The 276,991-nt window shown below is 44.3% G+C and overlaps 2 protein-coding genes and 1 long non-coding RNA gene across 10 annotated transcripts; 1 reads left to right on the plus strand and 2 right to left on the minus strand.

Annotated features, from left to right (window-relative positions):
- Positions 1–27,455: 27,455 nt before the first annotated feature.
- On the plus strand, positions 27,456–84,098 carry AMN (amnion associated transmembrane protein). Of its 2 annotated transcripts, XM_048855036.1 has the most exons (12): positions 27,456–27,562; positions 34,367–34,485; positions 34,572–34,616; positions 62,039–62,126; positions 64,201–64,436; positions 68,249–68,386; positions 68,635–68,743; positions 71,049–71,131; positions 76,081–76,252; positions 78,976–79,132; positions 81,944–82,061; positions 83,430–84,098. In XM_048855036.1, the coding sequence occupies exons 1-12, from the start codon at positions 27,520–27,522 to the stop codon at positions 83,538–83,540; spliced, it is 1,419 nt and encodes a 472-aa protein (XP_048710993.1). In that variant the 5' UTR covers positions 27,456–27,519; the 3' UTR covers positions 83,541–84,098. The 2 variants fall into 2 exon arrangements, with proteins under 2 accessions (XP_048710993.1, XP_048710994.1); XM_048855037.1 differs by lacking the exon at positions 68,249–68,386.
- On the minus strand, positions 48,728–56,449 carry LOC142072369 (uncharacterized). Its single transcript, XR_012668767.1, has 2 exons — positions 56,364–56,449; positions 48,728–49,286 (listed from the first exon to the last, which is right to left on the minus strand). It is a non-coding gene; the product is annotated as an uncharacterized LOC142072369 (long non-coding RNA).
- Positions 84,099–104,969: 20,871 nt separating the features above from the next.
- On the minus strand, positions 104,970–238,792 carry CDC42BPB (CDC42 binding protein kinase beta). 7 transcript variants are annotated; one of them, XM_048852337.2, is made up of 38 exons: positions 238,145–238,792; positions 203,653–203,744; positions 183,774–183,857; positions 178,472–178,567; positions 172,727–172,875; positions 167,984–168,077; positions 165,696–165,896; positions 161,117–161,365; positions 160,038–160,117; positions 155,486–155,637; positions 155,297–155,389; positions 153,720–153,835; positions 150,920–151,162; positions 144,873–144,983; positions 144,304–144,548; positions 144,033–144,138; positions 143,230–143,354; positions 141,916–142,021; positions 135,891–136,039; positions 135,167–135,261; positions 134,999–135,078; positions 133,363–133,413; positions 132,037–132,126; positions 131,546–131,620; positions 130,947–131,052; positions 128,764–128,900; positions 128,006–128,145; positions 126,250–126,331; positions 117,826–118,042; positions 117,253–117,315; positions 113,714–114,310; positions 111,194–111,291; positions 110,996–111,080; positions 110,653–110,770; positions 110,438–110,555; positions 109,184–109,286; positions 109,030–109,100; positions 104,970–106,835 (listed from the first exon to the last, which is right to left on the minus strand). In XM_048852337.2, exons 1-38 carry the CDS (start codon positions 238,320–238,322, stop codon positions 106,704–106,706), a joined length of 5,127 nt encoding a protein of 1,708 aa, XP_048708294.1. In that variant the 5' UTR covers positions 238,323–238,792; the 3' UTR covers positions 104,970–106,703. The 7 variants fall into 7 exon arrangements, with proteins under 7 accessions (XP_048708294.1, XP_048708293.1, XP_048708297.1 ...); XM_048852336.2 differs by having other exon boundaries at positions 110,653–110,773; XM_048852340.2 differs by lacking the exon at positions 133,363–133,413.
- Positions 238,793–276,991: the final 38,199 nt, after the last annotated feature.

The raw sequence follows: 276,991 nt of genomic DNA on the forward strand, positions 1-276,991 counted from the left end.
TCTCTGTCTTCCTCTTTTCCTTTTCGCTTTCTTTGGCCTATTGTATAGTCCCCACCTTGCCTCTGTGTGTAGAGATATGGGAAGAACCGTACCCTACATCAGTGGTTTTCAAATTCTGGGTTGTGGAATGTAAGGCACTGGGTTACAGCGGCTCTGGTCAGCACCACTGACCAGGCTCTTGAAAGTCCCATCTGCGGTGCTGCCCGGCTAAGGCAGGCTAGCCCCAACCTGTTCTGAGACAGCACTGCGCCCCGGAAGCAGCCAGCAGCAGGTCCGGCTCCTAGGCAGAGGGACCACAGGGCTCTGTGTGCTGCCCCCACCCCGAGCACTAGCTCCACACTCCCATTGGCTGCAGCGTAGCACGGTCTACAGTGCCAGCACAGGAAGTCTGCCTTAGCACCCCCACTGTGTCACTGACCGGGAGCCGCCCAAGGTAAGCCCACACCCCAATCCCCTGCCGCAGCCTGGAGCCCCCTGGAGACCCTGCACCCCAAACCCCTCAACCCTGGCCCCAGCCCTAAGCCCCACCAAACCTGGTGCCCCCTCCTGCACCCTAAACTCCTTATCTGCGGTCCCAGCCTAGAGCCCTGACTCCCCTTGCATCCCAACCCCATTCCCCAGCCCAGAGCCCCCTCCCACATCCTGAACCCCTCATTTCTGGCCCCACCTCACAGCCTTCATCCCTCTACTCCAACCTTCTGTCCCAGCCCTGAGCTCCTCCCAAACCCCTCATCCCCAGCTCCGTTGTCGTGGGCATCAACAATTTTCTTCAACTGGGTTGCCAGAAAAAATGTTTGAAAACCACTGCCCTACGTCACACTCTCCAGTGTCTCTCTAATTACAGCTCTGGTGGCAAGGCTATGTTCTTGGCAGCATCTCTCTCTGCTTAATCCTCCTGTCCTATGAGGTGACTAGAGGTGCAGCCTGGAGAGCTTCCCCCATGACTCTAGCTCCTCCAATAGAGGAGTATGAAGTGGATGCTCAGAATCCAAACAGGTGTCACCTGAAATTGAGAGTGACCCATGCCAATCCAGCAGGCTTAATAGATCAGCATGGTTCCCCGCACGGAATGTAAGGGTGATCAGCTTCATTATCAGCATGAAGGATATGGCTAAGTGCAGGGCGCAGTCATAGAATCATAGAATATCAGGGTTGGAAGGGACCCCAGAAGGTCATCTAGTCCAACCCCCTGCTCGAAGCAGGACCAATTCCCAGTTAAATCATCCCAGCCAGGGCTTTGTCAAGCCTGACCTTAAAAACCTCTAAGGAAGGAGATTCTACCACCTCCCTAGGTAACGCATTCCAGTGTTTCACCACCCTCTTAGTGAAAAAGTTTTTCCTAATATCCAATCTAAACCTCCCCCACTGCAGCTTGAGACCATTACTCCTCGTTCTGTCATCTGCTACCATTGAGAACAGTCTAGAGCCATCCTCTTTGGAACCCCCTTTCAGGTAGTTGAAAGCAGCTATCAAATCCCCCCTCATTCTTCTCTTCTGCAGGCTAAACAATCCCAGCTCCCTCAGCCTCTCCTCATAAGTCATGTGTTCCAGACCCCTAATCATTTTTGTTGCCCTTCGCTGGACTCTCTCCAATTTATCCACATCCTTCTTGAAGTGTGGGGCCCAAAACTGGACACAGTACTCCAGATGAGGCCTCACCAATGTCGAATAGAGGGGAACGATCACGTCCCTCGATCTGCTCGCTATGCCCCTACTTATACATCCCAAAATGCCATTGGCCTTCTTGGCAACAAGGGCACACTGCTGACTCATATCCAGCTTCTCGTCCACTGTCACCCCTAGGTCCTTTTCCGCAGAACTGCTGCCTAGCCATTCGGTCCCTAGTCTGTAGCTGTGCATTGGATTCTTCCATCCTAAGTGCAGGACCCTGCACTTATCCTTATTGAACCTCATCAGATTTCTTTTGGCCCAATCCTCCAATTTGTCTAGGTCCTTCTGTATCCTATCCCTCCCCTCCAGCGTATCTACCACTCCTCCCAGTTTAGTATCATCCGCAAATTTGCTGAGAGTGCAATCCACACCATCCTCCAGATCGTTTATGAAGATATTGAACAAAACTGGCCCCAGGACCGACCCTTGGGGCACTCCACTTGATACCGGCTGCCAACTAGACATGGAGCCATTGATCACTACCCGTTGAGCCCGACACTCTAGCCAGCTTTCTACCCACCTTATAGTGCATTCATCCAGCCCATACTTCCTTAACTTGCTGACAAGAATACTGTGGGAGACCGTGTCAAAAGCTTTGCTAAAGTCAAGAAACAATACATCCACTGCTTTCCCTTCATCCACAGAACCAGTAATCTCATCATAAAAGGCGATTAGATTAGTCAGGCATGACCTTCCCTTGGTGAATCCATGCTGGCTGTTCCTGATCATTTCCTCTCATGCAAGTGCTTCAGGATTGATTCTTTGAGGACCTGCTCCATGATTTTTCCAGGGACTGAGGTGAGGCTGACTGGCCTGTAGTTCCCAGGATCCTCCTTCTTCCCTTTTTTAAAGATTGGCACTACATTAGCCTTTTTCCAGTCATACGGGACTTCCCCCGTTCGCCACGAGTTTTCAAAGATAATGGCCAATGGCTCTGCAATCACAGCCGCCAATTCCTTCAGCACTCTCGGATGCAACTCGTCCGGCCCCATGGACTTGTGCACGTCCAGCTTTTCTAAATAGTCCCTAACCACCTCTATCTCCACAGAGGGCTGGCCATCTCTTCCCCATTTTGTGATGCCCAGCGCAGCAGTCTGGGAGCTGACCTTGTTAGTGAAGACAGAGGCAAAAAAAGCATTGAGTACATTAGCTTTTTCCACATCCTCTGTCACTAGGTTGCCTCCCTCATTCAGTAAGGGGCCCACACTTTCCTTGGCTTTCTTCTTGTTGCCAACATACCTGAAGAAACCCTTCTTGTTACTCTTGACATCTCTGGCTAGCTGCAGCTCCAGGTGCGATTTGGCCCTCCTGATATCATTCCTACATGCCCGAGCAATATTTTTATACTCTTCCCTGGTCATATGTCCAACCTTCCACTTCTTGTAAGCTTCTTTTTTATGTTTAAGATCCGCTAGGATTTCACCATTAAGCCAAGCTGGTCGCCTGCCATATTTACTATTCTTTCGACTCATCGGGATGGTTTGTCCCTGTAACCTCAACAGGGATTCCTTGAAATACAGCCAGCTCTCCTGGACTCCTTTCCCCTTCAAGTTAGTCCCCCAGGGGATCCTGGCCATCCGTTCCCTGAGGGAGTCGAAGTCTGCTTTCCTGAAGTCCAGGGTCCGTATCCTGCTGCTTACCTTTCTTCCCTGCGTCAGGATCCTGAACTCAACCAACTCATGGTCACTGCCTCCCAGATTCCCATCCAGTTTTGCTTCCCCCACTAATTCTACCCAGTTTGTGAGCAGGAGGTCAAGAAAAGCGCCCCCCCCTAGTTGGCTCCTCCAAGTCCTGTGGACCTAGTGGGGGAAGAGTCCTTTATCAGCATAGTCTTAATCAAAACACGGTTAAAGGAAAAAGAGACACTGTTTGGGTGGATGGATGTGGGTGTAAGTGGTGACCCTTTCTGCATGCTCGCAATGTGCTTAGCTAGACCGACCCTCCTTTGCTGTGAGGGCTGTAGCTTTGGCATCCATGGGGCAGTGCACTTGATAATGCCACTTCAGGTACTCCGACATTCCCTGTCCTGCACATCGCATTTTCCCCTCGGACTCATACTCCCAGTGCTCTCTGCATGTGCTGCACAGGATTAAGCCCTTGGTGTGTTATCGTCTAACAAGTGTGAAGCAATTGAACACTTATATTTTACGTTCCTCGTTCACTGATGGAGCAGATCACTCTGAAGTAGAGTCCTCAACGGCTGTCCTCAAACCTCTGGGCTCTGTCTAGAAGTGACCCTTCTGAATGTTTTCTGTTTAGTGCAGCTTAGAAGTCACCTTCCAAATATTCTTGGTTTGAGTGGAGAAAAGAAAAATTACTTTCACCATGATCCCCTAACATTACTTCCTTCCTTCCCTCCCCCTCACTCCCCTCCTCCCCCACACACACAGTGAATCCCATTGGGAATTATGTATAAAACTCATTCTTACTTTGAATAGCATAATACAAGAAGATACTTTCTGCAAAACAGGTCACAGGAGGTAACTTACGTTTATATATGGTTTCTTTCCCCAGAAGAGTATAGATTATTTCATTTGATAGAAATACAGTCCTGTCTCAGAGAGAACATGGCAGGTGTTTAACAAATGTTAAACACTATAGTTCAGAACAGGAAATGAAGAGTGCCTCTCCATTTTTATGTACAGGGTGCACATTGTAGTTACTCCACTTGGAATTGGGCCAGGAAACCATACCCTTCTCTTGCAAGAGTTGTAGGGGAATTGTTGTTAACCTAGTCAGTGGTCTTGTCCAAAAGATCTTGGGCAACATTTTCAAAAGCCCTTAAATCCCTAAATCTCATAGACTTTCAGTGGGACTTGGGGCTTGACTACGTGGGGTTTTAAACCTGATCAAATGGAGTTAATCCAGTTTGAAAACAGGTACACATGGCACAAATTCATTACTGCCCATTAACTCCACATTTATCATGAACTCTGGCGTCCTCTTGCAAAGTGGACCAGGTTTGCTTCAAATTGAATGAGACTGGTCTACTCGTGTGGACGCAATTGCTGACTAGGTTATTAAAAATTCCCCTACAATTCTTACAAGAGAAGGGCATGGTATCCTGGCCCAATTCCAAGTGGAGTAACTACACCATGCACCCTGTATGTAAAAATGGAGAAGGTACTCTTCATTTCCTGTTCTGAACTGTAGCGTTTAATGTTTGTTAAACAGCTGCTACATTCTCCCTGAGAGAGAGAGGATTGTATTTCTGTCAGATGACATAATCTATACTCTTCTGGGGAAAGAAACCATACATAAATGTAAATTACCTCCTGTGACCTGTTTTGCAGAAAGTATCTTCTTGTATAAAACTCATTCTCGCCTTCTTGCAGGCTTCTACTGGCTATCCCAAAGTGTTTTGCAGTTTGACCATTACTGACTTGTCCATTTACATGTCTGCCCTCCCATGCTTTGGTGTCAAGTTCCCAAGATGACCCCTCCACCTTTAAAAGCTGGCACGGGGCCAGATTTTGCCCATTTGCTCTTGGATCACTGTGCATCATTTTTGTAATACAACCACAATAGCACTCTAGAAGCCAGGCACCATACCTTGCACAGCCATTTGGTGATGTGCTGAGACCCTGGATCTCATCACCATCTGGGGAGAAGTGTCAGTGCAAGAAGCTCTTGTGGCCAGCCTCTGGAATAAAGTGCTTCTTGTGGGCATTACAAAGCAGATGTTTGTGAGGAACATGGAGCAGTGCCAGACAAAGAGCAAGTTGCTCAGGAAAAAGTACATTGTCTCCTTTTGTCCTTCATTTCAATCTGGCAGGGGACATGTGACATGCCCATTTTTTTGATGAACCAGATAGGGTTCTACACAGTTATAGTACCACCTGTCCCAGGCACCATTTGGATCCTGCGGCCCACACTTCTCCCATCTCTCCACCCCCCTGAGGATGATCTTTTGGAAGATGAACAGAAGGCTGCCTCAGAGGAACTGTCCCCCTGAGAGACAGGATCTTTTGGGGACACAGGATCCTGATGCCGATCAGCTGGAAAGCTAGCTGCAGTCCTGCTCTGCATCATCTGATCCTGAGTTCCAGCCAGGAACCCTGGCCAGGACTGATAAGGCAGATTCCTGGAGGCTTCAGTATGTATGTACCTAGACTTACCATTTGTGGTGATGATGATTACTGTACAGTACAGTACAGGGAAATGGGATTATTTAGTCTGCTGAAGAGAAGAATGAGGGGGGATTTGATAGCTGCTTTCAACTACCTGAAAGGGAATTGCAAAAAGGATGGATCTAGATTGTTCTCAGTGGTACCAGATGACAGAACAAGGAGTAATGGTCTCAAGTTGCAGTGGGGGAGGTTTAGGTTGGATATTAGGAAAAAAAATTTCACTAGGAGGGTGGTGAAGCACTGGAATGGGTTACCTAGGGAAGTGGTGGAATCTCCTTCCTTTGAGGTTTTTAAGGTCAGGCTTCACAAAGCCCTGGCTGGGATGATTTAGTGGGGGACTAGTTCTGCTTTGGGCAGGGGGTTGGACTAGATGACCTCCTGGGGTCCCTTCCAACCCTGATATTCTATGATTCTACTGTGGCCCTAGCTTTAGGAGTAGCTCACATCCACCTGCAAAGGCTGAGGCCAGGTGCACTATGGCCCTCCTGAGTTTCCAGTCCCCACCTCGGCCAACACTGTCCATTCAGTCCTCCCAAACCTGTGTCCAAAACGGCAGCGACTCTGCCCAGGCAAGCGGCCTCTGTGATGTGCTAAATCCACAACACTCAACTGCTTTCAGAATCACTGCATAGAGGGCCCTTACCTATCCGTTTGTTTTCCTTTCCCATTCTCTGGAATGATTTGTACAGTGGGGTTGCTGAGAGCCAGTGAGCCAAACTGTAAACCCTGCACATAATGGAAACTACTTCAACCCAGGGGGTACGGCAGCACGCTTAGTTCCAGCACTTGTGCCATTCTCTCATCTCACCTAACTGGCAAACCCACCCATCCCTTTTTTTGCTGTCTCAAAACTGGCAACCAGCAGTGTGGCACAGCTGCAATCTCTATGCTGCCCAACGTGCTCCCCAACCCAGCGGATCAGAATAATGAAAACATTCACTTATGCAAAATTCAACAGTTTATTGCACCAGGGGATACAGGAAAAGAAGTGTGGTTAGTGTTCATTGTTGAAGTGTGGTATAAATTAGGGCTGTCAATTAATTGCAGTTAACTCACACTATTAACTCAAAAAAAGTAAGTGCGATTAAAAGAATTAATTGTGATTAGTAGTAGTTTTAATCACACTGTTAAACAATAATAGAATACCAATTGAAATGTATTAAGTATTTTTGAATGTTTTTCTACATTTTCAAATATTCCAGGGGTCATGCTTCCTGCCGATGATGCTTGTTAAAAGAAATAATGTGTTAATTAAATTGGTGTCTGAGCTCCTCAGGGGAGAATTGTATGTCTCCTGCTCTGTTTTACCCGCATTCTGCCATATATTTCATGTTATAGCAGTCTCGGATGATGACCCAGGACATGTTTGTGTTAAGAACACGTTCACTGCAGATTTGACAAAATGCAAAGAAGGTACCGATGTGAGATTCTAAAGGTAGCTACAGCACTCGACCCAAGGTTTAAGAATCTGAAGTGCCTTCCCAGATCTGAGAGGGACGAGGTGTGGAGCATGCTTTCAGAAGTCAGAGCAACACTCCAGTGAGGAAACTATAGAACCTGAACCATCAAAACAGAAAATCAACCTTCTGCTGGTGGCATCTGACTCAGATGATGAAAATGAACACGTCGGTCCACACTGCTTTCGATTGTTATTGAGCAGAACCCGTCATCACCATGGATGTGTATCTCTGGAATGGTGGTTGAAGCATGAAGGGACATATGAATCTTTAGCACATCTGGCAAGTAAATATCTTGGGACACTGGCTACAATAGTGCCATGCAAATGTCTGTTCTCACTTTCAGGTGATGTAAACAAGAAGTGGGCAGCATTATCCCCCGCAAATGTAAACAAACTTGTTTGTCTGAGTGACTGGCTGAACAAGAAGTAGGACTGATTGGACTTGTAGGCACTAAAGTCTTACATTTTTTTTTTTTGAGTGCAGTTATTTTTTTACATAATTCTACATTTTGTACATAATTCTACAATTTAACTTTCATGATAAAGAAATTGCACTACAGTACTTGTATTAGGTGAATTGAAAAATACTATTTCTTTTGTTTTTTACAGTGCAAATATTTGTAATAAAAATAAATATAAAGTGAGCATTGTACACTTCATATTCTGTGTTGTAATTAAGTCAATATATTTGAAAATGTAGAAAACATCCAGAAATATTTAAATAAATGGTATTCTATTATTGTTTAACGGCGTGATTAATAGCGAGTAAAATTTTTAATTGCTTGACCGCCCTAGTATAAATGTGCACTGCATGCCCCATTAAGGCACAGACAGCACTGCTCTCTGCTGAGGTACAAATGCCCTGTAACACATGTTGTAGGTCACAATCACTACACGACCCTATATATTTGTCTCTGCATGTCTGCAGGGGAGATACAGCAGAAGTTAAGACTGAGAAATCACTTGATTTTGTTTCTGACATTACAGAGAATAGCAACATGCCTCTCCACCCCCTGGCTATAGGTTGCAAGCCCCTTCCATTCCTGCTGCATTTCTGGGGTACCATCCTCTTGAATAACTTGTCTCACTGGGCTACCCTTCACCTTTATCAATAAGACCATTCTCTGCCGCCTAGTCACCTGCCTCACCATAATGCCGTCGAGAGTCAGGACAACCTAAAGGAGATTATTATCCAGCTCGCCTCCCCCCTTCACCTCTCTGACCCCACAGAAACACCTCCAGCACACAAACAGAACTGCAAAAACAAACCTGAAACATAATTCCATACCCCCACCTTATTAACAGTGTAGTCAGCAGATAGACATTCTAATGCCTGCAGCACACTTCTCACACACAGACCACTTGCCATCTCTGAGGTGCCACCAAGGCTGGGAAGAGGTAGAGTCCCACATATGTAATAAAAAATGCTCTGATGGCCAGTCTGGAATATGAACAATAAGTGACTGTTTTTCTTCCCACCTGCAATGGCCAGGCCTGCAAGGACAGGGCTTCTATCTACTGCTGAGAGGCTGGCCAACCAGAGGTGGTAAAAAAGAAAGACGCAGGATAAGATGTTTACAGAACTCATAGCAGAGTCCCAGAGGAAAGCCAGGCTGGCTGAGAGATGGAGGCAGAACCTTATGACCCAGAGGGAAAAAGAAATGCAGCTCTCCCAGCAGCTTGTGGCAGTGGCCAAGGACAGCATCACCATGGCCATGGAGAGCATGGGAAAAGACAAGGTGATTCAGAGGCAACTCATGGATGCTATCCTGAGCCAGAATGATCTCCTCCAAAATATACTACTGAGAGGCCAGGAGTCCCATCATTTAGGGCTCAGCCATTTCCTTCTGCCCCTGGACAATATTGGCTACTGGGCCAGCAGCAGCTCCTCCCTGCCATACCCCTGTAGTAGTGCTATGAGCAGCCATTCCCCTCTCAGAACCAACCTCCAGGCACCAAGAACACGGGCTGCTGGGAGCCCAGCAGTTCCAAGCCCTTCAGCGCCTCTGACAATTTTGAGCTGTGGCACTTAACCCTAGAGACCATATGGGCAAGAGGAGGCAGAGAGAAGGTGCATACCTGCCTATCACTGCCACTCCTCCCCCAAAAATAATTGTTCTCTTTCCACTGTTAGTACTGTTGCACTTCCAGTTGTGTTTGCATGGTTTTAATGACAGGTTTGTTTACCATCCATCAGGAGTAGATTGTTTAGTTCAATGTACTTTCAAATACAAAAATATTTTTGTATTTTTTCCATTGGTTCATTTACAATTTTGGTTTTTGTTATTGTTCTTTATTAATAAAAACCATGTTAACTCCATCAATTATGAGGCAGCACTGCATTTAACTCAGGAAATCCTTTACATAAATCTGCAATAATTCATAGGGTTTTATAGAATTACAGAGAGAATGTTCCACCATCCAGACACGAAACCCCAGTGTTTGTAATGTCTGTCCCAACGTGCCCTCACAAGCTAACAACTGCACACGTTCAGACATGAGACTCAAAATAGGACCAATAGGTAGCCTGACAATATCCCCACAGGTGTTAGCATTTTCTATGGGATGCTTTGCTGGCTGCTTGATTCACAGAAGACTCCCACCCATCGTTATGGCTTTCTGCCTCTCATAAACATTGTGCAGAACACAATGTGCAGAAACGTTTTTTTCTGCTACTTCCAACCTCTTCCATAAGCAGCGCCAACTGCCTTTCAAACAACCAAACACAAGCTTGACTACTACTACCAGTTAAAATGTTCCTTCTAGGTGTCCAAGTGGCCTGTATATGGCTTCTTTAACCAGGGCATCAGAGGATACGATGGGTCTACCAGAATAACTGGGCCAACCTCCATGACATTAATATCCACATTGGTCCTGGGGCAAAAAGTCCTTCCTCCATTAATTTAAATAAAACTGAGTTCCGAAAGGTCCTAGCATGGTAGATACGTCCAAACCACCCTGCATTTATATCTGTAAATCTGCTGCAGGGGTCAACCAGTCCTAGAAGCACCAGCAAGAAATACTCCTTTTCTGTTTATAAATTCTGCACCCTGATGAGGGAGCGCAAATGATAGGCACGTGGGTTCCATCAGTTATCTCAATACAGTTTGGGGACCCAATGTGTGCAAAGCCATCAATTGTCTCCTGAGCATTCCACAGCTTCAGGATCTGGTTAGACAGTACTTCGTCACTGGATAGCTAATCTGAATGAGCATGGCCCTAACAGTTGATCTCCCAGTGCTGAATTGGTTGGCGACAGACCAACGTGCCAGGGTGGCCGGATTCCAGATTGCAATGCCGATCCATTTCTCCACGGATATGGGGAACTGCATGTTGGTAGGTTCTGCCTAAAGCTCCGGGGTCAGTTCTGCAGAGATCTCAAGAACGGTAGCCCTCCCCATCCTGAAGTCCTCTTGCTACAGCAGTCGTCCCATGTCTGCAGAACAACCCTCTCCCACCACTCCACGCTGGTTTTACAGCCCAGAAATGGCCCTGAATGCTATGTAGCTGATCCAGGAACTGGTTCTCTAGTTAAGGGGTTCTCAAACCTTTTCTTTCTGAGCTGTCCCCCCCCCCCCCAACATGATATAAAAACTCCACAGCCCACCTGTGCCACAACAACTGCTTTTCTGCTTATAAAAGCCAGAGCCGGTGCTATGGAGTAGCAAGCAGGGCAATTGCCCAGGGCCCCATGCCACAAGGGGCCCTGCCAAGCTAAGTTGCTCAGGCTTCGGCTTCAGCCCTGGGTGACAGGACTTGGAGCCCTGGGCCTCAGCTCCATGTGGTGGGGCTTTGGCTTTCTGCCCTGGGCCCCAGCAGGTCTAATGCTAGTCCTACTTGGAGGATCCCCTGAAACCTGTTTGCAGCCCCCCAGTGGGCCCTGGACCCCAGGTTGAGAACCACTGTTCTAGTTCCAACAGCTCAGTGTCATCCTCTACCTGGTCGGCCTGCTGCCACCTCTTCCAAGTGTTCTCCTGCTGCTGGGGGGAGCTGCTGTTGCTGTAGAATATTCGCCTGCTCCCACATCATCTGCTCGGTAGCGCAATGGGCAAAGTCCAGGGCCAAATTCATCCAGTTTTGATTGCTGTAGAATTATAGGACTGGAAAGGACCTTGAAAGGTCTTCTAATCCTGTCCCCTGCACTCAGGGCAGGACTAAGTATTATCTAGGCCATCCCCGACAGGTGTTTGTCTCACCCACTCTTAAAAATCTCCAATGAAGGAACTTCCCTAGATAATTTATTCCAGTGCTTAACCACCCTGACAATTAGGAAGTTTTTCCTAATGTTCAGCCTAAAGCTTCCTTGCTGCAATTTAAGCCCATTGCTTCTTGTCCTAACCTCAGAGGTTAAGGAGAAGAATTTGTCTCCCTCCTCCTTGTAACAATCTTTTATGTACTTGAAAACTGTTATCGTGTCCCCGTCCCCCCCCATCTTCTCCTTTCCAGCCTAAACAAACCCAGTTTTTTTCAATCCTCCCTCATTGGTCATGTCTTCTAAACCTTCAATAATTTTTGTTGCTTTTCTCTGGACTTTCTCCAATTTGTCCACATCTTTCCTGAATGTGGCACCCAGACCTGGACACAATACTCCAGTTGAGGCCTAATCAGCATGGAGTAGAGTGGAAGAATTACTTCTCGTATCTTGCTTACAACACTTCTGCTAATACATCCCAGAATGATGTTTGCTTTTTTTGCAATGGTGTTACACTGTTGCCTCATATTTAGCTTGTGAGCCACTATAACCCCCCAGATCATACAGCTCAAGCAGCATGGTGTGTTTGTGCGTGTCACAATAGCAGCACAGAGCAAGGTTGGCTCCATGCTGGCTGACAGCAATATGAAAATGGCATAAGCCCACTCAGAAAGAAGTATGGTGTTGAGACAGTGGAAGCATAGAATTTAAAAAAAAAAAAATTGAACCAACATGGCTTCTCACAGTCACTGTGAAAATAATTGCAGGATGCAGCTGCTAAACAGCAAAGCAAAAGACCATGGAGTACCCCCAAGAATGCTTCTCCATCAGTTTGCAGCAAACCGGTGTCATGTATCCACACAATGCAAACTGAAAATGGAACAGATGTGCTGTGTGCACGCTATTGACTGTATCATGCGAGATACCTGACCGGCATCAAAAAGCATCAGATTAACACCTCCCCCACCCTACCCCCAAGGTGTAAATGTACTTTTAGCTCCCAAGTCACTAAAGTGTTTTTGAAAAATTCAGGATCTCATCACCACAACACAGTTCCCCTTTAGCTCTGATGAAGTCTCAGCACAGTTATATGGTAAGCAAGGGTAATCTCTGCTGGTCAAAAGAGAGCGAGAAGCAACACACCGATGGTTTTTCAAAAAATGTTTGTTTTCAACTTGAGTCAATTGTGCATTTCATTTCTGCCCCACTGGGTGGTGCTCTGATGGCTGTCATTGAACTCAGCCGTGTCCAGTTCATTCTTGCACATATGTGGAACTTCGTCTGTTTGACTGAATAAGCTAAGATAGCCTACAAGGACACGGGTGGGGGAGACCAGCTTTTCCTTTTTCCTAACTTCTGGTCTTTGAAAAGCTTGCTTTGATTGCAAGAGCAGGAATGGTTTGGAGACTTGTTCTGTACAATTTGCTATTTTGAATGATACCTCGCCAGTCACCTTTTAAAAAATTGTACACGGAAAAAAAAATCAGAGCAGTTTAGCAGGTTTACAAATCCCCTTAATCAAGAAGGCTATCGGCCCTGAAAAAACAGCCATGCTAGTGCCCCCAAAGGCGAACCTTTCTCCTGGAGAGATACGAAACATCAAAGCTCATACAAGCTGTTGTATCTGAGGAGGGCCCCTAATAGCCAGCTTCTACTGCTCCAACTCCATCCGCAGCTCGAGCAATTTCTAACGCCTGCTGTGAGATGTCTGATGAGCTGCCAGCCATCCCACAAGAATGAGGTGGAAGCGTAAATGCTTGTGTGGTGCTCTTGGGAATTGTGACTGCAGTGTGTCCAGGCACAACCCTGAAGACTGAAGGGAGACCGAGTGAAACTGGGCAGTTGTTTGAGTTTTGTTCTTTTTTTTTTTTTTTTTCCCCCCTTCAAGGTGGCCACCAGAGTCTTGGGACTGTTCGTGCTGGTGCCTCAGTTAATCTCTATGGTCTGGGGATCTCTGGCCCAAACCATATATGACGTTATAGATCAACATAGACTTTTTTGGTGGGGGCAGACAAAGGGCTAAATTTGGAGGTAATATGACAGTTAGATTCCCCTAGGTCATATTTACCTAGTTACCAAAGGGTGAGAGGGTCGAAGGCAATAACATATACCCTGTGGTGCTGAAGGAGGTGTACCTTTCAGTAGGAGATGGCTTGCTTCAACTGACATCGTCCTACACCTCATGTTAGGACTGGTTGACACATACATTTTGCCAGCAGAGCTATGTCGGTCAGGGCTCTGATTTTTTCACCAAGGGAGCTGGGCCAGCAAAAGCTCTAGTGTTTATACGGCAAAAAGTGCTTACGGAAAAAAAACTTATTTCACTCAGAGGCACAAAACGTGTTCAGTCTCCACTTCCCACCCGACAACAAGGGAACTAACCAACTGCCATAAGCCCCACTGGCCAAAGGACTTCTTTGTGGGGGTGCTGATTTAACTTCATCTTCACAAGGAGGGTTTGCCAGTGTCGCTTTACTGGTATAGCTATACCAGCAAACCCTTTCAAGTGCAGACAAGGCCTTAGTTGCTTTTCTTGCTTGCTCTCTGCTGGTCCTTTGGGAATGTGAATTAAACCACCTTATGCTCCTTTGCTCAGTGGGCAAAATTCAGATCGGAAGCTTAAGGGAAGGGTGTAAGTTACAAGCTGGTGAGGGGCTGTCAGTCATACGTTAACAGAAAGGAGTCCAATCCAAATGGGGGTGCCTAAATAAGTGGGAAGATTTTTAATTGGGACAAGCACTCAACAGTTCCCACGGATGTCAGGGCTCAGCACTTGACAATCAGGCCACTGTTTTAGGCACCTAAATTTGGATTTAGGATCTAACTTTAGTCGCCCTGTTTTGAAAATATTGGCCAAACGAATCTAAGTTGTGAAGGGGAGACAGGAGAAGGGAAAAGTCTGAGACTTTTCTCTGAATAGTCATAGATTCAAGGAATGTGAGGCCAGAAGGAACCATTAGAGCATCTAATCTGATCTCCTGTATAACACAGGCCCTAAAATTTACCCCTGCCTTGAGCCCAGTAATTTGTGTTTGGCTAATGCATATCTTCCAGAAAGGCACCCAGTCTTGGTTTGGAGACATCAAGAGATGTCGAATCCATCACTACCGTTGGTAGTTTGTTCCAGTGGTTAATCACTCCCACTGTTAAAAATGTGTGCCTTATTTCTCATTTGAATTGGTCTGACTTCATCTTCCACCCACTGGGTCTTGTTATGCTATTTCCCACTAGCTTAAAGAGCCCTTTAGTAGTGAAGGGAGGGAGTGTTGTACTGTTATCTGGTCAACTGTCAATGTTCTAATTTGTTCCAAAATAATCTACTTTTAAGTGCTCACCCTGTCCACATGGTTTTCATGATCCCGCTGAAGTCCATGGAAGTGCTGCACTCCTGGAAATACGTATTGAGCCAGGGGCATGCCTGACAGTCAAATTACTGAGTCCCTCTGTCTCTTCCAAAGTGCCTCAGCTGTGGCTCCCAGTGCCTTTCTTACAGGTGAGTCATCCTCGGAGCTGAAGAAATATCTTGTCCAATCTCCAGTTTAATGGTTCTCAGACTGTAGTCCATGGAGCTACTCACATGTTGCTGGCTCTTTCTTGCTTCCAGCTGCTGAATGTCATTAAAGGAAGCTGAAAACACTCAAATCCCTTTCTAGTGTTACTCCCCCATCTACGTGACTGCTGTAGTTGCCACAGGCACATTCTGTCATACAATTTCTAAGAAGTGAGCCAAGTCATTGAGGGAGCATGTTTTCAGTACTGCCTGGGGGAAAGCCCCCTCTGATTGGCTACTTTCCCCCCTTGCCTGCCTCCTGGCATAGAGCAGCCAATCAGAGCTCTTTTCTTGAGAGCTGACACCATTCTCCAAGGAGGGAGTAGAAAGTGCCCAGCAGCTCAAGGCATCTCTGCTCCTTCCCCTCTCCTGTGAGCAACAGGACAGCTCCTCTCCCCTCCCTCCCTGCAACACCCAGCCTGGGAAAGGAGATCGCAGTGCAGCCCCCACCCTGGCCTGAGATAGGGTCACAAGCCTCTGGAGGTGAGGCTAAGGTGTGTGGGAGGGAGGGCAGTTAGGGGGATTAATTGGGGGGGTAAAATTGGTTGCTGAGTAGGGGAATGGGCAGACACAGGGGGAATGGGCCCCCCCCCCCACACACACTGTTTTTTAGGTCACTTTAAGTACTGCCACACAGGAGTAGCTTTAGCAAGAGCTAGAGGGGAACTCCACCAGAGACAGGGAAACCTCCCCTTCTTATCTCTCCACAAATGAGGCAGAGACTTATCATAGACTATTAGGGTTGGAAGAGACCTCAGAAGGTCATCTAGTCCTCAAAGCTCAAAGCAGGACCAACACCAACTAAATCATCCCAGCCAGGGCTTTGTCAAGCCAGGCCTTAAAAACCTCTAAGGATGGAGATTCCACCTCCTCCCTAGGTAACGCATTCCAGTGCTTCACCACCCTCCTAGTGGTACCTCTTTACCATTGGAAAAGGTTGTTTATAGAGTAAGCTGGGACTTTTGAGAAAATATAGAAGTCCTTCTTGGGGCTTTAATTACCCTGAGGCTTCAACCTGCGAGGGGCTGAACAGGTCTACACTACAGACCTATATCGGGATAACTACATTGCTCAGGGGTGTGAAAACTGAGCAGGTGACACCAACCTACCCCCCTCGCAGACAGTGCTGTGTGCATGGGAGCGTGTCTCCCGCTGACACAGCTACCGCCTCTCAGGGAGGCAGATTAACTATGCAGACGGGAGAGATCGGTGCAGCTGTGCTGCTGCAGTGCCATACGTGAAGACAAGCCCCTACTCTTTTTCCATTTGGGTTAAGCTTGAGAGAACGGGGCTGGAACTCCCCAGTAACACCCGTCAGCTATCAACACTAGCTTGGGAAAAGCAGAATCTTTAACCCTGAAGGGACAGGTCAGACTGATGTTTGCTTTCAAGAAGAATGTCGAGCTTTTAAACTCAACTTCGGGGCAAGCCGGGGACTTAATAGCAGCAGCCTTTGAGCTGAGAAAATAATTCCCAGGGAATAGTTCACTCAATGAGCTTAGCCTCTGTGAGCAGAGGGGCGAGTCCTTCAAATAGACTCATCATTAGACAAATCCCTTAGAATGTTTTACACCCCTGATTGACGGCAAATTCTTGAAATTCATGCTTCCAGGATCGAGGCTTGAACATGCAAATATAACATTTGTTATTACGCCCGTAACTTCAACATTCACTTAAACATAGGAATTTCCATACTGGACCAAACCAGGGGTCTATCTAGTCCAGGACCCTATCACTGTGCTAGTGGCCAGTATCAGCGGCTTCAGAGGAAGGTGCAAGAAACCCTGCAGGCGGCATTTATTAGATACCTGCCCCAAAGCTCAATCAGTTAGGTCTTGGGGAATGAGTTTCATGGGCTAATAGTAGGGGCGGGGGAGAGAGGAGGGAGGAGTAGTTGAAGAGGAGAATAGTTTTACTAGTTTTGAACTTGCTACCTTTGAATGTCCCTGGGTATTTTGTATTTCTGAGACAAGTCGACTAATTCTACCTTCCCTGTGCCTGTCAGTCTTGTGTATGCCTTTACTGTGACCCTCTGCTCTTGGGTAAGCTGCCCCAGACCTTTCATCCTCTCACTATAGACAAATTTTTCTGTGCCCTTAACCACTCTCCACCAATATCCTTAGTAGGGAAACACGTTTGCTTGAATGTTCCCAGAGAGGGACTGCAAACCGGCATGAACATGCCTGAAATGAACTTGAAGTGCTAACTGACAGTCACAACCTTGTTTTCTTAACTGACCCAGCTCTAGTCGGAGTGCTCTGTACTGCCGTCCACAGGACCTGGTTTTATTCCCAGTCTGGTGGTGCCAAGAGGACTGTGGAGGCAGCTTCAGAGCTGAGGGCATGATATAGAGGAGGGGAGACCTTTTGTGCTGCTCAGCAGTGATCCTTGTGATGAGCTCTGAAGGGAGCTCCAGGCCCTTCTTTTTTGCTAGAAGGACAGGTTTGATTCTGTAGGGTCTCAGGGAGGGGAAGTGGGGAAATTTTTGCAGCAGTTTTAAGATGATTTCCAGCTCAAGTCATCCTACTGTAAATGCTTTGAATCAGTCACTTTATTACCATCTATCAGGGCAATTGATCATCCTTGGTACGTTTCCTCTTCAGAGATGGCTGTATCACCTGCAGGTATAGTGTAGCACTAGCCAGACACAGCGAAGCACTTCCATCTGGTAGCATCCAGCTAACCAATCTCTCTCCAATAAGTGTGGCATTTAAGTATCAGAAGGGTAGCCGTGTTAGTCTGTATCCACAAAAACAATGAGGAGTCCAGTGGCACCTTAAAGACTAACAGATTTATTTGGGCATGAGCTTTTGTGCGCAAAAAACCCACTTCTTCAGATGCATGGAGTTAAAATTACAGGTGCAGGCATAAATATACTGACACATCGGGTATGTCTTCACTACCTGCCGGATTGGCGGGCAGCGTCTAGTCTAGATGCGCTAAATTGACTCCCAAGCGCTCTCCCGTCGACTCTTGTACTCCAGCGCTGCGAGAGGCGCTGGGGGAGCAGCAGCAGTCGACTCACCATGGTGGAGACACCAGGGTAAGTCGATCTAAGTACGTCGACTTCAGCTATGTTATTCATGTAGCTGAAGTTGTTTAACTTAGATCGATTCCCCACCCCCACCCCTCCACACCCAGTGTAGACCAGGGCGAAGAGAAGGGAGTTACCTTACAAGTGGAGAACCAGTGCTGACAGGGCCAATTCAATTAGGATGTGTCCCAGGTTCTGAAGCAACTTTAGAAAAAGCCCACATAAAAACAGTTCCTTTCCCCCACTGACCCCTGGGGGTCACCAGCTCTCTGTTGCAAGCTTGTGTAAACCTTCCCCTCTTGCCAAAAAAAAAAAAAAAAGCTTATGCCCAAATAAATCTGTTTTAAGGTACCACCGGACTCCTCGTTGTTTTTGTGGCATTTAAATACATGCTACACCCTCTGCTGACCAATCCCAGTTCAGCAGTTAATTTCTGGGTGTGTGATTGTTTTAAATAGAGAGAATACTAATAGCCACACGTATGGACAGAAAAGCACAGTCAGTCATTGGATTCGCTTGCTGGACGTTCTAACAGGCAGCTGTGTCTAATAGCTAATGCCAATGGTATTTTTGGTTCTGCCCCTGATTTGTAATGTGACCTTTGACATGTCAAGTGATTCTCTGGGTGTGTGATTCACAGTTCTGTAATATGGGGATGTTGTGAAGATTAGTTAGTCAAAATTCATACCGTATGCTGAAGACATGAAGGGCACCATGTTAGTACTTGGCATGGGGCTGCTTGCTTTCATTTCTGTGCATTGACTTTTAGTTCCTTAATCTATTTTTCTCTCTTTCTGTGCCATGTTCCATCCTGACCCATGTGTCTGTCTATCTAAGTCACATTTCTCATTCATCCATCTATTTCTTAGTAGTGTCAAGTGTTACATACGTAAGTGAGAGCAGCTTCATTTCTGTCAAAGGAAGGACGTGAATCTCCAGGAGTCCAAGCGTGTGTTCCTTCCCTAGGTGAGATCCCTGTGAGTGGTTTTGTTGCAAGAGAAACAATAACCATGCTCAAAGTGCTCTCTGCCCTTCAGCCTGCACAGAGGTGGGTAAGTTTCATTACCTCCATTTTTACCTAAGGGGAAAGATTTGTCCAAGGTCAGAGGCAGGAATTGAACCTAGCTTTCCTTACTCCCAGTCCGGTAGCCTGCCCCCTAGCAGGCTGCTTCCCCATCTCTTCCACAGCCCCCTTTATTGGGGAAAGGCTTGCATGGGTGAGGAGGGCCTTTCATCGTGCCCTCATCCTCATCTGTGGTAATGAGGAATTGCACAGCTGAGGGCCCTCTGCCCAGAACACCCATCCCCTGATTCCAGACCCTGGGCCCAAAGGAGGGGGACCATCCACCGCAACATCCCCAGGGAGGGCAGTGGCTTGCGGGAGGAGAGGTGGTCTCTGAACTCATGAGGCCCCAGCCTATTGTGGTACTTTAGAATCAGGAGCTAGGACCCTGGAATGATGCTGAATGCATCCCCCTGCATGAAGGGTTTGATTGCAGCACCCCGACGAGATCTTTGGCAAAGCGGTGGGATATTACAGTATATGTTTGATGTCCTAGATCACTCCCTGTTTGGGAGTGAAACCCTGGCCCTGCCGAAATCAGTGGAAAAACTCCAGCGGGGCATGTCTCTGGACCCTCACTGCTGCTGAAGGGTGACCAAACCAACAGCTGCTCATTAACTGGATTACAAAAATGATCTCAGTCGGTGTCTGTAGCTATTGCTCTGAGTAGTAGACACTGGGGAGTGGGGCAGCAGCCATTAAAGTATAGAGCCTGTGGGCAGCACATGACCTGGGTTCATACTCCTCTTCTGGTTCACATTAACAGGGAACAGGCTGAGTCTGAGCCAGCTGGGAGGCAGCAGCTCTGCTGTGTTTTTCGCTGCCTTGGAGCAGACGGCTGTGTGCATTCCAGCCCAGTGAATGGCGCTGGGCAGGAAGTTGATCCTCCTGGCTTATGTGTGCTTTGTGTGCGCACTGCTCTGCCCTCCTGCCCCAGGGCGCACATGCAACCTGCCAGCTTGTTTTCAGAGGGATTTGTTTGGTTTCTGATGACGCACTGGGCGGAATGGTTAGAAAAACGCAGTGTCGCATGGCAGCCAAATTAAGGTGCCAAAACCAAGAGCAAGCTTGTACCCCTGTGCGACCAGGGTTTTCTTGCCTTTGTCCTAAGCAGTCCTCCTTTCCTGAAGCTTCTATGGCTGAACATTCCCTTCCTTCCATCCTGCCCACTTCTGAGGGCCTATGAAAATACAGGGGATTTTACTGCAGGCCAGCATTAATCTAAAGAGTCCACAGGGCCAGATTTGTGATTGGTAATGAGAGAGGGAACCGTTCACCTCTTTACAGCCTGTTCCCACCTCGTGGAAAACACTGATATGGGTTTGGCCAGCATCCAACCAGACGGCTATTGTCTTGCAAGGTTTTTGGCTAGACAAGTTTGCAGGCCATGTTCCTTTTCTTTCTCTCTGACTCAGGAGAGGTGGCGTCGTGTGTAGATTGTCATCTTTCCTTCCTGTTCACTGGAAGGTCTCTGGGGGAAGAAGAGTAGGGAGTGGGGAGGGCAGGGGGTGTTAGTTGACATACCATGCTTAGGTAAGGTTAGCTCAGCTGTCTGGGGGCAGGGAAAAGGTCTCTGAAGAGTGACTGCAGTGGAACTCCCTGATAAATCCCAGTTGAGGACCAGGACCTTTGAGAAAGTCCCTTTCTAGTGTGTTTCCACAATGGCTTTGAATGACCTGGTTATGTGTGAGTGTGGTTTTTCTTTAAAACTGCTTCAGCCCCTAAAACAATTTCTGCAGAATTAGCTAGACCTGTCCCTGACCCCAGATGCCACCAGCACTGCTCTGGCTCTGTGGGAAATGGCCTGACGGTCTCAGTCCAGCTGCTAGCAGACAAGTGCCCACAACACAGAGCCACTGCTGGAAGCAGTCGCGGTTGGAAGCCTCTGGGTCATCTGCAGAAAGGGTGGTCTCTCCACCTCCGAGCCGAGGCAGGTTGGCACAGGGCTGTGCGGGGAAGATTGTGCTGCTGCTATCTGTGTTGTGCTTATTGTGTGGATAAAGGCAGGACACTCGGCCGGTCAGCTCCCTGCTTTTCACCAGCACTGACGTCATTAAAAACTTGTGCAGAAATGTTTGCACAATGTGCTGATTATGAGATCAGACTTCACCCACCGAGCACATCTCTGATCTACCTATCTAGGTGCTTCCATGACCCCCAGCCACATAGTGTTTGAGCACCTCAAAGCTAGCAACAGATCGTATCCCCATGAGACCCCTGGCACGTAGGGAAGTATTGCCCCATTTCGCAGATGGGGAACTGAGACATTGGATAGGTTAAGTGCTTTGCCCAAGGTCCCACCAGGAGTTTGTGGCTGAGCTGAGAACCAAACCCAGGCCTCCTGAGTCCAAATCCCTACTCACTTGATCAAACCTTGCTCCCCTACTCAGGCAGAGAGATTATCAGTCTTACTTCTGATGGGAGAGATTTCCAGTTGGCTGAGAAGGTAGGAGAAATACCCCCGCTCTCTTCTCAGAACACCTCCTAGACTGCCTGACATGGCACCAGTGTACAGAGACAGGTGCTTACATGCATCACACATCTGGCCTTCTGTGTTGATCATGTAGGGCTGATAAAACTCCACCTGCTCATGTTGAGTGCCCAGAACTGTCATTGTCTCTGAACCCGGAGTGAAGAGGCCACCCTGAGCTGCAGGGTTGACGAGTAAAAAATGGTCTGGTTGTTGCATGTGAGACCTCCAGCCTAGTCTTCTCTGCTGCAGAGACTCCCTGAGACAGTGAGCACCAGGGGCCCATGTAACTTAAGCACCACACCCCACTTGACATACCTGTCGCACTGGATGAAAGTGGCCTGAACTTCCATGCTGCTGAGCAGGCAACTCCCTGTGAAATCAATGGCAACTGCTGGTGGCAGACATCACACAGCAACACAGATGCCAAAACATTGATTTAGATGCCTAACTCGGGCACCTGTTTGAAAATGTTGGCTACAGGGCAGAGAGAACATAAGAGCAGCCATACTGGGTCAGACCAATGGTCCATCTAGCCCAGTATCATGTCTTCTGACAGTGGCCAATGCCAGGTGCTTCAGAAGGAATGAATAGAATAGGTAATCGTCAAGTGATCTGTCCCCTGTCACCCATTCTCAGCTTCTGGCAAAGAGAGGCTAGGGATACTTCAGTGCATAGTTTTGCATCCTTGCCCATCCTGGCTAATAGCCACTGATGGACCTATCCTCCGTGAACTTATCTAGTTCTTTTTTGAACCCTGTTATACTCTTGGCCTTCACAACATCCCTTGGCAAAGAGCTCCATGGGTTGACTGTGTGTTGTGTGAATAAATACTTCCTTTTGTTTGTTTTAAACCTGCTTCCTATTAATTTTATTGGGTGATCCCTAGTTTCTGGTGTTATGAGAAGGAATAAATAACACTTCCTTATTTACATTCTCCACACCAATCATGATTTTATAGACCTCTGTCATTCCACCCTTAGACATCTCTTTTCCAAGCTGAAAAGTTCCAGTCTTATTAATCTCTCCTTATACAAAAACTGTTCCATACCCCTAATAATTTTTGTTACCCTTGTCTGTACCTTTTACAGTTCAAATATATCTTTTTTGAGATGGGGTGACCAGCTCTGCACATAGTATTTAAGGTGTGGGCGTACCATGGATTTATATAGAGGCAATCTATTTTCTGTCTTATAGATTTATAGCTATTAAGGTTAGAAGGGACCATTATGATCATCTAGTCTGACCTCCCTTTCCTAATGATTCCCAGCATCCTATTAGCTTTTTGACTGCCACTGCACATTGAGCGGATGTTTTCAGAGAACTCTCCACAATGACGCCAAGATCTCTTTCTTGAGTGGTGACAGCTCATTTAGATCCCATCATTTTATATGTATAGTTGGGATTACAGGTTTACCAATGTGCATTACTTTGCATTTATCAACAATGAATTTCGTCTGCCATTTTGTTGTCCAGTCACCCAGTTTTATGAGATCCCTTTGTAATTCTTCACAGTCTGCTTTGGACTTAACAATCTTGAGTAGTTTTGTATCATCTGCAAATTTTGCCCCCTCACTGTTTACCCCCTTTTCCAGATCATTTATGAATATGTTGAACAGTACTGGTCCAGTACAAACCCCTGGAGGACACCACTATTTCCCTCTCTCCATTCTGAAAACTGACAATTTATTCCTACCCTTTGTTTCCTATCTTTTAACCAGTTACTAATTCATGAGAGGACTTTCCCTCTTATCCCATGGCAGATTATTTTGTTTAAGAGCCTCTGGTGTGGGACCTTGTCAAAGGCTCTGAAAATCTACGTAGAATATATCCACTGGATCACCCTTGTCCACATGCTTGTTGATCCCCTCAAAGAATTCTAGTAGATTGGTGAGGCATGATTTCCCTTTACGAAAACCATGTTAACTCTTCCCCAACAAATCGTGTTCATCTATGCGTCAGATAATTCTGTGCTTTTTCAACTAATTTGTGTCGTACTGAAATTAGGTTTACCAGCCTGTAATGATCTCTTCTCAGAAAGCCTACTGCCTGGGGTCATCTGGTAGCATGGACAGAGTAAGCAGAGGCCTGGAGTACCATGTGGCCAGGTAAGCTCTGAAGTTCCTGGGCCAGCCCTTTTCCCCTCTCCAGCACTGGGAAGGGATAGGAAACAATTGGATGTAACTGGCTGCTTCCTTAGATCCATAGATTTCAAGGTCAGAAAAGACCAGTGTGAACATCTCATCTGACCTCTTGTATAACACAGGCCACAGAACTTCCTTGACTTAATTCCTGTTTAAACTAGAGGAGATTTTTTAGAAAAATATCCAATTTTGATTTAAAATGTTCCAGTGGTAAACCATTCCAATGGTTAATCACTCTCACTGTTAAAAATGTGCACCTTGTTTCTGGTCTGAAGTTGTCTAGCTTCAACTTCTTCCAGCCATTGGATCATGTTATACCTTTCTCTGCTAGAATGAAGAGAACTCTGTTAACACATTTCTGTTCCAGTCTAGGTGCTTCCAGTTTGGCCAATTAAGAGGCTGGGGCAGCACCTGAAGGCTATCGAACCTCCATCAGGAGTCAGAGCAGACTGAATCACAGTGTTTCACAGTGTTTCTGCTGCACACAGAAGGTGATTCCTGGGAGAGGGCTGAAGACGGGAGAAGTTTGCTGGCTGGCATCCCCGAGCCAGGGCTGGAGAGGGCTTGAAGGCAGGAGGAGCAGCAGAGGAGATGCCAACTGGCTCTAAGCCAAGAGCTAAAGCCAAGGACCAGAGAGGGCTGAAGGCAGGGGGAGAGGTGGAGGGGCTTACCTCCTGACTTCTACTTGCTGGAGAGCTAGACCCCGAGGAACAGTGAGAGGGTCAGGGGAAATGAGGATGCCCTTTGGCAAGGCTGCTCCCAGCAGAGAGGCTGTGGGTGTTCCTGCTGAGAAGAGCAGGGTTGCACCCCAGAAGAAAAGGCTGGAGTGGCTGTCCCAGCAGAGGGTAGAAGAGGACAGACAGAAGCCTATCTGTGATGGAAGACACTAAGGTGTGGTGAGAACAAGGACTTTAAGCACTGGGGTGGTATTGGACTATATCTTGGTACTTTTGTTATGTTTTGTTAATAAACCATGTTGCTGGAGTAGAGGACAAGCTTTCATGGAGTTGCCAGGGCCCCAAGAAGGAAACTAAGGTGCGGGGCCACTTGCAGGGCTGCTCCAAGGCCACAAGGGGGCATCAAGGAGGAGGCCATTCCTTTACATCCACCATGAATCCCAAGATTTTTTCAGAGTCACTGCTTCCCAGAGGGTGTCTGCCATTTTGTAAGTATGGCCTACGTTCTTTGTTCTTAGATGTGCACAAGCACATCCTCCTCTTCCAACCACTGAGCTGACCTGCCATAGGGGAATGGAGGGCATGAGCCCTGTGCTTCCCCCATCCCCAAATTTCCTATAGCTTTTTCTTGGTAAGGCATGTGTCCCTTTTAAGTGGCTAGTAAAGGGTTTGCCAAGGATCCGGGGGACGTTGTCCAGAGTTGCTAGGAAGTGGGACCATGGAAATGCTTCCAAGTGTAGTAGTGGTGGAATGTGCCCAAAATTAGCTGCTCTTAGCTGCCAAAGCTGTGGGCCCACATCTCGTGGGCTGCCACAGCTGGTGCTTGCGAGAGGGAGCAGTGAGTGCCCCCCACACCTGTTTCATAGCACGGCAGTTATATGAAGCCCTCATGCTTCTGAGTCAAGATGAAGACGAGGGAGGTAGAGGTGAGAGAGGCAGGTTTCCTACAAATCTTCTCCCACTAGAGGAAAGAAAGCAGCAAACTGGGGTAGTCAGCACCAGTGCAAGTCTTGGGCACAGCCACTGTGGTATGTCCACTAGTGAAGACAAGGCCTTTGAGTGGGTTGAAGTGAATATCCAGAACTAAGTGATGCAGCACACAAATATCCAAACACAAAGCCTGACAGAGACCTCATCCCCCAGCCAGACATGGTGACGCATGGCCTGACAGGGACCTCATCCAAAAGCCAGACACGCTGATGCATGACCTGAAGGGACCTCATCCCACATCTGGAAATGCTGATGCACAGCTTAACAGGGACTTCACCTCACAGCTGGATGTGCTGACACACGGCCTGACAGGGACCTCATCCCACAGCCGGACATGCTGACCCACGGCCTGACAGGGACCTCATCCCACCCAGAGCCGGACATGCTGACACACAGCCTAATAGGGATCTCATTCCACAGCTGGACATGCTCACACACAGCCTGACAGGGACCTCATTCCATCCACAGCCGGACATGCTGACACATGGCCTGACAGAGACCTCATCCCACAGCTGGACACGCTGATGCACGACCTGAGAGGGACCTCATCCTATCCATAGCCAGACACACTGATGCACAACCTGAGAGGGACCTCATCCCACCCATAGCCAGACACGCTGATGCACGGCCTGACAGGGACTCCATGGCACAGCTGACCATGTTGATGCACAGCCTGAGAGAACTCCCCCCACTCACAGTCGGACATGCTGACACACAGCCTGACAGGGACCCTCTCCCACAGCCGGTCATATTGATGTACAGCCTGACACAGATCTCCCCCCACCCACAGCTGGACACGCTGACATACACCCTGACACAGACCTCCCCTTCCCAGTTTAATCAGCCATACGAACAAACATTCCTACACTGCACCCAAAACAGAAACATACCCATAGTCCTGCATGCCCACCCACTCATACACGCCAACTGATCAAGGTCGATAGTAACACATACCCTCACACGCCCCCATCACAGACCCACTGACAGAAACAACGATGGGGTCACTCAGACCGTCCTGTGCGCACCCTACTACAGTCCCAGACATATGCATGTCAACAGTTCAGTGCAGAGACACACAGCAACCAAGACCCTCCGACAGACACAGGATGCTTCTTTACGCACACCTTAACACAAACGCCTAGGTGTAGCCATCCTGAGACTCCCCACCAACCATACCCCCCCCCTCACTCTTGATGCAAACCTACTGACCCTAAGCAGCAGAGTCTCCTCGAGCCAGAGGCAGAGCCAGAGTGAGTGGAGGTCTGTGGGAAGTAGCTGGTGACTGGTAAATCTGGGAGTGTAAGTGGAGACTAGATGAAGCAGACAATGTGTCCAGAATTCTCCTTCTGCCTCTCTGGGGTGGTGTGCGCTTCTAGGGCATTCAGAGAGAGACAAATTGTTGGGAGGAAATATGTTCCTCCTCCTGAATTTGCTCATATTACTGCCTGCGACTCCCTTTGACCCCTGACTGCCTGGCTAAGACTGTGCTGTAATAGAAAAGGAGCCATAACTGTTCAGATAATGAGAAAATCAGTGGGTGTCCAAAGTACAAGTACAAGCCATGTCTGTGAGCTGCTTTCCTCCAAGGACGCTAATTGAAAACACATTGACACTACTATTAGGAATTATAAGATAAGAGGCATTTTGGAGTGGAGAATGACATACAATAACAACACTTAGCACTGGTACTGTGCTTTACCTCTTCAAAGCTCTTTACAGACAGTCAGCCTAAGAATCTTCAACCACAGCAAGGTGGGCAAGTACAGGTGGGGAAACTGAGGCATAGAGAGACGACTTGTCAAAGAGCCTACAAGGAGGCAGTGCAGAGGTGAGACCGGAACTCTGGAGCCCTGACTTCCCATCCCCTGCTCTCACGATTATATCCCGCGCCATGCAGGTTAAAGCAACGCTGTGAAAAAATCGGTGAGCTTTGAGGAGACATTAAATATAACCTGGTCTCTGAGACTGGACAAGTCTCCATGTAAATGAGCTGAATCCCAAAGCGTCATAGTTCACCAGTCTTCTCCCAATGCTTCTGCTCCCCTACAAATTCTCAAGTGTATGAAGCATCACGTGACACTGGCTAGTCCAAAGTTCATTAGAGGGCTGGGAAGGAATGTGCTAGCAGCGGACTGCGAAATGAAGGGTCTGTTTTTCCTCCTCCTTTTCATGCAGCTCCTTGGTGAGTAATGACAGGACTGTCTGAGAATGGAGAATGAGGGCAAAATGGCTTTTTCCATTTCAGGCTTTAGGTAGTGTGGAATAAAGCCACGGACTCTGTACTTGGTGACGTATTTCTAATGCAAATGGAAAAACTCATTTCCAAACGGACAGAGAAAGAGTGGGTGGACTGTGATTTGCATCTCCTGTTCGCTGCACCTCTGCTGCTTGGGTTTTTCGGTTCTTTTTATTTAAGGCCCTGAAGAGCCATCATCTTCTATTGAATATGCATATGGATTTAACATTCAGAGACCATGATTCCTCAGTGAAAGGACTGATTAAACAGTCAAGTGATGTTGATAGAGAGGCAAAAGGTGCATCAACTCAATACTGTGGTGCATAGTTAAAATCAGGAATTGCATAAGCTGCGGCTGCAACAGTTCGGTTAACTTGGCTGCATTGCACAACTTGGGGCCAGATCCTCAGCTGTGTGACTCAGCCTTACTTTGTTGAAAGCAAGGAAACTATGCCGATTTACCCCAGCTGAGGATATGGCTCTATGTCTTATGGTACTGGGTATTGTACACTTTATAAGGTAAGCTACCTCTATCCAGCAAAACAGGGATAGAACTTTCTATATATTTGCAATCGAATCAACTTAGACATTCTGTTGGAATTTTAACCTTTGCTTTTCCTGACTCCTGGGGATTTTAACTAGGCAGTTGCAGAATTGCATTCACAGTTTTTTTGTATTTAATTTCATAGGTTTTTTTGTCTTAAAAGAAAAAGACAAAACAAAAAATTGCCCGTGTTTAAGTTTCAGTTCAGTAAGGTTCTCACGCACATGCTCAATTTAATACTTGTGAATTTGTTCTATTGGTCCGGAGTCTCGTTACACTACTCTGGCAATGTAAAGGAGCCTTAAAATGGATACAAATTTTTGCCTAATTTAAGGCTTAAATCAGACTCACGCCTGTTTGCTTCAATTACACTACTTGCGTGCTTTAAGTTAGGCATGTGTGTATGCACCTTGCTGAACCAGGGCGTTCATAATGTTAGCTCTGGAATGTCCCAGGTTGGCTTTGGAATTCACACTGCATTAAAGTGGGGTGGGGTCGGGGGGGTGAATTCTCCATATTATTGCCACTATGGTGTGGCTGCAATCCGCTCACTGCAAGGCTGGGTTAGCAGGGCAGCAGCAGATCTGTTTACGATGCAGCCCTCACCATGTGAAGGACAGAAACATTTTCATTTTAATGAAGGTGTGACAGTTCTTGGGGTACCTGGGACTGTGAGTCACCTTGTTATCCGCTGCCTCCTGCATAAGGGAGTCATGCCTGCGCTAGCTCCTTGACACCGCCAGCATGTCAGCCTCTCAAGCTCACTCTTCTGGGATATGCCAGCCTGTCTTTGTCTTGCAGGTTAACAAGAGGTACACTCCAGTGCCTGAGTCCTTGTAAAGCATTCCCTGTGAGATCCTGACACTGGCTACTCCCAGAAATCCCAGATCTCTGGTCCCAAAAAAGCAGTGTACCCCAGTTTACCAGTTTTACCTTAAATCACTGTACCTGTATAACACACAGCACTTGTGAGCACTTATAATAAAATTAAAGAAAGTTTATTTAAGAAAGAATAGAGGTTCCACTAGAAATGAGAGAGAGAGAGATGGAAACAAATGGTTACAATATAAAACAAAATCATAACGTGTGAATTAGGGCCTCCATTTATTAATAGTTATCTTTCCTGCCTAATAAAGAAGGTCTCTCCCCCACAAAGTTCAGTCTGTTGCAGAGCCAGGAACCAGGATCCAAATGTTCATGAAACACCCCTACTCAACCAGATGTCTCCTCTGTGAATGGACACAGTTTCTTCCTCCACCCTGCGATATGCTGAATCAGTCTGTTGTCTCCGTTTACAGGCTTTTATAACAATCCTTTTTACCTCCAAGTTTTTTCAATCATTGGCAGTTGTCTTTGATGGTTTGCCATTGACAGTTGTGGGTTGGAGCAAGGGTAGACAACTAAACATTGCATTATATCACCGGAGGGGTGACAACTCTCTTCCACTTGAATGGCCCATCACCAAGACACAGGATTCCCTGGTGGCTAACTTGTAGTCCAAGACCATAAGGTATAGTTTTTAATATATTTATGTAATTCCTTAAACATTACCCATGCACACACACCTCACAATGATTGTGAGAACTGGGAAGTTACAAGTTGTCAGCAGAGACCTCACATGTTAGCCTTCCTGTATAGATACTATGAGAGTGGAGTATTAGGTGTATTGAGTTTCTCAGGTCTGAGACAGCAGTTGATTGTAAAGAATAGTGACCTTTGGTACCAATGGGCTTCTGGGTCACAAAAGGATAAGAGTGTGCAGGGCACACTAGAAATTTTGGAAAGCGCTTTCTATGGTTTTCAGCTGCTATTGTTAAAGGAGCAGTGGGGTTTTTGTTTGTTGGTTGGGTGTTCTGTTTTGCTGTGTGTTTCAGTAAGACCATAAAAGCACACTGTAAGGTCTTGTCTTCACTAGGCAACTGGTGTTATTTTAACATATGTAGGTCTTGGAGGCACAGTCTAGGAAGCCCTCTTCCCTGAGTTTGCCTCCTGAGGTTCCCCACTAAGGTTTAAACCTCGACCAGTTAAAACATGTTAAAACTACAACTGCCCAGTCTACACTATGCTGCTTTTGCACATTTTAAAAATACCCCTTTTTTTCTAGTCTACATATGGCCATATGCAGTGATTGTCTCAATAGCACCCCTGGCCAGGCCACACAAAAGAACGTACAATTATGTTACAAAGGAGATCATTCGGTGCTGCTAAAATTTCAGCAGATCCCCACTTAGAGTTTCTTCCCCATCACTCATAGCATTCATTTTAACACCCCACCACAACATGAAGTAAGTAATGGCACAGTTGCCTTTATTGGTTAAAAAAGTGGTTAGAACTTTTAACCATGGGAAAAGTGCAAATTTCTTTTTACTGTCCAGTAACTCACATGATTGAAACCATTTTACTCCGACTGTTGAGTCAGTTACATGTTCAAACACAGACCAAGCTTGGGGAATGTTAGCACCAAAAGAGAATATTTTAAAAATGTTGTGCAAAAACAGGAGATAGGAATGGAAACTGTCTTGTAACCTTTTCTATGACAGAGGCTCTCATTTGATCATGCTAATTTCTGGAGTGAGGTACGCTTTCAAAAACATGTCCCATTTTTATCATTAAAAGATCCGGATGGGCAGGAGGTCAGGCTGGGGTCCTGACTTTGAACCATCATTCCTTAAACTCATCCTCTCAATCCACAACAGACAGAGGGACAGAGACAGAGTGAGACACTCATATTGCTGCACTAGTGACTTTTGCTGGCAGATGGAGGGATAATACTGATCAGAGCAAATGTCTGTGCCTGTATCTACAGCAGAGAGGGTGTGTAAAAATATGCGGGGTAGGGAGATGGTTGAGAAGAGGGCTAGTAAAAATGTCAGGAATACACCAAATTCTTGCAGGATTAGACAATGTGAGACAATCTCCCCACAAAGGATTAAACCAATTCAATGCTCTGTGTCACAAATGCATGTACAGTGGGTCACATAGACTCCAACAGTAGATATAGAAAGAGTGGCCCGATCTGAATTACTGTGTGAACCTCATTTATATACAAACTTGATAAGACAAACTTCATTTTCATCTGGTTTGGCTGGTGACTGCCTGTGACTGTTTTGTCCACTGTGGCAAGCACACCTCCCTTTTCTGTTACCTTGGCCTCACCCCCCATCATAAGCACCAACTCTGTGGGTGCTCCGGGGCTGGAGCACCCACAGGGAAAAATTAGTGAGTGCTCTGCACCCACTGGCAGCCAGGCTCCCGCGTCCCTGCTCCTCCGCCTACCTCCCAGCGCTTCCTGCCTTGCTGCCTCCAAACACCTGTTCGGTGGCATGCTGGAAGGGAGGGGGAGGAGCGGGAATGTGGAGCGCTCAGGGAAGAAGGCAGGGCCGGGGCCAGGATTTGGGGAAGGAGTCGGAATAGGGGCAGGGAGGGGGCAGAGTTGGGGTGGGAACTTTGGGGAAGGGGTTGGAATGGGGGCGGGGCTGGGGAAAGAGGGGGATCAAGCACCCACTGGCCGTAGCAAAAGTCGGTGCCTATGCCCTCCACTACCTTGCTTGTCTGTTTAATCACCCCTTCCATGTTGTTTAAATTGTAGACTATGGGGCAGGGACTGTCTTTGTGTTTGTACAGTGCCCAGTACAATGGGGCCCTAATCCCCATAGAAATAAATAATAAGTAATATTCACACACCGGTATCTAGTAGTACAACATTTTCATTTACCACCTGGAGGCCTTGTACATGCACAGACAGTGCTTCTCTCTCAGCCATCGGTGATCCACAGCTACATGTTAATCACAGCATTGAAAATGTCCCCTGTGCTCACTGATCACGGGGATTTTGACATTGCTTTATTTAAGACATACACGCAGGCGATGATGCTTTTTTGCTCCTATGCAGAAAATTCCGTCTCTGGCATATAGAGGCAGAAGGATGCTCTAAATCTCAGATAAGTCTCTTTAAATCTATTCCCGCAGAATGAATCAGTCTGTTTGTAGATTAATCAGGGCTAGGTAAGCTGGTTGAATATGGCAGATCTGGTGTATACAAACATAGGTTAAAATTTCCAACCGCTGCCTTGTACAACCAGAGTCATGCTCCTTTGAATTTGCTATGCACAATCATTAGTGCAAATGGGTTTGTGTTTGCACAAATGTTTAGAGACTGGCTATTATTCCTACAATTCCCATATTCATTTGCAAGGTAGGGGACTTGTGGAGAGACAAGTGTGTTTGTTTTTTCTTGTGTATAAAAAGTCAAAGAGTAGGAACAATATCATGTGACGTAGCTGACCACATGCCTTGAGTAATGAATAGTAGTGAAGAGTCCAAATGAGTTGTTTGCAAACAAACCATAAACTGAGGCTGGTTCAGCCAGATTATTTGGCAAATGTTTAAAAATCACCAATCCTCGTCTCTCTCACCAACGGCAGTTGGTCCAATAAAAACTATTACCCCACCCACCTTGTCCCTAATCTCTTGGGACCCACATGGCTACACCAACACTGCATAGGAATCACTAAAAGGCATCTGTAGAAGAGTCAGTTCCTAAAAGAAAGGCAACAGCTACATTTGTCAGGTAGTTTATCCACACTGAATAATTGGGCCAACTTCCTCATCTTTTACTATGGCATTTTGACAGCCACTCTCTAGATGTTATTGATTGTTCGCAAGTGCATGAGTCACCATGAGATCCAGTTGCTAAATTAGGCCTTGTCTACAAAGGAAAGTTGTACACTGCATTAGCTATGCTACCGTACTGTGTCTCATGCTGACTCTTTGCACTCTCCTGTCTGTCTGCATCTCTTTTCATTGTCTCTTGTCTTATAAATAAGACAAAAATACAGCTCTAAAGGTGCTTTGGCTGTAGTAGTGTAGCTATTCCTGCATGGGGCGAAGAATAAGTGTTACCAGTGTAACGGCTTGTCTACACTTAAAACTCCTCTGCAGCACTGCTGTACCACTGCCTATGCTGACAGCAAGGGTTCTCCTGGTGCCACAGGCACTCCACCTCCCCAAGAGCTGGTAGCTAGGCCGACGGAAGAAGTCTTCCATTGACCTCGCACTGTCTAGTCGGGGACTTTGGTTCGCTTGACAACTCTGCTCAGGGGTGTGCATTTTTCACACCCCTGAGTGACAGAGTTAAATCAGCCTCATTTTCTAGCGTAGACCAGGCCTCGGGCACATTTACACAGCCATGACTGTCTCCACGTTAGGGGCTGTACCAGTATAACTGGATTGGTAAAAAAATCCCCTCTCTAACCGACATAGTTATCCTGGTATAAAATCCGTGTCTAGACCAGGCCTTACTTGCTTCTCTTGTTTAAAAGCTTTTTTTTTTTGCTCTTTTGCACTTACTCTACACCCGATCCCAGCTGGCTCAGTGGTTGCTCAGCCCTGACCCAATTAAATTCCTGTCTCCTTCGGTGAGTAATAATAACGCAACTGCAGAGATAAATAAGAGGAGCGGCGTAGACTTGGTTGACTGGTGAGGTGGAAGAACATAAAGGAAGGTGCTCAACATGGCAGAAGCCAGTGTCACAACTCTCATGATTTCATCATGAGCCTGACAATCTGAGGTGTTTTTCTTCAGCTCCTGGAGTCATGCTATTACTTGAGAATCTCAGCTTTCATTTAAAAAAAAAAAAGTTTCTAGTCCTCCTGGCTGTGGATAAAAGCTTGCAGACATGGTCTGTAAAGGCTCAGAGACCAGAAGGCAGATCAAAAGGACCCAGCAGGTAGTAGTATTCAAATCTGATGATTTTAAAGCCAAACTCATGGGAGGGGAGGGGCCTGAATCGTGGTGTTTAGAATGCTTTGGGTTGGCAATCCAGAGGCACTGCACAGGAGAAGGCTCTTACACCAGCAGTGTGTAGGTTGCAAACCAATGGCAAAGTCAGCAAGTTGATGAGCATTTTGCCTGAGTAAGATCTGAGGAACAGCTGACATGACTGGGCCCTCTAGTTCCAGTCCGAGACATTGGCAGCTCATTTCTTTGCTGAGTGTTGTTTATCTTTGTGTGGCTGTATTAACTCATTCTGGGAGGAGTTTGGGGGCTATAGAGGGCCGGATCCTCAGCTGGTGTCAGTTCCTGTAGCTCCATTGACCTCAGTAGAGATACAGTAATATACACCATCTGGCTAACAGTGTGTCTGGAAATTACTGTGTAGAAACAGAATAGTATTGAATTCCATTTCTTTTTTTGCCTCGCCTAGCTGCTTCGATTGCTGTGTACAAACAATGGATTCCGAACACCAATTTTGAAAATGCTTCCAACTGGGATAAAGACAGAATCCCATGTGCTAACGATGTGGTCCTTTTCAAGAGTAATCAGGTATTTGATTTTCAAAATAGCATTCATTTGGGCCAATCTCTACCTGCTTATAGAAAATGCACTCAGCTTTTTTGCATTTCTTGCAGGTGATCTCGGTCTTTGTCCAGTCAACTCACTCTCTGGCAGACATGGTAAGGACACATACTGCAGCACCGGATGTGGTGGTGACGAACGCTGTCAAAAATATGGGACACAAGGACTGCTGCAGTGCAGGACACCTGGGTTCTCTAGCCACTTCTGGTGTCTCGTTTGATGACCTGGGTGGCTTAGGTGTGTTTGCATAGGCAGTTGGAGGGGCGCGTGGACCCCCTCCTTTGGGGAGGCTAGCCCCCTGGCCCTGCCCCTTCCTCCCAAGGCCCAAACTCCTGTGGCCAGAGGCCCAAGCCCTGCTTCCCCCCACCATGGTTGGAGCCCTGAGCCCCCACATCCCAGCTCCCTGCCACAGCTGCAGGAGCCCTGGGCAGGCCAGAGCCCCGAGCCCCTCTCTGCCCTCCCCCCCACACCCCCATGACTGGAGGAGCCCCGGGTTGGCCCCAGCTGCACCCAGCCCCAGTTGTACCTCCCAAGACCCAGAGCCACCCAGTGGGAAAAGCAAAAGCTCTTCCCGAAGAACGCGGAGCTTTATATATGTGCTATGCAGGTTCTGGGGTGACTGAGGAGGTGGTACCTGCTACTCAGCTTCCCGGGTTCATCAGTAATGTCTCTGGAGTCCAGGGAGATTACTGATGAACCCATGAAGCTGAATAGGAGATACCACATCCTCAGCTGAGCCTCCCCTGGCCTATTATACCTACCACCTATGGTTGGAGTTTTGCTGTGAGGGCCGGGTGGGTGGAGTGTTACAGAACAGCCCCATATTGGTTGTTTTGTGGAATTGTGTCGGAGCTGTTCTCCGAGAAAGCCATTCATTGTCCAGGCTGAGCAAATAGCACTCTTGTTGTTTCCATGGGGAGCAAAATGCTGGTTGTGACGTGTACCACAGAAAAGAGAGTCACCCCAGGATAACCAGACCTATTACTGTAGTTCATGGGGGGCTGTACCAGAGCTGGTGGGAGGGGAGGCATTTGGAAAGAAATCAAATTACCCTCCAGTGCAACATTGTGGTGGCGTCGGCGTATGTAGGAGGGATCAGGCCAAGGCTCTGGGGCTGAGGGCTCCTCCGAGGTGAGGTTGCATCTTGAAGGTGTGTTCAGTTCTGGGTATCCACATCCCAGAGAGAGAGCACTAACCTGGAGAGAGTGCAGAAAAAAGCATCAACAATGGCTCTGGGGTGAAGGGAGGAACCAGCACAGAACGAGGTATTTATACAGCAGCTTGAGCAAGTGAATGAATAAGGTCCACTGCTGAGCTCCTTCATCTTCCACTCACTGCAGTGGCAGCTGAGAGCACTCGCTGCCTTTTGGGAGGGTATTTGAAGGGCATAAAAACAGCAGGGGGTTGTAACTGAGTGTCACGGGACCAGGTGAAAGAAAGGAGAAGTTAAGATGACCACAAGGGAAAAAATCCTATTGGCAAAATAATATTAACAATAACAATTTTTGTGCATGAGGCCCCATACGCCATAGCATTCTGGTTCGTAACAAAAGCTGCCAAGCAAAAACAGCATCGAGTCCTCAAACAGATCGGAGAGCTGCTGTACAGTGCCAAAAAAATCGATGGAATGGCCTCCCCGAGGGAAGCAGTGGAAGCCCTATCACTTGAGTCAGAGCTCGTTGTCCGTCTAGTCACTAGAGCTAAGCAGTGCTGTAGTGCTTGGCTGGCTCAGGGCCATAGTGAGGAGTGTGGTATAAGAACTACATCATCAGGGCCACAGACACCAGTGTGCCTTTCCTGTCTGGCTCTCTGCCCAATCTGTGGTAGTTCCAGGTTATCCTATCATCGCTGAGCGCCATTTAAAAACTGACAGGACAGAGAGAGATCGGATACGCTGCAGGGAGCAATCTAGCATTTTCAGGGGGATGAACTAGGCAGCTTAATGGGTCTTTCCGTTTCTCATTTCTTGTCAATGAGAGGCTAATCAGGATGTCAGAGGTGCTCCATACACAAGGAGAGGTATGAGCTTTCAGTTGGCACTTTCCATTCATTCAAAACCATCACGCTTAGCTATCCTCCCAAATCTTTTTTCCTCACTACACTAAGCTTTCTTTGAATAGTGACCATTTTTAGAAGGTTTCAAAAATTTATCATCTAAGGGGGAAATGGGAGTTTAAAGCAAATTGTGTGATGTGTGCACCGCCCTGGCAGGCAGCCAGACGTTCCTGTTAACCGCGATCGTGTCAGACCAAAGTCAGTGTGTCTTGATTTCTGTGCAAAGAACATTTGCTCATGGAAATGGCAACTGAGGTTGCCATGGTGACCTGATTTTTCTAGGTGTCCTTATACCTATTATAATTGGATCTGTTTTTGGCAATTCTAATGTACCCATCACCTTAACATCCAGGCCATAGGGGTTTTCACCCAGATGTGATCTATTTGTGACAGAATTGTCCTTGTCTTTTTTGTTTTTTAGCTGCCATAAGTAGTTTGAAAACTGGCCTAGGCCACTTTCTTTGTGTGTATGTGTGTGTGTGTCACTGTATCCAAATAAGCCCTATAAATTTTTGGACTATAATTTGTACAAGCTGCCTAAACTACTGGTGGCTTTGGTGCTTTAATAACACAGAGTACCACATTTAACTCTTCTACAAATGCTTGGAGGAATTATCATCTATCTGTCTAAACTATAAAATACGAAATTTTTAAATGATGTGAATATTAGCGGGAAAAAATGTATATTTGGAATATGTACAAATATTATGGTTAAATGATGTGAAATTTACTAGAAAAACATACGTGCCAAATATCAGTTCGGTAGATTTTATTTTATTTACAGATTAATGTATAATATTTACGAAGTACTTTGCAATCCACTGTTGAAAGTGCATAACTGCAAAGTATTTATTATTATCCATTTTGGCATTAGCCTTTCAAAAACAAGCTAAACAGCTAAAACTTAAAAAAACCTAAGACAGACCATATCTCCTGAACAAAAAATAGACAGATATAAAAGCTTTATACAAATAACAACTTCATCTGTAATAGAATAGGAACTCTGTCTTACCTGAAGGACTTAGGGGGGAACATTGACGTATCGGGATTCTACAGCAACTAAGAAAGGGTCAAGTTATTAAAGCAGACTGAAGGAAACTGTTACCTTGCCTGGGTACTGATCTAAGCACCTCATTGTGCTCTGGTTTTTAAGCAGAACTTGCCATTTGAAATTGATGCTGCAGTTGTGCTTAAAAATAAATAGCCTGCTGCGGTCCTCAGGAACTAGTTCACGTCTAAGAGGCAGGTTTGCCCCTTGCCACGCGTAGGCGTTAGGTGGTGAGGATTTAGAGTGGTAAATATTACCCATCTCATTGGCACAGCCGCTTTTCCTTCATGTCTGTTTCATCTTTATCAATATACATACTAGGGGGCTTGATCCTGCAACATGCTGAGCACACTCAACTGCCCATGGAAGCTAATGGGAGTTTAGGATGCTGTGCCCTCCCAGAATCAGGCCCTTAACTAGCTGCTAGCTTTGCTGCTGTGACGTCAGATCCTTAGTCCCAGCCTGAGTCCCAAACCTCCTCCCCCCTCCCTTAGTCTGCACCCCAGAGGATGTGTCTGGCATTGGCTGATGGGAGCTCTGCTATGAGAATCTCAGCTGAAGATTTCATTCTTGCCATGCTCTGAGGGATTTTATATCTAATTACGGCTCTGAGCTGCCTCCAGCTTTAGACAATTATTTTGCAGCATATTATACAGGCTTCTAATGAATGGGAATGTGCTGAAGTCATTTAGGTTCAGAATTTGTTTTATAGGATTTTTGTGAGACAGGAACGCAAAATGAAAGTCCTCAGTCTTCAGGGAAGTTGGGATCCTCAGCTAAATCCAAAGTCCTCTGCTTAGGCCCCTTTCTGTGAAATGGACCCCGATTGGAACAACTGGCTCTGAATTTTGCCTCTTGTCTATAAGACCTGATGTCTATAGAGTGGGTCCAGACACTCTCCAGATCTAACCCCATCAACAGACTTAAAATAAGTCATGCCAAATCACAGTGCCAAGTTATTACTTTTTTTTTTAACATGGCACCATGAATGTACATGGTACTTTACAAGATGTGGAACAAGACTCCAACCTTGCCTGGAAGAATTTACAGTCAAAAACCACTACAAAATATATGGGGTTGGATCCTCAGCTGCTATGAATTGTCACAGCTCCTTTGACTTCAACGATTTACAACAGCTAAAGGTCCACCTCAGGGCCCTTTGTATACTGACCCAACTGCTACTGCTGTAAAACAGGGGGTCTCTAAACAATGAGACTGACATCAGGCCCCCAATCAGCCACCGTATATAAATCAGACAGTTCATTTGGTCAAAGTGTAACAGACATAAAGATTTACACTATATTGATCAGACCAAGTTTTCTAGGTTTCTGATTCAGCTCAGCTCGCTGCTTGTATGGTAGGTGGGTTTCTGTTCTCTGTTCTTTGTCACTAGGTGATAAAAATAATGCCAAGGTTCAGGATTTTTTAAAATCAAGGAATTGATCTGCCCCCTCGCTCCTGGGAATGGCCTGAAATGTGGTGACAGGGTCATCAGAAAAATTGATTTTCAGGATTAGAGAGAAAAGCAGAAATGTGCCTTTTTAGACTGTAGCCTCAATATTTCAGTGAAATTAATCACATAAATCAGCAGGACTACGTTAAGCTTTTGAGTCTCCATGGAGACGCTATACAGCCTTTGGCCAAAGAAGTGGCCGTCACATACTGTACAATCAAAGGGCGAAATTCAGATAAGGGTCTTCAGCTCCTATTGACTTGAGTGATTTCAATGGGAGTTAGGCACCTAAATACCTCTGAGGATCTGGATCTTATAGATCTCTTCTCCTGCAAGTTTTCCACATCTTCAGTCTCCATTTTCCTCTTCTTATTTCCATCTTATTCATTCTACTTGTACCTACCTCAAATAATCTCCCTGTCTCCTAGGTCTTACCCCTTTTCAGATATTTTGTAGATAGTTGTCATGCCATGCCCATAGTCTTAGCATAGTAAACAAGCTAATTCTCGATATTTAGCTCTTTTTATCTTTCCTCAGAAATCAGTCCCTTCGACCCTCTGATAATTTTTGCTGTTCATCTCTGAATTCCCGTCAGTTTCTCTACATCTTTTTGACATTGAGGCACTCAGAACTGACTGCAGTGTTCCAGGGGTGCTCTCAGTTTATGGCTGTTGGTGGTGTACTTCCCGTCCACATGGGAATGCGCAGCACGACAAAACCTTCCTGCTCTGTGTGTGTGAGTGTGAGTGTGAGTGTGGAGAAGGTAGTGCTGAAGGGCTAAATGGGATATGGAAGTTATCATTTTTTGTTTTGATAGCCAATTCTGAATTTAGTAGAAAATCAATGTAAGTCAATATTCCAGCCAGCTCTTCAATGACATTTAGCTGTGATGGAGGGAGAGAAAGTGTGCTCTCCTTATTCAGCTAGAATCTTAAAAACGGGAACTTATTTTATGCTCTTGGGGTTAAAAAAAAAAATCAATGTCCAAAAGCCTGCTGCATCTCTTTGGAAGTGTCCTCGGTGCTGTCACTCATAGGAGCCACCTGTCAAAATCTCACTCCACACATTAATCTGCCCTGGATCTAGCCCAGGTTTAACAAAGCCCATAAACTGGCTGTGCGTGACAATCTAATGGGAGCTGAGCAGAAGCTGGCTGTTGCAATTTGCCTCAGAGAATACAGGGTTCACCCTCTGCATTGTCAGCCTGGAGGTGCTCAATATACATAAAGCTTGGTATCCTACAGGCTGTTCTTGAAGGGCTTGCTCTGGCAAGATGCTGAGTGCCTTCAGCTCCCAATGATTAGCTTCTGAGCTGGGCCCCATGAACATGCCGGGAGTTTGGAACACTCTGCACCTGGCAGAACTGGGCCCTTTCTTGTACAATTCAATAATTTGGACAGAAGCCAAATTTGGGTTATTCATGGATCAGAACCTGGCTTTAGGTCACCACTTCAAATCCAGACTAGGGGCACAATTTTCAAAAGTACTGATGTGATTTAGGAACCATTTTAAAAAAGGGCTTGACCACTTAGGGTGGTATTTCAAAGTTATTACAGCACCTAAAGATGTGATAGGTACCTAATGGGATTTTCCAGAAGTGCTGAGGTGCCCAGTGCCTATTGAAATCAATGGGAATTAGGTGCTTAGGTGCTTTTGAAAAGGTACCTATTGCATCTTTAGGTGCCTAAATACCATTGAAAATGTGGTCCTTAGGCACTTACGTCTCACTGAATGTCAATGGGACTTAGTCACCAAAGTCACCTAGGCGCTTTCAAAGATTTTACCCTAAGTTTGTACTGGCTGGAAGTTGTTCCTATCTGATGGCTGCTCGGTAGCCCACTGAAACTGAGTTCTGTGGCCTCAGATTAGTTACCAGTGGATTGGTGGCCAGATCTGAAGAATCACCACCTCAGCTGGAGCTTTGTACTCTGGATAGCGGATTTGGTCTCCAGAGCCAGTAGCTTTCACGTACAAAGGGGGAAGGGAGGGAGATAGCCACTCCCAAATCTGTCAAGCAACTGTGCAGCCATTCTACTGACATGGCTGGAGTAGCCCTCTGTGCCCCCAATGTAGCCCTACTGTGGGGAAAGGGCAGAGACCATGGAGTGATGGTTCTTCTGGCTCCATCCCCATCCTTAACCATGCTCCACCCCTGTCCTGCAGCCAGCCCCCCATCTGCCTGATCTGCCCCCACACATCCGTGGCAGCCGCCTGGAATCCTTCCCCTTCACTGGGCCTGTAGCCTGGGGGATCCCTTGTGAATGTATGGTTATTTTTGTAACTGTCTGTCCCTGGCAGTGAGTGAAATGGGGCAGCGCCTGTCTGCGGCTGGTGGAACGTGTGCCGCTGAACGTGGGTATTGATGAAGAAGCTCTGCAGATGTAAACAAGGGGGTTGTTGCAGCGTCAGCCAATTTATGCAGGTCGTCTCTCTCCTCACTCTGTTATGTGAAAGGAGAAGAGTGGCCATAGCAACCTCCGCATTGGTAGCTTACGGAGGCTTCTGCTGAGCGCCCGGGCTCTTCTGTGAAACACACATTCCCTGGTTAATGTGCCTTGCACACATACTCCTCAGTAATGTGGTAAGGACAAGATGTGCATTATAGCCTGTGTGGGGGTTCCGCTCCGAGCTCACTGATCCTCCTTAAAAGTGCGGGAATGACTGTTGATCCTCATGTGCCGCACAAAGATGCAGAGAGAGGGGAACGAAATACGTTTAAAAACCAGTCGAGTTGCCTGCATGTAACTGTGAATTAGCATTCGAACCCTAGAATCCCTCTCCAACATCTGTCCCGCCACCGTCTGAGTCAGGTGTCAGTGTTGCAAATGTCTTCTAGTACTGCCAGTCTCATGTAGCCTCTTTGCTATTCAGGCTGGCTAGGTGAAACAAGCAGACAAGCGCACAGGATTGCTGATGTGCAAAGTGCCGAGGGTCTAACATGGGATTCATCTCCCGAGGTTATATTTTTAGTCACCTAATTGTAAGAGGAGAATGTATCAAGCTTTAAGGCAGGACACTCCTCTGTTTCTGGTAGAGGTTGATTTTGAAATGCCAGTTGCTCTCCTGGGGCCTGGTTCTAATGCATTGCAATGTTTCACACTAGTCCTAGGCACTGTAGGTCCCTTAGCTTCTGAAACAGCAGGAGTGCTGGCTAAATATAAAGAGAGGAAGGGTGGTTTTCCCTGTGATGGGGTGGAAATCTGTGTGGGTCAAAGGGTATTTTAGGAACCTGTGTATTATGTATCTATGTGTGCATAAAATTACAGGGCCAAATCAAACATAATTCCCATTGACTCCTTGTGAATGCGAGAAAGGACTGCAATCAAATAGAGATGAAAACAGCCTGTGAGGGCATGCAGCCCAACCCCTCCTGGAGCATGGTTGCCCCTACAAAACAGTTTCTAGTAGAGGAGCTTTTCAGATACTATCATTTCCTGTTACTCTTGGGAACAGCAATAGACTAGAGCAAAACAAAACTGCACTGAGATTTCTTACACTGTGTAGGAGAAGCCTTCTCAAGGGCAAAATAGCATGTTAGGCCATGTCTACACTACAGCTGTTACAGTGGCAGTGCTACGGAGCAGCACCTGTGTCTCTGCAGCAGCTGTAGTGTAGACGCTTCCTGTATCCACAGAATGGGTTTTCCCATTGAGGTAGTTAATCCAGCTCTCCGAGAGGCAATAAAAACTAAGGTCTCGCACGTAAACTCTTCAGCACAGGGAGTTTGTCTTTATTTGCCTGTTACTACTGTGACGGGTTGGATCACAGAAACCCCCTTGGGGCTGCCAACTGACGTGCCAAGACTACTTCTGCCCCTGCTTTCCCTGCCTTCCCAGCTTGGGACTTCAGTGCCCTGCCTGGTTTGAGCCAGACCCGCTAGCCTGCTGCAAGCCCAGACCCAGGTCTGAACCACGTCCCCTAATAGCTGTAGGCTTAAACTGAAAGCAGCTTGAGAAGTGTTCCTGTCTTTAACACTCAGATGCCCAACTCCCAATGGGGTCCAAACCCCAAATAAATCTGTTTTACCCTGTATAAAGCTTATACAGAATAAACTCATAAATTGTTCGCCCTCTATAACACTGATAGAGAGCGATGCACAGCTGTTTGCCCCCCCTAAGTATTAATACATACTCTGAGTTAAGTAACAAGTAAAAAGTGATTTTATTAAATACAAAAAGTAGGATTTAAGTGGTTCCAAGTAGTAACAGACAGAACAAAGTGAATTACCAAGCAAAATAAAATAGAACATGCAAGTCTAAGCCTAGTACAGTAATAAAATTGAATACAGATAAAATCTCACCCTCTGAGATGTTTCAATAAGTTTCTTTCACAGACTGGACGCCTTCCTAGTCTGGGCACAATCCTTTCCTCTGGTACAGCCCTTGTTCCAGCTTAGGTGATAGCTAGGGGATTTCTCATGATGGCCGCTCCATTTGTTCTGTTCCACCCACTTATATATCTTTTGCATAAGGCAGGAATCCTTTGTCTCTCAGGGTTCCCACTCCTTCTCAATGGAAAAGCACCAGGTTAAAGATGGATTCCAATTCAGGTGACATGATCACATGTCACTGTAAAACTTCATTACCCACTTGCCAGCCCACAGGTATACAGGAAGACTTACAAGTAAAACAGAGCCATCTACAGTCAATTGTCCTGTTAATGGGAGCCATTAAGATTCCAAACCACCATTAATGGCCCACACTTTGCATAACTACAATAGGAACTCAGAGTTATATTTCATATTTCTAGTTTCAGATACAAAAGTGATACATTTATACAAATAGGATGACCACACCCAGTAGATTATAAGATTTGTAATGATACCTTACAAGAGACCTTTTGCATGAAGCATATTCCAGTAACATTATATTCAGGAGGTCATCTAGTTCAACCCCCTGCTCAAGCAGGACCAATCCCCAACTAAATCATCCCAGCCAGGGCTATGTCAAGCCAAAACATCTAAGGAAGGTGATTCCACCACCTCCATAGGTAACCCATTCCAGTGCTTCACCACCCTCCTAGTGAAAATTTTTTTCCTAATATCCAACCTAAACCCTCCCCACTGCAACTTGAGACCATTACTCCTTGTTCTGTCACCTGCTACCACTGAGAACAGTCTAGATCCATCCTCTTTGGAACCCCCTTTCAGGTAGTTGAAAGCAGCTATCAAATCCCCCCTCATTCTTCTCTTCTGCAGACTAAACAATCCCAGTTCCCTCAGCCTCTCCTCATATGTCATATGTGTTCCAGTCCCCTAATCATTTTGGTTGCCCTCCGCTGGATGTTTTCTAATTTTTTCACATCCTTCTTCTAGTGTGGGGCCCAAAACTGGACACAGTACTCCAGATGAGGCCTCACCAATGTCGAATAGAGGGGAACGATCACGTCGCTCGATCTGCTAGCAGTGCCCCTACTTATACAGCCCAAAATGCCATTGGCCTTCTTGGCAACAAGGGCACACTGCTGACTCATATCCAGCTTCTCGTCCACTGTAACCCCTAGGTCATTTTCTGCAGAACTGTACCTAGCCATTCGGTCCCTAGTCTGTAGTGGTGCATGGGATTCTTCCGTCCTAAGTGCAGGACTCTGCACTTGTCCTTGTTGAACCTCATCAGATTTCTTTTGGCCCAATCCTCTAATTTGTCTAGGGCCCTCTGTATCTTATCCCTACCCTTCAGCATATCTACCTCTCCTCCCAGTTTAGTGTCATCTGCAAACTTGCTGAGGGTGCAATCCACGCCATCCTCCAGATCATTAATGAAGATATGAACAAAACCGGCCCCAGGACCAACCCTTGGGGCACTCCACTTGATACCGGCTGCCAACTAAACATCGAGCCATTGATCACTACCCGTTGAGTCCGACAATCTAGCCAGCTTTCTATCCACCTTTTAGTCCATTCATCCAGCCCATACTTCTTTAACTTGCTGGCAAGAATACTGTGGGAGACCATGTCAAAAGCTTTGCTAAAGTCAAGGAATAACACATCCACTGCTTTCCCCTCATCCACAGAGCCAGTTATCTCGTTGTAGAAGGCAATTAGATTAGTCAGGCATGACTTGCCCTTGGTGAATCCATGCTGACTGTTCCTGATCATTTTCCTCTCCTCTAAGTGCTTCAGAATTGATTCCTTGAGGACCTGCTCCATGATTTTTCCAGGGACTGAGGTGAGGCTGACTGGCCTATAGTTCCCTGGATCCTCCTTCTTCCCTTTTTTAAAAATGGGCACTACATTAGCCTTTTTCCAGTTGTCCGGGACCTCCCCCGATCGACATGAGTTTTCAAAGATAATGGCCAATGGCTCTGCAATCACATCAGCCAACCCTTTTAGCACTCTCGGATGCAGCGCATCCGGCCCCATGGACTTGTGCTCGTCCAGCTTTTCTAAATAGTCCCGAACCACTTCTTTCTCCACAGAGGGCTGGTCACCTCCTCCCCATGCTGTGCTGCCCAGTGCAGTAGTCTGGGAGCTGACCTTGTTCATGAAGACAGAGGCAAAAAAAGCATTGAGTACATTAGCTTTTTCCACATCCTCTGTCACTAGGTTGCCTCCCTCTTTCAGTAAGGGGCCCACACTTTCCTTGACTTTCTTCTTGTTGCTGACATACCTGAAGAAACCCTTCTTGTTACTCTTAACATCTCTTGCTTGCTGCAATTCCAAGTGTGATTTGGCCTTCCTGATTTCACTCCTGCATGCCTGAGCAATATTTTTATACTCCTCCCTGGTCATTTGTCCAATCTTCCACTTCTTGTAAGCTTCTTTTTTGTGTTTAAGATCAGCAAGGATTTCACTGTTAAGCCAAGCTGGTGGCCTAACATATTTCCAATTCTTTCTACAGATCGGGAGGGTTTGTCCCTGTAACCTCAATAAGGATTCTTTAAAATACAGCCAGCTCTCCTGGACTCCTTTCCCCCTCATATTATTCTCCCGGGGATCCTGCCCATCAGTTCCCTGAGGGAGTCAAAGGGTATGTCTACACTACGGAATAAGGTCGAATTTATAGAAGTCAGTTTTTTAGAAATCGGTTTTATATATTTGAGTGTGTGTGTCCCCACAGAAAATGCTCTAAGTGCATTAAGTGCATTAACTCGGCGGAGTGCTTCCACAGTACCGAGGCTAGAGTCAACTTCCGGAGCGTTGCACTGTGGATAGCTATCCCACAGTTCCCGCAGTCTCTGCTGTCCATTGGAATTCTGGGTTGAGATCCCAATGCCTGATGGGGCTAAAACATTGTCGCGGGTGGTTCTGGATACATATCGTCAGGCCCCCGTTCCCTCCCTCCCTCCGTGAAAGCAAGGGCAGACAATCGTTTCGCGCCTTTTTTCCTGAGTTACCTGTGCAGGCGCCATACCACGGCAAGCATGGAGCCCGCTCAGATAACCGTCACTGTATGTCTCCTGGGTGCTGGCAGACGTGGTACGGCATTGCTACACAGTAGCAGCAACCCATTGCCTTGTGGAAGCAGATGGTACAATACGACTGGTAGCCATCCTCGTCATGTCCGAGGTGCTCCTGGCCACGTCGGCTGGGAGCGCCTGGACAGACATGGGCGCAGGGACTAAATTTGGAGTGACTTGACCAGGTGATTCTCTTTAGTCCTGCAGTCAGTCCTATTGAACTGTCTTATGGTGAGCGGGCAGGCGATATGGATTGCTAGCAGTCCTATTGCATCATCTTCTGCCGGGCAGGCAGGAGATGAGGATGGCTAGCAGTCCTACTGCACCGTCTGCTGCCAGCCAAAGATGTAAAAGATAGATGGAGTGGATCAAAACAAGAAATAGACCAGATTTGTTTTGTACTCATTTGCCTCCTCCCCCGTCTAGGGGACTCATTCCTCTAGGTCACACTGCAGTCACTCACAGAGAAGGTGCAGCGAGGTAAATCTAGCCATGTATCAATCAGAGGCCAGGCTAATCTCCTTGTTCCAATAAGAACAATAACTTAGGTGCACCATTTCTTATTGGAACCCTCCGTGAAGTCCTGCCTGAAATACTCCTTGATGTAAAGCCACCCCCTTTGTTGATTTTAGCTCCCTGAAGCCAACCCTGTAAGCCGTGTCGTCAGTCGCCCCTCCCTCCGTCAGACAATCGTTCTGCGCCTTTTTTCTGTGCGGATGCCATACCAAGGCAAGCATGGAGGCCGCTCAGCTCACTTTGGCAATTAGGAGCACATTAAATACCACACACATTATCCAGCAGTATATGCAACACCAGAACCTGGCAAAGCGATACCGGGCGAGGAGGCGACGTCAGCGCGGTCACGTGAGTGATCAGTACATGGACACAGATTTCTCTGAAAGCATGGGCCCTGACAATGCATGCATCATGATGCTAATGGGGCAGGTTCATGCTGTAGAATGCCGATTCTGGCTCGGGAAACAAGCACAGACTGGTGGGACCGCATAGTGTTGCAGGTCTGGGACGATTCCCAGTGGCTGTGAAACTTTCGCATGCGTAAGGGCACTTTCATGGAACTTTGTGATTTGCTTTCCCCTGCCCTGAAGCGCATGAATACCAAGATGAGAGCAGCCCTCACAGTCGAGAAGCGAGTGGCGATAGCCCTGTGGAAGCTTGCAACACCAGACAGCTACCGGTCAGTTGGGAATCAATTTGGAGTGGGCAAATCTACTGTTGGGGCTGCTGTGATGCAAGTAGCCCACGCAATCAAAGATCTGCTGATATCAAGGGTAGTGACCCTGGGAAATGTGCAGGTCATAGTGGATGGCTTTGCTGCAATGGGATTCCCTAACTGTGGTGGAGCCATAGACGGAACCCATATCCCTATCTTGGCACCGGAGCACCAAGCCGCCGAATACATAAACCGCAAGGGGTACTTTTCAATAGTGCTGCAAGCTCTGGTGGATCACAAGGGACGTTTCACCAACATCAACGTGGGATGGCCGGGAAAGGTGCATGATGCTCGCATCTTCAGGAACTCTGGTCTGTTTCAAAAGCTGCAGGAAGGGACTTTATTCCCAGACCAGAAAATAACTGTTGGGGATGTTGAAATGCCTATATGTATCCTTGGGGACCCAGCCTACCCCTTAATGCCATGGCTCATGAAGCCATACACAGGCAGCCTGGACAGTAGTCAGGAGCTGTTCAACTACAGGCTGAGCAACTGCAGAATGGTGGTAGAATGTGCATTTGGATGTTTAAAGGTGCGCTGGCGCAGTTTACTGACTCACTTAGACCTCAGCGAAACCAATATTCCCACTGTTATTACTGCTTGCTGTGTGCTCCACAATATCTGTGAGAGTAAGGGGGAGACGTTTATGGCGGGGTGGGAGGTTGAGGCAAATCACCTGGCTGCTGGTTACGCGCAGCCAGACACCAGGGCGGTTAGAAGAGCACAGGAGGGCACGGTACGCATCAGAGAAGCTTTGAAAACCGGTTTCATGACTGGCCAGGCTACGGTGTGAAAGTTCTGTTTGTTTCTCCTTGATGAAACCCCCCGCCCCTTGGTTCACTCTACTTCCCTATAAGCTAACCCCCCTCCCCTCCTCCCTTCAATCACCGCTTGCAGAGGCAATAAAGTCATTGTTGCTTCACATTCATGCATTCTTTCTTCATTCATCACACAAATAGGGGGATGACTACCAAGGTAGCCCAGCAGGGGTGGTGGAGGAGGGAATGAAAATGCCACACAGCACTTTAAAAGTTTACAACTTTAAAATTTATTGAATGCCAGCCTTCTTTTTTTGGGCAATCCTCTGTGGTGGAGTGGCTGGTTGGCCGGTGGCCCCCCCACCGCGTTCTTGGGCGTCTGGGTGTGGAAGCTATGGAACTTGGGGAGGAGGGTGGTTGGTTACACAGGGGCTGTAGTGGCAGTCTGTGCTCCAGCTGCCTTTGCTGCAGCTCAACCATACACTGGAGCATACTGGTTTGGTCCTCCAGCAGCCTCAGCATTGAATCCTGCCTCCACTCATCACGCTGCCGCCACATTTGAGCTTCAGCCCTGTCTTCAGCCCGCTACTTACTCTCTTCAGCCTGCCACTTACTCTCTTCAGCCCGCCATCTCTCCTCCCGGTCATTTTGTGCTTTCCTGCACTCTGACATTATTTGCCTCGACGCATTCATCTGTGCTCTGTCAGTGTGGGAGGACAGCATGAGCTTGGAGAACATTTCATCTCGAGTGCGTTTTTTTTTTCTTTCTAATCTTCACTAGCCTCTGGGAAGGAGAAGATCCTGTGATCATTGAAACACATGCAGCTGGTGGAGAAAAAAAAAGGGACAGCGGTATTTAAAAAGACACATTTTATAAAACAGTGGCTACACTCTTTCAGGGTAAACCTTGTTGTTAACATTACATACATAGCACATGTGCTTTCATTACAAGGTCGCATTTTGCCTCCCCCCACCTCGTGGCTACCCCCTCAACCCTCCCCCCTCCCTGTGGCTAACAGCGGGGAACATTTCTGTTTAGCCACAGGCAAACAGCCCAGCAGGAATGGGCTCCTCTGAGTGTCCCCTGAAGAAAAGCACTCTATTTCAACCAGGTGACCATGAATTATATCTCACTCTTCTGAGGATAACACAGAGATAAAGAACGGATGTTGTTTGAACGCCAGCAAACATACACTGCAATGCTTTGTTGTACAATGATTCCCGAGTACGTGTTACTGGCCTGGAGTGGTAAAGTGTCCTACCATGAAGGACGCAATAAGGCTGCCCTCCCCAGAAACCTTTTGCAAAGGCTTTGGGAGTATATCCAAGAGAGCCGCGAATGCCAGGGCAAAGCAATCCTTTCACATGCTTGCTTTTAAACCATGTATAGTATTTTAAAAGGTACTCTCACCGGAGGTCCCTTCTCCGCCTGCTGGGTCCAGGAGGCAGCCTTGGATGGGTTCGGGGGGTACTGGCTCCAGGTCCAGGGTGAGAAACAGTTCCTGGCTGTCGGGAAAACTGGTTTCTCCACTTGCTTGCTGTGAGCTATCTACAACCTCATCATCATCATCATCTTCATCGTCCCCAAAACCTGCTTCCGTATTGCCTCCATCTCCATTGAAGGAGTCAAACAACACGGCTGGGGTAGTGGTGGCTGAACCCCCTAAAATGGCATGCAGCTCATCATAGAAGCGGCATGTTTGGGGCTCTGACCCGGAGCGGCCGTTCGCCTCTCTGGTTTTCTTGTAGGCTTGCCTCAGCTCCTTCAGTTTCACGCAGCACTGCTTTGGGTCCCTGTTATGGCCTCTGTCCTTCATGCCCTGGGAGATTTTGACAAAGGTTTTGGCATTTCGAAAACTGGAACGGAGTTCTGATAGCACGGATTCCTCTCCCCATACAGCGATCAGATCCTGTACCTCCCGTTTGGTCCATGCTGGAGCTCTTTTGCGATTCTGGGACTCCATCATGGTCACCTCTGCTGATGAGCTCTGCATGGTCACCTGCAGCTTGCCACGCTGGCCAAACAGGAAATGAGATTCAAAAGTTCGCGGTTCTTTTCCTGTCTACCTGGCCAGTGCATCTGAGTTGAGAGTGCTGTCCAGAGCGGTCAAAATGGAGCACTCTGAGATAGCTCCCGGAGGCAAATACCGTTGAATTGTGTCCACAGTACCCCAAATTCGAGCCAGCAAGGCCGATTTAAGCGCTAATCCACTTGTCAGGGGTGGAGTAAGGAAACTGATTTTAAGAGCCCTTTAAGTCGAAATAAAATTAAGTCGAATTTAGCAGCATTAAATCGATGTAAACCTGCACTGTGGACGGGTGCAGGTTTACATCGATTTAATGCTGCTAAATTCGACCTAAAGTCCTAGTGTAGACCAGGGCTATGTCTGCTTTTCTGAAGTCCAGGGTCCGTATTCTGCTGCTCTCCTTTCTTCCTTGTGTCAGGATCCTGAACTCGACCATCTCATGGTCACTGCCTCCCAGGTTCCCATCCACTTTAGCTTCCCCTACTAATTCTTCCAGGTTTGTGTGCAGCAGATCAAGAAGAGCTCTGCCCTAGTTGGTTCCTCCAGCACTTGCACTGGAAATTGTCCCCTACACTTTCCAAAAACTTCCTGGATTGTCTGTGCACCACTGTATTGCTCTCCCAGCAGATATCAGGGTGATTGAAGTCTCCCATGAGAACCAAGGCCTGCCATCTAGTAACTTCCGTTAGTTGCTGGAAGGATCCTTGACTATGATTCCTAGACCCTATGGTAATGCAAATAATATATAGTAGTAATGGTTAGTGTATGGTGCTTTTCACCTGTTGATCTTAAAGTGCTTTATGAAAGTGGGTTGATCTAAATAGCCCCATTTTACAGATGGGGAGCCACCTGTACAGTCCCATTGTCTTCCTCTTCTGCCCTCACTGACACCTGGACAAGCATGGAGCTATGCTGATAGCAACCCTTGTGTTAGCACAACCACCTCATTCCTTGCCACAGGACTAAAATTACCTAACATCCTGGTGTATCTCAGAGAGAAAAGAACAGGAAGCTGGAGTATAGGGATCATGGGGGTGGATGAATATGCCTATATAACGCAGCTCTAGAACAAAAGCTCTCTCTCATATTATTATCCAGCAGAGAGGGAATTTAAATACCTAGGATAGTTGGTTGCTGACAATGGCTGTCCTGAGATGCCTGGTTTCACACCAAAGCAGTTTGGTGCAAAATGGCAGGAGCTGACCCCAGTTCAAGATGCCAGTAAAATTAAAAGGTAGAGTGTATAAAACTGTAATTCAACCTGTTCTAAGCAGAGCAGAGACCTGGCCCACCCCCAGCAATCTTTCCGCTCCGGAAATGACAATGTTGAGATGCATGCAGTGTCGAGATGGTCAAGTGGTTGGACACTCTGTGATAGGAAATGAAATAAGGTTGTGAGGGACCTAATGCAGGCTGCCCCAGCTGAAGAAAAGTTGAGGGAGGCTAGGCTACACTGGTATGGATGTGACCATGGCGACCTGAGAGTGATAATGGTTACGATGGCCCTTGTGATGGTCATGGACAGAAGTCAATCAAGGGGAAAGCCAAAGACTTGGTGCGTGGATCTTAGAGATCAGTTTGCATGACAGCCAGGTATGTAATCATGAGTGTTTACAAAAAAAAAGGCTACAAAAGTCGTTGCGCCTGAATAGGGAAATGGCAAGAAAGAAGAGATTTAGCAGAGAGGGAAAGGAATCAAGTGACCGTGGGGGTGGAGAGCTCTCACTGGGTTAGAGCAGTACAGGACCTGGGCTGGTGGTGGTGATTTTGCCTTTAGCAACCCAAAAAATTGGTGGCCACATTACAGGTATCTGTGCTTCAAAACCCACTTTCTATTTGTTTGATCAATAAATCAGTCAGCAGCTGTGGTCTTAGCAAAAGACCATCGCTTCAGCTATTGGCAATGATCCAGCTGCACTGAATCGAGATTGTGCCGTCAGGTTGTGTCAGTACAAATGACAGTCTAGAGATGGATTTCTCTGGGGAATCCTAATCATTTGCAGGTGTGCTCCTTGGAGAACAGGAACACTGCACAATCTATTGAAACAGCTCAGTGCATGAGGCATCCAGGACAGTGACCAAAACAGGGAAAAGAGACCCTAACATTTATTCTAGGGCTCTTCCATCCACAGTGAACAAGGGGCCCTAGTCTCGTGATGAGAACAAGGGACTGGTAATCAGCCCTTCTGGGTTCTAGCCTCACTTCTTCCACTGATGGGTTCTGGAACCTCAGGTAAATCATTAAGTCTTTCTGTGCCTCATGATAACCTCCTAGGGGCTGGGTTAGGGACTGCTGGGTTGATCTTTTTATTTTAAAGTAAAATCACGGGGTGAAGTGTTGGCCCCATTGAGGTCAATGGCAAAACTCCTGTTTACTTCAGTGAAGCCAGGATTTCACCCATTTTGCCTGGGATATTGGCATCTTGATTTCTAGCAGCTTGTAACAGGGTGTGCTCTTTTACCGCTTAGTTGCCTCCTAGTGGCCCATCTGGGGATTAGCCCCCCACATGGTCTGACACCCTTTCCTGTGGTCCTCAGCCTGTTGTCCCGCTCACTTGCTCCGTGGTCTCTCTCATGCGCCCAGACCTGCAGTTCTTTCCTCTTTGTGGCGTAGTCTTCTGGCCAAGACACACTGAAATTCTCCCCCTTTCCAGGGTATTATCCAAACTCTCCCCAGGAGTCCCCAGATGGACTGTCCGTAGCATGCCACCCCCACAGTGGCTTGTAGGGGAACTCAGGCCTGCCCTCTACACCAGCTTCCAAACCAGGGGCCTTTGACCCAGCAACTCAGGGCTTTATTCTCCCAGCCCTTACTGCTTTCCTACACTGCCTATGACAGGCTACGACTCACCCGCCTTGTATCAGGGAGTGTGACTGCAGGGTTCCTCACTGCAGCCACCTTCTCTGTTGCCGGCTCCCTGGCTTCATAGAAGCCCTGCCTGTTTCTGCCCAGGTGAACTTCATCCCCAATTAAGCCTCATTGCGTCCTAACTCCCCTCCAGGTGAAGCCCATTCTAACTGGCCCTTCTTGCATTGGCGCCGACAGGGCTGGAGCACCCATGGAAAAAAATTATTGGCAGCCAGCTCCCCTCTCACCCCCAGTGCCTCCTGCTTGCCATCAGCTCTGCTGATGAACTCCTTCCTCTCGTTCCCAGCACCTCCCACCCACCACAATCAGCTGTTTCACGGCATGCAGGAGACTCGGGGAGGAGCGGGGACAGGGCACACTCAGGGGAGGGGGCGGAACTAGGTGGGAAGAGGTGGGATGGGAAAAGGCGAGGCAGGGGTGGGGACTTGGGAAAATGGCTGTGGGTGGGGCCTGGGGCAAAGCAAGGGCGAGAAGAGGCAGGACGGGGTGGAGACTTGGGGGAAGGGATTGGGTGGAGGCAGGGCTTGGGGCGGAGCAGGGGTTTGAGCACCCACCCAGGCTCGGAGGAGGCCAGCGCCTATGCTCTCTTGCCTAGATTAATCCCTGCAGGGGTAGTGCAAGGGGAAAGCCCCATCACACAGCCATAGTAACATGCACCTTTGTTACACTAAAGGGGTGAGTGTCTATGGGAACCCATTGAGGGCTACAGCCTGTAGGACTTGGGGCACTGACAGCATTTGCCTCTAAGCCCAGTAGTGAGTTGCCTGCTATCTAGAGGGGACTGGTGTCCCAAAGCCCTCACAGCTGCGTCCTGCAGCAGGGTTGGTTACAATACTCTTATAATGAAAGGCTACACAACCCCCTGCTTGGCAAGGCCTTCTCTCTGTGCAGTAAGTGTAGGCTGGTCAAGTGGTTAGGGCACTAGCCTGGGACCCAGCAGCCCTCGGTTCCATTCCTTGCTCCACCACCGACTTTCTGTGAGACCTTGGGCTTGAGACACTGGCCTCTTGGTGGCTCAGTTCCCCATTTGTAAAATGGGGAGAATGACCCTGTCTTATCTCCCAGAGGTGCTGTGAAGCTAAATACCTCAAAGATTGTGTGGTGCTCGGATAGGACAGCAATAGGAACTGGATCAGTACCATAGAGAGCCAGGGCCATGAGATTCTCTAGGGAACTGGCTGCCGCTAGAGGCCCTGCTGCCCTTGGGAGAGTCTCAGACAGAGTCCCAGGATGTTCATTTAGCTGAACTTTGCACGGGTTGTGCAGAATTGTTGTTCAAAGTCATCGAGTCTTAGTAGTTTCCGTTGGTTGCATCCAGACACAAATGTGGCTCCATCCCAAACTCACCAGATCATTCTGACACAGTCTGGATGACAGGAGACGGAGTGGGTGAGACCCGAAGTGCCTCTGTGGCGCTGGGATGGGGAGTTTGCATAGTGCCTGCCCACCCTTCTTTCTGGCTGCAAACAGCATGGACCAGCCCAGCTCTGAACTATGCAGCCTTCCATTTCTCAAGTGGTAACTGTTTACGTTTAGGAACCGTATTTTATTGGCTGTCCCCAGCATTGGGATTTAGCTGCCAGAACGAACGAGTTTAGGCTTGATCCTGCCCAGAGCAGGTGCAGAAGCAGCATGTTGTGCATATAAACTCAAAGGAAAGCGTGATGAGCTGACAGAGCAGGAGAACTGATCCTGCATTAATGAGACTGCTGCTGCCAAGTTGCTCCAGCCTCGCTGCAGGGGTGAGGCTTAAGGGGAAACACGAAGTTAAGCAGCTCAATCGCACATGGAGGACTGTGCTTATTCCCAGGTCTCCTCAGACACACCCAGTCTTTGCCCACTCCCCAACTTTTATATCCTCTCGCAGGACGGGAAGGACACAAGGGATGGGTTCCACGGTGCAGTGGACCGTGCCAAGCACTTACTCTTACTTGTGCCCACTAGTAGCATTTGCTCACATGGATGGTGGAATGTGCTCCCTTCCCCTCCCACCCCCCACTGCACATTGCACAAGGACTGACGGGACCAGTGTCCCAGTTGAACACTTCACCATGAGAGAGATCAGACTTCTCGTGTTGTTCCAGAGGGGAATGTCCAGGGCACTGGGTTTCTCAGCACTGAAGAGCACTGTGCGGAGCAAGGGAGGAGATGCAGTTCAGGAAAAGGGCTTTGTTCTCGGCTTGCCTGTAGATCTGAAGCAGGGCACGCAGCTGATCCTCAGTGCTAGTGGTTATTGGATCCTTTCTCATGCTGCACAGAGCGTGGGAAATGCTGTGTCATCTTTACATGATCTGACAGGCCGTGTCCAGTCCCCTCATTCAGTCTAGGTCATTAAGCCTTATTAAAAGGATTTCTGTTAATTTATTATTGCCTTTGGCATGCTCAGCTTAATCGTTCCATTTGGGTCCAGCCTGGGCGTGGTCATAGTAATATGATTCTACAGGGATGTCTCTCCCCTCTTGAGACCAGCAGCTAAAGCTGTTACAACCTCAGAACCTAACAGCATCTTAGTAACTGTACCAGTGTTATTCTGGGAACTGGCAGGGGCACACTGCACTGCGGCTAAGGTGGGTATTTTTGCCTCAGTGTCTACCAGGAGTGATATCCTAGCTCTACGGAAGTCAATGGGAGTTTTGTGATTGACTTCAATGGGGTCAGAATGTCACTCCAGGTTCAAACCCTATCACAGCTCCACAAAGATTCCAATAGTGGGTTGGTACAGTATTGCTCTGACGGAATGAATCTCGCCTTTCTGAGCCAGGGAGAGATCAGAAGAGCTGGACCGGTCAATATCCCTCCAAACAGACAGATACACACAGGCCTCTCCTCATTCATCAGGACAACCTGCCCTCTTCCTTGTTGCAAAAGCTGCTACAAACCATCTCTCACCTGAGGCTCCGGCTCTCCATGCCTTGTCTGAGCATAGGGAAGTGATCCATGAGCGGGGACAGAGGGGAAAGGGGCAGGTACTCTCCCTTCACAGCCAGCTCCCCATCCCCATATTACCTGAGCTTGATCATTTCTGCTCCTTCCACCTGTCACTCCCCAGATGTTCTTTCCTTTATCTCCTGGTATAACAGTGTGACCCTGAGGGTGGCTAGGCTCTGCAAAGATTTTCTTAAGGTTTTCCAACTTTTCTTTGGTATTGCTCAGTGATTTATTCATGGCCATGTGCCAGTCCTGAGTGCCAGTCCTGAGCTCCCCCTGCTGGCAGAATTGGGAAACAGCATGGGCCAGATCCAGAGCGAGTTTTAATCAGAGAAGTTCATCTCTGCTGATTTACAGCATCTGAGGATCAGGCCCCATGTGTTACTTTCCAGTGGCATCCTCTGGCCAGTTGGAGCAGCATCCCTGATGGATGATAGCAAGAGTCACATCCAGTCCTCCCCATAGGAAGCTGGTCGCCACAATGAGGAGCCAGTAGGTGAAAGGAGCCAGAGATGCTGTAGAGATCTTTGAAGATGAGCTGTACTATATATTTGCAAAGTATTATTATACGAGAGGAAAACAAGGGCTTTTTTCCCCCTTCAGCTCTGCACAAGAAAGAAAGAAAGGCCCTAGAGGCATGGTAGATAGGGGTCTGGAGCGGGCCTGAGTGTGACATTGGACTGACCGAGGGCATATGGCCTACGTGGGCTCTGGAAATGGAGGGAAGCATGCAAAGGAGCAGTGAGGACCCTGTTTTTCAGAAGTGCTCAGTTCTCATGTGTCCAGCTTTTCCAGAGCTCAGCATGGTGGGGGCATTGCGGGTGCCAAGCTCCTTGGTAAATCTGACCCATATTTAATGGCAGCTGAGTGCTTTTGTAAACCAGACCCCTCTTGTGGGTGCTGAGCACTTGAAAATCTGGCCCGTAAATAGGTAGCAGGCAGTAAGCGAGAGGGCACTCTGGGAGAGTGCTACAGTGCAAGGAAAGTGTGCGTGTGTGGGCATGCGGGCGGGCGTGGGTTAGGGTGTAAGTAGCAAGCCCAAGAGTGGAGGTGCAGATTTCATCCAAGTGGAAAAACTCTTGAGGCAAGTTAATCCCAGACATAACTTGAGTAAAGTCAATAGAATTGACCCAAAAATGGATTTGGCCCAGTGCCTTGTCTCTTGCTACAGTAGAGTGACCAGATAGCAAGTGTGAAAAATTAGGACACACACTTTTTTTCAGGGTGTGTGGGGGGGAGTTGCCTAAATAAAACAAATCCCCTAATAGCGGGACGTCTGGTCACCCTGTCCTACTGCCAACAACCTGATCAGACCTAACTGACCCTACTACTCCTTTTGTATTAAAGCTTGTTCTCCAAACACACAGCGCTGCATCAACGGGATATTAACAAACTCCCTTGTACGCCTAAATTTCCCGTTCCCCGCAGCTCCAGTTAAAGAAGGAATGAGCTAACTGCCTCTGCTCTCCCCACACGGGGAAGCCTGCCTGTGTGTAAGCAAGTGCTTTGGCACATTGCTACCACCTTCAGGAAGGAACTGGCAAGCACACACAAGGACAGATTTGTAAATAGAGGTGAAGGAATTAGGCGGATGACAGTGAAATCTGCTATTTTAGAACTTTAATTATTGTGGTGGCTTAACTTAACGAGTCACTCGATGATACTGTAGTGCTGCTTTTTAGATGCAGCCCTGAAATGTCAGCTAAGGACTTGATGCTGGGACAGTACAGTATATCACAAATCAGCACATAGCCTTGACTGCTAACTAGCTGCTTGCAGAGCTCACACGTGCTTGTAGCACTGCAGAGCCCGGTGTTCTGGTGCAGTCACTGAGTTACGAACAGGGAAAGCTGGCACAAACTAGACAAAGCAAAAATGATCATAGTTTGGCTCAGTGAATGAAAATAAAGATGATGGAATGGTCTGCTGTAATGATGAGCTTTGCTCTTTTGGGTGAGCAAAGGACGTTTGACATTTTTCCCTGCACTGATGATTATGACACATCAGTCACGCTGCCATTGCTGATCAACATGCTGTAACCCTCATTAATCAGCTGGACCTTTAAAGCAACATCATCTGGTTATAAGCCATGCATTTTAAAAGACGCATTCCCATGTCTGTGTCATTAGTAGAACCTTAGATTATTAAAATGGACCTAATTCTAAAGGTAGAATTAGATTCTCATCATTTCAGCTGCTTGTTCACACACACACACACCGCTCCCCATTTCTGAAAACAGGCTAGTCAATTTCATTTTTGCTTATGAACAGATTCTAGTGGGTTTGCCTTCCTGGTTCTCAGGTAGTAGCACTGTGCTGCAATACTTAGGTTACAGAGGTGTCTCTATATCCATACATGCAGCCCTAAAACTGTTTTTAGTTGATACTTTCCAAAAGTCCTGAAAACATGTCAGTTGTCGTTACATTTCGTCATAGAGACCAAAGAAATAAGTTATTGAACAATAGCCAAGAAGAAAAAATGCTAATACTAAAAATACTAATGCTCTCAGTGTCGTGCTGGCCCCCAAGTACTCTTTGGTGGGAACAGAGGGGCAGCTGAAATCACCAGTTTATTGGAGCCAGTCCTTCGGCACACGTCACTGCTCAGTTCAAAATGGACCTGGGAAGGAGCCTGGTTTATAGGCAATTTCTATACCAAACCCCACCGTGCAGAGAAAGTGGTTTCCAAATGGAAACTCCCATTCTGTCCTCTGCAGTTAGCTCTGGTGAATGGTTCTTCCTGTGGTGTGATTGACCCTTTTCTGAGCTGCCTTCTGATAGTGGCCACGTAAAGGAGAACTTGCTTAGGCCCCAGTCCTGCAAACACTTGTGCACGTGCTTTACATTAAGTCTGTGAGTAGTTCCAGTGGGACACCTCATGATTAACATTAAGCACCTGCGTGTTTCAAGGATCAGGGCCCTGGCGCCGGACATTGGCAATGCAAGCGCCTATCATCAGAGATTGCTGCTATGATACTAACGGGAATATACAAGGAAGAAAAGCTTCCTTTTGCTCTTCAGGATTTTACAGAACACGTGACTCCTTCCACCAGCTCTCACATTTCCATTTAACATCAGGTCTAGGGTTTATAGTACTGAGCCTGTCCAGACTTTGTAAGCATCATCCTGAGGTAGTAAATGATTGTACATTCCATCAATACTTCTCTGGTTTCCCTATCAGTGTCTGCAGGGATGCCTCACTCCCCTGGCTTTGACAATTCCACCCTATATTTTTAGCCTGCATGGCCAGGGGTGTTGCTAGAGTTCTATAAAGCGCTACCGTCCCCCCAAGGAGCATGGGACACACTGTCTCTACAACGTCCGCAGGCTCTGCCAGCCCCAGTGCTGAAGACCCCATCTTGAATCCCTCATGAGAAGAAGGGGTTGTGGTCTCAATAGGTCCCTAGGCCAACCTTTGCACATGCGCACACAAGCTCATGGAGGACATATATTTAGGGTGACCAGCGGGAAAGTGTGAAAAATCGGGATGGGGGTGGGGAGTAATAGGTGCCTATATAAGAAAAAGCCCCCAAAATCGGGACTGTCCCTATAAAATCGGGACATTTTCCAGTGTAGATATGGTAGCCAGAGCATCTCCACCCTGCGCTTTCCAAACTCTGTATTTAGCAGAATGGATGCAGCTGACTGTTGATCTCAACACAGAGGCGTGAGTTCTTCGAGGTCTTCCCTGGGGCATAATAAATGTGCAAGCTGCTCACAGTTTGTTGGGGTTTCCTGGAGCAGGGCTAACACTACAACAAAACTTAGTAAGCGTTTGTTTAAATGTTGTGTTAGTGACATTTTTGCCTTGATCTTGTGACCGTTCATGGCACATGAACTTTTGGGCAGGAAAGTTCAGTGCAAACCATGGATTCTAAGTGAATATTGAAGAGTATTCAGGGACCTCACATTCGTACTCACGAGCAGGAGCACTGGAAATGAACCACTTCTTAAAACATCAAATACACTGGGGAAAATCCCAACCTGTTCATGGGCGATTCGTGAATGGAAAATGAGGTGACTTGTTTTTTTAAAAAATTATGTGTTATGAATGAGTCACGTGGCTGTTGTTTACTAATCCCTCCCGCCTTGTCTGCACTAAGGAGTATCCTGGGTTCAGCCATTGTGGGCTGGTTATGAGAGTAGTTGCACCAGCGCTTGGGGCTAGGAACACAGTGGAATCCACAGCCCTGGGCTAGGTGCCCAGGCTCCCCATACAATGCAAGGGGAGAGAGAGGCATCTAAGAAAGGGATTCTCAGAAGCCAACAAAGCTGAATGAGGACCTGCCCAAGCTAGGCTGGTGTGAAATGGAAAGGAAAGGGGTGGGGCTTAGGGCCTAGATTTGCAAAGGGACTTAGGCGTCTGACTCCTATTGGTCTGGACCTCAGGCACCAGACTGACAGCTGGAGGAGGATGCCTAGTACCTCTGCTTGGTGTCTCTCAGTCCCTTCTCTTGCAGCTATTTCACTCTGTAGAAAGAATGAGAGAAACACACACAAAGTGAGAGACTGACTCTCTCACGCAGTGCTCAGGGCACTCACCTGGCATGGGGGAGAGTCAGAGTCGAGTCCCTGCACCAAGAAACTTGTAGTTATTATACAAAGGGGAACAGGTTCAACAGAAGCCATTGAGAGAGACCCACCCCCAGAGCCTGGTGGTCAGACCACTTACCTGAGAGTCCTGGGGTCAAGTCCCTGCCCTATATCAGGCAAAACAGAGATTCAAACGTGTGTCTCCATATCCTCTGTAAGCACCCCCCCACCCCCGAAAATTCCTAACCAGCTCAGTCCTGGCCTCCTCCTTCTGTGGGGAGTAGGCATGCTCAGAGCACTCCTACTGGATCAGGCTTGACAGGCAAGCTAGGCCTCGGCTGGGAAACCCGCCGAGGCCTTGCCATGAGTGAGGACTCTGAGCGGATCGTTAACTGTGGGGCAGCGTCAGGATGTAGGTGGCTTTGCACATGCCTGCGAGCAGAAAGCTACACCCAGTACAAGCAGGGGGAAGCCTTGCCTAGCTCAATCAGTGCAAACACTGCTAGTCTAACGACTGGCCAGCGATGGCTGAGCCAGGGCTACTTCTGGGTATAGGCAAGGCCCGAGTTGGGGAAGGGAAGGAATTCTATAACCCAGTGCCAAAAGGGGAGGAATTGTATGGCCTAGGGCAAAAGCCTGAATAATAAACACACCATGGCCTGATTCTGAACCCCCCCAAGCCCAGTGGTGGCCAAGGAGAGAGGAGGCTGTGCAGTCCTTCGTGAGCTCAGGCCAGGGGCAGTGACTGGCGAGGAATGCTGGGAAGCCAGCCCCTCCAGTCGCAAAATGCTCAACTGCTGAGAGGCTGTGCAGCCAAGCAATGTTCCCGTGAAGAAGCAGACCCAGCCTTCCCCTTTCACACAGAGACAAATGGGGAAGACTAGCACGGTTTTGCACCATGGAGAGACAGTGTGTTAAGTTGTGGGGCATTTTTGCTTGCTTCACGTCTGCACTCACTTTACCGGCTTCGTAGTTATGGCAAGGTAAAATAAAGCATCTCTCCGTAGCGTAGTGTCTCGGCTTGTAAAATGGAGGTGCTGGTATGTCCCTACGACCCTGGGTGCTCAGTGTCGGTGTGGAGAGCGACTGCTTTGTGTTTGTATAACACGTTGGCAATGGCATGCGGCATAGAGCTTTGAAGAATTAGCATCATTATTTGATCATAAGCATGTCTGGCTGGGAGGCGGGCCGAGCACTAACCCTTTGAATCCCTTTGTTTAGTACCTTCCGTTGAATGGAGAGTTCATTATGGCGCCTGGTGCAGGATTTGCAGCTTTTGATGGCAGCTGGGATCCAGGCTGTGACACAGGTATCATGTGCCCAATCCGCTTTGATTAGCCATGTAAATTCAACACAAAGACGTCCAGGTGGGCTTTAATTATGGGAAATACAATGAACTAAAGAATTCCTTTGGAACCTCTGCCTTTGCCCCGGCGCCCTTCTCCATGGGCCAGTAAACTGCACTAGAACTGCTCTGGGGTGCAGCTGTGTCACTGTCGTGCCGCGAGTGCAAAGGCTCTCTGCCGATGGGCGAGAGCTCTCCAGTCGGCACAATAACTCCACCGCCGCGAGAAGCGGGCGCTGTGTTGGCGGGAGAAGCTCTCCCACCAACATAGCGCGGTCTACGCTGGGGCTTCGGTGGGTGTAATGTACGTGGCTCAAGGGTGGGGCTTATTTACACCCATGAGTGACATAAGTTATACCGAAGTAAGTGCTAGGGTAGACCAGGGCCAGGTCAGGCCTTTTTCATTAGATCACCTGCCTTCTAACAAAGGTCAGAGAAGACTTTGAAGGGAAGGCTCAAAAACAGGGAGGGTGTTGTATGTATTTTCCACCTATTTATTAAACATGGGGCCCAAATCAAAGTCCCCATTCTCAACACTTCCAGACTTTGAAAAAATAGGTTGGTTGCGAATTTACACCTGCCCCCCTTGTTATAATGAGCTGAACCACTCCCACTGGGGGGAGATAGCTATCTGGCCCATCTCCTATTTGTGCATTTCAGTAATAAAGTATCATCTAGCCCCCCATGTTAATCTCAAATTCACATCCCAAGTGTCTGTAGGCTGTTGAGCAGGTTCTGTTTTAGGAGTGGCTGCTAATATGTGACTGGATCCTGAGGTTCTTAACTCAGTTCGCACTGAGGCCAGGTCCTCTATGAGTTTTTCCTATATTTTACAGCCAAAAAAATACTTTCAGTCTAAAGTGACATTTAATTTAGAGTCAGAAAAACAAGAAAAGAATCAAGGAGTTGCCATGAGAGAGCACAGTGTGTGTCTTCACTGTGATTGGCTGTAGCAACACTGAGACCAAAATGGCAGCATGTCTCTGCACACTGGCCACGTTTCTAAAGACTTACAGGTGCTGAGCACAGAGAACAAAGGCAAACAGATTCAAACTACATTCTCATTAACTTCATTGAGAGTTCTCTTCGTGGGAAAATGGAGAAGGGATTTCAGCTTTGGGCCTATCCAGATTCAGTACCAGCAGTCTCAAGGGTAATGTTAACAGGGCAAGTGCAGGTGCAATTTTTCAACTTTTTGTTGCTTAATCTGTGTTATGATTATATCCAAGGCCACCTCCGTTTTGAGCTAGTCTTACATTCTGCAGCATTGTCGCTGGATGCTGGGGCGCTCCACTGAAGCCAGCTGGAAATTCTGTGGCAGCTTCACTTAAAATACAATTTGTTTTAATGAACTAAATACAAATATCAAAACCAGACAGTGAGTAGCCCCTGTGTAGTTTATTTGGATATCAAATTCAGCTAGGGAAATGCGAGAGGCAGTTTGGGACTGTGAGAACAGCAGAATTTGCCTGCTGTTACTACTAAAAATGATCAGCCATGAAATAGTTAATTTTGTGTCAGTTGCCATCTTTAGGTTTCAGAGTTAACCCACTGAGCTTAATGGGGCAGGTCACACCTCTCAGAGCTCTTGTTTCAGGCCATCTGCAGACTCAGACAGACATTATTTCATCTGTTGCAATCAGTTGATCTTGTAAAGGTTTTCTCCAGACCCCTAAAAGCTGGAAACATAAAAAGGAAACTGAGATTCAGACGCACCAGTCTGATGCAAGAGGTGGATTCCATGGGAAACTCGATAGCTTCAGCATCCTGGAATACATGAGTCCTGACTACAGAAGCCACCTGTCTGGCTTTGCAAAGCACTGACAAGTCTCCAGGCAGTGAGTGCTGCTGTTATCCTGGGGAGGATGAGCAGAGAGTAGATTTTAACTCCTGTTAAATGCTATTAGCTCCTTCACTTCAATCCCGGCATTCTTGCTATTTAGATTGATGAGAGAATTGGAAGAGAGAATTTAGATCGATGAGAGAATCAGGGCAGAGAGACTCCAGCTCTCACCTTACCCCTTGTCTTTCTTCCCAGCTTCAGCTGTCTCGTTCACTGATGCTGAGAAGTATAAGTGGCATGACCCTGCACTATGGCATGCTGCAACCTCCTTGGAGGACCTAGACCAGGGCAAGTACATCTTTGCAGTGGATGAAGAACGTGTCCCGTGCCAGTACGATGATGTTATCTTTCAGCCTGAAACCTCCTTTCGAGTAAACATCGACTCATCTGAGCAAATGATTCATCTCCGAAGCATCTCTATAATGGGACAGGTAAAGTGGAACATTTGAGAAACAAAACAAAACGCAATCACACTTCACCACCTCCCCTGCGGCGCCCACAAAGTAGGTCATGAGAACAAAAAGTGCAGTGACACTTGCTGTGTGTATCAGTATGGTTCACTTACAGGCATTTGTTCAGCACTAGGCATGAGCTTGACTTGAGTGTGCACCGTGGTGCCAGATTTCCAGCAAGGCTTCAACCGTGTGCACCACAGTTGTAAGCACAGGTTTGGCTCGTGCATGTGCAAAAAATCTGATTTGTGCATGCAAACTGCGTGGGACCCCACAACCAAGGGAGTCAGGCACTGATTGCCCCATCTGGGGCATGCAAAAGCAATTTTCAACTCCACTGACTTTCTTGACATGACAAGCCATTCAAGCGTTGTTGAAGTATAAATAAGAGACAGACCGTCTCAGGTGTCTCTCGGAGGAAAGTATATGGTTGTCTGGGGGGGGAAGGGAAGTCCTACTATTTTGGGGGGTTGATCTCCTCTGTCCATTTGTCTTGTTGCTGTCCAGTCCTGATTGGGTGGTAATGGTTATTACCCTACCATCTCTGCTGTCTCTTGCCCAAGTCAGAGTTCTTATGTGATTTAAATGTGGGTGTGCAAAACTCTGCATGCAATTTTGGAGGTTGCTGTGGTAAAATAGGGCCGGACTGTGTCTAAATCAAACAAAGGAGAAAACGTGACCGTTCTGCTTTCAAATGCTGTGTCCCTGGAGAGCCTGGGGAAATTTCAGACTGGGTTCCAATGTAAATGAAGGTTCTGAGGCTGGGAAAACTCTGTTTGAAGAAAGTCTGGTCCTTGATTAGCTTGTTCATTTGAATCCATGTGTTGGGAAGCATTTCAGTAAAATTAGGCCAAGACTTTCCAAAGTGACCCAGGACTTTGGGTGCTGAACCTGAGACACATTCCAGCGGTCTGTTTGTCACAAAGTGCTGAGCACTCACCCTCTGGTGATCAGCCCCCTTTGAGGTGTCTCCAAATAGTGCCCAGAATCACCAGGCCCTTCTGCAAGTTTGGTCTCAACTTTTCTTGTTAAATAAAAATGGCCATTGTCACAAAAGTTGCACAGTGGTTTATTAAGACTGGCCCCTTCCTCTCCTCCCAGGTTCAGCTCATTGCTTTATCACGTCATGTGCAATACTGAGATGGGCATGAACAACAACCCCAGATCCAAACAGCTCCTAACTTTGGGATCCAAACTGTGCAGCAGGGTTCCAACTTGGTAATGGGACAAGCTGAGATCCAGGGGGTTCTGACCACTGGGAATGCTTGTACTGGGAGCCAGACTTTGCACCTCATGTCCCACTCTACTGCAGATGATATATGTATCTGGCTCCTGTGATCACAGTAAGTGAGCATGTCACAACACCCTGGGAGTGGGGAAGAGCTCTTGGCAGACAGGGAACTGATGCATAGGAGGCTAAGTGATTTGCCCAAGGTCACATGGGAAGCCAGTGGCAGAGCAGGGAATTGAACGCAGGTCTCCTGGGTTCTAGGCTAGTACCCTAACAACTGACCATCCTTCCTCTCTGTCAGATATATACATGACACACAGCTGAATTGGCCTGGGAAATTTTGTCTGTGTTTCTTGGCCTGTAAGAGCCTGAATGGTGGGACCTTCAGGGCCAGACTGTTGGGGAGGAAGATGTGGCTGGAAGGGCATTCGTACTCATTTCCCCAGGGCTGCTGCCACCTATTGTGGGCTTGCTGCTGTTTTTCTAGTTGGTAGTTTTCAAATAGCGCCTTGGGGCACTGGAGCTTGGGAGGCCAAATAAATCCAGGAATAAACAATGCCCTCTGCTTCCCTGGCTGCTCCATTCCTAGACTCACCTCTGCACTTGCTGGGCTCTGGGGCTGTGCTGTGTATTGTGGCTCAGGCAGATTTTCACTATGCAAGACCTCTAGCATGGTTAGAAATGAGGATTTTAATGAGCCCTTCGGAGGATAATGGTACTGCTAGAGGGAATATATGGAGGCTACATGCCACCGCATTGAAGACACAGCCATGAAGTTCCTTTTTCCTCCTGAGAGCCCTCCTCAGCCCTGAGCTGTGTATCCCATGTCGTGGCTTCACCTTCCAGCCCTGGCTCAGTGCCCCTCTTGAGTGGGTTGGAGGGTAATTGCAGAGACGCTCGCAGCCTGCCCTGTGCCTCTGCCCAGGGACTAACCATATGGCCACTGCAGCACCTGGTGATCTGAGGCGTTAACAGCGGTCTCTGAAACAGCAGGCACTGGTTACGCCCTGAAGCAGGAGACGTAGCTGGGTGTCTCAGTGGTTGTTATTATTTGCGTTGTGATCGTGCCCAGGAGTCCCCTCATCCTCCCCGTACTCGGAGCTGAACAAACACAGTAATGAAGACAGTCCGTGCCCCACACAGCATGTAACTGCGTGATCCAGTACGGGACTTCCCTGGGCCCTGCTCAGAGTTCTGGATCCAAACTTTCCTGCGTCGGGGGTGTTTGTGCTGTAGCTGGGGTTTGGTTGGAGCCAGCTCTAGCCCCTATGTTCCACAGCGCTGTGTGTGCGACAACTCTGGCCAGAGTCGGGGAAATGACATTATAGAAATGACATAGAGGTGTTCACCTTTACTGTTCCTCAGTGACCTTCCAGACCAAATCCTCTCAGTGTGACAGGGCCTTGTTCATTCACAATGAGGAGGCGACATGCCTTCAAGTTTGTAATGCGCTGTGGGATCCTGAGAGAGAGGCTGAGAAGTTGGTTTCTCTCACTGGTTGGCTGGGCGGTGTGGATGGGGTACCAAAGGGTGGGGTTTTTACCACAATGTTCTAGACCGGTCTCCTGGTTTGGCCTCATCCAGACTGGGGGCCATGCAGTGTCAACCAGCAGAGTCGATGAAAGTGTTCAAAACGAGCTCACATGGAATAACTTGGTTCCCAGCCCTGTGTTGACAGGACCCTAGACCTGGATCCACCTAGCGTGCTCCCACCCACACCAGTGGCAAAGCTCCCATTCACTCCCAAGACAGCAGTGTCAGGATTAAAAGGAAGAGTAATGTAGGGTAAAAAGATGCCCATCAGCTGCTTCTACGCCTCTTTGCAAGGTGACATGCAAAGACTAGTCTGTGTATCCACTCCCACACCCCCATTTAGGCATGGGGTATTAAGAAGGTCTGATTATTTTCCTCTTGTGTCCCCTGTTTTTCCTGGAAGTGTCAGGGTGTCACAAATGTTTCTTTGGAAGCCTGTGTGGATGCATGGGAAATTAATAGGAGTAAAAGCAGAGGAGCTACACGGGGCAGGGATTTTTAGTCAGACTGTTTAGTACACTCTGGTTCACTGCTAACCGTGAGGTAACTGAAATGCCTGACAGACAAGCCTGAGATAAAAGATTTGTGTTAAAGAATCCACATCCCTCGCCCTGCTGTTACAGGCGGATAGATCTTCAGTCTGGTTCTCGGCTCCTCTAAGCAGACTCCCAGTACAAAGAGGGAAAAGAAACCCCAGAGTCCTGGTAATTCTCAGCTTAAAAAGAAAGAAACAAATAAAAAACCCAGCCCATATTGTTGCTTTTTACTGTTTTTTTTTTAGTTTGGGAAAGCCTTTCAGGCCTTTGTAGGCTCCATAAAGAAGGGGAGGTGGGCACTGTCCCATTATTTTCCCTTGCCAACACACCTTGAAGGGGATGTCCCAAGGCCTAGTACTTCCGCCTTTGAGGGCAGGTGGGCTAAGTGACCGCTCTGTCGACAAGGCCGGAGCTGCCACATCTTACACTCCGTAGTCTCAGCTGGTAAGAAATGTTGATCTATTTTTTAATCTTTCTGGGTTGGGAGCTAGAAGTTCACCAGTGACGCGGCCTTAGCTGAGTACATGCCGACCAGCTCAGCCAAGCTGCAGTTCCACGGCAACGGGACCTTCCAGGTGACAAATGCCGGGTGTCCGGACAAATCGGGCTGTGAGTGTGGAAATGCTGGGGTGAGTTCTTCAACAAGAATTAAACAAACTGTTCTCTGGGATCTTTTAGCTCCCACAAGTCACAACTCCTGGGTGGGCTCTTCATGGCCTCAGGATGCGGACAGGAAGTCAGGGAACATGCCAGCACTATGCTCAGACAGGGCAGTGCAATCTCATTGGTGTTTGCAAAACTGAACAGAAAAGCAGAGCAGGAGCAGCTCTCTAGCCAGGGGTGGATCAGAGGAACTTACCCTGTGTTTTCATTTAAGAAACATCGACAGATCTGCGCTGCCTTGCTCGGGGATTCTCGGACTCGGTGCCCAGCGCTTGCGTGCAAGGACCCCTTCCAGCCAGTCGGACACTGCTGTGAAATATGCGGTGAGTGCAGAATGGGGATTAATTCCTGTAAGCAGGCATGGGCATGCTGGCCTTCTGGCATAGCTTTATTGTATCTATTTCCTTGGTATTAGGCCTTGAATGCCCTTCTGGAGTTGAATCTTGTGGTTGTCATCTTTACTTTGGGAATGCCAACAATTGACTGACTGCTGTTTGAGTGGTGCGGGGTCTGGTCGGTGGAAAGGTCAGAGCTTTTGGACGGAACCTCGGAGGCTTGAGTTGGTATAAAAATAATTAAACATGCTGGGGACTCTGCAAGTATCGAGACTCAGGCTTAATAATTTAGGGCCTGATCCAAAGTCCAGTGAAATCGGTGGGAAAACTCCTGTTAACTCAGTGGACTCTAGACTCACTTTGGCTGGACTTTCTGAAGCTGAGGAATAACCCATACTCCGCCTGCTGAGCCCTTCTGTTTTTTCTCTGTGGGGTTTTGATCAACCCCCCATATCAGCATGGTGGCATCAAGAGAAAGGTCTTTTACATAGTGTTCTATCTACCGCTCCTCCCCCAGTGGTAAGTATTTTATATTGATGATATCCAAGCAGGACAGCTTCCAATAGCACATCAGCTGTGGTAGAATTTGGTTCCTTTGGGGTTTAGACTGTCCAAATCCCTGCCAGAATTGAAACCGTACGTGTTTCTTAGCTTGGTTCTGGTTTAGCCAGCACTTTGTTGGCTCGAATAGCAATGTATGATGAAGAAGTACAAAGGATTCATTGATCGAACAAACCCCTGAACTGTCCTGATTCTGCATCCAACTTTCTCCTTGTTCCTGCTCTAGGGGCACCTCTACCTCCCTATGAAGTGAGATTAAAAGACACAGGAAAAGGATTTTAGAGTTAAAGCTCTGAGCCCCTCAATGGAGCTTTGTACAGGGATCACCTTGCAGGATGGGGACCCAAGCTCACAGGATGATTGTAGAAAACAATGCTCAGTGCTTCCTTTAGTGCCATCAGATCTTAAATGCACAACATAAATATTAACTATTCATCAAACAGCCCCGCTGCGGTTGGTAGCTATTTATTATCCCCATTTCACAGATGGGGAAACTGAGGCACAGGGGCTGGCTTCAGAGGAAGGGATTCAGCACCTCTGAAAATTAGGCTCCTTTTGCTTAAGGCCTAAAGGTTGGCCTTAGGGACTTGTCCAAGGAAGTCAGTGTCAGGATCCTCTAGCAGTGGGTTCAAATCAACCCCACCACCTCTTCCCACCCCTGCACTGTGCCTCAAATGCCTGTCTCTGGAGTCTGAGTTATGCAGAGCGCTGAGTTATATTTCTGTCTCTCTGAATCATTATCATCCCTTTCTGGAGTCTATCTTGGATTGCAGCCTTTTGTCCCTGTCTGATTTTTCCGAGCCCTGCCCCTGCCCCTGGTTTAGCCTGTCAGGGTGTCACAAGTCATCAAGATAGTTCAATCCATTCCTGTCAGTGCAGGCTGCGAGGACTGCATTCAGTGCTGGCATCAGGGATGTCACTAATGGAAAATACCCAAGGAAAATGCACTTTCTTGTTCCAATAAATGTCATCTTTATCACCTACGGTAAATTTAATTGAAAATGAAAATATACCCAACAGATTGGCGGAATTTCCTCTACATATGGGTGTTTGTCTGCTTATCTACCTGGAAAGTGAACAAGAATTTTTCATATACAGTCATCATGCCAAACTCATTAGGGCTAGCATATGGTTTTCAAACCTGTTCGTACCAGCAGAGCCTTTGAAAGCAATTAATGGAACTTCATATTTCCAGAAACTTTTACTCCTGCTTTTCAAGAAAAATATTTAGCTCAGCTAACGTGGTGCCAATTGATTTGGTGAATCCAATTGTGCCCTTCTCTAGTGCTTTTTATCCAAGGAGCTCAAAGTACTTTACAAGCATTGCTGAACGCTCATCATTACCTCTTTAAGAACTAGGTAAGTGTCCGGAGCGGATGTGGCTTTCCCAGGAGTGTTCTGAAAAGAGCCCTGCTGACGCTGGCTTTTTTAAACCTGTAAAAAGACCAGCAATAGAGGAGGTGTTTCCTGCTGAAAGCTTTTTTCAGAGATCGCTAGCTGATAGAATTATCCCCCCCTTTGTGAGCTCTAGAATGGCACCAGATTACACAAATGGGACTGGGGAATTGTTTGTGAATCTTGTACTGATCCAGATCTTGGTAGACTCTGAAAACCACATTGATTCACGCTACCAGCCCCACAATAGCCCACATGCAAGGAGAGGTGTGCTTGCAAATGCGAAATCAATGAACCTGTGTGTGTTCTTTCTTGTCTTTCTGCCTTTGAACTATAGGAGCCACTATTTCACTGGAATACACTCCTGGTTTCGACATTAGGCAGTATCAGAACAGAATTCTTCACGCCTTCCTGAGCCTGGTATGGTAGTCTGTTTGGAAAGACTTATTTAATACACCATTCAGATAGAAGCCAGGAAATCCCACCAGTGAGACACTCACCATTATCTTATAATATAAATACATTATAATAGACTGGTATGTACATTTTTCCAGTGATGTCAAGCTGGGTAGTGGCTGCTTGCAGAGCCCTATCTGGTACTCTTGTAACTTGGAAGTCAGGCTGGGAAACAGCTGTTTGTAGCCCTGGCTTCTGACCTCAAACAGGAACTCAGCTGCTGGAGCACACAGAGTTCAGCTAGTAGGAAGTCTCTATTTACTATATGGCCCATTAGCGTTTCCCTTTTTTCCAGCTACATCCAACCTCCTACCCTGAATATTTGATGCTACGTGACCCTGGACAAGTCACTTCCCTGCCCAGTGCCTCAGTTTCCCCATTTTACAAAGGGGATTAATGATACTGACCTCCTTTGTAAAGTTCTTTGTGGTCTAGGGATGAAAAGCACAATGTAAGAGCTAGGTATTACTCCTGAAGCTAGTGATCTGGTTCTGCTCTCACATCAGGATGTCACTGGTGTGAATCCTGATTTACAGTGGTGTAAATGAGAGCAGAACCAGGCGTGTTGAGCCCAGACTACCCCAAACTGTCCCACTCTTCCAGTTAACAAGACTATAGCCCAAGGACAGAACACAGAGTGCTGTTCAACACAGAGCCAGCAGCACGGGCACCAGGAGCTCACACCTGCCTTGTTCGAATTTTGACAGTCAGGGGCAGCAAGTCCCAAAGTCAGGCTCCTTTGAATGAGGAAAGAGTCAGCCCTGGACCATGCAGGGTTCCCGATGGCCCTCGAACTGCAGTGGGAGTTGTTCCTTTTTGTCATTCATTCCTACTATTGTTTTGGGGCTAGGGATGTGAACTGGGGGGGTATGGGGAGAGGAGAGGGGGTTGATTTCACCTCCTTTCCTTCACTCACCCCTCTTGGCCGCGTGGTCTCCCAGAGAAGTTAGCAGAGTCGTGGAGTTTAAGGCCAGAAGGGACCGCCAGATTGTCTTGTGTGACTGCTTGTATGTCACAGGCCACCCACACCATCCAGCACCCGGCCACTAAACCCAGCACCCAAAATGAGTTAAAAGTTGAACAGCCCACAGGAGACTAGTGTTAGGGGGCTTATTCCTTCACCCACTTACTTCCCTGGTCCTTCTCGCATGAACAGAGAGCAACAATACCCGAAGTCCAAAGGTGCAAACAATTCGATGTTTATTGGGGTGAACTTCCAGCAAGCATGATTCCAGTTTCCTTCCTTAGTATCCTCCTTCCCAGCTCTGACACCACAGAGCCTTACACCTGTGTCCCTGTTCCCATTCCTGCCCTTAGCCAAACATGATTCCAACTTCCTTACTCCCATTCCCTGTTCCCATTTCCCCCTTTAGCAAAACATGATTCCAACTTCCTTACTCCCATTCCCTGTTCCCATTTCCCCCTTTAGCAAAACATTATTCCAATTTTCTTACCCCCATTCCCTGTTCCCATCTCACACACCCACATGCCCACCCCCACCCACTTCCTCATTGACTACAGATTATATAGTAAAACTTGAGTTCTGCTTAGCTATACCTTAACCAATCATTTTCCTGAAATGTAACTAACCAATCCTAACATATTGTAACATGATTATGTAACCAATTATATCCCACCACCTCAATTAGTTTACACCCAGCAAAATTAATTATACAGCAGACAGGAACAATCACAGAACCAGACAGAGATTATACAGACAAACAACAGCAAAGTGGGAACTATAATGACAAAACAATACAGAAGTGAGGATTTCACATCCCAGCTATTGATAAGTGAGTTCTTGCCAGACAGGATGCTATCAAACTAAGTTTCCTTTTACATTTTCTAGGCACTTCCCTTTCTCTGGAGGTGATAGGAATACAATCCCGTCCTGATAGTGCCTAACAGCCCAATAGCACCTTATTTCAATGTGACTAGTTTGGAATGTGAGGATGTGACCGTTCGCTTCCCAGCTTATGGCTGCCTCTGCTGCTTAGCCAAAGGCCTGAGCCTAAGCACAGGGCCACAAACTGTCACAGTAAGAGAAGGCCCTTACACTGGCAGACAGTGGTTTTGATTCTTTCTTTTATACCTCTATCACTAGCCAAGTGATAAGAATACACCTAAATTCTTAGAGTATAGGCCTTTACAGACAGGCCTGAATATCTATATCCTAACAACTAGGCTATGATGTGTGACAGGAGGGTGGGACCGAGGTGCACCACTGCCCGACACCCCCTCCATGGCAGGGAAATGATTAAGTGAGATACACTCAGACCATCCTACCAAGTGAGCCACACCCCATGCTGCAGAGGAAGGCAAAAAAACCCCAAAGTCACAGCCAATCTGACCTGAAGGGATGCTTGGTACCATCTCAAGGCACCAGCCCACCCCGCCCAGTGTCCATTGTCAGCCATGGAGGGTTGCCAACTTTCTAATTGCACAAAACCCCCTTCCCTGCCCCTTCCCCGAGGCTCCATCCTGATACAGCTCTTCTCTGACTCCACCCCCTACTCACTCCAGCTCCCCTCTCTCTGTCACTCACTCTCCCCCACCCTCACTCACTTTCACTGGGCTGGGGCGGGAGTTGGGGTGCGGGAGTGGGGGAGGGCTACAGCTGGTGGTGTGAGCTCCAGGGTGTGGGTGAGAAATGAGGGGTTCAGGGTACGGGAGGAGGCTCTGGGCTGGGACAGGAGGCTGGAGTGTGGGAGGACATGCGGGCTCTGGGATGGTGCCGGGGATGAGAGATTTGGGGTGCAGGAGGGGGCTCCGGGCTGGAGTTGAGGGGTTTGGTGTGTGGGAGGAGGTTCAGGGCTGGGGTAGGGGGTTGGGGTGCGAGAGGGGATTCCGACCTGGGGCAGGGGGTTGGGGTGCGGATGGGGGTGCGGGATCTGGGAGGGAGTTAGGGTGCAGGAGGGGGTTCTGACCTGGGGTACGGGGTTGGGGTGCTGGGTCTGGGAGGGAGTTTGGGTGTGGGAGGGGGTTCTGACTTGGGGAAGGGGGTTTGAGGTGCAGGTTCCAGCCGGGTGGCACTTACCTCAGGTAGCTCCTGGTCGGCAGCGCAGTGGGGCTAAGACAGGCTCCCTGCCTGCCCTGGCTCCGCGCTGCTCCTGGAAGTGGCCAGCATGTCCGGCCCCTAAGCAGAGGGGCCAGGAGGCTTTGTGTGGTGTGTGCTTCCTGCCCCCGCAGGCACCACCCCCTCAGCTCCCATTGGCTGTGGTTCCCGGCCAATGGGAGCTGCAGAGCCGGCGCTTGGGTGGGGGCAGCACGCAGGGCTTCCCTGATTGCCCCTGCCCCTTGGGGCTGTGGGGACATGCCAGCTGCTTCTGAGGAGCTGCACAGAGCCAGGGCAGGCAGGAAGCTTGCCTTAGCCCCACTGCACCCCTGACCGGACTTTTAATGGCCTGGTCAGCAGTGCTGACCAGCGCTGCCAGGGTCACTTTTCGACCAGGCACCTGGCTCCAGCGGAAGGAGATTAAAAAAACCCACCAACCCAATCCCTGATGCTCCAGCGGAAGGAGATTAAAAAAACCCACCAACCCAGAGTATGGGTAAGGGGAGGCATAATCCCTTCCTGACCCCTGAGGTAGCTGTCTGAACCCCTGAAGTATGCACCTGAGGCTTCAACTCTTCTCTAAGTCTCAGCTGGGGGTGGGGACACTGGCTGGTGAGTGATGTGGGGCACTCTCTCTTCCCAAGGGATGACAGCATTTCAGCAGCAGGCAGAACCCACGCTGGGTGGGTTTACAGGGCCAGATTCACAGCCATGCAGGGGCCTAGCACAGAGCCGCTTTCATCCTGGTGGAGCTGGGTGGGTGGGGATGTAGGAGACTCCTCAAGGAGCATTCGGTTGGCATATCAGTTCCTATCCCATCCCACCACTGAGGGCATGGCCAGAGCAAAAGGTGCTTGAACAAGAAGGTGGTGCATCTGGCCAATCCCTGCCTGCCAGAATGGGTCCTAGAAAGTGTGGGCACCTGGGCCTAAACCAGAGCAGTTTTCAGGCTGCTCTAACTTATGCTGGGGACTAGTTTTGTCCCTGGCAGCCATGGGATCTGGGGGCACAAAGGTGGCTGACCAAAGAACCTGACCCACAGTTTTCAAAACATCTGTTAGCAACACTGCAGGAGAAGGCAGAGCTGGGGGTCCCAGGCTGCGCGACAGGCAAACTCGCTCAGGTGTCACGGTGCTCTTCGCAGCTGCCATGCTGAACCCCCGGCTCCACTCCTCTGCTCTGCGTTCTCCCGTCCAACCGGCCAGTCGAGCACACCAGTATTGGGGGTCACTGCAGCAGCCCGGCCTCATGCTCTGGAGCTTCGGGCCCTGTGCAGCCACCTGGAGGATATGGCTTCAGAGATCCCCCACAATGGATCCCTTGGGCCAAATTTTGCTCCGGGGCAGGTTGTGCTTCCGGAGTAACTTCACAGGAGTTACTCTGGATTTACCCTGCTATAATCAAGATCCGACTATAGCCCCATGTAGCAATAGATGCGAGTCTGGTTCTTCCCTCCTTACAAACGTGTACATTCTAATGTATTGTTTAAGGGTGTGTTACATACACTGCCTCTTTATACAGGGGCCAAATGACACTGTCACTAGAGCATAGGCGCCCCGATCCAGCTCCAAAGGGAGCAGTATTCCTACAGGCATAACCTACCCTGCGTACTCTGAAGTAACATTGGGCCCTGGTGTCTGTTGTTTACAGCCCTGCATGGAAAGAAGACATAAATGTGTCGTTGTGAAAACACAGCCATGATGTGATTCACAGCCGCACTAGCTCTTTGATGATATTTACATTAAGATTTATAGCCAGCACTTATTTTACTGTCCATCGCAGCTCCAGCTAGAGACAGACCCTGTGATCTCTGCCTGCTGACCTAATGTGTTTTGTGTGTCTTGCTTTCTCGGAAAAGCCAAAATATGCAGGTGTTCAGATGGCTATATCCAAGGTGCGTAAACCCCAGACTTCGCGGAATGCAGTTCCGGTCATCCAGATTGTGCTAATGGATGATAAGACAGGGTCACAGACAGGGACTAATGCTGAACAGTTGGCTGAGGACATCATGCGTGACATAACAGTGCACGGTAACTGGTCCCATTCACCTATGGAAGATTCTTTCTCATTCACCAATGATGCTTTCTAGGCGGTTAATAGGAATCACAGAAAATTAAGTGGCAGTTTATTTAACAAAGTATGTATTGAAAACTCCTGGTTGCTTGTACATAGCTTGTCCATCCTTAGAGATTTTTAAGGCTCAGCTTTACAAAGCCCTGGCTGGGATGATTTAGTTGGTGTTGGTCCTGCTTTGAGCAGGGGATTGGATTAGATGACCACCTGAGGTCTCTTCCACCCCTAGTATTCTATGATAGCACTTTGCTGTGTCTATCCTCCAAGGACCATAGCAACGTAGTTCCAGTGGTGTAGCTATGCTGGCATAACCCTGTAGTATAAATGCAGCCTACAGTGATGGAAGGGGGTTTCTGTCGCCGTTAAGAACTTCGCCTCCCTGACCAACGGCAGCTGCAATGGCAGAATCATTCTTCTGTCAGCCTAGCTGCATCTACACCAGCGGAGAGGTCAGCATAGCTACAGTGCTCTGCGGTCTGGATTTTTCATACCCCGGAGCACCATGCCAACGTACATTTTAAGTGTAGATCAGCACTTTCAGCTTCTAAGCATTTTCCGGCCCCTCTGAATTAATCAGTGCGAGTCCAGCACAACTCTTGCAAATCTATCCTCCCCCACTCCCTAAGGACTTGGCTACACACAAGTTCAGTGTTAACTGGTACAGCTTTGTATGTGGACACTTAAAACTGGTTATATCGGTTTAGTTTGTCCTTGTGAATTTACAGCAGTGTCCACATATAGAGCTGTACCGGTTTAACTAAATGAGTATAAAATCACACCTTTGGTCATCTTTAGTCTTGTCTACACCCAAAAGTTGTACCAGTATAGTGGTACAGTTAAAGTGATACAACCCCCAGTGTGGAAGCAATTATATTGGTATAAAGGTGTTTATATTTGTGCCGTTTATTTCCATATGGGAAGAGGACTGAAGTTATACCGGTACACGGCATTTTTACATCAGTATAACTATGTCCATCCTAGGGACTTTACAGGTATAATTATTTTGGTAAACAATCCCTTCCCTAACCAAAATAACTATGCCAGTACCAAAGCTGTCCATGGACCAGCCTTTCTGTGTAGGCCAGGATTAATTCTGCAGGAAGAAAGAAACTGCCACTTGCATGTTGCCTATCGGATGCCAGTAGCTCAGTGGTTTGAGCATTGGCTTGCTAAACCCAGGGTTCTGCGTTCAATCCTTGAGGGGGCTGTTTAGGGATCTGTGGCAAAAATTGGGGATTGGTCCTACTTTGAGCAGGGGGTTGGACTAGATGACCTCCTGAGGTCCCTTCTAACCCTGATATTCTATGATTCTAAGGCTACTAACCTTAGAAAAATATCTACACAAATAGCCTCTTTTTTCCAGAAAGGAAAGGAATTGGGTGTCTGAACTTAGGGACTTTACCATTCTCCATACAACCTGTCCATTCTTGTCTCCACCTCCAAATAGAGGAACAAGCAAAAGGAACAGAGTTTTCACATAAAGTTTTTCACTCTTGCAAAATGCATTTCCCATATGTGGGCTCCTGATATCCCCCAAGAATAGCACTGTTGATTGGCCAGACTAGTGGATTAATTGAACCTTTTCACTGATCCCATAAAAGGGACCACACTATCTGCCTAGTTCACTTTTTCTGGAGGATAGCTCTGATCCAAACCTTCCTGCATAGAATATGAGACACTCATGCTAGAGCTGTGCAGAACATTCAAATAAAACCTGGACTCTCAGAAAGGCTCATGAGCCTGGAACTTGGGCAAGACTCTTGGGTGTCCATCATTTGATTTATGATAGATCCAAATCAGTCCCCCAGAGCTGAGTTCCCTCTGAAATGTGTCCCGTTCTTGATGTAGAGCCTGATTCAAATAGTGTGACTCAAGCCCATCTCTAGCGGGAACCAGGGCCAACATTTTCAAAATGAGGAGCCTAAAGTTAGACTCTTGAATCCACATCTAGGGCTTGTCTGCACTGCAAATGTTTTGCCAGCATCGTTATACCAGTATAGCTAACCCAGCAGAGCTCCCTAGTGGAGATGCACTGTAAGCTGACAGGAGGAATTCTGCCGGCACAGTTAAAACACCTCCCTGAGCAACACGAGCTAAACAGAGGGAAGCACTCTTCTATCAGTATAGTCATGTCTACACCCGGGATCTTTTCTGGCATACCTATGTTGTCTACGCGGTATGTTTTTTTTCATAGTATGCTGGCAAAACTTTGTAGTGGATAGCCTCTAACATGTAAGTAAATGACTTGATTTTCAAAAGAGCCGAATACCTTGAAGTCAGTGAGGGCTGTTGGCTGTTCAGCACTTTGGAAAAGCTTGGCACCCATGAAAGGTGGAGGTCTTGACCAAGTCTCACTTGGACTGATTTTTTAACCTGAATTGCCAAGTAAGTGACGCTAGTGTGCGTGAGAACCCGTGCTAACCAGAACTGAAGGGCTGCGTCTCCCAAACCCCTGTAAACGGAAACTACTGATGGCACACAGCCCCAAGACCTGCTATTTAGCCTGACCCATGTTTGCGGAAATGCTAATGCCACAGTGAGTTGCAGAGAGTATTTTTCTAGGCACCCTGCTTTTTATGTACATACCAGTTCAGTACAGGGATTGCAAGTCAGGGGAGAAGGGGGGAGGGTGTTGTATTATATAACCCTGTACTGAAAAATCCTCTTACCTACTTTGCAGGTGACTCCTTTGGCATTGTGACGGATACAGTGCAAGTAGCCACTGGCAGTAATTCTAATGGAGAAGGAGGCACCATTGCTGGGACGGTTATTGGTCTACTCCTTGGGGTGCTGTTGCTCGGCATAATGCTGTTTCTCCACTGGAAGGGGATGATAAGGTAGGCACGGGGGCTTTCACACCCATTCGATTGTTAACCACCGAAGAGTTTTGTTTAACAGCTGAGACTAAGAAAATGAACTCCGAGGTCTTCCGTCGTTCACTGATTCATGAAACAAAGAATCCAGGGATTGGCCCAGACCCTACCCACCATTAAAGCAACTTTATGTTACTCCACCAGTGTCAAGCTGTGCTAGCATTGGCAGAGCCGGCCTCCCAAATATCCTCGCATCCTGGGGAGGTCCTAAGGTGACAAAGAACTGCCAGAGCAGCGTCTACGTCACGCCCTGTCCCTGCAGCCCGGTCGTGGCTGGGCATCCTGGCATTGCAACAGTCCTTGGCTGTGTGTGTTGTGGGAAGCTGGAATAAATGAGGGCAGCCTTGAGGCTGCTCTGACTTGTACCCAGGGACTGGTAGGTGCATAGTGGCCCCAGGATCAGGGAAGTTCTTTGGTGGCTTCAAGGCGCATTAGTGCCCCCTCCAGCTGCAGCCCACGAACCAATAGCTGTCGCGCTGTTCTCCGGTTTGAGTTCAATGTGGTTCAATTTTGTAACTTAATGGAAATTCCCTGTCGCTTTGCAGTCCCGCAACTGCATGCAGAACTGACATTGCCTGGTGGGGCCCATTTGGCCATATTAATGCATCGAAACAATTCTAAACACTTGTTCTGCAACTTTGTGTCCCTGAGAGCAAATTGCCTGACGGAGAGAGCCCGCGGCAGCCCGTTGGACCATATCACTTTATTTATTAATTGTCACGCAGCCTGCGCTCAGGCGTCAAAAACGGAGACTAGGCCAGGGCAGGGCTCGGCCTTGCATTCCTTCTGCGCCCCAAATTCCCACGGAGGCCAAAGGAACCCGGTCTACAGGTCTGGGCCCTCACTTTTTTTGGGTGGCTGCAGATCTGGGGCCTGTTGAAGTACCTTGGGGCTTGTCTGACTGTTCCATTGGCCAGCACGCAATTTAAATCACTTGTGTTTGTTAAATGTTTCAGACTTCTTGCGAAACAAGCAGATTCAAGCAGTAAAGATTACATCTCTGAAATGTTAGCTCTGTGTGTGTGTGTGTGTGCGTGCACTGGGAGGATGTATAGCTATCAGGGAATAGCTGTACTGGGAGGTGGCTGGATCGGATGCATTTGACACAATAGGTGAGATGAGAAGAAGGAAAAAAGGGGGAATTCAGAAGGAAAAGGGGAGAAAACTGGGGGTGGCCGGGGAAGGGCCCATCACAAGATTTCAGTGTAATCAGATGGGCTTTATGAGCCTATTCTGCAGGTGTTTGTCCCATATGTCAGATTACCACAGCAAAGGATCACAAAACAGCCCGGTCTCTGCTTAAAAAGCTTTACCAGCAGAGCCATGTCAGGGGTGTGCTTTGCGGTTATGCTGATAAAATACCCAGTGTAGACACAGTTATACTGGTATAAGGTGCTTTATACCACTATAACTTGGGCCAGGTCTACCCTACAGACTCCTGGCAGCATTGCTCCCTGAGCCAGGGGGTGAAGAGATGTGATTTTTGACCAACAAAGCTGTGCCAGGAAAAGGCCATAGTGTAGACGCAGCTATGTTGGCAAAACTAGCTTGTTTCAGTCCGGCGGGGTAGTTTTACTTCACCAGTGCAACATACAGCTTTGCCAGCACAGCAGCATCCTCGCTAGGCATGATTTGCTGCTATAGCATACCAGGATTCCTATACCGGACCATGGAAATACCACTAGTCTGGGAAAGTACTTCTAAGTGCAGATATAGCTTTATTTTGCCTCGCCGAATTGGAATAAGCTATACCAGTATAGCTGCTTCCACACTAGGGGAGTGGTGTTGCTCTAACTATGATGGCATAGTTAAAGTGACAAAACTGTTACATGTAGCCAAGGCCAGATGTTCCAGATGAAATCCCATGTCCAGGCTGCTGTTGCATACCAAAGAGCTTTGTCACAGCTGGCTGGCTCCAGCGAGGGAGGAATCCAAGGCAGGCTGCTTCTGCTTTTGCCAATGCATTAGTGTTGCATTTTTCAACAACCAGTGCAGTTCTCAGGCATCATTTGTTTTTCTTGCCTCTCGACAAGCGCAGAGATGGTTAGTGTTTCCTAGCAAAAAATAGCAGATTTATTTCAGTTCTAAGTAAATCTTCAGCCCCCATAGTTGTTACTAGATTATTCATTTCCCAGTGACGTTCGTCTGGAGGCTGGGTAGTTGTTTGACATGCGTGCTCACTGCTTTGGGAGGAAAGTTTATGAAATAATGAAAGAGGGGGGGAACCCAAGACCAAAGCCTTTGGCTTGGCTCTCCCTGCCCAGCTGCAGGCTCTGAATTCCAGCGCTGGCACAAAAACCACTTCAGCACTCGGATCACTGCTGCTGGATACCAGTTTTTTCCTATAATGGAGGGTGCTCTAAATTAGAAAATGGGGAAATGATAGGGCCAGCCAGAATGTGTGAGAGCTTCAGAGCAACCTGAAGCTCTAAAGCAGAGGATGCCAATCATCCTAAGTGCTACTGAAACAGTCCTCCTTCAGAGAGCCTCGGTTTTAAAACTAAAGGAGTACTTGTGGCACCTTAGAGACTAACCAATTTATTTGAGCATGAGCTTTCGTGAGCTACAGCTCACTTCATCGGATGAAAACTGACTACAGCCACTTCCCTGAAGAGCAATCAATGTCCCTTTTTCAAGAGGGCTTGACACTTACCTGAAATATTCCCCCACCTCTAGCATGAAGGAAATCCATTTCACTAGGGGAGACTGGCTTGACAGTTGCCTTCAGTATTGGATGGATGCACATTTGGGAACCTAAAATGTCTTTCCTCTCAGATTACCATCCGTACACTTGGCAGGCCTGTGGAACAGAAAGAAGGACCAGGATGTTGTGGCAGGACCAAGTGACAAAGGGTTTGACAATCCCATATTTGACACGCCGACCAACAGAGCTGTAAGTGTCTTCACTTTCTCTTTTTCCACAGCTGGCTCAACGCGTAACCCTTTGCTCAGCCTTTGCATGTGGAATTGTCATTGCAGGCACTGGGCTGGTGGGGTGATTGGGTACTGGCTGGAATATCTGACCTGGGTGGTGTCTGCTCGATGGAATGTCGAGTCTCTGGGACTCTGCAGACTACAGCAGGGATAAGTCCTATGTACACAGTGGAGATTCCTCGTTAGCTCCAGTGGAAATGCTGTGTGCACTTGGAGTGAGTGGAAGCCCTTGGGCTCTCCCTCGATGCTGCAGATGTGCTATACAGCTGGTGACTGTGCTGGCCATTGTTTGTGGCCAGACGCTTTTTACAATGTGGGTCGCTAGAAGCTCTCCAGTTTTACACACCCATCACGGCTGAGGCTTTCAAAGGAGTGGTAGGTAAGGTCTATGTCCCGAGTGCATTGCAAGCGGCTTGGATGTGTGGAACATTTGAGGGAGGCCAAATCTGAGGAACATTCTGAGCTGGCAGCTGTAGCTAGGAGCCAGAGCACTAAGTACAAAATGTAGCAGAGGTGTTTCATTTTCTGGAGACGTTACTGGCAAAAATGAGTTGTGCTGTTTCTGAATCCATAGTGCCTTCGACTGACATGTTTCTTCCACGCCCTCCCCACACTCCTCCCCTTCATAGCTCTGTAACTAAAAAAACAAATTACCCCATCTAATGTAATTGGGGTGTGACAAGAGTGAGCAGCAGGAGAAGAGAATTGCTCTGGGAGGAAGGACACTTGCCCCAGAAAGAGCCGGGCAGAGCTCAGGCCAGCCTGCGTTGCGGGGGGCTTGGGCTAGCCACACTCGGGGCGGGGGCCCTCAGATGAGCAGCTCGGGCCAGCCCAGGGGTGAGGGTGGGGCCTCAGGCTAGCCCTATGTGGTGTCCCATTTTCCCTTTGGGAAATGTGGTCACCCTAGGGATGGGCTAAAAGCTTATCAGGTTCCACAGAAGGTTTTTCCTTTCTCTGGATGAGACCATCCACCATTACATTAGATGGGGTCACTTTGTTTTGTAGTTCCAGAGATAGGAGCCTCATGCTTCATGGCAGAAGCCAGCCCCAGCTGGATGGTCTAAGGAGGAACATCCTCTGTGGGCAGCTCAGTCCAGAATGGTCAACTGAGGGGTTTCGGCTGCTGGTCACTGCTGGAAACAAGATACTGAGCTAGACGGCTGGCTGGTCTGAGCCGGTCTGGCCATTTCCATGTGAAGTATGCAGCTTGCTGAACGGTAGTGCTCAGTTCCACAATGTCACATCAGATTCACTTCATCTTACAAGCGCCTGAGCTCGGCTTTTTTTTCACCCCTCTCCTTAAACATTTTGTCTCTTTCTGTTGTAGGAGTCACATGGTGCATGCTCCAGAGAGGAGGCCCTGAAGGAGATGGCTAGTAAAGAGAGTGGGATTTATTTTGTTAACCCATTATATGATGAAACTGAACTCATTGCTTAATAGCAGAGTCTTGAGCGGTCCTAGCCAAATGTGAGGTTGGAATATAATTTCATTCAGGCTAATATTTTACCCACTGTACAGTAATAGTTATCCCAGGATAACCCTCTATGGGGACATTTTTATTTTGCAGTAAAAGTGGCTTTTATTTGGTTATTCTAAATCTCTTCCCAAGTGTTATAAGTTAAAGCAGAAAAAGCCACCCTTATACCGGAATAAGTGTGTCCACATGCAGGGATTATACACCGGTATACTATACCTCTTTAAATTCGCACCTTAGTTTATACCAAAAAACCTCTACCACGTAGACAAGGCCTAACTAAAATCCCCCTGCATCAGCATCTGTGTATGATTTCTTCAGTTCCTGTCCTAAACTGTTATTTTGTGTTGCTGCTAGAGCTGCTGAGTTCTTCCACCCCCAAGGTGGCTGCATTTCAGTGGTGGGTGAATTGATATAATTTGCATATCAGTTTTCCTTGTCACTGACAGGAGCTGTATTCACTCATTTGTTAGCTGAAGTTCCCAATGCCTTAACAGAATAAACAGTGTTCATACAGTTCATGTCATTTGTGTGCAATCGTTGTTTTTTTCCCCCTTTAAAGATATTCAATTAAATAACAATACTTTATCCCTATTTTATCCAAGAAGCTGAGGCATAGAGAGATCAAAGGCTTGATCCCTGCAAGATGCTGAGCTCTCTGGCCTAGATCCAGCACTTTTCACATGAAATCAGCCAGTGATTTGTGTGTGTGGAGAGAAACAGGCATGGCAGCAAAATATTTCAGAGTCCTTGTTTGTTTCCCTGATCACTGAGAATATCTGAATGCAGATTTCTCCCCCGCCCTCCACCCCCCGCCAGCCCATTTCACAAGATGGAATCCTAAGCAAGTATTTATCTTCCTCTGTCATTTATTGAAATGGCTGCACTGCTCCGATTTCTCCTGCGATCCCATTCAAGTTTGATATTTGTTATGAGAACTTAAAAGAGCCACCTTGGAATTTTTCATGTTGCTTCCTGAGGTCAGAGAGCAAATATTTTAGCAGGAAAACAAAAGCGGGGACCCATCATTTTTTACATTCCTGACATTCCAATGTGCCACTTTACGATGTCCACACTAGTTCCATTGAGAAGTCCAGCATGAGATGTTTAAATGGCTTTATTTTCTGCATCAGAGACAAGGTGGGTGAGGGCCTATCTTTTACTGGACCAACTTCTGTTGGTGAGAGAGACAAGCCTTTGAGCCACACAGAGCGCTTCTTTGAGTCTGGGGAAAGTATTAATAGTGTCACAGCTAAATACAAGATCAAACAGCTGTTTTAGCATAGCTAGAACATATGCTAAGGAACCTTTATGCTAAACTATCTTTTCCATCTTGTGTTCAGCTGTAGCACTCCTTCCCAGTCCTGAAGAAGCAGGTCTCATTCACCAACAGAAGTTGGTCCAATAAAGGATATGACCTCACCCACCTTGTCGCTCTAATATCCTGGGAACGGCACCAATATTCCTTTCTGCATGACATTCTGGGGACTAGTTAAGTGCTCAATTAAGAGTGGGACTAAGAGGCACAACCTTTCCACAGCTCCTTAGTACGTGGCATCAGGAACAGTATGGTAAGTATGTAGCCTCATTGATTTTAAGGCCAGAAGGGACCATTATGATCATCTAGTCTAACCTCCTGCATAACACAGGCCAGAGAACTTTCAGCATGGACGTTTACTTATTTATCACTGGATTTTTATAGCTGGTACCTCTCAAATACCCTACGCACCCCAAAAATTCATGCAGCAATCCTCCTCACGTGTTGGGAATTCATTATAGAATAACTTATCAATGGGCAGATCTTGGATTCTGAATGTGTGGAGATGCGTGAAAATGTATGCAAATTTGCAATCTCCTGGGTTGTCAATAGGGCAGGTACGGTAGGGAAGTAGCTCTGTTTAGTTTATTATTTTTTGTTTTAGTCTTTAGATGGCCTAAGCTTTTTTCAAAGGCTTTGGAACTTGGTTTTATGTCTATCACAGGTTCTGACAAAATGTGACAGCTCATAGATAGTGTTTAAAGACATTACATGTCTGTCTCTAGGATAATGACCCACTGGAACTATTCTGACAAAGTTTCCTTTGCAGACAGATTAAATGTATTTTACAGGGGTCCCAAACATTTCCCAGTGCTGATTGGTTCACTTGCCTAACCATTGGCATGAATGGGGCAGAAAAATAGATTCAAACGTCAACCTCCAAAAGGCAAAAGTTTTGCAACAGCCAATTGATTCTGTTGCTGTTTTGGTAGCGAGGTTGGGCAAAGACATTATGGAGCAGACACTTGACTAATTTGTCATTCTGGGCTACCAGCCCCAACTGCTCGTGAATGGACCAGGGGCCAGAAACAAGGAGAGGGCCTCAAATAACAGCCCTCTACAACACACAGCATCTCTCCTGGTCCAAATGGAGACAGGCCCTGAGCAGTCAGATGGAAGAGTAGAAACCAGACAGCACAGCTAGGAAAACTGAAGTCAAAAATGGGAAGCTAATATGTGCTACCAACAAACTCCTTTTCCCTCATGGAGCCTCCTATGGGAGCCACTCATAGCAAAGACAGCAGCAGCATGGGAGCGGAGCTCAGTAACACCATGGGTCTGGAGTGGGAAAAGTAGGGGGGAGGTTTGAGGCCAAGGGATGAATTATCCCAGCGGCTTCTACAGTTCCCTTATTATCTGTATTACGGTAGCACCAAGAGGCCTTTACCAAGACCACAATCCCATTATGCTAGGTGCTGTATAAACCTACAATAACAAGATCCTGCCCTGCAATGGATACAATCTAAACAGACAGAAAGGTGGAGGAATGGAGTATAGTGAGCCCCATTCTGCAGGGACAGAGAGATGACGAAGCCTGGATCAGAGCTTGTGAACTGAACTCAGAGCCCTGATTTCTAGTCTACTGCCTCACACCGCAGCTCCTCCTTTCTGTAGCCCCCCTGAGGTGTCACCTCTTGGGCCCCACTACCTTGAAGGCTCTTTTAAGTGCAAAGCCTTGTGCCAATGTGTGTGCTGGGCCCAGGGATTGCTGTTGCCTTCAAAGCTGCCTTGCCTCACGTTGTGAGGATTGGTTAATGTTGGAATAACACACTGTAAAAATACACAGCTGCTATAAGTGCTTCATAACGTTGGTACCTGTTGCATCCTCTCTCAGAGACCACACCCTGCTAGGACCAGGGGCAATCACGCATATACTTCAACACAACAGCCAACAACCTACCTGACAGTCCTTGAGATGGGGGCATGTATCTGACATGAACTGGGTGATGACCGCCGGCTCCATTTCATAACAGATACCTACCATCCTTTATGTGGTAGCAGCTTTGGCTCACTGTTGGGACAGGCTAGGTTGTACCCACAAGCTAGAAGGGGAAGACTCCATAGCCCATTTCCCAGCCACCAATGAGCTCCTATTTGTCCCTATAGGGTATGTCTACACTCAATAAAAAAACCCCTGCTGGCTTGTGCCAACTGACTTGGGCTCGCAGGGCTCAGGTTAAGGGGCTTTTTAATTGGGGTGTAGACATTCGGGCAGGAGCTGCAATCCAAGCTCAGAGAGCCTCGCAACTCAGAGGGGCCTAGAGCCCAGGCTCCAGCTCTAGCATGAATGTCTACACTGCAGTTAAACAGCCCCTTATCCTGAGCCCCAGTCAGCTGGCATGGGCCAACTGCAGGTGTCTAATTGCAATGTAGACCCACCCTGAAAGACCAAGATGACGGAGCATGTAAAAGCCCAAACTGCCTAACTATCTACATGGAAAATTGAGCATGGGGTACCAGCCTTGGGACTCATGGGTGCTGGGGGTCTAGGCCTGGCTGTTTCTGGGACAAGTCACTTTCTCTCCCTGCCTAATTCAGATGGTAAGTGGTGCAGAGCAGAGACTGCCTGGGACCGGGTGGTTGGTTGTCCTTTGTTGATTTCAACTGAAAACGAATCACATTTAAAAACAATTCCAACTTTGCTTGTTTTAGTGACAAACGAGGAGCTGAAGTGTTAAAAACAATAGAGCGGAATGCTTCAAATGTGCTGGGGGCCCTGGCAGAACTACGTGCTGTGAGAATAAAACTGACAAGCCAATGAACCCTCCTGGGTACTGAAAAGAAAGGAGACTGGGACGGGAGGGGTGATGGAGGGGAAGAGACAACCACTGAACACTGCCAAGCCTCAGCCTCTTCCCTGCACAGAGGTGGGGGCAGCGAGGCCATCGATCTTACAGACTGGTTGTTGTTGCCAGTGCTGCACTTCCCATAATGTTAGATGCCATGGTAACAGGATGATGTCACTTGCCAAGCTATTCATCTACGAGCGCAGAATTTCACAGTCACACTGGCCTCCTGCATCAGTCAGCACTAGCTCATTGGAGGAGAGTGCGCAGTACAGCACCCCTCATACAACATGCTCCCACACAGCTGTGTGCTGCAGAATTCAACTGCCAAAAGCAAGGACACCCGCCACAAACACACCCACGCTAGGAGAGGAGGGATGGCCAAGGGGTTAGAGTGCTAGCCGGGGACTTGAGACACCTGGGTTCAATTCACTGCTCTGCCACGGGCTCCCTGTGTGACCTTGGGCAAATCACTGAAGGCCAAAGGTACGGAGGCATTGCTTCACTGAGTGTTACCTCCTAGGCGCCCTGTTGCCCAGTGGAACCCCCCAGCCCTCGGTTGGGTGCCCAGCCTCCCCATACAATGCATGGGCAGATTAAGGGATCCTCAGAGGCCGGGAGGGAACTAGCCATCTGTGAACTGCAGCGTGTGGCTGGTGGGCCTGAGTTGGGCACCTTCTGCCTCTTGGGAACGTCAGCCTTGACCCTCCTCCTGCAGTTAGTGGTCTAAACCAGGCCAGCCAACTCAGTAGCCCACACCCTGGAGTGGATGCAGCAACAAAGAGAACCATAGCCTGGTGGATCAGGCCCTTGGAACCTCAAGTTCAAAATCCTGTTTTGGCTGAGTCAGACCAGGGACTTGAACCTACATCCCAGGGGAGTGCCCTAACCGCTGGGGAATAACATAGATTCATAGATATTTAGGTCAGAAGGGACCATTATGATTATCTAGTCTGACCTCCTGCACAACGCAGGCCACACAATTTCACCCACCACTCCTACAAAAAAAACCTCACACCTATATCTGTGCTATTGAAGTCCTCAAATCGTAGTTTAAAGACTTCAAGGAGCAGAGAATCCTCCAGCAAGTGACCTGTGCCACATGCTACAGAGGAAGGCGAAAAACCTCCAGGGCCTCTTCCAATCTGCCCTGGAGGAAAATTCCTTCCCGACCCCAAATATGGCGATCAGCTAAACCCTGAGCATATGGGCAAGATTCATCAGCCAGATACATCAGGCTGCAGCTCCATAAATATTGACTTAGTTCTTCAAAGTGCAGCAGCCCTCCCCACACATACATACCCGGAGAGCTGGTGAGCACTCCACCAGTGTGGTGGTTAGGGCGCTCATCTCAGCTTTAGGAGCCCTGGCTTCATGTTCTGCTCCAAATCAGGTAAAACTGACTTGAAGTTGGGTCTCCCACATGCCCAGTAAGTGCTTTAAACACACACACAACGGTTTTGTCACAAAATGCTGATCTGCTGCCTCCCCTCCCCCATCTGCCATCCATTGTGACAGGAACTGTTCAGGAAGAACAGGCCGGGGAGAAAAGGAGAGGGAGTTGCACTGTATGTAAGGGAGCAAGCAATATGATTGCCCAGAGCTCCAGAATGAAACTGGAGTGTTGAGAGTCTTTGAGTTAAGTTTAGTGGTGAGAGCAACAAGGGTGGTGTCGCGGTGGGCCTCTGCTATAGACCAGGAGGATGAGGTAGACAAGGCTTTCTTCAGACAACTAACAGAATTTTCCAGATCACAGGCCCTGGGTCTCATGGGGGACTTCAATCACCCTGACATCTGCTGGGAGAGCAATACAGCGGTGCACAGACAATCCAGGAAGTTTTTGGAGAGTGCTGGGGACAACTTCCTAGTGCAAGTGCTGGAGGAACCAACCAGGGGCCGTGCTCCTCTTGACCTGCTGCTCACTAACAGGGAAGAATTGGTAGGGGAAGTAGAAGCGGGTGGCAACCTGGGCAGCAGTGACTATGAGATGGTCTAGTCCAGGATCCTGATAAAAGGAAGAAAGGCGAGCAGCAGAATAAGAATCCTGGACATCAGAAAAGCAGACTTTGACTCCCTCGGGGAACTGATGGGCAGGATCCCCTGGGAGGATATTATGAGGAGGAAAGGAGAACAGGAGAGCTGGCTGTATTTTAAAGAAGCCTTATTGAGGGTGCAGCAACAAACCCTCCCGATATGCAGAAAGAATAGCAAATATGGCAGGTGACCAGCTTGGCTTAACAGAGAAATCTTTGGTGAGCTTAAACACAAAAAGGAAGCTTACAAGAAGGGGAAACTTGGACAGATGACTAGGGAGGAGTATAAAAATATGGCTTAAGCATGCAAGGCTGTAATGAGGCAGGCCAAAGCACAACTGGAGTTGCAGCTAGCTAGGGCTGTGAAGGGTAACAAGAAGGGTTTCTACAGGTCTGTTAGCAACAAGAAGCTCAGGGAAAGTGTGGGACCCTTACTGAATGGGGGAGGCAACCTACTGACAGATGATATGGAAAAAGCTGAAGTACTCAATGCTATTTTTTTGCCTCAGTCTTCACAGACAAGGTCAGCTCCCAGACTCCTGTACTGGACAGCACATTATAGGGAGGAAGTGAGCAGCCCTCAGTGGTGAAAGAACAGGTTAAGGACTATTTAGAAAAGCTGGACATGCCCAAGTCTATAGGTCCAGATCTAATGCATCCGAGGGAGTTGGCTGATGTGATTTCAGAGCCATTGGCCATTATCTTTGAAAACTCGTGGTGATCAGGGAGGATCCTGGACGATTGGAAAAAGGCGAATATAGTGTCCATCTTTAAAAAAGGGAAGAAGGAGAATCTGGGGAACTACAGACCAGTCGGCCTCACCTCAGTCCCTGGAAAAATCATGGAGCAGGTCTTCAAGGAATCCATTTTGAAGCACTTGGAAGGTGATCAGGAACAGTCATCATGGATTCACCAAGGGCAAGTCATGCCTGACCAAACCTGATTGCCTTCTATGATGAGATAACTGGTTCTGTGGATATGGGGAAAGCGGTGGACGTGATATATCTTGACTTTAGTAAGCTTTTAATATGGTCTCCCACAATATTCTTGCCAGCAAATTAAAGAAGTATGGATCGAATGAATGGACTATAAAGTGGATAGAAATCTGGCTATATCGTCGGGCTCAACAGGTAATGATCAATGGCTCAATGTCTAGTTGGCAGCTGGTATCAAGCGGAGTGCCCGAGGGTTCAGTCCTGGGGCTGGTTTTGTTCAACATCTTCATTAATGATCTGGATGATGGGATGGATTGCACCCTCAGCAAGTTCTCAGATGACACTAAGCTGGGGGGAGAGGTAGTTATGCTGGAGGGTAGGGATAGGGTCCGGAGTGACCTAGACAAATTGGAGGATTGGGCCAAAAGACATCTGATGAGGATCAACAAAGACAAGTGCAGAATCCTGCACTTAGGAGGGAAGAGTCCCATGCACCGCTATAGGCTGGGGACCGACTGGCTAAGTGGCAGTTCTGCAGAAAAGGGCCTGGGGATTACAGTGGACGAGAAGCTGGATATGAGTCAGCAGTGTGCCCTTGTTGCCAAGAAGACTAATGGCATATTGGGCTGCATTAATAGGAGCATTGCCAGCAGATTGAGGGAAGTGATTATTCCCCTCTATTCGACACTGGTGAGGCCACATCTGGAGTATTGCATCCAGTTTTGGTCCCCCCACTACAGAAGGGATATGGACAAATTGGAGAGAGGCCAGCAGAGGGCAAAAAAAATTATTAGGGGGCTGGGTCACATGGCTTACAAGGAGAGGCTGAAGGAACTGGGCTTATTTAGTCTGTAGAAGATAAGAGTGGGGGGAGATTTGATAGCAATCTTCAACTACCTGAAGGGGGCGTTCCAAAGAGGATGGAGCTCGGCTGTTCTCAGTGGTGGCAGAAGACAAGAACAAGAAGTAATGGTCTCAAGTTGCAGTGCAGGAGGTCTAGGTTGTATATTAGGAAAAACTATTTCACTAGGAGGGTGGTGAAGCACTGGAATGGGTTACCTAGGGAGCTGATGGAATCTCCTTCCTTGGAGGTATTTAAGGCCTGGCTTGACAAAGCCCTGGCTGAGATGATTTAGTTGAGGATGCCCTGCTTTGGGCAGGGTGTTGGACTAGATGACTTAATCGTCTCTGAGTCTAATTGCAGCTAAGGCCTGCTGGTGAAATTAGCTTTCCCCTGCCTAGTGTGAGGCGCCATTGTAAATAATGGCAACAGCTAGAAATTTAGATGCCTAAAGGTTAGGTGGCAGCTGAGGGGCAGTTCTGAGAAGGTCAGTGAAACCTAAATGGTGAACGTAAGCCCTTAAATGCCTTTGTGGTGTGGTCCTGTGGGCCCAGGTCATGGTCTATCAAAGGGGATACTAGCACAGAGGTGTCATGAGGATACATGCATTAAAGGTTGTGAGGTACTCAGCTAATATGGGACTGGGGGGCCACCTAAGTTAGAGAGATAGCCCAGCCCTATGCCCATTGAATTCGGGGGACGCTCAATGGAAGCCTGATCAAGTCCTCTGTCTCCCTGAGTGTAGGCCCTAGATGGCCTGAAGCAGCTCTGTTGAAGAGGTGCTTGCACATGTGATGGCAAACAGGGTGTGTGTGTGGGGGGGCGAAGTGGGGGGGCTGGAGCTGTTAGCTGGTGTGGGTAGAGAGGGCCCCTGAGCTCTGAGCCGCCGGGGCTGTGGTGGGGTCCCGGGGCTGTCAGCTGCTGCGGCAGTAGGTTCTGGACCCTCCCACCCCTCCTGGAGTAAGGCTCAGGCTCTCATCACCCCCCGCCCCAGGGCTTGGGGTTTAGTTGTCTCCCTGTCCATTCTCCCCCCACCCCCCACATTATTTTCAGTAAAAGTCAGAGCTCTCATGAGCTTCTGTGAATTTTTGTTTATTGCCCATGACCTGTCCATGACTTTTACTAAAACCAAAAATCTTAACCTTAGCCATGGCCAATATAGGCACTGTAAGCAACTTGCCTCCCTCTGGTGGCCCCACCTACAGCCAGTGCTTAGCAGAGGGAGCAGGGGCAAAACCAGCATGGAGCCCACTGTGCAGTGGAGGGATGGCTCACAGAGCCTGGGTTGGGAGAGGCGACGTGCCCACCCCCCCCTTGGGTAGAGCGCATATGCCTGTGGCTTAGGACGGCACGGCAGGAGCTCCTCTGCTTGGGGACCTGCCCCCTCCCTTCATTTCCTGGAGCCCTTGCTCTAGGGGGTGCCCCCCCACACACACACGTGGTGCTGCCAACGCTTATATGCTGCCTGCCCTGAGGCCATTCCCCTGCCCACGTATAGTCCCCCAATTCCTTGTTCAGGGAATTCCCCTTCTAGCCTGCTGAGGTGCCCTCCAGCTCTCGCCCCTGTCTCTGCCCTCCCAAAAGGACACCAGTGCCCATCCTGATCCAGCCCCCCCCAGCACTGGCTCAATCCCCCTGACTGCCCTCCTCCCCTAGCTGCCCATCAGAGAACGCACTTACCATGGGGCCCGGGTCGAGGGGGTCCATTGCTGCTGGGCTGGCTCTGTGCTGCTTGCAGCTCTCTCTGCTCATGCGCCAGACATGGGATGAGCAGGCTTTATACGGTGGAGCCAGCCCAGCGTCACCTCGAGCAGCCAGAAGACACCAAGGGTGGCCCCTCTTCCCGGGGACATGTGGCTCTTGGCTACTTACCTGGGGCAGAGTCACCTGTGGCCATGGGCAGGTCCTGTATCGGCCTAGTGGTTAATCCAGCCCTGCCTGAGTAGGGTGACCATATTTCCCAAAGAGAAAATGGGACAATCTCCTCAGAGACTTGCCTGAGGTCCCCGCCCCCCCTCCAGTGCAAGGCTGCTTCCTGTAGCTGGAACCCTGCGCCTCCTCCGGCACCAGGCTGTTTCCTGTAGCTGGAACCCTGAAGCTCTCCGCTCCTCCCGCGTGCAATTTGTGAAGCTATTGTCTCTGGACCCCTGCGGGGCTCCCTCAGGAGGCTGTTGCCCGTGGCTAGAACCCTGCTGCCCCCCCCAAGCTCTTCCGCCCCCCTGTGGGGGGGCTGGGTCCCCCCTCACACTGTTCCAAAAGTGGGCATTTGTCCCGTTTGCTCTTGCCAGCTGATGAAGTTGGCAAGCGCAGCAAATGCCGCCTTTTGAAATAAAAGTGGGGACGGCCAGGACAGTGTGTAAAAAAGGGATATATGGTCCTAGCCAAAACGGGATATATGGTCACCCTATGCCTGAGCAGGTTCTTTAGTGCCTACGGCCCACGTGTAGATAACTGGCCTCACCTGGTATAAACACTTAGCCAACTTTGAGTCAGGCCATACTACAGCTTTCCCAATACTGGAATGAGCGGGCTTGGGGCTAGGGATGGGTTGACCAAGAGTGTTAGGCCACTCAGTGATTTTTGTAGCCTGGTGGAGGCCTCACACATGAAGGGTGGCAGCTGGGGGAAAAAAACAGCCCATAGGCCCAGAATTAGTTGCGCTGGGGATGCAAACTGCCACATGAGCAGAGTAAGGCTTGGGCACGCTGCAGATTGCTTTAGTCAGCCTGTGTGGGATGCAATGGAAGCACTTGGGGGGGGGGTGTCCGTGTCTCCTGTTTCCTCTTTGAATAGGCATTTTGGAGGTGAGGTGTGGGGAAGGTGGGGGAAGAGCCGTCACGCTTGCCTTTCATGTGCCCAGCTACTGCTTTGTGCCTCAGCCCCTTTAAAGGTTCTTCCTTTTGCTCTCACTTTTGGGGTGCTTACTCTGGCACTGGTAACGGACGCCGTGACTGCATAAAGCAGGCTGTTGCCAGCAAAGCGCTAAACAGCACATCCTGTGACCGAGTGCCAGGAAAGGAAACCAATAATAAGAGGGATCATTGCAAAACATGGCAGCAGAACGACACCGCTCGACTGCATCAGTTGAAAACATCCTATGCATTCCGCCGTGTATGATTGTGATTTTGCTGCGTGCCGGGAAAGGCCATTTGTAGCTGAGGCGATATGGTTTCACAAGACACGCAGCAGAATGCAAAGCAGGCAAGAGAGGCAGGTTTTCTCTTAGCACAGATCTATATTGGTTGACCGCTTGGCATGCAGGAGCCTGGATTTCCCACTACTGAGGATTAATTTGAAATGCATTAGAAGCTCTAGGTCACTTGCAGGAGCGGGTTTAATTAAAGCAGAGATCAATTTTGTCAGCATGCTAATAGAGCACAGTCTGTACTCTTCCTGTGGGAGCCACGTTCCGCTAGCCCATGAAGAAATGTTGCAGGGACTCTGTAGTTTTCACAGAAATGACCCGAGGGGGACAAAAAAGCCTCAGTGTGCCTTGCCAGGGCCAGGCTTGTGCTTTAGTACCAGAGTGCTGCTGCCATGAGGCCTTCTCCTACTCCCCACTGTATACTCCTGGCCCATGGCACAGAAAGGGTCTCATTAACCTAGCTTATTCTGCAGAACCAACACAAAACGGGGATGTAATTGGATTTGTACAGTTGCTTTGATAATCAATTCCTTAATTAGATTCTTGGACAGGGTTGCTAGGATTGCTCATGCAACATTTGAGTATCCGATGGCTTTGTTAAACTCTTGGGGCTAGGTTTCAGAGTAGCAGCCGTGTTAGTTATTCGCAAAAACAAAAGGAGGACTTGTGGCACCTTAGCGACTAACAAATTTATTTGAGCATAAGCTTTCGTGAGCTGTAGCTGTCGCTCATGAAAGCTTATGCTCAAATAAATTTGTTAGTCGCTAAGGTGCCACAAGTCCTCCTTTTCTTCCTGGGGCTAGGAGTTGAGATTGCCCACCGTACTAGACTAATGCAAAATATATTACCGTTAACAGCAGGTCTGCTGGAGTCCTTGGTTCCCAGGTTAGCGTAGCATTCACGGTGTTAATGGACATCAACCGGCACGTAGTCAGTATGCCTGCAATGGCTCCTAGAAGCTTCTCATAATTCAGATTAAAATCATTTTGTTCAGCAGCCCGTATAGCATTGCAGCACTTGGGTTCTGGTTTTATGTTCAGTTCTAGCAGGAGATGGCAGCATCTGACAAGATTTGCTTAGTCAACATGGAACAGCACCACTGAGATGAACCAGATGGCTGAGCTGTTTCAAAGTGGTCTGCAGAAAAGTGGACAGCTAATCCCATCAGAATTCACTACCCAACACTGTAGCATCTGACTTCCCTTTCTAAAAATCAGTTTGTCTGGCTTTTCCAGCTTCCTTGGAACAAGGTCAGAGCTGGACTCGAGGCACATGCCATAGGGAACAAACTTACAGTCACTGAAAAGGTGGACTGTGTGATCCAATAGAAGGGGAAAGCGCTTTGATCCACTCTATAATCTGATTTGTCATAGTTCAATGAGGTGTTTCATCTTAATGGGGGAGAAGAAATGTTTACGACAGGTATAATGAGCCGAGTGATTTCTGCTTCTGTAGTCCTTCTCTGGTTGAACTGCAGCTCTAACTTCCTATTACTGCCTCCCACAGAATTGCTCACACCCTAAAACAGGGCTTAATTTGTAATGAAAGAGGTGCTGAGGCTATGAACTGCAAAGCCTAGAGGTGCCAGGGATCAGGCCTGACAAGCCCTAGCACAAATTAAGTGCTGCCCTAACTAACCCTTTAAATGTTGTGTGCAGTGTAGTTGTCGCCCTGTCAGTCCCAGGATATTAGAGAGACAAGGTGGGTGAGGTAATATCTTTTATTGGCCCAATTTCTGTTGGTGAGAGAGACAAGCTTTCCAGTTTACACAGAGCTCTTCAGGTCTGGGGACGGTACAAGGAGTATCACAGTTAAATGCAAGGTGGAACAGAGAGTTAAGCCTAAATCGTTAGCACATGTTGTATGGGACCATTCGAGGTAGAGTGGCCCGTTAACACCTCTGCAGCCATAGGACACAAGGAGGGGGTTAGTGGGTTAAACTGTCTATACGACAGACTTTACAGTGGCCCAGGTCTCCCCTGTGGCTGCTCTATGCTGGTGGGAGAGAGCTCTCCGGCTGGCATAAGTAAACCACCTCTAATGAGCGGTGGTAGCTATGTTGGTGGGAGAACATCTCCCGCTGACACAGCGCTGTCCGCACTGGCATTTTTGTCAGTCAGGAGGTGTGTTTTTTTCCACATCCAAAAGTTTTACCAATAAAAATGCTAATGTAGACAGAGCCTTACAGATTGTTGTAATAAGTCACAAAGCCAGTCTGTCTGTTCAGTCCATGATTTTGAGTGTTACGAAATTTCACAAAGTCATCACTCTATATTGGACCCTTCAGTCCACATCCTCGAAGGGAACCTGCAAAACACATTCAAACGATGAGCCTGGGAGCTTAAAGTCATAACTTTGCTAGACACTCAAAAACCAGAGACTGAACAGAGACACTGGATTTTTTGGTTTATTACAACAGTCCTGTGACTGGAGAGGTGTTAATGGGCCACTTTTCCTTGAATATGTGAGAACTACTTCGGCTAAAAGAAAAGGAGTACTCGTGGCACCTTAGCACACTCACCTGTCATGCGCAGCATACCTTACCCAGACCTGAAATAGAGCTCTGGGAAAGCTCGTCTCTCTCACCAACAGAAATTGGACCAATAAAAGATATTACCTCACCCACTGTAGCCCTTTAAAATGTTGCCATTCAGCATTTTTCTGGCATAACACACCAAAATTCTTAATGTCACTGCGGCCCTTATTGTCAAAGGGATTTAAGTGCCTAAAAAGGCAGCTGGGTACCTAAGTCCACCATGTAGGTGCCAATGACATTTTCAAAAGCACAGCTCAGATGCCACCTAACAGCCCCCCCCCCCTTCCCGGTGCCTAAATTTGCTGCTCAGCATTTTCAAAGCAGCTTAAGTGCAGTTAATCATAGAATCATAGAATCATAGAATATAAGGGTTGGAAGGGACCCCAGAAGGTCATCTAGTCCAACCCCCTGCTCGAAGCAGGACCAATTCCCAGTTAAATCATCCCAGCCAGGGCTTTGTCAAGCCTGACCTTAAAAACCTCTAAGGAAGGAGATTCTACCACCTCCCTAGGTAACGCATTCCAGTGTTTCACCACCCTCTTAGTGAAAAAGTTTTTCCTAATATCCAATCTAAACCTCCCCCACTGCAGCTTGAGACCATTACTCCTCGTTCTGTCATCTGATACCATTGAGAACAGTCTAGAGCCATCCTCTTTGGAACCCCCTTTCAGGTAGTTGAAAGCAGCTATCAAATCCCCCCTCATTCTTCTCTTCTGCAGGCTAAACAATCCCAGCTCCCTCAGCCTCTCCTCATAACTCATGTGTTCCAGACCCCTAATCATTTTTGTTGCCCTTCGCTGGACTCTCTCCAATTTATCCACATCCTTCTTGAAGTGTGGGGTCCAAAACTGGACACAGTACTCCAGAGGAGCTCAGGAGCAGCTCAGAGCCCTTGCTGACACTGAAGCCCTGGAGGGCCGGAGCCAGGATCCTCAAGCTAGGCAGGAGAAATGCTGATCTCACCAGGGGATCCAATCATGTAGATGTGCTCTAAGACCTGATACCTGTCAGCAGGGGGCCTGATGCAGGCCACTGACAGGAGGAGGGGCCAGGGGGGTGGCAAGTTGTATGGGCCTGTGGTGCCCATGCTCTACCAATTAAAGGGTCCAGGGGCCCCCGCCGCCACCTCCGGCAGCGCAACAGGGCCAAGGTGGCTTACAGCTTGCCCGCTCGGCTTCCAGAAGAGGCCAGCACGTCCCTGCAGCCCCTGGGGAGGGCTTGTCTCCACCTGTTGCCCCGCCCCGAGCTGCGGCCAATGTGAGTTGTAGGTGCAGTGCCTGCGGGCAGCGGTGCGTGGAGACCCCTCTGGCCCCTGCCTAGGAGCTGCTGCAGGGGGGGTGGGGGTGGGGGGTTGCAGGGTCGCTTTCAGGAGCCGCCCGAGGTAAGCTCTGCACCCCAGCCTGCTGCCCCCCTTCTGCACCCCAGCCTCCCTCCCAGAGCCCACCCCCCCGCACCCCAACCCTCACACCCAAACTCCCTCCCAGAGCCCGCTCCCCCCTCCTGCACCCCAACCCCCTGCCCCAGCCCAGAGCCCGCACCCAAACGCTCTCTCAGAGCCTTAGGCAGGTGGGACGAGACTTGGACCTGTTCTGGGCACCACCAAAAATTATACAAACCTGCTGGCTCTGGGAGGGGCAGCACAAGTACCTGCACAAGACTGAGCTGGAGGCATAGGGCCAGCGGCACCAGAACAGGCAGGGCCAGGGCCCTCTCACTTTTTACCAGCCGTAAGGGCAAGCAACAGGGGCATAGGTGCTGGAACCCGGGGTGCTGCTACACCCCCTGGCTTGACGTGGTTTCTATCATATACAGGGTTTAGAGTTTGGTTCAATGGCTCTCAGCACCCCCACTATACAAATTGTTCCAGCAGCCCTGGACAGGGGCGGAGAGAAGCTAGCAGGGGGCGTAGTCTTGGGGGGAAGAGGGGCAGTGTGAGGGCAGGGCCTCTGGGAGAAAGGGCGGTGCAGGGACGAGGACTTGGGGTGATGAGAAGGCAGGGGTTTGGGGAGAAGGCGTGGTATGAGGGCAGGGCCTTAGGGAGAAGGGCAGTGCGGGGGCAAGGGCTTGGGGAGAAGGGGCAGTGCGGGGCCTTGGAGAGGTCCCTGGGGCACAGTTCAGGTGCCTGTGGGGCCCCCTCACACATTTAGGGCACTTGCGATGCTCCTGCATAGGGTAATATAAGGCGGTGTGAGAGAACTAATGAGCATGAGCAGATAGAGATATGGTCAGTTTGGGGAGCTAGGGCTTGGTTACCTGAGCGACTAAACTAGCTTAGGTGCCTAACTCCAGGAGCGAGTTCACATCTGAGAATCCCAAGTGGAGGGAGATGGCTGCCTCTGGCCTGTCAGCCAGGCACATCAGGTCAGTTACATAGGTCCCTACACCCTCCTCCTCTCGTGTCTTCAGCATTTCTCATCTGGCTAGCACAGGCAGCCGCCCATTCCACCAACTGGCATCTGAAAATCCCTTTCTTAGGGACTTATAACGACCCCCATGCACCCGATAGGAAGCCTAGGCAGGACAGAGCTGCCTAACGGAGAGCTGAAAATGCAAGTAAGCAGGAGGCCACCTAGAGGTTAAGCTTTGTTCCATTCAGCTAAGCAACACCTAAATCTCTTTAAAAATTGGGCCCGAGAGCCTACATTTGTGTGTACCCAAATTATCTCTGTGTATACATAATAGGCCTGCATGAAGCTGGTCTTTTCAAACACACCACTCGGGCTATTTTTAATTGTAAAAAGTTTTGTTCTCAGAATATTTGCATTGCATATTGGATTGGCAGATGTGTTCGATTCACAGGCAGGGAAAGGACTCAAGGAATTAGTAAGGCTACTGGCCTTTCACATTAAGGTCACCCTACGTTAGGGGTGACCAAAATTTAATATAAAAGTTGTAGGTGGCCCCAGTCTAGCTCCTAGTGGCTAAGTATCCACATCGCCAAAACTATCGTCAGTATTGGCACCAGCCGGTGCCTTGGAAAACACAATCTCAGGACAGGGGTCTGACCCTGAGTGGGAGTTCTTGTCACAATTGGGGCCTAGCAGGCCCACTTTAGTTCTTAGCCTAACTGCTGAGTAAAGTGAGTAAAGGTGAATTGTCAAAATTACCTGCTATATAAAATTATTTAAGGAATGATGTCAGGAGACAGAAGGACTGAATTAATTTAAACACGAAGGGTTTTACTGATACCGCTCAAGACCAGTGTTAAGATTATGACTGGAAAACAAGAGGCACAGAGAACTGGAAATGAATAGACCAGAATCGGTGCTTCAGAAATTAGGCCTAAGGGGTGGGCAAACTAATGAGAGGATGGACCATTCCATCTATTACCCTTTTGGGGGACCTTAAAAAGAGACTTTTAGGGGAGAAAAATTGAACTTTAAAATTTCTGCAGGTAAGGTGGAAGGATTGTTGCCGTGACACCAGGCTTTGATACTCCGCTCGGGATGCTTGAACACCATTGCTGCACCAGTGAGGACCCCAGTCTGATACATGTGAGATCCTGCTGTCTTCCCTTCCCTCGTGTTTTCCTTTCCTTCTCCCCCCCAACCCCCAATCTTCCTTCTGTCCTGCTTTTCACCCGATTCTGAAATCAGCTGCACTGCAGGGCACCGGCATGGCAAGATGAGATAGCCTATCCACCTCTGCCAGAGAAGGACCAGTGAAGAGGGACCTGACCAAACAACCAGATGATGTCCCTGACCAGGAAAGGTGAGCCATAGTCCAGAACAGCTGCTGTTGAGGCTGGCCTTTCATCTGTCGGTGACTGACCAGTTGTCCTGTATACTGAGAACATCAACAAACTGTATTTCCCCCATCTTTACTATCCTCTCTCTTCTGTGTGTTTTGTCTAAAGCAGGAAAATGACTCATTTTACTCAGAGCTGAACAACAGAACTAACCCTGCCCCACCAAGGACTGTTTGACAGAATAAGAGACTAACCAAAATTCACTCTCTAAAGAGAGACTGACAGGTTTTGAATAATCATCCAATTCCACTTTCAATGCCTTTTGCCTGGCTTTGATTTTTTTCCTTGTGTGTGTTAGTAAACTAGTAAAATTCTAACCTTTGGCATGAATTTCTATGTTTGCCATGGTACTAATCAGGCTGAGGCTGAGGCTCCTTGTTTAACACTGGTGTTGGACAGTGACAGGGTCATGTTAACTCTCTGGGCCCATATATTCCATCTAAACTAATGGAACAGTGGAGAGAGAATTCTCTTTCCTTGGAGGGTTGAAGTGCCCAACCGATCCTATACCTTTTCCTCCCCATTAAACAGGATCAGTCCGTGGTGCTGTCCAGCTAACATTTCATGAGCTCCAGATTATTTTTCATTTAAAAAGTTAGCCTGATGCTTTAAGGATGACCCTGCTGGTGACTAGAATGAGAAGCCTGGGCAATTTCTAGTAGAGGAATGGGGCATGGGACAGATTGGACACCTTGTTATGTTGAATTAAAAAATGGAACTTAATACTAAGCAATTGATTTGTTTTTAGAAACCTACCCACATAGGCGATGCATGGTGGTGGTGAGACATGTGGGTTCGCATGCCTGCCCCAGATTTCTGCCAGGGTGGGAGTCAAGAGGAGTGCGGCTGAGGGGATGTGCCTGGGAAAAGACACTGATACATGTGCTCCTCCTGAGTCCCACTAGGTGGCACCCACAGCTGGGAAGAGGGATCAGGATGACAGCAGGCTCAACAGGGGAGCCTGCCTGGTACATGGGAGGCTGCAGAAAGGATCTCAAGGCAATGGGGAGGGGGGAAGCAGCAGGGACCAGGGGCAATGGGGGGAATAGAAGTGCAGTTCCCCTGAATTGTGACAATATTTTATTTCATTTTTTCTAAATGCCCTAGTCCAGCAGAGTACTTAAACGTGCTAAATCCAAGCATTTGAGCAGTTCCATTGATTTCAGTGGGACTACTCCCATGCTTATAATTGAGCATATGCTTAAGAGTTTGCTCGATTGTGGCCTTAATGCTGGAATAGAATAAATAATTAAGAACCGGAGAGTCACACTATTAACTTTGTAAAGTTAATAGCAAAAAAGTGTGTAAGCTGTGAAGCTTTGATCCAAATTCAAGTTCCTAAACTTCAAATACCAAACCCAAGCCAGACAAGGGTGTTGGGATTTGGAGTTCTGAACTGGCCCATCATAAAAATAAACCTAAGCTGTGAAGTTGAAATCTGGACCTAGATCTGATCTGCCTCATGTTTCTTTCTGAGTGGTTTGAATTCTATGTCCTAGTTTTGGTCCATCTCTAGTTAAAAGTGAACTGTAAAGAGAAAATTGTAGGCAAGCTCAGAAACATGACTTGAATGTCTCTGTTAATTGGGCTGGGCACAGGAGATTGGGCACAGAAATCTGTTTTAATTTACTTTCCAAAAATTCTTTCAAACCACTATCCTCCTGCCATGAAATCTGTTTTTACAGGTTTGCTAATGATGACCAATATTCAGCATTCTGTGATACTACAGATACCAGAACAGACATCATAGCTACCAGTAGGGTTAGCATGAAATTTCTGGTACTTGTGATGCCCAAGAGATGTCTTCTTGTAAATCCAGCAGGGAGAGGGGATTCACATGGAGAGGGAAAATAATTTTATAGGGTTAAATTAGAACTGATTCCTGACATAATTATTGGGTACAGATATCACAAGAGCTCTAAAAGAGCATATCAACGAATTGGTTTGCAAATCTTTCTTCAAATTGATATAGTACACTAGTGCAATCCAGAGCATCATGTGTAGCTGTCTTTTAGAACAGCCTCCATCTGCTATTACATACTATCGTAAAACATGACATCAAAAATAGTTCTAGAAATTAAAACTCCTTTGTCTCGAGTACCTGTCCTGAAACCGCACTGCATACTACCAGAAACTTTAAATTGTGCACCCCCACTATCAGCAGTTACTAGTCACCACTGCTTACCCATGTGCTTAAATTACTCCTGGAGGCATTCTGCACCAAAAAAATTAAAAATTCTGCACACAGTATTTTAAAATTCTGCAAATTTTATTTGTCAAAATAACACTACATAATCACACCAGTTTCAATTATTTTGATAATTTATGTCAGCAAGTATGTCTGTCACAATTCAGACACACACAAAAATGCCCCAGGAGTAGAGAGTTAAAGAAACATGACAACCCAGTTCCCGTTTCTCTGCCCCCTTCCCACCCCCAGAGCCCAGCCGGGAGGGCCAGATGCATGCACCCTTTCACCCCCCCTCCCACCCCCCCGATACCTGCACCCTCCTCCCTAGAGATCCAGAGGGACAAAAGGCTTGATGTTTGGTCCCAGGCTTGCATGGAGTTTCCTGCGCATCGCCCTCTCCTTCCCTCAGGACATACTGGGAACTGTAGCTGCCAGGAACCCTCTAGCTCAGTGATTCTCAAACTTTTGTAAAGGTGACCCCTTTCAAATAGAAAGCCTCTGAGTGTAACCCCCCCTTATAAATTAAAAACACTTTTTTATATATTTAACACCGTTATAAAGGCTGGATGCAAAGCAGGGTTTGGAGTGGAGACTGACAGCTCGCGATCCCCCCATGTAATAACTTCGCAACCCCCTGAGGGGTCCCGACCCCTAGTTTGAGAACCCCTCTAGCTCCCTCTCCCTCTCCCTAGCAGTGTCTTATGTGCAAACTGGGCTCTGCCAAGTCCAGTGGCCCCTAGCAGCACTGCAGGCCCATTTCTGGGGGGGAAGGGAAATTCTGTGCACGTTTATTTTTGCAAAATTCTGCATTGTGCAGTGGCACAGATTTCCCCCATAAGTATTACATTACATCCAAACCTCTGCTACTGCATTTGAGTGCTGCAATTTAGCACTGTTATAATTAACAGAGTCACTGTTTCTATGCTAAGCCCTTGGAATGCAAAGAACAATCAGCCCAAGAGCAGTAGAAGTCTTTGACTTTTTTTAGAAGATGGGTTAGTGTCTGAATACTGCATTTAGAGTTTGTTGTACTCCCTCTGGTCAGCAATCCTACACGCACCTCAAGGGAGATTCCTGGTACACCTTCCCCAAACTGGAGAGCCAGCTCAGTTGCACTGCTCTGCACTATCATACAAGAGATCCTCATAATCCTTTTGGCTGATTAGAGTGCAGCATTGTGAACTCAATTAAGAGGTCCATCCAGGCCTGTGTGGCTAGGAGGAGAATGGTTGCTATGAGGGTCCTAATGATCAACAAGCAGGAAAAAACTGGAATCCTTGGGAGCGCCTATATAGGCGGGTGGAAATTCACATAGGAAGTATGTTAACCATCTAGAAGGGATAAAGTAGAAACTAGGTTTCTTCTAAACTTCAGCTGTAACCTGCCCCATTGTAGCCAAGTACTGCAGCACATGGGGAATTTTAAAACAAAGGATTGTTCAAAATCCCTCAGTACAGTAGGCACAGTAAAATGGGTTAAAACAATGGAACTTCAGCCTAGGCATTCAAATTCCCACGCTTTAACGTTTTCATAACAGTGTTTCTTTAGAACCACTGCATCTTCCCGACTTTCCTGCATCCACCACACCATTTAGAAGATGTTTGAACAGATATTGAAGTCCCTTCACCTACACCTCAATCCCCAAGAAATAATTGTTCTAAATATTTTAAAGATGCTAACATGAATCAGGGACTCAGAATGAAAATGATAATCCTTTCTCAGACGAAGAGAAGTTGCTGCAATTCCAGCAGCACTAGCAAAAGGTTTTTCTTTGCCATTAAACAAGTGCACAGAAATTCACATCTCTTTTGTAATGCTCATGAATGGCGTTTCAAAATATTTCTCATTCATTTTATATCTTAAGTTTTAACTGAACACAGTGAATTTATTATGAAACTAAATACAGTAAAGTATTTTCACATGTCAAGACAGACCATTATGAACTTTAAAACCTCCCTCTTCTGCTTTATTGACAGGTAAATTGTTCAAAAATGTTTTCACAATTCAATAATTACAAAGACTTAGACTTACATTAAAAAAGTAAAAACCAGAAAACCCCCAAAGCAGTAGTGTCCAGCTCTAATTGAGCCCCCTTTATCAATAATCTGAGGAAAAAAGAGCAAGTACTGTCAAACACTTAATGTAACAGGATTAAATGTTGACTAGAACACTCAGTTTAAACTAAATAAGTGCACGTCCTATACAGTGTTTCAGAAAAGAACATTAGCCATTGGTATATTATCATTAGCCCATTTAAACCAAATTTTAAATAAGTGACATCCAACTGTCATAAAATTGGCACAGAAGGCACACTAGTGTGACAATGACAAACTGGATATGCCAGCCACTGAATTAATTACAAGCTTTTAATGAAACATGGTCACAAATCTTTGATTACTAAATGTATAATACATGGAGGCATGAGATTAAATATACACGCAAGACCATCACCACTGCACGTGGGCCATAGCAAAATATACAGGAGTGTGTTGTGCATCTTTCTCCATGATCAATACTTGATTAATAATCATGGGGTCTTCATGCATGTGAGGATACAATTAATCAAAAAGCAGCACCCTCGCTTACACATCCTTCATGTTCCACTTTGGTTACCAATAAAATAGACTGATGTTTTAGTATGATACAGTCCCTTAGTTCAAGCAGACTTTAAGGGTAGTGTTCCTCCAAGAATGCTTGTGAGCTTTAAAAAAAAAAAAGTAGTGTATTTTACACTGAAAAACCAAGAGAAACGACATCTCAGAGGAGGATAGCAGGAACTAGAAGTAAAATTTGTTTTCACAGCATTATTTACTGATGTCTTAAAAGCCCTGACTAATGATCATGAATGAGAAGGACTAAAAAGCAGGGTAAGAGTAAAACATTACTAGTAATAGTCCTATGTACAAGACTAAAAAGTTGGTAGAAAGATAGAAAGACAGTTATGCAGCTGAAATGTAATGGCTAAATGAGTTAAAAGGCCACAAAACTATCACCAACTTTCATTTGACTTCCTGATGATTCTGTTGATGCTGGGAACAGCCTATAGCTTCCTATCATTCCCCTAAAGACTTAGGAAACAGTTACAGGAAAAAGGGAAAAGTATATTTATCTGAGGATGTAACTCAAGCTGCTTGTATTTCCTATTCAGAGGTCCAAATTCTGTCTAAAAGGATTTCCTGCTAATGAGACATTACATCATTCTCTAGAAAAATAAGATTTCTGATACTGTTTAGTAGTAACACTATCAGTACCTCTTCTCTATTTCTTTTTCAGCATAAGAATCAGACTATTTACTGGTGGCCTTTAATCCTACTATGCAATGGAACTGTGATAGCTGTGCAGAAATAAAACGAATGAATCAACCATAACTTAACAGTGAACAATTTTGCATAAAAAGCTTGATCACTATTGTAGTAAAGTATTTTTCTTCATTTCAATATTTTGTATCTACAATCTGGATATATAATTATTCTTGTGCAACACTAGAGATTTAGCATCAGTCTTGGCACTAGCATCTGAGACAGCTTTGCCTTGCTCTCGAATACTCCACGGAGCAGTGAATGATCGAAGCTGGAATGGTAGGAGCGGTAGTGTTACGCATCACAGGTTGACTGATCCAGTCCATCTAGTGTAAGCTGATTCCTATGTGGAGAATTGGGACTTGGGGGACCGCTTGGATTTGAGCTGTTAGAGGGAGTAGAGTGTTTGGTAGAATCTGAATCAGGCTGTTAAAGAGAAACAAAAAGGATTCAATTTCTTATTTAAAATACTTTACACTCAGAAGCTTTCAAGGCACTTTACAAACATAATTAAGGTGCTACATTCACTTTTACATTAATTTACATTACACTCATGAAATGAGGCAGAGGTAGAAGGAATGAGCCAAAGCTAACAGAAGTTAACATGAATATTTCCATTAGTGCCAATAGGCTTTGGATCAGTCTCCTAAGTGACTTACCAATATCAACACAAGTAAATGGTAAAGTCAGGAAAAGAACTCAGGAGTCCCTATTATTACTTTCCCCTCCTCTAGCCACTACAAAGCTTTTCCTGTTGGAAAACAAAGTTTATTTCTATTCAATGTAATTTAGGATTTTTCAGCAAATTTTTCCCAACTGATTTAAGTGAGCACAAAATAGGATTGGTTTGCACATATCATAAATGAACAATTTCATTCCAATACTTTATCAACACACTGAAGAACAGAAATTATAAAATAGCTTACATATTGCATAAGCTTTTGGCAAACAATGGCCCTGGCAGCATGAGGAAACCTGTGGGAAGTGTTTTGACTGCATGACAAAATAATCAGAGAGTTGCCAAATAACAGGCTGGAAACCCACTGCAGAAACAACAAGTATTTACAGGAGACTCCTTCCACTCAGTAACTCAGTTAAGACAGCTCTCTTCCAGGTCATTTTCCAGACATCCTACTGATTGTTGGAACTCCGCCTCCAAATCTTCGTCTTCCCTCAGCTGGCCAGTTTCCCACTATTTTGGGGAGTTGTAACCCTTAACAGTACACAAATCTGTGGCTCATGAAAAGTTTCATAGGAAAACTGCTATCATCGCAGTCAGTTACTGCAGAAAAGGGGATTTAAATTTAGCTCATTGACTGAAAGGTGACATCCATGAGGACTGCTGTTCACAAGATTTTGCCACTTCTAGGATATACCACCGATAATAAGATTATTCTAACAAGATACACAATTGAGTTCATGCTGTGATAAGGCAGCAAGCTATGGGAAAACAATGATATAAAGGTAGTGTTAGATCCTGATTTTGCATGTGTAATAATCTATTATATTGTAAATTAAAATTTCTAGGTAATAACCAATGTAAGATTTAACAAAAAAGTGAAAATTAAATACTTTTTAAAATTGAATCTATTCCAGTATATGCATCTACAAGTAACAGCAAACAACTAGAATATGGAATGTGCAGGAGATCTAGGAAGAAGATTGCAATACATAATGAAGTCAACAAGAACTGTAGGTGGTCAGCACCTCTGAAAAATCAAGACGCTTATTTAGATATCTAAACTTTAGCCACTCAATTAATATTTGTGTTTTGTTTTAGAGCGGCTCACCCAAGGCAACACGAGTCAGAGGGAGAGTTGGAATTAGAACTCAGGGCCAAGATCTTCAAAACTGACTGGTGATCTTGGGTGCACAACTTGAAACATCTTAAAGAGGCCTGATTTCAGAAAGCAGTGAGCACCTGCACTCTGAAAATCAAGTCTTTAAAAGATTTCTTAAATTGGACACCCAAAATCACTAGTCACTTTCAAAGATCTTGGCCCAGTCCCAGTCACATTTCTTAATATTTCACTTGCACAGGTCACATGAAAGTACCTGTACAAAGCTTGTAAAAAAACTGCACTGATGACAATACAGATGAAAAATCCTATTTCACTAGCCTGGTGAAAGACACTTGAATTTCATGCAGTTTTATACTCCTGTGATGACAGGAAGTATCCACTTGCAATCTCTTTCACCTGCAGATAAAAACCGGCACATACTGCAAGACCTGCAAAAGAAATGGCATTACATATTTCAGTGAGTCAATGTATCATTTGTTTAAAAGGTTCTTGGCAACAGTCCCCCTGAACCAGTGTGGAAAACTGTTAAGTGTGGATGAGACCAATTGGTTTCAGCACTGTTAACGTGACTGAGCGGCTTCAGGAACACTTCAGCGATGGGTCAGCTTCTGACTGTAGACAAGACTTAACCATAGCCACTAGCACATCCTTGAAGCTTACTGTCAGAAACATCCCTTCAGTCCTCGTAGCTGATGCTGGCTTCACTAATTTGCCATTAGAGGCCTTGTGTGCTAGGAAGACTCTTTGCAGAGGAAATGCAGAAATGCAATCTTTATCAAAATGTTTCCTCAGTCACCATTTAATAAAAACTACTTTACCTCTTTGTCGAACTCCTGGTCAGTGTCAGACATACTTCTCAGAGGCACGGCTACTCCCAAATCACCGCCACCTGCAGAACAAAGGCATTTTATACCTCATGTTGAAACAATCTAAGCTTTAAGTTAGAACAGACCTGCTTGTTTTCAGTCTTACTTGATGAGGGCCATGAAATGTAGGTTTTGCTTCTCTGCTGCTGCCGTGAGAGGTTGGCTGTGGAGGGACATGCTTTTTCATCTTGGGCGGAAGGTAAGACACTCTGCAACACAAACCAAACATATCCTTAGTCAGGATATTTCCAATTAAAGCTCCTTTCCCATGAAAATTCTAGCATAATTCAACACCCATGCGCTTGGAACCATTACACAGAATGGTTTGTAGAAACAAAAACTCAATGCTCCTACTTGATTGCATCCATACAGTATCAGAAATACACCCCTTTCAAACACCCTCAACAAAACACAAGGAAAGGACTGAGCCGCAAAGCAGCCAGCAGAAATTCCTTCCACCTGCTGGAGACAGGAGCCGTTGGAACTTGGCAGGCAGCAAACCCTTTACAGAGGGGCAGTGACATCACCAATTGCTGTTTTCCTGTCTCCTCCCGCTGGAAGGAAGCATATATTACCCTTGCCTGGGCTAGCAGAGATGAAAGAGAGGAAAGGTGGGAATTTCAAAACGGAAGGTATAAAAGATAAAGATGCATCTTCACATCTCATTCTCTTACCTTTGTTTTATTTTAGCCGCTGACACCACAGTACATTTGTTAAATCCAAGTACAAAAATAAAGCTGGGAACACTGACTTAGAAGCACGTTAGTAATTATCTTCCAACTGTGTTAGTTTTTGCTCTAGTATTGGCAAAGCGCCACAGCACACCATTCTAGTTCCTAAAAGTTTATATCTACTCCTACCCTTGCCAAGGAGGCAGAGGAGGGACAGGAAGAGGAAGAAAGCAGAGGGGAGCCTTGCAATGAGGAATGGCCATTCTGGAGAAAGATTTCTGCAGAGATAGGGCTCATGTGATAGACGTGCTCAAAGCTTGTTGGAGGGGATATCAGAGCAGAGTGACGAGAGGATGAGGGGGAAGGAAATTCATTCTGTTGTTTTAACAAAACAAACAAGGAAGAGGAAGGGGGAAAGACTGATTATTTACAAAATACTATCAAACTCTTGGCAGTGATATTTCTTTCTTTCAGCTTTCCATTTTAAAGTCAGCTAACACTTCCTTGTATAAGACTGAGAAGCACTATGCATTGTAGGAGCACACATTTCTTGAAATCATAGCTTGAAAGTGTCTAACAGCTCTGAAAGATTTTAAAATATAATGCTGAAACCTTATACAGTCCATCTGCATAGGTTTTAAGTGCAAAACTGAACACACATGTATCCCTCCCCGTTATATTTATTTTACCAGTGGAAGATCCATGAGAACTTGCATTCCATCTCCTGGTCCCATATGAGCCACATGGTTGAAATTTGTTGGGTTAGAAATCATTTTTGATCTTAGTTCAGGGTCTCTCAGCATCTCTCTGAAAGAGCAACACTTCATGATTAATATTGTTTCACATTCATAACAATTCCACTTCAATATGTACAAGCTGCTATGTACAGATATTAAACCCTTACCGTCTTTGTTGTAATCTCTCTTCCTCAGGAACCTTGAAGACAAATCTTCTTTTACTTCTGGTTCGAAGCATTTGCTTTTTACTGTTATCAGAAGTTTCTGGCACACTGAGGACAGCTCCTACTGTAACACATAATGCAATTACACATACACACCTTCAAATAGTAGAATTTATTTTCCAAAGCATGTTGACTCTGTAAAGCACGCACTGCATGTTTGAAAGAAACTGGATTCTTACAATCTAAAAAATTTGTCTTGCTCACGAGTTTGAGATTGTTTCAAGCTGACTGGTCATCCCATCCTAATGTCATTACACCACTCCTGCCCTCCCTCAAGAAGACTAACCTGAAAACTTGTTCTTGAAATATATAAGCCGTGGGGGTTCACAATTAAGGAGATTCAGTGTGCCCTCCACATTTAATGGTCTGATCTGTTTTGGAGATAAAGGGGGGGAAAATTAACCCAGCTGCAGTGTACATTGTGAAGGAGCCTCCATTCCAAATCAGAGTTAATTAAATTGTGCAACAGAAGTGAACTACTTACCCTTCGTAGGCCAATTGTCTGAACCCATTCCATAGTGTTAACATCAAAGACATCAACGCCATATTCACTATACACTGTAACATAGGAAGGATTGCAACCTGGTACAGACAAAAAACAAAAGTCAAGGAGTGTTCAACAAGTCTGGAGTTAGCACACATTTGAGCATTGCTTTAACAGTGTTATATTTTTCAGCTATGTATGTTTAAGAGGAGATTAAAATATCCAGTTTTTTAAGCCATCTCTTAAAAGAAAAAACATGTATCCTTGTCAAGTTCATGTTATTTTGGTGGAAATAGAGGTTTGCTGTGGTAAACAGCCACCAACCTGCAAATCTTATTATTATTAATTTTTGATACATTTACTACTTTTGACTTCAAATCTTGGTTTAATACTCTCAAGATGCTGTCTACAGTCTGGACAGTAAGTGTCAGGAATGTAAATGAGTTATTCTATAGGAAATGAACTACACTTAACATCCTGTTTAAGGCTACCATGTCTAAGGAAGCAGCTTAGTGCATTTTGAAAGTGATGCACTGTCTATAACTATACAGTAAGCACATGCAGTGGAGTATTACTTGTGAGGTAAGTCATCAAGTTATGCTGCACAGCTTAATGTTCATTTCCTTCCTCCCTCTATTGGAATGGTTTACCTTTGGGTTTACATGTGCACGTTGCTCTACCCAGGTTAATGAAACATACTTCAAGAGCTTCAAACCTTACCACTTGCTTTCTCTCTTTTTGAATCCTCTACATTAGGTGTGTCAAAGAACTTTATTTTAGCTCAGAAAAAAAGAAAAAAGGCAATGATCAGGACATCTTAGCACCAACACGCCTGGGCCTGCTCCTGACAGAAGTTCCTCAGAAAGAACAGCCATTACAGATCACATAGTATTTAGGAGAGAAAAAAAGATGTACTCAGCTGGCAGGATTGCCTCAATAAATCGCAGAGGGTAAAAACCCTAACAGGGACACAGAATTCAACGTGAGAGTAAATTCCTGCAAGGCAGTGATGTGTGCTCTTGTAGCTAAAAACTTGTTTTCTCTCAAAGGAAGCCTGGTATCATGGTATCATAAGCTAGCTATCATGAATCATGTCTTCAGAAGAAAACCTCTTCCAGAAATGACTTATTCAGACAGACACCTGCTCCACTCAAATTAGTGTCTTCGTGTCCCCAGCAATGACCTTTGGAAGATAAACATACTCCATCACAAGACATAATTTCTCTAGTAAACAATCCCTTAGGATTGAGTACATTGGTAAGGGAGAAAGAACCTTTTCTAGTTTTATGATCTCATGATGGGATAACTAACAGGAAAGGATAGAAAGTCTTCACCGGTAACACATCAGGACCAAGGCAAGGGGAGTAGGCTGGTGAAAGTAACCAGGTTTCTTTAGGCAAATCAAGCTTATGGTCTCTTCCCACAACCATCTGTGTCAATGCCAAACTGAGAATCCAATGTGCAAAAATCATTCTAAAAATGTTTATAATACTAAAAGTAAACAAAAACCCTCCAACAAACCAGTGCATCTGGTTTGTTGAACCAGAGTTTAAAGTAAATTTGCTGATTACATCCCATCCCTATGCCCTTCTCCAAACTCTTATATACAGAACCAAGTCAGTAAGGCAAGCAAATAATTTCTATTTAGAATTAAAATAAAACAAACTATTAAGGTCTTGCAGTTTGAGGAATTTTACTATCAGCTGTAGCAGCTAGTGAACCGATTGGTTTAATTCATTATTTAAACAATGGCTCTTTTTTGGTCTACAATCATTTGGCACATATAGTCATTGCTATTGAAACTCCAAATAATTTTAGTACTTACTATAAGCAATCAATGGAATAATGCTTAAAAAAAGATTTCTAAGTCACTATATGTAGTTCACCAACTCATTTGTGCCTCTTTCAAAACAACAGACCTCAAAATTACAGCTGGTTGGAAAACATAATACAATTTTGCATATTTTTGTAAACTTCCTTTGGTTTCAGAAACAATTGACACAAGTTTTCTTACCAGCTCTGCCAAAAAGCAATATTTTTCCTGAACCGTGTCACCTTCTGTGTTAGTAGCTGAAAACTCTGATCTACAACTTTTGATAGGTACTGGATTTGAAATGCTATAGAAAGTGGCCTGAAGACAAAAGTACTTTTAAATCCACTGGCGGAGCAAAAAAGATTTTAGCAAAGAATTTTACAGTTTATGTGGTCTTTTGCTATCCTACATCCAGGTTACTCTCTTAGTTAATTAGACATGAACGTATTTAAAAGAAAGCGTCATCTTGCTTTATATTTTCGTTAATTTTCTGTCTCCTGTGACTAGTAAAAACTGCTTTCCTACAGTATCCAGGAGTTTTCCACAAAATGGTCCTTATGTGGAAGAATTACTATTCTGTTAACTCATCAAAACTTAAAGCTGTAAGAAATTGAAAGACAAACCAAAGCAAAATAGAATACATGCTGATTATTTTTAGACAAGTAAAGCAGCAACAGGGATATGGCAACAGAAAAACATATACATACTACAGGCAACAGGAGTTGCAGGCCACATTAGTTCCTGCATGCGTGACCTTCGACCTTGTGAATCGACGTACACTCCCATATGGCTGAAGCAAAGCAGGTATTCCTCATTACTGAGCTCCACAGCACAAAGGGCATCAAAAGACTGCTGTGAGAGGAACATAAGCGAGGGGTCATTAGGATTTACCAGGTTTATAGATTGTCCATCTCCCTGGATGTTCAACAGAGAGAACCCAGACTGGTAGCCAACACAAAGCTTGTCCTTGAACACTGCCATCCACTGTACATTTCCTGGAGCCTGAATTTCAGTGAATTTTTTATGGAAAGGTTTAGTTCTGTGAATTTCATAACAAAGAACCTGTCGTTTGACTGCCACAAACAAACAAGTCAAAGAGCTTTTCTTCAGTGTTCCAGTTATAATCAACTGGCAGCCTTTAGTTTCTGGAAGTTTCATGTCGAAGTTGCTTTCTGATCCATCCAGCGAGGCCCACGGATACAGGTGAACATGATGGTTCCTGCCACAGATGAGGATAATAATTTTCTCTTTGGGAGCAAGCTCAATCTGGTACACCTTCTTACAGTCAGCAACTCGGACTATCACTGCAATGAGAACAAAAGCCACCACCAGTAAATGACAGCAGTATGTGTAGGCCTGGAAGTATTACACAGTAACGTACACATCAAAAATTTAGACTTATGCACACATCCACTAGAAAGGGACACCAGGCCCTGGCTCCAGGCTTTCCTTGCCAATTCTTAAACATACAACCAAGAAATAAACCACTCCAATAGCGCCCCCCACTTTTCAACCATGAAGTCGCATAGCTCCAGCAACCCTCAGCAGCAAAAAACATAGGTAAGATCTTTAAGATCTCCCTCCAGAGTTTTCACATTCCCTCACAGGTAGAGGAAAACAAACATGCCTTGTGAGAGACTATGAATGCCAGTTAATGACTCCACCCCCAGAGAAAAAACATTTACACCATTAATAAATAAAGGAGAGAGATGGGAAAGGGGGGTGGGGGGGGAGAGAAAGACACAATTTTTTCTTTAAATGCCAAAGACAGGAAAACTCAGTACTGTGGTATTAGACAATAGTTCTTTGACTGGAGTGCAGAAATGGGATGGTAGAGAGAACTAAAGAATATAAGAGTGATAAATAAGCATCTTCATAATAGTGACTAGCTCTAGCAAAGCATTCAGTATTTCATGAGGTTTAAATAGGCAAGACCAAGCAATTATGAAATATGGAACATTAATATATTAACATTTCATAGTAATGTACATGTTATCTTATAAAACTTTAATCAACATCAGAGTTTTACTTTATTACTAGTGAAAACATTTAAGTAAATAATATTTAGAAATAATAAATACTGGTTAAAATAAAAAATAAAAATCCTCCTTTGGTGCTTGTACAGTGATTGGTAAAGTAGTCTGGCAAGGTATCCGGTTCTACAAATACCCCCCCACAAAAAACCCCTAGAATTTTGGACCATATGAAATCAAAAGTCCTTGTAGATTTTTGCTCCACTGGCACAGAAACACAATATATTTGCAGAAATGTTCTACGAGGTAAGTAGTAATTGCTCAGTTAACCATGTCTTGCCACAAATAAAATATAACTTTTGTTTGTTGTCCAAGCCTAGCCGTCAGATTTTAAGTCTAATGTACACATAAGCGGTTTACTAGGATCTTGGTTAGAGCCATTAGATATAACCAGATTGCTAGAGCGATTTAAGAACTTCACTTACAGTATGATATTAACATTGGTGACCTACTTCTTGACACTGTAATTAAAGTACTATAAAAGGAAGTAATTAAAGATCTGTCCCTTAGGGAGTTTCAGGACACTACTCTGGCACACCCAGTGTTTACATTTTTCAAAACTATTGAAGTGTGCCCCTATATCTTTTAAATCTGCATAACTGCATATAATGGTCTCCAACACCACTTAATTCCTCCACAGCCTTTAGGCAACGGGCTTTGAACAGGTGGTTAGCTACTGCGGTGAGATGAGATAGAAAAAGACCTACCATATAGTTCAGGCTGTAAGATCTTAATGGGCAAAAAAAGCCAGATGTAATATCACCTATTTTTCTGGTAGAAAAGTACCAGTCTTGTACCAGTTGTTTATAATGCCAGAGAAAACAAAAGGGCCTAAAAAATTACTTAGGGTGTTGTGGAAGATGCAAGTGGCAGTAAACTAACTTTTAGCATGTATCCCTCCCCAGAAGGATATTTTGTCTAACTCATATAATTCAATTTATTAACTAATCTGTTCTGAGCATAGACATCACTTGCAATACTTTACAGCATAATGAGGTGAATATAACACTGCCATGATTCTATCTTGCCACTGAACTATTTGTGCTTTGCAGTTTTATGGAAAAGGGGACAGATATTAGGATTACTTACCACTGAGAAGTCAACATGTTCATGTCCATTAGTAACCCTCTCAGTTCACTTGCCTTCCCTGCTGGACTAAGGTACACTTTCCCCCCTTGTTTGGTTTGTCTCTGGAAAATCAGGTTGCAGGGAAAAACAACTCCACTTCCTTAATATATGAGCCGTGATGGCTGGTAATTAAGGGCTAAACCCCAACACTGCCTGAAGTAAGGCTATGCAGGATCTCACTGAAGGGCTAAGTAGCAGTCTTCTTTCCACTATGTTGCCTGGGGCCTACTGAGTACGTGTGCTGCTGGCCCTGGTGACCAGTACTCAAGGAAAGGTCAGAAACAGCCGTGGCCAAATCCACGCACTGCTACCAGTGTCAGAGGAAAGTGGAGGACAGCCTTTAGAATGAGAAGAGGGAGGAGTGGCAGAGAGAGGCTCTGAGTGGGAAGCTGTAGGGGAACCTCAGTGCAGGGAAGGAGAGGCAGATAACAGTAGGCAAGGAGAGGTCCGCTACCTACAGATTCAACACTCTTTTAGACTGTCAGCTACCAGCATAGACTAGAATGGCAGCAGCAATCAAGTTTCTTTTATTGTGAGGCAGAAAAAAAATGGAAGAAAATGCAAAGGGCATGAATAATAGAAAGCCTCGCAAAGCTAACAACAGTATTCAACATGCTAGCAAAAATATAAACAGCACCATCCTAACATCCTATTATATTCCAGTCTAAGTTATGACTCTGCATGTTGGAACAAATCAGCCTCCAGGTTAACTTATTGAAGTTACCAGTTTTCTCTCTCAACTCATTCTAAATAAACCATGTATTTTTCTTCAATAAGTGCCTGGCTATTTATTGCACAAAAACTAGTGCTGTGCGCTCTGAATCCTGGAGCTTCAGTGAGGTTTGTGTCACCTACTATGCCCAGTGAGTTGGCTCCTTAATTTTAGGCAGCCAGCTAAGTGTAATGGTAATGACCCAATTAGTGTTTATACCTCACATTCAAATGGCCATCTTCTGTCAGTTAACTGCGTGCTGGTATAAGCTATAGATGAAGGGCTATTATGTAATCTATATTAAAACAGCACTAAAATTTATGGAGACCATTATTCATTATGCAATTACTGTATACACTGAGATCTAACTTACCATCACGGGTCACCTCTATCACATACAGTCCTTCTTCTGAACCAATTGCTATTCTATCTCGATCTAAATGAGAGAGAGAAAGGAAAAAACAGAGCTATGAATCCAAGTATGTATAAAGTTAACGTTAAAACTAGGCTTCTTCTCTTTGAAAGACATTAGAAAATGTTTAAAACCCAGTAGCTGAAATATCCTTGCAGAAAATAATTTTAAAATAGTTTTGTGTGATGTAAGTTTGTACTTTATTTTAGATAAAGAACACAATGTGTTAACTATTTTGCTCAAGAAAATAAGCAAAACAATAAGTACAACCAAATGGTTTAGGGCTTTTCTTTAACCACACTTTTTTTTCTAGTGAAATCAAAATTATACAAGTACTTCTTACTGCACATAGAGTTAGTATTTTGAAGGGAAAATTGAGATTAGCATCTTAAAAAATGTTTCATGCCATCAAACTTCTATGGGAAGAAGATTCAGCTGAGAAATTTATTTAAGGTATCAGCACATTCAAAATTGTAGTTCACCTTAAAGTTATAGCAGTGCAGACAGTTAAATGTAAGGTTAAAGTGGACATACCTACAATAGCAGCAGCTAAACTTGTTTTAATAAGAGGCAGTGTACTGTCATAGGCTTCTTGTGTAATATGTACAACTTGGTTTTTAAGTTTGTTTTTGTGCAGGATAGATTGCAACCCTTCCAGGATTCCAACCCATTTTCTCTTTTCATTCTCATTTTCTGTCAAGATCAGTAGTGAACAGGTCTTTGAAGGGAAGCCTAAGAGAGAAGCTGTCACCTTAACAGCCAGAGAAAACAAAATTAACACCTATGCGACAAACACATGCTCTCTATATAGCAGGGGTAGCCAAACTGTGGCTGTTTTACAGTTAAAGTTTGGCTGACAGAGCCCCCCTCCCCATTCTCTGCCTACCAGACTGGGGGTGGGAGCTCAGGGCTTCCGCCCTGCGGCAGGGTGGTGGTGCTAGGGGCTTCTGCCAGAGATGACTGGCGCCTGCTGAGTGTGGGGGGGAGGGGAGAGGGGGGCACAATTTAAAGGTCCCCCCTCCCCAACAGCTTGAGTCACCCCTCCTCTTACCCTCACCGGCCTCTACCAGCAGCTCCTAGGTGTTAGCTCCGAGGCAGCGGCAAACAGCTGCGAGTTGCAGGGAGGGGCTGCTGCTTTAGCTCTGTGGGGAGAAGCAGCCGCAGAAGCAGTGGCTCTCCATGCAGCTCTCAGCTGTTTGCCACTGTTTCCCCACAAGCAACTTGCGGGCTCCAGCAGCCGCCATGCAGTGCGGGGGCCAACCGCACCATGTGACTGAGCAGAGCCAGCAAACCCTGGGAAAAATCAGGGGGACGGAGGGCAAAACGTGACCCCTCCTCATGCCTGCAAAGGCTGAAGCCCTGAGCCCTGGCAGGCGCACCCCAACTCTCGAACTTCTGAAGATTGTCGTACGTGACTTGGAGGATCAGTAAGTTTGGCCACCCCTGATACTGTACAAAAACAGGACTACTTATAAGAGTTCTCGAAGTATCAGCTTCAGGATGTATTTAAAATGGTATATAACATAGTATGCATCTTAAATGTACATTGAGCACCATCGTACTTACTTTTTAAAAAAAACGCAGTCTACAGTGATAATATTTAGGGCTTTCACACATTTAGTTAATGAATTTTGATCCACAGATATGAACAACAACAAAATTTACATTCTATTCCCCAAATGATCTATTTTAAGGCACGCTAGTAATGGAAACTTGTCTTTCCTGTACTGGAATCACAGTAGCATACAATAATTCTTCCTGAAACACAAACCTTTAATTCTCAATTGATTTCTATAGAAAATGAAACCTTTTTGTATGTTGAGAAAGATGCATTTAAATTGCTACGAACTGTACTGAACTTCCACAGTTTTGTTGCTTACTAGTATATTTACAATATATTTAACTGGACAGAAAGAAGAAGTAACTCATTTCATAGAATCATAGAATATCATGGTTGGAAGGGACAGGAGGTCATCTAGTCCAATCCCCTGCTCAAAGCAGGACCAATCCCCAATCTTTGCCCCAGATCCCTAAATGGCCCCCTCAAGGATTGAACTCACAATCCTGGGTTTAGCAGGCCAATGCTCAAACCACTGAGGTATCCCTCCCCCCATTTCTGGATGAAAAGTTAAGGGAACCCACTCTGCAGCCCGGACATCTATACTGCAATTCTATAGCACCGCAGCTTGAGCCCTGTGAGCCCATGTCAGCTGACATGGGCCAGCTCTTTGTGTTTTATTGCAGTGTAGACATACCCTGAGGGGCGTGGCCAGGCCCTCTGTATTGCTGGCAGAAATGACCACACAGACTCAAATTTGTGTGGTTCCGAAATCATGCCCAAATTAGAACCTGGGTTAGAGACTTGTTTTCCTTTTGAGAATTTTCAGCCACTAGTTATCCAAAGTTTCCCCAAAAAACCCGCTATCCTGCAGTTGCAAAGATGCTACTAATTGCTTTGCTTGTCAGGATCATAAGTTGTCTTTCAGCCACTATAATGGATGCCACAGACGTGGCAGAAAAAGAGGGTATTTACCAGTAACTTGAGGTTCTTAGACATATGCAGTCCCTATTTTTATTCCAAACATGGGTGTGCATGCACGCTACATGCCTGAGTCCAGAGTGTTTCTTAGCAGTGTTCATTGACCTGCATGTGTGCAGTGCATCCCCTCGTGCTCACAGCTGAGGGTATAGAAAGCAGTTTGGGTTGATGCCTCTCCAGTCTCCCTCTTATCATTGTGCAGTCCAGTCCACAGCAGAGGGGATGGAGGGCGGGTAGTGGAATACAAATAGGGACCACACATCTCAAATAACCTCCAGTTACTGGTAAGCAATCTCCTCTCCTTCGAGTGATGGCCCCTACATGCATTCCACATGTGGGTGATTTGCGAGCAATGATCAGTGTGGAGGTGGGTGCAAGGATGTGACAGGAAGTGCAGTCTACAGTACGGCTTGGCCCACATCTGCTCTGTAGCTACTGCTTGTGAGATGGTGTAGTGGGTTGTGAACATGTGGACAGAGCGCCAGGTTGCTCCATGACAGATGTCTTGGCATGAGATGTTCGCAAGGCAGGCCAACGTGGCTGCTTGTGCTTGCATAGAGTGCGCTGTGACTATCAGGTGGGGTACGCCTGATTGTGTGTTGCATTCACAGATGCACCCAGAGACCCATCTGGAGATTCATTGGGAGGAGAGGGCTTGGCCCTTGGATCGTTTGGCGATGGTCACAAATAGCGTCAGTGATGCGTGAAAGAAGCGAGTCCTGTGGAGGTAGAATGTCAGTGCATGGTGGACATCGAGGAAGTGCAGGACCCTGTCCATGTGGGAAGCATGTGGTTTGGGGTGGAAAAGAGGTAAGTGGATGCACTGATTTAGGTGGAACTCCGACCCTACCTTTGGGAGGAATTTAGCGTGTAGTCATTGGGGATTTGTCCTTGTGGAATACAGTGTGAGAGTGTGTGTGTGGTGGGGGAGAGTCTGCCATCATGGCTGTCAGTCATGACCTTGGAAGGATCGGTCCACCAATTGAGGGAGGCCAGCGCTGTCTAGGGAACTATGACCCTGACCTGCATATAGTCCATGTTGGGTCTGTAGACAACGCATGTGCAGATGTGTGTGCGGTGTTATGTAGGCGCAGGCTGCCATATGGCCAAGGAGAGAGAGACAATGGCAGACCGCTTGCGACAATGGTTGTCAGTGTTGCCTGCCAGAAGAAAGGCCCTTGTCATGCTGGAGTTGAGCTGTACTCCAATAAAGTGGACCATCTGTGTAGGTATCAATACTGATTTTTCCTCATTGATGCAAATACCTAGAGATGCCAGAAGAATGTAAAGGGTGAGGATGACGGGGGTGATTTCTTATTGTGATAACACCACAAGGAGTCAGACATCTAGGTAGGAATATATCGAGTAGCCAAGGCGGTGCATTTGGACAGCCACCAGGGCAAAGACCTTTGTGAACACTTGCAGAGCCATTGCTATGCTGACAGGGAGGACCTGGAATTGATAGTGATGGTGCCCTATCAGAAAATGGAGAAACTTGCAGTGGGCCGGGAGAATGCCCACGTGGAAGCAGGCATCCTTCATGTTGAGAGCCGCGAACCAGGCTCCCTAGGGGAAGGATGGGATAATCAATGCCAGAGTCACCATATAGAATTTGAACTTTCTGATATAGGTGTTTAGCACCTTAAGATAGAGAATGGGGTGGCACCCTCGTCCACTCTTCAGGATGAGGAAGTATGGGGAGTAGAAGCCTCGTCCCGTGTAGTGAGGTGGGATATGCTCGATGGCTCCCTTGAGGAGGACAGCATTTGCTTCTTGTTGGAGAATGCATTGATGGAAAGGATTCCAAGGGGGGAATAATTGGGGGGGGGGGGGGAGAGGGGATCAGATGCGGCAGGAATGAGAGAAATTCTATGCAGTATCCATGGTGGATGATCTCCAGTACCCATCTGTCTGTGGTGATCTTGCCCCAATTGTGGGCAAATAGGTCAAGATGGCTCCCAAAGGCGGTACGGGGTGCTGCAAGTGGCATGGGGGGAGGTTCGTGGGTCTCGACTGCCACATCAAAACTGAGGTCTTGGCTGCTGTTGGGAGAGGGTCAAGGAGGTGATGGTGGCAGAGGTGGGGAAGCATGGTCGTTGAGAGCAGCGCCACCTACGTGGGGCCTCCTGCTGGCGTTGGTAGTAGGCCGAGCAGGGAGTGTGTGGGCACATATGGAATGACTGCCTCTGCTGTCTGTGTTGTGGGGTTGGTGTATGTATCCTGAAGGTCTGCAACGTGGCCCTGGAGTCCTTTCACAAGTGAAGGGATTTGTCCGTCTTGCTGTGGAAAAAGCTTGTTCTTGTCAAAGATGAGGTCCTCGATCATATTTTGGACCTTCCTGGGGAAGCCAGATGACTGGAGCCATGAGTCCTGGTGCACGACGACCCCGGTTGGGAGAAAGTGAGAGGACGTGTCAGTCTCATCCACAGCCCCCCCGGAGGCCCACCCTGGCGACCAGGTGCTCCTCATCTACCTGAACCTGAAACTGCTGCTGTTGGTCCAGTGGCAGCTTTCCCCTGAACTCTGCTAGTCTAGTATAGTTATTACAATCATACTTGGCTAGCTGAGCCTGACCATTCACGATCTGGAACTGTATTGCTGCCGAGGAATATACCTTCCTCCCTAGAGGGTCCATGCACTTTGCTGCCCTATCCAGAGGGGTCGACTTCTGCGGGTGCTGGCGTGCCCATTCTGCTACTGCTTGGACAAGAGAGCTGGGGGGGCGGATGAGAAAAAAAGACAATCTCCCCCCACAGAGGTATGAAATACTTCCTCTCTGCCTGCGGGCAGCACAGGAAGAAGGGGTGTACCACACTGCTTACACTGGTTGGAGGATGGCCTCGTTAATAGGCAGAGCTACCTTGAAGGCCCCTAAGGTTGAAGAATGTCCAGGAACTGATGTTGCTGGTCCTGAACCTCCTCCAAGGGAATCCCCAGGTCTGCTGCTACCCTCTGGAGCAAGTCCTGGTATTGGTGGTTGTGCCTCAGAATAAGTGCCTCATCCTGCTAAGAGGAAGTGGCTGTGGGGGCTGGTGGAACTGATAGTACCGGTTCAATGTCTGCCTCTTCCTCAGACACTGATAGTGCTGCGGGAATGGGAGAGGTGCGATAGGACGTCTGGGAGGGTGCATGGTGTTGACAGTACGGGTCTCAGGGTGCAAGTATGACCAAGGGGAAGGGTCCTGTGGATGCTGTGGGCCCCACGGGTAGCGGACACTCACTGCTGGATAGTAAGCCAGGGAGCAAGACGGTTAGGGATGCAAGTCCGAACCGTGGCGTGACATCCGGGAGAACCAGGGTTCTGGCTCCAAAAACTCCTCATACTCTGAAGACTATTCTGGCAACGGGGCAACTGGTGGTATGGGAGGACTAAGGTGTGGCAATGGGACGGGCCTGTCTGGCAACAACAGAAAAGGCTTGTCTTCCAAAGTGGGGACATCCCAGGTGAGCCGGGGTCCACATAGGAGTGGAGACAGGGGGTATGAAAGAAATCAGCTCCGCTGCCAACAAGAGAGGCGACAAGCAGCTGGGAGTTCTCCGTGTGCCTGTGGAGATGCGAGAGGGACCTGACGGCGTCTGTGGTGCCAGTTTGTCCAGGAGGTGTGGCGGTACCGGCAGGATGGACAGCACGGGCTGATGAGCATTCCAAACACACAGGTACCAGGGTTACTGTCAGATCCTGTTTGTGCCAAGCTTTACCCTCCACAGGGGGACGCTTGGGTGCTGGTCTGGTCGGATCCGTGTGCGACATATTACCTGACCTGGCCCGGCTCAGGGAGGAAACGCTGCACTTGGAAGCAGTCCGCAGTGGGGATCTGTTCTTGTGCCTGTGAGAGTGTTTTTTACTCTCATGTCAGGACTTGTCCTTGGTCTCCAGTACTGACAGATCTGGAGCATGTGAGGTGCTCAGAGCGGAGCCTACCACGGTGCTGGCTGCTGTACAGGGGGGTCCAACAGACTCAGATCCAAGCGTGTACCCGGTTGCATAGTTTCCTCCATTAAGAACAAACGGAGGTGGAGCTCCCAAGTTTCCTCGGTTCAGGATGGCAAAGACTTGCAAATGGAGCAGCGAGCTGCAATATGAGCCTCACTGAGGTAGTAAAGGCACCTCTGGTGCTCGTCGCTTATGAAAAGTGAGTGCAGGCAGGAGACACAGTTTTTAAATCTCGAAATCCAGGGCATAGTCCCCAGAGGGTGGGGACGGTCCCCAAATGGGGAAAGAACTTCACTAACTCATCTATCTATAACTATATACAACTATTTACAACAAACGAACAACAAAAACTAAGTGCGAAGGAACAGCAGTTCCAGCTCAGGCCATGCAGCCGTCAGAGAGAACTGGAGAGGCACCGGCCTGCACTGCCCTTGGCTATGAGCACAAGGGGACGCACTGTGCATGGGCAGGTCAATGGACATTGCTAAGGAACACTTTTGGACTCAGATGCATGGTGCATATACACACCCATCTGTGGGATACATATAGGGACCATCACTCAAAGAAGCGCAGATGGTGTCCAAGGAAGGATCCAAAGCACAGGATGTGGTGATAAGCATCTTTTTCAGTGAAGACCTCGCTTCCTTATCCTGGTGTGGTGGTAATCCCGGAGCTTTAGGTGCCATACTAGAACACCACAAAGAGAGCAGGTAGCTGGTAGCAGCTTTGAAACCCTCTGGCAGAAGCCTCTGTTTTGTCTGAGGGATGTATTGATTTTGTTGTCCACTTCAGCTGTAGAGAAGTCAACCTCAGTGTTTATGACAATGCTGCCATTGTCTCAGCTGCATCTCTTCTCAGGAATGGAACTCTACGAATTTTGCCTATTTGCACTTCCCAGGGTGCATGACTGATGTGCGGAACTTCTCTTAGCTGGCGCCTCCATTTCTCCCTTGACTGCATCTTTTCCTGAGCACTATTAGGGACAAATCTAGCTCCTAGGGAAATGTTTTCTAACGGGCCTGGGAAAGGAGTCTTTTTGGATATTGCCCTTGAACCAGAGAGTATAACTAACTGATTGGGGAAATCAAATAATTCAGAAAATAGCCTTTTTTTAGGTCAAATTTCTCCTTGTCTTCCTTCCTGACTGAGGAATGAGGCATGTTCTTTTCTGCTCTTCTCCACTGTGACCAGAGAGCTTTACCGTGTTCTTACTGGGAGACACTGTGATGGTAAGATTTTCCCCTTCTGAGCCAGACAGAGCCTTACATTCAGGGGTGTGAGCACAGAGGTTACAGAGTCCAGACTCAGACAAGACCATTCTGTGTGCTTTGCATGTCTGGATCCCATGAAGCACTCTGCACAGCCTGACCACCATATTCAAAAGATCTCTCCTCACATCCCCCAAGAACCAGCTACTCACTGCACTGAGAAGAGGGGAGCGGGCAGAACATTAATTTTGAAAGTTGGAAGGAAGTGTAAGAAAAAAAGTAAGAAAGGAGAAACAACAGTAAATACAGGTGCAAATTCTCACTGAAGAAAATATCCCCTCTAAGAGGCTAAAAAAGCTGCAGGCACACTTAAGCCGCCTCTCCGATACAGAACATTTACAGCTTTGCTTAGGGGATGGGTATAAGTGATTGGGATTGCTTGCTCTTTTACTCCTGTGCTCCATGGATATGGGACTCCATCTTAATGGACAGGATCACAGAGATATACTTGGAGAAATTAATGTTTTCAGATACAAAACTCAAGATATTAAAAGCAATGAATATTTTTTGTCTTTAAAAAGACACAATGTTCATCTTGTTCCAAATTAAAGATGATCTATAAAAAAATAAGACCATCTGTTTAGTACAAAGTCCTTAGATGACCAAATAAACACATTAAAGGTGAACTAAGAACCAAGGAAAGTTATTTCTTCCCTTTATTGATCTTCTAGAATATATAAATATGATTGTTAAATGGTTTTAAAAAGTATTCCTTATGTGGTTTTTACATTAGGTAATCAGAAATAGTAATGAGGAAGGGATGCTTCATGTGGAAGTCTGGCAAGCCACAGCTCAGGTTTCATCCTGCGATGTCACCATCCAAGTCCCTAAGATTGTAGCCAGAGTTCTCCACAGCAAAGAGAGGAAAACCAGGATCTGATCATTCCAGTGTAAAAAGAAAAACCAAAATCACTTATTTTTAAAATAAAGGAAACTATTTAAACATGACAATTTTATAGATCATAAAGAGAACAAAAAATATTCTGCATTTCATGGTTCACCTTTAAGAAGAATGCCATAACCCTTCCTACCACCTTTAGAAACTCCTTTTAACTGGTTATTTGAGATATGTCTGCAAACTAATAAATATCATATTTTGCATTAAATGGTAAATGGTAACTGGAAACATCTATATGGATAACAATTAACGATGAAAATACAACATTAATATTTAACATGCATTATTTCTAAGAAAGAGCAAATTAAAACAGTCATACCCTGAATATACAAGGGATGTCTTTACGGGTTGCATGTATTACATCTGATGCTAGGACAGAGCTCACACAAAAATCTTCATCTCTGGTAAGAAAATGAAAACTATAATCAGTAAGAGGCTAACATAATTTGTTAGAGAAACATTCTCAACTGAGTGCCAACTATCACTAATATTTGTGTTGTGGTAGCACTTATAGGCCACAATCAGGATTGGTGCTCCATTGTGCTAGGAACTGTATGCACACAAGACAAGACAAGTCCTTGTCCCAAAGAGTTTGCAATTTTAGGCCCAGATCCTGCAATTTACAGCAGGGCCTGCTGCATCTGTGGGGGCCCACTGAAGTTAATGGGCTCCAGGCATGCTCAACAGCCTATTGGGATGTCAGTGATTGATTAGGACTATTACCCTAATGATTTGGAGAGACTTAGTTGTTCTTTGAAGCAAATGACGACATTGGAAATATAAACAATTCACACCTAAGAGTGTACAAGGTAGGAACATTTGTAGAGTTTAGATTCAAAGGATTAAGCAACATATCTCACCTGTTTGTTGGATTAAAATAAGGGAATACTTAGATTTTCAAAACAGCTAGTTTCCCACTTTTTGTGATTGTAGAAATAAACAGTGTAAATCACAACAAACTCTCATGTACTTTAGACGGTGTCCTTCTACATAGGGATTGTCTATACTGGGATTTTTAATTGCATTGTAAATTTTCATGTAATCAGACACCATTACTTGCTCCTACCATAGTGAAACATAACCAGGAACAAACCTTGGTGTCCTGTCCACAAAATAACTTACAATTGTATTGTTCAACTGGTGTTAAAACACAACTAAAAATTCCAGTGTAGACAAACCCAAAGAGGCATCAATGGATAAAGCACAAGGCTGCTAGGAGTAATGTCTGGCTGAGCTGCCTCAGGCAATCTGCTAATGAGAATGCTGTTATTTGCCGTGCCTCCACATTTCTACTCTTGAACACTGTGGATTGTCACATGCCCAGGAGATCATCAGTGTCAACTCTCAAACAGAATTACTGAGAGGAAAGAGCCAAGTATCTGTCACCCTATGGCACTAGGCCTTATTGGAGGGGACTGTTCATCAAGGGAGTTGTGTAAGCAGATTCTACACTAAAGAAAGGCATAAAGGTGTTTAACATTACAGGATGTTCCACTTTTACTGTATCATAGCCAAGAGAAATTTTATTTTCGTTTACTGGGTAAAAAATGGAGAGAAACAACCGGCCTGTTGTAGGAAAAAGTCTCCTGTGCTTAAAAAAACCAGTTAAATGTAAAAACATGACCCTTGTAACCAATATAGTCAGGGAGTCCTGGGGTAATCTACAGTCTAAATTGGCAAGCTCAAAGCTTCCTGGAGAACTGCTTTAATGTACTCAGTTTTTCCAAGGTTCCTGAAATTGCTAGCTATGTTTTACCTGCGATTTGCTTGTTTAGGATAGCTCTTTCCCTGTTCATAGCCTGCACATCCCCTGTGCCCTACTTTATCTTGATTAGTTTCCCCAAGACACACATCAAACTCCAGGAGGGAACACACTAACATTATGTGATTTCAAAGAAAATGACGTGTCACACCACTTCTTACTGCTTAAATTAACCTTAAGTCCACATACAGGAGGCATAAATCATTTCAGAACAGAGTTCTTATGTTACAAGAGCTTCTTGTGTACTGATTACAGAGGCACTTGATGTAGGGAAAAATAATGGAAGTTTTCTAACTACCATGGCAACACAAACCTGAGATCCAACACCTGACTTGCAACAACTCCAGGCTGGGTGGATTTTCCTTCAGGCACATCATATAGAAATAGTTTGCAGTCACAGACAACTGCATAGGCCCTCTGCCACCCCTTCTTAACTCCTGTAGGCTTTGGAACCTGCATGTAAATAATGGATTGTTCATTATATGTAAAAATGGTTATATAGACATAAAAGAGGAAATTTAGAAAGGCATGGAGACTCACATTTGAGTGAAGGGAACCTGAACACCATATTTTGGTTATATTTAAAATTGGTGGGAAAGTGTCAGTGTACATGAAATTTCAAGAACAGAACAATTATTTATGAAGTTCCCCCATTCTCTGTCCAGGTTTAATAAATACGTTCAACTTTTCAAGTGGTAAACCCAGGACATGTATTTTCAGAGATTCCACAGATGCCAAATCGGTGACAGAGTTTACTTTTTATCCTACATTTGTCTCTGTCATAGCAAGAATTCTTTTTCCCTCAAAGGTGGTTTCTCTTTTTTATGTTTGTGGCAATTTCAGCAGCCAACTTCTAGTCCTCCAAGTAAAACCACCTGTTTCTCAAGGATTAGCATTAAGGGCATTAGTGTGAATTGTACACAATCCCAGGGCTTTAGCACAATCTGAGGACAGAGTTAAACATAGTTAGGGTTTCCAGCTACAATACAAGACCAAACAGCATCTGCAATTTAAGTTTGCAGTTATACTGGAGAAAAATACCACTCATGTCCAAGGTCAAATGATTCTTACCTTAACATAACCTTTGTATGCCATTCCTATCCCCCTTTGCACATCTACTCCAAGAGGCCTTTTGGCTTGCTCAGGGGGTATAGGACAGACCTGAGGCGCACTGTCCTTGCAGGAAACATGACATGCGAATGAACACACTGAGAACAAAAGAGAAAAACTATAATGAAATTATATTATGACGATGAATTCATCTTAATAGGTGGTGCATATTTTCTACTCTTGGAATCAGGAGACCAATGAGTTCAATTGAAATTGCCTGCAGAACATACATGTCAGCAGCACATTATTGTTTAATTATTTTGGCATAGATAAGCACTTGTTTTTTAAATACCATAAGAGGCCCCTAGCAAGCTCTTATTTCTTTTTTTCTGGCACCACATAGGGAAAGAGCCTTCTCACCACGATGCATGAGGTGGCTTATAAAATCTGCAGTTTTCTCAGGGAGATAAGGACTTTGGCAGTCCCATTAATTTCAACACCACTAACCTCATTAATTCAGATAGGAATAAAGAGGCTTCAGCAGAGGGAAGGGGTAAAGATGACTTTTGGTAAGGAAGGTGGAAGATAGGAATGGGAGAACAGAGGATTAGATAAATCAATATAGGAAAGGGTTAATTTAATGAGTAAATATGTAGGGGATGGGATACAGTTAAAAATAAAAAGGGAAACCATCTTGTCCAGAAAAACAGAAAAAGGGTGATATGAAGAAAATGGGCTTAGATGTATAGTAAAATAGAGGCTAATAGACAATGGTTAAGATATCGTGCTATGAGAAAGGCATATGAATAGTCAGTACTTAAAATAAAGAGTAAACACCAATAAAACTGAATTGTTGCCTCCTTTGTCTGTTGTCTATTTAGAGTGCAATACTTTAAGAGACAGAGACCTGTTATCTATAAAGCACCTAGCAAACTTTTGGGCACTGTAAATAATACTAAAAATACATGGTGCTTCACACACTAAGGATACCTGGGGCTTCCCATACATACATGAAGACAAGGTCTGTGCACTGAGGAACGTACTCAGTTTGTAATATTGTAAAGCCATCAGCACTCTGAAGGTGTTGGGAGTTGGAGAGAACAAGACGACTAGAGCAGCTCTTGTTAAAGCAATTTCTTTTATGCACACATCTGCCATCTTCTCAATTCTTATATCCCTTTAGCTTATCTCTGGTTTCTTACGTCACTATCATGAGCTGGTGTCAGCCTGACAATGGGGAGATTAGTGGTTGAGTTCTTGCTGACAGACATGAGGCAATAGGAGAACGAGGTTGTCAGACCACTGGAGACAGACTGTTCCAGGATTGAGGGAAAGGAAGGGAAGTGCAGAGCTGCAAGAAGGAGACGACAAAGTATGACTACGGGTGGGTGCAGTTGGAGTAACAGGTGCTGCCTACAGAGAGGAAGGGGAGTGAGATTAGATTAGAAATAGATTATGACTGATGTGTGAAAATGTGCGAAGATGAGACTGAAAAGCCAGAATGTGATACAGAAGGTGTCAGTGGAGAGATGTTAAGTGGGGACTGAGCTGGGCATAGCGATCCAAGAGGACGCTTATTTCTACAGTGGTGTTTTGGACAGATCTGAGGAGAGATGTGTGAAGTCAGAGGGGCCAAACAGGAGGAATGGCAGTAATCAAGGCAAAAGGTGATTAAGGCTCAGACAAGTATTTTCAGAGAGAAACTTCCCAATACTCATACTTCAGATGCAACCGTCAGGGTAGAAATTCCTATAAAAATTAAGTAACAGTGGAAAGGAAAAAAAGGATTTCAGAGACAATGAACAGAAAACTGACAGGATCTGATGACACCCTGGATCTAAAGGGTAAAACAGGAGGCAAATGTTTCCAAACCTGTGGATTTTGGAGAAGTGGACAGTGGAAATTTACAGCGTTAGATTAGTACGGCAATAACATTGCTGCAATATGAGTTTCTCCATGTTCCAAAAAGAATGCTACTAAGGATTAATGGTTATACTAGTACGGAGAAATATTGCAGGAAGATAAATCTCTGAGCTTAAGAAAAACTTGAGAATTGCATTCCTTAACTGTTACAAGTCTGCAGACGTAAAAAGGTAGGAGGAAAAGGCACAACAGTATTATTTTCCATTGAGTAACTTGTTGCTTTAAAATAAATGATTTTTAGGTTAGATGACTGAAAATTCAGAATGGTTTAACTGACTCACCATCGCAGGCATAGCCTTGTCGAACTAATCCCACCATGAGAGATGTGCAGTGACTGCACTGAGTAGGGCTTGAAAAGGACTTGATATTGAGTTGGTGAGCTTTAGGCTGCAAGATAAGTTCAGGATAAAATAAAGCTACATGATAAGGGGGATCAATCAACTCCTATCTCCATGCAATATGTTTATCTTTTCTTTATCTTATTAGCAGGAGGGAATTATAAAATACTGCTTTCTTGTAACTAACTACAACTTGTCAGAAGTCCTGCAAGACAGAACTTTCTCTCAAAGTCATGTTGCATATTCTTTGATTTCTAATTTAAGAAAGACACACCCATGTTAGGAGCAGAACCAGACAGGTATTTCTAGTACAAAATAAAAAACCCAAATCTACTAACTAATCCAAAATAATTTTTTCTGATCTCTGACAAAACTAAACACTTAAATAATAATTACTTATGAATATGAATTAAAAACAGGCTTACAAATAAACAGCAAATAAAAAACCCAGACAGGACAAACCCAAACATATGGATAGCTAATTTATATAAAGCATCTCTTTTCTTTAGTTCTTACAAATAAGGTGAACAAGGTCCCCCTACCTTTGGTACAGCTAGAGAAATGGACTGAATGGTAGGGGAGGGAACAGCAGGCATCCTCTGAAGCCGTACTGGTTCCTGAATCACAAAAAACTACAGTTGAGCAAAATGAGGCTTCAATAATTTGTTTTACAAAGGATCAGTAAGAGTTTAGATTTTAGAACATATTGCCATTCCTGATTTACTGTGAATGAATTACATCTTAAAGCGCTCATAGGAAAGCCTGCATAATAACAAACAAGCAGCAATACAAAAATGGGTATGAAAATGGAGTACATCAACATACGTAGAGACTGGGAAAAGGTACCACCTGCAACTGTTCTCAAAGCATGTGTGCTTATAACAATGACACATGTCTGCAAATAAGCTAACACTCAAGGTTGGATTAAGCCTCTTCATGGTGAGTAATGTCTGTGATATACATTTATAACAAACCAGCAGTGCTTAAAGACCTAAGTGAATTACTCTGACTAATAAAATACCAGCTGCCTTACTTCTTGCTGCTGTTCTGTAGTCATAACAGAAGTGGATGGTGAGACTTCTGGTTTGGGACCTTGTGTTTCCTGCTCGCTTATAGAACTTGTCTGCAAAAAATGTTAGCAAACAAATTAGATTAATACTATAGATCTGAAGTAGTGTTCTTGCATCAACATGAAATAAATCCTAGAATGGTTACAATTATTAACTCAGAGCAAAAATAATAGTTTGTGAAACACAACATTAAGAGCACTGCTAATGTCTATAAATGCTATGTAACGTCTGTTTCTAAAAAAAAAAAAAAAAAAAAAAAAAAAATCAGATCCACTAAATGATAGCAAAAGTGTAGAAATGGAAGTATCATATTTTAAAAATTCCCAAATGGTAGGTGGCATAATAGCCATAAACATCAGCCTCCTTCTCCCTGAAATCCAAGAAGGACCCTTCATAACATGATTGGACTTCACCAACCACATCTTTGAATGTTGCTCCTACATTCTTGTACGCTGGTATGAGAGGAAGCCAGGCTTCCTGGACAACCAACCATGAAATATTTACTACAGTAGGATTTTTACAATGCAGAGCCGCCACCGATCCAATCATAAGGTTTTTAAAGTGACTTCATCCAATTTATTTTTAGTATTTAAAAAAATATTTCAGGAATTTTATAGATAGAATTTTGTTACCATTTGGAATTCTAACAATAATTACAACACATTTCATTAATACTAGAAATTAATACCACACATCCTCTATTAATTAAATACATATTTACAATAACTACTACTAATTGCCAGCACAAGGGGTAGTGTGCTATAATTCTAGAGTTAAAACAGCTGGGTGGGGAATTAGGATATTATATTATTGTACTCTGTGGACATTGGGAAGATTCTGATTAGCAAACATCAGATTAAACTTTCTAAAATATAATGTAATTAGTAGTAAAGGCTGTTGAGTAAGAGTCATACTCACTCTTCAGCTACTTTAGATTGGAAGATAACTCAACAGTTACACTAGATATGTGTCGACATTTTGTTATATGCTGATTGGTAGTGCTAGACTGAGGAATATCAAATAAACATGAAATTGTATCCTTGTGTAAAACAAAAGTATGTTACCATGATAAACAAGATTCATCTTTAGCCATGACTGTATTGTCAAAGTATCTTAAATTGTCAGCCTGTAAGGAGGTTTAAAAAAAAAAAAATCAACTATTTCTATTTAGTGGGTTAATTTGTAGTAAAAAGTTATTACGGAAGAAAAAAAATCCACTAGTTTTAGGATGCCAATCTTACAAATACAGGTCATAAATTAAGGAGACAAATGTATCAGCAAGAACTTACTTCTTCCCAAAAGGCTAGCAGAGAAGACGTAGACGAGGAAGAAAGAGAATCCTTTGTTGTAACAGATATGAGGGATAAAAATGATCACTTATCACCCATAAGAAACTTCAGAGGGATTATTTGTAGGCTAATTAAATGAATGTTTATGCAGCAAACGGATATTTACACAAACCAAAATAACCAAGAAAATCGGGGGAGGTATGTTATAAGTAAGTGTACCTTCAAAAAGTTAATGGAAATTTTGTTAATCAAAATATTCAGACTTCTAACAGTAATTCATTAGAAAATGATACTCAACTTTCCTTAGCACTTATTTATTTATGGTGGGATATATGACGTGGTCTTTTGGTTTATTATGCATTTAATTTTTTAAGCCCTACATTTTGTAATATTTGATTTCAATTATAAAAACAGTGATTCAATCCTTATTCAAACAAAGTGCTTTAAAATCTCATTTGTTGACTAAGTAATGTCAATTTGCTTTAAATGAGAAACTATCGAGGTCAGTAGACCTAAGAACTCACACCATGGCAGCAGCACATTTCATACGCTTTTCATCTATTCCTTTTCTAAAGGAATGTCTGGGGAGTGGAAGTGGAATAGTATACACAATGACCTGCTGTGTTAATTGTAAATAAACTAGCAGACAGATACTCTAATAGGAAATAGCACACATTTATGGTTTATGTATTGCACATCTCACAGCATGTCCCTGACTTCTTGGGAACAGCAACAATGTGAGAAATACATAGAAAGCACAGTAATCACATGGTAACACCACCTAGATACAAATATCTATCTAGGTAGACCAGGATTTAATCCCAACCAGTATAACTGCAGCCCTCTAGTTTATACTATCAGAGTTCTTATGATTTTCATTCTTAACTGTCTGTTTTAAATGTTATACAAAACATGTCCAGAAACCCATCAAGGATCAAGAGTTCATAAAGTAAGGAAATGTGATTCACTGCAGTAATTAACAGCTGTTTCCTCAGGGGATGTACAAACTTTACGCACCGAACCCACAATTTGTATGATTAACTTTCTAAAGAAAATCAGAGGGTGTGTCATGACAAAGCTGAGCTACAGTCCAACAAAAACCTTGAAAAAGTCTTATTTGGCCTACACCAACATGCTGGGTCTTCTGCATCTCTGAAGCTCTTCCCAGTTCCATCTACTCTAACCGCCCAAGCTTGGAGACGACAATTTCACAGACTAGATGAGTCACCCTTTGGAGCTCATCAATGCATTTAAATCAGCCAGTTTGTCAGCAGATGCAACCATGTAACCAGCAGCTATACACGCTGCCCTTTAGTTTGTGAAGCATGTTCAGAAAAAGTGAATGCATTATTTATCCAGTAGAAGTTCTCAGATATTTTCCTATCTTGGTTCTTTTGCTTACCTTAAAGTGGGATTTTACAACTATTTCAAAAAGTTATAGCTTTCTCTACTAATGCCTAGCTACCTGACATCTATTATAGGGGCAATGTGCACTTGCTACATACTTTTAATTCGTCTTGCATATTTCATACTCATTTGTCAGAACCTAATTTACTGCATATTACCCATGCATAAACTTTAATAATTCAAAATCCTCAAGACACATTTTTGTAGTCACTTGATGTTAAAAACTCACTCTAAAAGTCAGATCACGTGCAAGAGGTGAAGTGTTGAAATATTCAAAAATTGAATCTTGAAAGTCTGGAAGTTTGAGACCTGAAAGAAAATAATTACCTGATTTAGCTCAAAGAAAAACACTACAGATAATAAGCTCAAAATTAATTCTAATACTAACTTTAGTTACCTGTATCTGTTCTGTATTTTTCTTCCAGCTTTTTCTTCAATCCCTCCATTTCTTCCAACAGTTCCTTATTTTTTGCTTCAGATTCCTTCAGCTTACTAGAACATGAAAACCATTAAATATTTGAAAGGGAAGAAATTTACTGCATAATTTTATATTCTTGTTTTTACTAGCAGTAGTCCCCCTTTTGCCTTTTAGCAACACCTGCCTTCTTTTTAAGGCAGATCATTTCCCCCAGCCCACCATTCCTGTGAATTACAATTTCACTACCATGCTAGATTGAGAGTCCTTTAGGTTATCTGCATCTCTCTCTGTGATGTTGCAGGTGGTAGCTAACTGATGATAATCTCTTGGTAGGATGGTCTTCCCTTCCCCATACCAACATCCTCTCTCCAGCTGCTCTAAGAAAGGGGATTTCTGATGCTACTCCTAGTACCCATTTCTCCTGCATGGCAAAGACCCACATATTACAATCAATCCACTCACTTGGGCATGCTGCTTTATCTTAAAAATTACTTGAAGAAATCTGTAGAATTTTTAAATGGAGTTGGGGAAAAAACCTGTAATAGACAGGTTTTCTGTCAGGGTGTAAGTTTCTTGGCATAAAGGAGGGTAAATTAATAAGTGTTTGTTATTTGAACAGGTAGCTAAGAGTGGCACATTAAGGATAACCCAGCATGTTAGAATGTTCAGATGAACAAAACTGCACACTTCAGTAATTTATTACCTCTCAAAGGATATGTTTGCATCTTTAACCTTTCTTAACTCTTCTTGAATTAGCTGTTTGGCACGTATTTCTGCATCCAGGGCAGATTGCAGTTCCAGCCTTGCTGACATATCCAGCTTCTGACTTCGTCGCAGTTTCCAAAGTGGATCCTATTGCAGTAAGTTATTGTACATTAACATCAACTCTCTAAAGTAATTTTCCTCCTTTGTTCACAAATACAAAGAGAACACAGAACCTCTGATCCCCCCAGATTTGCCCCAGAGATCTTAATTTAAAAATCACATACTAACACTTTCATTGTTATGATGAAACAGTTTAAATGGACCCTGTCAAAATTGGCCCAATATTTAAATTTTATAAAACAGGCTTTTATAAAAAGCCATGACCAATAAGTGTTCAGTCCGTAGTTTTAAAGCAATTAATGGTTCATCTGCAGTGCCTGAAACCCAAATTCTGCAACACTAAAAACTTTAAAATGACTATGAATAAAGGTGAAAGTGCCTTCACTGATTTTCATTGTCCGCGCTGAGAGAAAAATAAAGAGTACAGTGAAACTGGAGTTTTAGAATGTTCACAGTCAATCAAGGGTGTGTTATTACTGACATATGTACAAACTTCTGCTTGTTTACAACGAAAGGTTTTTAAGTTGTCAGCATCTCTTTGAGAAACCTAAAGACAGTATATGTATTTTTTTTAATCTTGTTGTACATTATACACCAATTTAAGATATGGATTAGTTTCTCTGCATTTTATTACCAGAAAACGGTATTTTTGATTTTCCAAGATAGATAATTTTTCAAGGTTTTTTTTTATTTTAGGAGGTACTCAAACATTTTCATAGTGTGGATTGTATCTTAATAGAGATTGTCTCGTGGACACCTATCCACCCACTCAAGATCATAACACTGTATAACATTCCCATGGCAACTGCAGCAATTTCTTGCACTGAAACAGAATATTAAAAATATATTTTTTGCTCGCTAATGAAGTTTAGTAGCTGAGACGAAGGAAAGCAACACTATTTTAACATAATGGTGACCTGGAGAGAGCTGAAAGTGTCCAAAGAATCTCAGTTGTCCAAGAACCACAATCTGAAAGGCAATGCCTTATTTCATTTCCATATATACCTGAAGTCTGCTCCAAATACATGAGTATTAATTTAGAGCAAATTTGCTAAAGTCTATGAAACCTGCCTTGATATAGTATGTCATCTGCTTTTTAAATTTTGACAGTAGGCAAAAAGCAAATGGTCACTGTCTGCCTTAAATTTGCCACTTCCTCCTCTTGCACTCGTCTTCACTTTCTACCCCAGTTCACTCTCTACCCCAAGTAAAGGAGGGATGGTGCACAGCTGTACTGCCTTAGGAAGAAAGGCAGGAAAAAAATTACAAGCCACAATTTGCTCTCTTGCTCCCCGCTTACTCTGAAGTAGGAAGGAAAAGGGAATATGTTACTAGCATGGGCGGAGACTGGGGAGCATGGGGGCATTGCCCCTCCAAATAGAGAAGTCAAACTATGCCTATGGTTACCAGTATAAACCAGTAGCAGGTTACTTTCCCCTTGTGTGCTGGTCAGTGTGTTGGATGAGTAGAGGCCCCATGAAGATGCTCTCCTTCCCCATTTTTGGACTTACCAAGTGCTAAGGACAAGAGAGAATTTTGCCCTTAGGACTGTAAGCTTTCCTTAGCAGGGGCTCCTTTCTTTAAGGCCGCTAGACAAAATTATGAAATATAAATTAATATAACTTGCTGCTTAACATTTTTCTTCCTGATCCCAGATGTTGATCATCTTATGCCATGAAGCATGAAGAATGAAACCTCTTGTAGTTTTATTATTACTGTCAGGGCAAATGGCTATTATTCATTTATGTGTCTAAACCTTTTGGGGTATGGTGTATTAAAAATATTCCCTTTTATTTCTTTTAGAAATGTTTATTTTATTGACTCTCTTCTTTAATCCTGTTTTAAGGCATAGTTTGCAATTAATGGCAGGTACTAGCAATAAGCAAAACACGGGATTTTATCAAATTTGGATTGTGTGACACAGAGACCCCTGGGCAAAGGTGCCCTGTTCTTTGCAATCAGCTCTCACCTCAGACCTGAAACTCACTACAGCAAACATGTCTTTTTTATCCATAAAGAACATGTAAGGTATCTACAGAAAGTTCGTACCTTGTCATGACTCAATCACAGAGATGTACGGATGGATATTATTAAAGGAACAATGAGTATTGTAAGCAAGACATGGGAAGTAATTCTTCTGCTCTACTCTGTGCTGATTAGGCCTCAACTGGAGTATTGTGTCCAGTTCTGGGCACCACATCAGGAAAAACTACTTAACTGTCAGGATGGTTAAGCACTGGAATAAATTGCCTAGGGAGGTTGTGGAATCTGTGTCATTGGAGGTTTTTAAAAGCAGGTTAGACAAACACCTGTCAGGGATGGTCAGCAATTCTCAAACTTATTTAATTGTGCCCCCCGCCCCGTTTGTGTCTGTAGTAGTTTACATCCCCCTAGCACACAAGAACATATACCAATAAAAAAACCCCATGAAACTCATGAAATATTAAAAACAGTACGTCATTCATTTAAACCAAGCTAATGATCCACTGTAATAAGAGCTAAAGCAAAACTGTGATTGTGGTCAATGCTTACAATTAGATGTCCACACCATGTCATAGCAAACCGAGTAACACAGATGGCAACAACTTTATATAACGCTATGCAAGCTTAACAGAAATCCATCAAAATGCACAGCACCATCTGAAGACCTGATACACCTAGAGGAATCAGCTTTGTTAGTTATTCACTGCTGCTGGTAAAATGTGGGCAGTGTTTTTTGTCTAACGCTTCTCATGACCATTCCCAGCCCCCAGTTTGAGAACCTCTTGTCTAGATAATACTTCGTCCTGCCATGAGTGCAGGGGACTGGACTAGAAGACCTCTTGAGGTCCCTTCCAGTCCTGTGATTCTACGATAAATCAGGTTTCAGAGTAGCAGTCGTGTTAAAAAGAAAAGGAGTACTTGTGGCACCTTAGACACTAACAAATTTATTTGAGCATAAGCTTTCATGAGCTACAGCTCATTTCATCGGATGCATTCAGTGGAAAATACAGTGAGGAGATTTATATACACACAGAACATGAAAAAATGGGTGTTATCATACACACTGTAAGGAGAGCGATCACTTAAGATGAGCTATTACCAGCAGGAGAGCAGGGCGGGGTTGTGGGGGGGAGAGAAAACCTTTTTTAGTGATAATCAAGGTGGGTCATTTCCAGCAGTTAACAGGAATGTCCGAGGAGCAGTTGGGGGGGTGGGGGGAATAAACATGGGGAAATAGTTTTACTTTGTGCAAGGACACATCCACTCCCAGTCTCTATTCAAGCCTACGTTAATTGTATCCAGTTTGCAAATTAATTCCAATTCAGCAGTCTCTTGCTGAAGTCAGCAGCACTGCTATGGGTACCCGCATGGCCCCACAGTATACCAACTTTTTTATGGCTGACTTAGAACAACGCTTCCTCAGCTCTCGTCCCCTAATGCCCCAACTCTACTTGCACTACATTGATGACATCTTCATCATCTGGACCCATGGAAAAGCAGCCCTTGAAGAATTCCACCATGGTTTCAACAATTTCCATCACAACATCAACCTCAGCCTGGACCAGTCCACACAAGAGATCCACTTCCTGGACACTACGGTGCTAATAAGCGATGGTCACATAAACACCACCCTACACCGGAAACCTACTGACCGCTATTCCTACCTACATGCCTCCAGCTTTCACCCAGACCACACCACACGATCCATTGTCTACAGCCAAGCTCTACGATACAACCGCATTTGCTCCAACCCCTCAGACAGAGACAAACACCTACAAGATCTCTATCAAGCATTCTTAAAACTACAATACCCACCTGCTGAAGTGAAGAAATACATGGACAGAGCCAGAAGAGTACCCAGAAGACACCTACTACAGGACAAGCCCAACAAAGAAAATAACAGAACGCCACTAGCCATCACTGTCAGCCCCCAACTAAAACCTCTCCAACGCATCATCAAGAATCTACAACCTATCCTGAAGGACGACCCATCACTCTTACAGATCTTGGGAGACAGGCCAGTCCTTGCTTACAGACAGCCCCCCAACCTGAAGCAAATACTCACCAGCAACCACACACCACACAACAGGAACCTATCCTTGCAACACAGCCCGTTGCCAACTCTGTCCACATATCTATTCAGGTGACACCATCATAGGGCCTAATCACATCAGCCACACTGTCAGAGGCTCGTTCACCTGCACATCTACCAATGTGATATATGCCATCATGTGCCAGCAATGCCCCTTTGCCATGTACATTGGTCAAACTGGACAGTCTCTACGTAAAAGAATAAATGGACACAAATCAGACGTCAAGAATTATAACATTCAAAAACCAGTCAGAGAACACTTCAATTTCTTTGGTCACTCTATTACAGACCTAAAAGTTGCAATTCTTCAACAAAAAACCTTCAAAACCAGACTCCAACGAGAGACTGCTGAATTCGAATTAACTTGCAAACTGGATACAATTAACTTAGACTTGAATAGACACTGGGAGTGGATGGGTCATTACACAAAGTAAAACTATTTCCCCATGTTTATTCCCCCCCACTGTTCCTCAGACGTTCTTGTCAACTGCTGGAAATGGCTCACCTTGATTATCACTACAAAAGGTCGGTGGTCCCCCCCCCCCCCGATACTGCTGGTAATAGCTCACCTTACCTGATCACTCTCGTTACAGTGTGTATGGTAACACCCATTGTTTCATGTTATCTATGTATATAAATCTCCCCACTGTGTTTTCCACTGAATGCATCCGATGAAGTGAACTGTAGCTCCCGAAAGCTTATGCTCAAATAAATTTGTTAGTCTCTAAGGTGCCACAAGTACTCTTTCTTTTTATGATAAATCAGTCACCACAAGGTAATGTGTCTTAATGATTATCTATTCAAGCAAGTGGGAGTTGTCACTCCTCCCTAGTCAGTTGACAAGGTAATGCAGGGTTTCATTGTCTACCTTTGCACATCCCAGAACAGTCAGTGGGGAAAACACCAGACATTACAAACCACCAAAACCATTTAAAGGTAGAAAAGACACTCTACAGCAAGGCAGGGATTTGCCTGGCCTGTGAGCAGAAATAAATGGCTGGTTTCAGTGTACCAGAATAGGGAAAAGTACTAACCACTCGCTGAGGAAAACCCCTGGCAGACGTGGGTACTTTCATGAAAATTTGAATCCTGGTTCTTGAGAAACCAGCCAGCTCTGCAACAGCTGGAACCTCGGTGAGAAAAATCTAGTTTATTATATGGGAAAGATAACTATTCATGTAAACTTAGGTTCACGTTTTATTATGTTGTTTTATACTGTAACCACTTGTTTCCATTGCTCTCTCTTGTTTCTAGTTAAATCTTTATTTAAATAAATAAATCCACTTTTATCATAAGTGGTCACAAGTGCTGTGTGGTTCACAAGAGTGCTGGTTTAAGGTAAAACTAGTAAACTGGGGAACGCTGCACCTTTGGGTGCAGAGGATTTTGAATTTCTGTGAGTAGTCAGTGTCAGGGGCTGTATATCACAGGGGAATGATTCAAAGGGATTCGGTGCACCTATTATTCACCTGCCTGGGGAAGGAAGGGCTGGCACAAGCCAGAGGAGAGAGTAGCTGAAAGGCTGACACTGCACTACGACAAGACTCCCTCTCTCTAGAGAAGATGGTAACAAGGTGACTCACAGGCCTGGGTATCCCAAGAACTGTCACAGTGGTGTAACTGAGATTCACACACAATGGGGCAAAGTAGACAGGATAATCAAAGCACACAGTCTTTATTAGAAAACACCTCTGGCTATTTGCATACTACACCCTTTCTTGATAAATAAGAGGATTTCTAAATGAACGTGGAAGTAAATGAAGCCAAGTATTAAGAATTTTAGGCATCCAGAATTAGAAAGCCTTCTGAATGCTTGCTGTTGACCTACCAATGTTCTTGAGCCCAGACTAGAGATTCTCAATGACTCTAATTCTTCTGTCATCTTGGAAGCTAAAGCCTGAAGATATCCACGTGCGTCCTTCTCATCACTTACCCTAGAGTGCAATTACAAAGCAGTTACTTAAACAAGACCTTGTTTAGAAGCTGGAGAAAATATAAAACTTTGATACTCAGGCACCATGCACCAGGAAACAAGTCATCTTGCTGCCAAATATCAACAGAGTATTTGTACTGAATTTAGGGTCACAAGCAAGGATAGAGCACTGGGGAAATTGCCAGGCCCAGGATGGAGCCTAGCTGTGCCTCCTTTAGGACCTCCCTCCAGCTGGTTCCCCTACACCCCTGGATGCTGCCAGGTGTTTCATGATAGCTTCCCCTCTAGAACCCAACAGCAACCACACAGCATTTCATTACTACTGCATGGAGCCTGATCTGCTTGTTCCATGAATAGCCAGAAGCTGATTTCTATGGGCCTCCTCCAGGTTCCCTCCCTCTCAGTGCCCAGAAAAGCATATAAACATGCCCTCTGAGCCCCTTTCCTCCCTACTTCACTACCTGAAAGATTCTTTTCAAGCCTATAGGTCACTCCAGGGACAAGAAACTCTTCTTTTGGAGAAGCACTGCTCTTTAGGCCTAGGCTCCATCACCACCGAGTCTCAGGTGGAGGAAGAATGTGAGCACACCTTTATGAATGTGTGTACACATGCCTGCCTGTGTTCTTACACTCTTGAAACACTTGCACATAGCCTGTCAAACCAGTAAGGTACTAATGAATAGAAACTGTGTGCAAGAGAGAGGCCGTCTTTCTGACTGCAAGTGCTTGTCTGGGTGAGGGTGGGAACACAAACTAAAAGGAGGAAATACAAGAGGCCCTAAGCCTTCTGGGGACTGCAGGCAATGACACTGGAGACTGAACTGCTACAAGGTAGTCTCCTGCTTTGAGTCTCCTGCTTGTCCTGAACCCTGTAAGTTCTGGCAGTTGCCCTGAGTGAATTAGTCAGAAAATTCTATAGGAAATCAAGGATAGTGATTCATGATTTAATAATCATTTTAAATTTTGACTTGAACTGACACTGAAATCTTCTTCTTGTGCATTTAATATTCTATGACAGTAATTTGCTGCAAAATGAAAAAATCCTACTACTTAATCCACTGGTAAACAAAAGACAAAACAGATCATCAGCAACCACATCCAGGTATAGTTTTCCACTAATCTTCAAAAATCCACAGAAGACTTGGTTATGTTAAAAAGGCCGTATCTGTATTTCAAAAGTTGAAGATTGCTATCTGGAATAGTACATACCACTGAATAATTTCTGCAATCTGAGCTTCCCAATGAGCAACCGATTCCTTCTTTGCTGCCAGGTCTTGGAGCTCATCTTCTAGCTGCCTGTTTTGTGCTGTTAATTTATCCACAAAGGAACAAAGCTGAAATGAAAAGTGATCAGTTGTTTTCATCTGCAATTTATGTCACTTTCAGACTCATTATGCATGTGGAATATACACAAACAAGACCACTAGAGGATATTAAGAAGCTCTGTCAAAACAATGTAGCCTTCAGAAACCGTTTTTCTCAGGCTCTATGAGTGTGACTTCCAGGTCTAGTAGTACTCAGGTTCATGTGCCACTTCAAACAAGGGAAATGAGAAGAGGAGAAATGAATAGAAAAACCAATGAGTGTCAAAGATAGTGTGTAGTCCAAGATTGGGGATAGTTGGTATCACCCCTTTTATACTCTTGGAATACTCCATTGGGGGGGAAGGGGAAAATCCCCAGTGGACATCTTTTCATAAAATTCCACTGCTCAGCATCAGGCGGCACCAATCCCACAAGTGTGAGTGGCCTCTGCATACTACAAGAGGAAACTGATTTGCCCACGTCCGTGGCATACATGTGTGACAGTTGGAATTACTCCTATCCATACTAATGAAAAAATCCCATTTTTAAAGCATGTTTATGGTTTCTTCTTTGGTCAGTGAATTTTATAGAGAACTATCACAATATCAGAGTGATTTAAAAGGTAACAAGATTTACGTGAAAAACAGAACACTAGTTTTCAAGAAGAGTAATTGAACTTTGTTCCAAAACAATGGCTCTACTAACTACCTTTTCATTTTCCGTTGTTAACTTTTTGTTATCTTCAAAGAACATGGTTCTTTCCCGTTCATATTTCTCTTTTATTGTTCCTACAGTCTCCTCCATCTCATTGTGCCTGAGGGAAAAAAATAGAGAATGTACAACTTTACAGACTACAGGGGGTGGTTGGGATTTTCAAAAGACGCTAGGGGAGTTAGGTGCCCAAAATCCCACTACACGAGAGAAGCGGCAGCTGGTGGGGGGAATTTCTCCAGCAAAGTGGTTTCATACAGACCCTTACCTCTCTCGTTTTGCCTTCTCCAATTTATCTTTTAGCATCATGATCTCTTTCTGCAGTGCTAGCTGATGGCTTTCTGAATCATGCACCTCCTTTCTTATATTTTTTACTTCCAAGACATGGGATGCCTCTCGCCTGACTAACTCCTCTTCATAGAACAAGATTTTCTTTTCTAGCTCAGACTTCATTTTGGAAAGCTCCTGCTGATGTTCTAATGTGGCACCTGCTGCACGGCCTCCTTGCTTTAGCTGCAGAAGCAAGAGAGTGAAAATTATCAGGAAAAGACGACCCAAGATTTTTCTAGTGTTGCTTAAAAAGTTAGGAATAAATGTGGACAGGTAAAAGCCAAGAGATTAACATCAATAACATAGTTTGTGGGAAAACAGTTTGAAAAAAGCAAGTAGATCTAACAGGCTGTGTCAGGTTTCTATGAAAGCCCGATTCAGTTAAAAGACACAAAGTGCCACAAATGTACACGCTTAGATAAGCGAAGTTATTGGAGGCTTGGTCTTGTATCAGTAGTGAAAAGGGCATCTGTTTCCCCATATTTTGCATTTTTAAAATAATGGTACCTTTAGTGCTTCCAGTTCATTTTCCAGCTGCTTGGAGAAAATCTCACTGTGTTCACGAAGCTTGCGTTCTTTTGATGCTTCTGCGGTGACATCCTCAAGTTGAGCTTCCAGCTGTGAAAAAGAAAACCTTAAATTATGTCAAAGCAGACAGACAGTTGTAGCTACCCTGCTCCTTTCCTCTCCTCTCAGGCTGCTTTTGGGTCCTTGGAAACAGCAGGACTCCCTTACCTCCCATCCTTATAACTCTTGCAGCCCACACTGTGACCATTATCTTTCTAGACAAGTCTTTCAGGCAAGATTCATTCCCTTTGCAGGCCAACCACCACCACTCTGTCAGCCAGTGGGGTTACTGTTGGGTAATAAAAAAGACAGATACCTTTTCCATAACTGGTGTTCTTCAAGATGTGTTGCTCATGTCCATTCCATATTAGGTGTGTGTGCTCGCCACATGCACCGTTGCCGGAAGTTTTTCCCTCAGCAGTATCCGTAGGGGACTGGCTCTGGCGCCCTCTGGAGTGGCGCCCACATGGTGTGGTATAAGGCTCCCCCCACCCTCAGTTCCTTCTTCCCAGTGGGGAAGGAGTGGGGGGGGGGGGTTGTGGAATGGACGGGAGCAACACATCTCGAAGAACACCAGTTACAGAAAAGGTAACTTTCTTTTCTTCTTCAAGTGCTTGCTCATGTCCATTCCATATTAGGTGACTCCAAAGCAATACCCCAGAAGTGGGTAGGAGTTTACGGACGTGTCGATTGCAACACAGCTCTGTCAAATCCAGTGTCATCTCTGGCTTGCTGAGAGTGATGGCGTGTGGACAGAGGACACATTGTGGCTCTACAGATGTACTGAATAGGGATGTGTGCCATGAAGGCTGCTGAAGACACCTGAACTCTCGAGTAGGCTCTGACAATTGGCAGCGGCGGAACTCCCGCCAGATTGTAACAGTTCCTTATGCATGAGGTGATCCAAATGGAAATCTTTGTGAGGACACCAGAAGGCCCTTCATCCTATCTGCTGTAGCGATGAAGAGTTGAGTCGATTTATGGAGAGACTTGGTAAATTCTAAATAAAAAGCCAAGGACCTTCAGACGTCTAGCGTGTGAAGACACCTCACTGGTCTTGTGCGGTTTGGGACAGAACACTGGGAGGAAGATGTCTTGGTTCATATAGAAGGTGGAGACCACCTTCAGCACGAAGGCCGGATGGGGCTGCAGATGAACCTTGTCTTTGTAGAAGACTGTGTATAGCAGTTCTGAGGTCAAGGCTTTAATTTCAGAGACCTGTCTCGCTGACGTCACCGCCACTAGGAACGCGACCTTCCATGACAGATGGGAAAAGGAGCAAGAACCCAGCAGTTCAAAGGGTGGGTCGGTGAGCCTAGAGAGGACCAAGTTAAAATCCCACTGAGAGACAGGAGCCCGCACCTGCAGGAAGAGAGTCTCGAGCCCTCTCAAGAATTCGACCATCATGTCATGGGAAAACACTGTCTGTCCTTGGATTGGCGGGTGAAAGGTGGAGATGGTGGTGAGATGCACTCTAATGGAAGAGTGTGCCAGGTCCTGGTTCCTCAGATGGAGCAGGTAGTCCAGGACAGCCTGTATGGAAGAACGCGAGGGAGAGATGCCACGTTCGGATGCTCAGCGGAAAAATCTCGTCCACTTGGCCAGGTAAGTCAGTCTGGTTGAAGGCTTCCTACTCCCCAGGAGGACCTGTTGGACTCTGAACATGTCCGCTCCTCTGGGTTCAGCCACACTGCATCTACCCCGAGAGGTGGAGGAACTCGAGGTTGGGATGTAGGAGCTGACCGTGGTCCTGTGACAGCAGGTCCTGGAGGTTGGGCAGGGGCCAGGGAGGGGCCGCTGACAAGTTCATGAGCATGCCAAACCAATGCTGGCAAGGCCATGCCGGGCTATCACAACAACCTGCGCTTTGTCTCTCTTGATCTTTGCAAGGACCCAGCTGATGAGTGGAATCGGAGGGAACGTGTACATCAGGCTCCCTGACCATGACAGGAGAAAGGCATCGGAGAGGGAGCCCTTGCTCAGAACAAAACTGGTGGTATTTCCTGTTTAGCCTGATGGTGAACAGGTCCACCTGGGGAGTTCCTCACCTTTGGAAGATCATGCAGGCTACCTCTGGATGGAGCGACCACTCATGGTGAGAGGAGAAGTCCCTGCTGAGCTGGTCCGCCAGAGTATTCTTGACACTGGGATGGTGACAAGCTTCCAGGTGGATTTCGTGGCTTCTGCAGAAGTACCATAGACGGAGTGCCTGTTGAATGAGAGCAGATGAGCGTGCTCCCCTTTGCCTGTTGATGCAGAACATCGAGGCTGTGTTGTCTGTCAGGACTCGTACCACCTTGTTTGACAGGAAGACTCCGCATGCCAGTCGGACTGCTCAGAGCTCTTTGACGTTTATGTGCAACCTCACCTCCTCTGGGGACCACCTCCCATGTCTCTGGAGGTCACAGAGGTGCTCACCCCAGCCGAGGTCCAAGGCGTCCGATACCAACCCGATGGAGTGAGGGGGGTTGTTGAACAGAACCCCCTTCAGGACTGCCCTGTGGTTGGTCCAATATTGTAGCGAGGTAAGTATCGCCTGGGGAATGGTAATGAGTTTTTCCAGGGGGTCTTGGGACTGGGAATAGACCATCCCCAGCCATTGTTGCAGGGGCCGCATCCGAAGTCTGGCACGGCAGATCACATAAGTGCACACTGCCATGTGACCCAGCAGGCGCAGACAGACCCTGGCTGTAGTCAAAGGGAATATGGAGACTTCTGCGATGAGGTTTGCCATCACGTGGAAGCTTTCCAGCGGCAGGAATGCTCTGGTGCAGGTAGAGTCGCGGACTGCTCTGATTAACTCTATCCTCTCCACAGGCAAAAATGTCGACTTTTTGTCATTCACCAATAGGCCCTGAGACCGGTACGTGGCTTGAAGCACCGCGAAATCCCTTTGGACTCGAGAACTGAAAAGTTGCCCTTGACGAGCCAGTCGTCAAGGTATGGGTAGATCCGGTGTCTGAGGTAAGCGGCAACCACTGCCGTTCACTTCGTAAACACTCTCAGTGCTGTCGCCAGGCTGAACAGGAGGACCGCAAAGTGGTAGTGGTGGGGCCACACTGTAAACCAGAGGAAGCGTCTGTGTCCTTGAAAGATCGCTATGTTGAAGTATGTGTCCTTCAAGTAGAGGATGGCATACCAGTCTCCTGGATCCAGAGAGGGTATAACAGAAGCCAGGGAAACCATGCAGAACTTTAACTAACGTCTCACAGGTCCAGGATGGGCCATAGACTGCCCTTGGCCTTTAGAATTAAAAAGTACCAGGAATAGAACCTCTTGTTCCTATACTCGAGTGGAACTTTCTCCACCTCTCCCAGTTGTAGCAACCCCTTTACCTCCTGTGTGAGGAGACTCTCGTGAGAGAGGTCCCTGAAGAGGGACAGCGAAGTGGGGTAGAAAGGAACTGGATGGTATAACCCTGCTCCACCATACTGAGGACCCATTGGTCCAAGGTTATAGTGGTCCAAGTAGGAAGGAAAAGGAAAAGGCGGTTGGAGAACACTGGGACAGATGGATCTGGGGAACAGTCTGGTAGGTCACCCTCGGGAGCGCCCTCAAAATGACTGTTTGGTCCCTTGCTTAGCACGAGTCGAGCCAACTGGGCAGAGGGTGGAGGCAGGTGGCTTGGATGGCGCTTGTAGCCCTTGGTTCATTTGTGGGGGCTGGTCTGCTGAGGCTGGCTCCCCAGGCCCTGAAACTGCTGCGGTTTGAACCGCTTATGCACCGGGGCTGGGACGTAAAAACCCAGGGTTTTCAGGCTTTTTCGGCTTCTTGACCGGAGCTGTGACGGAGGACCAGAGCTGTGGCAAGCACACACACCTAATATGGAATGGACATGAGTAAGCACTCGAAGAACCATGTTAAAGTCAAATATAATCCAGAATATACAACATCTGTCTGGGAAAATCATGTAGCCCTTAACAATAATAGGAGGGGTGAGGTATGTACGTCACTCTGGCAATGACAATGACACAGGATAAGCCCCTTAAGTTTATAGTTCAGTTGCATCTTAAAATACATAACATTCAAATCAGCTTCCCTTAAAATGCTCACCTTTTATGCCAGTTAATTTGAAAGTAAAGTATTTGACTATTCTGTCTCATAAAATTGTGTAGTATAAAGTGATTATGCTATTTCTATGAATTATTTCTCTCTTATGAAGATATGGTCACTTTGAAATAACAGTAGAAGAGGGATTAGGAGGAGGAGGAAGGGGCAATGACTTTACAGCCTAGTTAAGGAAGAGCACTTGATGTGTTAAGGTGCCATGGAAGAGACTTGTTGGAGAGTAGATAAATGGGCAATCAACCACGGCAAAGGTGGTGGAGAGACAACTCTAAGTTACAAGCGCAGATAAGTCTATTACAGGAGCGGGTGGGTGAGGTTCTGTGGCCTGCAATGTGCAGGTCATCAGACTAGATGATCATGATGGTCTTTTCTGGCCTTAAAGTCTATAAGTAGAGGGGCAGAGTTGTAAATAGCCTAAAATGTAGGATAAGCTTTAATTTGAAGAGAGCTAATAGAGACATTTTAAAAGGGATGTCACGTTCAAAATCATGGTGACTATTTCAGCTGCTGCACTTTGAATGGACTTGAGGGTCAGGAAACCACAGTGGAAGAGTTTTGCAAGCACCTATATAGGACATTATGAGGGCCTGGATGGAAATGTTGTAAAGGAAAAAGCATCAACATTTGGACACAGCCAAGATGTTTGGGGGAAGACAGAGGGTGGGGTAAAAGAGGATAACAATGCCCTTCGACTTATCACCACCCAATCTTTTGCTCACGACTGAAATGTTTTCATAGAATCATAGAATATCAGGGTTGGCAGGGACCTCAGGAGGTCATCTAGTTCAACCCCCTGCTCAAAGCAGGGCCAATCCCCAATTTTTGCCCCTTATCCCTAAATGGCCCCCTCAAGGATTGAACTCACAACCCTGGGTTTAGCAGGCCAAAGCTCAAACCACTGAGCTATCCCTCCCCCCCAAGCCCAATTGGCCCACAATGCTCCAGCCTTCATAGCTCAACCTTTTAAATTTTCGAACAAGCACCTCTGTTTGGGAGGAGCTCCCCGTGAACATCCACAAAGCTATCTCATTATCCTTCCTTGAAATCCCTCCTTAAAACTCCTTTGTCATGATGCACTTAAAAAAAAACCCCAACCCCCCCCCCCCAAAAAAAAAAAAACAAAAAACCCCAGAGGCACTGATATTGTCCAGCATTCTGATCAGCACTGCCCCATTGTTTCCTTATACTTCCCTTTGTGTCTGTATTTACCTGTTGTCTCTTATCTTATACTGTAAGCTCTTTGGTGCAGGGACTGTCTTTTTGTTTTGAGTTTGTACAGCACCCAGCACAACAGGATTTTGCTCCACAATTAGTGTTCCCAGGCCATATGGGAATACTAATAATAAAATGGTGGTGGTTGTGTAGTGAACTTAAAAATGAACTGATTATTTTAGCTACAGTTGTTACAAACACCTACTAAAATAGCTAATTGAAAATTATGAGGAAACTATGACTTCCAATTTGCTTACTTCCTGAATTTGAGAGCACTTTGCTTAGTCTGTTTTACTGTTTCCCCTCTCTTTCATATAGCCATGGAAAAGAAACACATTTAAAAGAGGAAATTGGCAAGGGTACTCAGAATAAACTGCTTTGACCTTTGGAATTTACTAGATTTCAAGCTGACTGCATCTCTTGACATTTTTAAAGAGAAGATGAGCATACAGCAAGAATATATTTTCACTGGATTACAAGCAATTCAAATACATGAGAAAAAACACAGAATTATTTCCTTCACAAATTACTAAATATTTAAGATGTACTCTGTAAATGAAATAAAATGAGCTAGAGATGTCAGGCCAATTTACAGACCCAATGTAAATTATGGTTACATTGGGGTTTTTTTACTTTTATTAAGTATGACTTAAGTGAAGCGTAAGAGCAGCTGAAACATGTTAGCCTTAAATATTTTGCCAAGTTACCTCTTTTCTGCCTCTCTCAGATTTACGAATTTCCTGTCTCATAGAATCAATTTTCTGCACGATCACTTCCATCTCTTCCTCTTTGTCACGAAGCTGTCGAGAGAACTTCTGTTTCTGAGAGCGCAAGTCTACCATTCTCTCATTGAGCTCTGAAAACTCCTGCATAGCTAGCTTTCTTTGCTGATGAGCATCCTTCAGTTCTTTGGACTGTGCCTTTAATCTTTCTGAAGCTTCCACAAGTTGCTGGTAAAATTTAAAAAAGACATTAAAAATCCACATCTCCTCTCCAAGGAAAAAGCACACTGAGTAAGACAAAGTCTTTAATTTAAAGTTAACCATTATATGTACTTTTCTAATTTACAAAAATCCTGTCTCATGCAGAGTTTAAATATTGTGCTACTTCTAATTTGGCATTCCTCTTTATGTAGCTGTGTTATTCCACATGCCTCATGATTTGTACACACAAATTAGTCACTTCCTTTCATGCAACTGCTGATATTCCATCTCCATAATAATCTCTGGCTGAAGAGAAGGTATAAAATGTACCACCAGCCCAAGGCAGTTCTCATCTTAGTGCCATGTGCTTGCATAATAGCACCACACTTAAAAAAAACACCCCATAGATTCCAGCATATACAATGCCATCAAGATGAAGAGTCAAACTCTCAAACTATGGGTGTAAGCATTAAAAGCTCAGCAAAACGTGTGAAATTCTTTAAGAAAATCTTATGCAAGATTCCACAGTCAAAATTATGAAGAAGATTCAGTACTTTGGTGGAGAGCATTGTAAAAACCACATTTCCTTTGTGGGAAGAACCTAACCTAGACATGACAGCTTACAATACAAAACAGTGTATACTCCATAATACTTGGTAATGAACATACATGAGAAATGATAGAACTGTACACCAGCAGTTCAGGAAAAAACACATTTGTAACTTGACTAGTTCCAGCTTCAAGTTTTTGCCATGATTACTGAAATTAAGATATTCAATGACCTGCAAAAGAGGTGTTCAAGTCAAGAGGAGCTGAACTGGCTAACTCCCTACTCACATCATTTGGTTTATAAGCTTTAGTAGTGGTTCAGAGAGACAGGGAGGAAGAGAATTTAAAAGAACTGTCTCCTATGGTGCAAAAAGTTTCTTCCAAAATAAAAACTTGAGGAATTCTGGTCAGTGGGTTGCTTTCACTAAACTGAAATGCCAACTGAAAAAATATGGCTACTCAAACTTTCCAAACCCAATGCCTAGGGCCCTACCAAATTCACGGCCATGAAAAACACGTCAAGAACCATGAAATCTGGTCTCCCACCATGCAATCTGGTTGTGCGTGCGCTTTTACCCTATACTATACAGATTTCACAGGGGAGACCAGCGTTTCTCAAATTGGGGGTCCTGACCCAAAAGGGAATTGCATGGGGGGGGTGTCACAAGGTTATTGGGAGAGGTGTCAAGGTATTGCCACCCTTACATCTGTGCTGCCTTCAGATCTGGGCGGCCGGAGAGCAGCGGCTGTTGGCCAGGTGCCCAGCTCTGGAGGCAGCACCCCGCCAGCAGCAAGGCAGAAGGAATGGTGGCAATACCATATCATGCCATCCTTCCTACTGCAGTGCTGGGCTCCTGGCCAGCAGCCACCACTCTCCAGATGCCCAGCTCTGAAGGCAGTGCCGCTGCCAGCAGCAGTCCAGAATTAAGGGTAGCAGTACTGCAATACCCCCTCCAGTAACCTTGCAACACCCCCTCCACACACACACACACACACAAACAATATTCCTTTTGGGGTCAGGACCCTGACAATTACAACACTGAAACTGCAGATTTAAATAGCTGAAATCATGAAATTTACAATTTTAAAAATCCTATGACCGTGAAATTGACCAGAATGGACCATGAATTTGGTAGGGCCCTACCAATGCCCAACACTAACCATTTGAAAGCATATCAATGAAAATACAGAGTAACACTTTAAAAACACATCATGTATAATTAGTTACCTTGAAATAATAAGAAGAGTCTAAGTGCAACATTGTAAGATAATATACTCTACTATATTTTAAAAAGAACAGCATGGAAGGGTTGAATTATGCGTATAATATATGTAGTATTGCACACTAAAGCAGGACAACAATCTTAAAAAAAATTTGCTATAGCCGTGGCATATTGTTCCTTTATCAAAAAAAAGGAAATTTTAATTTACTGCAAACAGTGGCAGTGGACTCAGTGAGGAAAAGTTATCCAGCTAAACTTACTGAATTAAATATTTGTATAAAATACGTTTCAATAAGTCTGGAATTTATTATTAGCCATAGATTTACAATTTGAAAACTTCAGTGGATATTCCAACGTCTTGAGAGTAAAAAAACAGCCAAACTGATTCTGCTTTAGAAAGCAATTTTTTTTAACAGTTAGAAAACTAACCTCCACACTCCTGGATACATCAAATCTTTATAAATTATACTTGGATTGGCCAAGGCAAACTAGGCTGTTTTCCCTGACTATCTGGCTTTTCAACTTTTCCACTATTTCATGAGAAGTATCATGAACATACTAAAAAAAGGAAGAACAGACGAATGCCTTAAATACTAATAAGAAAGCATGTTTTTTTAAACTACTCGAATACCTACCAACATGCGATGTAGAACACATATGTCTCCTCGGTTCTCATCTTGCCACTCTATTACTCATTAAATGAATGGGTGGAAAAGCATTGTTTCAAACATTAAGGGAATACTGCCAGTTGGACAAATCTATCCTTGAGCTACCTGACGTGAGTGTTAAGGGTATGCACTTTAGACCATTACCTTATGAAGGTCCTCCTTCTCTTGCCTTATTGTTCTGTACTGCTTTTCAAGTCCTTTTAGCCTGTGTGTGTAGTCTTCATTTTCTTGATGAAGCTGTCGTTCTATCCTATTTAAATCTGTACAGAAATTCAAACTAAGTATACTTGACTCCCAGATTTACACCAATAGCATAAGCAGCAATGTTACATGAACAAACCACTAACTTTTGCTAGGAACTTGTTAGAGAGTTTAAATATTTCTTCTTCTCCATCTCCCCACTCAGGAGAGCCTTCTAGCCAACCTCTGTTCTCCGAGGATTCACCCTCTTTTTTACTTTTACTCTTCTGTCTCTACCAAGAGCCCTGATGTCATGGAGACAGACATTTCTCCACATTAAAAAGTTGGAACAGTGGTTTTTGGGGGTCAATTAATGCTATCCTGCAAAATACAGGAATGGGTTTTTAAGCAGGGCACTATACTCAAATTAGGATAGATTTTAGGATGGCTACATCTAGAGAAAGACTGTTAAGGAAATGACCATTGCTACTGAAGTAATAAATGTTGTAGGAAGGAAGGAAGATTAGTCATGGCTAGGATAAGGACTTCCCCATGAATGAGAGTGGGGTGAAGCCAATGAGTCAAGATGACGACAGAAACTGGAGGCCAGAAAATTGCGTGCTACATCAACATGGATGTTCACATCTTCAGTGAGGAGGATGTCTGAAGAGGAAAAAATTTGATTTGAGCTAAGAAATCTGGAAGGAAGGCAGAGAGGAGGCTTTTATGAAGTGGAAGATGACAAGATTGGGGGCTGTGGAAATTTGAGAGTGATTGCTCAAACAAACCTACATCTCTGCTCTTCCTTTCTTTATAGTAATAGCAACTGAGAGTCTCTCTTTAGTAAAGCTTCATTAAGACTAAAAGTCTGAAAGTTTAGCTAGCACTAATTCAAAAGTAGTTCTCATTCCCTTTTTTAAAAGTCTTCTAAAACTGATCTCATGTTTTCTGGGAGATGTTTACATGGATGAACAAAATAGGGTGGTCAAACAGCATAGTTTCAAATAACTGATTTGGATCCAACAGTTGTCTCTCTCTCAGGTAAGACTTGAGTAGTTGCCTTTTTCAACTTGTCAGTTTTAGACACTGCTAGATGAAGATTGAGTGGGCTTCAAAACAACCATACAATTTCTTTTTAATTCTCCCCTTAAATGTACCTAAGACCAGAAAAATGCCCCTTCTTCCCATGAGAAAAAAGCAAGATTAAAAGTACAAGATCACATTCAGAACATATCAAACTGAACCTATCTATCCCATTCCTTCTACTCTTGGCTCCCAGTGGAATATATGCTATCGGGCTCAGCACGGACGTTGAGGGGAAAGATCAGAGTTTATTTGTAAATACTGAAATCCTGCTTAATATAAGCATTCCAGTAGGTATCCTTTCCTTTTTTATTAGCATTCAGCAGTAACTATTTGTACTGAATTAAATTTAAATTGATAAAGTCAAGCATTACTGCTACTGAGATATTAATATTAGAATTAAGTTATTACTTGAAGCATACCAGTCAGAACATCTGCCAGTAATACCAGACACCTACCTGCTATTTTTTTGTTCAAACGTTCAATTTCTTCAGTTAGCTTCTTGATTTCTTTGTCAGGATCTGGACTCAGCACGGGCGGCACAGGAGATTCTTAAGTTGAATAAGAAAAAATATCAGTCAAACTAAGAGCATTCTGCTGCTTTTCATCATCTGAATTGCAAATCCTAGTAAATGTCCACAACTAACCTTGCAGTTTTCTGTACAAATCCAGTTTTTCTTCCTCCAGTTTTCGTATTCGCCTTTCATAAGCTTCTTCTTTGTCGTGTTGCACATCCATCTCTTTGGTTACAGCACCAGACTGCATTACACTCCTTAAAGAGCCTCTATCAGAAAATAAGCTGCAACCAAAACATGAATTAGAAATTACATTACTGAATATCTTACAACAATATTTACAACAAAAAGCAGATAAACAATAGTATTCTCCATACAAAGATGAATTCATCTTATCCTATTTTACATTTGCATTCCAACGCTACTCTGAACTGGAGCAGACTCTCTTCCTGATATATCCACAATTCAGAGCTCTAAGTACATACCACATTCTTCAGCATGGCACAAAATCTTTGACAGAATTGGTCTACTCCGGTCTTCAAAATGTTCCAGTTTCATGCTGGAATTCAACAGTTACACCTAAATTTCTGAGCACAACACTTAATGTAGTGTTACTGTATATACTGCTGCCAAGATTTTGCAATTTCTCTCATGCTTTTCTATTCCATGCAGAAAAACAGTGCCTTCACCATTGCCTTCCATCTTTGCCCGTCTCCTGCTGCAGTCAGCCTCTTCCTACGCCATTTTGATAGTTTTCAATTCTGCTTCTATTACACATTTCCATGCTATCCTTGGTCTACCTTGTCACCTCTTGTTCTAGACATTCAAGTCCAATACTCGTCTTATGTTACTCAGGTCATTCCTACATATATGTACTAGCCATCTCCATTTTCATTCTGTAATTTCCTGTCCTATTGGCTTCTGTTTCTTCCTCCTCCAGAGTTCATTTGTGATTTTTTTCCCCCAGCCATCTGATATTGGGATTTTGTCTAAGGCAGCTGTTTATGAAAACTCTGAAGGATAGGAAGGTTTTAAGTTTCCAAGTTTCATATACTAAGACTAGCTTTACAATGGCTTTAAATATGCAAAGTTTAGTTTGGAGGGCAAGATTTCTGTTTCTCCAGATTGGCTTCAAAGTTACAAAAGGTATGTTATCCGGCTTTTGCTATTCTAGCTTTAATGTCTTGGTCTGTTCCACCCGTAGTACTTACAATGCTGCCAAGACACGTGAAGTATCAGACCTCTTCTATGTTTATACCAGACAGTGTTATTGGCGTTTCTTGTTGTGTGTTGATTCCCATAGTTTTAGTTTTCTCAATGTTGATTTTCAACCCTACTAATTCTGCATATGCCTGGAGATCATTTGTTTTGGCTTGTATATCTCTATGCGTAAGGGATAGTGAGTTGATGTTATCTGCAAAGTCAAGGTCCTCATAACTTGTGAGTGAAAGACTACTGTACATCACTTGGTTGCTCTGTGATCTCTTGTTACCCAGTAATGATGCACGTAGTGGCTAGGAATGGCTTAGTCACTTCACTATTATGTATTATTTGGCATGTCATACTTCCATAGAAGCTTTGAATGATGTTCACAAATTTCTGAGGGATTCTGTAGTGGTGTAACAACTTCCATTAAACTGTTTTATCTACTATATCAAAGGCTGTTTGGAAATCTAAAAAATTCATATAAAGTGGTGACTGCCATTCGATCAACAGGTCTGATGATATGTAGGATTACTATTTGATCTATACATGATTTCTCCTGTCTGTTCTTTTTGTAACCTGGAACTATCACTTTTATTATTATTATAGACAAAAAGAAAGTAAAAATGTTACTTGGGATAGACATCAATCAAATACCCCTCCAATTTTTACAAGATCTCTTTTCTTTGGCAGCTTCACCATATGACTCTCTTCCCACTCAGTTGGTACTTTTTCTTCTTCCCATATCTTTTGTAAAGAGTCCTACCAAAATGTCTAGTGTGTTCTTCAAGTCTGCCTTAAGAACCTCCATTAATATTATCTGGACCTGGTGTCTTTCCACTTTTTAAACTGACTGACTGCCCTTTCTACTTTTACTCTGGTGATAGGTCCTAGGTTGACATCCAGATCTTCTCTTTTCTCTATAACTGGAGGATTGGCCACTGTTTCACCATTCAGAAGTTGACTAACAAACTGCCTCCATATATTTAATTGTTCTGATTTTTATTTTAATTTTATTTTTTGTTAAGTTGCCCTCATTGTCTTGATCTCATTGATTGGTATTTGTTTTTCTGACAACCCTCTAATGAATTGTACTGTATCTTCATGTAATTTTGTGCTGCAACAATCTGTGCATCTATTTTGTCTATGAAGTCTTGTTTGTCTTTCCTAACATTCTTTTGGGCCTCATTGTTCTTTACAATATATTCCTCCTAGAGTCACTCTGTCTGTGTTCTTGCTTGATTTAATTTCAGTTCAACTGTGTGGGTCTCTTCTATTTTCTGCTAGGTATTCACAGATAACCATTAATTGTGATGTTTCTTGCTGACTCCCAGCACTTCTTCACAAGTTTTAGTGAAATTTTCCTTTACTCATTTCCATTTACCTTCTAATATTCCATTATCTCAATCTTCAAGCACCTAGTACCTATTTGCTAGCACAATTCTAAACTCTTGTTTTGTCGTCATCTGTTTTAGCTTGGTGATGTTGTAACATAGGCATCTCTGCTGTTCAGGTCTCTTCTTTGTTTTTGTTTTACTCCTCAATATTGCTACCACTAGGGCATGGTCTGTTCCCACATCTGCCCCATTCCTGCTACAAACATCTTCTAAAGTTCTTCTCCATTTGTATTGCATTGTAATGTGATCGATTTAGTTCCTTGTTCTGTGAACTGGTGACCTCCATTTTATCTTATGAACAGTGCAGTGAGAGAAGATCGTTCCTCCAGTAACCAGGTTGTTCATGCCAAAAAATCAAACATTTCACCATTTTTATTAGTTTCACTGAGGCCTTGTTTCCCCATAACTACCTCCCTTCCAGGGTAGTTGCTCCCAGATTAGTATTCATATCTCCAGTTAATAGGAGGGCATATCTTTTCGGGACCTCGTCTATTAAGTTGTGTAGACGCTCACAGAAGTTTTCTTTTTCCCTTTGGCTAGCTTGATTTGCTGGAATATAACATTCAATAATGGACACTTTCTGGAACTTTGATGTAAACTGTGCTGTTATAATCCTTTCTGAAACTCGTACCCAATCTGTCAGACCCAGGCCATCTTGGTGTACATCACCGGCACTTGACAGCCCAGAATATAGTAGGATGACTAACTGAAAGTTTTGTCCTGGTGTTACCCATCTCATTCTTCTTAGGCCTAGTATATCTAATTTATATCTGTACATTTCTTTTGTTACTTGGGCCATTTTACCAGGCTCAATATTGTCCATCCATTCCATGTACAATTTTGGTGAGGGATTTAGAAGAAAGCAAATTTATCAGTGGAGTACTTTCCTTTGGGGTTTGGCCACTTTGCATCATCATCTCTCTTCTTAGGTCTGTTTGAACTGAGTTGAGTTGGATCGACTTTGTTGTACTGATCAGTAAGTATAGGTTTTCATAACGACTTTTTTTTTTATAGAAGCAGATCATTAGTTCACTCCTAACCTTTTACCAGGAGGGCTGGTGAACTGCTTTTAGTCAGGCTCCTTCTCCAGGTTACGCAATAGATACCCTTATTTGACTTGGCTGTGGAGTGAAGAATAAAATTTCGAAAAAGCACCAAGAGACCTCGGAGCCTAATTCCAATTTGCTTTAAACGGTACTGAGGAGTCTAAGTGACTGAAGTGCTTTTGAAAATCTTGGCTCATCGTATTCTTAGAATGAGGAAACTCTCAAACAGTCATTGCTAAACTATCTGAATAGCCAACTTGCTTACTGCTGCGCAGCCGCGCTTTCCTAAGTTGGTACTAGGAAAGATGGCCTATTCATAACCGCGCACCAAATACCTACGCAAGAACAAACAAACAATCAAAATAGATGTTGGCAGGATTTGGATACTTTCCACACATCAAAAATTGCTGCTTTGATTCCATTAATAAAAACCAGGTGCACTGCAATTTTGATATTGCTACAGCCTCTCTTTGAAATTAGACATTTTTAAAAGAGCTATCACAAGCCAAAAACACTGCTGAAAATATGTTTTCTAGGTCTAACTGAAAACTAAAAAATTTTACCAAACAAAATTTAATCCACTGTCTCAAATGTAGGGGAAGTTACATCCAAAAGAGGGACTTTTTAAAGAGAAGTTCAATAGTGATTATATCAACTGTAACTACTTCATGTGATGGTACAATAAAAAAAATCCAAAATACCAACATTTCTTTTGGTCCCCCAGAAAGCAATGTTTATATTCTGTTGCTCCCAGAATTATTGCTGCAGCAGGTAAACACTATTTCAACACCTAACACCACAGCAACCATACAAATACCACAAAATGAAAAAGCCACAAGCATTGTAAGCTCTATTTCAAATACATGAAGAAAGATTAAATATAAATAAAAAACCTTTAATTCTTGTACAGTCAAAGCAAAAATTTTCATGTACAGTAAAAAAATTTATCTACACACATTCTTCAGTGTGCTTGTGAAGGTAAACCTTCTAGCCCTATTTGAGCGATACATATAAGAAGCACCTGTTTCTTTTGCCTACCTGTCAGTTGTATATGTAAACCCGACAAAAGGTAAATGTAATCCAGAAAAGCCAGTATGAGAACCTGGTGGCACAATTTCCTGCATAAAAAGAACATGAGTGAAAACCAAAGAATGTTTAAAAATCTTAAGTGCTTTTTTGTGCCTTAATGCTCAGGAGGTCAGACTAGATTATCATTATGGTCCCTCCTAGCCTTAGAATCTATGAGTGTGGTATCAGAAGTGAACTTTTCTTAGAATGTATCAGCACACAATATGTAGTTATTCGTTGAGTACAACAATTTCCCACAGATCCAAAATCCCTTATCCCAAATATGGTCATTCACAATGCATTATACACATTGAAAACCCTCTTCTTATTCACACTCCATTTAAAGGACAATTCTGTATGACAAATCGAAAATGTAATACATTCGTAATAAGTTTTGGTTTTGCTTTTAAAAGACATTAAAAGTGAAAAGCGATTGGCCACCAAAATGAATGGTGTTAATATTCTAGCTCTTGTGCCGGACAACCCATCAAAATCAAACCCAGTGCTCCTGTGTGTTATGGACTGCATACTTGCATGAGATAAGCTCATGTGAACATGGCATACCCTCCCTCCGCTCTTCTTGCCAAATTCATTCTTGTAAGCTATTAAGAGACTGAAATGGGGAAAAAATTTATTCTCAAGTATTCAAAAAGCAGAAATCTTGTTAACTACAACCCAAAGCTGGCTCAAGAGGCAGAGATGAGTGAAACATGATCTCATGTGAATTGGATACATGTGATCATCAACTCAGAGCTTTGGGTGTGGCTTTGATGAGCAGCATATCATCTTACTCAGTGTTACATAACATTGCAATGCATATGCACAAGTGGGTGGACTTAAAAGTTGCAGGAGAAATGTAACTCAATTTCATGGCTTTTGTGGGTTAAAAAGCTTAACTTCGTTGCATTAGCATAGTTTATCAACTGTTATGCTTTAGATATTTTTATTAGAACAAAGTAGAAACAAGTTGCTCACATCTGAACTAGTAGTTTTTACTGTTACTATACATACAGAAAGGCCATAATTTAATGTTTAAATGAAAGACTCACAGGATTCCTCAATACATCATCATCTACATCAAAGTTTGATGTGTCAGAGGGACTGCTAACATCTGGAATATAAGGTGCTTCTAGGTTTCGAATATTATCCCAATTAAGTCCTTTAAAAAATGCATGCGACTTGAAATCCTCTATTCCATTCTGTCCTAGTCGACATTCCCTACTACAGATAAGTCGCTGAATAAGGTCTTTCGCTTCTTCAGAAACATCTGTCACATGGGATGGAAACTGAAATCGTTCCTAGAAAAACAAAATAAACCTGATTTGAGAATTTTATACTGGAAAATTCCTGTAAAAAGGAAAAATACAATTTTTATAAGCTTTTTGGTAAAGAAGTTAAGTTCTAGACTATAGATATGACACTGGAAACTAATAGTTATAGCTACCATTTTCAAATCTATTATGAGCAACAGAAGTCTCATCATGATGAACCACAGAATCAAAGAAATGTAGGAGTGGAAGGGACCTCAAGACCATCAAATGCAGCCCCCTGCACCGAGGCAGGACCAAGTATACCTATAACGTCCCCACCAGGCGTTTGTCTAACCTGTTCTTAAAAACCTCCAATGATGGGGATTCCACAACCTCTCTTGGAAACCTATTCCAGTGATTAACTATCCTTATAGTTAGAAAGTTTCTCCTAATAGCTAACCTAAATCTCCCTTGCTGTAGATTAAGACAATTACTTCTTGTCCTACCTTCACAGCAGTTACTGTGCTCTTTACAACAGCCCTTGACATATCTGAAGGCCTATCAGGTCCCTCCTCAATCTTTTCTCAAGACTAAACATGCTCAGTTTTTTAAACCTTTCCTCACAGGTCAGACTTGCTAAACCTTTTATCATTTTTGTTGCTCTACTCTGACAATTTGTCCACATATTTCTTAAAGTGTGGTGTCCAAAACTGAACATAGTACACTAGCTGAGACTTCCCCAATAGAGTGGGACAATTACCTCTTGTGTCTGATGTATGTTCATACACCCCGGAATAATATTAGCCTTGTTTGCAACTGCATTACACTGTTGGTTTATACTTAATTTGTGATCTACTATAACCCCCCAGATCCTTTTCAGCAGTACTATAACCTACCCAGTTATTCCCCATTTTGTACTTGTGCATTTGATTTTTCTTTCTTAAGTGTAGCACTTAGCACTTGTCTTTACTGAATTTCATCTTTTTGATTTCAGACCAGTTCTCCAATATGTCCAGGTCATTTTGAATTCCAATCCTGCCCTCCAAAGTGCTTACACCCCGTCCCAGTTTGGTGTCAACCACAAACTTTATAAGCATATTCTTCACTTCATTAGCCAAGTCATTAATGAAAATATTGAATACTGGATCCAAGACAGACCCCTGCAGGACCCCTACATAAGTCCTCCCAGTTTGATAGCAAACCATAGATAACTACTCTGAGTACAGTCTTTCAAACAGTTGTGCATGCAACCTTATAGTAATCTCTATACCACATTTTCCTAGTTTGCTTCCAACCCTGATATTCTATTCTATGATTCTAATCCCTTACTAACATGAAGATATATCACATCTATAGCTTTCCCCCAACCCACGAGGCCAGTAACCCAGTCAAAGAAGGAAATTAGATTGGTATGGCATGATTTGTTCTCAACAAATTCATGTTGGCTATTATTTATTACGTTATCATCCTCTAGGTGCTTACAAATTGGGTTTTTAACAATTTTCCTGTACCTTCCAGATATCAAAGTTAGATTGACTGGTTTATGATTCCCCAGGTCCTCTTTGTTACTGTGTTTAAAAATTGGTATTACATTTGTCCTTCTCCAATCATCTGAAATCTCACCTATCCTCCATGAATTCTCCAGGACAGTTGTTAATGATTACTTCAGCTATTTCCTTAAGTACTCAAGGATGAATTTCATCAGGCCCTGCTGACTTGAAAAATCTAATTTATCTAAATAGTCATTAACCTGTTCTTTCCTTATTCCAGTTTATTTTCCTTCCTCCTTGTTGTTAATATTAATTGTGATAAGCATCTGGTCACTTTTAACCTTTTCAGTCAAGCCTGAAGCAAAACCTCAGCCCTTCTTGGTGTCAACCACTATTAGCATTCCTTCCCTGCAAAGTAAAGGACCTACACTTACCTCCATCTTTCTCTTGCTCCTACTGTATTTAAAGAATCTCTTCTTATAGCCTTTTATGTCCTTTGCTAAGGGTAACTCATTTTACAGTGGAACTTTATCCAATTTGCTAGCTTTTTCAAATCTATTTTATCCATTCCCCCTTTGCTTTAAGACATTATCAACTATTTTATCCATTCCCCCTTTGCTTTAATACATTATCAATGGTTTTAATAGATTGATTGTAAATACATTAACTGTAGGGTGAAAACTGAAGCTTTTAACTTTTAAATTTTATTTTAATTCTGTATGGCACACTAAGAGTATGAAGCACTAGGAGCAGATCTTCATTGGTATACATTGTCACAGCTTCACTGGCCTATTAAGACTCTAACCCTTGATGTTTCCATTACTTGCTAGAAACATGCATGATCAGGGTCTTAGAACTGTGGTTCTTTAGCTGACACCACTCTTTTAAAAATGTATTTTTATGATATTTTAAGTTTTTCCCCTTGACCCCCCAGTAAAAATTTTTAGACTATATAATGACAAAAATCTGACTAAAATGTTTTGGCAAGTATTAACATTCTGTGGTGGTTTTAAAGATTAAGAAATCTTACACAGAAAACAAAGCTGACTTCACAAGCACCAATAGCCTTTCTGAAAGCAAGTGATATTTGCCTTGAAATCTGATATGCTAATAAAAATTAATTCCTAAAATATTAAATTTTGTTTTAGCTCTTTTCATTGTGGAGTGTTTTGGGAACTTTGTATTTAAACTGGCTTCACTTTAATAACTTTTGCTATTGAAATGGCTAGGAAAAGTAAGGTTGTGTAATAATTTTAAAGGTCAATAGTTCAGTACCAACAACATTAAGCCATTTAAAGCAAGCTATTTATTTATTTGTATTGTGTATTATTTATTGCAAAAACAAACAAAAAACTATCAATCCTATTCTCAGATCTGAGATTTATTAATAAAAAATAATGTAATAGTAGGCTATGTCAACAGTAAACATGTAAGGAAAAAATGTGATTTCAGTATTTTTGGCATCTGTACTAATTCCATTTGACTTTTTATATAATAAATTGCATTATACATTTATGACAGCATATTTTAATCTTTGTCAAATATGAAGTCAAAGTCAACTTAAAAAATCACACCTAAAATGTACCTACTCTTTACAAATTCCCATTTGAAATTACTGTAAATAAACAATGAGGTGAAAATGTTTTTCTATTTTTAGTTTATTTACTTTATATATTTGACCCTGTCTATGAACAGTAAGGTTTCACTGTTTACCCTGCCCAGCCTGTTAGTTTCCCCTTCAGTTTCTGTGGATCTTTTACTGTAACAACGAAGAAATTTAAATAAAAAAAGTTAAATGGGATTGTCAAACCACAAAAATTGGCAAAGTGTTCTGAGATAGCAAGACTTAACTAATAGAATTTCAAGTTTAATTTTTAAATGGAAATTTTCAGTATAATCACATCTATGAACAAAACCCAAGACAGCCTGCATTATTAAGACAGCAAGACCACAGAAACTACAAAAGCATTTAGAGGTATAAATGCCACAAAAATATCACAAAACTAACAAATCAGACAAGTTTCCAAGACTATTTAAGATAGGACATGCCTCAATATACATATACTCAACTTAAAGACATTTTAAAAACAGAAATGAAACACTCATTGGCTGTATCAGCTATAGGAAAACTGCTAGCGGTTTTGCATTAGCACTACCAACACTGTGAGCTCTAGTATAGGCAGGGCATGTCAGATCATTTAACTCTTCTGAGGAAGTCCCATTAGTAACAATTGCAGCTGTACCAATGCTGAAAAAAACAGCAACGAATTTCCTATTATGGAGGCACCCAAAATGCATCACCCTCTGCATAACTTTTCTCAAAAGGACACCAACCACGAGCCGTTTACGGTTTTGCTCTTCACTGTTCAAAATGCACTCAAAAGCTTACAAACAAAAATTTTCCTACCAGTTTTGCAGCTAACAGTGGCAAAAATCAATCTCTTATCACGCACATTTTCTTATTTGTACTGATTATCAGTGTAACAGAAAATGTGCCACCTGTGTAAACAATGTATTACTTAACTACTATTGCAGGCTCCAGAGTAAATATTTTATAGTGGGCCCCATAAACAGGGTGGCTGGTTTAGTTCTCATTTTTTTATTTTGCAAAGATTAACAAGTGTTTAAAAATAAAAATCATAATTTGGAGGCCATCTTCAAATTACAACAGTAGTGATGGTTTTTCCATTTTTGTAAACTCAGAAAAGCTAACAGATTCCTTAACGCAAGCGGATAAGCCTATAAAACTACATTAATGTAAATAGAAACGTATCAAGGAATTATAACTACAGAATTATTGTCACCAAAAAAATCATGTTTTCTTTAAAGGTTGTCTACTTCTGCATAAATATTTTAATAATTATGTATGGTTTGATTATACTCCTTACTTCATGATTCATAATCTTCCCATAGGTTTCCACTAATGATTCTGCATAAAAGGGTGTTTCACCATACAGCATTTCGTACATACAGACACCCAGAGACCACCAGTCACATTCAGGTCCATATTTTCCCATCCCATCTTCCATTGCTTGCAGTATCTCAGGGGAGATGTAGTCAGGCGTACCCACTGCCACAGAAGATTGTACCTTAAAAATAAACAAGCGTCATTCTGGAAGGCTTCCAGGCTTCCTCAAGACAGCATTCTTTATCATATCTTGTATTTTTGGCAGATGAAGACATTAGGAAATGCTTGTTTTTATAAAAAGGAAAAGAATTATCAATCATAACACTAAAAAGAACTAATGAATATGTACAGAAAATTCAAAACAAAAAGAGGCTTCAATAAAGTGGACTCCAATGCAACTTCATTTAATACATTTTTGGCAAAACATAGAAATTATCAAAGGCAAATTTTGATTTCCCAGTGCTCTAACCATGAAATGTATACTCTGTGCAGAAGGAAACTCAGAACCACCAAACCTGATGGGGTGAAAAAGGGAAGGGCAAGAGAAGACTGATGTAAACACCATTAAGACATGAAGAGAAAATGTTTTGCCTCAGTGTGTGTGCGCATGTTTAAGGATGGAAATGGCTGTCAAAGATTGGGGTAGGAAGCGAGGAGAGCAGGGGGCTACCAAGCTCCCACTCCATTTCCCATGCTCATTTGTGTGATTTGATTTGGAGGTACTGGAGGGAGTGTCCACTCTGAGTCTAGAGCTTGCTTTTTTGTGCGTCACGTGTTGGGGTGGATGGAAAATGGCTTAACGTGGTAGATTACAGGATAGGTGAATTGGATGGGATAAGGAGATGAGCTACTAAGCTTCAATATATCCACATAAAAAGCAAGTCTTGGGGATGGTGGCAGGTGTTTAGTTTTGTGCTCCTTTGGCAAATTCCATTGAGATATCTTGCAGCCAAGTTGGCATGGCTCATTCAAATCCCTTCTGCATATTATTTTGGATAACGCCAAGACAGATGCTTTAGGGTTGTGGAATGTCACCAGGCTCTGGAATGTTTCAGTGACAGTGGATGATGCTACAAGCATTATTTTGTCATGACTGGTTCCACTGGATACTCATCACACCACCAGCATTGCACAAAACAGAGATGGGGCATTAGCTGTGATATTTGTATCAAATTTGCAGTGTACCAGATGGCCAGCTAGCATATCCTGGTTCTTTCTTTTGTCCAGAGGCACTTTCACAGTGATTCCCAGGAGCTCAAACAGCTTGGGTGCAGACTGGAGGAGAGCTGGGAGACATCTGAAGTCTGATTTAATGCCTGAGGATTTTATGCCAAGTCTATAAAGATTTCTGAATGGGGCCAAGAGATGTTATTTGTTCTGAGCTGTAGACATTGTGAGCAACTGTACAACTCAACTCTTGGGTGGGACATAGCCCGATTAATATAGGCTGCCTCAATTCACCTGCTGTTACAAGTTTGTTTCAACCTTTACACATCAGACAAACCGGCTCACAGTGAGGGGGGCTTTGAATCTTTTAAATCTAAGAGCTGTGTGCTCCTGATGTATTCCCTCTTCTCTGCTAGTTTGATTGCCTTGATTTCTGATTAGTTTTTCCCAGGATTTCAAGGTTACCTGAAGGTTGTAGCCTGTGGCTCTAATTCATATAATCAATAAATAATCATTAACAACACTTTTAATGTTTAGATATTCCATAACACCAACAAGAAATTCAACAGCTAGCAATGGAATGGTTGATGAGCAGATGGGTATAACTAATGCATATACACACTTTCATGTAGTCTCTATAAAATACTATATATACACAAAATGTATGTAAAAATGTACATATTTTGATTTTACCTCTTTCCCCCTCCCTTGGAATGCTGAAAGTCTTCCTAAGGTATATCTACACTGCAGCCAGGGGTGGGAATGGCAGCTCATGAAGAAGTACCTGTGCTAGTCTAATTAGTTCACTAAGAAGTGAGGACACGACGACTTCTGCACCAGCTGCACAAGTGAGTATGTACCTGGGGAAAGCAGTGCAGGAGTGTCAGATGGGCTTGTGTAGCTGGTGCTGAAGCCTGCAGCACAACAGCCTCACGTCTATTTTTAGCAAGCTAGCTAGAGAGTACAGCTAGCACGGTAACTTCTACACAAGTTGCCATTCACATCCCCAGCTGCAATGCAGATGTGCTCTTAGGCTGCAGACTCTTAAAGAGCAAGGCACCTTCTACAAAGATCCTGAATAAAATTTTACTTTATACATACAGTGCCATCTTCACTCATCTTCAAGCATGATCCAAAGTCTGCCATGCGTATATGGCCATTCATGTCCAAAAGAACGTTATCAGGCTTTATGTCCCTGTTGTATTAAAAGAAATAAAGTGATGTCAACACAGTACAAACATGAAGCCAATGTTCTCACTGAAGTATTGGCTCCACTGAGAAAACACCAATATAAATTAATGTAGAAGTTAGTCACCTATTGAAAGAAAAATTATTTACCAAATGGATGGTGTTCAGTTTATGTCTGGCTATCAGTTAAGTGCAGGGTATGTAGTAAGTTCAGAGAAACTTAATACTATGCCTGCAGCTGTACTACCCAGGTCTTTGATTCTGTCAAACCTGCAATGGTCAGTATTTGAACTGGAGAATTATGATAAAACCAAGTGATGCAGAAAGTCAGTATGAAGAGGTGATTCATATACTGTCTTGAAGAGCACCAATGTCTCAGCATAGTATTCTACAGGGAAAGTAGAATCTTTTGTATTTTCCAACTATCCTGACCAAGTTCTAATCTGGGCACAGTTCTTCTGCCTCCCTAAACCCTGTTATTTCAATTCAAGACCATATTCTTCACTTCCTGTCCTCGGCTTGTCTAGTACTGCGGTGCTCTATTAAAACAGCTGCTCTGTTATAGCCCAGAAGTAAGGTGTGTTTTAGGAGGTTGTGAAGTGATTTTTGCGTGTATATAGCATCTGAAGTGCTTTACACGCCTACATGAGCAAAGAGGCTATAAACAAGTTTAAGAAATGTATTAATAATAAGAATATCAAGAGACGGCCAAAAAACAATAACAAGTCTCCTAAACTACACAATACCACAACTTGCTAGGTAACATGTGTATAGTTGTGTATAATATGCTGTTGTTACTAAAGGAAATGAACTACAAGTTCATTTTTGCTCTAGCTCATAACCGGATATTCTTCGACCAGTAATGTGGTCAAAATGTTAATGAATGGGCATAATGTAAATTTAATTTCATTTAATCTCAAAATTAATCATGTTTTCCTTCATCATTTTGTACTCACTCATCTTCACATCCACTTAAAAGTATTGGCAAATAAAATGGCAGTAGCACCGAGGAAACAGAAGGTAGTGCTGAAACTTAGTGGTTAAGGCAGGCAGGCATTCTCTACAGATATTTCCTTATAAGTTCTCTCAAAGAATCTTAAAAGAGCAACAAGCCAGTGTGCAAGGGGAAACAGTTTTTAAATGATTTTCTGAATTTAGCAGTATAAAGAACATCTAACAGATGTACAAGTTAAAATGCACCGCCTTCCTCCCTTTATGTCAGTGTCATCCGCATCAATTCAGCAATATACCCCAATGTGCACTCTGCTAGTACATCGTGGAACATCACCCCTCCATAGAATTTAGCTGGGTATGTGAGCTGGGCTATAAAATGAATTTAACTTTAAATAATGAGGCACTGTTTTCTTTAAAAAAAACAACCAAACACCTTTCTATATTGGGATATATATTTAAAGAAAACTGCACCTTATCACAAAACAAAATGCTTTACTGCTGTAAATTAGTCCCAGCTACCTCAGCTATGCCCCAGGTCCACCCAATCCTCCACTCCTCCAAACAAAGTCCTGTACCCTCTATCCACTCTGGCCAGCTCCACCTCCCCACACGGGTGACGTATAGCGTAACTATTCATTTTTTGAATTTAATGTTTAAATTTGTGATACCTTAATTCCCCTCACTCCAGCTCATATGGAGGGACAGGGCGAGGGGCTCAGACCCCCCAAAAGAAGCATAGTCCCCCAGACCTTAGAACACACAGCAGACTGGGTGAACTCAGACCCCTGCAGAGGGGTAGGGTTTCTCCAGATCCCAGGCGCACACACACAGAAAGGGAGAATTCAGGGCTGTCAGGCTCCCCACCCCTTAACCCCCAACCTCCTCTCCTACCTCTCACATTCTCCAACTCCTCATCTTCTCTCCTCCCATTCCCCCAATCCCTACATCCTTCCCCTTGCCTGAACCACCCCAACACTTTTTCCCTCCACAGGCACCCATTAGTCCCACTCCCCAGCCTGGAACAACAGCTTTGAGAAATGTATCTCATTCCTGCCAGTTCCCGTGCCCCTTCCCCAGTGCCGGAGATTTTCTGATGTGTCAAACATACCTCTTCTCAGCTCCCCACATCCAGAGGGGCAGGCCTTCCCAGATCCTGGCTCACAGAAGTGGAGTTAGGGAGGCAGGTTAGACCCCCAACTGATGGGCAGGGCCCCCAGATACTAGCACACACGAGGAGGGACATAGAGCAGGGCTCAGACATCGCACGGGGGCAGTGATCTCCTCACATTCCAGGAGGGGATTAGGGAGTGGGGCTCGGAACCCTTCCAGAACCTGGCTCACATGAGGGCGGCAGGGAAGGAGGGGTCACCCAACCCTGCAGATGGGTTGGGGCCCCCAGATCATGGCACACACAGAAGGGGAATGTGGGGCTGACAGGCATCCCAACCCTATTCTCCCCAGTTCCTCTTCCCTGTGTCTCACACCTTCCCATAGACCCCTCCCCTGAGCATCCCCTGATCCCCCAACCCCTCTGCCACTATGCTCACCTACTCTTACACCCCTACTCACCATCCCCTCCCAGTAAGCATTTGCTTATCTCATTTTCTTTTCAAAATAATTTCAGTGCCTTCTGAATATTCTGCTGTACTCAGATTACACTTCCCAAAATAAAAATCCCCCTTTCATCGGAGGTGGATTGGAGAAACATGCCTATTTATTTAACTCAAATTTCTGCCCCGGGTTGGATTTGAACTCTCAGTGCCCTGGGTGTTCTTGGTTTCGATGACTAACACTCTCGGAGCCACCCAAATCCTGCAATGTGCAAGTAGTTTTTCAGATAGTTAGCCTGTCTCTCTGCACATGCTCTGTATAATCCACTTGGTGCATGAGCAGGCCTGTGAGCCTTAGTGTGCCTAACTGGAAAAGCAAGCTATTTTTCAAACACTGAAATCTGAATGCTCCCAAAGGGCTGGTGGGTGTCTCACACTCTGCTGGAGTAACCCTCAAATGTTTGAGGCCCTGATGAAATATCTGAGCCTTCACTGGATCTCTATTTATGAGCAAAACATTTGCTAGAACGTGTCAACTTTAAGAAAAATCTGTTTTTTTTCCAGGGGCTGCCTTGGGAACTTTGATCAAATGACCCCAACATTGAATCACTGACTGTACCCTCACATCCCCATGAGGCACACCAAAATACAAGGCAATCTGATTAACTGCACGGATTTTTAGAGCACTTAAGACAGTCAAGGTTTAAACAGAAAGCTAGTCTTAACTAAACACTTTTGTTTTGTTTTAAAACAAACATTCTTACTTTAGAGCCTATAGGACTAAGAAGTTTAAAAACGCAATATTAAAACCCTTCCTCTATCTCAAAGTAGGACATACTTTACAGTTTCATTGGCTTGCTCCAGAGGGCCAAGTAGATTCAAGCAATCTTTATGGCTAACAGAGAGCATACATTCTCTAGAAAGGATATACGATGTACATATCAATTCAAACAGCATCACAGAAGATTATTTTTCCACATGCATGGTTTTATTTTCAGCTTTCAATAATGACAACTTTGGTGTATATCATTTCAAGGGAATTAAATGACTGACTGTGGCTAAAGGCCTGATGGTTATGCCTACAATATTATCGCTTAAATATACACTGTTGATAGTTCAAAAGTGCAGTATTTTCTGTTAGAACTCTCTAGATCCCTTATGTATATCTACACACACAGCTAACTGAATGATATCATTGCCTTACAACACTCCATACTTTACAACTTCACATTTATCAGAAACAAAGTACAAGGTCAGAACATAAAAACAATGGCAAAGGTTTTCTGTACTAATGTCACTGCTTTTTCATGACTAACATACTAAATGTTAAGTCTGAAAGCAAGTGTCAAGAAGAGCAATTCTCCTTTGAACAAGATTCTCACTATGCTGAACAAAACATTTATCATGTGCTTCTTCCTAACAGCACTCCTGTTTACCAAAGGCTTTTCTGGAACCTGCATTTTTTAGAGTAACCTAACAATAAGGAAGTGTACAAAGTGTTCTTTGCTTTCCTGACTAATTTCCTCCCACAGTCAGAGGAAGGAAGGTTATTTTCTTAACCATTTCAGAGTGTGAACTAACAACTGATAACTCAAGCTTTTTACATTTTCAGCATTGCTAAATGTTAGAATAGGCTGAGTTGGAATATACACCTATACGTAAGACACACAGACACCAACATCATAACATTTTACAAACAGTTAATACAGATAATACAGACAGGTAACCAACAGTTATTATAAAGGGTCCATTCTAAATATTTTCCTGCATGATACATCTACTGAATTTATTTATTCAGAGAAGCTTCACTAAGATGCATCTGATTTTGCCTGAATTTTCTAGCTGGGTTGAACTGAGGCATTAAGTCATCAAGTGAATTGCCCAAAGTAAACTACAGGTGTGGCTAACTGATCATTAAACCCCTTATTATTTTAAATTCTTTAACTACTAAGCCAACTATTTTTAATCAAATTACATTTCACCACCTCTAAAATTGGTCATTTATAAACTTGATGTATTGAGTTAAAAGTTTAAATAGGAATAATTAGCAAACAGCCCTATAAATTTGCCTGATATGACCACTGTATGTGCAGTTAATTCTGCGTTGACACTTTCAAAATTGGGCATATGCATAATGAAGTGGATATTTTACCTGTGCACATAATGCAGCTGATGAATGGAATGTATAGCAAGCACCATTTCACCAATGTAGAATTTGGCCATATCTTCAGGAAGCTTGTCTTCAAACTTACTGAGAAGTGTCAGCAAATCACCACCCACATAGTAGTCCATCACTAAATACTAAAAAACAAGAGAAATATGATTAATGCATGCTTGAGTCAGAATGGATAAATACAGCAATTAAATACAAGTAGCTCATTGTGGAACAAGAAGGATGTAAAAAGAGGTTGTGGAAAAAGTGTGCCTGTGAAGAAGGGTCAAAATGAGCACTTTTTATGAACAAGTTACTATGAATTATCTATTTTGCTGCAAGTATTTGTAATTTTCTTTAATATAATCATAGTAAAAACATTAGCTCAACACATTCTAAACTATCTCAGGTATGGTCATTATCATAAAAATGAGCAGAGAGAATATACAGCAGAGGGCAACCAAGACAATGATTTATGACTATCTAGCTTAGTTATAAAGAGAAGTGACAGAAACAAGGCCCACTTTCTTTAGGGAATTGGTTTTTGTGAGGTTCTGCACTAATTTAACAAAACAAAAACCAAAACCTTAACAAAACCAAAATCACGACCAAATCTAGCATATTAAGTTTCAAAGTGTGAGGATTCATATGGCATGAAAAAGAGGAAACTAGTTTAAAAACTATTTATGTACTGGAGAATTAATTTTAAATCCCTTTACACATCACAACATTAAATCCCTGTGTAGTCTGAACAGGAAACACTGGATTCTTCTAGTGGAATATGAAACTTTTGGAATGAGGAACAAATAACATTTGCAATTAAATTCTTGTTTAGACAAGAAGTATGTTTGGATTATAGGCATATTTTTGTGGTGTTGATAAGCCTGTGAGCAACAACAAAAATATGAGCCTAGAATATTCATTTTATTCTACTAAGCATTTGCTGCAGAAAACCAACTTTCTCCACAAATACTACTTTGACTGATAATGAAGGGAGCTCAATTTGCGTGAAATAAGTAAGTTAGTGGAGTAAAAGATGCTTTTCTAAACAAATACTTTCAATGAATTTAGTGCTCATTAAATAGATTGGAAGCCCTTGGCCTTGTGTATGCTAACATTTTTCTTAAAATTCCTTACCACTGTATTACCGTGGTTGGTAGCAAGAGGAGGGGCTTGCTAGAGCACAGGCCAGCATTTTAGCCACTGTGAACTAGAGTCACAAAAGTGCTCTAAACACCAAGCTACAGAGTCATTCTCATGCTTGCTCTCTCTCCCACGTCCCCCCCCCCCCCAATGATTCGTTCATTATTTATCCACAATGGACCGCAGACATTATTTTAAGTTATTTTTTGACACTCTCCCCACCTGAATTAGAATCTAACCCATGACCTAGGGACCGATGTTTATATTTCCCATTACCAATTCAGAGCCATTCTGTCTGACCCTTCTTCCCACCCAGTGGCATAAAGTGTTAGCAATGATCTTGCTTATCCTCAGTAACAGAATTTTACTAAAGTAAATACTTAATTCTGTTGCTCATGGTAGAGCAATCTGAATTCCATTCAGTTCCTGAAGGAGGGAAAAACAGACTCCCTTCCTACAAGGGAAACAGATTAAGTCAGCAAGACCATAAAGTAAAAGGGAAGGCAAAGGGTAATTGCCTTTTTATTTACTCAAAACTTTTGTTGCAGACAAAAGGACACCCCAAAAGGTGTATACAGTGTTGTAGTTCTGTTGGTCCCAGGATATTAGAGGGACAAGGTGGGTGAGGTCATATTTTATTGGACCAACCTCTGTTGGTGAGTGACAAACTTTTGAGTTTACACAGAGCTCTTCTTCAGGTTCTGTAACTCTCAGCAACAGAGGCTGGTCCAATAAAAGGTATTACCTCATTTACCTTGACATCCCAAAAGGTGTCTGTCTTGACACTGCCCTCCACACAACTGTTCATGGATAGCTTAACCCTAGGGCAAATATTTGCTTATGCTGACAATGGAGTGTGTGTGTAACTTGGCAATTTTTGAATGTGCATTGGGAACAGTGTGTTCAACACAAAGATAAATTTACATATGAATGTACATCCTACTCTGTGTATCCAATGTCCAGATTCCCACTGTCTTTCTGCAAGGTAGTTTTATTTATAAGTTCAAATGTGCTTGAATCTGGAACATGGAGTGTTCTTCTCGAGAGAATTAACTGTTTGAATTTTCTTTTTCAAATTGTATGTGTTTCATAAACCATTATGTGATGTTTCACCTACCCAAAATATACTTCATAAAGTAAACAAAGGGGTACTAACAAATGACCTTTGTTCCTAAAACTGTCTCTATGAAAAGCAATCAGAACCACCATAAAACCATTATAAATCTAACATTCCAGGTAAGACCATCTCAGAATTTGTAGTAGGGAAACATTCTGAGTATCTGTCCCAGAATACTTAGAAATTGCAGCAATGGAATGTGTGGACATCTGGCATGGGCATTCCTGTTCATACAGTCCATGCTAGTGTGAGAAAAAGCTAGAGGAATTCAATTTTTGCAAACTAAGGAACTAGTAGGAAAAACTTCCTGCTATTTTAAAGGTTTATGAATATTTCCATGACAAGCACATTTTTTTCAAGTTTCATAAAGTACATGCAAACAATTTGCTGCATGCAAGCTAAATGTACTAGAAGATGAGATCAGTGTAAACAATAAACAGGATCTCAAGACCTGAAGAGTCACTGTTGATTAAAAAAAAAACTATTTTAGTAAGTAAATACTCTAGAGATTAACACACTGTTCGATATTTATTTCACCAATCCTTAAATGAACATTGGGAACACTTTAGTCAATTTAAAAGTAGTCTTATAAAGTTCTACTCCTCTCATCAGCTGAAATACTAGGTTGTAATTTCCTACAGCAAAAGAGATGTTACTTCTCCTTTTCCTAATATTGGAATTACTCCAGTATCACATAAAGCAGGGGTCTCAAACTCAATTTACCTTAGGGCCAGTGCCAGTCCTCAAATCCTCCCAGCCGGCCAATAATATCACTCATGCCACACAGAACCCACCCCCAAAACTCCCCCCCCCCCCCCCCACACAACTGCCTCAGGCTCTGGGAGGGAGTTTGGGTGGGAGGAGATCTGGGGTAGGGGATTGGGGTGCAGGCTCTGGGAGGGCATTTGGGGTGAGGGAGGGGGTCTGGAGTGCAGGCTCTGGGAGGGAGTTTGGGGGCAGGAGGGGGGTGTGGGAAGGGGGAGGGGTTGCAGGCTCTGGGAGGGAGTTTGGGGGCAGGAGGAGGAGGGGGGTGCAGAGCTTATCTGGGGCTCCAAGGTGGGGCAGGCCGGGGGGGGCCTCTGCACGCTGCTGCCCCCAGGCACCGCCCCTGCAGCTTCCCATTGGCCACAGGAGCACTCGGAGCAGGGGCAGCACACAGAGGCACAGCCCCATCCCGGGGTCGCAGGGAGGGGCCAGCAGACACATGGAGCAAGCAGGCAGAAGCCATTCAGCTCTGCTGCACTGCTGGTGGTGGTCTGGGCCCCGGGCCACTGTAAATCACCTGTGGGACGTGTGGGGGCAGAGCTCCTGGGGGCGGCAAGCGGGGCTAAGAGAGAGACCTGGCTCCAAAATTGCTGGAGCCCCACGGGCCACATTGGGGAGGTTCTTGTGTCGCAGATGGCCCGCAGGCTGGGAATTTGAGACCCCTGACATAAAGTCTGCTTTATATCATTAACAGAACCAATAGATACTAATAGGTTCTGTATTTAATGCAAAACTGAAAGTATAACACTGTAGGTTAAATTAGAGTGCATCAGAGCAGGTTTCATGGGTCTTATCTGAACTAGAAAAACTGCCAACAATGGAGTAGCTGCCTGGTGCCAGCAATAATGTAACAATTAGCTTAGACAAACTCTCAAACACACTTATCACCATGTCACAATAACCTGCTCTGAGTATGACAGTAGAAAAAGTGTCTGAGCCCCACCTTCACTGGTTCAACTGCACCATTACTTGCTGTTGCTGTAATATGTGTACTAATTTTTCAGTGTAGACGCACCCTTTGAGGCAGCACAGTAGAACATTACCCAGAAGCACTACAGTTTGGAAAGGCTTCAGGTGTAGTTAAAGGAACAATTCTGTAAAAATGCATGGGTTTGAAGGCCGGGTGCAGACTGGTCAAGACTGAACACTGAGCCTCAGCTCAGAGAAGCTGTGCTAGAGGGGCATTCGATTGATGGTACATCTACACTTATGGCAGAGTACAAAGTACAGATACTGCACTCCCACTAGCATGGCTATCAATAGCAGCATAGACTGAGGCACAGCTTAGCTGAGTAGACTGCCCTATGCACCTGAACCTGAGGGTACAGACCCTACATGTCTCTCCACATGCCCAAGCAATGCCTCCCATGTCTACACTGCTGTTTTCAGTTGTATAGTGTCCTGCTGCTTCCCCATTGCCAGAGCCTTTCCTTACCATAGAGAAAGGCCCACTGCTGGAGCTTTTTTCCCCACTGCCTCCCCATGCCAGAGCCTTCCATTGCTGCAGCGAAAGGCTCCAACAGTGAGCCTTTCCCTGCGGCCTCAGCCTTTCCCTGCTGCATATAGCTAGCTATGTGTACCCCACACAATGCCATTATGTGTAGACAAGGCTTTAGAGAGGTAGAATTCTGTTCTTCATCTACAAAGGATGAAGGCTTGAATCAGGAGTCTCACTTCTCAGAGAAGCACCCTAACCATTGGGCTAAATGTTACAGAGAAAGCTGCATCATTACCAACTGCTCCACCTCCCATTTTGTAAAAAACATCTCAGTCCCAAAAAAGTGTTTTTTGGGGTTGAAATTATCCAGTGAATTCACGTAACATTTCATGAGTAATTTTGGTTAGCCAAAAAATGTGTGTTTTTTGGTGAATTTACTATTCACTGAAACACCCCACCCTGCTCTACTGTCTTCATGTTTCAATCTATTGTAATTGGTCACGGCCCAACCAGCAGTCCATGACAGAATACAAAATGGTAACTGTGAATGTCTACTGTATAATCCTCAATTTGGCTAAAAATTTCTAATGTGAATACATTTTTTTTTCTTCAATGAATCATTGCAGGTAATATGCAAAAAAACTGAAGATGTAATCCACTGAAATACTGATGCATAATATCTGCTACTTAATATTTTTAGCGCATGGAGGTAATGTTTTTCATCATTTTTATTGACTTTTTCCAATATAAAGCTAAGCAAAATATTTCAAATAAAATTAACAGATTTATGACAATGTTAGTGGAATAAAACTGATCTCTGTCATTTATAAAATGCTATGAAGAAAGTCTCAGCTCAAAAAACAAATTTTTGCACATTTTAAACTGTAGAATAAAGTAAAATTAAACTTCATAGGAACTCTCACGGAGTCACTGTCAAGGTAAAGAATATCTACAGAATCAATATATCATTTTATTAACAAGTTATTCACAAATTAAATTTATATCTAATATACTGTATTTCATAGTAGATCAGCATATTTTAGATGATTTACATGGGACAATTAAGTATACTCTAAAACTACCTTAATTTTGTTTTCAGTGTCCTACAGTTACATTAAGTCTTCTGAAGTGTTTTTATGTAAGGGAAGAACAAAGATGTGAAGTGTTGCAGCAAGAAACAAAGAACTGATTTATTGCTCTAAAACCCTCAGACTTATCAGAAATAAGTTTGTTTTTAACATAAGTAACAAAACTTTTGTATTTAATGGCGAAGCAAACATACCAAATAGTTCTCATCCTGAAAGGCATAGTGCAATGTAGTAATCCACTGACAATCTCCATTCACCAAAACATTTCTCTCTTCTCGAAAACAAGCTGTCTAAAGAAACGAGGAAAAAAGGCATTGTCACAGTCCATAAGTCGTCTTTGCAGGATTCATACATATGCATGTTTTATGGGATTATTTAAAATTTCTACACAGAGGTCTCTAGTCATTGGAATTTAGTCTGCACGAGTGAAAAGCCAGGGAAGCTCTGCAGCAGGCTTCTGTGGTTAGGCATCCACTCCTCCTAATCCAGAGTGCTACCTTTTTAAAAACAATTTAGCTTGAGCCACTCAAGTCCTTTCTTCCCTTATGTACTAAAAAATGTTTTCACCCCACCACAATCTGTAGCAAAAGGACAACTGCATATGAGGATAAAACCTGTGTGAAAATATATCTATGCAGCCACAGTTTAATGGGTCAGTTTCTAACAGTACCTCTAGTGAGGGCCTCAGATAATATAAACCATGCAGGAAATCTACAAAAATCCATATAGTTTCCCACACTAATATTCTGCATAAAATACTGCACTTTTCAGGAGTCTCCCAGTATTTCGGAGTAACATTTACAAAATAATTTGCACGAAAGATTATCACAGCTCAGCTCCATATACGTTTACATACAACAAATCTCATTACATTTTTAGGAAGAAGACTCACCTTGAGTTTATTAATGGCTTTCTTGGCCCAAAACACTGGTCAAGACTGAGTCCCTGGGGTTGTTTTACCACGATAAATTGAGGCTGCCATTATCCATATATTCTTTTTATTTCCATTCCCCATCATCAAGCACTTGCGCTCTGGATAAGAGTGTTTCTACTGGTTCTGATCTATGAATTGTCCAACAACGTGCACTGAGGAAACACCTAGGAATCCCACACTTCACCACCCTCATCCTAGAGGCCTCGCTATTACAATGTTTGTATTTTAGTTTTCCAAGAGAAAAGTCTTAACTGTTTTTTTGAGTGGAGAAACTTTCCAGCGGAAGTGGAATATACTACGGTCAAGTTGGAACAATTAAGTTACACAGTGGGCATACAAACAGAACCACTCACGTGCAAGGTGAATCATTATATGTCTATATTATGCTGTGAATTAGAATGTCATTTATGCTAATACTTTCACGTATAAACACTTATTTGGTGAAATTCTCTGGCCCATGTAATTCAGGAAGTCAGACTAGATGATAAATAGTGGTTGCATCTGGTCTGAAGGTCTATGAGTACATTGCTATTTTCTCAGTTTCCAGAATTAGATATTTCCATATTTTAACATTCTTAAAACAATATATTTGAAATACACAACTGAGTCCACCCAAGTAACAGTCAGACCCACTTAACTGAAACAATTGCTGGGAACGGATTTAAGACAATGCAATTTGTTGACTAAACAATGGAGAAAAAGGCACACCTTGTCTATGTAAGAGCATACCTAGTCTTGCCTACCAGCCTACCTACAAGTGTTTGCTAACAATTTTCCCCATGTTGCCCTTTGTTCACTTCAGACCATCTTGCTCCTTTTACAGTTGATATAAAAACTGGTATTAACCAGATGCACTTTGCTATGTTTAATGAATTATACAATGTTTCTACAGTTCATAAAATAAATCAACATACAACCAGCACAATGCATTCATTGAACCTCTGATAACTGAATGAAAAATTACCTAATGTCTGTTTTGCAGTAAGGTGTGTCAGTTAAGAGGCTATCTATTGTGTACTTAAAGGTTTCATTTTAAAGTTGAAGGGTTTACAACAAATAAAAATTAAAGCTTCCCACATGCTTTATGAACTCGATATGCAGGTTTTGAGAAATCGACTTATTTGCTTGCCTTGTGCAGCAGGTGGTAATCAGAGGCAGGCAAAAGGAAAAAAGGTGCTGAGTGACCTTGCTGTACGCACTGCTCCATTTCCAAGGGGAAATCAGTGAGCACAGAAACTAGCTGGAATGGCTACAGCTTTCCCTGGAAAGGAATAGGGACACATAGGAGGAGATGGCAGAATTACTGCTCAGATTCTGGTTCCTATGCAGATTCCACATCTTCACCTCTTGCCTGCCCCAGAAGCCACTCTACCAGATGCTCCTGACTGGGGCGGAGGTAAGTCAGCCAGGTAGTGTGTGCAGGTCATATATTGCTTCCTATATTTTCCTCCTCTTCTCCCACTTAGGACATGTCTACATGAGAAAATTACAACAATTTAATTCAACTGGTGTAGAAACTGATTAAATTGGTGCAATCCTGTATGTGGACACTAATTTTGGATTAAAAATGCCTCACAGAGATTTAGTTTAAATTAGGGATGTCGATTAATCACAGTTAACTCACGCGATTAACTCAAAAAAATTAATCGCACTGTTAAACAATAGAATACCAATTGAAATTTATTAAATATTTTTGATGTTTTCTACATTTTCCAAATGAAATCAATTTCAATTACAACATAGAATACAAAGTATACAGTGCTCACTTTATATTATATTTTATTACAAATATTTGCACTGTAAAAATGATTAACGAAAGAAATAGTATTTTTCAATTCACCTCATACAAGTACTGTAGTGCAATCTCTTGATCATGAAAGTGCAACTTACAAATGTAGTTTTTTTGGTTACATAACTACACTCAAAACAAAACAATGTAAAACTTTAGAAGCTACAAGTCCACTCAGTCCTACTTGTTCAGCCAATCGCTAAGACAAACAAGTTTGTTTACATTTATGGGAGATAATGCTGCCTGCTTCTTCATTACAATGTCACTTAAATGTGAGAACAGGCATTCGCATGGCACTGTTGCAGCTGGTGTTGCAAGATATTTACATGCCAGATGCGCTAAAGATTCATATGCCTCTTCATGCTTCGGCCATCGTTCCAGAGGACATGCTTCCATGCTGATGACGTTCGTTACAAAATAATGCGTTAATAAAATTCGTGACTGAACTCCTTGGGGGAAGAATTGTATGTCTCTTGCTCTGTTTTACCCACATTCTGCATATATTTCATGTTATAGCAGTCTTGGATGGTGACCCTGCACATGTTCGTTTTAAGAACACTTTCACTGCAAATTTGACAAAACACAAAGAAGATATCAATATGAAATTTCTAAAGATAGCTACAGCACTCGACCCAAGATTTAAGAATCTGAAGTGCCTTCCAAAATCTGAGAGCGATGAGATGTGAAGCATGCTTTCAGAAGTCTTAAAAGAGCAGCACTGATGCGGAAACTACAGAACCCAAACCACCGAAAAAGAAAATCAACCTTCTGCTGGTGGCATCTGACTCAGATGACGAAAATGAACATGCGTCGTCCTACACTACTTTGGATCATTATCGAGCAGAACCCGTCATCAGCATGGACGCATGTCCTCTGGAATAGTGGTTGAAGCATCAATGGACATATGAATCTTTAGCGCATCTGGCATATAAATATCTTGCAATGCCGGCTACAACAGTGCCATGCAAACGCCTGTTCTCACTTTCAGGTGACACTGTAAACAAGAAGCATGCAGCATTATCTTCTGCAAATGTAAACTAACTTGTTTGTCTGAGCTATTGGCTGAACAAGAAATAGGACTGATTGGACTTGTAGGCTCTAAAGTTTTACATTGTTTTATTTTTGAATGCAGGGGTTTTTTGTACATAATGCAAATATTTGTAATCACAATAAATATAAAGTGAGCACTGTACACTTTGTATTGTGTTGTAACTGAAATCAATATATTTGAAAATGTAGAAAACATCCAAAAATATTTAAATAAATGATATTCTATTATTGTTTAACAGCGTGACTAATCACACAATTAATCGCGATTAATTTTTGTAATCGCTTGACAGCCCTAGTTTAAATTCATTCCTTACTACTTAAGGAATTAGTACTTCTAAACTAATGTAGTTAGATCGGTACAATTTCACTGTGAAACTGGTGGTGCTGAAAAGTTATGAGAAAAGTCAGGAGAATAGCAACAGCCACTTCCCCCTCAAGGGAGTCTGTGAAGAGGAGCCTGCATGGACTGCTGGAAGGAGGTGAGTTTATCAGGCAACCATTATCACATGCAGTGGTGAAGAGGTGTCTAAGAGGGGTGGGGAACTTGTTCACTGGGGATGGATGGAATATTAGCGTGTGGTGGGCCATGTATTTTCTCCTGCGCTAGTAGGCTCAGGCCTGGTCTATGCTTAAATTAGATCATCCTAGCTACATTGCTCAGGACTGTGAAAAATGTCATGCCCTGAGAGACGTAGTTAGATCAACCTAACCCACACTGTAGATGCAGCAAAGTCTATAAAGATTCTACCACTGATGTAGCTACTGCCTCTCAAAGAGGTGGATTAACTACATCTATAGAAAAACCCCTTCCATCAACGTAGGAACCATCTATACTATAGCGCTGCAGCAGCTGTAGTGTAGACATGACCTTAGCCCTCAGCAAGGTGGAGTCGGGAAAGCTTTCAAGCCCTCGTTTGTGTGTAAGTATTTACATAGTTAGACCTCTTTCCTCAACAGTGCCCTGCGCTGTTCGTGAGCTGCATTTTACTTTACACAGATTTATGTAACATTATAAGATACTGTGACTTGCATTTTGCCAATATAATAGCAATTACTCTAAGTAGGCCAGAGCATATGTTATTTTGGATAATTCCTCTCAATAGGACCTCTAACCACTATTTATTAATTTGTAAAGTTCCTATTAGATTAGCACATGTATGTGCTTTTTGGAAACAAATGAATAACTTCTAAAGAAAACTACTAACATCTTTCAAATGCTTTGTTTACACAGCTATCTACTCACCTACTTTTATTTCTGTGTTTCCAGAATATTAGTTAATTGTCTTTAGTAATGCAAATCCAAATTGTAGGATACACTTCCTGAAGGCTTGTTTTTCAAATATAAGAACAAGTTCGTTTTCAATCTTTTTTTTTTTCACATAGTCATAGCAACAGAAATCTGAGGCTTCCATGTAGTCTTTAACTTGCTTTTACTGTAAACAAAAATCTGGCCAATATAATTCAGGGTAAAAACTAGGGCAGACTGTCTGGTAAACGAATACACAGTAATGCTGAGAACAACAGATGCCTGGAAGGGATTGTCAGACTTGATTGCATTAAAGCAGCTCACTTCCTTTAAAAAAAAAAAAAAAAAAAAAGGAAAGAAAAGAAGCAGCACCTCCTATACTCATGAAATAATTCTTTCTAATCTGGAAGAGCTTCAATGTAATTTTCCCTAATGCCATTTTTTAAAATTCTCTGTATTAGAAAACATAGTCCTTACCTCTGCCCTTTTAAGCATTTCCCATTTATTTAGAATTTTCATTGCATAAATGCGTTCCGTGCTCTTCATTTTAACAACCGCAACCTGGAATAATAATAATTTTGTTTAACAAAAACAAAAGGAATTTAACAGTTTCAATACTTTTTTTCAAACAGCTGATAAATGATGCAAAATATTGCTTAATAAAATCATGATTACTGAAGGGTAAGTAATTAGTGAACAAGAGTCAATGAACAACTCACTGAACATATTGGTAAATTATTTTTCCCTTCTAAGAATTGAGTTGTAAAAGCACATTACTACTCATTTACTTGACACACAGTATGGTGGTGTGTATGGCTGTATAATGGAGAGTGTGTGGAAGAGAACTTTCTCCAGTACTGTACCTTACTAATGGCAAAGTATACACTGAGGCTATATCTACACTAGAGAGCTTACAGTGGCACAGCTGTACCGATGCAGGGAGCTCTTCCATCGACAAAGCGCTGTGCACACTACCACTTACGCCAGTGAAATCTATGTTGCTTAGGGGGGTGTTTTTTTCACACCCCCAAGTGACAGAAGTTTTGCCAACATAAGCAGGAGTGTAGACATGGCCTAAGGTAAAGCAGCATGCTGTCTTTAAATTACAGTGAAGGAATATAGTTCTATTTTGGAACTGTGAAGGCCACATTTTAGGCAGGGCTTGAAAAATCCACTTGCCCAAAGCTAATAAGAATCTTTCCTGGGCAAAAGCCACCAACTTCTAAAAAACTTAAGGTTTCATTTTGATGAAGAAAAAGTTTTAATTCTTATGGTTGCAAAGAAAACGTGATCCAAACATCTAGTAATGCAGTGCCATCCTAAGTCTGCAGCCAGACTGCTTGAGTGTCTCTGCTGTTGCCGATTGCTTTCCTAGATTTCAGCAGCCTAAAGACTGACTTGTCAGTTTTCACTGTTGCTTTTCAGAACTCTGCAGGCAGCAGTGAAACTGACAAGAATAAGATCAAATACACCTCCACTGTTACTTGAAAAGACTGAGTACCAGTAGAGGCAGGCACTGATACCATTCACAGAGGAGGCTGAGTGGAAAATGAGGCTGGAGTAGAGCAGCTGAGAGAGACACTCCCTCACAAAACAGGAAACTGGAGGAGGGAGACTGAGTAGCAGAGAATCCAACTCACCATTCTGGCTGGAAGCTCTGGGCCGGAGGAGGAGTGGAGGGGGGAAGAATACTCCTCCCATCCAGTAGCCAGAAAGGGATGGAGTGGGAGTCTTCAAGATTATTAGACACCAATTAGGCAGAGGGTGACATGGAAGATGAAGACCCTAAACAGAGTTCAGTGACACACTGTTCTCTAAATGTCTCCAAAGACAACTGACTTGCCTAAATTCTAATTCTTATGCTATTGAACAATAAAAAAAATTATCTAGGTTTATGCCTCTTATCTTGGACTTCTAGCCACCACCAAATTGTGGAGTGACTCACCCACTTTGCATTGCTGTGTGCACCTGTCTCTTATAAAGAATAGGGATTTCATACCTTTAAGTAGATAGTCACATCAAATTAGTTTTCTTTCATTTTCTTTCATAATTGCTACTATGGGAGTACACTATCTTCTGCTCTCTCTCCTTCCCATAAACTGCATGGATATCCGGAACCTATCCATTTTAGCACTACTATGTAAACAATGAATTAATCTTCACATCACCCTCCCATGAATACGTAAGTAATATTCTCATTTTATGGATAAGGAAGCTGAAGCAGAGTCTAAGCAAGCTTCCCAAGTTCACATCGGAATCAAAGCCAGGAACAGACTCTAAACCTCACAAAACGCAGCCCTATACATCAACCAACAAGCCATGTTTGAGCGTATATTTTTTTGGTATTCGTCTCTCAAGAATGCACAAAAACAGGATCTCTGAGGCACACATGTAAGCCAACTGTCCAGTTGCACTGTGAGCTAGCACTCTGATATTATTTGTACTCATTTTGTAGTACATTTTCGTTCAAAATGGTTTTTTATCTGAAACAAAGCTCTGTTCCACTTGTACTGGAATAAAGAACAAGATAAATCTATACAGCTGAGAGAATGTTTTCAGACTTCAGTAAGAGCAGACACTTTGCTTCCAAAATCCTAGCTAAAAAACCCTCATCTTAGGACTCCATCTTCAAGAAGCAATTTGAGCTTTGAGGATTTCAGGTCTTAAATGAAAATAAGGTAGACTATTAAGCCAAGTTCCATGCTGACTTCCACCCTGTTTCATCCCATTTAATTAAATGGGTTGTAAATCAAAGCAAAATTTGGCTCTAAGCACATTGCAGAACCCTCCCCATTAGTGAACTCTATAAATTACTGTCTAAGGTTGAGCATGTGTCGTCGTAGCCGTGTTGGTCTCAGGATATTGAAGAGGTAAAGTAATATCTTTTACTGGACCAACTTCTGTTGGTGAAAGAGAAGCTTTCGAGCTACAGAGAGCTATTCTTCAGATAAAAAAAGATTAGCTCTTTCACCAACAGAAGTTGTTCCGACAAAAGATATTACCTTACCCATCTTGTCTCTCTAAGGTTGAGCATATCAGGTAAAACAAGGTATGGATTTGCAAGTAATCCTCTTGTAAAACTGTTTTAATGTCATTTTTACAGTATAGATAAAAGTGTAAGAAATGAGCAGTGACTTCATTGAAAGAAGTAAAGGGTTACAAATTCGATTTACTGGGCTTCCAGAGAATCTAGAGATAGATGATAAAGACACTCTGCTGGATAGCTTATGGGTCTTTGGACGTTCAAATTTTTGTAAAGCATGCTGGCATTATGTCAATGCAAAGGCAAAAGACAATTTGCTACCCAATCTACAGTACTTACTGTATATCAAACCTTCAGAAAAAAATGTAAGCAACCACAGTTTTAGGAAACCAGAGTTCTAAGGGACAAAAACTGTAATTTACTCAGATATCACTTCCCTGATGTTAAGGAGAAGACTGTAAAATTATCGAGAAGGCCTTGGTATGTAACACCAAATCTGGTGATTTTTATATCAAGCACAGCTATTGGTAATTGTGTTAGTTAAAAGTTCATCTTCAGGTTTCAAATAGAAACTTTTTTTTATTTGAGCAAAATCGAGGGACACTTGGGTGTAACTGAAGTTTGTTAGAGAAGGAAGGTGCAAGAGAGTCCATATGTCATGCAGTGCGTGTGTGCTACATATTTTCCTTTTAAAAGTGTACAAGTTATACACCACTTTTACCTATCAGAACCAAACATGAGATATTATAAACATGCTGTTAGAGTCTTAATTTATTCAGTTATGAATTTGATAACTTTTATTGTTCTAGTTACAGCTGCTGTAAGTAAGGTAAACTTGATAGTAGTTTGTGTGCTTCATCATGTTGGTAGGGCTATCCTAGGTAGTGATTTCTGAAACAAACTTGCATTATGAACTAGAACTGCCCTAGTACTCTCGGAAGTGGAGTTTCTGTGAGTTAATGCTAAACTGAGTGCCAGTGCTCCACCTGGACAAAAGTCTGTCTACTTAGACCAGCTTTTACCTAGTCATATAAGTTGTTAATTAGGTATATTTTAAAATTAAAGTAGAGTTACTAAAAATGGCTTTGTTGGGGTTCATTTTTATTGTCTCAGTTTACATAGCAAAAATTAAAAGTTAGATTTCTTTTTTAAACTATCCACCCTTTACATTTCCTTGGGATCTGAAGCTCACAGTAAGTTCTTTCCATTTTGCACATCACTACCAGCAATAAAGTTTGTTCGGCCCTCAACAATACCTAAGTTATCCAATAAACCAGTTCGGCCCTCAACAATACCTAAGTTATCCAGTTGCCTTCAGTGGGGTTGCCCATAAACAGAAGACTAAGTGGAACTACAAAGAATTGTCTATTTAAGCTCTTATAACATGCCTATCACCATAGTAACTTCACACTTAGATCCAACAGTAACAGGCACTGCAGAAAACCCTAAAACAGTATTAAGTTCCTTAGAAATATTTTCAAATTGAAACACTGTCTCCGTTCCCATGTAAGAGTAAACTGCTTGTTTTGATATTTTTGTGACGAACTTATTGTGGGCAAGCAAAGTCAATTAAATGTTTTGCATTATATTCTCAATTCAGTGAAGTTAATGACCATTCATAGCTCTTATGGTACTCAGCTCCACAGTCTTGACCCAGCCCCTGAAGAAGTTCAGTCTCTCGTGCTAATGATTTTTCTCCCTATTGCTCTATAGTTCAAGGAGGGAAGGTAGCTCCTGCAGGTAGCGAGGGCCAATCCCATGGAAAGTTCTGAACAGACCTTTAATAGAATCCTGTACCTTTTTTCAGGATGTATGACTTTATTTTTAGATACGATACACAAAGAAACAGAATCTAGCTCACTCTTTCCTGATTGTGTTGACAATGCACTACCAACAGGCACAAGAAGTGTTAGCTCTTATTTGTCCTTGAAGTGGCCAGACATGATTGAATACTCACAAGAAACAAAATGTGTTCACATACTATGCACTTTTTAGAGTATAACTTCCCGCTTAGTCAACATATCCCTGACTCTGAATCATGTTAGTGCCTGGAACTCTATGTTTAATCATAAAGTGGACACAATGGACTCCTTTTGTTTTCTCTCTCCTTATAGTTTGGTAGTAATTCACAAATATGTTCCATTCTGAGGACAATAACAGTGTATGTTGGGAGTGAGAGGTTAAATGTATTGATTAGATTGATTGCCAGAGCATAAGCAGCAGAGGGATAGGTCTTACTATAAATTACTAATAAAATTCTGTCTGTGTTGTAATAGTATTGCTATGAAAAGGTGTTTCTAAAGCATCTATCATAATATCTAGACAGGGCACATGATTAAGGATTTTAGCTATTCTTATGCAAAGCAGGCCCAAACTGTTCCACCCTTCCGTTCTATCCACAGTTACTATTTCCCAGAAAACTAGAGCATTGTGTTTGCATGCAAAAATCCTTACTAATGAACAAGGGAAGGAAAATAATTGTTTCTAACCTGTATTTGCAAGCTTTCCATGAGATGTCAACTGCCAAACATCCTCTCCTCTTGAGAGAGTTACCCAACACCCATATTTAAAGAGTTATTCTTTAAAAATAATTGTTTATACTGTTAATTGAGTATATATTTTTGCACACTGAAACATACAAATTCAATGTCATTTGCTCTTTATAGCAAATAAGAAACTCACTAAGGGATTCTTGGGCAAAAAACATAAGAAAATTACACAGTTGTGTAAGCAAGTTCAGAATGCTGAAGAGTTCACATTTTTAGTCACCTAACAGGAATCTGTAAAACTCATGTTTGTTCAGTTCTATGAAGAAAAAATTCCAAATGTACAAATTCACAACTGAATTGAAAAAGCTATTCTGGGTAAAATTTTAAAAAATGCTTAAGTCCCACTGACTTTCAATGAGGCTTACATTTCTAAGTATTTAGGTTACTTCCAATAATGGGACTTGGTGTCAGCAGAACACCTGGCTCCAGGCCTGGTCACTAGGCAACCCAACAAGTTCAGCTGGTCCCAATGAGCCTTCTCCAAATGACCATGCTTCCTAATTGGGCAGGAGATAAAACAGTTACTCACTTTCTCGTAACTGTTGTTCTTTGAGATGTGTTGTTCATGTCCATTCCAAGCAGGTGTGTGCGCGCCGTGTGCAAGCCAGCCGGAAGATTTTTCCCCTAGCAGCGTCCGTAGGGTCAGCCTGGGAGCCCCCTGGTGTGGCGCCTTCACGGTGCCCAATATAGGGCCCCGCCAACCCCCCCACCCCCTCAGTTCCTTCTTGCCGACTATTCCGACAGAGGGGTAGGAAGGTGGGTATTGGAATGGACATGAACAACACATCTCGAAGAACAACAGTTACGAGAAAGTGAGTAACCATTTTTTCTTCTTCGAGTGATTGTTCATGTCCATTCCAAGCAGGTAATTCACAAGTTAGAGCTCAGGAGGTGGGGTCAGAGTTATCCACAGAAAAGAGCACGGCTCGTCCAAAAGCCGCATCATCCCTGGACTGTTGTGTAATTGCATAGTGCGACGTAAATGTATTCATAGAGGACCACATGGCTGCCCTGCAAATTTCCTGAATAGGGACTTGTGCCAGGAATGCCGCAGAGGAGGCCTGGGCCCTGGTAGAGTGAGCGGTTATCTGCGGAGCGAACTCCTTTGCCAGGGTACAGCACTCCCTAATGCAGGACGTTATCCATGATGATACGCATTGAGAGGATACCGGGAGGCCCTTCATTCTGTCCACCATGGCTACAAAGACTTGGACGGATTTCCGGAAAGACTTAGTTCTCTCTATATAGAAGGTTAAGGCCCTACGCATGTCCAGTGAGTGCAGCCTGCACTCCCTATTGGAGGAGGAGCATGGCTTGAGATAAAACACTGGGAGGAAGATGTCCTGGGTCATGTGAAAATGGGAGACTACCTTCGGGAGAAAAGCCAAATGAGGCCTGAGCTGGACCTTATCCTTATGAAAAACTGTGTAAGGGGGCTCAGACGTGAGGACCCTGAGCTCCGAAACCCGTTGAGCCGAGGTAATTGCCATGAGGAACGCGACCTTGAATGAGAGATATAACAGGGAGCCGGTGGCCAGAGGTTCAAATGGCGGGCCTGTAAGCCTGGAGACGACTAAATTGAGGTCCCAGGCAAGGACAGGCTGACATGTGTTTGGGAAGAGCCTGTCCAAACCTTTGAGAAAACGACTGACCATAGGGTTTGCAAAGACTGAGAGACCATCTGAGCCCGGATGGGAGATGGAGATAGCAGCCAAGTGGACCCTTATTGATGATCGGGACAAGTCTTGATGCTTTATAGATTCATAGATATTAAGGTCAGAAAGGACAGTTATGATCATGTAGTCTGACCAAGATCCTTTAGGTGAAGGAGGTAGTCCAGTATAAACGGTATGGAAGTGAGGAGTGGCGACTGACTATGTTGCTCGGCCCAGATGGAAAACCTTTTCCACTTGGCCAGGTGAGTAGCCCTGGTGGAGGGCTTTCTACTACCAAGGAGGACTTGTCTGACCTGGTCCAAACAAGACAGCTCTGTGGCACTTAGCCATAGAGCATCCAGCGCAGCGACTCCAGATTTGGGTGCCGGAGTCGGCCCTGGGCCTGCGTGATCAGGTCGGGGACCAGCGGTAAGGTGAGTGGGGCTGTTATGGACATTTCCAGCAGCGAGGTGAACCAGTGCTGACGCGGCCACGCCAGCGCTATTAGTATGACTTGGGCCCGGTCCCTGAGGATCTTGAGGAGCACCCTGTGGACTAGGGGGATGGGTGGGAAAGCATATAGCAGGCAACCCTCCCATGAGAGAAAGAAGGCGTCCCCGATGGATCCCGAGCTGTGGCTCCCAAGGGAACAAAATGTCTGACATTTCCTGTTGCCCGGAGAGGTGAACAGGTCTATCTGGGGAAAGCCCCAGAACCGGAAGATTGAGCTCACCACGTCTGGCCGAAGGGACCACTTGTGGCCATTGAAGGTCTGACTGAGGCTGTCCGCCAGCGTGTTTCGCACCCCTGGGAGGTATGAAGCCTGCAGGTGGATCGAGTGCTCTATGCAGAAGTCCCACAGCACAAGGGCTTCTCGGCACAGGGGAGAGGAGAGCACACCCCTGTTTGTTGATATAAAACATTGCCGAGGTGTTGTCCATGAGGATTGAAACACATCTGCCCATTATGTGTATTTTGAAAGCATAGCATGCCAGACGCACTGCCTTCAGCTCTTTGACACTGATGTGAAGAACGAGGTCCACCGGAGACCAGAGGCCTTGGGTCTTGAGGTCCCCTAGGTGAGCCCCCCAACCCAGATCCGAGGCATCTGACACCAACGTGAGCGAGGGCTAAGGGCTGGCAAAAGGCACCCCTATGCAAACCATTTGAGGGTCTAGCCACCACAGGAGGGAGTCCAGTACCAGGCGAGGCAGGGTTATAACTCTGTCCAACGTATCTCTGGCTGGTCGGTACACTGATACCAGCCAAGACTGGAGTGTGCGCTGCCTGAGCCTGGCATGCTGCACCACGTATGTACAGGAGGCCATGTGTCCCAGCAGCTTTAGACAGTTTCTTGCAGACATCGTGGAGAACTGTCTGAGGCTCTGTATGATGTCCTGAAGTAAGTGAAACCTGGCCTCTGGGAAGTACGCCCTGGCTTGGGTAGAGTCTAGGACCGCGCCTATGAACTCTATCCTCTGCACCGGGGACAGAGTAGATTTCTCCTCATTCAGGAGAAGACTTAAAGTCGAGGAAGGTCCTCCTTATATAAACTCGACCTGAGCCTCCACCTGGGCTCTTGAGCCACCTTTGATCAGCCAGTCATTGAGGTATGGAAAAACCTGTATCTGGCGCTTGCATAGGAATGCTGCAATGACTGACTGCCATGCATTTTGTGAATACTGGTAGGGCAGTCGACAGCCCGAACAGGAGGACGGCAAACTGGTAGTGGCTTCTGTTCACCATGAACCTGAGATAGCGTCTGTGATGTGGGACTATTGCGATATGAAAATACGCGTCCTTCAAGTCGAAGGTGGTGTACCAGTCTCCTGGATCCAGTGAGCAGATAATGGAGGTTAGTGAGACCATGCAAAACTTGAGTTTCTTTACGTATCTGTTGAGCTGTCGCAGGTCCAGTATGGGTCTGAGGCCCCCCTTGGCCTTTGGCATGAGGAAATACCGGGAGTAGAAATCCTTGCCCCTTAGCTCCTGAGGAACCTCCTCCACTGCCCCTACCAAAAGGAGGGACTGCACCTCTTGAATTAGAAGTTGCTCGTGAGAGAGGTCCCTGAAAAGGGACGGGAAAGGGAGTTGGGCGGGGGGGGGGGGCGGGAGAGTACAGAATTGGATGGAATATCCCCTCTCTACCGTGCAGAGCATCCATCGGTCTGAAGTAATTCGAGACCAGGCACAGCAGAAAGGGGATAGACAGGACGAGAAAGTAAGATGGGAAGGATCCAACGGTCATACTGGCAAGCCATCCTCAACCGTACCCTCAAAAGAGTGGTCTAGAGCCCGGTGGGGCCCTGGGCTGGCCCGAGCTTTGTCCAGAGGGAGGGCGTTGCCTCCTCCTAGTGCTCCTGTTCCGCCTAAGCGGAGCATTCTGGCAGTTTGGGGGCTGGTAAGGACGAGGGGCAGGTTGAGGCCTAAAATGTCTGCGCTGGGTAGCAGGCGTGTGAAGCCCCAGCGAATGAAGGGTAGCCCTCGAGTCCTTCAAGCTGTGAAGTCTCTTATCCGTCTTCTCGGAGAAGAGAGCTACACCCTCAAAGGGAAGGTCTTGAATGGTCTGCTGGACCTTGTGGGGAAGACCAGAGACCTGTAGCCAGGAGTCTCTCCTCATAACTACCCCTGTGGCTGAAGTGCAGGAGGCCGCATCCACCACTTCCAAGTTTCCCCTCCTCCACGAGCACAGAGAAAACCCCCCAAGCTTCCTGGGGCAGAAGTTCTGTAAACTTAGCCATAGACGAGCAGGTGTTATGCCCATAGCGGCTTAGTATGGCCAGCTGGTTGGCTATACGAAGTTGCAGGTCTCCTGTCAAGTAGACCTTCCAGCCAAACAGGTCCAGTTTCTTGGCATCCCTGTTTTTAGGGGTGGATCCTTGAAACCCTTGTTGTTCTCTCTGATTGGCCACGTTGACCACCAAAGAGTCCAGAGAAGGGTGGGTGTAAAGATGTTCATACCCTCTAGAGGGAACAAAATAGCTGCACTCAGATTTCTTGGCCGTAGGTGCCAGAGAAGAAGGAGTTTGCCACAAGTTCTTAGATGTTTCGGTTATTGACTTGATAAGTGGCAATGCAACCCTGGATGGGCCGGAGGGAGCCAGGATGTGTATGACAGGGTCTAAATCCTCTTCCACTTCCTCTGCCTGAATCCCCAGGCTTTGGGCGGCCCGCCTCAAAAGAGAAGAGCCCGGCTGTCCTCCAAAGCTGGGGCTGTCGAAGTCCCCGCGACCGGGTAAGGACGAGGAGGACAGAACAGGAGGTGGGCCCAGTTCACTGCCTTCGGCCCCCCTGGGGTCCCTCGGCACGCAGTACTTGGGCTGTGGAGCCAGTACCAATGAAGAACTCTGCACCTCAGCTGGTGCCGGGCAGATAAAACCGCTGGGACCGAGACAGTCGGGGTCGGTAGGGACGGAGCTAAGGCTTCTACCAGTGCCATCACCTGGAGAGCCGGTGCCAGAGCTGGCTGAGGTATTGGTGCCAAAATCATGTGAGTCGGCAGGGCCACTCCGCCTGAGGGCGCCGCCGTCATAGGCGGTGCCGGTGCTGACTGTGGCACGAATGACGCAGAGGACACCGACACCGTTCTGGAGCATGGACCATGGACTTTACCCTGGCTCTGATGGTACGCCCCGGGTGTCCAGAAGGGCCATTGGGCAGGTGGTTGCCACTGTTGCTGCCATGGTGCCGGGTATGGTTGGTGACTGCACCGGGACCTGGACCTTCTGCTCCACGATCTGCTAGATTGAGCTGAGTCCACCTCCGACTCATAGGTCTCCGAATAAGACTACCACGGAGGAGCAGTCCCCTGGGTCGCCAACAAACGACGACTCGAATCCAGGGAGCGGTGCGCTTCCTGCGTCTGTCCAGGCGGTGCCGGAGATGGAGACTGACGGGCCATCATGGTTGGCTTACCCCTGGAGTGGAACAGGGGGTGTGCAGTCGCCAGAGATTTGTCCCTCCTTTGGGGGGAGGACAGCACCTGGAGGCGCATCAGGTCTGTTGCCGCCTCGAACACCTCCAGTGTCGATGGTGGTTGTATGTCCACCAGATGGTCCGGGGACCGAGGAGGCTTCGGACTCTACTGGACCCCAGCCGGGGCAGGAGTTGACAAAACCCTGGGTGGAAATGAGGCGGAGGCAGTCTGTCCCGAGCCACTCGCGGACGGCGCCAGACCCTTAGGTTTCAAGGGGCGGGTGATCGGTCCCTCACCAGCCTCCTCTTCTTTACCGGCACTGGAGATGGAGAATGGTGCCGAACTGAGGCCGACGCCCTTGGCCCAAGTAGCGGCAGTAGCGGTGGGCTTTAGAGTCCTTAGCCGGGCCCGTTTCGCATGCCGCTGCGCACTGACGAGGATGTGCTCAGTGCCGGGTCGTTGGGTCGGATTGCAGTCTCAGAGCCGCCCCCATGAGCAGGAGTTTTAGTCTCTGCTCTCTGTCCTTAAGGGTTCTTGGGCAGAAACCCTTGCAAATGCGGCACTTGTCCTTTTGGTGAGTCTCACCATGGCACTGCAGGCAAGACGAATAAGGATCACTCTTGGGCATAAACTTTCCACAGGACTCACAGAGTTTAAACCCCGGAGACCAGGGCATACCCCCGAAGGGAAAATGAACTATCTAACAAACCACTACTAACTATACGAAAAAGTATAACTCTAGAGAATAACTACTGAACTATGTACAGTAAGAAGAAAGACACTGCTAAGGCGCTTGCTGTAAGAGCGAGCAAAGTTCCAGCTAGCCGTCACGGGCGGTAAGAGGGAACTGAGGGGTGGGGGGTCGGTGGGGCCCGATATCTGGCGTTGTGAAGGCACCACTCCAGGGGGCGCCCAGGCTGACCCTACGGACGCTGCTAGGGGAAAAATCTTCCAGCTGGCATGCACGCGGCACGCATACACCTGCTTGGAATGGACATGAACAATCACTCGAAGAATCTACAGCTGCTACGTGAGCCTTCCACACATACCCTGTCCCTGCTTCCAACCCTTGTTTCAGCCCCACTCTGGCCTGCCTCCAGCCCTTGCTCCAGCCTTGCCTCCTCTCCACTCCAATCTAGTCTTTGTCATCCCCTTAACATTCTTCCTCAATAAGGGAACCAGATTCGCCTAGTCAGCCAATGTGCAGACTGCGTTTTATCACCTGAAAGGAGTCTTTACATCCACTCCTATCCTAAACCACCCAGACCCCACTTGGGCCTTCATCACTGAAACGGATGCCTCACACTTTGCAACGGGTGCAGTCTTTTCTCGATTCACAGGTCCCCACCAGCTACTTCACCTCTGTGCCCTTTTCTCCCAGAAACTGATGCCCACAGAGAAAAAATGACACTAGGACAAGAACTCCTGACTATAAGGGCTGCCTTTGAAGGGTTGCACACCTCTTTGAAGCGGCCCATGCACCCGCGCAGACCAATCAAAAAACTTAGAGCACCTACAGACAGCTTAACGGTTAAACAAATGCCAGATCCATTGGGTGCCTTTTCTATCCAGATTCAATTTTACAATCCCGTACCACTCGTGGACTAAGAATGGGAAAGCAGACCTGTCCCACAAGGGTGAGCACCACAAAGTAGAGGAAGAAGCTCTTTCAACTGTTATCAAACCCCCCCAGTTTAATCAGAGGAACAGGCGAGGGCCATCTGATGATCACTATCTGCTCTCTGCTCCCCAGCAACCCATTGGCAGCGCCAATCTGCCAGTCCCTGGAAAACTCGGGCACCTCCCTTGAGTCAAGCTTCCTTCTACAGCAAGACCTTCTCTACCATGGGGATAGCCTTTACATTCCTGAAGGAAAGCCCCAACTCCAAGTATTGAGGTTATGCCACAACTCCCCCATGACAGGACATTTTTGGGCAGTTTAAGACTGGAAACCTGATTTCCAGGTATTTCTCGTGGCCAACCTTATGGAAAGACATCAAGGACTACATTAGGATGTGTGATCTCTGTGCCCACACTAAAAGACCACACAAGACCAGTGGGCTTTCTCCATTCTCTTCCCACACGTACATGTCCATAGTCCATCCTCTCAATTGACTTCATTGTGGAGCTGCCCCACTCCCAAGGGCACTCGATATTCCCGACAGTTGTGGAATTCCTGACAAAAACGGCCCATTTGAACCCTGCTGTATGCTTCCATCAGCCTGTGAAACAGCACAGCAATTCTTGGAACATGCCCGCATACCTAAACACATCATTTCTGATCAGGGTGCCCAATTTGTTTCTTGGTTCTGACAGGACTTCCTCCACCTTCCTGGCATCAAGACCCTCATTTCAACTGCTTATCACCCTCAGACTTACTCTGAACAGAAATGTCAACCAGTCACTGAAACAGTCTCTCTCATGTTTTTTGAATTTCCACCAACATGACTGGGTTCTCCTATTGCCAGGCCGAATTCACTTACAATATTGCATCCCACGTCTCCACCTGGCAAAGCCCATTCTCCGTGAACTCTGATTTTCAACCTTGTTTTCACCCTGAACTATGAGAAGGCTCCCCTGTTCCAGCAGCCACACACTGGGTCTTCCCTCTCCAACAAATTCATCAGGAGCTCATGGAGTATTTGGTGGCTGCCAACGAGTCTCATAACAGCTATGCTGATAGACATCAGCAAGTAACCCCGGACTTAAACATAGGGTACACGATGGGGCTTCCCGCCCAGAACTTGGTCAACCCATCCCTCTGCCAACCTTGACCATAAGTGCTTCAACCCCTTTCAGATGACCCAGAAAATAAATCCAGTGAGTTCAAACTCCAGCTCCCAAAGTCCGTCAAGAGCTACCCAGTCTTTCATGTCGTCTTTCCCAAACCATTCCTTAACAACCCCTTCCTCAGACAGATGGATCCACTGCCATCACCAATAATGGCCAGGGGGGAGGAAGAATGTGAGGTCCATCAAATTCTTGATTCCCGACAGGTCAGAGGTAAGATCCAGTACTTAGTTGACTGCAAGGAATACAGGCCAGAGGAGCAATCCTGGGAGACCACAGAAAACATCCATGCCCACATCCTGTTACAGGAATTTCACCAACAGTACCGTGACAAACCAGGGCCAAGGGCCCCTAGAAGTAGCCCTAGGGGAGAGGGTACTATCAGGAGAACAGCTAGTTCCCAGCATGGTTGCTAGGCAACCCAGCAAGCTCTGTTTGGCCCAGTGAGCCTGCTCCAAAGAGTCAAGCTTCCTGACTGGGCAGGAGAGCCTGCGGCCTGCTACTTGAGCTTGCAGGGGCAGCTGCACAGCTGCTGCTCCATGTGTACCACACCCACAGCTGTGCTTGCCCTGCTCCTGCTTCCAGCCCTAGCTCCGGTCCCGTTCCAGCCATGCCTCCTGTCTGCTCCAGTCCAGTCTTTGCCTCCCAGTTCTGCCCCGGTCCTGAATCCAGTTTAAACCTTTAGCTTGGCTTCTCGACCCCGATTTCAGCTTCAACCTCAGCCTGGTACCTAACTCCTGGAGATACACTTGCCACTTCTCTGAACTGCCACTGCAACAACCATAGACGGTCCAGCTGCACCTATTGAGTAGGCTGCCCACACTCTGGTAGCTTACACTTGGGTTCCTAAATTGGGCACTTTTGAAACTTTTACCCTCTGTTATTAGGACAGTGATTCTTTTTCCTTTAAAGTCAATAGCAAAATTCCTATTGGCTGCAGTGGTGCAGGATCAGACTATTTCTTCATTGCTAAAAATATCACAAAACAAAGTTTAGTTGTACATCCGCCTCAGTACTAATATGTGACCTGCATTAACTTTAAGGAGAGTCACAAGTACAGCCAGAGAAGAAAAGTTCCTAAAGAGATACACAAACACCCTACTGAAAAGAAAGTCAGATACGAAGCATGCACGGGACTGGTTTAAGGCTATTTGGAGCCATAGACACACCCATCACAGGGCTGCCACATATGCCATCTAAGGGGTGAGTGTCAGGCCCTTCATGCAGGCTGGGACCACACTCCTCTCTAGAGCACTGCTTCCTGTTTCAAGTGGTCTGAGGTCTGTCCCACAGAAGCCTCAGCCCCATGCATCCCTCTGTGCAGGGTTGTCTGCCTACACCACCCCAGCAAAGCCAGAATAATAACAGTGATAGTGGCAGGCCTCCCACTAACCCATACACACTCCTCTGTTGGGAGGTCTTGGCAGCTCCCCCCCCCCCCGAGAACAGAAGGTAGGAATGGGGCAGTTAGCAACTCTTACAATTACTGTTTCAGACTAAGTGCAAACTCAGGAAGTCATCTTTACTGCATCAATTACACATTTTAAAGGTTTTCTTCACAACAAGCGCAAGAAACATTTTTTAAATGAAATCACAGGATTTAAGAACCCAGGGACCTAAACTTGTACCTATAGTGCACGTATGCATTCAATTTGGCCCTGAATGGACAGTAACTGATTGTTTAGCTTATACAGAAAGGAGAATAGATGGCCAGTGGGAATTACTGAAAGCTTGTTTCTTATTTCTAAAAATTTTCAAAATTTTTAAAGCTAACTTTCTATTAGCTTTAACCATCCTCTCACTTTCCCATTTCTCATTCATTACATGAATTTTCAACCGGGGTCCCATGAACAGGTGTCAGTAGATGGCAACCACCCTGGGCCTTTCTATATTGTTAGAAAGATCTTTCTAAATTGACAGGAAGATCTTGGTTACATGGGAAGAAGAGGAGGGAAAAGGGATGTCAATATGGTACAAGTTGAGAAGCACTGATTTATTACATCAGCTTGTTGCATCATGTCTTAAATTAGCCACCAATTCTGTATCTGTGCAGGCAAACCCATGTGGAGTCTCATTTAGCCTGAATATACTCTGAAGCAGGGGCCATGGCTTCCTTTTTTGCATAATGTCTAGCAAACTGCCTGACTGGGACCTCCAGGCATTATCGTAATAGAAATAATATTAAGACAAACAGTATAAAATCAGCAGCTTTGAAGCAAATGCAAACGTTCCTGTGTAAAACTATAGCAACTGAAGGTTTTCAGAAGTGTTCTGAAAAATTTTAAAAGTGGATATATCCATATTTTATATTCAACCATGGAATTCAATTTTCAGCCAGTTTTTTAATTTTAAGTCCAGTCTGTTTAGCTATTCAGCTTTTTTAATGTAAACATCTTTTCCTTCCTGATTAGTGTCATGTCCAGTAACTGCTGACAAAAATATAGATCAGAGCATGGTTTTAATTTGATACTGTAGAATGATATAGATTCTTCTTATACTCTTACATGCCTTTATATATATGTGTAAGAAGAATCTATATCATTCTACAGTATCGATGTAAGATTTTCTTATTTTAACACTAACTAGTTATTTATACTGATGTCAGAGGAATTAACTCTGTGTATTCCCTAGATTCCAATCATAGAATCATAGAATATCAGGGTTGGAAGGGACCTCAGGAGGTCATCTAGTCCAACCCCCTGCTCAAAGCAGGACCAATCCCCAATTAAATCATCCCAGCCAGGGCTTTGTCAAGCCTGACCTTAAAAACTTCTAAGGAAGGAGATTCTACCATCTCCCTAGGTAATGCATTCCAGTGTTTCACCACCCTCCTAGTGAAGAAGTTTTTCCTAATATCCAACCTAAACCTCCCCCACTGCAACTTGAGACCATTACTCCTTGTCCTGTCCTCTTCTACCACTGAGAATAGTCTAGAACCATCCTCTCTGGAACCACCTCTCAGGTGGTTGAAAGCAGCTATCAAATCCCCTCTCATTCTTCTCTTCTGCAGACTAAACAATCCCAGTTCCCTCAGCCTCTCCTCATAACTCATGTGTTCCAGATCCCTAATCATTTTTGTTGCTCTTCGCTGGACTCTCTCCAATTTATGCACATCCTTCTTGTAGTGCGGGGCCCAAAACTGGACACAGTACTCCAGATGAGGCCTCATCAATGTCGAATAGAGGGGAACGATCACGTCCCTTGATCTGCTCGCTATGCCCCTACTTATACATCCCAAAATGCCATTGGCCTTCTTGGCAACAAGGGCACACTGCTGACTCATATCCAGCTTCTCGTCCACTGTCACCCCTAGGTCCTTTTCCGCAGAACTTCTGCCTAGCCATTCGGTCCCTAGTCTGTAGCTGTGCATTGGGTTCTTCCGTCCTAAGTGCAGGACCCTGCACTTATCCTTATTGAACCTCATCAGATTTCTTTTGGCCCAATCCTCCAATTTGTCTAGGTCCCTCTGTATCCTATTCCTGCCCTGCAGTGTATCAACTACTCCTCCCAGTTTAGTATCATCCGCAAATTTGCTGAGAGTGCAATCCACACCATCCTCCAGATCATTTATGAAGATATTGAGCAAAACCGGCCCCAGGACCGACCCCTGGGGCACTCCACTTGACACCGGCTGCCAACTAGACATGGAGCCATTGATCACTACCTGTTGAGCCCAACAATCTAGCCAACTTTCTACCCACCTTATAGTGCATTCATCCAGCCCGTACTTCTTTAACTTGCTGACAAGAATACTGTGGGAGACCGTGTCAAAAGCTTTGCTAAAGTCAAGAAACAATACATCCACTGCTTTCCCTTCATCCACAGAACCAGTAATCTCATCATAGAAGGCGATTAGATTAGTCAGGCATGACCTTCCCTTGGTGAATCCACTCGTTTCTAATAAAGTTCCTACAGTATGTATGTAGTTTATAAGAGCAATAATATTAATGTGCAGTAATCCAGTTAAATTAAGATTTCCAGTACGTTGCTTTACACAGGACTTGGGTACTGTGGCATCTGAGCTATCTTAGCAAACAAGAGAGTCTATTTACGCTTGCATGGAGCTCCAACTTCTGTCTTTGACTACATTCCTGTTTTATGATGGCCATCATAATACCTCACACTTACTTAATAGTACACAGGGCTGAAGGATCCTTTCACCAGTGACAAGAATGAAGTATTCCATAGAAACTGGAGGGAGCTTAAGCCTTCAATTCTGCACACAAAAAAATCAACTTTTCATTTGAAAAAGTTTCTGTGATTGTGAAGGCAACCTTCCAAATACAAGAATATAAACCCACTGCAGTATTGTCTTCCTGAGTTTGTAGACCGATACCTAACTCCACTGCCTCTGTGGTTCTCATAGCTCTGACAAGCAGCTAAATGAAATTAAGATTGTCACTGCTGCTACCCAGGAACTTGTGGGCAGTAGCATGAAAAACTATACAGATGCATACAGTCCAGTTTCACATTCTTATTGTTTAGGAAAGCTCTAAGTGACAGCATAGGCAGATATTGTAGACTACATTAATGGAGACTAAAAACCCAAAATATGAGGCTGGAAAAACAACAGAGTAGCAAAAAAGCTCTGTCCTATCCTTTCTCACAGGAGACTTTAGAGAGGGAAAAGAAAGCTCCTTTGCCCCTACCTGAGCTAGATGAGGATAGAGATTCACAGGTATCTGACACCTACTAGCCAGGAGCTGATGGAACCCCCAACCAGAAATTTGAAACAATCCTTTGGCAGGACTGGTAGCACCCTTCCTAGCAGCTGGGGAGAATGGACAACTTATGTTGACAAATGGCTGCTCCCAACAAGAGTCTTTAGAGTTAAGAAAGCTACCCATAATGGGCTTCAGTAGACCTATAATCTATTTCTTCTCTCGTGGCCATGATCTACCCAGGATTAAATGAGCACTCCATACAGTCATATTTGCTTATGTTGTGACCATTACACAACTGATTGAGGTACTCAAGACATTGTAGGTGAAAATCTCCTCCAGAATTTGTCTTTTTTGATACTTGTTTAAGACTTGGGATTCAGAACTAAACAATTTCAACCAATTTTTCTGAGCATATACGTGCGTGTGCACACACTCACACACAAAACTCAAGATGAGTAATCTTCCTCACACTTGGTATATTTTATCAGCTACTACAGTAAAAGACTACCACTGAAATAATTCTTTTTTCTACAACCAAGTCAAGAGAGGTTACAAGATTCTTTTTTAACAAATACACTGGAAAACATTTTTGATCTATTTGTACTCATGACACAGCCTAAGACTTTTAGATCATATCAAATATCATTACAGTCATAGCCCTTTAAACTTGAACTGAAAAGTTCCTCATCTAATGCAGAACAAGAATCCGATCGATAGACTTATCCCACTTCCAACGCCCTTCTTTTTGAAAGCATCAGAAGAGCCGGCAACCAATTTATCAGATTAATCTGGTATATGTTTTCAAAGTTTCTTTATTGATTAATGCACTTGCTCTCTCTCTATCCATTTCCCTAAGGCAGACTTCTTGTTGCAATGCCTGTTTAGCCTGTAATAAATAAGAATGATTGAGGAGAAAAACTAGGTGGACCTTCTAGAATTGTCAGAGGGAAGCACACTGGTTTCCCTTCCTAATGTGAAAAGCAGCCAATTAGTCAACTATAGTACAGCCATCACATATGAAACATTAGAAGTGTTTTTGTAAGCATTTCCAGGAAACAGATGATTTACTAATGCATTCTCTTTCACAAAAGTATTGTCTCATTCCCAACAGTGTTCTACTGGAGCAGTGGATTCTGTCTGAGCTGTGTTGTCTGACCCCATAAATATACTGGTGGACACAGTCTTTCCCCAAGGCTTACCTTCTGAAACAGATTTTTTTTAATTCTCCACGATTGAGAGATGCTAAAAGGCATACGTTCAATATATGGCTGAAGGAGCTGTAGTTTGTTTCAAAATAGAATTAGCATGGTATTTCTTCTCTCCACTATAGAGAAAATCCACCAAACATTATGGTGAATTTGTCAACCAGCAGGTACTGTTCCCTGATGGATAGAATTGGTTGTACCTCTAGTCTCTTCAGACTGACATAATTCTGGAGCAAAAACTGATTTAGCTTTTAATTGACATCAGTTTCATAAAATAGGAAAACATATCCCTGGGCAGCTTCTTCCATAGTTTAAGTAATCCAATATTGTTAGAAAGTAAGTTGTCTAAAAAACCGAAGTATTATTAGCTGGTATGTCTTGGTTCCCAAGATCCCTATCACTACTGCATAGCTAATATTCCTCCATTAGAATTTTTTTGTAAATCATACCTTTCTACATTAACCCTTTTTCCTTATTATGACAGATACAGACCAGTTGCAGAAAAACAAATCCAACACATGCATATTATACAATATATTTTACCAATAACTAACATTGTTCAGAGTATCTAACGATGAATTGCAGACATCTTACCTCGCCAAATGCACCTCTTCCAATTACTTTTATAATTTCAAAGTCATCTCGATGAAGTTGCATTTCCTTCACCAATTGTGTAAATGGTTTTGCTGTTAAAAAAGTAAAAATTAAAATTATAACACATGGAAGTATAACAAATTAAAAATGAAATATCTACAGTTCTATGTCAAAGTTACTTTTAGAACTTTGGCTTTTCATCAAGAACATATGTTTAAAATATAAATATAAGCAACCCAAGAAAGATCTAGAAAATTAAGATGTAAAATACTGATTACACAGTGTACATCTACAGAATAATTTCAAACCTTTTTTAATAGAGATTATTTTTGCATTCCCCCTCTATCAACCATACACATACAAGGACATTTATTTAGTTCTCTAAAAATTATATGAAAATGTTGGAAATTTTTGCTTATGTTGACAGCTGATCGTAGGAGTAATAATGGAATTAGTCGGGCACTTAAATATTATCATAAAGCAGTCTATTGCCCTGTTGATAAAGAGCAGCCAGCACAAACACCCAAAAGTGCTCTGTAGGTTACTGTTTAAGTACTGACATAGAATACACATTCATACGAGGTTAGTTCACTGAAGATTTTATAATTTGATTCATCAACTAAGGATAAGCAAGTATATACAGGGCATGAGTTTTCTTAAATATTTCAGGAATTACGTATTGTTTCAGTGGGGAAGGTTAACGTTAAAGTTAAGTCAACTCTACCGGTAAACCAAGAAGAAAATTCAGTACACTATTTAGTCATCACACGGAAAGGAACCTTATTCAAAATGGTCTAACTTCATTTGCAATGATCAACTCAACCTCCACAAGCTAAATTTTTATAACCCACTTTCAGAGGACAGGTGCATACCGCACTCAAGAACAATAAAGTAATCTTCTCCCAGAATGCATGTGTCTGCTTTAGAACTTAGGCTTTTTTTGAGCTTTTGGCTCTTTTCTTCTATCAACAGTTATGGTGACTTGATTGGGGTCCCTGTTGGGATCTAGCTTTGAAGTCTGTAGCTTAGGAGTTAACCTGTGATCCCTAGACATACTCCCTTGATTTTTCTTACTTGTCCTACATAAACACTGAAACATTCAGCTACACCAGGGGTTCAGGACCACACAGGGGGTCCCGAGGTTATTACATGGGGGGGGGGTCATGAACTGTCAGCCTCCACCCCAAACCCCACTTTTTAACCAGCATTTATAATGGTGTTAAATATATAAAAAATGTTTTTAATTTATGGGGGGGGGGGGCGCGCACTCAGAGGGTTGCTATGTGAAAGGGGTCACCAGTACAAAAGTTTGAGAACTACTGAGCTACACTATATGTAGGAGATTCCCCCCCCACTCCCCCGTAATGTAGAATACCGATATTAAAGGGATTCCTTGCATTGTGCATACATGAGGATCCGAGTTCTAGATAATAGGCTCTGTATTTTCACCATTTAACCTGGTAAGTATTAAGAAAAGAAAGACAAAGAAAGGAGAGAAAAAGTTTAACTTGGTGCTGACTGGACTATGAAAGAACTACTTGAGGTCGTCTAGAGATTTTATTACTGTCTCTGCTTGAATTTGTAAAAGATAAAATTTCCCTTCTTTCCACCACACCATAAAACACACTTTATTGGTAATTATTAGACATAGAAATTTCAACCCCAACAAAACTTATTTTCACCTGTAACAGGATGAAGCACCACACATCAACTATCACTGGTTTTGACTGAGCCCAGACTCAGATTTAGCTGTAAAAAGCTGACATCACAGCATAAGTAATATAATAACCCAAATAGAATTCCTTAGAGGAAAAGGTGGCTGCAGTAGATGATAGTTTTGTGTCCAGAATCTGAAATCTGACAAATATGTAGGATGAGCACAGATCTGAAAGTCCCAATTGCAGATTATAGTACTGTAGTTAGGTTTAACCAAGGAAAACCAAATTCTCAAACCAAAAATTGATCTACTGTCTAATAAAATAAGAGAAAATCTCTCTATTGGAGAACTGCTAAATTCCCCTGTTGGTACCTGGGACAACTCTGTGTAGAAAAGTTGGATGTTTTTACCCATAGCCACGACCTCCATTCAGTTTGATGGTACTACCCCTTCTTCCAAACAAGGAAACTGAGGATCAGAACCCTCAATTCACAGTTCTACTGATATGTACCTCCGCATGAGACAAATATCTAGAACAACACATCCTGATCTCAATTGGGGCTGGTAGACACTACCGTAAACACAGTTCAAGGGGCAATTCCTCAGCAAAACTCCACTGAAGTCAATGGAGCGAAACCAATTCACATCAGCTGAGGATCTGAACCAATAAGTAGTAGTACTGATAATTTTAAAAACTGCAGCAAGCTGGAGATCTAATGCATGAAGGTTCTTCTGCAAGATTCTTCACTGACTATTTGCCTCTCCTGCTGAAAAATGAACCTCCACTTACTTAAATAATACATCCTGGAGCTCTGGTTATTATTTGGTACCAGCAGAACTCAGATCACTGTGGGAAGACAGTTATATTTTTTACTATGGACACTATTCAGTTTGAGAACATATTACAATGGTTGGTAAAGAATTTGGACAAACATACTCCAGCAGCAGACTAACCAACGTAAGAAAAGCTGTCTGTAACATCATCAAGAATTTTCTTGGAAAGTTATTTTATTGCTTTATTTTGGACTAGAACGTTGTTTATATCTGCATGTACCTTTGCTTTTATGTTGGATTGCACACTAGTTATTTCTTTATGATATTAAATTGAAATATCTTCCAATTTTCTTGTCTTGGTTCTACTTTTACATGTTTTTAGTGCCCCATCCCCCCAGGGATGTGATTTAGTAGCATGCATATGCCTGGTAAGATTAGGAGATGAGTAGGAACTTGTTCTGTAATGTATGGTTAGGTTGCCTCCACTGTACTCATCAGGATGATGCATTGTGACATACCAACCACTGTGCTATTTTTATTATTGAAAAGATCTTTAGGCTTTTTCATTCATAGGCCACAACGCATGTTACAAAGGAAGGCAAGTGTCAATCTCCATTCTATAAATAGGGAAACCGATAAGAGTTCTCTCTATAGATCTGGTATGAGTTAAGTGCACTGTTCTACTTTTTTATATCTAATTTTGATTACGTAAATTGGAAATGGCCTTATGATAAATATTGAAATAAAGGTAATACATTATGAAGTATTTCATATCATTAAATGGTAGCATGAATTATGGTATGGATTACTAACTTTTGTTACTCATATTGCTGTCAGGGTGGCATTATCTGGACTGTTTATGCATGAATGTATTTTTAAGGCTTTGTAAAGCGTGACCAGAACTTGAGATGTGCACTCTATATACTACAAAGTTTGAATAAATATATTTCTTCCCTCCCTCAAACTGTTGCCCAATTATTTTATTTATATAAATAAGAGTGTGTGTGTGTGTGTGTGTGTGTGTGTGTGTATCACCTAGGAGGCCTAGCTGTGGATCAGGATCCCACTGTGCTAGGTGCTGTACAAACACAGAATAAAAAAAAAAAGTCCCCATCCCAAGGAGTTCACAATCTAAGAACAGAGACAGATGGATATTTATTCAGAGAGATGGGGGAGCACAAAAGATGTACCTATGTTTTGATATCCAATAAGTAATAGGTGTCTTTTATGAGGTCTTGTAGGAGAAGGCATTAAATTTCAGAAAATAAGTCATATATGCTTTCAGACCATAACACATACTACATATTTTTATTGATATTGTCATAAATGTATGAGTATGATAATCCTAACATACCCTACTTTCAAGTTAAACAACTTTTCCATCACACATACCATTATCCACTTCCCCGCCACACCAGAGAATTTCAAGGAATTTTCTTTCCTTCCTTCTTAGGATTATGGGAGATTAGGGTTAGAAGAGACCTCAGGAGGTCATCTATTCCAACCCCCTGCTCAAAGCAGGACCAACCCCAGCTAAATCATCCCAACCAGGGCTTTGTCAAGCCGGGCCTTAAAAACCTTCAAGGAAGGAGATTCCACCACCTCCCTAAGTAACTCATTCCAGTGCTTCGCCACCTTCCTAGTGAAATAGTTTTTCCTAATATCCAACCTAGACCTCCCGCACAGCAACTTGAGACCATTGCTCCTTGTTCTGTCATCACTGAGAACAGCCTAACTCCATCCTATTTGGAACTCCCCTTCAGGTAGCTGAAGGCTGTTATCAAATCCTCCCTCACTCTTCTCTTCCGTTAGGGGTTGTCTACACTTACCAGAGATCAATGCATTGCTGGCCGCTTTAGCGGGTCTAGTGAAGACCTGCTAAATCGACCGCAGATCGCTTTCCCATCAACTCCTGTATTCCACGTGAATGAGAAGCGCAAGGGGAGTCGACGGGAGAGCATCTCCCGTTGACATAGCATAGTTTGGACCCCGTGGTAAGTAGATCTAAGAATGTCGACTTCAGCTATGTAGCTGAAATTGCATAACTAGACTGATCTCCACCCGCAGCGTAGACAAGGCCTCAGCCTCTCCTCGTAAGTCATGTGCCCCAGCCCCCTAATCATTTTCATTGCCCTCCACTGGACTCTCTCCCTTTTTGTCCCCTTCCTTTCTGTATTGGGGAGGGGGCAAAACTGGATGCAGTACTCTGGATGTGGCATCATCAGTGTTGAATATAGGGGAATAATCATTTCCCTTGATCTGGTGGCAATGCTCCTACTAATGCAGCCCCATATGCCGTTAGCCTTCTGGGCAACAAGGGCACACTGTTGACTCATATCGAGCTTCTTGTCCACCGTAATCCCCAGGTCCTTTTCTGCAGAGCTGCTGCTTAGCCAGTCCATCACCAGCCTGTAGCAGTGCATGGGATTCTTCCATCCTAAGTGCAGGACTCTTGTCCTTGTTGAACCTGATACGATTTCTTTTGGCCCAAACCTCTAATTTGTCTAGGTCACTCTGGACCCTATCGCTCCCCTCCAGTATATCTACCTCTTCCCCAAGCTTAGTGTCGTCTGCAAGCTTGCTGAGGGTGCAATCCATCCCATCATCCAGATCATTAATGAAGACGTTTAACAAAACTGGACCCAGGACTGACCCCTGGGGCACTCCACTTGATACTGGCTGCCAACTAGACATCAAGCCATTGATCACTTCCCATTGAGCTCGACAATCTAGCCAGCTTTCTATCTACCTTATAGTCCATTCATCCAGTCCATACTTCTTTAACTTGCTGGCAAGAATACTATGGGAGACCGCATCAAAAGCTTTGCTAAAGTCAAGGTATATCACGTCCACCACTTTCCCCATACCCACAGAGCCAGTTATCTCATCATAGAAGGCAATCAGGTTGGTCAGGCATGACTTGCCCGTGGTGAATCCAGGCTGACTGTTCCTGACCACCTTCCTCTCCTCCAAGTGCTTCAAAATGGATTCCTTGAGGATTTGCTCCATGAATTTTCCAGGGACCAAGGTGGGGCTGACTGGTCTGTAGTTCCCCGGATTCTCCTCCTTCCCCCCCCCCTTTTTTTTTTAAAAGAAGATGGGCACTGTATTTGCCTTTTTCCAATTGTCCCGGACCTCCCCGACCACCACAAGTTTTCAAAGATAATGGCCAATGGCTCTGCAATCTCAGACAACTCTCTCAGCACCCTTGGATGTATTGCATCTGGCCCCATGGACTTGTGCATGTCCAGCTTTTCTAAATAGTCCTTAACCTGTTCTTTCACCACTGAGGGCTGCTCACCCCCTCCCCATACTGTGCTGCCCAATGTAGCAGTCTGGGAGCTGACTTTGTCTGTGAAGACCAAGGCAAAAAAAGCATTGAGTACTTCAGCTTTTTCCATACCATCTGTCACTAGGTTGCCTCCCCCACTCAGTAAGGGTCCCGCAATTTCCCTGACCTCCTTGTTGCTAACATACCTTGCCCTACTATAATCATTTAAGCAGCTATTTCTTGTTTGTGCAAAAAGGAAATGTAGCTTGAGTAAATGAAATGCACTTTCAGATGCTGTGAACATGGGGATGTGGTTTAAGTTATTCAGAGTTGGTAAATTCTTAAGTAGATTCAAAGTAGCAACTTTTGAGATTTGTTTCGGCAAGGTACACCACACAAAATTAGCAGCAAACTAAAAAAAGTAAAGTTTTTTTTTTATTATACTAATCTAATTTTAACAATCCCAGCAAATCCATCGAAAGAATTTTTCAACCTTTTCAGTTATAGAAGAATATATTTTCATTTTCTCCTTTACACAAAGTATGGTGGAGTATTGTGAGAAAATCAAAATTCATGTCACAAAGTATACGGTTGATACAGAAAGTAGGTGCATATCTAAAACAAGGATCTTGTAACAAAGTTTCAGAAGCCATATTCAACTTACAATAGTAACACCCCACAGTCTGATTTGTCTGAACTTAAGCTCACCTGCCTGCTTCTTCACCACACTCCTTATACCATCTACCTAGAGAAATAAACCTAAGTGTGCTTGGCACCATGAAAGACAAGTAGAAAGCCCTTTTCCAGAGGAGTTTATAGCCTAAAGAAATAGGACACAAATCAGAGATACACACCAGGCAATATAAAGGATGTTTCCGTCTTTGGGCCTTTCATTGATATATGGTAGAGGCAGAGAGGGGGGTGTTTTTGAAGGGGAAGGATGAAGAGGATACGGAAACATTTTTACTTAAACTCCCTTAACTTTTCTTCATTCTTGACTTCAAGAATGTAGGTTCCTGTTTGCCCTCACTGCACCCTTTCAAAAGAAACAACAACATTCCTGTGATATTGCTATTAGTACAATACTTAGACAGGTTTAACAAGTTACAGTATGTATACATGTATCCCGGGCTTGAAAAATGTATCCACCACTTGGGAGCCCAAGACCAGCTTACTATTCAGGGTGAAAAATACCTGCTCCTCCTCATTCCCTCTCACCAATCTACTCCTCCTGCAATTTAAAGAAATAAACCTGTACTGTATTTAATTGCATAGTGTCAATCAGAGCTCCAATATATTTTACAAAGTGTAACTGTTTCTTTTATTTCTTAGCTGACTTTATTATTGGAAAGGGGAAAAAAAAGTATTGTGGTATATCTTTTTCTGTGATTTTATCTTGTGTTCTCTTTTCTCTCTCTCTCTTCCTCTGCCCCATATATTACTTTTTCCCCTAAACTGTATTGTGTCCTCTGCTGCCTCCTCCCATATCCCCCCGTTATTTGCTGACTGTCCCACGTACTCCTCAACCCACTTGTCATATACACAAACACCCTATTCTAATTTTCTGGTTGATCCCACAATGTTTTTCATACACCATGCTCTGTCCCCTATCCACTCAAACATATACACTATAAGTCTTGAAAAAATGTATCAGACAGCTAGAGCTAAAGCACTAGTCTAAGGGGCCTTACTGTCCAAGAGCAATGCCCATTTTTTATCGTCTATTGCAGAAGCACCTGGAGACCCTGGTCCTATGGTGCTAGGCACCAACAAACAAAGACATGGTTCCTCATGCCCTTTTCTCAGCAGTAGTGGATGAGAGGACTGTAACTTTGGGGTATGCTTGGATTTCTACCCCAACTTTTATAGCCTTCTTTTAGTAAGTGTCTGATAAATTAGAAGCCCTCCCCCTCTGGCTGACAGAGGGAAAGAGAGACAGATCCTGTCTTCTCGCTGAATTTTCTTCCCTCCAGCCACAAAGCCTCCAGGCTGCTGCACAGGGTCTTTATTAATCTACTCCTCTACTGACCTCTTGTTTTTCCATTTCTTACTTAAGGAAAGAAATAGTGCCTGCCTCTGATTTCCCATCAATTTGCAAAGCTGCAGCAGAGTCAAACCGACTAGACTCTGCCTACAGGGTTCTGAAGAACTGCGGTGAAGATTATCCATTTCCACCCTCCGCTTTCCAGAGCCCGAGTAATAGCCATGGCTCTGAAAGGACATTTTAATACAACTTGCTTATATCAAAAAGTATATTGCAATTCATCTCTGAATTGGGAATTTCACTGACTACTTATTTATGTTAATCACATTGATTGAAATTCAAATAAAATACTCCACTGACAGCAGAAATGATTACGTTCCTCTGGATATCAATTAGTAGCACTTCCTGCAATCACCTATAATATTTACTAGATTATCAGAAGTAATCAACTACTAACTGAATTTATAAAGTCACTGGTTATTTCTGGAATATAATTTTCCGATTGAAATAGCGTGGGCAGGAAAAATTGTTTAAGTTTCCATTAGGATGTGTTAAGGAAAGATTTGTTTTGAGTCCTGCCCAGTTTCAGGAAAGTCTTTTGAACGAGATGTAAAATGAAGTTCCTCACCATTTATGATCAAAACATCCCATGGCACTTTTCATAATCCCAATCACCTGATCAAATCACATTTGTGTTATTACATTCTGCTTACATGAAAACCCTATACAGATTCAAGTGGATATAGGATCATTCTTTACTTTTTGACCTAAACCATTTTGTAATTTGTGGTGGGTTATTAAACAGATGCTGTATTTTACCTCAGAAGTGGCTGTGTGTCAGTGATGAGAGAAACTATTCTGTATTTAAAGTCTGTATACCAGTTTACAGAAGAACTCTGGAATGAAAGATGCTATGTACACAAGATATAGTTATGGCCATGCTGGAGCAGAAGGCCATGTTATTAAAAAGTGGTCCAAAACAAAAAGTATGGCCATCATGGCAGTAATCTCATAAGCAAAACTAATCAGATATGCTGGCAGAATCTCAAAAGTCAACATCAGACATTAAGTTTTCTTTCACCTTGACACAGCAACTATGTTCATTGCTATCTACTGAGTGCACTTTTTTGCACAAAAAACCTGTAATATCCATACACTGTAGCACCATGCAGAAGAAATTAATCTGCAGCAGTACCCTGGTATCTGCCAGCTTGCTAATGAACGATACTGCTGAACACTAACAGTTGGCTGGCTGCCTGCCTGCCTGTCCCATTCACTGCCTTCTACACCCAAAATGAAAAGAAATCGAGAAAGATCAAGAGTTATGCCGGCAAGTACTAAAGAATTAAAGATGGTTCTAAACAGTCAATGTAACAATATGCCAATTTAATTCCAGCCAAATCAATCTAGCTTCTTTTGGAGAATTGGACAGTAGCAGTATCAAAAGAAGGGGGGGGGAAATAAGAACAACATTTTTGGCTTACTATACATAAGGACAAATGCCAATTGTCTACTTGCGATATTATTTAAATGCACTAAATAGCAGATCACGTAAGAAAAAATAATTGTTAGGGGACAAATAAATCACATGGGAGCCAGAAACACAACAGTATGTGGGAAAATAGCACATACCTCAGATTTTTTTTTTTTACCTGGGGTTGGCTCATGGAGTTTCACAGATAAAGTGCACTGCATAAGAAGCTTTTCATCGCGTTCACTTTATTCCATGGCAGTGATGCTCAATGGAGAAATGTATAAATTTAAAAAGAATTTATCTTCTTCTCTGTCTCAGACCCCAAGTTTTTAGATTTAAGTTTGTTTTGGAAAAAGGAACAATTATAACAGGACCAGGAACAAGATGATGTATAGTGGTCTGAGACTATAGGAAGCAATATGGCATTCCTGGCTGCACTAAACTAAGGCTATGGCTACACTACGAGGCTTTTAGCAACACAGCTGAGCTGCTAAAAGGCGCACAATGTAGCTGCTGTTTGTCGGCAGGAGAGCGCTCTCCTGCTGACATAAAACTTCCACGCCCCACAAGCAGCAGCGGCTGACAAAAGCGCTGAGCACACCAGTGCTTTTCATCAGTAAAACTTCTATAATTCAGGGCGTGTGTTTTTTTAACACCCCTGAAGGACAAAAGTTTTGCTGACGAAGTGCCAGTGTAGACAAACCCTAGGAAAACCTGAAGGGCATAAAGACCCTTCTCATGAGTTTGATGCAACCTCACAATGCTTAATCAATATGGATTCTTCACACACACACACCAGTTTGTGAGCATATAACTTAACACAAGAAGAAAGACTGAACAAGAAAGTCTACATTATTCTAATTAAGTGCTTGACAGAGAAAATTGACACCTACTAGCTTGAGGCAACTATAGAAGGAAGAAACTTCTACCCCAACCCTGATCAGATTCTAGACATCCACTCTCTCCAACATGGCTGCTGAAGAATGGTGGCAGGGTGTTCCATTTCTCATATCTGCTTTTGGCTAGTCAACATCCAATGCCTTTGGAACTCACCATCAATTGCTGGAGAATAGGGACACTCCCTAGTTCTCCAGTCTCCACACCTCATAAAATAAAGAGCCTTCCCATTCGCCTCAATCCTTGCCTGGCTGCTTGTAAAAAAAAAGGCCTTGCTCCACACTTAGTCTTCTATACTATCCATATTTTGGGGAGAAAAGATGGGGGGGGGGGGGGGAGAAATGTGTCCTCCATGAGAGTTCTACCCACTTGAACTGCTGACAGTTTTTCCAAACAGCACAAGTATGAAGTTTAGAAGGATTCTCAGTCGTCTTCCCATAAGATACTGAGCAGCAATTATAGAGCCAGAAAAGATTTCCAAGCATATAGTGGGGAGCACCTTCCAAAGGTACAGTGACAGTATGATCAGCTATTAGAGTTTCATGTCTACCTGTTCTATTCTGCACAGCATTTGTGAAAGCAAGGTGCTTAACAGACTGAACTGAGGCAGCCTGCGAGCCTTGCTGCAAACCACATAGTGATGCTGTGATTGTTGGGGATGCCGCCTGTGCCGCCTGTACCAAGTGTGCAAGACAAATCAAAGATGCTTTGTATTCAGATTTCACAAACACAGAGCAGAATGGAGGTTGACTGAAGCTTGAAAGAGGCACAGTAAAATATTAGCATTTGATGCTTATTGTTTCTTGTGGTGGTGGTTGGAGGCAGCAAAATGGATCTGCCCTCCTATAACAGTGTTTACATTTATCATGGCTTTACATTTGTGATTTTTGGTGCAGACATTATGAGCAGAACTATTATCTTTTTTCTATTAGCTTTTCATTAATTTTTTAAAATATACAGAGAGAAAATAAAGTATACATCAGCTTCCCATAGTATATTAACTGTTTGCTACCGAACTTTAGTGATACTTGAAACATGGATATAATGTGGTTAAATATAAATTTATTTGTATAAACTGTATTACACAATTTACAAAGACAGAATTTATCAAAATCTAATTCAAGTAAAATTTTAAAATAAATAGATGCAAAATTAAGGAGGGGGGTAGAGACAGGAAAGGAAGGAAGTGGTCAGAGAGGAGGGAGAGACAAGAAGGGGTCCCCTGGATTTAATAGGATCATTTAGATACTTCCAGGAAAGCATGCCATACCTGAGAATTTCTCTTTGGTATTTCTGTTACAGTATACAATTTGTTCCATGGTGACCAAGCTTATGAGGCCTATAGTCCTAAATTGTTGATCATTTTTTGGATTACCATTTTTATAGCACTAGTCTTTTAGCAATTAGTGCTCTGGTAAGCCAAAGATTTTCAAAAATTTATTCAACTGCCAATTAACATCCATTAGCTTTAAAATTACATGTTTAGCTTGTAACACAATTTTATTTGATAGGAAAAAATTAACTGCAGTTAAGTTCTACCCAAAACATACTGTCATAGGAGCATTCCCAGAGCATATGGATTAAGCTGGCGCTGTGACTCAGCAGGTGCTAGCATTTGACTGATTTAGTTTTGAACAGTCAGAGAGGGGTCCAATGATTTTCTGCTGAATTAATCTTAAATGGAGGCCCAAGGAACAGGACGGATCTTGAGGGTAAACCCAAGCATGCCTGATGATCTGTAAACATGCAGAAAAATGCTAAAAAACAACTTTATTTAAACACTCCAAACATACAGGCCTGCTGAAATAGATAATGATGTAAAACCCCACATAAAAACAAGACATGGTTTCTGAGCCACAGGGACAGGAAGAAACTGGCCTAGGATTCCTTTGTCTGGCTGTTCGACAGGGTTAGAATGCGTCACGGGAATAAATAAGAGGAAGCAGGCGAGTATCAGGCAGTCCATTACGGGCTACTACGATCACACCACTATGCTGAGGAGCTGGTAACTGATGAACAGGGGCCTATGAATAGGATAATACAAGTTGCTTCTGGCCCTGCACATACTTCCTCAGAAGTTTACAGTGAACTCTTGCTCTTGCTGCTCTATTCGGCTACCATGATCGATATAGTCGGCCATTGCTTGAGTCTTCTTCACTAAGCTGACATTCAAAAAAAATTCAGTTTGTTCTTCACAAAGTAACTCTGTTAGAATCCCTTTGCAGTTTGTCTGAAGGCAGACACACAGATCTTCTCTTATTCTTCCAGTTTCAGGCTGGTTAAGCATTCTGTGTTCCAGCACACCTACTCCCTCTCCTGCTTTATGATACTGCAGTATTTCCTAGTCATAACCCTCTTGCAGAAGCAGTCACTGAAATGTAAAATAAGGAGGGGTTAATAGGCTTACTTATGGTACAGGCATCCATATCACAGAATATGGTAAAAGTTATTTAATTTTGAATTTTGGTGGTTTATTAGGCACTCTGTCCTTAGATGTGAAGTAGTAAGGATATAAATCTAAATATCTTCCAAGTTTTAAATTGACTTTTGGTGAAACTGGTTCAGAGGGCAATAGGAGCAACATGCATTCAGTACAAAGGATCTAACAGGTGAAAGATTTATATCCAAGACTCCAATCAAGGGAAAGGAAGGACCTAATGAAGTGAGCAGGGGCAAGGATAATAAGTCTGCAGTTGAGCGACTCTCACAGATGGTAACAGTGAACACTTAGGGACTGGAAAAGTATAGGGTATGTCTACACAGGGATAAAAGCCCCTTGGTGTGGCCACAACTGGCTCTGGTCAGCTCATTCTGGCTTGTGGAGCTAAAATTGCTGTGTAGACATTCAGGCTTGGGCTGGAACCTGAACTCTGGGACCCTCCATCCTCACAAGGTACCAAAAAATGTCTACACAGTAGTTTTCAGCCCCAAAGCCTGAGCCCCATGAGCTGAGTCAGCTGAACTGGGCCAGTCACAGGTTTTTTATCCCCCATGTAGACATATCCATAGTGAGCTTCGGGGGGGGGGGGGGGGGGCGCAGATGAAGAAGTTAGCATTACCCAATAAATCTGATTGCCAACTAGAGCACTGGCTTTACCAAAGATGATATGAGATCATTCAAGAGAACCAGGGAAAAATTATAGCTCAAGTAGTATGCTCTCTGCTAGACTAAGGACACAGCCTTGTTGGCTGGCAGCGAGTTTGGACAAAACCATTATTCCACCCCTCTCTGCCTGTGGCTGATGCGGAGCAGCGTGCTATCAAGGAATGCTTATGCCTGTGCTTCCAGCAGAATGACATGTAATCACAACTAGATATGAGCAGATAGCCAAACAGATGCACTAGTCTGATGTACAGGCTGACAGCTTCAGTGTAGTATACATACCTGGGGGAGGGGAGACATGACACCTAATACGTATCTTATTGCAATTAAATACCCTTGTTTTAACTTTTTCTATACTTAATCATAGATAAGTACGGTCTGTAATCTGGGGGAAAAAGGGGGAGGGGAAGAAGGGCAAACGAGAAAGCTGCCAAACCCGAAGTGTCAGAGAGAGAAAAAAAAAAACATTGCTACATGTACTGTTGCAGCGCCATGAATCTGGAGGGGGAGGATGCTTATGTCCTCTTACGAGGATGCATCCCCAGTCATGCTGACATTCTTTAGGACATCTAGCGCACAAGCATGAAAGAACGTCAGTAATAATGAGAATAGAGAATATACCTTGTGTAGCAGTCCTCATCTTCTCCTTAGCTTGCTCATCCATAATCTCTAGAGTCCAAGATCCTAGGAGGAGGTCTTGTGATTCTGGAAGAGTCAAAAGGCATCTCCAGGTCCTGGTTCACCTCTGTGCTTCACATGGTTCTGAAAGGCAGCATTCTCCTCCCTCTATCTTGGTTCCTCAACAACCCGGTGCCAGATGCCTCCAAGAAGCTGTGACCCTAAGAACCCATCAATGCCAGCTGGCAAAGGGTATATTGTTCTGTAACAGCAACTCTTGGCAGGCCTGATAAACTCATTACAGCCAGCACACCACTTTCACAATATTTATCCATAAAGAAAATAATGTAAGGTCTCTAATAAAAGCTTATGTCATAGTGATCCTCAATCATTGCATGCTGTATGTACGGATAATACTTAAGGAGTTGTGTATATGCACTGAAAGTACATTTTAAAGTCAGTCCTCAACCAAAGAGAAAAAACAGGTTTATTCCAGACAGGAGTAAGAATGTATCTTGGTTCACATGTAAAGTAAGCATGGTAAATCAACACAATAGGAGCCCAATTCACATATTTCGTTAACAAGGGGATGGGAGGACATCAAAAATTAAACCACAGGGGGTTTCCTGTCTCGGGGGGGGGGGGGGGGGGAAGAGCTTTGAAGAATATAGAGAGACTAAAAAGAGACGTCTTAGTATCCATTCACTGAGGACAATTCCTGATGGAGGGGCATGCTTCAAGAACACTTGGATCCCAGGTTGTCTGAAACCAGCTAGTTCTGCAAAAGACTGACCCTTTTGGGGGGGGGGGGATCTACTTTATTATAATAGGAAAGATAGCCATTGATAAGTATAGATCCAGCTTTGCATTTTATTATTTTGTTTATACGTAATCATTTGTTTTCATTGCTATCCTGACTCTGTATCTCTTCATCTTAAACTTTAATAAACTTATGATTGTTTTCACTATTAATATATCTCAGTGCTGTGATGTTCTATAGAAGCAGACCCCCAGCTGAACCAAACAAACTTGTGTGTATGCCCTCCCATTGCGTGAGTGTCTTGTGATTAAGGGATGGACACTACAGGTGGAATTCTTCTATGGGACGTGGGATACACCTACTGGGACGCACCTACTGGTAAACTGCAAGACAAAGTTAGGACTGGCAGAGCCCTGACATTGTTTGGGTGGCTAACAGATCAGTTAAACACCAGCAAGTCCTCCTCTCATTAGAGACAAGGGGTAACAATTGACTCTCAGTCCTGGGTATGGCAAGAAAGCATTGCAGAAGGCTCTTCATTGATAGAAGAGATAACAATGCAGTCCTAATCCAACAGAAAGGGGCAGATTTTCCTCCCCATCCCAAAGCAAATGATGGCATCCAATGAGTTATTATATTTCACACTCAGTCCTTTTACTTTCTCCTAGCATTTTTTCCCTGATAGAGTAATTCCCAGCTGAAAACGGCATTTGCAAATCAAGTCAGAGACCAGGAAGTTCTGGAATACAGATATGAACTAGGACTAAGTCTCTGCCATCCCACATATGGGCAAACAGCTTAACGTCTGCCTGTAGCCAACTTATGCCACATTTGAAAAAGTGGCTTCTTGTCATGTTTCTTTGTGATTAGAAGCAGCATGCAATACAATCTAAGATAACATACCATTATTTGTACAGGTCAGGGATTTCTGGAAAACTTGGCCCTGTGTCAGAAGTGTAGACAAATTCAACCTGAAAGGTCTCCTACACAGTGGCAAATGCACTGTGGGGCAGTAATAAGTTCAGAAGATGTCAATTAAAGTACAACAATCTTTCAAAGACTGGTCCATGCATCTGGATGAATCTGTAGAACTCCAGATAGCAGAATATCAATGATTCAACTCCTTTCATTCTGTTAAAAGGAAGCTGCCAATAGGACTAAAAATCCTGCAACTTCACAAAATTACATGATAATGTTCTAAAAAAGCAAGGTGAATTATAGCTTTCTGTTCTGTAGTATTAAGAGTTATGAATTGTTTAAAAATAAATTTGGAGTTTTCATTCTTTTTCAGGTGGACTCAAAATTGAGTGATTTTCTAAATTTGGCCATTTCTGACTCAGGACAATTTAAATTTAAATGTCTACAACTTTAAAATTACTGAACTGATTTTCTTTGAGCTTTGGTTGATTTGTAGGTCTTACTGCAAGCTAAAAATTTTGCCTACTCTGATGACCATATGCTGTATCTCAATGTACAACGCTTCACTTTATATTCTATACCAAACTGACAAATTTATATTTAAGCAACTATATTCCCAGAGTACCTACAAAGGGACAGAGTTTGTGCTTGATTTATCAACCTTAAAACCACAAAATAATCTATTAAAAACAAAGCAATCACTTGTCTGCATCACAGCAGCACCCACAATGAGTAAGGCTATGTCTAGACTGGACTTCCGTCGGTAAAACTTTTGTCGGTAAGGGATGTGAAAAACACACCCCGGACCGACAAACGTTTTGCTGATGAAAAGCGCCGGTGTGGACAGCTCTTCATCAGCAGGAGACACCTTTCCATCAACAAAGCTACCACCACTTGTTGAGGTGGTTTTATTTTGCCAGCAGGAGAGCTACACGGAAGACCTTACATCAGCACAGCTAGAGTGGCACAGCTGTGCCGCTTAAGGTTCACAGCATAGACATAGCCTTAGTTTTTCCAGATATAGATCAAACCCAGCCACTGTCCCACAAGTTAAGACAAACAACAAGTAAAGGGTGGTTGAGAGGAATAAAATATGCAATATATACTTTCAAAAATCTTACCACCAACCACCTCTCTACTTAGCCACTATTAATTGAAAATAGCCAGTATTATTATACAGAATGAGCATCTAGGAAAGGTTCTCTTCTCTAGTGACTCTGTAATTCAGTTTTAGAACTCTTTGTTGAAGCAGAGCAGGGGTGCACACAATTTGAGAAATCTAGTTTATCAGGTGTCAAATATTTCTTTGGCAACTCTGTCAAGAGCTAAAGTAAACTGTAAGTTGTGTTTCACTGCACCAAGACAGGGGCATTTAAAATATTATACATATCTTGTACTTTCATCTGAAGAGGGTCAGACAGCAATGAGCACATTCAGTACAGATGTGGCACATCTTTCTGTTCATCCCACTTCCCCTTAAAAGGCATTATACAACAGAATTTTCTACGGTGTAACACACCCAGTTTCAGAATTTCCTTACAGCTGGAGCTCTAATTAAAAAGGTCAGTAAAAGTAAAACCTCTGCCCCAGGCAAAAGTCCATGAAGGCATGTGACAGGCAACTACTGCAGCCAGTACCTAGACTATTTGCAGTAGCTCAAGTTATTCAGAGGCTCATAATAAAGAATTTTAACTTTATGGAGAACATTAGTAAAATCCATTACAGAACTTCTCAAAATTCACAAGGATTTGTGTGAAATGCACAGATTTCAGGGAGAAGGAATATATAATAGATTTGTTTAGTTTATTTCTACACTTCATCCTATTCTTCCATTCATCACCTCACATCAAAATAAAACGAAGTTATTCAAAACTGTAAAATGAACTTTTGTTGCCCAACCAGTTGTTACAGAAAAACCAAAGTCACACTACTACAGCCAAACACTATTGCTGACAACCGTAAAAAAAAAAAAAATCACTCTAAAGGTACAGTTACAAATGTCAATATTTGACTATCAAAACATTAATGGCTGGTCTGGTTGCATTACTACACAGAAACCTAGGCTCTATCCCCTGGACCAGCCTCCCACTGTGTCTGCCTGGAAGCACTGCAGGGAAAGGGTGCTCAGTTTGTGCACAGCAACGGCGCTCAGTGACGTCATTAGGGAACCAAGCTGCTGCAAAGTGTTACTCCTGAGGGAATTCTGTGCTTAAAAAAAATTAAAAATTATGTGCACAATATTTTAAAATTCTGCAAGTTCTGTCAATAAGTATCGCTCCAGCATGGCACTGGGGAGCACAGGCCACTGGCTGCATTGAGGTGGGAGATCACCCTGAAGCCCCCTCTTCCCCCCGGTACAGGGACTCGGCAGTGAGGCTGCACCTGAGTTTGACACAGAGCAAGGGCCAGACCTCCCACAGAAACACCCTAGGGCCCTCCCCTATGTGCCAGGCACACTAGGTGTGGGCGGGCAGGCTCAGCCCAGCAGGATCCCCAAGTGTGGAGGTGCTTGGTGTGGGGTGAGAGGTTTCTGTGTGGGGCAATCTGGGTGTGGGTGGCTCAGTGGGAGATTGGGGTGCACAGGGGCTCACTGGGGGGGTCCGAGTGCAGGGGCAATAGGACTCTGCAGGGTATCCAGGTGAAGGTGGTTGGGACTCAGCGTGGGGGGTCCAGGGCTTGTCAGGGTGAGGGTCTGATGGGAATCATCTCAGCAAGTTTCCTTTACATCCACAATATCATATTCTTTATAACTGAATGAATTCTAGTTTTATAATTTTAACATGACTTGTTAATTTTCCATGCTTATTGCATTTGTATTGATAATGATATGTTAATGTGCTTCATCTTTTCTTTCAAAACTCCATCTGTTGACTTGGAAATGCATGTCAGATGATTAAAGTGAAAGCTTCCTTCTTCCTACTTAGTTTAAAGCCCACCTACCCATTTTGACCATCAGAAGTCAGAATCCCTTCAGTTTAAGTAGAACCTCCTATAATCCAAGCAGGCTTGTGTCAGACTCTCAGTTCCAAATCCTCCTCTACACTGATCTGTTGGCCTCCAGTCTCCTCCTTTTTTACTTGTATAAGAAGCAGAAAAATTTAAGACAACTTAAGCTGGAAATGGTAATCTTCCCAGGGTCTGTAAGTGAATCAAGATTCGTTCATTTCCTTCCAGCAATCATCTGCCACATGGAGACAGTACAGCCTTCCAGGCAGCTGGGACAGGGCATTCCTGTCAACCTAACTAGTCCGGGGGCGGGGGGGGGGGGGGGGGAGAGAGAGAAAAGAAAAAAAGAGTGCAGGGAGACAACACTAAAAAGTCCTAAATTTAAAATAAACCTCGGTATACTTGCTAAAGCCATCTCTATCTGCATGGGGGGGGGGGGGGGCACGACAAATTTAAACTCCCTGCTATCTCTTCTCCCCCTTGCATTAAGATTTATCTCCCATATCACTTAAAGAAACCTTAGCTACGTTTCCCATTTGGTCACTGTTTTAGCTCTTAAGTATTCTACTTGCATATAAAAACCTATTCAGTCCCACATCGCATTCATTTAAAAGAGTCAGATTACTCATTCTTCATATCCTAGTTTAGGCTCACAGTTTTATTTTTGATACTTGAGTAATACGGAATTGAGTTTACGTAATTCTTTTCTCCAATGTACATACTTCCAGTTTTCCACTAAGTTTTTGGGAAGAAATTTTATCAACTTATTCTAGTCACCTTATTCTCTCCTTAAGATTACAATATTTAGATTGTTTTATTCTACACATTAACCCATATCCTGTGGTATATAGGGACTGAAGAATTCAACAATACAGCCTTCCACCTGTAGGTTGCCAATGCAAATGTAATTCAAGTCAACAATGTGGCCAGAAATGATAATCAGGGATCCTAGAAATCCATTTACCACAGGGAAAAAAAACAGAAAGACATGGAATTTGCATTTTTACAAAGAGTAAGTTTTTACATTTTGTGAAAAAATAAAAACAAAGTAAAACCCTGTTTATCTCCGCCTCCATTATCCGACTAGCCGTGTCAACTGAACTGGGGCTGTCAGCCCTGGACAGCAGGGCTCGGGCTGTCAGCCTTGGTCAGCCCAAGCCACCACCTGGGCTTGATAGCGAAAAGTTTCAGCAAACTTGGAGTCCTTTTCTCTGCACAGTGCCCAATGTCTGAAAGATGAAAATGTGGCTGGAATGCTGCAACTCTATTTTAACAATCAGTACTAACTCAAAGTGAGGAATATTAATATGAAAGCAATTTTTGCTTAATTTTTTGTGCATTTTAAAAAAAATCAATTTTTGTAAATATAGAATAATGAGATGTATTTAGTATATGTAAGAAATACAAATTGAAATTCTACTAATTTTATTATAATGATTGATGACACTGGTAGGCTTTGAACTTGAATAAAACATTATGTTCAACTGATACCTACATATGTTGTGGCTAGGAAAAATAAGTTCAGCATTTCATTTTAATCGCAGAAAAGCACAGATTTTATGTTTTCTTATAAGAGAATTTTGGTTTTATCATGGAAAATTTAATATCCTATGTGACATGAGATGTAGATTTTGGTCTAGTTCTTGTGGACCAGTGACCACATGACACAGATTTTCATGACAACTAGCACTAACAGATCTCCTCATAAGTAGTTTCAGCAGAGAATGAGATGGGCCTAAAGCCAGAACTACCCCTTAAAGATCAGAGCTGAGGCAAACTGGTGCTGGAATGAAGGTAAATGTGCATTTTTGTTGTCCAAACTCTCTCTTTATTGTAGATAAAGGACGTCAGTCTCTAAGGCTGCCATTGCAGCACCTCTACCAATATGAAATCCACAACATTTAAATGAGGTTGGATAATGGACTTCAAGTTTTAAAAAGTTATAGAACTGTAGCATTGTCTTACTCAATTTACATTCTAGAACCAAGCTCATAATATACTGCTAAGTAATCTAAAAAGCCAGTTTCGTACAACCTTTAAAATTAAGGACTGGAAACTTCTACACATTACTTCCATAGTGAAGAAACAGTGCAATGACAAAGACTGCTCAATGTTAACTTTGTTATGGCTTCTCTTCTAGCACTCAAGTTTAACATTACCAAATGGTGACGTTACCAAGCTGCTGAAAACTATTCACCAACTGTAAACTAAGACCATAAGAACAGCCATACTGGGTCAGACCAATGGCCCATCCAGCCCAGTATCCTGTCTTTAGACAGTGGCCAATGCCAGGTGCTTCAGAGAGAATGAACAGAACTGGTAATCAAGTGATCCATCCCACTGCCCATTCCCAGTTTCTGGCGGAGAGGCTAGGGACACTTCAGAGCATGGTTTTTGCATCCCTGCCCATTCTGGCTAATAGCCATTGATGCACCTATACTCCATGGACTTATCTAGTTCTTTTTTGAACCTGTAACTACAGTTACTTGTGTTTCCCTCAAATACCCCCCTCCCTCCGCCCCCAAAAGGGGGGAATCCAAGTGTTTATGATGGTTTCAATTTATATACACATATAAATTGACCTCCTTTGAAGATCCAAACTCCAAGACAGCTTGGAAAATATTTAGAATTCAGACCTCTCTCGTGGACGGATTTCAGCACTTCCAAACAAATAGTAGGAATGGGGTACTTCTGGAGCATAGTTTATACTTTTTTTAAAAAAACCTTTGAGTTTAAAATCTGAAATCCTAATCATGATAGCTTAGTAGCTGCTCCCAATGCATGCCCTGCAAAGATCCAAATAAACTGCTCTCTTGTTGATATTTCACTCCTTTATCCGTCGTTTCACAACAGGCCAATTTCCTAGCATAGAACACAAGTGATCATATTTTCTCCAACAGTTTTGAAAGTAGTTTTGCCCTAACTACATCCTAACTTAAACTATTTTGCATCAGTTGATGGGTGCAAGGAGAACTTATTCCTGATTGTCATTGTCCTGACAATGTAATGGAAAAGTTGCAGCAGTAGTCCAGGTGTATTCAGTAAGGGATTATTCCATCTGCAGGAAAGACTGATGGAATGCTGAGCTGGCAGGCTCCCTTTACAAGGAAGTGTTGTCATTCTAAATTCTTTATTGCCCCAGCTTGGTATGGAGGAACAGCATATAAGTGAAAAGACTGATTTACAGTAGAAAAACACACCAAACACCCTGCTTTTAAAAAACAAAAAAACAAAACAAAAAAGAAAAGCACTTGCAGAAGTTTCAATATACAATTTGAGACTAAACTGAGAATCACAATAATGCAAGGATGGAAGGGATCTCGAGATGTTCTCTTGTCCAGCCCCTGAGCTGAGACAGGATCAAGTAAAAATACACCATTCTTGACAGGTGTTTGTCCAATTTGGTCTTAAAATTAAAAACCTTCAATGATGGGGATTCCACAACCTCCCTTGGAAGCCTATTCCAGAACTTAACTACCCTTATAGCTGGAAAGATTTTCCTAACATCTAACCTAAATCTCCTTTGTTGCAGATTAAGCCCCTTTCCTCTTGTCCTAACTTTGGCAGATGTGGAGAACAATTGATCACAGTTCTCTTCATAATAGCCCTTGACATAACTGAAGGCTTACCAGATTCCCCCTCAGTCTTCTTTACCCAAGACTAAACACACACGGATTTCATTTTTAAACCTTTACTCAAGTTTTCTTAATCTTTTATCATTTTTGTTGCTCTCCTCTGGACTCTCCATTTTTCATCTTTTTGTTATTTAAAATGCTTGCTTACAAGGCAAGTTAGTGTACAATCTTATTTTAAGTTCTCCCTCTTGGATATATTTGACAGGTTTTTTTAGATGTGACAAACACAGCATAGTTGAATTTTTAGTGTAAATTATATCAGTTAGTCTCCAATTAAGCACTTGGAAGTACTACATTTCCCAGTACTCCTAACTGATGTACTTGCAGCCTCTTAATTCATATACTGATAGGTCTCGCTCCAGATTTGTAGTATTTCTGGATAAGTGGAAAAGATCAGAAGTAGATTTAGTGAGGATTTCCTTTTCCGTGAATTATCTCCAGTTAGACTTTTCACCGATAACGAAGCTTTAAAAGAAAAGTGGTATAACACATTTATCACATCCTTCGCTCTTAAGAACCAGCAATCTGTCCACTTGGTTTCTAAGTGCTGGAGAAAGGGGAGGTTGAAGTTAAAAGTAGGCCTTGCCCACTCCTCTCTCCCACAAAGGGATAATCCATTATCTTCCACCAGCTGTCACGCATTTTCGTCTCCAATAAATGAGTGTTTTCATAGGATTCCCACAGAGTTCTAAAGATAAATTACTCAAGCACATTTTCCAATAAAACCTTTATAGTCCTATTTATTTTGCAACTACCGAGCACACATTTGAAGTAACAGCTAATACAAATATTTGAAGTGATGCATTAGATTTCATGATTTACAAAATATGAAAAGTTCTTACAATTTTAATTGTTCTACTCTGCACATCTGACAGAAGTGACAAAGTCTGTCTTTCCTTAAAATACAATATGGTTCTATGAAAAAACCAATAGACTATCAGGGGTGGAAGGGACCCTCAGGAGGTCATCTAGTCCAAACCCCTGTTCAAAGCAGGACCAATCCCCCAAATCCGTAAATGGCCCCCTCAAGGACTGAACTCACAACCCTGGGTTTAGCAGGCCAATGCTCAAACCACTGACCTATCCCTCCCCCCAACAGTATTTCCCAATCACAGAGACTCAAGTGACAAGGCAGACAAGTTTCTCACAGAAATATAGCACATATAATACCAGGGTTGGAAGGGACCCTCAGGAGGTCATCTAGTCCAACCCCCTGTTCAAAGCAGGGCCAATCCCCAAATGGCCCCCTCAGGGATTGAACTCACAACCCTGGGTTTAGCAGGCCAATTCTCAAACCACTGAGATATCCTTCCGCCCCACTGAGCTATGCCTCCCTCCCCCCCCCATGGATAAGGTGTTACCTCGCTAATTAAATGGAGATATAAAAATGGTTACAAAGATTTTGAATAATTAAAGGCCAGAAGAAACTGAGGGTGTGAGAAGGACCAAAACAGTTATACTGATGTAAATTTATAATGTAGACCTGGCCTAAGTAATACACAGCTCATGGTATCACAAGGATATTCAAAGTACTATAGTATAATATGAAACATTTAAATGATTCAGATCCATTAAGTTGTGCACATTGTTAAGACCTTGTAACCATATGATCTTGTTATCATTACCTTTGTCCTCCCCGTCCTCCTTTTGACAGTTATACTCACTTGTATTTTGTCTTTAATTATGTTAAAAGCTCAAGGGCAGGGACCCTCTCTACCTGTGTTTAGTGAGCTCCTAGCACTATGTGGTCATGACCTTAATTCAGGCCTTTAGATATTACTCTAAAGGCTTGTCTACCCACAAAATTTGTGCAGCTTTAATAATAGTGGTATACCTAAAGTGGTACAACACCCTTGGTGTGTAAACAGATATACCAGTACAAAGCTGCTTATACTCCCACACAGAAAGAGGAGTAAGATATACCAATATAAAGGTGCCTTATACCAGTCTAACTGCTTCCACACTGGGGGAACTGTACTGATATAACTATTAAGAAAAAAAGTCACTCTCCTAACCAGAATTGTTACAGTGGTGAAGAAACTGTGGCCATGTCTATACTACCATGCATGTTAGCAAAACTTGCGTTGCTCAGGTGTGTGAAAAAAACACCCCATAGCGATATAAATTAAGCCAGCATAAGTGGTAGCATGCACAGTGCTATGTTGATGAGAGATATTACAGCAGCGCAGCTGTACAGCTGTGCTGCTGTAAGGTCTCTAGCATGGACACAGCCTGTGCATAGACCAGGCCTTATACAAATGAAATTTTGGAGAGACGTGAGAGAAGAAAGGAGACAAAACAGGGAAGGAGGTACAGAACAGAATGCAGGGGAATGAGACAATGGGCTGGAGCAAATGACTGAAAAACAGTAAACAGACTTGAAAGATAATGCAGGAAAAAGATATACCAACTTTATAGGAAAGGAAACAGTGCACCCAGGAAGGAGAAGGTAGAACAAAGCAGAAGAGATGTACATTACATCAAAGTGATAATACGCTATAATAAAACAGTTGTGTATTGTATTTAATTCCTTTAAATTACAAGATGAATAGCCTCAAGGCTGGGAGGGGTTCAACGGTAGAGGAGCAAAACATCATCTTTTTCACTCTTGCCAGTTGGCACCGGATACACATATCAAGCACTGCATATAAAAAACAAACAAACCTTACTTAGGCCTCATCCACACAGAAGTTGCATCAGTTTTATTAAGAGCATTTTTAAACTGATTTAATTAAACTAGTACATATCTCTGTGTAAACATTATCAGTTTAAAACTGGATTTCATCAGTTTAGCTTGCACTGGTAAATTAAGTAATGATGCAAGTTGAACCAATATAAAACAGATTTAAACTAAATTAAGCGTCCACACAGAGTTTTGCAATGGGTTCACTAAGTTAGTTTAAAAATGGGAACAACTGTGTTTAGACCAAGTCTTAGCAAAGTAACTGTATGCATTTAGCATCACTGTGGGCAAGAGGAGAGAATATACAGAGCACATTTAGGATGAATGTTATTTTTGCTGTTTGTTCATTTGGCTATGTGCATACACAATTAGCTAAGATGTGCACATAACGAAGGTAACTGTATATAAATTTTGAGAATCTCTGCCTAAGTCTTCCATAGCAACTAGTGATTTCGGGTACCCAACTAGGGTATGATATTCAGAGAATGGTTGCTCAGCATTTTCCAAAAGTTTGGCCCCTTTCAAGGTGTCTCAAATTGGGCACCCAAAAAACACTAATCATGTTTGAAAGTTTAGTCCCTGGTAAGTATTATTAGGTTTCAAAGATCAGACCCTTATGACCTGAACAGTGGAAGTTCACAACTTGGAACCACTTCAGGATGCCAATGGCCCTGTTCTGCAGACTTACGCACATGCTTACCTTTGTGTATTACAAGTGCTTCCACTGACTTCCATGGGATTACTCAAAGTGGATAAACATGCCTAAATCTTTGCAAGATCAAGGTCTAAAACAGCACCATACATTTTCACATTCAGGAAGTTACCTTCAACAATCATTAGGACTAAAAACTTGTCTTTAATTATGTCTTGCATTTGGATAATCTGAATCTGTCAGAGAAACTGTATAAATATATCGAATGGATCAGGAGTTTGACATCTTGGGATTAAGAACATTAGGATATTGCTTATTCCACTATTATATGTAACAATGAAATAGCAATGGATTGTAAATATTTCAGTTACCTGTCACATGTTGGGAGTCAGCTACAAGGATAATTAATCTTGTATCACAATCTTAACTGCACTTAAAGGAATTCACAGACTGAGAATGTCTACCAGATCACCTATGACACTCATACATTATTATTTTTAAAAGAAAGTATTCAGGTGCTCAGTTCCCATGGTCGCAAGGTGTGGTATAATGTAGACATAGCTATCTAGCTGTTTAAGTGTATATTCCCACATGAAATCTGTGGAAGGCTTAAAAACCTCAGTCCTGAGTCTGTGCAAATCTTTGGCGAACTGATACTTTTACATTGTCATGGACAAATACCAAAATAGAAAACATCAACAAACCCACCTGATTTTTACAAACTAAGATTTATTTGTGGCAGAGCATTTCATTCCTTTTGCTGGAATGAATAAGTCAGTCACATCCACTAGATTTCATCAAGATTCTTTTTTGTGATAAATTTGGATTTGAGAAAGCAAGCATTATTAAGCTTTTCAAAGCCTGAATTATACCTTGTTTGCTTAAAACTCATCTCAGAAACTGCTTGTCTGAATGACCTCAAATTATGCCAGTTCTCCTCTTGCAACAAACTACACTTACAAAGTGTGAAGTGCACAAGTTTGAAGAATCTAGATAGGACCAAAAACACCAGTAAAGGAAATATTACTAACTTAACTCTGGACTAGCATTTCTCCATATTAAACATACATACTGAAAATAAATCTAAAATCAAAATTAGTTTCCATGTAGGAATCTAACGAGACAATTAGTCACTTCAGTTCTGTGACCCCTGTAGTTAAGCCATTTATTTCCAAGAGATATACAACAATTCCATCACTACCAAACCAGAAAGAAGCACATTTGTAAGAAAGAGCTAGTTTAACTTCACCTGGTGAAGAGATTCAGTGCATTGAAGTTCATTAACTAAACTGACATCCACTCAGTTTTCTTATACTGATGAGATTTCACTGGCATCAACTGGAAGTTGTGGTGACAAAAGTAATTTCTTGGCAAAACTCAACTTAAAGTTATCTTTCACATGAAAAAGCTATGTTGAAAGAAAGTTATTTAGGTTCCAAGTTTAATTAAAAGTTCGGAAACATTAGCTTTATGATTGCAACCACAGTTGTGCCCCCTTATGCATCCATCCTATGCACTGAATAAGACAGAAGTCCACTTAGAAAAATAGTATGCGATCATGCATTTAAAAACAGTATAGGGGAAAGAATTTAGGTTTCTTAATTTATAACTGACAGTACATTTCCTAACTTGCAAGTTCTAAACTTTCAAGTCACAAGCAAAACAACATTATTTTAAATGTAGTTATGTAGGCAATTTCCTGGCAAAGTTCTCCTTAATATAAACAAACAGTGATTTTCAGCAGCTTCTCTCTCAGCAAAACATGAGCAGAATTTCATGGTACAAAGAAAAGGTACCTCTCTAGCCTAAGAACTTTCTCCTTGCTTAATTTCCAAAGCCTGTGGCAAACAATAGAGGTATGGGGGGCCTCAAAAAAAAAAAAAAAAAAAAACCCTAGAAATTTTTAAAATGGGAAGTATTAGGCCACGTAAATACAGAGCTTGCTGCTATCTTCACCATAATACCACACATTTTGCCAAAACAAAGCAAGATTGTACTCAGAGACCATAATCTTTTCGCTGATTAACCAAACATTATTTGAACTACTGTATATACTCGTTCACAAGCCAAATTTTTTTTAGTAAAAAAGGGAAGCATCAGAGAAGAGGGTTGGCTTATGAATGGGTATAGAGGTGGGACACAGCCCCCTTCCCCCCCACACACACACACACAACAGAGGGGGCAAGGAGTGGCAGCACAGCCAGCAGAGCCAGAAGGGAAGAGGCGGGGCCAGAGTCTCTCCACTTCTGGCCATGCTGCTCTCCCCCCAGCCTCCAAAGCAGCTGCAATTCTCGGGCTGGCAGGCTGCGGCCACGCCGCCCAGCCTGCCCGAGCAGCTCTGGCCAGGCCACAGACATTGTGTCCCCTGGCCCGCCCCACCTAAGGTGGAAAGGGATGAGATGGGGAGAGTGTGGAGGTCCCGGGCTAGGGGTGGGGCCATGTGTGGGGTGGTCACAGGGGTTACTCCTCTGACCCCCAGCTTCTCCTCCCCAAAAAATTTCCCCACCACTTGTTATCCCGGCTCATCAGGGTAAGCAGCTGGCAGGCCAGGACACTTTGTTTACTTAGGTTTACCTCCATGCCTGCAGACGCTCGAGGTAAACAAACCATCTCGGCCCACCAGCAGCTTATCCTGATGGCTGGAAGCCAAAGTTTGCCGACCCCTGAATTATAGGGTCGGCTTATGAATGGGTCATAAAAATTTTTCCATTTTTACTTACCAATCTGGGGGGAGAGGGGGGGCGGCTTATAAACTAACCGGCTTATGATCAAGTATATATGGTAATCTGAATTTAATTATTCTATAAAAGATTAAGATAAGGAATATAACTTGTTTCTTGTGGCAAAATTATGTCCTCTGCTATAGATTTATAGATTCCATGGTCCACAGAAGGGACCATTGTGATCATCTAGTCTGACTTCCTGTATAACACAGGCCAGAGAACTTCCCAAAAATCATTCCCAGAGCAGATCTTACAGAAAAGCAGTCAATCTTGATTTAAAAATAGTCAGTGACAGAGAATCCATCACAACCCTTGGTAAATTGTTCCAGTGGTTAATTACGCTAAGCATTAGGAATTTAGGCCTTATATCCAGTCTGAACTTGACTAGCTTCAACTTCCAGCCATTGGATTATGTTATACCTTTTTCTGCTAGATTAAAGAGCACATTATTAAATATTTGCTCCCCATATAGATACTTATAGACTAATCAAGCCACCGCTTAACCTTCTCTTTGTTAAGCTAAATAGACTGAGCTCTTTGAGTCTTTCACTATAAGGCATGTTTTCTAATCCTTCTCATGGTTCTTTTCTGAACCCTCTCTAAACTATCTATATTGAGTTGTGGGCATCTGGACTAGACACAATAGTTCAGCAGTGGTCGCACCAGTGCCAAATACAGAGGTAAAATAACCTCTCTACTCCTACTTGAGATTCCCCTATTTGTGCATCCCAGGATCACATTAGCACTTTTACCCAGTGTCACACTACCAATAGTTGAGAATCCCACTATTCGTACTTGATGCATTAAAATGGGTGTTCAAAGCTAGGAGAAACACTAAGTAAAATCTGAAAATGGGAAGTAGACATTCTTGAAGGAGTGATAAGCTTCCTATATGACAAAATTACTTTTAAAAATGTTATCCTAAATAATTAGTTTGACAAGTCCACCAATTTGGAATATGAAAACATATTATAAAGGCTTGGTCACATGTCAATATTAAGATTCAGGTAAGATTTCCTCTTAAAGCAGAGATTTAGCCTTTAAAAAAAAATGCCAAAAATTTACAGCAAAATTTACAGCACAATGTTAGTACAGATGGAATTTTCTTGGACTGCCACTGAATTGGCTGCTTAGTTTGAATTAAATTTAAAAATGAATTTTTGAAATGTCCCAGTGATTGACTTTTTGCAGACACCTTTTGATAACAAGTGGCTGGTTTGTCACCCTTCAATCCTTCCAAATAGTTAAGACTCATTACCAGCTACCTTTGAATGTATATTAGATTTCAATTAAGCAAAGTTATCAATGATTGGCAAGACAGCAGGGAAAACAGGAAAAAAAACCAGACTCGATATAGCTGTCATGTCCTATACTTACAATGAAGCTCTTTATGCCTTCATTAAAAGTTGCCACCACATCACCAGTGGATGATGCCACTAGTAAAGATAATCACTATTTTCCACAGGACTGAAGCTACACGCTGCCCTCAAAGATGACTGCAATTTCACTAAAACCTCCCACTGGTTGACATAAATGAAATGTAGAACATCTATGTTTTGTTGGATGCTGTGCCATAACTTACATACTGTAATGTTTTTTCACTCTGATGTTTCTTTCAAAGGATATTTTCTCACTACGTGAATTAAATAAGCTATTTTTTAAAAAGAAAACAAACCAACCACAAGAATCCCAGTACATACACATCATCAGCAGGATTTGAACCCACAAACCTTCAGATCCCCAACTCTAAACTCTAAACCATTTGGGCTACTGAAATAACATTTTTTTTTTTAAATGTGGGAAAGACCTAACACACACTTTGTCAGATAATTACAACTATTTACTAGATCAGTGGTTCTCAACCAGGGATGTGTGTACCCCTGGGGGCACACAGAGATCTTCCGAGGGTACATTAACTCATCTAGATATTTGCCTAGTTTTACAACAGGCTACATAAAAAGCACTAGCAAACTCAGTACAAATTAAATTTCATACAGACAATGACCTGTTTATACTGTTCTATATACTATATGCTGAAGTGTAAGTACAATATTTATATTTTAATTGATTTATTTTATAATTCTATGGTAAAAAGGAGAAAGTTAGCAATTTTTCAGTAATAGTGCTGTGACACTTTCGTATTTTTATGTCTGATTTTGTAAGCAAGTAGTTTTTAAGTGAGATGAAACTTGGGGGTATGCAAGACAAATCAGACTCCTGAAAGGGGTATAGTTGTCTGGAAAGGCTGAGAACCACTGTAGTAGATGGTAGGAGGCGGCTTGAGATTTCTCCCACAGTCATCAGCAGAGTGTTACCTATAGCCAGAGCAAGGGGACTAGTAATCAGGACTCCTAGATTCTATTCCTGGCTGTGGGAAAGGAGTGTTGTCTAGGGGCTAAAGCAACAGCTTAGGCAGCATCACCAAGAACTGACATCTAACAAATTCCTTCTAACTGTAGGAGACTGGGGTATATAATATTAAGAACTTGGCTTCTACTCATAGTGAGGATATTCTTAAATAAGATAACTCACAGATTGTGCAAACTGTGTGATTGATACTTGCCTACCTTCTAAGGAGGTGGTGGTGGGAAAATGAGCCCTTTTTCAATAAAAAGTTAAAAAGTAAAAAGAAATGTGAACAGCTAAAAGCAAAAGAGAGATCTGAACTCCTTTCCTGGCTTCCAGTTCAACTCACCTTCCCCTACTGAAAGTCTTTTTATGGAACCTCTCACCCCCTCTTCCCTTCCCCAGACTCGGAGCCTGATTCAACTGAAATAGCACACACTGCTTGCCATGGGAAAATTAGACTATTCTGACTCAAGAAGGCAGACTCAATGGGACTGAAGCCACGAGGAAGATGACCAACCTCTACATTCTAATAGTAGAGAAACAGTGAGGAGATGAGCAGAAGCTTTTGGCACAGACAATCAGGAAGCAGCAATCAGAGTTCCAGGGAGAGAGAAGCTATAGGCTCCAGTGTTAGGGGCTCAGCAGCTTCTGTAAAGTTCTGCAATTCTGAGATAGTCATCCACTGTAAGGAGCTATAGCCAGCCTGGAGGAGTAGATAGAGTAATTCACATTTTCTACTGCCCCAGGAACATGAGCTCCCTTGTGCCAGGCTTAGGAAGGGTAGCTCCTCCCCCTTTCCCCTCACCTCAAACATTTTTGCTTCCTCCATATCCCTACAAGACATAGGAAATACTAAGATGAATCCCTGCCTGTCCTTCCATGCCCAAAGCCTCTTTTCACTCGCCAAATTAAGAGCCTATAAAAATCCATAAACATTAGTTTCCCTTAGAAGTGGTTAAGTTAGGCTTTGTCTACACTGGAAACTGGACGACAGTTTTCTCGTTCAGAGGTGGGGGCGGGGGGAACAACAACAACAAAAAACACACACCCCAACAACAAAAGTTTTGCCGATGAAAAGCGCCAGTGTGAACAGCACTTTGTCAGCAGGAGAGCTCTCCTGCCAACAAAGCTACTACCTCTCATTGGGGGTGGAAGTTTTTTTTGTTAGCAGAAGAGCTCTCTCCTGCTGACAAACAGCGGCTATACTGTGTGCCTTTCAGTGGCATGGCTGGAGTGGCACAGCTGTGTCACTAAACGGTGCGTAGCATAGACAAAGCCTTAGGTTATGTGTAATATCCCCCTTAGGTTCAAAAACCCAAACAAAAATGCCAGTTATAGGTCCCCTCTTACACAGCACATTTCCGTTGACAGTGACAAACTCCATGTTGTCAGAAGGAAGATCCTTCTGCCTCCAACTGACAAGAAGACACATTGATCTCCCTCAAAGTATAACTACAATCTCATACTCCCCCCACAAACATAACAGGTTACATTCAACTTGTGCACATCAACTTTGAATATTTGCTAATACTGATGAGGCTGTAATTAAGATTTTGCATTCTACCACAAGGAAGATTTGGGTGTTGTGCGTTGTGTTTCTTTATTAGTTGGAGGCAGAAGCAAGTTCCTTACGATGGAGAGTCCATCAGTGGAAATATGCTGTGAGGGCATTAGGGTACAGATAAAAGGTGTCCCATAATTGGTATTTCTTTGCTTTATAAGGCTTGCACAGTTGGGGAGCGTGGGAGAACATATTAATCAACCTGAATCATTTTTAAAGCTAGTTTTTTGTATATGGAATATACATATACAGGACTACATTTTTAGACCAGTTTCCTTTCCAAACTGTTTTGATTACAAACTTTTATCCCTACTTATAAATCCTATGGCACCAGATGGTCGCTTACATGCATTATTAAATAGCTACTTTGTTACATTAAGATGGCCTACAATTACTGATTTGATAGCACCACAATGCAATAAATATGCTACTGTTATTACCAGCTATACTTCCCATCAAGCCAAAAAGCTTTTCATATTTATTCAGTGAGTATGATGCATAAGAATAGGAAAAGCAATTTTACAAGTAGTAACAGATTAGTCTGTCATTAGCACACTGGATGACAATATGGTGGCTGTCCTACAAAAGATGATCACCAAACAACTATAGAGAAAGTACCTTCTCCACCAGAAATCAGCCTGCCCTAACCTCTCTTCTTAATCTCGGAGCTAGACTCTGTTACAATCATATTTGATAACTCGTCTACATGTAAATTCAAAAAGTGAAATGATCATACACAATTGGTTACAAGAACATGGAAACAGAATCCACTTTGCAAATGACATACATAAAGCTCCCACCACAAAACAAATGAGCAATGCACCCCTAGCTGCAGACTTGCAAGCCAGAAGCAATAAAGTGGTTAATTATTCAGTTAACAATCACATTACTGACATCAACAGAAGACTGCAGGAAGCGAATCCCCTTAGTTTGTTAACATATAACAAAGAGTGGTGATCCCCACAGAAATCAAGGAGAACCAATTATCCCAATGCATCTGATGAGGTGAGCTGTAGCTCACCAAAGCTTATGCTCAAATAAATTGGTTAGTCTCTAAGGTGCCACTATGACAGGTTTCAGAGTAACAGCAGTGTTAGTCTGTATTCGCAAAAAGAAAAGGAGTACTTGTGGCACCTTAGAGACTAACCAATTTATTTGAGCATAAGCTTTGGTGAGCTACAGCTCACCTCATCAGATGCATACCGTGGAAACTGCCTACATACATACAGTTTCCGCGGTATGCATCCGATGAAGTGAGCTGTAGCTCACGAAAGCTCATGCTCAAATAAACTGGTTAGTCTCTAAGGTGCCACAAGTACTCCTTTTCTTTTTAAGGTGCCACTAGTACTCCTTTTCTTTTTGCGAATACAGACTAACACGGCTGTTACTCTGGAACCCAATATTTTAGAGCACTAATCTAATATTAAAAGGCATTTATTAAGATAAAGGAGTTGACTTCCTTACAGTCCCCTCCCCAAGGAAATCCTTTTTTAAAAAGTGTTTCTTTAAAAATCCACTTCACGTGTGTGACAAAGAGAATAATGCAAGGTGCCCATGGTCTTGCAAGTGTTACTTCCCCCCCACCAGTTTTTTATCCCATGAAGAAAGTTAGTCACCTTCACCAGTCAATATTATTTCAACAACCCAAACAAGTCAGCTACCATCACCAATTTAACATAAACCAGGGCAGTAGTTCCAATCCAGTCTGACAACACTATGTCAAATGAGTACGTAGTCACACACCTTTACAAGAAAATGCTTTTATTCTGTGTGCCACCACCTGCACCTGCCTTTCCTTTGTCAGTAGGTGTGTGGATTTTCTGTGATCAGGTAGGTTAGTACACCATGAAACTAAGACAAATAATGATACTATCATAGGGATGGTCTGGAATTGCCGCTTTCCTTCAGATGTGTGCTAAGACTAAAAAGAGTGCACCCTAAATGTCAAGCGCTCTCCCCACGAAACACCCTCCCCTCCTTCAACTGATTATAAGGAATCTGCCACGAACAGGACACAAAGCCTTGCTAAATAATCAATTTTACTGGCCTGCCCCTACTGCCCCCACCCTTCCAGGTAGGCACCGGATTAGCCTGACATTTCAGGCTAAAGCAAGCAGGATTTCAGGCCAAGGGCACTCCGGGGCCACTCCTTTTACTTGCTGCCAGGCGGCTCTTTTGGAAAGAAGGCAGAGCTGGGAGGCGGCGGTTATCGGGCGTCAAGGGTCACATCCTGGCGACTAGGGTGTTACCAAGGGAGGCGTCACACCCAGTGGGCGGCCTCTCCCCTCCATGCAAAGCACGGGCCTTAAACCCAGGGTGTGGGGGGATGACTAGCCGGCGCTGCCCCTCCCCAGACTGCTCTCACTGGTCCAGAGGCCCAGGGCTGCTCCCGGCTCCGGGGCTTTCCTCCCCGTCCCGCCGGGAGATGCCCGAACCGCCCCCCACCGCCGATCCCTCCATCGCCCGCCCTCCCCCGCCAGGCCTCACCCCACTCGAGGAAGTCGGAGACGTATCGGTCCCTGCGGAGCGGCGAGTCGCGGCAGCACTCGGTGTAGAGCCCGACCAGCAGGTCCAGCAGGGTCTCCACGCTCAGCGCGCTCTCGTTGCGCCGCGGCCCGTCCAGCAGCAGCTGCTCCAGCTTCTTCAGCCGCACCTTGGCCGACATGGTGCCGCCGGGCGGAGCCGGGGCGCGCCGGCCCGGGCAGGGGGACGGGGACGTACAGAGGCCCGAGGCGCCGCCGCTTCAGCGTCCCCGCAGCAGCACCATCCGCTCCGCGGCACTCGCCTCGGCGGCCCGGACCCGGCAGCGGCGGGGTCTTCTCCCGCCCCTCACGCCGACATCTTGGGAGCCCCCCCGGGGGCCGGGCAGCTGCTTCCACGGGTTCTGCCCCAGGCCCGGCTGGTCCATTGACCGGTCCGCCCGGACCCGGCCTCCTGCGCCCGCCTGGCCGCCGCGCCCGGCTGCTCTCAGCGCCCTGGTGTCCGGTGCGGGGAACGGGCGTCCGCCACGGCTGCTCCTCCTAACGGGACCAGAGGCCTCAGGTAGCCCGGGACAGCAGCGGCTCCTCAGCAGCGGCGAACACGGCTCTGTCCGGAGGAGGCACCAAGCGTCCCCAGCCGGGACTCAGAGCTACGCCCACCACGCCAGCGTCCCCACGCACGGATGTGCGGGGCGGGCTGAACCCGTACTGAGGAGTTTTGGGAAAGCCGCTTGCCGTAGCGTGAAATGAGGGAGGGCAGCTATCAAGTGTCTTTGGAATGAACTCCGCAGATTCGTCACCCGTGAGCGGAGGCGAAACCATTCGTTTCAGCAAATTCGTTCGCTGGCCATGGAGGGGAAGAGGAGGCTTTGGCGTCTCCTCAGCAGATTCGCATCGGCTCCTCCCTTGTTTGTGATCTGCCTCTAGGACAATCGCGGCCGCTGCTCTGGGGGGTTTCGGGGAGGGCCAGTGGGTGAGGTAACCTCAGGGCAGGTGCGGGACCGCTGTGTTTCACTGCAGCCGCCCGCGCAGAGCGCAGCACCCGGCCGCCCGCAGGGCAGGTCGCAGCCCGGAGCCGGGCGCCGTGGCAGGGGCTGGCTGAGCGGCTCATAAAGGCCGCCAGGGGCGGGGCCGCAGGGGAGCCGTGGCTGGAGCAAGGCTGTTCGTCCGGGGCCCAGGACCGCTCGGAGTCGCGTTCCTCTGTTACGATTTGAAATCCCTCTGAGGGTCACTCCATCCCAAAACCACCGCCCAAGCTTTAGTAATCGTCCAGCGGGGTGCTACACTCTGCTACAAGGTAATTTAGTGGTAGCCAAGCTAATACAGTAGGTTGTCAAAAAATAACATACAGGGTATTTTATTTAACCCAGAACAAATAGAACTGGATTCCACCTACCTACAAAAACATTAAATAGATGAACATATATAATAAAGTATGTATAAGGGTTTTCCTATATATATATATATATACACATACACACACACACTTAAGTCTACTTAACTACATATATCTCTCTAAATGAAGAAAGATATCTGTACTTATACCAGTCTGCACAGGCTATTATAGGGTTGTTTATTATATCTAGTTCAAAGTTCCCCTTTCCCTAAATATCTCACTGGTCACTATCTACTACCCAAGTCAATCTCTGAGCCTCAGGCACCTCTCATGACTTCCTGAAGGAGAGGGACTCAACCCAGTGATGCTTGCTTGCGATGGTGCACATTAGACCAGACCCACTGGAACTGCAGGACTTTTGGTGCTCCTGTTCTGCATCTCTGGGACAATATGAATCAATGATAGGAGATGACCAGAACTAATGCTCAGGAACAAACAGGCGCTTGATACTCAAGAACATGCCATCAAACGTAGACTGTCTTGGCTGGCCAGCTTTAAACTAAGGGACCCTCATCTGCATGTCCATCTGTCCTGCTCAATCTCCATCTCTCAACTTACTCTTGGCTTCCCCCTGTTCCTCTGGCTGCCCTCTCTCGCTCTGTCCCACAACTGTCTCCCCTCTTCTCCTCTGTCACTTCCCCTCACTTAGAGGTGAGGGGACACGTCCTAACACTTTCTCAGAGGGAGGGGCTACCTCCTCTCTCTGGAAAAATTAGTGCTTTCACCCTGAACACACCATAAATCCTATGTCCCCATACAGTATAAAGTCAGGGCCAGATAGAGTATTATATGCTGGAAGCATCTCCAGGCATCACGGCCACTTGGGGTCCAATGGAGCATTACATGCAGGAAGCTCTTGTTTTAGGAGACATTGCCCCTCAGGCATGATGTCTTTTCTAGAACACAATCACTGTGGACCATGGATTGTGATAACATGCTGGGGATGTTAGTTGGTTCCATGTTTGTGACCACCCAGAGACGGTGTCTGGCATGTTGGGACTCCATTGCCTACTCAGATCCTGATCTAGAACTGTATGCTGGTACCTGTCAGCTGCATGCACTGGGACCACTTAGACTGAGACCTGACTTACTCAGACCACAACTTGTCTGGTGGTCAAATTGATTATACTAAAAATCTGCACTTCTAAAGTGTAGGGAAGCTATTAGGGAGTTTCTCTACCTTTGTTGTCCCATTCCCTTGCAAAAAACATTATTTTACACAGAATATATAGGTATTTTTATCATTCTAACTCTCCATTACTTCCTGGTTATAGAGAGATCACTCTTCCTAAAGCTGCTAACTCTATTGTCCCATCTGGCTGTACTGCCCTAAGCATTGTAACTGTCGGAATTGCTGCTGCTGAACTTGAATGGAGCTCTTGGCATTTTCCACTTGTTACTTCTGTTGTAGATCTTCCTTGGAATGAGTTGATCAGAACAAAGGGTTAAGAAGGGCAGAGGTTGAAAGACATTGAAACAGGATCCATCCTTCCACTTCTTGTCTGCTGCTGCAGGTGAAGGTAATCTCAGCCTCCCTCAGTAGGGAAGAAGGTGTACAGGGAACTGCAATTGGATGCAGTAATACGTACCCATTATTTGTAAATTGTGTCTGCCTCATGTTATTGGTGACTCCAAAGTCAAGGGGTCTGATTCTTTTGGACCCATTTACACCACTTTCACTGTGACACTTTTCAGACTTACCTGAGGTGTCTGGGTTACAGGAACTCCATTGACTTCAGTAGTTACTTCTGGCTTGCTACAGTGTGAGTGGAGAATCAGGTCCAAGACTTGGAAAGATGGAGGATGGGCCAAAAGATAATATTGGAGCCTGCCTTAAAAGGTATAGGATTTCACATGTCAGACTAGCGCATATAAGGTCATTTATTAGAGTGGGTATACTGTAGGTGCTCCATGAGAAGTTAGATTTAAAACACACAGGGATAAGAGTTTTGTATTTTTAGAATAGTGCTGGGTTTTGACAGTAAGGACTGCAGGTACAAAAAACCTACCTAGTTTACAAATGACATCCTGTGTACACATTCAAACACATTTTTAAGCTTGACTTTGTAGCTTAAGGTATACTGATTCTGTTACGCTTGTGTGCCAATTCCACATACTAAAAATAGACATGATTTGGCTAGAATAAATGAAATGATGCATCTTACCTGTTATTTTTCCTGTTACATATTTTGGTGGAAGAGTACTAAATTAGCTGCTACCACCCAAGACAGACACTGGCCTTGTCTACACTACTGGGGAAAGTCGATCTAAGCTATGCAATTTGAGTTATGTTAGTAGCATAACTCAAGCCGATGTAGCTTAGATCTACTTACCACAGAGTCCACACTATGCTATGTTGATGGGAGACGCTGTCCGATTGACTCCCCTTACTCTTTGTTAGAGAGCTTATTCCTTCAGTCTCCCACTTCCCTGGTCCTTCTCGCATGAACAGAGAGCAACAATACCCTAAGTCCGAAGGTGCAAACAATTCGATGTTTATTGGGGTGAACTTCCAGCAAGCTTAAATCCAAGTTCCTTTTTCCTTATTTTCAAATCCCAACTTACTTCCTGTTTGCCCCTAATTTATATAGTAATATTCTTAGCTATACCTTAACCAATCCTAACATATTGTAACATGATTGCTAACCAATTATATCCCACCACCTTAATTAGTTTACACCTAGCAAAATTAATTATACAGCAGACAGAAACAATCACGGAACCAGACAGAGACCATGCCAATAAACAATAGCAAAGTGGGAACTATAATGAGAAAAGAAAAGGAGTACTTGTGGCACCTTAGAGACTAACCAATTTATTTGAGCATGAGCTTTCATGAGCTACAGCTCACTTCATCGGATGCATACTTTGGAAACTGCAGAAGACATTATATACACAGAGACCATGAAACAATACCTTCTCCCACCCCACTCTTCTGCTGGTAATAGCTTATCTAAAGTGATCACTCTCCTTACAATGTGTATGATAATCAAGTTGGGCCATTTCCAGCACAAATCCAGGTTTTCTCCCCCCCCCCCCCCAAAAAAAAACCACACACACAAACTCACTCTCCTGCTGGTAATAGCTTATCCAAAGTGACCACTCTCCCTACAGTGTGCATGATAATCAAGGTGGGCCATTTCCAGCACAAATCCAGGTTTTCTCACCCCCCACCCCCATACACACACAAACTCAGTCTCCTACTGGTGAGCTATTACCAGCAGGAGAGTGAGTTTGTGGGGGGGGGGGGGGGGGCACTGAGAAAACCTGGATTTGTGCTGGAAATGGCCCACCTTGATTATCATGCACACTGTAGGGAGAGTGGTCACTTTGGATAAGCTATTACCAGCAGGAGAGTGAGTTTGTGTGTATGGGGGTGGGGGGTGAGAAAACCTGGATTTGTGCTGGAAATGGCCCACCTTGATTATCATGCACATTGTAGGGAGAGTGGTCACTTTGGATAAGCTATTACCAGCAGGAGAGTGAGTTTGTGTGTGTGTGTTTTGGGGGGGGGGGGGTGAGAAAACCTGGATTTGTGCTGGAAATGGCCCACCTTGATTATCATACACATTGTAAAGAGAGTGGTCACTTTGGATGGGCTATTACCAGCAGGAGAGTGAGTTTGTGTATGGGGGGGCGGAGGGTGAGAAAACCTGGATTTGTGCTGGAAATGGCCCAACTTGATTATCATACACATTGTAAGGAGAGTGATCACTTTAGATAAGCTATTACTAGCAGGAGAGTGGGGTGGGAGGAGGTATTGTTTCATGGTCTCTGTGTATATAATGTCTTCTGCAGTTTCCACAGCATGCATCCGATGAAGTGAGCTGTAGCTCACGAAAGCTTATGCTCAAATAAATTGGTTAGTCTCTAAGGTGCCACAAGTACTCCTTTTCTTTTTGCGAATACAGACTAACACGGCTGTTACTCTGAAACCTATAATGAGAAAACAATACAGAAGTGAGGATTTCACAACTACATCTATAAAGACATAAGGGTTTCCCAGCTGTGTCTATTGATAAGTGAGTTCTTACCAGACAGAAAACTATCAACCTAAATTTCCTTTTACATCTTCTAGGCTCTTCCCTTTCTCTGGAGGTGATAGATCGGATCCCCTTCCTAACAGCTCCATATTGACTAGTTTGGAATGTGAGGATGTGACCGTTCGCTTCCCAGCTTATGGCTGCCTCTGCTGCTTAGCCAAAGGCATTGGCCTAAGAACAGGGCTTCAGACTGTCACAGTGAGAGAAGGCCCTTACACAGATTCTTTCTTGTATACCTTTATTACTAGCTAAATGATAAACATATACCTACATTCTTAGAGTACAGGCCTTTACAGACAGGCCTGAATATCTATATCCTAACACTCTTCTTGTTCTGGTGGAGTACTGGAGTCAGCGGGTGAGCGATCTGGAATTGATTTAGCAAGTCTGAATCAATCCCTGGTGCATTGATCATCATAGCTTGGATCCTTTGGTAACTGTACACAAGCCCTTAGAGTCACCCTGGATAGTTCTCTTAAACCTTCAGCTCATTGCACAGCAGCACTCAAAAAGGCTAACAGTAGGTTAGGAACTTTTAGGAAAGGGATAGAAAATAAGACAAAATATCATAATGCCACTATATAAATCCATGGTACCACCCACACCTTGAATATTGTATGTGGTTCTGGTCATCCCACCTCTAGAAGGATATAGTGGAACTGGAAAAGTTTCAGAGAAGGGTAACAAATATGTTTGAGAGTATGCAACAGCTTTTGTATGAGGAGAGACTAAAAAGATTAGGGCTATTCAGCTTAGAAGAGGGATGACTAAGGGAGGGGATATGATAGAGGTCTATAAAATTGTGAATTGTGTGGAAAAATGTGTTATTTACCTTTCACACAATACAAAAAATACAGGGTCTTCCAATGACATTAATAGGCAGCAAGTTTAATATGAGAAAAAGAAAGTACTTTTTTCACATACCACCCAATTAACCTGTGGAACTCATTGCCGTGAGATGTTGCGATGGCCAAAAGTATAATTGGGTTCAAAAAAGAAATAGATAAATTCATGTAGGATAGGTTCTGTGACGTTGCATCCTATAATGCGTTATGGGAATATGCTTATGAATGTACATATGACATAACTGGAATATGTTTTACGCTACATATGCCATGTAACATATCTATGTAAAGGTTTTGATCTCCTGAATATATTCATCTTATTTGTATGTATGTGTCATTGTTGTATTCAAAGTTATGAATATTGGCTGTATACTTGTTTGATTTTAAATAGCCTTAGTACGGCATTTGGTCAGCTTCTTTAGAAAGGAATTTGCAAGTTAAGTGCCCAATCAGGAAGCACTTAACAGACAATGGATCTTGGAAGGCTCCAATCCACATAAGAAGTTGACACGAGGATGTTCAAGGTAACATGTGAACCATGGCTGCTACCTGTAAGTTCTGAGTCATGCATGGACATGTGACTTGCTCATGTGACTCCAAAACTCCATCCTGTAGCTGGAATTCTACACAGCGGGAGGGAGGGGTATCCACCCCCAAGAGAAAGTCTATTTAAACCCCTGGGAGAGCCCTCCATTTGGTCTTTAGGTGGCTCAAGAGATAGCCTCTCCACCCCCCAGGATATCTGAAAGAAAGTAACTACAGGGGGTGTAAGTGATTGCTGGACCCAGATTAGAAGGAGACTAGTCTGTAAAAGGAAGTTTACTGGAACTCCTCTGAGGGTGAGGTTTTTTCCTGTATCAGTTTTCTTACTGTATTAGACATAGACTTCTGTGTTCTATTTTATTTTGTTTGGTAATTCACTTTGTTCTGTCTGTTACTATTTGGAACCACTTAAATCCTACTTTCTGTGTTTAATAAAATCACTTTTTACTTATTAATTAACCCAGAGTATGTATTAATACTTGGGGTGTGGGGGGGATCAGCTGTGCATATCTCTCTATCAGTGTTATAGAGGGCGAACAATTTATAAGTTTACCCTGTATAAGCTTTATACAGGGTAAAACAGATTTGTTTGGAGCCCATTGGGAGTTGAGCATCTGAGCGTTAAAGACAGGAACACTTCTCAAGCTGCTTTCAATTAAGCTTATAGCTGTTAGGGGACATGGTTCAGACCTCGGTCTGGGCTTGCAGCAGGCTAGCGGGTCTGGCTCAAACCAGGCAGGGCACTGAAGTCCCAAGCTACCAGGGCAGGAAAGCAGGAGCAGAAGTAGTCTTGGCACATCAGTTGGGAGCCCCAAGGGGGTTTCTGTGATCCAACCTGTCACAGGTTCATCAATGGCTGCTAGCCAAGATGGTCAGGGATGCAACCCCATGTGTGGGGTGACCCTAAGCTTCTGACTACCAGAAGCCGTGAGGGGAAGACAGGTAGATCACTTCATAATTGCCTTGTTCTGTACACTCCTCTTTAAGCTCTGGTATGGGTCACTGTCCACCTGTCATGGTCAGCAACGGGATACTGGGCAAGATGGACCATGCTCTGACCCAGTATGGCAGTTCTTATGTTCTAACCTCCTTTTTTATTGTTTTTTTCTTATTATAATCTTCAAAATTCTCTTTTATTTCAGATGCAAGCAGAGGGGTTCTCATGCATATGTTTTCTGTAATTGTCCTTGACTTGCAAAACTGTAAACATAAATCCTTATAGCTACTGTAAATGTCTTTCAAATCCTATCCAACTCAGGCCTCTGCTTTTTGTTCTTGGCTGAACTCCATGTAACATGGCAACCAGTAAAGAGAGAAATTCTGATGGCAACAGGAAATAGCTGTGTCACCACTTTGTGATTTTATGAAAATCCACCCACAGATCAGTTTTGGATTGAGGAGAATATTGTACAGAAATGGGAGAGACTATGGGCAGACTGAGATTACAAATGTATTTTGTATCCTCTCTGCCCTAGCCTTTCATGCTAAAAAGGAGAGAAGAGGGGTGCTGCAGGCTTCTCCTCAGTGACAGAGTCCAGCCATATAAAGGTAATTCTTTTTTGAAGTAGAAGAAATTGGGTCTGTGCCCTTGTCAAGGTTCCTTCCCCACTCTGAACTCTAGGGTACAGACGTGGGGACCTGCTTGAAAACCCCCCTAAGCTTATTTTTACCAGCTTAGGTTAAAAACTTCCCCAAGGTACAAACTATTTTACCTTTTGCCCTTGGACTTTATTGCTGTCACCACCAAGCGTCTAACAAATATATAACAAGGAAAGAGCCTGCTTGGAAACGTCTTTCCCCCCCAAATCCTCCCCAAACCCTACACCCCCTTTCCTGGGGAAGGCTTTATAAAAATCCTCACCACTTTGCATAGGTGAACACAGACCCAAACCCTTGGATCTTAAGAACAATGGAAAAGCAATCAGGTTCTTAAAAGAAGAATTTTAATTGAAGAAGAAAAAAAAGTAAAAGAATCACCTCTGTAAAATCAGGATGGTAAATACCTTACAGGGTAATCAGATTCAAAACATAGAGAATCCCTCTAGGCAAAACCTTAAGAGACAAAAAGACATAAAAACAGGAATATACATTCCATTCAGCACAGCTTATTTTATCAGCCATTTTAACAAAACAGAATCTAATGCATATCTAGCTAGATTACTTACTAAGTTCTAAGACTCCATTCCTTTTCTGTTCCCGGCAAAAGCATCACACGGACAGAGAGAACCTTTGTTTCTCCCCCCTGCAGCTTTGAAAGTATCTTCTCTCCTCATTGGTCATTTTGGTCAGGTGCCAGTGAGGTTATCCTAGCTTCTTAACCCTTTCAGGTGAAAGGGATTTTCCTCTGGCCAGGAGGGATTTTAAAAGATGTTTACCCTTCCCTTTATATTTATGACAGCCCTATTATGCTTCTCTATGGTGTATACAGAGAAACAGAAATGTTTGTTTATTTTTACTTCTGCTTGTTTTTACATTAAAAAAAATTAATGGAAGACTATGAATTGGAGAACGTAACAGATGTATGATGTTTAAAAAAACCCAAGCAAGTGAAACCTTTAGTTGAGAGAAGTGACTGACTTGGGAGAAAAACTCTTTTCTAAGGTCCAACTTCCCCTCCCTTTTTGAATTAGGGTCTGAGAAAGTTCTGACTCAGAATCCAAGCCATCTAAAGAATCTTCCAGCTAAAGCCAGGAAGACAAGACTTCACCTCTCTTATATTTTGAAGCAAAATAAAAATAAAGACTTTTGATTTATTTATGATAATAAATTATATGATAAAAACAGACATTCAGGCCTTCTTTATATATAAAATAAACTAAAAGGTATAACCCATATATTTCCTTTTACAATAATCTTTTCAAGATGACCTGCAAAGTTTGCACTGCCTCCATCCATCCTTTAAGTCCCACTCCTCAAAAAAAAAAAACAACACACATCACTTATGGATGTGCTTAACTTTATGGACTGAGTCACAGCATCATGTAAGCCAGCTCTTGTAACTGGTGGTGTTACCCGGGGTTCTTTCAACCCAAAGCTCTTGGTAACTTTTACTCTGTGCGAGGTGGTGTCAGGAAATAAATCAGGGGAGACACGGCCGTCTGACCGATAGATGGCTGACACAAACAGGACAATACAAGAGTGCTTTCACTTAAAGCTAAACTTTACTTAGTCTCAAGCACTTATACGCATGTCCACAACAGGTTAGTAAAACACCCCCAACCCTTGATAATTACCAAAGCGGAGTGTGGCTCTTGAGTGGCACAGCGGCAGCCCGTCTGCCAGTGGGGAACACAAATGCATCCAGAGGGAGAGTCCAGTCCTGAAGAGTCCCACCACCTCAAACTTTTTCCCTTTATTTATACATTAGTAATAGAATGACATGTCCCTTAAAGCAAACTTATTAAGTAAGCAGTTTCAATGGTCAAGTGAGAGGTTCCTTCTGATTATCGATTAACCAGGTGTGGGTTTTTCCAGAGTTTGCAGACTTGAGTCCCCAACAGACATTCCTGGGGCACATCCTGCTCTTCTAAAATGCATGTCTCAGCAACTTCAACACAATTCTTATCAGGAATGATACGGGGTCAAGCTGCCCTCTCTGTGGCACCCAAACCACCCCCTCCCCTCCTGCCTTGGTTAAACTGAGACTGTTGAATGGCCAATTTACAGCCTGCTGACTTGGCTGCTTTTAGCAATAGGCCATAGTGGTTTCAGGCACTTTACTGGTTTGCCAAAGCTTCCCCATACAGTGTAATCAACATAACATTACAACACCTGCAGCACCTGGTGAGCCATCTGCACTAAGGATTCTGCCATTGCTATCACCATCGGAGCTGAGCTGGTGATAACACTGGTGGGAAATGCTTAGAAAATTTCCCTAGTGTAAACAGGACCTCCATGGCTTCAGTAGGGATGGTGGATGCTAGAACTCTGCTTCTCTGTCCAAGAAATTGTCTGTTCCACCTTCCAACTGATGTGCTGCTTTAGGAAGGGGATCTCTCAAGTGTTTTTGTCTTTGTACATGATGGTAAATCAAACAGCTTCTGAGGAAGGGAAGTTTCTCATAGAGAGGAAGTGGGAGGGGCTAAGGAATCTGTTCATGGGTTTTCCAGTTTTAAATAATGCTTCCTTATCACCACAACAAGGACACAGGCAAAAATCACTTGGAAAACTAACTCCTATTAAATGCATTTGCTAGCAGTGTTTATACTTTGTTCCAGTAAATAACCTGAATGTACATCTCTCAAAGTTTAACTTGAAAAGTTTGAAGTGGAAGTTAAAGTAAAGACCTCATAGGGCAGTCCAGCGATATCCTCCCCTGGGAAATATTTTGAACATTTCTGTCATTTACATATCATATATGTAAAGACAAATGTTCAAAAAAATATTTCCATATATTAGTTTTTAGATGTATTTGTATTAAGCCCCAGGAGTCTGTCCCCTCTGGCAGTTTTGTGCAGAATCCAGAGAATAGGTGAACTCCATCATAGGCAGAGAAATCATCCAACCTTGCCCTTGAATGTGGTGAGAGAACTTCCACAATGGCTTGAGTCCCTCCAGCACAATGCAGTGGCTCCACCAAGGCTCCTTTCAAACTGCATCTTCTCAAAATGATTTGTATTAGTTTAAAATCCCCCATGAAATGTTGGAGCCTAGCTCCCTGCTGTTATCTCAGCAACCCTCCAATGTCATTGATCCAATGTTCCATGGCTGCAGGCAGCTCTAACATAAAGACCACAAGATTGATCTCTTCAATTTTAACTTATTTCCTATTCCATTAACATTTGAAGAACAGCATTAACCAAGGAGGACAGTTGCTGCCATGAAATCCATTATGGAACTGTCATAGACCAACCTTGCCTCATTTCCCCCTTTCAGAGTCCCCAGAAAATCCACTGCAGGGTTTCTTGCTTAACTAACACCCCTCATTGGGGCCAGTTTATTACCAAAACACAGTTTATTGAATCCCCTACAAAAGACCCAACATAATACATCTGTTAGGTTCTCCAGTTCATAGTCTTCCATTAATTTTTAATGTAAAAACAAGCAGACATAAAATCAACAAACATCTCTGAATAGATCAGAGAAGCATAATATGGCACAAATCCAATTTCTTCTGCTTTGCAGGTCATTTTCAAGAATTACCTTTACATGGCTGGACTATCACAGAGGAGAAGCCTCCATTTCCCAAACCAAGTGCAGGAAACTCCTGCTCTTCCCAGCAGGCATCTCCATCAGCCTCTCTGTCCTTCCAGACCACACTCAGGTGTCATCCGCCACACCTAGGCCCCTTGGTGGTCTCTTCTGACCCTCTGCCAGGACAGCCACCCCAACCCTACCAGCTGAGGTACAACCCTGCTCTGCCCAGTAGGAATCCCTACAGCCTGTGCTGGGAGTTCATCTTTACCAGGGAGCAACCCTCACTGCCACGGCCCTCTCACAGTTCCCTGGGGTCCAGCTCTCCAGCATGATGTCAGCAGGTAAGCCCTTCCAGTGCTTCCCATTCTTTCAGCCCTCTCTGGCCCCCAGGTCTGGCTCCCTGGCTTAGAGCCAACAGGCACCTCCTTCTACTACTGCTGCTTCTGCTACCACTGCAGCTTCTTTCAGTCCCCTCAAACCCTCTAGCCCTAGCTCTATGGCTTGGGGAAGCCAGCTAGGAATCCTTTCTTGTTACTCTCCTTGCATTCAGCCTTCCCCCAGGAAACACTTTCTGGCTCTGGCAGCTCTCTCCTGCCCTTCCTGACTGACCAGGCTGCGCTGATTCACCAGCTCCCTCCCCTTAGATTCTCCCTGGCCCTGGATAACCCCCAGGTGCTGCCCAGTCCTTTTAACTGGCCAAATGGAAGTGCATGTGCTGACACAGGTGAGCTGAACCTACTTCACTTACTGTGGCTGGCCCCCTGTAACCTGGCTTTTCTAGGATTTGTGTTAAAATGAACTTTTTCAGTGATAGGAGAAACGGTGTTTCATATTTAAGCCATTTCTTTTAAGATGTGATAGTCATGGTGGTGTTTAGATCACACAACTGCTTCACTTATCCCATTTCCAGTTCTGTTCATTCTAGCAAGTCCACCATGGGAAAACTTTGGTTCAGCTGATCCCGTGCGTTCAGATGGGGGACACTGGTGAAATGCTGCCTCTTAGCAAAACAAAAAGGAACTCTGGTGAATCATCAGCTAGGGTAGCAAGTGTGACTCTGAAGCAGAGCTGTGGAGGAGACATTAAAAAAAGAGACTGATACTTGTTGATAATTACAGACATCCTATAATGGCACCACCAGCCCTTAATATCTGTAGACTATTTGATGTTCACTCAGTTAATGGTACTTCATTATGGCAACTTAACAGCTGCCAGACTCAGTAAAATCAATCCTAATCTAAGTGTGAAAAGTGCCACATTTCTAGAGGGGATTTTTTTGCACATGATTTGGTGTGGTACCAAAATCTTTCATTTGTTTTTCTATTTTTCTTAGTACGGTGCTTTGGCTTATCAGAGATTAAAATGGCAGTGTGTATGTAGCAAAGAATTAAAAGGAGAGAGTTAGCTGATAGTTATGAAAAAAACAGATGTGTTGTTCTGGGATGTTGGGGATAATGCTTATTAATATAAAATATTAGGAAAATGTGGTGTTTTAGGGAGGAGACTGGAGATGAAAGCATTATATGTCCAATCCTCCTATTGAGTCACTGAAAAAACTGCCACTAACTTCAGTGGGAGAGTGGTCCCAAGGAGTTTAACACAAGAAGATCTCACTCGGCTACAGGAAGAAAAATTAGTTTGCTTTAAAAATAAAAGTATTTTTGCATTAGGATAATGATAAGCTTACATCAGAAATGGTTCCAGTATGTTACTACGGTACTATTAAGTTCCATTAGCATCCTGGAAAATTTAATTGTATTTTGGCCAAAAAGCAGTGGGACACACTGAAAATCACTATTAGTTGTTCAATAGTGAACTGGCAAATGGCCATTTATGGTTGCTTAAGGCACTTAAATTCATTATGAAGTTACAGAAAATGCAGCAGTGGGACCGGTTTGCAGTGTTGTTGTGTTAGTCCCAGAATATTAGAGAAACAAGGTGGGTGAGGTAATATTTTTTTGTGGGCCAACTTCTGTGGGTGAAAGAGACAAGCAGTCAGGCTCCATCAAGCTCTCTTCTTCGGGTCTGGGAATGGTAATCAGAGTGTCACAATTAAATACAAGATAGAACAGACTATTAAGCATAAGGAGTTAACACAGGGGTGGGCAAACTTTTTGGCCCAAGGGCCACATCGGGGTTGCGAAACCGTATGGAGGGCCGGGTAGGGGAGGCTGTGCCCCCGCCTCCTCACCCAACTCCCATATAAACAGACTGAATACTTCATATTTGGGGGGGGAAGTGAGTAGTTAAGCATGTTGATGTTTGTTTATACAAAGGAGGGTATCAGAGGGGACGGGGAGAGTGCGGGGGCCCCAGGCTAAGGCCGGGGCAGAGTCACATGGAGGCTCATGTGGGGAGGTCACGTACCCCCTCGTGTCCCTCTCATGAGTGCAGTACCAACAAGAAATGTTTTCTACTTGCACCACTGAATACCATTGACAACAAAATTCATGCTCCTAGCTGTATTCATCACAGTTTATTTTATATTCCTTTTTGCACAGCACTAGGCACTGTTTATTTAATAAAGAGTAGTATTAACGCTTTATGCATTTTTACATAGGCTACAATTCAGGAAATTAAAATAGTCATTTGCTATTTGGAATTTGAGACAAAATGAAATGTTGGAACAAATTAATCCCTGATGTAAATTGCTGCAATTTCTATTGAAGCCACTTATGCCGGGGTTGAAGGTGTCCCATTATGCTGTGTTTATTCACATCTTTTCATCAATGTTACACTTTCAGTGGAAAAAAATGTAGTAATCTAGCAACTGTCATTAGTCTCAGGCTATTTGCATACCTCGGAGAATGGAGTCAGAATATCAGAAAGGTCCCAAACAAGATCAGATCACAAGCAAGAATGAGCTGTAAGGATTCACAAGATGGGAGTAAGTTCATACAGAACACTCCTTCCCTGATGCATGGGAGTTTATACAATAAACATGTAATTTAAGATGAAGCAGTTGATATTATTGTTTATCATGTGGTTCTGTGTTTGTGTGAGCTATTTATTGGATTGCAGCAGGGGATGGGAACTTCTCTGTAAGCAAAAATGACAACATTTCAAATGCTATTGATGCAAAACTGAGTGCACAGTGACACACAGCTGGACAACCCAGAAAAGCACAACAAAACTTTGTGTGGGTGAATAGTACCTGAGAAGAAGATTAAGAGCTAATTAGTCTGCTTCTTCTGCCTTGAAGTTAATTGAGGGGCAGATCCACAGCTGGTGTAAATGCTCACAGCTCCATTGAAGTTAATAGCAAATAGCACAGCCCCTTAATGTCAATAGCCAAACTCCCAGAGGCAGATCTTCAGCTGGTCTAAATTGTGATATCTCCAGTGAAGTCCACCTGTCCCTGGGAGTTTTGCTATTGAGGTCAAAGGGAGCAGGGCAAGGCTGTCTCTTGTCTATTAAAGTGCAGTATACTTGGGAGTAATTTGCCCTTTGGTTGTAAAAACCCACACTGGCGTAAAGTATATAAAGCAAGAGGGGTTAGGCTATTTCAATTTTTACTTTATCTAATGTAGCCTAGCCCTAGAGTAGCCTTTGGTAACACTGGGTAGCTTATGGTAACATGATAAAGAAAAAAGAAAAGGAGTACTTGTGGCACCTTAGAGACTAACAAATTTATTTGAGCATAAGCTTTCGGGAGCTACAGCTCACTTCATTGGATGCATTCAGTGGAAAATACAGTGGGGAGATTTATATACATAGAGAACATGAAACAATGGGTGTTACCATGCACACTGTAACGAAAGTGATCACTTAAGGTGAGCTATTACTAGCAGGAGAGCCGGGGGGAAAGGGGTGGAAACCTTTTGTAGTGATAATCAAGGTGGCCCATTTCCAGCAGTTGACAAGAATGTCTGAGGAATGGGGGAGGGGGGGATAAACATGGGGAAATAGTTTTACTTTGTGTAATGACCCATCCACTCCCAGTCTTTACTCAAGCCTAAGTTAATTGTATCCAGTTTGTAAATTAATTCCAATTCAGCAGTCTCTCGTTGGAGTCTGTTTTTGAAGTTTTGTTGTTGAAGAATTGCAACTTTTAGGTCTGTAATAGAGTGACCAAAGAGATTGAAGTGTTCTCCGACTGGTTTTTGAATGTTATAATTCTTGACGTCTGATTTGTGTCCATTTATTCTTTTACGTAGAGACTGTCCAGTTTGACCAATGTACATGGCAGAGGGGCATTGCTGGCACATGATGGCATATATCACGTTGGTAGATGTGCAGGTGAACGAGCCTCTGATAGTGTGGCTGATGTGATTAGGCCCTATGATGGTGTCCCCTGAATAGATATGTGGACACAGTTGGCAACGGGCTTTGTTGCAAGGATAGGTTCCTGGGTTGGTGGTTCTGTTGTGTGGTATGTGGTTGCTGGTGAGTATTTGCTTCAGGTTGGGGGGCTGTCTATAAACAAGGACTGGCCTGTCTCCCAAGATCTGTAAGAGTGATGGGTCGTCCTTCAGGATAGGTTGTAGATCCTTGCTGATGCGTTGGAGAGGTTTTAGTTGGGGGCTGAAAGTGATGGCTAGTGGCGTTCTGTTATTTTCTTTGTTGGGCCTGTCCTTAGTCGCTAAGGTGCCACAAGTACTCCTTTTCTTTTTGCGAATACAGACTAACACGGCTGCTCTTATGAAACATGATAAAGAAACGAATCCGTGTGGCTAATTTTAATAAGTCCTTGCTCTGAACCTTAGAAACATTTGCAGTTTGTAAGGGGAAAGGCAAAATATTGAGAGCAGCATTAGGTTCAAGCAGAATCTCACAGACTGCTTCCAATTTCAGCTGTTCATGGTCAGACTAGAAAGCCAAGATCACCTCTGGTGAAAATGCTGTGAATGTAGAGATTTATTACCCTATGCATGATTCTTCTCTGTTCATGTTGGACCAAGTCCTCCCTCCTCTGCAGGGCATGAGGAAAAAGCTTTATGCAGGGATGGAGGTCATATCATCCTCCAGTCCGGCCATGGAACTAGAGAACCAGCTCAGCCATTCCACTTGCAGCCCATGAATGGAATATCTTCTGGTGCCCAATACCACAATGAGGAAAGCACTACACTGGCCAGTGGATCGATGTTGTCAGGAGTCCACTAGCCACATGTCTGCATCTATCCCACCTCCACATTCTCTGTCCTTGAACTGTGGAGGAAACCCCACCAAAGAACAGCACCAGCAGGAGGTGCAGCCCTCCCTGTGTGAGTTCACTTCAGCCTACCTCTCCTGCACAGAAAAGCCACATTGTACTCCTGGGGGAATTCTGCGCCATTGTACATGTGCAGAATTTATGTCCTCCGCAGATTTCTTTGCTTCCCTGCAGAAAAATGACTTTCACAGGGAAGCAAAGGGAAGCCACAAGAGCAGTCATGCAACCCTCTCCAGCAATATGTTTTGGGTGCCCAGGACAGCCAACAGAGAGGTAAATCACTGTGGGGCAGGGGGTGGGACTGGGAAAGACTGGTGGCTCCTAGCCTGTGGCGGGCTCAGCTGCTAGTCCTGGCTGGGCTGGGGAGCACAGGACTTCCTCTTCCCGGCATAGCATCCAGGGCCAGGTCAGACCCACCCCAAGATTTCTCCCCCAGCTGCAGGAAGCTCTGCAAATCCTCCCCCATCCCGCTTCCTGTGCCCATCACTCCTCAGCTGCAGGAGGAGAGATCCTTGTGCAGGGGGCTGCTCCCCCATCTGCCCAACCCCCGTGCAGCCAGACCCTCCTCATACCCAGATCCTCCTGCTGAGCCTCACCCCCTTGTACTCAGAACCCCCCCCTCCATGAGCCCCACTCACCCTGCACTTGGACTACTCTGACAAGCCACCGCACCAAGCCCCGACCCACTGAGCCCCACTCCCCCAGCATCTGGACACCTCCTCCCCCCCCTCACCGAGCCCCTCATATTCAGACCCCCCTGCCAAGCTCTATTTCCCTCCACACCCAGACCTCCCTGCTGAGCCTCAATCACCGGGATCTCCCTGCAGCGTCCCATTACCGTTGCACCCAGAAACGCCCCCGCAACAAGCTCCCACACCCAATCCCCCACTGAGCTGCCCGCACCCAGACTGCCCCACAAAGAACTCTCTCAATGCACACCTGAATCCCCCCACTAAGCCCCTCCACACTTGGATCCTGCCTTGCTAAGCCTGCCTACCACAACTGGTGCACCTTGCATGAAGAGGCAGGGCCCTGGGGTGTTTCTGGGGCAGGCCCAGTCCTTCCACTGTGTGAGGTTTGGGTGTGGCATCACTGCTAAGTCCGTGTCCTAGGGTGGGGGCAAGGGGAAGAGAGGGAGCTGCACAGTGATCTCCCATTTCTGTGCAGACAGTGGCCTGTGCTCCCAAATGCCATGCTGGAGCTTCCACATTTATGTGACAAAATTTGCAGAATTTTAAAATATTGTGCACAGAATTTTTTAATTTTTGGCGCAGAATGCCATCAGGAGTAACATTGGTCTGCTGCCTGCATTTGCTGCAACAGCATGCAGGAGGGGGAAGTGGCAGGGCAGGATTTCATAGAATCATAGAATCATAGAATATAAGGGTTGGAAGGGACCCCAGAAGGTCATCTAGTCCAACCCCCTGCTCAAAGCAGGACCAATTCCCAGTTAAATCATCCCAGCCAGGGCTTTGTCAAGCCTGACCTTAAAAACCTCTAAGGAAGGAGATTCTACCACCTCCCTAGGTAACGCATTCCAGTGTTTCACCACCCTCATAGTGAAAAAGTTTTTCCTAATATCCAATCTAAACCTCCCCCACTGTAACTTGAGACCATTACTCCTCGTTCTGTCATCTGATACCATTGAGAACAGTCTAGAGCCATCCTCTTTGGAACCCCCTTTCAGGTAGTTGAAAACAGCTATCAAATCCCCCCTCATTCTTCTCTTCTGCAAGCTAAACAATCCCAGCTCCCTCAGCCTCTCCTCATAACTCATATGTTCCAGACCCCTAATCATTTTTGTTGCCCTTCGCTGGACTCTCTCCAATTTATCCACATCCTTCTTGAAGTGTGGGGCCCAAAACTGGACACAGTACTCCAGATGAGGCCTCACCAATGTCGAATAGAGGGGAAGGATCACGTCCCTCGATCTGCTCGCTATGCCCCTACTTATACATCCCAAAATGCCATTGGCCTTCTTGGCAACAAGGGCACACTGCTGACTCATATCCAGCTTCTCGTCCACTGTCACCCCTAGGTCCTTTTCCGCAGAACTGCTGCCTAGCCATTCGGTCCCTAGTCTGTAGCTGTGCATTGGGTTCTTCCGTCCTAAGTGCAGGACCCTGCACTTATCCTTATTGAACCTCATCAGATTTCTTTTGGCCCAATCCTCCAATTTGTCTAGGTCCTTCTGTATCCTATCCCTCCCCTCCAGTGTATCTACCACTCCTCCCAGTTTAGTATCATCCGCAAATTTGCTGAGAGTGCAATCCACACCATCCTCCAGATCATTTATGAAGATATTGAACAAAACCGGCCCCAGGACCGACCCTTGGGGCACTCCACTTGATACCGGCTGCCAACTAGACATGGAGCCATTGATCACTACCCGTTGAGCCCGACAATCTAGCCAGCTTTCTACCCACCTTGTAGTGCATTCATCCAGCCCATACTTCCTTAACTTGCTGACAAGAATACTGTGGGAGACCGTGTCAAAAGCTTTGCTAAAGTCAAGAAACAATACATCCATTGCTTTCCCTTCATCCACAGAACCAGTAATCTCATCATAGAAGGCGATTAGATTAGTCAGGCATGACCTTCCCTTGGTGAATCCATGCTGGCTGTTCCTGATCACTTTCCTCTCATGCAAGTGCTTCAGGATTGATTCTTTGAGGACCTGCTCCATGATTTTTCCAGGGACTGAAGTGAGGCTGACTGGCCTGTAGTTCCCAGGATCCTCCTTCTTCCCTTTTTTAAAGATTGGCACTACATCAGCCTTTTTCCAGTCATCCGGGACTTCCCCGGTTCGCCACGAGTTTTCAAAGATAATGGCCAATGGCTCTGCAATCACAGCCGCCAGTTCCTTCAGCACTCTCGGATGCAACTCGTCCGGCCCCATGGACTTGTGCACGTCCAGCTTTTCTAAAAAGTCCCTAACCACCTCTATCTCCACAGAGGGCTGGCCATCTCTTCCCCATTTTGTGATGCCCAGCGTAGCAGTCTGGGAGCTGACCTTGTTAGTGAAAACAGAGGCAAAAAAAGCATTGAGTACATTAGCTTTTTCCACATCCTCTGTCACTAGTTTGCCTCCCTCATTCAGTAAGGGGCCCACACATTCCTTGGCTTTCTTCTTGTTGCCAACATACCTGAAGAAACCCTTCTTGTTACTCTTGACATCTCTGGCTAGCTGCAGCTCCAGGTGCGATTTGGCCCTCCTGATAACATTCCTACATGCCCTAGCAATATTTTTATACTCTTCCCTGGTCATATGTCCAACCTTCCACTTCTTGTAAGCTTCTTTTTTATGTTTAAGATCCGCTAAGATTTCACCATTAAGCCAAGCTGGTCGCCTGCCATATTTACTATTCTTTCGACTCATCGGGATGGTTTGTCCCTGTAACCTCAACAGGGATTCCTTGAAATACAGCCAGCTCTCCTGGACTCCTTTCCCCTTCAAGTTAGTCCCCCAGGGGATCCTGGCCATCCGTTCCCTGAGGGAGTCGAAGTCTGCTTTCCTGAAGTCCAGGATTTAGTGCCAAGGATTTAGTGCAGTACAAACAAAATGAACCGGTGCAGCAGAGGTTTGGAATTTTATCCTTAAAGTTTGTCATGAGGACAGCCCACTGTGCTGAATCTGCTTCGTGAGCATCCTCCCAGAGATCCCCTCCCATTATGCCTGGTTCTCCTCCCTCTTCCAGCAGTTTTCCATCTGTGTAACTCCAATGACTTTAGTGAAAATAAGGTGTACTTCTAATGGAGTAAGGGAGAGGAGAATCACTCCCCCTTTTGTAGGAAGTTTGTTGTGATTTGTTACATATTTTATGTAGCTGATTGTGTTCATTGCAAATTATAAACTGTAATTATGCTTCAGTGCAGGTTGTGTCCTGCATACTGTATTTATGAAAATATACGATTCTGTTCCCACAGTAAAATTACCATTCTGCACAGGTCCCATAACTCAGATGGTACAGTGTCTGCATTTGCCCACTGTGTTCTACAGCTGTGGTCATATATTTATTTTCCCCTATTTTTTATAGCCACACCCTAGGCTCAACGATTATCTGACTAGGATTTCCAAATACTTGGTGGTGCATTGCATGATTGTGCCATTCTCAGTTTGGGTCACAACATGGTTTACATTAGTCAATACATTAAAGCACATTTCCCATTTAGTGGCTTAGTCACACAGAGAAATACCTTACTCCAGGAGTATTCCCACTGATTTCCTACGACCCTAGGTTAAGTTTGCAGAGCAGACACTTACCAAACCATCTGTTTACTTGTACACTGAATACATTTGACATGACAGCAAACATGGACCACCACAATGCAATTTTTCCAGCTGCTTTTCAGAATAGAGCTGTGTTTTTTTAAAAACAGTTCAGCTCCCTCTAAATATCATTGCATTTTTCCTTATTATTTTCTATAGCTCCAGTGTTGGCATTATCAGCAAACTTTGGTAATTCCACTTGACACTCCTATCCCAACCATTTAAATACTAGACAGTACAAACAATAAAAGTCTTAATGTTCCAACAAGTTTCTGTGATGTCTATTATATCCCCTTCACATAACACACAAGAACCAAGGATCACTCAGTGAAATTAATAGGCAGCAGTTTAGAACAAACAAAAGGAAGTTCTTCTTCACACGACACACAGTCAACCTGCACAACTTATTGCCAGGAGATATTGTGAAGGCCAAAAGTATAACTGGGTTAAAAAAAGAATTAGATAAATTCACAGAGAATAGGTCCAATGGCTATTAGCCAAGATAATCAGGGACACAACCCCATGTTTTGGGTATCCCTAAGCCGGGACTGGATCACTCAATAATTGTCCTGTTCTGTTCATTCCCTCAGAAGCAACTGGCATTGGCCACTGTTGGAAGATGGACCATTGGTCTGACTGACCGAGCATAGCCATTCTTATGGTCTCAAAAACTCTCTCATACTGCATACTTCAGAAAAAAAAGCCCTCACTTTATTCCATCTAATGCACATTTAAGAACATAAGAACGCCCATACTGAGTCAGAGTAAAGGTACATCTAGCCCAGTATCCTGTCTTCTGACAGTGGCCAATGCCAGGTGCCCCAGAGGGAATGAACGGAACAGGTAATCATCAAGTGATCAATCCCATTGCCCATTCCCATTACTGGCAAACGGAGGTGAGGAAAACCATCCCTGCACATCCTGGCTAATAGCCATTGATGGACCTATCCTCCATGAATTTATCTAGTTCTTTTTTGAACTCTATTATAGTCGTGGCCTTCACAACATCCTCTGGCAAGGAGTTCCACAGGTTGACTGTGCGTTGTGTGAAAAAATACTTCCTTTTGTTTGTTTTAAACCTGCTACCTATTAATTTCATTTGGTGACCCCTAGTTCTTGTGTTGTGAGAAGCAGTAAATAACACTTCCTTATTTACTTTCTCCACACCAGTCAGGATTTTATAGACCTCTATCATATCCCCCCTTAGTCATCCTTTTTCCATGCTGAAAAGTCCCAGTCTTATTAATCTCTCCTCATATGGCAGATGCTCCATATCCCTAATCATTTGTGTTGCCCTTTTCTGAACCTTTTCCAATTCCAATACATCTTTTTTGAGATGGGGCAACCACATATGCAACAGTATTCAAGATGTGGGAATACCATGGATTTATATAGAGGCAATATGATATTTTCTGTCTTATTATCTATCCCTTTCTTAATGATTCCCATTTCTTAATTATTCCCCTTTTCCAGATCATTTATGATTATGTTGAATAGGACTAGTCCCAGTACAGACCCCTGGGGGACACCACTATTTACCTCTCCCCATTCTGAAAACTGACCATTTATTCCTACCCTTTGTTTCCTATCTTTTAGCCAGTTACCAATCCATAAGAGCACCTTCCCTCTTATCCCATGACTGCTTACTTTGCTTAAGAGCCTTTGGTGAGGGACCTTGTAAAAGGCTTTCTAAAAATCTAAATACCCTATTATCCACTGGATCCCCCTTGTCCACATGCTTGTTGACCCCCTCAAATAATTCTAGTAGCTTGGTGAGGCATGATTTCCCTTTACAAAAATCATGTTGACTCTTCCCCAACAAATTATGTCCATCTATGTGTCTGACAATATCGTTCTTTACTATAGTTTCAACCAGTTTGCCCAGTACTGAAGTCAGCCTGTAATTTCCAGGGTCACCTTTGGAGCCCTTTTTAAAAATTGGCATCACATTAGCTATCCTCCAGGCATTTGGTACAGAAGCTGATTTAAATGATAGGTTACACACTGCAGTTAGTAGTTCTGCAATTTCACATTTGAGTTCCTCTTGGGTGAATACCATCTGGTCCTGGTGACTGATTACTCTCTAGTTTATCAATTTGTTCCAAAACCTCCTCTAATGGCACCCCAATCTGGAACAGTTCCTCAGATCTGTCACCTAAAAAGAATGACTCAGTTGGGGAATCTCCCTCACATCCTCAACCATGAAGACCAATGCAAAGAATTCATTTAATTTCTCCGCAATGGCCTTATTGTCCTTGAGTACTCCTTTAAGCATCCCCATTGTCCAGTGGCCCCACTTGTTGTTTAACAGGCTTCCTGCTTCTTATGTACTTAAAAATTTTTTTGCTATTACTTTGAGTCTTTGGCTAGCTGTTCTTCAAATTCTTTTTTGTCCATCCTAATTATATTTTTACATTTCATTTGCCAGAGTTTATGCTCCTTTCTCTTTTCCTCACTAGGATTTAACTTCTACTTTTTAAAGGATGCTTTTTGCCTCTCACTGCTTCTTTTACTTTGTTGTTTAGCTATAGTGCTCTTTTTTGGTTCTCTTACTATGTTTTTTAATTTGGGGTATACATTTAAGTTAAGCCTCTATTATGGTGTCTTTAAAAGGTTTCTATGCAGCTTGCAGGGATTTCACTCTAGTCACTGTACCTTTTAATTTCTGTTTAACTAACCTCCTCATTTTTGTGTAGTTTCCCCTTTCTGAAATTAAATGCTTCAGTGTTGGGCCGCTGTGGTGTTTTCCCCCACCACAGGGATGTTAAATTTAATTATATTATGGTACTATTACCAAGTGGGCCAGCTATATTCACCTCTTGGACCTGATCCTGTGCTCCACCTAGGATTACATCAAGCATTGCCTCTCCTCATGTGGGTTCCAGGACTAGCTGCTCCAAGAAGCAGTCATTTCAGGAATCAAGAAACTTAATCTCTCCATCCTATCCAGAGCCGGCTCCAGGCACCAGCCAAGGAAGCAGGTGCCTGGGGCGGCCAATAGAAAGGGGTGGCACTCCGTGTGTGATTGGGACGGCATGTCCCGGTCTTCGACAGCAATTCCGTCATTCCCTCTCTTCCCATTCGGCGGCAATTCGGCAGCGGCTCAATCGGGTTGGTTTGTTTTTTCTTCACCCACTTGGGGCGGCAAAAAAGCTGGATCCAGCCCTGATCCTATCCAGTCAATATGGGGATAGTTGAAATCCCCCATTATTATTGAGTTTTTTCTTTTAATAGCCTCTCTAATCTCCTGAGCATTTTGCAGTCACTATCACCATCCTGGTCAGGTAGTTGGTAATTTATCCCTACTGCTATATTCTTATTCGTGCATGGAATTACTGTCCATAAAGATTCTACGGTACAGTTTTGGTTCATTTCAGATTTTTACTTCATTTGATTCTTTCACATATAGTGCTACTCCTCCACCAGCAAGACCTGTTCTGTCCTTCCGATATATTTTGTACGTTGGTATTACTGTATCCTATTGATTATCCTTATTCCACCAAGTTTCTGTGATGCCTATTATATCAATGTCCTCATTTAATATGAGGCATTCTAGTTCACCCATCTTATTATTTAGATGTCAAGCATTAGTATATAAGCACTTTAAAAACATGTCCCTTTTTAGGTGTCTCCCATTACATGATGTAATTGAATGAGACTTTTTCATTTGACTGTTTCTCATCAGATCCTACCTGTATTTTATCATCTTCCATCCTCTTCACCTTACTATACTCTCCTCTATACTTAGAATATTTCCTAAAGAAAAATGTATCTATCAATAAATTCTACATGTTTCAGAGTAGCAGCCGTGTTAGTCTGTATTCGCAAAAAGAAAAGGAGTACTTGTGGCACCTTAGAGACTAACAAATTTATTTGAGCGTAAGCTTTCGTGAGCTACAGCTCACTTCATCGGATGCATTCAGTGGAAAATACAATGGGGAGATTTATATACATAGAGAACATGAAACAATGGGTGTTACCATACACACTGTAACGAGAGTGATCACTTAAGGTGAACTATTCTATGTGATTGCCTCAAATATTTTCCACCTCTACTAATTCTACACTGACTTGTCTCTACTTGCAATGTCTTTTGCTTCTTTCTGGCAAGCTAAACTAAACTCGATGATGTCCCAAGGATTAGAAAAGTCAAGACACTTTTTGCTTCTGTAATTGTGCCCCTACTTCCACCCCCCACTCCAGCTGCTGAAATGTTGGTGTACCCCACTCTTTGTGCTGGTACGGTACCACTACTCAAGTAAACACAATAGGCATTTCAGCTGCAAGGAAGGCTCTATCACAGGGGTGGGCAAACTTTTTGGCCCAAGGGCCACATCAGGGTTACAAAACAGTATGGAGGGCCGGGTAGGGAAGGCTGTGCCTCTGCAAACAGCCTGGCCCCCACCCCCTATCTGCTCCCTCCCACTTGCCGTCTCCTGACTGCCCCCCTCAGAACCCCTGACCCATCCAACCCCCACTGCTCCTTGTCCCCTGACCGCCCCCTCCCAGGATCCGCCGCCCCTAACTGACCCCTATCCAACCCCCCCACTCCCGGTCCCCTGACCCCATCCACACCCCCAACCCTCAACAGGCCCCCGACCCATCCAATCCCCCGCCCCCACTCCTTGTCCCCTGACCGCCACCTTCCAGGACCTCCTGCCCCTAACCGCCCCCCCGGGACCCCACCCCCTATCCAACTGCTCCCTGTCCCCTGACTGCCCTGACCCTATCCACACCCCCACCCCCCAAGAGGCCCCTGACCGATCCAACCCCCCCCATCCCCGACTGCTCCCTCCCGGGACCCCCATCCCTAACTGCCCCCCCAAGACCCCACCCCCTATCCAATCCCCCCTGCTCCCTTTCTCCTAACTTCCCCCCCCGGAACGTCTGCCCCATCTAACCACCCCCTATCCCCTGACTGCCCCCTGGGACCTCCTGCCCCTCCCTCCCCCCGCCCCCTTATTGGAAAGCCTGGGAGGTGGGTGGGCACAAGCCGTGCTGCCCACGCGACGGCGTAGCTGCAGGGGAGGGGGAACAGCAGGGGAGGGTCCAGGGGCCAGCCTCCCCAGCCGGGAGCTCAGGTATGCTGTATGCCTGTCATACCAGTCAGCTTTGAAGTCACCACGAAAGAAATGCAGGTAGTACCCGGAATGCAGAATCATATCCTTGCCCCTACATTTACATAGACGTCACACTGAGCACCCATAATTCCTACCGAAGTCACTCTAAGAGAAATGTTCAGGAGATGTAGGTGCCCAGCAATTCACAGGACCAGACCCAATGTTGACAATACTATGAAAATTATTAATTACTATAGTGTCTAGGTGCTTTAGTTATGGACCAGGACCCCCCTCTCTCCCCGTATTATGCTAGGTGCTGAACAAACGCAGAACAAAGCTGATCCCTACCCCGGAGAGTTTATCTAGAATGCACCTAATGAGCAGGAGGTGAATTTAGCACTGTGTGGTACAGTGGGGCAGATGTCTGATTCCTCCCTCTTCCCCCCCCCCTTTTTAAAAAAAAATAAGAATAGCAATGCTTCCTTGTTTAGCAGCTCATAGTCACCAGGCTTCATGGAAGCTGTGTATTTTAAGGAGGGGATGCAAGAACTGAACTGATCCTCAAGGGTATCAGTGGAAGTCTCAGAAAGACTGATCTGTTCATTCATCTACAAGTGGCATGTCATTTTCTCCCATTTGAGTCTGGATGCAAATCTATGTCTCTTCTTTTCTCTAGTGGCCTAGAGATCTAGTCTTCTCTTGATGTGAATGTTAATGGAAATTACTGTATGTGTACATGTCAAGAGGAAAATAAAGGCCATACAAATCAGGGGCAACACGTGAAAAGTTGTGGTGAAGGATTAAAATCTGGGAGCGCTGTAAAAAAACAGAAAGCAGAGAAAGCTAGAGCAAGTGATTTTGAGTAAACACAGAATATTTTTTAAAAAAACACAGTTCAGCAAGGAACAGCACTAGGCAGAGGAGGGACACAGAATTTGTTATGCTGTTTCAACGACATGCTTGACCCTGAGGAACACTTGAGCGATGTTGGGGTGAGTGTATATATAATAGCTGAACCACACAGAGACTGATGTTCCACCCCCAGTGGGACAGTTGTCTAAAGAAATGGGATATAAGCTAGAGAAACATATCTGGGGTTCCCCCTCAGTGACACAGTTGCTTGATTAAACTAAAGGAATTAGTTCAATGAACATAGATAGCACTTAGTGGCAATGGTTGGGCAGCAGGTATGCTGTGAATGCTGTTTACTAAGCTCACCTGAGCTGAATGAGGACCAAAGGGAGGGCAGAACAACAAGGCCAAGTGCAGAGTCCTGCACTTAGGACAGAAGAATCCCATGCACCACTACAGACTAGGGACTGAATGTCTAGGCAGCAGTTCTGCAGAAAAGGACCTAGGAGTTACAGTGCAGGAGAAGCTGGATATGAGTCAACAGTGTGCCCTTGTTGCCAAGAAGGCTAATGGCATTTGGGGCTGTATAAGTAGGGGCATTGCCAGCAGATCGAGGGATGTGATCGTTCCCCTCTATTTGACATTGGTGAGGCCTCATCTGGAGTATGGTGTCCAGTTTTGGGCCCCACACTACAAGAACGATGTGGAAAAATTAGAAAATGTCCAGTGGAGGGCAACAAAAATGAATAGGGGACTGGAACACATGACGTATGAGGAGAGGCTGAGGGAACTGGGATTGTTTAGTCTGCAGAAGAGAAGAATGAGAGGGGATTTGATAGCTGCTTTCGACTACCTGAAAGGGGGTTCCAAAGAGGATGGATCTAGACTGTTCTCAGTGGTAGCAGATGACAGAATGAGGAGTAATGATCTCAAGTTGCAGTGTGGGAGGTTTAGGTTGGATATTAGGAAAAACTTTCACTAGGAGGGTGGTGAAGCACTGGAATGCGTTACCTAGGGAGGTGGTGGAATCTCCTTCCTTTGAGGTTTTTAAGGTCACGCTTGACAAAGCCTTGACTGGGATGATTTAGTTGGGAATCGGTCTTGCTTTGAGCTGGGGGTTGGACTAGATGACCTCCTGAGGCCCCCTCCAACCCTGATATTCTATGATTCTATTAAGCCAATGAACAGTTAGCTCAAAAGCTATTTCAATAATTAGAAAAATATACTGTTGTATAATTGTCTCTGTTACCTTGTGGGGCCCCCCTACCCCATCTGTCTCCTGTATCCATCTGTTGTCCCTTAGATAATTAGACTGTAAGCTCTTTGGGGCAGGGACCATCTTTTGTTATGTATGTGTATGGTGCCTAGCACTGTGGGGCCCTGACAGGGGCATCTAGGTGCTTTAGCAATAAACATGAATAATGGAAAATATGTTACACATGTTGTCTTTGAATCCCAATTAGTGCTCAACAAGCATTAAAGTTAATGTGATACAGTACATGAGAGAAACATGTTTAACGGAGAGATGGGGGGGGCACTCCTTTTGCTCATGGCAAAGGCTTGAAAATTCATAGGGTAAGGAGCACCTCTTAACATATTATTAATTATTCGCTGAGCTCTGACATTGTACAGAACATGATGAAATCCTGGCCCTGTTGTATTCAATGAGAGTTTTTTCACTGACTTCAAAGGGACCAATATTTCATTTGCAGATGGCATGAAGGATCACATTTTGTGTTCTGTTATGGTGGCATAAATCCAGAGGCTTGGATCTCAGGTCAGGAGAGTGGGGGAGGCCATCACAGTTCCCTCATTCTTTGGGCTAGGGCCAGGACCAGCCTAGAGCAGCCCAGAGAACAGGGGAACCATAATCAGCTCCCTAATGCCCCTCCCTCCCTACCTAACCTTCTCTCCTAGGGGGTCTTCTATTTTATGCCAGCTGCGGCTATTGTTCCCCAGAGCAATGAAGGACTGCAAGAACACTCCACACTCTCTGTGCTGGGAAGTGATGGGGAGAGGAAGAGGATGTGCTACAGGAGGAGATGGCATAGGCAATCCCCACATGAGAAGGCACAGGGTCAGGAAAAGGAACTGGAGTTGAGCAGGAAAATGTGGCCCAGAGTAACTCCATTGAAGTCAATGCAGTTGATCTAGATCAACAGTGGTATAAGAACAGAACTTGGCCTCTAGCCCTAATCCCTGGAGTATTTAATGGAAGAAGAGCAAATTCCACCCTTAACTCCCAGCCTTCTTTGGCAGAGCTGAATGAGGACCAAAGGGAGGACAGGACAACAAGCCAGTGAACAGTTAGCTCTAAAGCTATTTCAGCAATTAGAAAAATATACTGTTTGACAGTGAAAAGGGTGGAATGGGTGCAACTGGCTTTTACTGTTTAAACAGGAATCTTCTTTAGAGGCTAACAAGGACTGTATTTTAAAAGTTGAAGCTGCTGTTAAGATACTGAATTAAAACCCATATTTCTGGTTAGTCTGTAAATTAATATAGGGCTGCTCAACTCTTTATTTTATTCAAAGACCCATAGGTGAAAATTAGCCCTCAGACTGAGACTGTTTCATTTACCAGCTTTTGGGGAAGTCTTATGGCCTATGCTCTACAGGAGGTCAGAGGGGATGAATCTAATGGTCCCATCTTGCCTTGGAATCTCTGAACCATACTTAGATTGTAAGTTGTTCAGGGGATGGGCGGTCTTTTGGTCTGGGTCTGTACAGCGCCTGCTAATAATGGGGCTCCTAGGCACTACTGCAATACAAATAATACACCACTTTCAATCTGGAGCATTTTTTTTTAAAGCTGATATAAACCCTTCTCCCTCCCAGCCCCCCAAAGTGTGTGCTGTCTTGATGACTACTTCAGTTCCCACCAGCTCTGAAAAGGCCCTGGTATCCAAGGGAATAACATATCCAATTATTAACTAAAAGCAAATAGCACGTTTTGAATGCTATATTGCCTGCTGACTTTGAAAACATCATTGGAGTGCCCTCTAGTGACAGAATCAAAAAGTCGGTCTGAGCCAGAGTGTATGCCAAGTAGAAATAATAGATCATCCCTATGAAGTTTGATGAGCACCATCATCTGCACATCCTCCCTTCACTTAGTTCCCATTCCTGGTGGCAGGGAGGACAACATGTCTATTAGCCTGCCTACGGTATGGATGGAGCACTCATCACTGTAGTATCTAATTCATTCTCTAGTCCACAAAGCTTCCACCAGAAACTGCACTGGGGGAGACTGGTGGCAGAAAGTGGCCAAAAACTTTTCTGTGCTGAGAACTTTGCAGGGGATGAGACATCCCTGCACCATAACTAGGGTTGAGTCTTTACCGGATCTTCTTTAAACTGAATTTGGCCACCATTTTAGAAACTGTTCTACTTGGCGGTAAAGCAGTAGGAGCTCTGCAGATACAACAGGCAGGCAGCTTGGCAGTCCTGATCATGCAGTCCATACACAAAGCATTAACATACAGTGCTTTCTGCAAGTCTCTTTACTCACTCTTTATTATTTGGTTTATTTGCCCAACAACAGGATCTTTGCTTTTTCAGTTGTCCCGGTTCTGCTGCTTATTCCTGACATATTTCTGTGGGAGCGTACAACTGGTTTCCATGGCAGAGAGTAAGGTCACCAAGTTCCAGACAGTTCTATCCCTGAGGCATCCACTACTCTTTAAAATAAAGTAAGATGCCCATAGGACAGGCTGGGATATGTTTATTCAGTGCATTTCCAGAGTGGGGTTCCAGTGGAGATCCTGACAGAACTTAAAGCTATTCCACTGGAGCCCCAGAGGGAGGCACAGTGACACAGACACATTCTAACCATCCTGCACAAACAGAAGCAGTATGAAAAATTTCCACCCCTCTCAAATAGTATCTCCCTATATCAGTGGGAGTGCATCTGGCCTAGAATATCATTCAGTTTCTCCCTGAGGTGCCAGCAATTCTTTACGTTCATTCCTGTACAGAAAGGAAACTGATGAATACACCTTCCTAGTGGCACCCAGGAATCACCAGCACAAATCTAATTTGTTGACTGGCCTTCTGGATGCAAATCCATTTTGTAACACACCAAGTGGGGAAATGAATGATTGAACAAATCAAGTCAACTCCTCACCTGAAAAAGCCTCATTCTGCATGCAGGTTGGAGTGGCATTGCCGTTTATATGATTATGCAGTCAATCAAAATTGATGGCTGGACTGCAAACATGTCTTCCTAGGAACTGGGGATAGAGACATGCTGAAGCACTGTAATGGCAGAGTTTAAAAAAAGAGGGAGAGAGAGAGAGGACAATAGGCTGTGTAAGGTTAAATTAACAATATGAATGTTACCTATGGCACGGTACCTTATTATAAATTACTAAAATTGCAAATATTGGGTCACACGAGGGCACCCTCATTTTTCAAATAGCTCTTCCTACTTTGATCTTAAAACAGCTATCCTTTGAGCCTCTTATAAATCAAGTACTTCTACCCTGAATCTTCGCTGAACCCCATGGCTCTGGTCATTGGCTACTCCATGCATGTTACATTCTCTAGTCTTCATCATCCAAGAGAGGAAATTACAGAAACCCTGTGGCTTAGGTACTGGTGTTTCAAACTCTGAATTAGGCTCAAAGTACTGATAATATAACTTTTCACCTGGCCATCTGCTGGTTAGACATCAGCAGCCCTTTTTACTTCACAGCCATCCTAGAATAAGCACCAGCATTTGCATCATAAGTTGACCTCTGATCAGATGCTGGCTGCTGCAAGTCTTCATAACTACACATTTAAGGAGGAGGCTGTCAGTTAACATTGAATGCACACCCTTAAAACAGGGTCATTAAACATCTGGGTGACAGCCCAGCAAGAGAACAGAAGCTTGAAACCATGAAGGAAATAGTATTGTCAGCCCAATCTCCTTATGCATTTAGATCCAAACCCTGCTCCGTAGAGGTCAGTGGGAGCTTTACAACTGGTTTCAAGAGGATCATAATTTGCCCTTTTCTATATTTCACCAAGGAGAGTCCTAATGCATGGTTTTAGGAGTCTCTGAGCTACATCTACCCTAGGGCCCGGATTCACAAAGGTGTTTAGGCTTCTAATTTCTATTTATTTTAATGGAAGCTAGGAGCCTAAATACCTTTGTGGAGCCAGGCATAGCCATTTTCTCCTAAAATTTCCCACCTTGCTAATGCCTGGGCAGCACTACCAGGCAGGGCTGTCCCTAGGGGGGCGCAGAGCGCCGGCCAGAAGTGACATCACTTCTGGAACCGACAGCGCTGGGTAGGGGAGACAGATCCTCCCCAAACAGCCAGGTGTGGCCCCACCCACCACTCCGCTCCCCACAAGGCCCCGCTTCAGTAGCATGGCTGGGCTCCAGGGACCACGCTGCCCACCTTCCCGGGCCTGGGGAGGCTGCAACGGTACTGCCGCATGCTCTCCCTCCCGGTGCTCCAGGACCGGGGAGGGGCTATTTTTCCCGGCGCTGGGGAGGCTCCCAGCGCGCTCTCCCTCGGGTGGAAGGGGCGAGGCTGGAGGTAGCCTCCCCCAGCCGGCAGTTCACCTGCTGCCCATGCAGCGCTGGCCAATCAAGGCGGCAAAGCACAGGGCCCGGAGCAGTAGCCCTGATTCGCTGTCCCCTAGGGATGGCTCTGCTACCAGATCTAGCAACAATGGGTGGGCTACGGTGCAGACAGTCACCCGTGTTTTTGATGCTGTACTGTCTAACTCTGCTCAGAACGAGTCTAGATGATATAATAGTCAAAATGCCAGCAATGGATGGTGCCTTATCCGCACTCCCTGTGCTGGTTATAGCAATGGTAGGAAATTCTAGGGGAAAGAGAATAATACAAACAAAGCTTAGTCCACTTCTAGCCTTGTCAATATCAAAGGTGTGATGGGTTCCCCCGGGGTGCCACCTGGAACTGGGGTACCACTGAGCCACCCTCACCCACCAGCCTGGACTCCCTTTACACTGTACTGCTGTGACCAGGCTGCCAAGCCCTCGCCCAGGCTCCAGCAGACATACAGATGGGGACACACCCTACATACAGACACTAAGATCAGTTCTGCATGGGAAGGCTTCAGCTAAGGAACTGCCCAGCCACTCAAGTGCACACCCCCTTCTGGAGTGTAAACCTAAAATTATACCATCTTGCACTGCACAGAGAACTGTACAGCATAAATTCATGAAATTTGCCCCCTCCCTCAACGTGGAGAAGGATGTGCAACAGCTTTTGCCCCAAGTTATGACTCCCACACACTGGTTTTAGACAAAGCAAAAATAAGTTTAACTACAAAAGATAGATTGTAAATTATTATAAGGGATAGAAAACAGATTACCTAGCAAACAAAGCAGATTACCTAGCAAACAAAACACACAAACTAAGCTTAACATACTAAAGAGATTGGATAGGAGTAGAAAATTTTCACCCTAAATGATGACTCAAGCAGGCTGCAGATAGTCTTAAGGGGGCCAGCTGCATTTGCTTACAGCTTAAAACCCCATGTGTTGCTTTCACAGGCTAAAAATCCCTTCAGCCTGGGTCCAGCACTCATCCCCATCCCCCGCCCCCCCCCCACCCCCCCAACTCAGTCCTTGTTCCTCAGGTGTTTCCAAGAGTCTCTTTGGGGCAGGGAGTCAGTGAAGAACCTTGATGATGTCACTCCCCTGCCTTATTCAGCTTTTGCATAAGCGGGGAATCCTTTGTTTCAAAGCTTGGTTCCCACACCAGTCAGTGGAAAAACACTGGTATCCCAAGATGGTGTCCAGTACCAGGTGACCTGGTCACATGTGCCTGTAGTGTCATAGCAGCCATGAGTCAGAGGCTGTTTGTAGTGTCCTCAGGAAACCCCCCCCATGACCCTCCAGTGGGAGATAAGCTGCTTCTAAAGCCTACTGTTTTCTCCTAATGGCCCTTTAAACTGAATGGGCCCTTCCCAGCCAGCCATCTAGACAGAGTGCATTCTGCCTAGTGGGCACTCTCCAGGTATAAACACATGTGTAATACAGATATATAGTCAATATTCCTAACTTCGGATACAAAAATGATCATGCACACCAATAGGACAATCATATTCAGTAAATCATAACCTTTCCAATGATCTCACATGACCTATCTTGCATAAAATACATCATAGTTATGCCATAATCATATCATAATATCTCTGTGAAAACTATGGGTGCAGTGTCATACAAGTCTTATGTTTTTAAAATTCCAAGACAGACTTCTGAGGATTGATCATTTTTGTGGGACAGCTATGAATGATTTAAACAAGTTTAGCACTAGGATGACACATTGAGTACAGAGGACTGGACTTGAGGACTTCTCGAGGTCCCTTCCAGTTCTATGATTCTCTGATTATGGACTATGAGCAAAGTTTTCAAACCTGACTGTCTGTGTGTATGTGTGCGGATATATTTCCCCTCTGAAAAATACTAATAAAAACATCAATTACAAAGGAATAATAGGAAATACCTATTTGGGGCTGGAAATTACTACTGCCATTTTCCTTTAGGTACCATAAAATGTTATAGAACAGCTGGTTACATTTGTTGATCTATAATACTTCTCACCTCTAAAGACCTTCCCAAAGTTCTGCCCCACGCTATTTCTTTTCTCCTGTGGTGTCCCTGTTCAGCCTCTCCAGTGCTCCCATAATGCTAGTCTTGATGCCCCATTTTTGTCTTTTCCCTCCTTTAGTCCCCTATGCCCTTCCCAAGCCAGTTTGCCAAGCCAACATCCTCTTTATTCAAATCCCTTCTACATTCATACAGCACAGAATTGCACATCCTGGGTGACATCCTGGCCCTGTTGAAGTCAATGGGAGTTTTGCCATTGACTACAATGGAGTCAGGATTTCACCCCCTGTATTTTAGCTACCTTTTCCTCCCTCTGCCCTTGCTTGTTTGTCTCATTCACCTGACATGTCTTGTCTTAAACGGCAAATTCTTTGCGGTGGGGACTGTCATTAACTATGTTTGTACAGCACCTAGCACAAAAGGATCCAACCTGATTGAGGCCCCAGGTGCTACCAAAACATAAATGTTAAATACAATAGGAAAAAATGCTTCTTTTACAATGGTCACAAAATGTGAATTTTCTAGCAGAGTAAAAAAAACCAAACACTTCCCCCAAAACCCCAACTATGAACTTTAATGGAAGCATCAAGAAATGTACATGCCTTCCTGAGGAAGATCATTGTTGCCATTTCTCTTCCTGGCTCATTTCCTCTCCTGATCAGTTTAAATAGTATGCTCTTCAGGGCAGAGCCTGTGTCTTTGTTTCTGTGAAGCACCCAGCATGCATGTGGGTGCTCAAAAAGAAATACCATTAAAAAAAAGCCAAGTTGTAACACATGCCCCCAAGGGCTGCTAGTTGCAATGCTAAGAGATGGACATTAAATCATTCACTGGTAATCATTTCTGCTAAAGACAACAACAACAAAAAAAAGGGGGGGGGGAGAGAAGAGAAAAAGGCAGACTGAGAACACGTGACATTTCTTTGAACAGCACATTCTGAGTTCAAAATCCTACAGAGCAGCCAAACCACAAGCCAGCAGCATTCATTCCCCTGATGAAAGAACTCAGATGAAAGTGGATTCCAAGCTGTAGAGGCCCCGAAACATTGGAGATGTGAACTGTCGCTCTTTCTGGCAAACACCGGGCTATTGACAATCAAGAGCTATTCACTGACTGGTGGGTAGCACAAATGTCACACTCCTTCTATTATGTGCTAGCCCCATAGCACTGGTGTCAGGGATTTGCGAGTGACAGGAGTTATTGCAAGAAGAGGGGGTTCAGCAGCTGAAGGATTTGCAACTTGCCAAAGCTCAGCAGCCAGGAGGCCGAACCATTATTTACAGTCAAATCCTGTGCGCACTGAAGTCAATGGGGAATTTAGCCATTAACTTCAATGGGAGCAGAACTGATCTCTCAAAGCTATTAAACTCTGTGCCATTCCCCATTCCCTCAGCTGGCATGGAACTGCCAAACCCTGGGATCAATCCAATGCTGCTAAAGTCAAAAGAAAGACTCTCATTGACTTCAGTGAGAAGTGAATCAGGCCCCCTCTTTCCAATTGCCCTAGATCAAATGTGCCTCATCATTGCTTAAAGCTTTGGATGAATTCACAGTTTAATCAGTATAGCCAGTTTGTAGGCTGTGCTATGTATTGCAGCTGGGTGAGGGCCATGTTCTGCTGGCTAATTTAGAGCTGTTTATGATTCTGGAAAGATCTATGAGAGAGGCTAGAGCAAAAGGAAGATGCAAAGCCAATTCTTCTTTTGGGCCCTCGTTTTTTTTTCCTCCACTGCTCTAGCCTTTTCTTTTTGTGGGAGTAGCCTGGCCTCCCCCATACATATTGAGCCCAAGTCCTCTTCTCCCTTTCCCCTGCTGGAGAGAGGAGGAGGCCATGGGTAGACTTCAGGTCTTTTGCTAGAGAAGATGAGGAGGAGCTTTCCGTAAGAGGGAGAAGGGTAGCCAAGAGAAGATGACGGAATCCAAGTTCACACCCACTCCAGATACATGTAAGAATCCTGGACAATTTCCTCCCCCATTCAGGAGGTCCTGGCCATTCTCCCAGAGCTGGGCTGTACTTTGGACGATCCCTGTCCCTCTCCTTAAGACTAGAGCCTGCTAGCTCTTCTCTTTGGAGCTGGAGTTGTACTTTAGACCAGTTGTAGAACCTCAGGCAGCTTCTCCTCCAGCTAGCCCTTTTCCCAATCAGTCCTTCCATCCCCAGGTTGGGAGAGTTAACATAGGCAGACCTTCCCCTGTTGCTTTCTTCTCCCTACAACATTTACAGACATCTACCCTACTATGAAGGGGGCGGGAGCATTTGACCCCTCCTCCCAGCTCATTCCTTAGTCCTTATTGGCTGGGTGAGAGAGGAGCCCTGCCCCACCTTCTCTGCAAGGCTTCAAGTCCCAGGTCCTTAAAGATACAGTAACAGAAGTCCTTCTAAATGCCACTTCTTCTTAGGACCCATCTCCTGTTTTCCGGTATCTCCTCAGGCTTTGTGTATCAAATCACCCCATACTTTTCAAGGGCTGTGCCACATGTTGGGTTGCCTAGATCTATACTTTTACATTTAGCTGTATTAAAAATACATATTGCTTGCTTGCACCCAAATGCAGGGTTGCCAGAATAGGGCAGGGGGGCCAGGGCCCTCCCACTTTTTGAAAGTGAATGGGTCTGGTCTGTCCTCTTTTCAGCAGGGGTCCCTCCCCCGCCCCTCCTGGCCAGGCCGGCAGCTGGAGCCGTAGCCCAGGCAGCTGTGGGGTACCGCAGACCCCCCACCTGCCCAGGGTGAGGGGGTTGAGAGCACACCCCTGCACATGTCACCGTTCCACGGGCCCTCACCCCTGCACCCAGAGCGGGAGGGTCTGTGGCTCCCCCAGCTGCCCACCCGCCGCTCTTACTTGGACTCGGCTCTGGCTGGGGGGGGCCGCAGCCCGGCCATGGTAAGAGCCGCGTGGGCAGCAGCACCACGGACCCGCCACCTCCCCTGGGTGGGGAGCCCCCAGGGAGGGGACACGGGCTGGGGGCTGCTCTTGACGCCCTCACCCAGGCAGGGAGGGTCCGCGGCGCAGCTCCCCACGTGGATCTTACCATGGCCAGACTGTGCCCCCCCAGTCAGAGCCAAATCCAGTTGAGGTAAGAGCCATGCACGGGCAGCTCTGGGGAGCTGCGGACCCTCCTGCCCTGGGTCCGCAGCTCTGGGCCTCGGGCAGAAGAGGAGGGGTTGGGGCAGGTGGTTTTGACCCCTGGCCCCCCACTTTTCAGCAAGCTCTGCTACCCTTGCCCAGTTTACCAAGCAATCCAGAGGACTCAATCAGGGACCTATCCTTTGCATTATTTACCATTCCTCCAAATTTCTCTATCTGAAAACTTTATCAGTGAGGATTTTATGTTTTCTTACAGGTCATTGTTAAAAATGTTAACAGTGTAGGGCCAAGAACCGATTCCTGTGGGACCCCACTAGAAACACACCCACTTGATAATGATTCTCCATTTACAATTACATTTTTATATAAATTAGCCAATTTTTAATCCATTTAATGTGTGCCATGTTAATTTTATATTATTCTAGGTTGTTAATCAAAATGTCTTATGGTACCAAGTTAAATGCTTTACAGAACAAATCTAAGAATATCACATTAACACTATTACCTTTAAGAACTAAACTTGTAATCTCATCCAAAAAAAAAAAAAATCCCAATAGAGTTACATAGCTGCCAAGTTTTCTTCAGCTCCATGTCAGATTTTATGCAAATTTTTAATAAGACAATTTGCATAATCTCAGATAACTTGCATATAAACATCATTTGTAAAGCTGTGTGAGTGTACTTGCTAGTGAAACGTGTCTGCCTACTTGATATCCTGTGACAACAAGTCACTGATTTCCCACTCAGGGTTTTACTGAACACAGAATAGATGTGGGGAAGCAGGACCTTACTTGCACCTCTCAAGTTAGAGGAGAGGTTTGTGGGGAACTAGAGGAGAAGGCAAATGTATCTGGGAGCCCAAGAGGGTTCAGTTGCTGAGTGGAAAGGAGGCAGGG

This window comes from Caretta caretta, chromosome 6 (genome assembly GCF_965140235.1).
Source record: "Caretta caretta isolate rCarCar2 chromosome 6, rCarCar1.hap1, whole genome shotgun sequence".
Lineage (NCBI taxonomy): Eukaryota > Metazoa > Chordata > Testudines > Cheloniidae > Caretta > Caretta caretta.

Coding starts and splice junctions, on each gene's coding strand:
- AMN (XM_048855036.1), top strand. CDS start 27,520: ATGAAGGGTCTGTTTTTCCTCCTCCTTTTCATGCAGCTCCTTG. Junction 71,132..76,080: donor TTCACGCCTTCCTGAGCCTG/GTATGGTAGTCT, acceptor TTCTCGGAAAAG/CCAAAATATGCAGGTGTTCA. Junction 79,133..81,943: donor CACTGGAAGGGGATGATAAG/GTAGGCACGGGG, acceptor CTTTCCTCTCAG/ATTACCATCCGTACACTTGG.
- CDC42BPB (XM_048852336.2), bottom strand. CDS start 238,322: ATGTCGGCCAAGGTGCGGCTGAAGAAGCTGGAGCAGCTGCTGCTGGAC. Junction 111,081..111,193: donor AGACAATTGGCCTACGAAGG/GTAAGTAGTTCA, acceptor TCTCCAAAACAG/ATCAGACCATTAAATGTGGA. Junction 109,287..110,437: donor TTCTCATGGATCTTCCACTG/GTAAAATAAATA, acceptor TTTGTGTTGCAG/AGTGTCTTACCTTCCGCCCA.